Source organism: Anopheles nili, chromosome 3 (genome assembly GCF_943737925.1).
Source record: "Anopheles nili chromosome 3, idAnoNiliSN_F5_01, whole genome shotgun sequence".
Classification (NCBI taxonomy): domain Eukaryota; kingdom Metazoa; phylum Arthropoda; class Insecta; order Diptera; family Culicidae; genus Anopheles; species Anopheles nili.
In genome coordinates this window covers 19,633,962-19,914,003 of record NC_071292.1, presented here as the reverse complement: position 1 = coordinate 19,914,003, position 280,042 = coordinate 19,633,962, and the positions used below count along the sequence as shown (strand labels likewise).

Sequence of the window (280,042 nt, the reverse complement as noted above, 5' to 3'; positions counted from 1 at the left end):
GTTAATGATGATGATGATGATGGTGTATGCTGCTGCTGAGGCGCGCAATTTTAGAGCTTATGCTGCTCTCGCCCATGGCGAACGGCGCGAAACCGTTCACCAATACTGTTTTAGGCGGGGTCTTTTTTTTGTTATTGTTGTTTGTTTCTGGCATTTCATTCTCGATGTGCACACATTTTGTTTCTCGCCCTGTGTTGTGTTGTGCACGGGGGCTCTCTGTTGCTGTCCATGGAGGAGGATTCCGTCGAAGGATGGATACTGTTGTTTTAAAACGATCTGGATCTCTCTCTCCCTCTCGTGCGCGCGCGCGTCCGGCTGGTTTATGTGCTTCTTCCGCTTTTCAATCCTTCGCCAACTGCGCGCCCGAGCTCTATATGTTGTTTTTCGCCTTTCTCTCCACCGGCCATGTTTATGTGTGGTTCTACTGTGCCTTTTCGACTTTTCCCGGTCCACGCCGCTTTGCAGCATGATCGGACCGGGAATTTTTCCAGCAGCATTACATACGAGAACCACAGGGAGCACGCATTCCGACGTTATAACCGTACGCCACCAGTTCTCGCGTAGCTGTGTGTGCAGCACCCCCTTTCTTTTCTCATTTCCATTGCATCGCATTTCCCTTTGGATTTCGGTGTTTGTTTTATTTTTTCACGAAACGGGAACGATGAGCGACGGCGGCGGTGGGTCACACACACGTTGGCTTTTGGGCTCGATGTTTTATCCTTCTCCGAGCGTTCGCGCTTATCTATTATCATTTAACGTTTGTTTTATGATTGCGTGTGACGCGTGCAAACGAGGGATAGGGGGATGTTGTTTCTGTTACACCATTATCATTTTTATCCCCATCATTACCATTACGCTAACACTGGCCATCGATTTGTTTCAAGTTTCCCTTTTTTTGTTTGCGTTGCCCACTTAACCCGCTTCCTTTCTCTCATGGTGATTTTTCTATACCTACCGTGACCTTGAACTGCGAATGTCCAGCTTGGGCTGCTTTGAACGCAAATTAAAACGTGCGCCTGCTTGCAGCACCAGTCCAATGCTCGGTAGCTAAATATATGCTATTTTCCCTCCAAACTGTTCCGTTCCATGTCATTGCACGACAAACAGCCAGCAGCAGCTCCCCCGTGTGGGTGAGCAGAGTGCGATTGAAAAGGCCAAACAGGTAATGGAAACGGCGTGTAATTGCCAAATAAAAATAACTAATGGCAAAGGGGAAAGATTAAACAGTAACAGTGTGCAGGCTCTGTAATAAGACATGTAACATACGCATCCAGCGGCAACATGTGAGCGAGATAGAGAGAAAAAGCAATGGTTTCGTAAAGACGCGGAACGGCTCTGTCCGAACATGTTCGAGTCTGTTTTAGAGTTTTGTCTTCTAAACCCATGGTCCTCCGCCGTCGCTATTCTCGCAAGCGGCAGCGCATATTATTCCGGTGGAGGAACCTGGACGACGCGTTCTAAACCCGCGATTCCCCGGTTGCTAATGACGCCGTAACAAAAAAAACCAGCCCACTACGACCATTGAAATACAACACCACCTTCCTAGCGTCATCGGGTTTGTTCCAAGTAACGATCTCGCTCGCTTTGTCGGAGTTTACACTACAGCGTTCGTGTGCTAGATCGGAAGGAAGTGTAGCGTTCCACTCGCCACCGGTGGCATCCTTCCGGTGTCGCGTTCTTCAAAGTTTTGTGTGCTCGTCGTTCCTCGTACAAGCACACAACCGCACTAACTCCTGCAGGACTTCCTTTTTGTCGCAGTTTTTTTTCCCGGGTGCCCATTGGTGAGCGTAAAAGTTTTGTTTATTGTTTCTTTGGCGATGACGTCAGTCGTGGAGAGGCACGACATGGACGAGATATGGATGAGATTGCGAGGAGGATGGGGGGGGGGGTTTGGGTGCCTCAGTTGGAGGTTATTTACACGGGGCTTTGATAGTGGGTGGCGGTGCGCATGAATCAGATTCGTTTCTTTATCCGCGGGCTGACGGGGTGTGGGCCGTGCAAAATTACATACGGGGTGCAGGGGTGGTGCAAGTGTGTATCGGGAGGAAGGTAAAGAGGACGGTCGGGCTAATGCGCGGGTTAGGAAATACCCAGCGATTACTAACACTGTCCGTATAAACAAGTGCAGCCAGCGGTGATGCGTTTAGAGACCACAAACACCTCGGTTATTTATCGGTTGATTTCTGTAAACAATAGACTATGGACCGAGGAGCGTGAACTTTTATCATTAAAGGCAAAGGGGGAAGGTGTTACACAGGAGGGGTAGTACCTTTGTCGATTTGCCCAAAAGGCATTTGGTAACAGAAAAGACTAGTTCACTTTGTGCACTGAGTTGTTGGCACAAAATTGTCTTTAATATTAAATGTCAAAAGAAAGATGACGTCTAAGGATAACCGACCGTTACGCTATAGAACTGAGTTATGTCCTTGCTTATGCTCTTTTCCGGGGTCACGCGAAGTATGTCAGTAAGGTGATGGGGCAGTTTGGTTCTATTCATTTGCTGTTAGGGAGCCGAATTAAGAATTCGTGCCATTCATCAGTTTGTTACGTGTCGTCACGTGTGCGTGATCTTCTTCAGCTTCGTTCCATTATTAGATGTAAACGTCCTTACCCTGGATCCGAAAGAGCGAAAGATAGGTTATTCACTACCGTGGTAAACATCCTTTGGCACGCAGCAGATCACACCTTCAACATCATTCTTGGCATGGCCGCTCCTAACAACCTTCCGGTTCGGAGACAACTCAATCGATAATACCATTAATCGTTTTATTATTTTCTTTTGTTTTCTTCATCCCATTTTAGGATTGTTGAATGTGGATGCGTTATCGAGTTAACCGAGGAAACAACAGACAACTGAAGGAAGAAACGTAACAACCAAAGCAAACCGTTGCTAGAAGAGCGTTAAACGCTTTTTCGGCGATACGACGATCAGCTGTCACCGGTGCTGCTGAAGTGTGTTATCAACTTTACCCCCAGCGCGAAACGGTCGAAAATACAAAGGCGCAATCGAAGTGCATCCTTGGAGCGAAGGAACGGCGCGACAACATATATATCCTTTTCCATCACCCTGGGTGCCGTGCGCGCTTCCCGCGGTTGTTTTGCGAAGGAAATCGCCCACAATCATTTGGTACTTCGTCTTCGATTGCCCCGAGCGCACACACCTTGATATCATCCTTTCCCCGGCCGACTGTTGTGACCTCGGCCTTGTGTGAATGAGTGAGTTGAGTGTAACACCGCATCTGCAGCACCCCATATGAATGCACGTTGCGCGAGGAATGCGTCTACCGTAAGCTGTGTATGTGTATGGTTGAGCGAGATTGTGCGAATGTATGTAATCTATTCGTGCGCGAACGGGAAGAAACGGATTGCAATATTATCCTGCTGCATCGCCCGTATCTTACTCTACCATTTTTGTTTTGCTCAGCGCCGATCTGTATGCGTGTATGCATGTGTGTGTATGCCTGCGAAATGGAATCCTGAAATCTCCGAACCTCTTGCGGCTGAAGGAACATATTGGAAAGGGATAAGCTACTGCGGTGCAACAGAGGACAACGAAAGTAAATGCTAAAACCATCCCCCAGCGCTCGCCCGTATCCTTGATTAGTGACTTCGTTTAGGCGAAAAGGAGAGCACAGAGTGTGTGAGTCATGAGAGATAGTGCGAACGTGTGCGCGTGAGTTTTCAGGGTACGGTATTTAAAGCCTTAATGTTTCTTTCGCACAATCTAATTGTCAGCCTCTGCTTTATGCTCTAATATGGCAGCTTGCAAAGACAACTGCGCCTAGACTGCTCTGTTCGAAGCATTCGATCTATTTAGAGTTGCTTGTTGCATTAAAAAGAGCATACTTGCCGGAGCAATGGGCGAACAAATCGCATCCGCGTGCATATGCTCTTATAAAGCAACTACAAAATTTAACGCTTAACGAATCCCAAATCATATGCTCGAATTAATTAGCTGTGAGTGTCCATACGGTTACGAATGTTTGGCATGTCACACGATATCCTCTCGCTTATCCTGCGAGATTGCTTCTTGATCGCTTTATCTCTTTTATTCGTTTGCATTTAACTATGCTTCCGGAGGACTCACAACCTCTCAACCCCTGTAGCGGCTACTTATGTACTGCAAACATTAATGCTCCTCTGTCTCTGTTAGCTAGAGACCCCCAATCTTCGCATCCTTTCAACCAACAACCACCCATCGCAGCGATAGATTGATAGCCCCGTCCTGATTCGAGCGGTAGGACGAAGCCCGCGGTCTTATCGAAGGATGAATGCGTAACCAACGACATCATCGAATGGGCAATCGAATCAACCATCCCTCAGCTGGTTTTTGAATGTGTGAGTGCGCGAAAGCGAGTGACGAATGGAGAGAATGGGAAAAGGGGGTGCACGTTTTGCAGAGACGAATGTCCTTTGATTTATGTATGAAGAGGTTCTAAGGCGAGTGCGTGAGCACGTGGATGATGTGTAGTAGATTTCTTAGTACACCGTAGAAAAAAATCATACTTTTCCAATTCTAAAACCTTTTCTTTCTTTTTTTTCTCGCATCGGCCGGCTTGGACAGGCAACAGCCGTGAACGGGACCATCGAGTGTACGAGGAGAGAGAGAGTGAGGGAGTGAACGAGTAAATACGCAACGTTTCCTAAGAACGTTGGTGTGTTGTATGCATGCAACGAAGTGTTCAACGTCGTGTGTGAGAACGTGCTGTTGGAGTATTTGAAGGACCACCAAGTGGCGTAACTGTTCGATCTCGAAACCAACGGTACAGAAAGACAACGAGGAGAGAGGAGACCGTATTCGTCCCCACCACAGCGCCAAGGGTGATCGAAAGCGAACAACGATGGCTCTCCCGATGATACGCCTCGAGGAGGCGAACCAGCTGCTGGATTTCTCGAAAAAGCTCGACATCGATTTGCTGGATAACATAGTGTCGTGCCTGTACAATAGCACCGGTGAGCAGCTGCGGCTCGCACAGACGGTTCTGACGACACTGAAGGAACACCCGGATGCGTGGACGCGCGTGGACAGCATACTGGAGTTTTCCCAGAACCAGCAGACGAAGTTCTACGCTCTCCAGATCCTCGAGGAGGTGATCAAGACGCGCTGGAAAATCCTGCCCCGCAACCAGTGCGAGGGCATCAAGAAGTACGTGGTGGGGCTGATCATCAAGACATCGCAGGATCCGGCGATGATGGAAACCAACAAGGTGTACCTGAACAAGCTGAACATCATCCTGGTGCAGATACTGAAGCGCGAGTGGCCAAACAACTGGGAAACGTTCATCAGCGACATCGTGGGTGCGTCCAAGACAAACGAGACGCTGTGCCAGAACAACATGATCATACTGAAACTGCTGAGCGAGGAGGTGTTCGATTTTTGCTCCGGCCAGATCACGCAAACGAAGGCGAAGCATCTTAAGGACACCATGTGCTCGGAGTTTGCGCAGGTCTTCACGCTCTGCTCGTTCGTGCTGGAGAACTCGCTGAACGCACCGCTCATCTCGGCGACGCTGCAAACGCTGCTGAAGTTTCTCAACTGGATCCCGCTCGGTTACATTTTCGAGACGAAGCTGATCGACATGCTGGTGGGCCGCTTCCTGACTATACCGATGTTCCGCAACATCACGATCATGTGCCTGTCCGAGATCGCGAGCCTGCAGCTGTCGAACTACGACCACGTGTTCATTGCCTTATTCAAGCAAACGATGGAGCAGTTTGCCTCGATGATACCGCTCAACACGAACATGAACCAGGTCTACATGAGCGGGTCGGACGACGAGCAGTGCTTCGTGCAGAACCTGGCCATGTTCTTGTGCACATTCCTGCGCGTACACGCGACGCTCGTCGAGAAGCGCGACACGATGGAGGTGGTGCTGAAGGCGCTCGACTACCTGGTGTTGATCTCCGAGGTCGAGGATGTGGAGATCTTCAAGATCTGCCTCGAGTACTGGAACAGCCTGACGTGCGAACTGTACAAGGAGACGCACACCTCGAACCAGCGGCGCACCTTCTACCACAAGATCCTGTCGAAGGTGCGCTACATCATGATCTCGCGCATGGCCAAACCCGAGGAGGTGCTGGTGGTGGAGAACGAAAACGGCGAGGTGGTGCGCGAGTTCATGAAGGACACGAATAGTATTAACCTGTACAAGAATATGCGCGAAACGTTGGTCTACCTGACGCATCTCGACTATGGCGACACCGAGCGCATCATGACGGACAAGCTGAACAACCAAGTGAACGGGACCGAGTTCTCGTGGAAGAACCTAAACACGCTGTGCTGGGCGATTGGCTCCATCTCGGGCGCGTTCTTTGAGGATGACGAGAAGCGCTTCCTGGTGACCGTTATCAAGGAGCTGCTGGGATTGTGCGAGCACAAGAAAGGTAAGTAGCCGCCGGCAATGTGGCGTTCGTTTGTTTGCTGTTACGACTCACCGGTTGCTGCTCTTCCCTGTGAATAGGCAAAGATAACAAGGCGATCATTGCGTCCAACATCATGTACGTCGTTGGTCAGTATCCACGCTTTTTGCGGGCGCACTGGAAGTTCCTCAAGACGGTCGTCAACAAGCTGTTCGAGTTCATGCACGAAACGCACGACGGCGTACAGGATATGGCCTGTGATACATTCATCAAGATTGCGCTCAAGTGCCGGCGACATTTCGTGCTGCTGCAACCGAACGAATCCTGCAGCTTCATCGAGGAGATCCTGGCGACGATGAGCAGTATAATCTGCGATCTACAACCGCAGCAGGTAAGTGGGCACGAGCCGCGAAAATGTGGTGTCTCGGTGATAATTGACGCTCTAACTAGGTTATAAAATGTTTCCTTCTCTTCCTCCGTAGGTTCATACATTCTACGAAGCCGTCGGTTACATGATATCCGCTCAAGCAGATCAGGTGCAGCAAGATATTCTGATCGAAAAGTATATGATGCTGCCAAATCAGGTAACGTCGTCTAGCAAAGGGGATATAACGCATCCGGATCTTCCGTTAACGAATTTTTCTCTCGATACCGTGCTAGGTTTGGGACGATATCATCTCACAAGCAACCAAGAACGTGGACATCCTGAAGGAGATGGGCGCAGTGAAGCAGCTCGGCAGCATACTTAAGACGAACGTGCGCGCCTGCAAAGCGTTGGGTCATTCGTACGTGTCCCAGCTCGGGCGCATCTATCTCGACATGCTGAATGTGTACAAGATCATGTCCGAAAATATCACGCAAGCCATCTCGCTCAATGGGCTCGCTATCAACAACCAGCCGCTCATCAAGGCGATGCACGTCGTGAAGAAGGAAACGCTGACGCTCATTTCCGAGTGGGTGTGGAAGTCGAGCGATCCGCAAATGGTGATGGACAACTTCATTCCGCCGCTCTTGGAGGCGGTGTTGTTCGACTATCAGGTGAGTTCCGCTGCCAAGAGAGGAGTGGTTTGTATGTTCCGTGCCGAACTTTAACACGATGCTTCTTTTGTTGCCCATCTTTCTGGTGTACTAGCGCACGAAAGTTCCAAATGCCAGGGAACCGCTGGTGCTGAGCACCATGGCATCGATCGTGAACCGACTGCAGGCCGTCATTACGCCGGAGATTCCGAAAATCTTTGACGCGCTGTTCGATTGCACCCTCGATATGATCAACAAGAACTTCGAGGACTACCCGCAGCACCGTACCAACTTCTACGAGCTGCTGCAAGCGGTCAACATGCACTGCTTCAAAGCGTTCCTTAGCATTCCGCCCGAACAGTTCAAGCTCGTCTTCGATTCGATCGTGTGGGCGTTCAAGCACACGATGCGAAATGTGGCCGATACTGGGTTGAACATTTTGATGCAGGTATGTTTTGAGCTGTGTGACTGTGCACGAGGAGAGCTTTTTATTTGATGTTCATCCATCCTCTTGTTCTCGGCAGATGCTCCAAAATCTTGAACAGCACCCGCAGGCAGCGCAGAGCTTCTACCAGACGTACTACACCGATATCCTGATGCAGATCTTCTCCGTCGTGACGGACACGTCGCACACGGCCAGTCTGCAGAATCACGCGACAATTCTAGCGTACATGTTCTCGCTTGTCGAGGCGGGCCGCATCACAGTGAAGCTCGGACCCTCGGACGACAACGTGCTTAACATCCAGGAGTACGTGGCGATGCTGCTCAAGTCCGCCTTCAGCCATCTGACCGGCAACCAGATCAAGATCTTCGTTACTGGCTTGTTCAACCTCGACCAAGATGTACACGCATTTAAGGAGCATTTACGGGATTTCCTCATTCAAATCAAGGTACTGTACTGGGTGATGGTTTTATCCTCTGATCTAGTATAATTGTTACCGCCTACATTGGCAGATTTTTAAATGTCTCGTTTTTCTGTCCCCCCCCCCCTGGCAGGAAGTGACCGGTGAAGACGATTCCGACTTGTACCTGGAAGAGCGAGAAAATGAGCTGAAAAAAATACAGGAAGAGAAGCGGCGCATGCTCATGACCGTACCGGGCATGATTAATCCGCACGAGATGCCGGAGGACATGCAGGATGAATAGGCCACGAGTGGGATGTGTTTGTAAAAGGGGAAGAGAGAGAGAGACGGAGAGCGCGCGGCAAGGACAAACACTTCCTGCGAACGTGAAACAAGCAACATGTTATCATTCTCACTCGTCCTTGTACAACGATAGTTGGTAAGAGATCTGTGGCTTGGCGCAGCAAATTGGCCATTTGGGAGGTCTCCGGAGCTAAAACCCGGATTCTCGAACAGCAACCATCATCTTCATAGGCGCGCGCTGCGCAAAGCAAAAAACAAAAGTGAACCTGTGGAGACAAGAATTTGCCGGTTCCCCGTTGTTGGAGCGTACGTGTGGGTGTGTGTGCCGTTGCACGAGGAAGGTGGCCCAAAAGGAAGAGTCGGATGTGCGTTTTTGAGGAGGAAGGAAAAAGGATGACTGGCCGTACGGGAGGGTGTGCGGTGGCGGCCGTTAGGGCACGTACGAGGAAGCGTAGATGTAAGACGAACATCGACATAGCGCATGTTACGATGACGACGATGGAGAGCACTACTAACAGGGATAATATGTGAGAGAGCGAGAGCACATGTATGCGCGTAGTATTTAAGTTTTTTTTCTTCTCCCTTTCGTTGGATTGGAGATGCATCAACCTCCGCCCTTGTACGTCATCCACCGGAAGGACCTTCTACTGTGACGCTAGAGCGAGTGTTTGTATGTATGTGTTTGTGTGCGCGCACGCGTAAACTTCTAGTGTGTGTAAGAATGTGTGCGTGTGTGTGTAGGTACGTACGTGCGCGAATGCTGGTGCATGAACGGCCAGTGGAGTCTTATAATATGGCATCCGTGCCCGGCAAGGATCGTGCGTATGTGTGTGTATGTGCACGCATTGTTTAACGAAAGTCATCCTATCGAAAAAAAAACCTCGAGCCGAGAAGAAGTAACACTGAAAGGAGAAGAAAGCGTAAAAGCATTAAATTACTCTATGTCGTCCCAGGGCTGATAGACGACGCACATCAAAATGATGGTTGCCACTTCTTATAAGCCACCCTGGTTACTATACCGATCGAAATTGTCGCCTATGGTACCGATCAGGTGTGCCACGGTGTTGCCTGGGACATCATTATTCGCCAGAGCCGCCAGCGAAAAGCGATAGGCATTAGGAAGGATTCGGTTTTGGTTTTCTTTTTTTTTGTGAGTAGTTGAATTTTTGCTTTCGCCCTAAGTGGTCTTTTTCCACCCTCTGAGGACAATAAGCGACCAAAAGTTCGCCCGAAAAGTGTCACACAAAACATGCAGCCTCGGTGAAATACGAACATATAAAATGAGATGAAAAACACACGCACCCGCGCGTATTGCTTGGTAGTTTAACATGAAATCTTCAAATAATTTTCGATCGCAACACGCCGGTGGATACGGCATCAACAACCCTTCCTCCCTCATTTAGAGAAGCAATCGACGCCGTGAGCACATACAGCGCTTGTAAATAAATTTGTAAATCTAAAAGCTACACAGAGTCCTTGGTGCCCCGCGATTGGGAAAGGAATCCATTTGTCATTGTCCCCTCATGAACTTTGAACGTTTTGCGCGCGTATATGCTTTCGATCATTGCAATAGCGTTGCAATGAGGTTTTTTTTTGTTCATATAAGTATCCTAAAAATCTTTATCATTTGCTTATTTTCCCATTTAGGGAGCGCTGTTGAAAGCACGTTTAAAATACACCGTTGTTGTTATTGATAATTTTGACACACAATTTTTGCAGTTTTCAGATCACCCGTTGAGTTAAGGAATAAAAGGATTAGACAACAAACGATGTCTCACGGTTTTGCGGAGTCGAATCGAAAAACGAATCCATTTAGAAGTGCACCATTAGCAGCCGTCTAAAGATGCGCATCAACCTCTTCTCCTCGGAGGTTTTTTTTTGCTTTTAGTTTTTTTTTTTGAAAATATTCTTGTGTGGCTGGAGCGCAAATAAAACGATAGACGACCGGAAGAATAAACGGATAGAGGCACTATAGCGTAGTATACAACGGTCTCTCCCCTTTCGTAGTGTAAGGAATTTAGCGTAGCTGCAGCGAGGGGGACACACGTTTGCCGGGAAGAAGGACACTCCCACGTCTCCGGACGGGGTACCCTTCAGGTTTTGGGAAGAACTTCGTCCGGCGTGCACATAGCATAAACCGAGAGAGAACGAAAGAGAAACCGAGCGAATGTGTGTGTGTGTGTGTGTCTATTGAGTGTGCGTGTGCCCCGTTGTCCTGTTAGGAAAGGATGATGTGTGTTTTCTTCTTCATTTTTTTTAGTAATCCTTAAGAATGTAGTAAGGAGGTGTGTGGTGTGTTGTGCGCGAGTGAGAGTGAATGTGGATCTTAAGTTGTCCTTTTGACTCTTAGCTCTCCGTGCAATCGTCCCGTGCGGGGACGTCGCGTGTGAAACAAACAAAACAAAGAAAGTATGCCACACAACACAAACAAACAAACAAAAAACAAACATTTTCTTCTAGGAGCAGTAGCACAGAAATGAAACACAAGAGAGATCCACGCGCACGGAGAGATAAGAAGATGGGAGCAAGGAAAAATGCACTCTATTGCAAGAGGGTTGGAAACAACAAAACAGAATCCGAGCGTTGAGTTGGAATGTATGGTGAAGTTAGGAGGAAACAGAAAAGAAAACAAAGAACAAAAAAAATAGAGCAACAAGCAGCAAAATAATAAAAAAAAAAAGATGAATCAAATAAGTCCTCCAGAGTGATGGCAATTAATAGCATTTCCAAGGGAAGAGATGACAGGATAACTCCCGGATAAGCTTGTCCTCAATGTGCGGAAAAATCCCCCCTTTCTTTCGAGAGTGCATTTTTGCAAGCGGTTTGTTTTTTGGTGCCGATCCGGTTCTAACCGGATACAACTTTTGTTTTTATTATCGTTCTAAATACGAGCCTTCTACCGTGACAAAACATTTATGTGACCATGGGATGTATTATTCTTAATTCTAGTGCACCCTGGATTACTAAGAACATGTTATAGGTTTCTTCAAGCGCAATGCAAGCAATTGTCTCTAAGCCACATTGCGGCAGTATAACATCAATGTTTTTTTTAGGAAAGGGGATTGCGAGCGGGATCATCGAGTTATAATAGTTCACACCTCATCTTATGGAAAATGATGTCTGCATACTTCGTATGGATGTTGTTGGGTCCATACATCTATCCACTAACCTACTACACAAACGACAGTAGATACCACTTTCTTATGGAGAATCATCTTTAGAATGAGGTTGCTTGTGTTTTTTTGTTGTATATCAGGTATATAAAAAGTGTTGCTAAAATACGCGCGCGCGTCCCGGCGCATTTACTGACGGTGCTGCAGCAGTAGATCGAGTGCCTTCGGGATGTCCCCGTTGAGCGACTCGAGCAGTTGCGTTAGCCACCCGTTACAGTTGCTGAAGCCCATGGTCATCATCGTGTGGATCGCGTGATTTACGTGCGGCCGGTGGCTGTACACCGTCGTGTCCTTCTGGTGCGAGGACGAACCGCTCGATTTGCGCGACGGCTTACTACTACTACCCCCGCCGCGGCCGGATGACGATGCCGACGACTGTTTCTTCTCGCGGGTCTGCTGAACACGCGCCTCGTCCGCCGCACGACTCTCCTCCATGTGTTTGGCGATCATGCGGTGCAGGTTGTCGTACTCCACCTCGTCGATCGAGGACGCCGTCTTCAGCAGTTCCGGCTTCGGCTTCTCTACTGCGCTGCCGGCGCCATTGGACGTCTTGTCCCTTTTCTTCTCCTTCTGTGCCACCGTCGGTTTCGGCTCCAGCGGAAGATCATGACCGAGCAGCTTCGCGATCGCGTTCAGCGGTACATTCGACGCATTGTCCTCGGCGTCGTTGTCCTCCGGCAGATCGATCAGCGTCCAAGCTTTCTCGTTCTTCGCTGTGGCCTTCGCCGACGTGGCAGGTGGTGCCTCTTTCTCCACCACCTCCGCCACGTCCAACAGATCCTGATCGTCGTCGGTCAGCAGCGATGCGGAGGATGAGTTCTGCGAGTGGTTATCGTCGTCAGCCTCGACCGTCGCCACGTCAATCGATGCACCCTTCGGACCAAGGGCTACGGCATCCGTGTCAAGCAGAACAGCCGGTTCAAGCTTCTTCGGTGGCGCCTTGTCATCGCCAGGCGCAACGGTCAAAGCTACGAGTGGCTCCTTTTCCGCCTTGTTTTCAACCGGATTGCTCCGGTTTTCGGCGGCCCTGGCACCGCCCGACGGAGCCGTTGTCAATTGCTCCTTTTTAGTCGGTTGGTCCACATGCTTCTCCTTGGGCGGGCTAGGTACCGCCTCACCACCACAATTCGAGCCGTCCAGCGGCGTCGTCGACTTCGAAGACGAACACGACGAGCCGGCTGGGGAGGTCGAACTGTGGCGTATCTCTAGATTCAGGCCAAGCGGATCCAACAGTTTCGAGACGTGCTCGCTCGCACGCATCAGATGCTCTTGGGTTGGCCAGCCCACGTTTACGAACGGTATGCATGCTGCCGGAAGTGGGAAAATCGGCTGCTGCTGCTGCTGCGGTTGTTGTTGCTGCTGCTGCTGTTGAGGTTCTTGCTGCTGCTGCTGTTGTTGTTGCTGCTGCAACTGTTGCATTTGCTGAATCTGATTGCTCAGCTGCTGGTACATCTGATGAGGCGGCTGCGTAGCGGTGGTCTTCGGCTCATCCGTCCTAGGCATGGCATTAAAGGCTGAGTTCGCCGCCTCCGTAGCCTTGGCAGCGGCCGATGCAGCCGCTGCTGCAGCAACCTTCGCTAAGGCGGCGTGATCTATCACGCTAGCTGGCCCTGCTGCCGCCGTCGGGGGGCTACCAGCCTTCGGAGGGCTTGTGGCCGAACCGTTCACATTCGCCGGGTCCATGTACGTGGACAGCATCTCCGCGAGAGATTTCACGAACGGATGGAACCGAGGGACGGCCGATTCCGTTACGGGCGTACGCGTCGGTTTCTCCTTCGACTCCTTCGAGCAACGGTCACCTGTTGCTCCTGTACCGCTACTAGCAGCGTTTGCCTTCCGCCCGCTATGGTACAATTTCGATTCAATCTGCTGGCGCACCAGGTAGTCGTCGGTGCTATCGTTGAAGTGTGTGAAAAGGCACGAGCAAAAAAGGTAAATGAAACAAAAAATTATTAGCTTTTTCGTTCTTCGATGCGCGCTGATGTGTTGGTCAAAATTGAACAAGAAACAAACTTTCAACCGAGTAAGCCCGGGATAAGGCCCAGGAATGGGAGGAAATGCCCATTGTGTTTGAAAATTGCATTCATGCTCATGACGAGTGGCCTATCGGCCGATGCATAAGTTAATAAGCTGGAGGGAAGAAAAAAAATGCTGCACTACTGTCCAGCTTCCTCGCAGCACGATGGAAAACATCTCCTCCGCCATTATGTATTCGCACTTCTGTAAATGCGCACTGCAAAATACGCGGAAATGCAAATAACATCCAGCTTTCCCGCGAGTGCCCCTGATGCCCGGGCTGGTGTGGGTTTGGTACATTATTTACATGTACGAGCCGCCCCGGGGAAAACTCTCCGTCGCCAACGCTGTGATTGGAGGAAAAGCAGCGTCCACGGGTAACCATGGTAACCGTGCGAGGGACACATCCTGCGCGCCTATGTACTACTAACCTGTGCTTCCTGCGATGCGCACTGCGTGTAGAAGAGGTGCGTTTTTCGCCGCGACCCTCGGTGGCGGTGTTCCCTGGAACACCGTCCGCCCCACCGGTACCACCGCTGGCGGCCTGTACCACCTGCACCTCCTCGTCGACGACGCGGACCGCATACAGGCGCAACTTTTCGAACAACCGGTGCATGGTCGACTTGGAGCTGCGCTCCACTATCGGCCTCGGGATGCGCACCATCAGGTGATCCCGGTGGCGGTACTTCGCCTCACATGCCATGCACAGGTCGTAATCGTGACACGTCATGCACTTGTAGCGGTGACCCACGATATCTGCGTCGCACACGTCGCACACCACGTCCAGGTGCACCGGTCGCGATGGCGTTCCAACGGCACCAGTTGCATCGGTGGTTTGCATCGGCGCATCTTCGACCTCGGCCTGCTCATCCTTGTCCGTTGCCATGGGAGCGTTGCTATTGTTAGCTCCAGCGTTTTTGCTCACAACGTACAGCCGAGCCTTGGTGGTCGCCATCGCCTGCAGGAAGCTCTGGTAGTCTTCGTCCGTACTGAGTCGAATCTCATCACCGTCGGAATCTGTAAGGGGAGGGGGGAGGTTGGAGATGAAAAATGCATCACACATCCGTCCGTCGTGTTGCATTCGAAGGTCAATCAATCTCGACCCGGGAATGGCCCGGGATGCAACCTTCCGGCAGCTATTTCCAGCAACTGGAACCTAATGTGGCTGGGAGACGTATGTGATGTGCACATACGCAACCCTTCGATACACACGCGCGCGTGTGTGTGTGTCGCGTTGGTGCGATTCCGGAAAATGTTTGCTGCAACTGCGCGAGACACCCGCCATATTGCGTTGCAGAAAAATACACCCCCGTGGAGGAGGTGACGAATTTTGAAAAGCAAAAAAACAGGCAATAAAATTCTAACAAAAACGCCACTTACCGATCCAGTAGTAACGGAGACTACCACCGCCCTTCAGCAAATCGGAGCACCGCTCCACGCAGAACATGTTCAGATCCTCGAGGTTGCGGGAAATTCTGCTGCCAAACAGCAGATAGTTCGCATCGTTGTCGATGGTAATTTTCAACGATATAAGCTCACTCATCGTGATGGTGGATTGGATGAATGTTTTAAGCACTTTTCACTTGCTTAGTGAAGGAACAAAAGAAGGTTAAATGTTCGAATTGCGTACAGCTGCACAAACTTAATCGACGAAAACCGTCTTTTCACTTTCGTACTCTCGGAACGAATGAAAGCGTTCAAGGTTACCAACGGAGGGTGCGTCGCTCGTGAACGAACGAACGAAATATGGGTCAGAAGAACTGGTTTTGCTGGGCAAACTTTCACCAAAAAAAGGGCTAAACCGGAAACGAGGTATCGAAATTGCACTTCTCCCGGTACCGCTAAGCAAAACTGCTGCACTTCACTTGAAAACTTGGATAAAAGGATAACTCGCGCACCACCGACTGACTGTGAGTGTTGCTGCACGGTTGCTGTCCGTATTTTATATGATGGGGAAACGTTCGCTGGCCACTGGTGCCGAAATGTTGCGTCAGCCCGCAGCGAAAAACAAAACGGAACTAAGATGTACCGACCGAACCGGGAAGCAGAAAACTGGGATGAGAGAGCACTATTCTTTCCTTCAAAAATGTTCCAAGTCACGACCAGCTAATGGCTGCTCGGATTTGCTTCTAGTCGGTTCGGTTGTTGAAAACAGAATGCCAGTGAATCATAACCGCCAGGGATAGGCAACTTGTCGGGCGCGGGCACCAGCTGGTGCATGAAAAAACGCGTGCGGACTTGTACATACAACGGAAAACGCGCACATAAGCGACCGATAACGTCGGCTATGTGCCATATAGCGTCGCTCTTGCATATAGTGATACCTGCTATGTACTGCCGAGCCGGACCGGGAATGTTGTGCTATTTTGAGCAGCTGGAGCAGCATAATGCAATAGCAAGAACGGTTTCCAAACAATACGCGGATTAATTGCATGTTGCAGTGTGGTTTAGCTTGGCAAATAACCAAAAGAAGCAAATTAGCGGGAACGTATTGTGCACCAGAAATTGGTCCTTACAAACATGCCGCAGCTGGGCCTGAAGTTGCTCACCCCTCACATAAACAAAAGCGCTGGTGTTAGGAATAACAACACAAATCGCATCTAAACAAAGCGCTTTCAAGCAAACTTCAAGTCAAGCGAGATCTAAAGATGTTCAAACTGCGAAAAGCTAACTAGCATGTTGTTTATGTGTTTTCCTGTATTATCTGGGAAATCAGCTGTAAATTACGGGTACATAGATTCACCACAAATATATAAAACCGTTTTCGTTGCATCTGGAAACGATGGGACACGTTTCATATGCAAAATCTGAATTGCGCAGTTACCGCACGGTACGAAGCGCCATTATTGGCTAGCAGCTTATTCTGCGTAATCGCAATCGTACAGGTGTTTGCACACGTTCTAAATTCTGCATCCTGTATCCCGATGCAATTGATCAGGGAAATGTTTTCGTTGCATGTATTTTCTCTGCTCGGTAAAAATTCTTGGAATACCCGGGATCCTCATCTGATTCTTAGAACCGTACCTGTAAACTTGACCAGCCAGGGGATTTGTTTTGTTTTCGTTTTGACAATGGCGATATTTGCTGAATAATGAAAAATAAGCGGCGTTTTCGGATCATATTCCATTTTCCGTTAAAGTATCTAAGCAGTTGCGAATCGTCGTAGTACTTTCAAATTAATAGCGGTGTATGAAAAGTAGTGAACTTTTTCTAATGATAAAAGTGATTCCGCTTCATTTGTCATGCGAAAGATGCAGCTTTTAAGGCTAAGTTTCAGTTTAGGCTAAACCTTTGCATTAAAAACGTCTTTATCGATATATGTTATACAAAGTATGGTTAGAAATGCTAACTCAACAATATCTGCACGTTTCATCAGTTTCACAATGTCGCCCGATATCGATTATCCCCTGCCAGATGCAAATGGTCTTCCAACGCCGGCACAGTCTGATGAAATCCCTTCGCGTGCATCTTTCCCACGAGTTCCAGTCGATGCAGTAAACTTGCCTTATGGCGTAACTCTTCGACCGTTAGATTGCTATACTGGCTCGCGTTGCTGTGCTCCGTGACGTAGTCATAGTTTTTGGGGTACAGTTCATCACCCGGTAGAGCCAGGACAACACCATCAGAAACCGCGAATGCTACGGGACAGAGCGGTGTGGTGCCTTTTCCGACGCGCTTGGTTCTGGCAAACGATACAACATGCTCGATATCCTGCAGGTAACTGAGCCGCTTCAACTCATAAGCTTGCGGGGGTGTCAGCCAAATGTTGTTGGTCTCGTGCGCCTTCAGCAGATTCTCGGGTGTATCCCACTAAAAACGCATGGAAATGGTTAAGCTTATGCCAAACCGTTGGCTGCGCTTCCAAAGAGCGATTTCCTTACGAAATATTCCTGTACTTCATTCGCTTCCGGTGTCACGGTCGGCAGCGAATCTAGAGCCACCAAGAAAAATGCCGTCTCATAGCGCTTTTTGTGCAGAATAGTCGGTGTGATCCAGGTGGACCACTCATATAAGCTGGACAGATCGGGAACGACGTTGATTTGTTCACAAAGCTCGCGCAACTGCTTCCGGCCGTCGTGTATCTCTTTCTGCCAGGATGTAACATCCAGCCACTTGCCACCCTCGGTCACTGTTCCGTAACCGGGACGTTTGCTTTTATCACCCTCAGATGGTGCGAGCAGAATACCCAACTCCTCGAATGTCTCTCGGATGGCACAGAGGCGTAACGAGATGTTGCGATCCAACACCTCACTGCTTTCCGTTTCGAATATAAACGGTCTTGGTCCAGACACCCGCGTTAGGGGTTCAGTATTCAATTTCGACAGTAGCTTATTCCACTGCAACTCCGAGTCTTGCTTATCGAACGCTCCTCCAGGAAATACGACCGCATTGGGCATGAATGAGGTACGCTCGGGGCGTTTAAACACCAGCACCTATGAGCGAACGTGGAAACGAAAATGTTACCAAACTGATCAACAGGTTGTATTGCAAACGTTACTTTATAGTTGCAACCCGCACTCGTCCCATTGGACTTTGCCCCATCTCGGGCGAGAATAATTAAACTAGCCGAATCTCGCCAAAATTTAGCAAAACGACGCATGTTTAACGCTAATATTCAAATGCTGAAAATGCACAAAATTATTCTAAGACGTAAATGATTCAAATATATGTAGATGACAAAAATTATTTCAGTTTTCGCGCAATAACGCAAACCGCGGACTTCCAGCAGCCCCAAACAGCCACTAAAGCCGCGATTAAACTACGCTGTCAAACTGGAAACATACGCGCACGCAACGGCATGTTTATCTTGCGGTTGCAAAGATTACGCGTGATCAAAGGTGGCTGGATGCATCGGGCGTGAAAGCGACTTATAATCCTAGCCGTGCGAGATGCGTAAGTACGCGAAACACTGGCGGGACTCGGCATCGGTGATCATAGCAGCTCGTAACCCAGGCAACGTCCGGGATCTCCATGGATACAATTATAAGGTACGCCCGACAAGGGATTTCCATGAGGGTCGATGTAAACATGCCGATTTTTTTCTAGGTTCTCGTGTTCAAGCGGACAGAAAATACCAGCTTCCTGCCCAATCACATCGTTTTCCCTGGTGGTTCCTTCGACCCGCAGGATGATTCCCCACGTTGGTTAACGGACTTCGAGGAGTGGAAAATCACCCCGAAAGCGATACGTTCCGTATCGGCAGTATCTGCGCCCCGGCCGTACATCTTCCAGACGACGGAAAGCGACAAACTTGATCGTAACATATCCGTCCGGTTGTGCGCCTTACGGGAGTGCTTCGAGGAGCTAGGTGTGCTTCTGGTGGCCGATAAACGATACCAATCCAGCGGTGGTTATAGCCGGGCAAGGGAAGGATTCGACGTGCGCTCCTGGCAAACGGATGTGCACGATGGCAAGAAAGCGTTCCGTGAGCTGTACCGCGAGCTGCAGGAAGTGCCGGATCTCTGGGCTTTGTACGAATGGTCCACGTGGATAACACCAACCACGTTTCGCCGCAAGCGCTTTGAAACGGCGTTCTTCCTGGCCGCACTTAATGAAACTCCTGCCGTTTTCCCCGAGCCGCACGAGGTGGAGGAACACATGGTAAGGGGTTTAAAGCTCGTTCGTGGACATTGGCATGCGTTTTACTTACACCCATCGGTTGGTTTTGTTTCAGTGGGAAACACCCCGTGTTCTTCTCGACGCCCATTCGGAAGGACACCTTTGGCTTGCTCCACCGCAGGCATACGAACTGAATCGCTTGAGCCACGTGCACGATATCGACGTGCTCGTGGGGTTTGCCCGTGCACGAAATCACCGAGGAACGACCGCATTCTGTCCGGTTGGGTATAATGCATCCGATGGGTACATTGGTGTGCTTCCAGGGGACGATCTGTATCCGGTGGGCTTCGATTTCGTCACCGACAACGAGAACATGAACCAATTTGCTGATGTTCCGATCGAGCAGTTGAGCGACGCCGCACATAACCTGCATCGTGTGGTGCATCGGAGCTTGCAGCATCAAACGTACCTGCACAACGGACCACCGCTGGACGGCCATCTGCATGTGCTGGGAAGGAACGAAGGGCTTTCGAAACTGTGATATGTGTGGGTTCCCTTAGGGGCGGTGGAAGTTGTTAATAAAATACTGGGATGGGTTTTAAAGTTGTACAACACGACACGACATGTGTGGTATTTTTATTTGAGTGGATACGGTAATAAACTACTGGAATGTATACATTTAAATGAAACGAAACTACGTGCGATTTATTTTTATTACAACTAGAGCATCATAAATTTCATGCCCAGAAAGAATGAAAGGCTTACTAAACCTTTAAACGTTCGGGATCGGGATAAATGGGGATTCATAAATAAAAAGCCAACACGTATATTTAAATTATACAAAAAATGTATGTAATTTATTGCTTTCCATATCACAAACAATCGTTTTATTGTGCAAAAGATACATATTCCAGCCGTAATCGATGGTTTTTCAAAGAACCAATCTCGTTTATCACACCAGCTTCATATCTGGTCGTGGCGACGCGCGGCGATCAAAAACGTCGTTTTCTCGCATCAAAATTTCAGCCTCAAAATGCACCATTTCTACCAGGCGAGCAGGATTAGCAGCAGGTAACATGGTTTGTTCCTCCGCCCGATCCGATGGGCCGTCCCGTTCTCAATCGGGCCAACGCTCTGTCTCGCTTGCTCCCCACGGGGCTAATCTTCGCACTCACTAATCCCCTCGAGTGCCCACAGCAAGCGACGTGTCTCGCTTCCGCAACGTACACGATCGGATGATCTCGCTTTCACCACCGGCCGGCTTCCATCGCACAGTTCTCCATCCCGTCATGAACAGGTGTGCGTGGGTGGGTACAAAGCGTGCTACCTGCTATGCGTCCTGCGACCCTGTTACTGAATCGCTAGAACGGTACGTTTTGGGGCATTTTTTCGATCGGCCTAAAAAAGCTTTTTTGAAGCAAACGAGCGCGCGCGTACGGAGTAGCGTTTGACGCGTGTGTTTTAAGAGAAGTTTCGTTTGAAATATTCTTTCGCAAGCTGTAGATGAATGAAATTATGAACCAATGAAGAATACTGCATTTAATTGAACCATTTATTTACCACCAGGTAATTATGTTAACCCGTTCTAGTAGCCCGTTATAAACTTATTGCGCTAAATTGCTTTCACTACTTTTTGTACAAGATTTTCGCTGTCTGTCTCGAATTGTGTCCACTTTATGGTTCACGGAATCCTTGCAAATGTGCATTTTGTCCCTGTATATGGAGATGGTCGTCCAGCGGATGCTGGTTGAGGAAAAACTCCTGATGGTGCAGATCCGTATGTTCGACACGGTGTAACCGTTTCGATTGTCTTCGAATTTCTTCCCTCGTCTGCTCGCCGTATTTATCAAGATCCGGATTATCACCGATATAATCGTACCCGTGCGGGTAAAGGTCGTCCCCGGGTAAAACGAAAACCACACCATCAGCTGCATTGTACTGCACCGTACAGAGAACGGTCGAGCCCTTCCGATTGCGGTTGACGGCGAATGATGCGAGCTGGTCGATATCGTGGACGTAGCTGAGTCGGGCCAGTTCGTACGTTTGTGGCGGTGCCAGCCAAATCCTCTCCGCACGATGCGCTTCCAGCAACCCCGTCGGTGTGTCCCACTGGAATAGAACATAATGAAAAAAGCCCGTTGTTAGTGTAATACCCCACAGCCGATCGTGTGAAACGTACGAAATATTCCTGCACTTCATGCTGTTCCGGTAGCACGGTAGGTTTTTCATCCAACACCGCCAGATAGAACACCGTTTCGAATCGCCGCTTACGGAACATGGAGGGCGTTAACCAGCAGGACCATTCGTACAGGTTAAGCACATCCGGCGCGCTACCTAGCGTGGAATGGAGCTCCTGGAAGGACGCTTTACCGTCGTGTATCTTTTGCTGCCAAGTCGCAACGTCGAACGTGTCCACGCACCGACTGTAGCCCGATTTCCGATCCCCGTCATGTACCAGCAGTACACCGAGCTCTTCGAAGGCTTCACGCAAAGCACACAACCGCAGCGATATGTTGCGGTCAAGCAAATCTGCACTTTCGGTGTGGAAAAGGTACGGCCGCGATCCAGCTACCTTCGTCAGGTTCTCTAACGCGGAAGTCGATACGTTTCGGTCACGGAAAAACGAGTTCCAGTCAATCGAAGCGTCCTGCTTGTCGAAACCACCACCGGGGAAAACGATGCTGTTCGGCATGAACGACGTTTTGGCTGTGCGTTTGAAGACGAGCACCTGCGAATGAGAAAGCGGATCTGGTTAGCACAAAAACACCATGTATTTAGCCCGCTTACCTTGTAATTGTACTGGTCTTTCGGTACCGACGCGTGGTCCCGTGCCACCACAAGCAAGGAGGCAGAATCGCGCCAATATTTCGCAAACTTTCGTATCATTTTGCTCGACAACTTCCGTCCAGGTTGCTTCTGTGACCGCGTGCGTTACATCACATAGCCGTTTGTTTACATCGCGATAGGCTGGGAATGAACACCAACAAGCCGGCATCCATGTTGGAATCAGCTGACGGATGAACCAACAGGGGCGTTACGCGTGAACACTTGTTAGCACACGTTTTTAGTACAGTTCAAATTAGCACATATCGTTACAAGGGAAATTCAATTTAAAAAAAGTCCTTTTTCGACGGTTACTACACTAGCAGAAAACTTATCGGATATTTTGTACAGCACCCATGCCATCGAATTGATAGCACGCATTATCGGATGACAACTCAGCTACAAAAAGCATCACTTTTAACTGCAATCGATTTAGTTATTGTGATTATTATCGTTGTCTATGGGTAATGAGCGATACGTTGGAATAGACCTTCCTCTACCTCTCCAGGCTTACATCAAATTAACTGCCATTTCGCGTTCCCTACTACAAACCGGAAGGAATATATCCAACGCTAGTTTTGCCGTCGACGTAGTTACAATAAATAAACCTTAAACGTAATAATCGTACAATCGTCATACATATCCGCACTCGCGCATTCACCTCGCAACTTGATTTGATTGATGTGAAACTAGAGCGAAAGAAATCATGAAACGGAAGGGCATTTGAGGTTAAAGAATGGCTTTTGAATGGATAAACACGGCACTCGTTCGGGGCACGTGGTGATTCGGGGTTTGTTTTGTACTTGTTGTAAGCAAGCAGGCCTCTGCGCTTAGGCAGCAGCATTTTTTGTTTCGTAATAATTTCTAATTTGCTTTAGCCGCAACGAGAAGCATTTCCCTTTAACACGAAGTACGCCATAAGCCACGTTTTAGTATTTTCCGATCCAACCACAGCTTACGAAAGCCAAACACTGATACATTCCTTCATTTTAGTTTGATTGTTTGCTTGTGCTGCGTGCTACTGTATCGAACTGGGTTAAAGCGTTTCATGCTTTGTTTGACCATTTGTGGGAGGACAAAAAAAACAAATTCTTTTCAAAATTACCCCATTTGGATAGCGCTAAGTGCAGCTTGCCGTCTGCTAACTAAAGTCCCTAAGCACGTGATGTAAGATAAACAAACAAAAAACCATCGCCCTAAATTCGAATTTGACTGCTGAATTTCGACAACTAGCACCACCCAATAAAAGATAAACCTACTATATTTAATCGTCGTAATGCCAAAATGAAATAATAATAGTAATAACGCATAACAGTCCTGCCGCCCAAATATGCCACTCGCCGCCCTCTTGTGTGAATATTAGATTTTAAATTTTGTGTCGCAGTACCACCTATACACCTAGTATTTCTATGCATATAAATCTTTCATCCGAAACCGTAAATAATTTTGTATTTTTATGCTACAATGAAAATTTTGCCTTAACCTTACACCGTACGATAGTGATTTTGTGGAAACGAAAGAGAATTAATAAAACAAAAAACAATGTTTTGCGTTCGTTGGAAACCAACCGTCGAAATAGTTGCAAAATGGCCGTGCGCGTATTTTTGTAAAAGCGGGCACGCGCGCGATCATCTACTAATTGTCTGCTAATGCCGGAAATCATATGCCTGTTGTCCCTCCCCCTACCGGAAAAGATCGCTTCAACCCTCCTCACCGTTCGCGTTAAACGTAATAAACTAAACAAATAGACACAAAAGCATTGAACAAAACGATCAGAGAGTACAAACAAACATTCATTATTACAATTTAATAACATGAAATCAGTCTTGTAGGTTTCGCATTCTTTCTTTTTTGTTTTGTTTCCCCCGTACCCGCGTTAATGTGTATCCGTTTTTGTGTTTTTTCTTCTTCTAATTTGTGTTGTGATCCCACGGGGTATCGACTAACGAGGCGAACACGTGGGCGGTTCGGCCTTTTTGAACACACCCGGGATTTAAGGATGTGGTTATGTACACGAGTTTTTAGGGTGTGATGAGACGTAGTGTGGTGATGGGATGCAGGGAAAGAGTCTCCGAACGGAACTAGAGAAGAAATAACGGCCTGGAAGCCGAAACTGTGAATAGGTTTCCACACAACGGCCTGACCCTACCGGTGAATAAGGGATAATTAGAATAGCCATTTTCAAACGGTGTGTGTTGTAATGAATGCGTTTTGTCGATGCGAAACAATATTCCGTAGCAACGGCGTGAAAGTGTACACGCTCGCTCTCTCTCTCTTTCGGTCCGCTTCTCGATTTTCTCCTCTCGTATCTGACTCTACCTCTAGTTCGATGATTTGGTTCCAACTAACAAAATAAATAGCAACTAGCAACTAGCTAATAATTACTTGCAATACTTATATCTTGTGTGGGATGGGATATCCCACCCCGTGTTCGACATTTTCTGTACATGCTTCTTTTTTCATCTTTCACTGCTGGTGTATGATTTGCTTGTTTGTTCTTCAGTTATTTTTTTTACATATTAAGCTCTTGTGATTGAACGATTTCCCATACCCTGCGCTACTGCTTTTCCCCGATCGTTCAATACGGTAATACTAAGCGCTAGTTTGTAGCGACTCCACCTCGCTTTCGTAACAGATCTCTCAACCGTTGTATCTGTCGTACAAGTTTTAAACCCCTCCCGCACTGGCAGTACGTGGCCACTCTCTCCCTGGGTAGGCCCGGCTTTCGTCACGCGGTGCACGACTCGTGAGATTCGTAAGTACACGGGAAGCGGCGTAGAGAAGTGAAGTGAGATGATAATAATACGAGAATCGTGCACAAGCGCACACTAAAAGCAACAGAACCACCCCGGAGTTAGCCGTCGTCCGCGCCGGATCGACGTCCTGGTGGTGATCACCATCGATCACGGTGGCGGTGGTGGTTCGTTTAACGCCAGCCAGGGACCTCCTTCACCACCGACCGCCAGTTCCGGTGGTGATGATGGTGCCTCTAGCTGCAAGCGAGCGTACAACCAGCATCAGGACTCGTCCGGATCGTTCTCGAAATGGTGATAGTGGTGGTGGATGTGCTCATGCACGTACCGATGGACGGCCGTCGTCGAGGCGGCCGATGCCGATGAAACGGAATGGGCTCCACCGCTACCACAATATCGCTGCTGTTGGCCAGGCTGCTGCTGCTGGAAGTGATGTTGATGGTGCTGTGGAGATTGCGGTTGCGAGCGGGACTGTTGCTGATGGTGTCGATGGTGATGGCGTACGGCCACACCGGTGGTCGGTTGTTGCGCTTCCTCCTCACCGTCGTCTGACATGCGTATTAGATTCTCGCATTCGCTCGGATCAGCGTTAACTGGCACGGATCCGTACTGGAGCTGCACCACTTGTGGCGTACTGCCTCCGTTAGGGATGGCCGTATTGCCAGCCACCGGAGAGACTGGCTTTTCACCACCAACGGCGACTGCTGCCGGTGCCGAACCAACCGTCGGTTGACGGGTTTGCTGATGGTGCGTCTTGATGTTCTTCTTCGTCGCGGACGCAATCAGTGACTCCTTGTTGAACACCTTCTTCGGTGTTACGACCGCGATCTCCGCAATATCCTCACTGATCTTCAGATTATCCAGCAGCAACAGATTCCCGTGGTGAGCCGCCAGTTCCTCCTTGCTGCTACTCCGTTTCAACTGCCGCCCGACAGCGGTCCGCAACTCCTCCGATAGCTTCATCTTGGGTAGCAACTTCGGGCTGCGATGATCGAGCCACTGCTCGACCTGATTGATCGAACGCGTCAGCTTCTGCTCGGCCGAGAGATTCGGGTACTGTTGGTTGAGAAGGGCCGTGCTGAGCTTCACGGGTGTGGGATGTTGCGTGGTTCGAACCGTCGCCCCTGCAGCCGCCGCCACCGTACGATGGTGTTCCTTCCTATTGGTGGAAACGACACACAAAAATGAAATAAACCGTGCCGTGGAAATCACCCTCCAAATGTACGCACCTTTTCGCCTTCGACTGATGTAGATGGTGCTGGAGTAACCGATTCGGTGTGCTGGTGGCCAACGCCTGAACACCACCGTTAATGAGGTGGACAGCTGCAGCCGTTCCACCACCTGCACCACCGGCACAGATCGTTTTGTGGAGGTACGAATCGTACCCACAAAGGTTCGTCTCATGACCGGCTGCCATGGCCACGAGGGCCGTCGTGGTGGTGGTCGTTGTTGTCGCCTGCGCTCCACCACCCATTTCAGCCGCCACAGTCACGGCACCATTGTTGGCCGCCATCAGGGCAGCAGTGGCCGGATGGTGGTAGTTTAGAAACACCTGATCTCCGACGCGGGATGCGATCGTGTGCGAACGGTAGCGATGCTTTGGTGAACTTTCCATCGCTTTTCTAAAAAGAAATAATCAACCACACAGGACGTTAATACAAAAACTCCCGGATACCAGGATCCTTCCACCCGGGCAGGCTCAAACACACTCACCGATTGGGTTGAAAACAGAGGCTATTTTTCACCATACTCTCGCGTATGATCTCGATCAACTCCCGCCGGCAGAGCGAGCTCTTCCAGCACTCCTCCTGGGCGGCCGCCATCCGTCCGATCACGTTTTCGTAGCAGTTCTCGTTCCCCACCGACAGGCTGCGGGCACGTGGCCGCCCAGCAAAGTCATCCGCCGTCAGCTTTCCGGTTGCTGGTTTCCGCGAGGAGCGCGTTTTCCGGACAAGCTTTCGTTTGCTGCGTCCGAACGCACCGGCACCGGTGGCCACGGCCGCTGGTAGAACGACCGTTTCCAGCGTGGGTAGTAGAGTGGCCGTCGTTGCCGGGGCACCATCGATGCAATCGTGACAAAGGAGGGCCGCTGTCGATGCGGTCGACTGGTTGAGGCCCGTGGCCACGGAAAGCGGCGAAACGGCCGTTTGACTGGTGTTGTTGGCCACTGGTTGTTGCTTCGATTGCTGCAGATTGCAGCACTTTAGGTTGTTAATACTTTCGTACACGTTTTCGCGCGGTTTTCCCGTGACCGTAGCAACGGTCGTGGCATTGTTCAGAGGGCTGCCCTTGAGGGTTACCGTGGGGCTGAGATTATTGTGGTACGCTTCCACCAGCAGCTGTCCGGCAGCGGATGATCCTTCCGAGCTGTTGCTTAACCCAAGCGATCGGTTCGCTTGGCCATCTTCCGCCGCTAGAGCGGCCGCTTTCGACAGGTTCGACTCCTTCACCTTCGAGTGGTGATGATGATGGTGTTGCTGCTGCTGTTGCTGTTGGGTTTGGGCCACCGTTTGATTGTTGCTGGTCGCTCCCGCACCGGTGTTACCCGCTGCCGTCCTGTTCCGCAGCAACCGGGGACAGTTCTCGGACGTATCGCTACCGTCGTCGTCGGAGATGAGTTTTCGCGCGCGATACCGCCGACGGGGCGTGATTATGGCCTTCTTTGTGGCGGCCGTTTTGGTGGCGGCCGACGTCTTCCCGTCCGGTGACACCGTCAACCGGACGTTGATGGTTTTGCTACCATAGTGAGGAACTACTACCGATTTGCCTATAGATTCGTAAATGGTTGACACTATCCCGGCAATGTCCTGTGGAAGAAAAACGTCAGTTAGCTCATTTTACGCCATTCAAACACGACCGCGGACTTACATCTTTGGTTATTTTCCCGTGACCGTCCAGATCGTACAGGGTGAAGGAAAACTGCAGCGGCTGGGGCTTTTTGCCGTCTTCCAGCGAAACGTCGCACGTGAATTCCTGGCGGAAAAAAGAACACGAAAACCGATTAATGGTAGCTTCGGTGGGTGCAAACGCAATGTTTAGTAACGATTCTTTTCCCACCCTCTCTCTCTCTCTCTCTCTCTCTCGGTCCACTTTCCCCTACCATTCGGGCCTTTGATTGGCAAGCGCCGTCAATCCGTTGCGGCGCAGGAATGCCCTTCGCAAAAGATTGCGCGTTGTCGGTTCGATTTCTGTAAAACAGGGCGCCAGACGCGATTATTGATAAGTTCACAATCCCACCCAACCCGGGGACCACACGCAGCTCACGCACACACACACACACAGACGCGCTTACATCCGCGTGACCAAGCGCGGTTTCTGGTTCGGATTGGAAAGGGGATCCGGTTACACAGTTTTTTTTAGCTCTCGAGGGCAAGGTCGTTTTGGGGGTGGGATTTTCTCTTCCACGTGCATTCTTGACTGCTTAAAAAATGGCACATAACACGTTCGTGCGTTATGCTTTTCGCCGTTCGATCCAGGAATTTGGGGGGAAATTCGGAAAAGAGCCTCTTCACTCGCAGTTCATCGCGTTTGGTCAACGGTTCCGTGGCGTAAGGGTGGGGGTGGAGTTCGAGAACTGCTACAAACGAGATAAGATAAGGGCCTGAAACCTGCGCGACCCAAAAGCGCACGGTTGGGTGGTTGAAGGAAGGTGATGGAAACAAAAAAAAACCACCCGCTCCACACGCACATGTTTTTGAAAGGGGTTGTCGTTGGCGCGACCGCAATTACACTCTTGAGCACTCTGTCTCTCTTTCTCTCTCTCTCTCTCCCGCTCTAATCTGCCCTTTTTCACCCCCCCCCCCCCCTCAATTTATCGGGCTGTTAATTAGCACCGATTGGCAAGATACCGAGACCGGCGAACGATAAACAAACACAACAATTGAGAGAAGGAGAGAAAAAAAAAGGAACCACCAATCGCATTCATTCGCAGCCCGACGACATGATTAGGCACAAAGGTGTGCAGCAGGGTGTGCCGACGTTTGTGCTTTTTTAGGACGTTTTTGCCTACCACATTCGATGATCGAATATTCACATCAATCGATCGCGGATTTTGCAGGTGCGATAGAAATGCCTTACTCGATCAATCCACCAACCGAGACAGCCTTAAAACCGGGGAAAGGTGAAAAAAAATGGGCGCAGCAAAAGAGGGCACGTCGTCGTCTGTAACCTTGGGCACACACACACACGCCAACTGGAAGCCCGTTTTGTCGCCCTTCAAGCAACCAGCCAGCCAAGCAGGCAAATAAAGTGAGTGAAAGAAAAAAACAACATCCCTCGACCCTGGACTGAAGGGCTACAAAAGGGGGCTTCATATTTCCCACCGAATGACACAATATCGCCGCGCCGCGGTGTTGGTGGTAATCAATCTCCATATAAAACTTATCACTCACTAAAGTAAACGCGTCGTCGTCGTCGTCGTCGGCGTGCTCGATGCACACGCGTGGTTTCACAGCTGGATCAACTGAACACCCAGATATCAGATATCCGCGGATCGTCCGGCTGCCTTCGCCCAGCGAATGGTTTCGGAGGGATGATAAAAAAAAGGCAACCATATCCCCCCAACCCAACCGTTCGCAAACAGATTCCTTCGTTTTTCTTTTTCTCATTACAACCGTGTGGTGTGATAAAGGCACCACATGTTTGCATAAGGACACGATTGGCCACCCGCAACCTGTTATCGCACGTCCGCCGAAAATGCGTGCGGAAATGATGGTCCCAAGCAAACTTTTGGTCCTTATCGGAATCGGAACGCAAATGGTCGACCAGGGGCAGTTGGCAGAAAAGTGGCGATGGAGCTCCGTCCGTTGTCGTGCGCTTTTGTTTCGTCCTAAGTGACCATCTCATCAGCGAGATGATGGCCCACTCGCATCGACATCTCGCGTTTGGTTCGCTTCGACACTCGCGATGTTTGAAGATCAAGATGGAAGATTGAGAGCAGAACCAAATGAAGCCAACACAGGCCTTGGTAAGTCTGTAAGTGCGTACTGTGGGGGTGTTTATGCATTTTCATCATCGACTAAATGAGGCCCCATTTTTTTTTGGCCGCTCATCTTTATGCTGCGGGCGTTTGATTTTACGCCGCCCTCAAAAAGGTCCCTTATTCTCAACCACGTGTGCGTGTTATCGAACTATCTGTCGATCAGGCGTATAGCTAAAGGCATTCGCTCGATTCGAAGCTGTGATTTGGGCATTCTAAAAATAATACATTTAGTGGGCAGTTGTAGCAGGCAGATTCTTACAACATTAAAGCTCGAGATGGCCACCAACCCATCTTTGGCATTTTGTCATCGAAACATTTCCAATCCACTGGGTTCGATCACTGCCCAAATAAATCGGGGAATGATTTTATTCCTTTACGACAATACCGCCTCCCCCCTGGAAGAGCTTGCCACACAGCTCCGATCGTAAAATGATGGCGGGGAGGCCTTTTTATTTTTGTTCATCATTAGCATAAAACCGCATAAAAGCCAACGGCACGTAAGCATTACACGCCTCACGAGCGCGCGTCCTCACGACGAGGAGGACCATTTTATCCACCAGATCCGATCTGGCCCCGATGCTTTTATGGTTCGAATCGTAGAGCGAATGGCCCTGAGGCGGTGGCGATAAAAGCAGCTAATCAGCGGCCCGCGCAAGGGAGGACTCAAAGAAGGCGCACATTATGCCCCGTGGCTCGGCGATCGTCTCACGCAGGCATTCTCGCATTCTAGGAACGATTTCATTTAAATTCCACACAATTTAAGGAAGAAGAAAAAAAAATACGAAAAAAAATGCAAATAGTTCTCGCGAAGGAATGTGAAATTTATGTGTGTGTCCCTGAGAGGGTTTGAGCGAAAATGGACGGAATGATGCGTGGAGCCTTAACGTTTCGGTGTTAATGGTGCGTTTCGAAGGATCATCCTTGAGAGAGTGAGAGAGAGGGAGCCGCCGGATGACACGTTTTCCTGTGGTCAAAGTTAGATGCTCAAATATTGAACGGACGAAACACGCCACAAAAAAAAAGAGGAATGTATTTAACCCACAAGTGGGGTTGGCTTTCTTCAGAATTATGCCCGATCGCTCTGATCGCTGGTTTCTCGTCCGCCCTTGGAAAGGGTCGGTCGGATGGGGAGGCGGAAATCAAACAATCGCAAGCAAAGGGAAGAGCAAAATAAGCAATGGCTGCATTAAATAACAACGAGAGTAATAACAACAATAATAGCACTAATAAATCCTCAAAGCGTGCGCCGACTTCCTTTCGCTATCTCGCGCGCCAGTGCGGCCTCTCTCGTTGACGGATTGGATTATTCACATGGCCCCGCTTGCAAAGCCAAACATTCCACTTTCCTCGCACCCAAAACCACCCTCTAAACTCCCTCTTTTTGCCCCCCCGGGGTCCATCAACCCGACCCGTCGCCCATCTGCTGCTTGGTGCCGGCCGCCGCCGCACGCAATCTGCGGCGTGTTCAATTTCCCATTTTGTTTGTATTTATCAATGAACAAACCACCGCACGGTCGAGTTCCCCTGTTTCCCCCGTTCTTCCACCCCTTGAACCGGGGGGAAGCTCCCTCATTCTGTGGTCCCCTTTCGATTCCCGAGCGATCGCGAATCAGGGATGAGAATTTGCCGCTCCGTGGAGCTGCATTTTTTCTTTCCATTTCCACCATTCAGGGTCCTTTGGAACCGGCCCGAACCCGAACGGGATTAGAAAAGAGAAAGGGGAGCTAGAGAGAGGGGGGAAGTTAATCAAACCGATTAAAGTGCCGCCCACGGAATGACGCGCGTAATCGAGTAACGCTCCCGGTTGGAGCTGGGGTCATTGTTTCCACAGCAATTAACGGCTAACGGGGGTGGGTGGGTGGGCGGGCGGGCAAATTCCAGAATGGCAGGACCTCCCCTCCCCCCCACCCCCCACGAGGTGGTGCACCTTCGCCACCGCCCGTCTAATGATAAGTGCATGAAATGCCCCGCCAGTCGCCTTCGAGAGGCTCTCTCGACGAACATCCTTGAGGAGAAACGATTAAAAATTGTCGGCGGAGGAGGGCGGAAAGGGGGGGGGGGGGGTATCAGGGGAAGGGACGGGAGACACAGGGGAGGGCCGCGCCGCGGAACGAAAATAAATAAATCAAAGCATCAACGACCGACGGACTTCAAACACGCGATTGAATGGCCGCCTTCAAACGCACCCCCAACCGAAGCGGCATGGCAGAAAGGGGAAAGGTGGAAGCCGGGGGGGGGGGATAGGGGGTGGATCCGCGAGGGTCCACTGTTTGTTCGCATTGACCGGGGGACGGAACGACGCGCGCGTTTTTCGGAAACCCCTCTTTATCAGGCCCGGCGCGGCTTCAAAGGATGCTCTTCTTTTTTTCTCATTTTTTTTTGCTGCTGCTACTCTGCTCCTCCGTCGAGTACCGGGCGGCAACTTTCATAGATGTAGTCCCGGGGGGTATGGAGGGGCGAGCAAGGGGAGAGCGAGGACTGTGGTGGGAGGCACTGATAAGGGTGGTTTCCTTACCTCGCGTGAACCTTCTTACCCTGCAAACGGACGGTGATGTAGACTCATACATAAGTGGACCCGACCCGACCAGACACATGAAGAACCGTGTCTCTCTCTCTCTCTCCATCGTGCGTTCTCTCTGTCCAACACTCCACCCTCACTCTACCCCCCCTTTTAGACCCTGTCTCCTACAGTACGAGTTCAAAGCGATTCACGCGCACCCCAACTTCTATCGAAGGTGGCTGTTGTGCCAGGATTGGTTGATAAGTTCCTGGAAGCAACTTGACCACGCACCTGAACCGGGTACAAACACGCTTACGCATCAAACCCGGGGAGTTGCCTGCTCCGGACGGTCTGCATCCCCTTTTTACAGCCCCTAATCGAGCGCCACCCACCGACAGCACATTCAGGTAGGCTTATTCTGCTGGGTTATCGTTTTCACCCACAGCCACTCCACCCAAAACCAACCCCAAAAAAAAACGCGTTAATCCAGCCTCGAGGTGTCCTCGTCGCACAGTCATAACTCGCCCATTCATAACTCCTTTTGGAGGGTGGGTCTTTTGGGTGTTGCGAGCGACCGCGAAATGCTTTGAGGGTGTTTTGCGATAAGCGTGTTTACGGTGACAACTTCAACGCACTTATCGTTCCACCCGTGCGTGTGTCAGGTCCTGGCTATGGGTTTGTCTGTCGGCCTTTGGCGGCGGCGACGTTCACCTTCGGTCCGGTCACCCCACCACCACCCACCCACCCACCAAAGAGGGGTGCCTGTGGTTCGGTTGAATGAATGTAATCGCGAATCGCGTACAAAAAGTAGAGGCAACCGAACTAGTACAATAAATCGGCAAACTTCAAACGCTCGAAAACCCGCGGGGTGCGGGTCTAACTTACCCTTTCCCCCCCCCCCCCCCTTTCTAGTGTGGGGTCGTCCTACTCCTCCCTCCCTTGCTTTGCGATTCGTTCCGCTTGTTTTCACAGCCACTTTTGCGACCGGTTTGGCTCGTGGAATTGGTCCCATCTCGCAGGTCGTGCCTGTGCGGTCACGTACGAGTGGATGGAATGCAGCTTCAGCAGCAGAAGGGAGTAGAAGATCGACCTCAGGAAAACTGAGGTCTATGAGTGGAGGGGTTTATCAGCGGCCAGATATGGGCGAACGATTTGAATCTATTTCGCGGAATGCATCCCGCTTAGCTGTTTGAGCGGCGGTATCACAAAGTGACTTTAATTCTGAGAACCTCCACATGATGGAGGAGATCGACGGCAATTGCGATCGTTTCAAAATCTAAAAGAGATCCTGAAATAAAATTTCGTACACCAGCAACTCCTATTGGAACATTTTGCATATGTTGGATCGTTTTCAAGCCCGGATAAGATCCTCAAAATAACCCGCCGTAGCATGCATATATGATGAAGACTTATGCATCGTCCAGAAACTCTATTTAGTACGTCTTGAACCTCAGAAATCGACTAACGTTCGAGGTCGTCTGATTTGATCTCGACGTGGAATTTTAAGCCCTTAAAATAATTCACCCCCAACTACGATCATGTGATCTTCACGGAATTTCTCACAAACTCCCAAGCTACTGATGACGATCAGAAATTTGACTCACCTCTAATCGCACCCGATCGGGATCACTCCGGATCGTGGCGGCGGTGGTGTTGATCGTATTTGTCGCCCCTCCACCGCCACCAGAACCACCGGCCTTCCCCGCGGAGGCACACTTCCGGAAGCCATCCTTTTGGGATTTGTGATGATGCTGCTGCTGCTGCTGCTGCTGGGATGCGACGATCGAGTGATTGTGGCCATTACCAGCGGGCGGCTGATGATGGTGCTGCTGCTGCTGCCCGTGGTGATGGTGATGGACGTGCTGCTGGGCGGTTGATTTGGTCTGGCCGGTGCCGGCACCGGTACTCGAGGAGGACGATTTCACCTTCAGCATTTGCTCGCGATCGCTGGTCAGCAGCAAGTCCGGTGGGGCGCTACACGCCGACGGTGCCCGGCCCGGGTAGATCAGCTCCTCTGAATCGGTGGCGCATTCTTGGAGTACTGCAATGAAATAGAGAGAGAAAAAAAAATGCCATTAGATCATCGTTCAAATTAATGACATAAAAGGCGAAAGGAGCGCACAAAAAACGCTCGGTAAATCTTCTCACGCACCAACCCACCCCGTGTCTCGGATAAACGAGCGATTCTATACGCGTCGGTAGCAAAATTGTTCGAAAGTAAAAGAAAGAAGTAAAAACAAAAACCGCAACCAGCTCCACAGCATCAAAGGCAAAGGCGTTTTTCTGCGGTAATTTGCGAGAGCTCTGGCGGCCTAAGAGAAAGCCAACCAACAATCAGATCTGCGGCTTGGGAAAACGATCCGTGGCCTTTCCGCTAATGGGATATCGCGTTTCGCTGCTTCCTCGCCCAAAGCGAGAGAAAAAGAAGGAAAAAAAACGAGGATGTGAATCGCGAAACCGCACGCACGCACACGCCACTTTAAAAAGGCAGGCTTTGGATATTTGTTCGCCTATTTTCGGTTCGCCCAGTTTCGCCCTTTCATCAGCCGGCGGGTGGGCTTGGCCGGCAGCACCCGCAAAACCGCGCTCGGATTGGAATGTCTTCACTTTAAAAGCATCCGCTCATTGGCTTTGATGTTGCTGGGCCACGGAAAAACGGAACGGTGTCGCTTCTTTTCTGACACCCCATGATGTCCCGAAAGATGACGCTCCTTGGGGGATGAGCAGAGGATTGGTTTTTCGTGCCGGGAAAGAGTTGTCCGCTTGTTAATGGTCCCTCTTCTCTCCATCCTGTACACACCCCGTTTTACGCACAACGAATCGGGTGGGATTTTCTCACCCAACCGGGTGTGTGTGTGTGTGTGTGTCCCGAAAAACAGATCGCGGCTGTCGACAGCTGTCGCTAGGAAGAGGAAAGTGTTCGGAAAAGCGCGTTCTTTGAAGATCCGAATTTGGGTGGTAACGTGCACCGGTTGAACCGGAGAACACCCCGGTGTGCGTGTGTGTGTGTGGGTGCATCGAAACGCAGGATGAAAGAAACGAACAGGCCATTACACGCGGGAAACGGTCTGGCTCGCGGCAGAGATAAGATTTGAACGACCGGTACACGACAAATAAAGCAACGCAACACTTAACTCTTTGTGGTGGCCGCGGGTGAAGTTGGAGGGTTCGTGCACTCACACACCCACACACACAGGCACACGAAAAACAAGCGCTCAAAATGGTTCCGAAAATAAAAACTAAGTCACCGACGCCACCAGCCAGCCGGAGGGAAAAGCCAACAAAACACCCGCACAACCGGAGTGTGATGTGTAAACGAGAAGGAATAAATCAATTTATAAAAGGCCAGCGATAAAGTGGCGAAAGAAAATGCTCAACCCCTGGTTTTGGGGTTGCGTTGGGGTGTGTATTGCGTGCTAGTGCCATAAATTCTTTCGCCCGAACCACCAGAGATCAAAGCATAACGTGCTGGGAGAAGCCACCCTAAGGAGCACGAAAATCAATCCTGTTCTTTTTTTACCGGGGCGGGCATATACATAAATATCGGCAGGCTTACCACGCGCGTGTGATTGGATTTTGATGGTTTTTCAGTTCCTTCAAAGCGAAAATGAATACGAAAAAAAAACTCGCTCACCAGACAATCGACGAGCGCTGGGGGGTTTGTGAAATTAAATTTTGAATAAGTATTATTTTGGAGTTTGACGTGAAGAAATCACACACAAAAGCAAAGAAAAAAAAGCGCCAACAAAAGAACAGCCGCACTAATGAACGACCAGAACAGCCGTTGGAAGATGATTCAATGGTTTCACGTGCAAAATAAAGGACATCAAATAAACGCGCGTTATAATAGAGCCGCTACGGAAAGCGCACACAATTATTATTCCACGGATGGAAAATAAAAAATAAACTTCAAACAAACCCTCAAAAGCCATATCATACCTGATGGGTACGGAGAAAAAGGGGAGCCTATGCATTCTCCACTCGGAATTAAAGGGTCCTTGTTAAAATGAACAAACCAAGCGGCGTAAAACTTCCCAGCCAAACAACAAACCGGGGGGCGCGTAGATGTGAAGCGTGCTGAAACACACTCGATTAAATCGACTTCTTTAAATGTAAATCCTTTTGATCCGGTGGATCGCAGCGGAAAAAAAATAAACGCCACCGAACAACACAGCACCCTGGGTGTGAGGTGTACACCTCATTATCCCTACTGCTGCTGCTGCTGCTGCTGGTGCTCAAAACATCCGATATGCTTTCACGTGCGGCTCGGCATCATATGATGAAGCTGCTGGCTGGTGGAAAATAATGGTCTCTGAGCGAACTCTCTGAGGTCCTCGGAAGGGGATGGTAACAGGATCGGCTGACTCGGAAACACCACCCAACCTTCCCACACAACCAGACGGAAAATTAATTTCCCACTTCACGCCTCTCCACAAATCGATAATCGGCGCATGTTCACGGTGCGCTTCATTAATGCGATCTCGCGTACCTCGCCACGAGCGCGCGCCTTTCAATTAAGCTGTTCGTTCGCTGCTGCTGTCCTGTTTGGGTTTTCATGTTTTTTCTCTCTCTTTCTCTCTCTCTCTCTCTCTCTCTCTCTTATTCTCTTCATTCGATGTTGCGATGCCCGATGCAATTTTCCCGCCACACGAGTGCACAATGCGCGCCAGAGGGCGCGTTTTTCCAGCGTTTCAATTTGCATTTCCTTTGCCATTCGTGTGGAAAACACACATTCAACCAGCGGTTAGACGGCGACGAGTCGAAATTATGGAATAGAATTATGGTTCCCAGCGTGCGGATGTGTGCATTGAGCACATAATTTACCTTCGAGTGGAATTGTTTAATTAAAATTTTCGATTCAATTTCCAAACACCAAAAATATGCTCCAAGCAACGGGGTGGTTGTGGGTGAGCGCCCGAAACGCCGGGGCATATGAAAACCGCAATTTCACATATCTAATTCGAGACCAGGAGCCGCTTCCAGGCGCGTAGTAGTGCACCTCCTAGTTTCGTGCGGTGTCCCATTTTCCGCACGGTTCGATGCCGAAGCGATAATAAATTGGATCAGCAAATTGGTTTAAAAAGCAGCACACTTCGCTCGTCCTGCAAGGGAACATGCAGCACCAACAGCCCTTGAAGGATCACCGGGAGGGTGGGCGATAAGGGTGAACCACCCCCGAGAGAGGGTGAAAATTAAAAGCACGGTAAAATTGATATTTAAATCACTTCCCGCCACCGAAGCGACGAGTCAGTCTGTCGGGAGGAGAGTTCGGGCTCACGTTCGCAAGTGGAAAAAGCGAAAGAAAAATAAAGTGCCATCACCAGCAGGCCCGTTTCGTGGTCGGTCTAGGCAGCCCCATTAGCTGAAGCTCGGTGAGGGAAACCCGATTGGGTGGGAAAACCCCAACCGAACCACCGCAACAGGACCTGCAACCGTACGACGGTACGAGTGGGTCTAGAGTTCCGAGCTTCCGGGTTGGCGCACGTGATTGGGATGCTTAACGAAACGGATTAGAAGCGATTTCCACATTCCCTGGGTTGTGGGTGGTCGGCTGACCGTCAGAGGGTGGTGTGCTAGATTTTCCGGGCCAGCACGAAAGGTTGGCGCTTTTTCGGAATGCAATTGTGGCCCGTGTGCCGGTGAGTGGCGTATGAATTTCCCGCACATTTCCCAAGTTTTGGAGGTAGGTGTGGTGGGTCGGTCGGAAAATCACACAACCCCCGGGGCGTTCGTGGATTAAAAGCCCGAGTTTTTCCAACGATAAGCAACTGTTGACAGACAGACGGATGGAGCCAAACAGAGTGAAAGCAATTTTTCGACACTCGACGAAATCCCCTCGGAAACCATCTTGAGAGTGGGTGGAGAAAATTGTGTGCTCTCTCTCTCTCACTCACTCACACATGATTTTTCCCCCATCAGTCTGCTGACAGTTTCCTTTTCGGGGCGGGTATGCAATCCGGCATAAAACCCGCGCAGTTGTGAGGGTTTTTCTGCGACGACATCGGGGACATCGAGAGTGGGATTTTATTATCATCCCCACCGGCGTTTACGGCGACACTACGTCCGGGGAGGGTTTGCAAGTTTAATGAAAATATGTCGGAGGAATTTAAGCTTCCCAAAAACAACTCTGTCTCACTCTCCCCCGCTTCTTGACGAACCATTCGAATCCGCCGGATGTCGTGAGTGCTTCGCTTTCAATTCGGAGGTAAATTAATTGAAAATTCCACTCGCATGCACGGGAAAGGGTAGGTTTCAACCGTTTTTTTACGATCACTTTAAGGGGGGACGCTAAAATGGCCAACCATTTTCTTTCTCCCGCCCTCTCGAAAGCGGCTGTCGAACACTGCCACTGAAGACAAAAGCAATAAAAACCGGAACCCATTACGGAAGCGACCACGCGCGAATGGCACGATGATTGTTCCAAATTGTAAATGAGGTACACACCATTTTCGCTGGGAAACCAATCGATTCGAGGACGGGGTGTGATTTTATCACCCTGGCACGCAAGTACTTACACACACACAAAAAAACACTTCGATGGTGACGATGCTTACATACATAATCCGTTTATAGTGAGGCTAGTTTGTTGATCGAAAATCGATCAGCACGCGGAGCTAAAGGAGGAAATTTCCCAAAACGAAGATTCCTAAACGACGCGCCATTTTTTGGGGTTTTTGCCCCCGCGGTATTGCTTTCGACACGCACGGTATAATCTCACTGACACGAGCGCACAGGTGTGAGACGAGAAAAACGGGGCCGTTAGGATTTTCCACCACCATCGTTGATGCACTCGGAGTGGGTGACAAAAAAAATAGACCAGCAGTATTGAAACCTTGGTGCCGTTTACCGGCAATTCCCGTCACCGATAGGTCGATGCGTTAAACGCTTTCGTTGGTACCGAAAGAAGAGGACATTTCTTCACGTGGCGAAAAAAAAACCACCACCGGAACGAAGGAAAGAAAATGAGGAAAAACAAACGAGCGCCCGCACATCAGCAGCAGCCAAACGAACCGCGCAGCAAAAACGCAATCTCGGCACCCAGCCGTTCGTGTTCGTTCACGGTTCGATAAATGTCACCGCCGCCAGTGGGGCCAGATTTTTCCGTGCCTTCTCCATTGCACAAGAGGCATACGAGAAAAAAAAACAACAGAAACAACCACCCGTCTTTTCACGCGGGAAAGCAACAAACATAACAGCGAACCGACCCGGGTGCGCCTTCTTTTATGCGCCATCGTTTGAAACGTACCGCCACACGCAGTACACACGCTCGCAGCACACATGGTGCCAAATTCAGATGCAATCGTGGCACTAAAATGAGAAGAGGACGAAGTGCGCGTTATAAATGTTGCATGGCCCACGAGGCACACACACACAAAAGCCATATGGGAAGAACCGCCGCCGTAGTGATGTAAACGGCAGCACGAAAAGCGACAGCCTACTGTGACCTGCGACAGATGTGTGGTGCACTTTTTCCTGCTGCATGCATTTGCGCATGCATTTTCCCCAAACGCGCTTTCCCATCGCATCCAAGCAACCGCCGCGATTGCGATGCGCGGAAAGCGAACACGGGGACGCCCGTAACCCGATGGTTAAGGACAATTAACATTCTTCTCGGTGCATCATATGTGCAGTACTTTATAGCTGGTGGGGGGGTGATTTTGCGTTTTTGATGATTCAACATTGAGATCTGTGTTTTTGTTCCATTCTTTAATCTTAACTGCCGCCTTCTTGTGCGGGTCTCAGATTAAAAATCTGCACTGCGCGCGGGAGGCCTCGTTTTAATGGCGCAACCTCGCGAGCGGTTTATGGCGCGGTCGGTCAAGCGATGAGAAATGTTTAATGGCGAAAACAACGGCCACAATTAGCTCGCTGTCAGAGTGATTTGTGTTTGTTTTTTTTTTTGTTGTTCTCCCCTTTTTTTGTCTTTATTCTTTTTCCCATAATTAAATGGTCGCGCGCGCGCGCGCCCCCGCTGGAAAGATGAAAAGAACGACGGCGCGTGTTGAAGGATGGTGAATTATGTAACGTTAGAAGGAAAACGAAACGAGCACACATTTTGTCTATTTTGTAACGTGCTTAAATGGCATCATCTCGTTGGTTCGGCTCAGGCACAAATCCCCGCTTTGCCGAGGGGGGGGCAAAAAAAAGCGAAACACAACATTCCGAGCGATCGGTCGAATTTTACGGGCACATTTCAGATCGAACCCCCATAGAGCATAGAGCGCACCACATTCAGCTCGTTCGCCCGCCCGGTCGTTACAACGTAGCGGCATTCCGTTGTGGTTCGAAGAATAAAGAGCGACCGAATGAAACGAAAACAAAAAAAAAGGACACACAAATGCAACCGTTTTACAGCATACTTCAGCTTCCAATCAGCTCGGGCTTCAGCACTCGGGAAAACCATTCCCTAATGGCGACGCCGTGCACTTGGAGGGGGAAGGCGCATTTTTTATTTTGTCTTCTGCATCGCTCAAGTGGCTAACACGCCCGTGAGGCGCATTCCATGGCCCTTGTGCTCATGGGGGTGCGGGTGGCCACAGGATTGTGCGCAAGTTTCGAAGGAACCGCGACACGATCATGTCTCACCCTACGAGCGGATGTGGGTTTTTTCGGGGGGTTGATGGACATTCGACGAAAACCAGAAGCGGTTCGTTACGACACTAGAGTGCGCGAGCGAGCGAACGTCGTCGATTTGGTGGTGCGGGTTTAGCTAATTTTCAAGTGGTTTTCGAGTAAAAGGCGATCAATGAAAAAAGGGGTGTTTTTCCCTGAGATTGATGCGCACGAAAAGCGCAGTAGCGACGACGCAGAAGCGCCCTTTCGTCGGAGGAGATGCTTTTTTCCCACGACCACATACCAGAGAACGGGGGTGAACCAAACATGCTCCATTAGGGAGCGGTTGCAAGGCACTTCAGAATCGAGCACTGCTGCAAGGACGCTTTAAACGCGGTGGTGATCGGTCACATACGCAGTTCAATCAGCGCCGTATTACAAAACGGAAACACGCTCGTTGGATTGTAACGAAAAACCCACGCCAAACGCGCATTCCCAGCGTAATCGGTACTCAGAAGACAAGGGTCGAAAGAATGAAGACACACACAGACCATCATTTCACCAGCACCAAGAATGAGAGTCAATTGGGACCACAAAAACGGCGTGACGGCAGGAAATAAATCGCATCACCCGACCCGCTGACAGGTCGACGTCACAACAACGTTGCACATTTTACGACACCACGGGACGGAAGAAAATGGGCGCATTTTTTGTTTCGTTTTTCTTTTCTCTTTTTTTTTCGGGTGGGGGTTATTGTGTGTTAACTTTTCCCCCCCCTTCACTAGATATGTCACCCGTAGGAATTTCGTCCAAATTTATTTCGTAGGTGACAGCTGCTTTTTTTGGTTTGGTTTGGTTCTCTATTTTTCAGTCCCCCACCTGCGTAACCACGCCACGGCGGTCGCGTTGGAATTTAAATCAATCGGCTGCCGTGGCCACTTTCACCGTGGTCCTGAACCATCGTCCCATCGTCGTCGTGTGGGTACGTTGATCCTTTACGGGACGCGTCTAACACTTCTTTCCACCCTGCTGCAATCACTGCACCGCAATTTGCACAATTTTAGCGAAATACGAACCCTCCCCCGCCCACAGACAGGAAGTTCCCATATCCGAAGGAGAAAGGCACCAACAAAACAAAAAAAAAACAACCCCACGACTCCGTGTGGAAAGGAACGAAACCTTCCATCGAAGCCGGAACCGAAACGGGCGCTTTATGAGGCTGATCGACGTGAAATTCTATCCTCACGACGCTCACGACGCGCGCCCATCACCCATTGAAGATGATGATGATGATGATGATGATCGTCATGATGATGATGATGATAGTAGTAGTGGTCGGCCGCGTGGGGTGTTGATGTTGGGGTTTATTTTTGTGTCATTCGGGTGCGCCAGAGGACTTCTGGCCGGTTTTCCATCGTTCTCTCTTCCCTTTTGGAAGGGCGAAGGGGTTGGATTTGCACGATCCCCCTCCTCTCCCTGCTCCCCCCCATTGCAATTCACCCGCACGGTTTTACGGCAGACAAAGCTTTTGGTTTGGCGTTTTTGTCCCACCACCATCGCGGTTGTGCTCTTGATTTTGCCGCCGGTCGTGATGGAATTCCGCCGTAACGTTCCATCAACTTTTGACCGGCATCGTCCGTGTTCGAGCTCCATTTCATCGTCGAAATCGTCGTCGTTCGGCTCCATTTTCCGTGGCCATCCCCCTCGCGGTGTGTGTTAGTTATCGCCACGAAAATGTCATTTCCCGCCGCCGAACAATAGCAGTCCGTCTCGGACCGGGGTCGGTAGTCGTGAGTGGGCTATAAAAATAAAATATTAGCAAAACAGCCGACCGCAAAAGGTGGGTTGGGTGAAAATAAAGCATTCTCTCGTTTCTCGTGTTCGGTACGGAAGTTAGGATGAGGAGCATCGCTATGCAACGAGTAAAAAAGGCAACCAGGCGGTTGGGTTAACGCAGGAAAAGAAAAATGGAAATTAGGACAGCAACAACGTGAGCACCAGCTTACCAGCTTACCTCGGTTGAGAAGAACAACAACACAAAAAAACGCCGATGGAACAGACAAATGAACTCATTCCGTCTCGATGGACGATGATAAACATGTTAGATTAAGTGTGATGTTGGGTTTCTATCGCTGTCTCTAAATGCAGGGTGGCGTTTTTTTTCCAATTTTTTTCACTGTTTTATTTCACACAAATTAATGGCTACTTAAAATGGTTTAATTGATCTTACGACGCCGCGATGAAGGTGTCAAAAACCACCGTTCGTTGATTGAGAGCAGCTGCTAATCCAATAAGCGGCTGCATTAGCGAACCAACGTCAGTCAAAGGATCGATTCAATCATTAATTTTTTAATTCGCTAGTTGATTCATTATTCGTTCAATTCCTCACGTCTTATGCACTTTTTTTCTGATGCTTTCAAATGGCAAAATGGACTCCATCCTAAATGAAAAACAAGGCCCACCTTCCGCGTGAGCGGGAAACAATTACGCATCGTCGTAATTGTTTTAATTAAAAACAATAACACCCTTCCCAACTGGTCGGATCTGGTAGTTGCATCTCGGGCGAGACACACACACACACACTGCTGGTTGCTGTCATTTGTCTTTAAATTAAAAAAAAACAGCACACACAAGGCCCCATACAAAAAAAATGAACCCTCATAAAAAGGTTAATGGAAAACCGCACATCATCACCATCGTCACACCTCGCGACGATGACGAGGTTGGGGTGGCGAATAATGAAGAGAGAGATAGAGTGAGAGAGAGTGAGAGAGAGAGAGAGAGAGAGAGAAAAGCACACATTGATGGCAAAAAAGGGGAGTCGAAAAAAAAAGAAAGCATTTAATTTAAACTGCACATGAAATATGAGCTGCATGTCGATGCAACTGCAAGTGCACCGGGTGAATGGGGAGCTCGAGCGGCATGATCAGGAAGATGGAACTCCCGGCGGGGAGGACGATGAACGATAATGGATAATGGGAAGGGTGAGAGATTGGGTTTAAATTGATTTCTCTGCACACACGATACACCCGTCTCTCTCGCAAGGACACCCAAGCGCGCGCGTGTCCCGTTTCGGTTCATTATTTATTTTTATTACATCTTTTTATTATTTTCTTGCTTCGTATTCTTTTCAACCCCCCTCTAGTAGCGAGGGAAGCTTCCGCCTCTCACTCACCATCACTCTCTCTCTCTTGTTCTTCTTTCCACGCTCCCCTTCGACGACACACCGGTGACACTAATTACTGTCACATTATGATGAAATCAGACGCCAAAATGTTGGAATGAAAGATGAAGCCCACCCCGTGGGCGGTGGTTTGGCTCGTAAATAAGGGACTGGCGAGGGCGCCAGGCGAGCTTTCATCATCCCTTCGCAAAAAAAAACGGGGAAAATTAATTAGCTTTCGCGTGAAGCGACGACTTCGGGCTGTCACAGTAGTGCGCGGTGGTAATTTCTGCACAGTACTTTACGGGGTGGTGTAAGCAACAAGATCGAGTGATACACGGTTTAATGAAATGAAAGGAAAACAAAAAAAAATGCGATAAACCTTTTGCCGTCTCGTATGTATTTAAACAAGGACTTATGTAACAACGCAAGCCCGAGTACGCGGCAATAAACCATGGATCACGGGATTTCAGGTAACCTGGAGCCAGTTTTTCAACCATTGCTGAAAGATTTTCTCTCCCTCGTAAGCTCGGGCTTATTGCTGAGGAGAGAAAAAAAACAGCCCATATTCAGAGGCTGGACAAAACAAAACATCCATCCGCGGACACTTCAAACGGATTGTTGGCTTCGTTCCAGCGAGCTCCAAAACGGGTGAGAGAACCAACAAAGAAAAAAGCCTGCTAAGCCGTCCGCGTGCAAACGCACCGCAGCGGGAAAGGATTAAGACTTTTCGTGGCTTATTTATTCGTTGTAGGAGAGTCGAAGAAGCAACAACCAAAAAAAACCGGCCCCACCAAGCTGCGGAGTTGCGTTGGGGGCGCGGTAGAAAATCATCCCCTTTATTATATTGTTATTGTTATTTCGGCTCAAAGCTTTAGTAATGCAACCCTCTCCCGGTGGGCCAACCACCCCGGGGGGACAGGTGAGAGACCACTAAAAGGGTGAGTTTCTTTTTCTTCCATACGTCCTGGGTAGCACATCGCGGAAGAGTAAGTGAGACAAAACACTGGCCGGCAAAGCTGACGGGGTGGAAAACCCCCGAAAGGAGACGAAAGGGAGAAGAGAGAGAGAGAGCGAGAGAGAGAGAGAGAGAGAGAGAGCGTGTGTGTGAGCTAATGAGACGCTTAAATGGGCTTTTATGGGTGGAAGAATAATCTCGCTTCGTTTCGGTACTTTCATCTCGTTTCTCGCAGGCCTCACCCGGCTCGGCTGACCGGGCGATGATTTATTAGGCACACACGTACGCAACACACACACACACACACACACACACACACTTGAGACAGGCAGCAGACACGCCACCCTCACCCACCAAACCCCCGAAAAACTCCCCCAAAAACCGCCGTCCATTAACGACAAACCGTTTTCTCCTTCGCCCGGCTGCGTCGGTGGCCACACAAAAGGAAGAAGAAACCCGGTGTGGGGGTGGGAGCGGTGTTAGGAGGCGAGTGAAAAGAAGCTTTTATGTGCGCGCGGGAGAGCAAAAGTGGGAAACTGGCCACCAAGCACAAGGGGTGTCTAAAGGGGACCGCAAGCGAAGGAAGAGAAAGGGATCATTCAAAAACTGTTCATTCAACACTGGCTCTCTCTCGGTTGAGTGGGGGTGGGTCTCGGTTCTGGAGTGGGGGTGGGCGTTCGAGAGAACACACACACACAGACGCTGACACACAAAGAAGATCCCTCCCTGTGCTCGATAAACAAGCTCGCGCGGCGTAAAGGGTTTTTAAAGGACGCTTATCCGTTGGAAGATTGCGACTTTTGTCCGAAAGCCACCCCCCTTTTGAAATAAAGCCATGTTCCTCTTTCGCTGCACACTTCACGACGATTCACCCAACGACGAGCGCGATGATTACCACCCCCGCTGGAAAAGCAAGGGGTGCGTTATTCACGCGCATTCCACAACCCGAGATCCTTTTGCGTGCCGTATAGCGCGTCTTTAATCAAATATTCAAATTGAAAGCCCGCATACCCGCATCGGGGTCGGCTCGGAGGAGAAAGGGACTCCGATAAATCTGCGGCGCGGTGGAGAGAAATCGATAGCTTAGACAGTATTATGGCTGTCACGAAACCGAAAATGGTATGATTTATCGGAGCCCCCATCCCGAGGTTGCGTCGTCCTCACTAAATCATCGAACGATCGGAAACTCGCCTTAGGCGGGGGTTTAGGCGCCGCCAGGCGGGAAATCGGTGCGAAAATAAACAAGCTTTCCAACTTACACATTCATCATTTCTCTCTCGCCCATCTCGCCCTGGGATGGTTGCCGCCCGAAGATCGCACGTAAACAGTTCATTTTGGGGTGTTTTTTGTGCCTCACATTAATTTTAATTGTGAAATGTTCGGTTATTAAATTTGACGCGGGTTTTTTTAGGCCCCTTGAATTGGGGTCGTATTTCGAAGGTGCCAAAAGTCACGACCAGGGGGCGTTTATTGCAATGTACAATTATTTACCACGATGGATAAAGGCCCACCCAAATTGATATTAATTTCCTTCGTGACAGGGCAAGCTGCTTGATGTTGAATTACGATTTAAGGACGACAACGATAAAAACGATCAACGGGATCAACAGCAGCAACCTTCACCAGGGGGGCTAAATTTGAACAGATCGCTCAAACATCGGCCAGTTTTACACCAAAGATTAGGAAAAGTGACACACACGACGACACTCGAAAACGGTTACGCGTTTTTCGATTATTTTCCAACCTGGAGGGTTGCAATTTTCCCGGCAATGAAAAAAGGTGATGCGACACAGAAGTGAACACGAAGAGGTCGCTTCAACAACAAGAAAAAAAAAAGGCCAAACCACCATCATTTCGCCACGCATGACGTAACGTTTCGGGGCATTTATTTTCGGAGCTGGTTTGATGTGTTCCGCCGCTTGGCGAAAGTGCACGGATGCATGGCACCGCATCGACGAATGCAGCAGTTGCACACCAGCAGCAGCAGCAGCAGCAGCTGTGCACGACATCAAACGGAATGTGTCAAACCTGCGAGCCGGTGCTTCGAGAAAATGGACTTCATCCAGGTGGAAAAGTCCGACAAGCAAACGCAATCGCGAAACGAGAATAAAATAGTGTTCTATTTTAGAAAACAGGATGTGAATAAGGCTTAAACAGGGTGAAGAGGGCATAATGTATCTCTCTCCCATTCTTGACTGACTGTTTTTTTTTAAATAAAAGAAAATCCACGAGTAAAAATCAATCCCCTTGCATTAACCATCGCACTCAATTTTTGTTAGGTTAAGCCCGCACGTAACCACAATCACGGCGGGTTTCATTTTATCTGCTTAACATTTTGGGCACGAATTTGCACTAGACAAAAATTGCGCTCACCGATGGTGGTGTTTGGTATGGTGCGAGCTCAACCACAAAAAAAAATCATTAATAACGTATGTTACTCACGCGAGCCGCATACTACACTATTGCCATTAATTCGCGTTGCCCTCCCTGCCGTTTTATTTGTTTTCTTTTTTCTCCTCGCCGGCGATTTACTAAGCGTTCACCAGACAACCCGCGTCCAGGTCCTTTTGAGCGAGCCACCAAATTTGCCTTTCGCCTTTCGACAAACAAACGCGCCGCGTCACCGGCTCGAACCGGCAACGGAGAAGAAGAAAAATGGTCTCGCGATTGCCGCGCTTGAAATCGGTCCGTGCTTGGGAGCCACGGCGAAGGTGGTGCACCACAATTTCCACACCTTCTCTCTCTCTCTCTCTCTCTCTCTCTCTCTCTCTCTCTCTGTCTCGCTTTCGTTGCTTCTCAAGAGCAAGATCACGGCTGGCGAAACATAACTCAGCGACGCCAGGCCTCGGACGGATCTCCCGCCAGGCTAAATCGGCGGCCTCCTTCGACAACGACGACGTCGTAATGCCGCCGCCTCATTCGACCCGCTTGGCAATTCTCGTCGTCGTCGTCGACGTCGCGAAATGTAAATTAATCACCTGCAATTTGTGAGCCGAGACGGTGGCCTAGACGTGTGGTGGAAAGGTAAGGTGAAGAACCGTCCGTGTCTGGGGGACCCGGTATCGGAGCCGTTTGAGAGCGCGTGCCGCACCGGTGGCGGTGACAATTGAGAACAAATGGTATTGGACCGGTCTCGTATATATAAAATGACAATTTTGTTTTTTTCTTTTTGCACAACTCGTGGCGCCATCAACGGCAGTAGTCGCAGTAATGGGGACGGATAAAAACTAAGCCCCCTAACCGAGCAAGCGAGCGAGAGAGCGAGAGAGTGGAATGAAATCTTGGGTTTAATATTGATTTAATACAGATAATACCACCAACGAATGTTCTCTTTCATTATACGATAAATGAACGCAAAAGGGGGCGTCGTCGTGAATCGCTAAAAAGGGCACACTATAATGGGGTTTAAAATAATAAAGCATCCGTTCATTGGGCACCTTTTCCAATTAGCTAGGTCCTTGCTCAATCAAAAGCTCGATTTATGGTAACAAAATTAACATTAAAAGTTGTTAACTAGCAACGCGTTCATCATTGGCGTAAATTATACAGCAAATTTAGCATCTTCCACCACACGTATAGGTGTACGAGGGCTCAAATAATTAAGATTTATTCACCGCTTGAACATCCGACCCTACCTCCGTTTCACGATGAAAAGCACCAAAGCCGTTGCCGCCGCCAAAGGGAAGTAACAAACGGGCCATGAAAATGAATAAGAAGCTCTCTACCTCGAGTACTGCAATTCAAGGACCCAGGACAGTGCTAGAGCTCGTGCGACAACCCAACCGTGGTCTTGGGGTGGGAGGAGGACAACTAAAAGCGGCGCTCGAGCGAGAAGCGAAAACACACGAACTGACGGCAGCACCCCCAACCGTGGGGTTGATAGATGATCCTTGAAGTCAGCCCAGAAATCACAATCAAAGCCGCCATTATGACGCAGAGTCGGAGAGCGCACACGCCGTCGTCGCCGTTGACAACGTGCGGCGGCCACCACGCGGAGGAAAAAGGATGGATACACACACACAGGTGAACCTCCGCGGGGGTAGTACAGCACACCCTCTTAAGTGCGGCATGCCGGCGACGTTTGTCGGCTCGGTTCATAAATCATTAATTAATACGCGAATGCCAGCGCAGGAAAAAGCTCGTGCCTGTGATGGGGATGTTGGTTTTTGACCGGATCGTCCTTTGCCAAAGTGCAACTGCAACTGCGTGGAATGTCTTCCTGGTGGGGGGAAGGGGGTGGCAAGTTCCTCTCTCACACATACACACACGCACCTGTGCCCATTCAACTTAAGGGTGGCACGGCCAATTTCGCCCTCGCGTGTGTGCACATATTTCCGCTGGTTTCTCGCGAGCAAAACACACGCCACAAAAAAGGACTCTTTCTCTTGGCTTCTGGCGGTGATGTGGGCATTGGAAAGAAGCCCTTCCTTTGCTGCCCGTCGTCGTTTGCGAGTGGGGATGAAGTTCTTTTAGCGGACGCAACTGTTTGATGTCGGAGAAAAACCCCACCGCGACGATGACGGAGCGCGCGAAACCAATCATTCGCTAATGACACGCGGAAAACACACATCGAAAATGGCGTAAAATGAACGTGATGATGGTAACGAAAATCGCACACACGCTCGCGCCAGCTTTCCGGCGCTCAATCTAGCGCTTTTAGCTAACTCGACCCCCAAACTGACAGCCAACATCCGCGGTGACAAGGCTCGTGAGAGTTTGCAAAAGGTGATGAAGTGAATTTCAAACCGCTTCTGTCGGGGAGGGAGATTTAAAAATAAATGCGTTTTTTTTCTCTTTCAAACCTACAACAACATTATGCCAAACGGGCTCAAATGTTATCAAAAGCAATAGCGTGGGTTAAACAGCGACAACCGAACCGTACCATTGCACGCGTTCGATGGGGCTATTGAGGTCAATATTGCAATTCATTAACCGTTTAACTGCCACCTACTTGGCTGCCGGTGAATTCCGATATCGTGGGCTCGTGTCGGGGGAAAAAAAAAGATACAAGCTACCCAAAAAATGCAACCAACTTCTCGTCTATTAACGGGCGAAATGACTTTGGCGGCTGGCTGGCTCTTTGAGGCTTTTTGATGTCGGTTCGGTTCCGAAGATCACCCACCCGGAGACCCGACAGCGGCGCCGTTTGAAGACGGCTTTCCATCTCTCTCTCTCTCTCTCTCTCGATCTCGCTTTAATGGCAGTAAAAAAAATATATGTATGGCCCACCGGGTTGTTTCCCGGGGTAACCGCCCGGTGGATCTGCGACACGACGACGACGGCGGCACTCCTTTAAGAAGCGTGTCGTTTCTTTCGCTTGCTTGATGCTTCTTTTTTTGATGCTCCAGCGGCTTTACACGCCACCGGGTGGGTTTATTTATGCGCACCATTTTTGCGGGGCCCGGGTTTTTGTCGCGCGTTTTCAACCGCACAGAAACTCGCGGCTTTCACGCTTGGCTTGGCCATCCCTCCTTTTTTGGTGGCTGAGCGCTAAGATTAAGATTCCATTTCTGCATCAATGCGAGCTTTTTGAAAGCGTTCGGCAGACGACCTCATCCAATGGGTGTAGCGGGGGCCTTTGGGGATGTAAAGAAGATACCCACCCCTTCGAGGAGAGAGAGTTCCAAAAAAGTGCCATAAAAGCGACGGTTCGGCCAGAGACACCCAGCACACACACGAAACAGCCGGTCGTAAACGTAAAATAATTTGCCGCTTTTATCTTCCCCCGAAAGCAACAACCGCCGGAGCAAGGATGGGTCGGGCATTCATCCCCCGAGGGGCACACTCCTCAGTTCCACCCGCAACATTTCGACCACACACACACACATATACGCGAGCACGCCCCGCGGGTGACACTTGTTAATGCGAGTTTTATGTTGCAAATTTGGGCGAATGCAAAAAAAAATGTATGTCACTCCGACTCGAGCAGGACTTACTTTCCATTAAATGATGCGCGCTAACTTTCAGTTTAACGGTAAACCACCCCCTGGCTAAGGGAGCATCTTCTTTCGCCGCTTAATGGCATAGCGTATGGCATAGGAGGATACACATTTACAAGCGAAGGCAGTTTGGGAAGAAAAACCAGAGCGATTTATAATATTCCACCTAACGGTCTCGGAAATCAACAGTTTTCCAAACGTTTTCCTAAGCCCCGTGGCACGAAAAAGTCCCATCGATTCGAGATTACTTTCAGCGCACGGTGGAATGAGAGCCATTTTCTCCCATTACAATTCCCCATCCAATTTCAGCTCAAGTAGGATTTTAATTTTTCATCCTCATCCATATCCCAGAGCGCAGGGAAAAGGTCGACACTTCCGGTCTGGGGCTGAAACGAGGCTTTCGTTCCAATCCCAAACGAATTCGGTGCCACTTCAGGCGACTGCTTTCGGATGAGTCCGACTCCTCGAACAAAATCCCAGACTTCGTCGAACATCTTCCGGTGGTCCCCCTATCCCGGTCCAGGTGGTCCCTCCCTTTGCTTTCCCATCCCACCCGGAACCAGTCGCGTGGACGTGAAGGGAATGTGCATCCAAGGGTTTCTATTTTTTTGTTTCCTCACTTAATATCCCAAAATCAAAGCTCGCTCGCTCGCTCGTTCCCTCCGGGAAGTTCTTCTCAACGTCTTGTGCTTCCTTGAACCAAAAATGGAAGGAAAACCCCCCTTTTCCTGGTTCCTAATAAAGCCGAAATTTCCGTTGTAGCCAACGCCCGGCCCCACACCTCCAGCAGCGGGTGTGGAATGCAGATGAATATATTTGGAAGGGGAGGCAGCATAAAAAAAAACAGAAATCTCACAAACAAAAATAAAATAAAACCCATCCCGGCCCATGTTCGTGACCCTTCGCTTCCTAGAACACTCCACCACCGCCGTTTCATCGTTCATCGAGGCCATTTTTTTTAGATACTCTCTCTCTCTCTCCCTCTCGAAAGGACCAACAGTGATCCTCTACGAGCTTAACGGCCCGCGAAGGAAAACGACCTGTGCATATCTGTTTAATTTTGTATATTTTAGATCCTTTTCTCTCTCGCTCTCTCTTTCTATCTCCCTCCTCGAGATCTCGAGTGGTTCTATGGCATGGAATTTCCATGTGTGTGTTCGCGCACAGGCCAAGGAATGCAGGACCTTAAGGCCCCTCTGCTTCATCTCGTCCTAGCACCGCTCACGGTAAAGGAGCAAAAAAACAACAGCACACAATTTGCGCACGATGGAATTCACGGAACGCGAACAACAAAAGCAAACTCCCAGCTGTGTTAAAGTGCATGGCGGAACGCGTACGGTCTGGGGACACGACACGGCACGATGATCTCATCCTTGAACTTCCATCGAATTTGATCCCTCGCAAGCCGGCGAAACATACATAATGAGCCCTTCTAGATTACGTTGCTTAGAAACCGGGCCGGTGCGTTTTCTATTGTTTTGATGCTTCTCTTCTCTCCCAGGCACAATGGAAGGACCAAAGAAGGACCAAGATTTAAAGCTAAGCTCCGACGAAAACGTTTGAAGCGGAGGGCCACAACAGGTATCGCGCGCGCGCGCTTGCTTTCATTTTCAACTACTACATCCTTTTGCGCTCTCAGCTCGGCCGTTTCTTTGCTGCTTTGGGCTTCCCGAAAAGTTATCGTTTTAATTGAACGAACCCCCGAAATGTGTGCGCTGTAGAGCCGCTGATTGAGAAGAATAAAAGGCGCAAAGACCGGAAGACCGGAAGGACCCAGCCCGCCTGGCTGGAGGGTTGGTTCAAAGCAGAGCTCGAGAGCAGGGTTGGCCTGATATGACCGAGAGCGCATGGTGGAATCGTTTTAATTTGTCTTCATCCATTCCCCGGTCCAAACTCGCCCTTTCTTTCCACCCATTCATGGGTCCTCGGACAGACAGTGATTAAATAAAATCATAATCAATCATTCTTTCGTTTCGTTTTCGTTTTTTCAATTCACTCTCTCTCTCTCTCTCTCGTTCCCTTTTTCTGACTCTCGGGCATTAATGTAGTAGTAAAAAAAAAAAGTTTCAACTTCTTCTGTCTGTCCAACCCCGGGGGAGACCGGAACCCGAGAGACCATCCCTTTCCCGGGGGGGAGGGTGGCGAAATGAGTGTCGTCGTTTTGTCACCGGATGTCGGAACGGAAGTTGAGAAACGGTAACTGGGCGGGTTGATTAATGAGACAAGTACGTGTGTGTTTGTTGGTGTGTCTGGTTCACTTGGCGGCGTGCTCGGAAAAAAATACGCGAGAAAGAATGGGACAAAAATCATTCTAGATTACAGCACAATCGTTAGAAATAAAAAAGAGAGAGAATATTTTCACCAAAAGCAAGACGAGACACTGCTAACGAGGAAAAAAAAATACCATAATTAGCGTAGAGCTAAAAGTTGATATATTTGTATGAGGATGATAAAAAAAGGGCTTCCATACGCCCGCGAACGAAATGTCGTTTAATTATGAATATGTTACATCTCCCGCCTTCCTTAGCACCAGCACCGAGGGGATTCTCAACATCACTTTCACAGATTAAACTAGGCAAAAAAACAAATGTACGAATGGGGAAAGGATAATGAAACAAACAAAACGCACTCGCACACACTCAAACACAGCTCCACTTGTCTATCCTATCCTATCCATCACACCACGTCCGGGCATCGACATGATGATAACAGATGCAATTGTCGGAAAAGCTTTCTGTGCTGCGCTTTCTCCACCCCATCCCCCCCCCCCCCCACCTAAGCCAGCTGGAAACAACATTAATTGAAACATTCCCGTAGAACATCTGCACCACGCTTGGCGCATGGATACGGTGGTGTTGGTGGAAATGCACAAGGTGCGAATGGAAAAATGTTTTTCCACGCGCGCGCTTCCTTCTCCCACACCCAGAGAAGACATGGTAGGATAATCGGCGTAAATTGAGAAAAACGCCATCCGCCAGAGAGGGGCTCTCTGCTGCCCGTGATAACGGGGAATCGATTTTCCACCCCTTTTTTTTTTTTTTTCAATTTTCATACCCATGTTTCAAGCCCCACTGCGCAAAGCTTTCACACTCGGGTGAGTCTCGCACCGCACACCTGCCTCTGGTGGGGTGAAACTTCATCATTCACTTGGGGGGAGGTGGAACGTTGCAAAAAAAAAAAAAGTAAGTAAGCTGGATAAATTCAATCGTCCTTGTTCGCACCCTCGCGCTCTCTCGCACGAGCGAGTTTTTAGCTGGAAATTATTGATCGCTCCAGGAACCGTGGACGGGGAAAAGCTGGCCAATGTGCCGATTCGATCGGATTTGGAATCCATTTTTCCGCTCGATCGCACGCGAAAATTCACCACCCACCCCCCCGTTTTCGGGCATCCCTTTCGCACGTGCACTCACTATCTCGCTCAATCTTGCGCGCTGTTTCGACCGTACTATCTAAAGCTGTCGATAGAGATTTGGATTTTTCGTAAAAATGCGAATTCCTCCCCACGGTTTGGGGGTGCGGCAAATCGAATGGAAAAAAGCCGGACAGATTAGCCGTAAAGCAGATGCAGCGCGTGAAGGGATTTATTTTATATTTACAAAACCTTCACGGAAACGGTTGTGACGAGTCGTTTATTATTTTCCTTTGTGACACTCTTTTACATCCGACTGCACCGATCGGATATCATGCATTCTGTCTGCCTGGTGCAGTTTTGCTTGCGAACAGACAAAAAAAATCGCCTCCACCGCATTGACAGAGCCTCGCGCCGTTCGAGCTTATATATATATATATATATGGGCCTCCGAAAAGAAAAAAGGGACACCGGGAGGAGGTTCGCAACGCAACAGAACCGGTCTGTGAAAACGGGTGATGGGGAGAAAGCCAACCCCACACGCTGGGAGAGGGATAAATCGGACAAGCGTGATAAAATTCAATTTCCGATTTCACATTCCCATTTTGCCGCCACCGCGCGTTGTGCAGGTCTCGCGGTGTGTTGTGGCTCATGATTTTTCGATTCCAATGCCAGCTGCTGAAACGGGCAGCTTGCAAAAGCATTGGGATTGGGGGATGATGGAAAATAGGCAACCGCGTCGAGCTTGGGAGAGGACACACCAAACAAAAAAAAAAAGGTGGGCTTAATGCACTCGTACGGATCTGGGAAAAGGGACTCCCCGGATTTTGCGAAACCGACCGAACGAGCGAGCGAAAATTGAGTCGTCACGGATGAGAGGATAATTTTGGGCCAAATTGTTTGCCCAGCAAAAGCTGGTGCCCATGGTGGCACAATTGCACACGCGTTCAATCGAACGTGCACTGTGGGGAATTCGGAGCACGTTAATGGTTTTACAATCGATAATGATTTGCCTTTTGTGTTGGGGGACTATTTTTTCTTATGCGTTGAATTGACCAATCCGCAAGGATAAATTTATACTTTACGAACGACGTCCTTGCTGACCACCACATCACGAGCTTTTTATTGCCAGCCTTTGCCAGCCTTCCCGTGCTGGAATCAGGATTTTTCTTGCTTACCTGCAAGTAAAAGAAACGAGAAAAAAAGGAAATTGTAAATCATCTCGTTAAAGCGTAGCCTGTATTTAAAATCTAAAACAAGGGACAATCGTCCGGTGGAAGCGGAACAAACACACACACACACAAATCTTATTCGAAACGAATATCATTATGCTGGGTTCGTAGAACGAAATTAAAACCTCCTCTCGTTCCCGAACCGGCGTATCATTTCCCGGAATGAATTACTTGTAAGACGAAACTATCGTTAACTCAACAAGCTAAAGCCTATAGGCTATAGGCACCCGAAAACACACACACACACACACAGCAGTCAGAAACGAGGAGAAAATGGAACACACAATTCCTTCCTTCGAGGCGAGGCTAAAAAAGGACACACCGCACGACGTCCGGCCGCGGATGGGATGGCGAAACGGAACTTTTTTTTTTCGGAAGTCCAAAACGAATTATGCAAAACGGCCCTACGGCACGAATGCGCTTTGCATACGAAATGTGGGCTTGTGCGAGAAGAAAGCGGACTGGGAAAACGAAATCCCTGACAGAAGCGGAAACGCATCCCCGAATGGGCGAAGGACGAACGAGTGAGCGAGAGCGAGAGCGAGTGCGGTGGCAGATAAAAGCAAAAATTGCTTCCTTCAAAGCAGGACCTTTTCGTCGCCGCTGTTGCCGCGCGTGTGTGTATGTGTGTGTGCGGGTTCCTTTTCTCTTCAGATCCTCAACAAACGTGAGCAGCAGCAGCAGCAACAGCAGCACGTTGAGAAGGCCTACGTGAATACTAATGCACGTTCGCGCTCCTGCGGGAGGGCTTCCGTTTGGCCCCGCGGGGATAACAATGCAGGCAGGGAAGAGCCAGGCGGACGAAAAGGACCAGAGGAGGACATCGGTGTGCCGTACACACACACACACACGCACGGAGTTGGAAATTATCATAACAAGCCGGTGACCTAAAAAGGGCGGCCAGGTTAAGGCGCGACCAGAGAAAACGATCCCAAAAACCGAAACTCGCCCTTGGTGCCCTTTCGGAAGAAGGCCAGGGAAGCGAATGAAGAAGAAGAAGAAGAAGAAGAAGAACAAGAACAAGAAATTGTTGAATTTACAATATCCCATCGAAATCGTATTACATTTGTGGCAGATGTTCCCTGGCAACGGTGTTCCATTTGGTTGGCCGGGGGGGAAATAGGAACTTTAGACCGGGCAGCGCATAATTGATTCGATTGGAAGTTTGCGAGATATTACGAAAAGAAAAAAAACTTATAGCCATCTTTTGCGTTACCTGGATGCGGGTTTTCGGGATAAAACAAGACGTTTGAGTGTAATCGATAAAGCAACTTCAGGCAAATAGCGATCGCTCTGGTGAAGCTTCGACTTGGGCAATGTTCAAATTTAGACCACACGCTGGTTCGTCACTCAAACTGGTGGGTTTATGTAATTATTATGTAACCCCAGTGCTCTCTCTCAAACCCTCGACAGGCATTGACCGGCACCACAGAGTGATCGTAAACTCCACCACGACAGACGTTCGTTTCAGACGATTCCAAACCACTTCACCTTCACCAGGTGATGAAATACACGACGAAATTGTCCCTCGCGGTGCTGATGATGCTGCGGAATCATGTCTCGAATGGTGAAGATTCCAATGCTCGTCACAATCATCATAAAGAGCTTCTCGCCAACCTTCTTCCGGTGTCTCGAAACCCCACATTCACAGCTTCAGGTTCACCTGCTGCGTTTCAACGATACTTGTCGCTGCCGCTGAGCCAAAGTTTCCGCGCTATCATCCATTGTCCATGCGGCTTTCATCGGACGTGCTTTCGAGCTCTCTGTCTTCCCAAAAGACCACACGACACATGGAATCTCCCGGCGACTGGCACTCCATCCCGTCCATCCGAAGCACCCCACGGGATTGCGAACAAACCGGAACGGAACACCCTTGGAATGATGGTCGAGAAATAGAAGAAACTCAATCAACGGCACACGGCGAGGAGTCCTCCCCCCGCCAAGGAGTCGCCCACTTCTCCGGTGAGACCTAACCCAGCAATTACCGAGCCGAGGGAGGTGGTTTGGAGGGTTTTATTTACCGTTCCGAGCTCGTAATTACATTTCCATCGCCGCGTCCCATCGACGTGGACGCGACGCGCCACCGATCGAGATGTGACTGATGCGAATACAGCTATGGGTGAGAGGGGAATAGGAGAAAAAGGGAGGGTGAGGGGGAGGGGCAGAAAAAAATCAAATTCCCAATGCCGCTCCAGCGAACCAAACCACCACCGGCTGAACAGGTCCACCCGAAAGGCCCAGCTGTGGCGCGAGGAAAAACCATCCCCCATTCGGAGGTGGTTCGATTCCCAGGTGGGGTTTTCTGGAGGAAATGACGGAGGAACAGTGCCCTCCCAAAGGCCCTTGGATTGATCTCGCCGGTGGCCATGGCGAAGGCAATAACGGCGAATAGACGAGAACCATCGCACCATTGCAACGAAGACGTCAATCGACCGGACCAGGGAGCAGCACAGCGGCCGCATCGTAATGAAGAGCCCCCCTAAAACCCGGGCAAGTGAAAGGTGATGGCAACCGTGATGGCTACATACACACACACACACACACACCTTGGGCACTTGTGCATAATAAATCACGTACTGACGTGACACACCGCGCTTCGATTCGCGGTGGGTCCGTTGGAAGGATATCGCTTTGCAAACGGAACCGCGCCATTGCGGGCATGTTTTGCATGTTAACTACTGCACACACACGCATACCAGGACACAAATGCACTTCACCACCCAGTTTGGTACACCCACAAATGCCCCATTTTGTTGCGATAAACAAGCCACTCAATGCTGTTCGGTTCGAAGGACCAAATCCCCTCCCCTGTGTCATTGTGCTCTGTCCCATTTTGTCGTCGATAATATGTACAATCTGAGACCGAGCGTCGTGTGTATTAAATCGCCCATTCGCTTGCCTTTGGTTGGTGATCCTTGATGGCACACCCGGCCCAAGGATTAGCTGGTCATCGGTCGAAGGGTATGCACACCCGAGTCGTCGGGCGGATATACGGATCAGTTCTTGGATAATGGACACTTTCCAAACGCTGCCGACGCGGGACACCAAACGCACCACCCTTGGAAGGGCTTCTTCTTGCCGGCTTTCTCACAGATTCTCCTGGCCCTTGATGGCTGCGTGCTTCCCCGGGGTGTGTAAGGCCATCGTGTCAACGGTTGCCTTAGTGTGTGCTGGAACGAATCGCACCCAACCGGGAATGGGTAACGCGTTATGTACAAGCAAAGGAACGCGCACTGTCAGCAAAACGGGGGCTCGTTTACACAAAAACCCCGTTGGTGATGGTTGTGTGTGCGTTCGGACGCTTGGTATTGGAACTAATCGATTTCCCGGGCTCGGACGAAATGCCGTCTCGAATCACCGTAAAGGTTCAGGAAAGGGTCGCCCGGCTTAACCCGTCGTCCTTTCAGGGGCCGGCCGATGGTTTCAGTGTTCATTATCTCGATTTCCGGTCGGCATGCATGAGATTCAACACGATTTTCCTCGGGCCGAGTTGCCCGACCGAGTGTGCGGATCCGGCTTTTGGAAACCGTGGAAAGCACTTCAACCGACGCCGGAATGGTGGAGTGTCCTGATGAAAGCCAGCACACACCTGTCGCCATCGCTGCAAGGAGAATGTGCCACAGAGACCCGGCTTGGAAAACCGCAGGAGCGATCCTTTCGACATCCAATCGCCGCGCATTGTTCGATAAGCCCAATTTGGAGCTCGTTATCAACGAGAGCACTTTCTACAAATAATGACACTGATGATGACGATTCAGGCATTCTTGGGACGCCCTCACACATGCCGTCCTAAGCCGCCGAACACTTGCACGGATGATGGAAGAACCAAAAAATGGCATCTTCAAACCTCTCGGGAGCTGGAAGCATTAAAACCCCACGGCATGAATGCAACTCAGCGGCAGAGTGCATATCCCTTGCTTTAAGCTCTCAAGAATTTATGGTCCTCAGAAGGCTCGTTGCTGAGATGCTAATCCTTATTTGCTGATTCCCCTACACACACACACTCACACTCCCGTAAAAGGCCACATAAAAGGAACCAACGCCGAGGTCCGGAGACCTCCCAAGCAGTGCGTTTCCCGTTTGTGTGGGAGTTTGCCTGAAAATTAGTCATCCACCAAAGAGGACCCTAAATCCTCCGAGAAGGCTTCTCGGGTGTGTGTGTGTGTGTGTGTGTGTGCGGCTAAGCAGGATTCCCTAAAGACCCACACGACTGTGAGGTGCTGCTGGTGGATGAAATGGTCGAACGAAAAAGCGAAAGAAGCGAAGAATGAAGACAAGTAAAATCCAACACACCACAGGCATCTCTGCCGTTTCCCATCATTATTGCCCCCGGGGTCTCTCTCCGCCTTGGGCAATAAAGCGGTGCAATCTTTCAGCTGAACTTCGGGTCATAAAGGACCATAAATCGATTCCAGAACGAGCAGAATGGCTCGGAGGAGGACACTACTCTCAGTGGCAGGGTGGGCATCGAGACTTAAATTGGCTAATATGCTACTCTGGGAGACTCCTGGAGCTGGTGGTTTGGTTTAATTGAACGCATTTTGAGGGTCCCATTTTAGGAAATGCCCCAGCAGTGAAGTTAAACAAGTTAAGCTGCATGATTGAGACAACTTTAAGTAAGCCACTGGGGGGTTCCATTCTAAATCAGAGAAAAGTTCGGACGCTAAACGACGCATCTATTATCCAATCCCTGCTTTCACAACTCCGCAAGCGAAAGCTGACGGCCCAAACCAATGCAATATCCCGGCGAAAGTCGATGGGAATATCCCTGGTGAAAGCCATAAATTTTCCTTACATTTTATCCGCACCGAGATTCTGCTTTCCCCCGCCGTGTGGGGTTTTTTTGGGTAGTGTTTTCCCACCGTTCTAACCCACCGTCGGAGTCCGTCGACTGCGCGTGCAGCAAAAAGGCCGCAGAACGTTGGCGAGAGTTAGCAGAAGGGTCACACACCACCTCCTGGCGAGTTAGCCCGCGCCAGAAAGGCGAACGAAAAAGCATTTTCCACCGGGGTGCTGACAGATATCGATTAATGGGCTTCTCTCGGTGTGGCCACCGTCGCCTTCTGGACTTCCTTCATCGCTTTTTTTTGCCGTAAAACTTCCATTTCCGCTTTGTTTTGCGACTGCTAAACCCAGCAGGAGAGCCGGGACTGTTCGCTCCCTGCCTCGTGAGGAAGCATCGTCGCCCCATTTACGGCTCATTATTAAATGAGCGTCTAATGCCAACATACCGTGCCGCGTACGCAGACAGGAAGCCATTGCCTCGATCGCCATTTTGCATCGCGTGACCGCGCAAGCAGGTCATCTCACTCAATTAGCGGGCCCAGCGGTTTTCAGACGCGAAGGGCACAAATAAGGGCCTCATGAACAGCAAACGGGCGGATATCAACACCGATAATTGGCTTCTAATAAGATTACGCGCGTCCTCTCGTATGGCTCTCGGGTGTCAGTTATGGCCGTGCCCTCGTTTTTTTTCTCTCCTTCTTCTACTGCTTCTTGTTCTTTCATGCACCACGCCCGCGGGTTGATTGCAACAACTAACACCGCGAGCGAGTCGGCGCGCATATGCAAATAATTTAATTATAACCCTTTTCTTTTGCGCCTTCAGGGGTTCCCAGAGCGCAGGGCGACGCTAATGATTAGCGACCCCCCATCCGGCGCAAAAGAGCGACACACGAGCCCAGACGTTGAAAGAATGTTGCAATCGCGATCGCCGTGATCTCTTGCCAACCTCTGCTCGAGGATAGCTGCGGTGCAATTAGGGTAGCCTCGTGAAATGATGGCTCTCTCAACCGGCCTGGCTGCAAAAAGTCGACTGGCTTCACCTGCTGTTGGGTTGCTTCTCCAACCGTGATTGTCCGAGCGATCCGATTACTCCGATAGGTGTGTCTGAACATGGCTAGATCCGAAGGGTGCTAGGGTGCGTCGTCCCGATTACAAGAGGCCCCATGTTTAGCGACCGCTAGGTGCGCCTTTTTTTCGTCTTCCTCCATCCAAAGCCACCATAACAACCCTCCCGACATGGCCGCGCGCCTGCATAGTGGACCCATTCGTGTGCAACGGACTCTGTTTGTGTCCGGGGCTAATTGAGATGTTCCGTGCTTCCGTGCGTATTACGGGTGAAATTGATATAATTAGCGGTCGTGCGCGGATACCGTGGCGATTGGGAACGATTTGTTGCGCCTTGAGGCGGCGCGCGATCCGGTTGCACAGATTTGCCCGCCTTGCATCATCCCGTGTGGCCTGCGCAGGCTTGGGAAAACCGGAACCTAAAAAGGGGAAGCGTTGAGTTGCTGACAAATGGGGCCGCCAGTCAACCGGTGAGACACAGGCTGTACGTCAATCGGGAAGCGAAGACATTCCATTTGACGCCCTTTTTTGGAAACAGTGCGATATGTTTGTGAAGCGTATAAGGTACGCAAGGGCTGAAGATGTGTGACAATTTGAGCATTATTCAATACGATGAATAAAACCCCCAATAGGTACACGAAATGCAGATCAAACTACGACTCATAGAGGTTTATCTTTTCCCTAATTTTATGCCTCTATCTCTCTCGACAAAAGAGGCAGCACAATATGCCCTATTTTAGACGAACCAAAAGACCCATGTGACGGTGATATACAATGCTAAAAAAGGCGTGCATCCCGCATCTCCAGCTAACCCGCAGCAGAAGCAGCAGCAGCAGCAGCGGCAGCAACAGTAACATCACTTTATGGCCACACACTCCCAAAAAAGTGAGACCCGAGAGATCGAATCGAACACACATTCCCGGTCCAAAACCCCGACCACCGGGAGGACACGGTGGTCATAAATCGTACAATTTATGCCACCGACCAAATCGCGGTCCCGGAGAAATCTCCCGGTCGCCACAAAAATAGAATATATACGGCCTTTCTAATGCATATCCCCGCTCTGCGTTGTGTGCCAACAACCCGCCGGAAAGTGGCCCACGCTACGAGAGTTGAACTCAAACGGGGTGTGCGTGTGTGCGTGTGTGTGTGCCGTGATAGGGCTGTGGAAAATGTTCTTCGAAAATGCAGCCAAGTGAGAGACCGACCTGGGGGCCTTGTGTAACACCACATAAGGCCGGTTCGGGAACCAACTCCGTCCGGTCGCATGGATGAAAACCAGAAACTTCCGCTCAGGAACGCGTGCCCATCTTTTGCTCCAGAAAATTGGGGACTTTGGTGAAGCTGGACGGGTACCGGGGGGTTCAAAGCACATCCATTCCCTATTTCCGGTGCGTGCATTTGCATTCTACGCGGGTCGAGCGATTGCGTCGGTGCGAATGTATTTTGGGGGCAGCTTGTTTGCCACGTGGAAAAGCCGTGGAGAAGGCACCCGCTGAGAGCGAAGGAAGTCGTTTCAGGGTTACAAACGACCATAATGACACGCGTTCGGTGTTGGTTTCTATATCCTTTTAACCTTTTTCAGAGGATTTTTTCATGTTCATCTGAATAATCTATGGATAATAAATGAGGTAAGCATATTTGCGCACAAACAGAAGATTACACGGCGAAAAAAAAAAACAAGCATTCATCAATTGTTTCTTACAGTTTATGCGATCAAAAAAACCTTTTAGAGATTCGGGAAGACGTCAACGCAAACTCCGATGCCCAGCAATCACCTTGAGAAACGGATATGGGCTCTAAAAAAGGGAGACAACAAAAAACCGTTCTCCCTTCAAAGGTCATACCATCAGCGACATTCGTTACGGTGGGAATAACCGTACCCCCCGACGTCATCAGCTGGATGAGCTGCTACGGTGAAATGTGAAAAATAGCCCCATGCTAGATAGAGGTTAGAAATACATCAGCAAAAAATGTACCACAAAAAAAAAAGGGAAAGAAAATCCCCATCCTCACGCTGGGGATGTTGCGTGCGATCGATCGATTGCCAAAGGGTGTGCGCGCGCGCGAGAAGCTTCCATTCCCAGCTTGCAATCCCAACCAACTCTCGAGCCCCGTATTTTGTTGCAGACACGAGAAGGAGAGAAAAAAAAGAAGAAGCGGTAATTAGAGAAAATCCGAAACCGAAACCGGGACTGATCACCGTAAACCGCGGCGAATCGTTCGAAATGGGAAAATTTTCCTATTCCCTCCTTTATCGGCCCACCACCACTGAATGGAGTTCTCTCTCTCTCTCTCTCTCTTACACACACACACACACACACACACACGCACGTGATCACGGCACGTCACAAAACGCGATCGGGAAGCAAATCCACCGCGTCGAACCCTCAAACCAGTCGGGAGGTGAAATTAGCGTCACGGACGTTTTGCCCAAGCCGATTCGGTGCGGTTGAGGCGGCGCGGCGAAGGATCAAACGAAAAGATCCAACGCGTCCGAGAAACTTCCGAAGGCTTTCGAAAATGTGCCGGCGGTATGGTTTTAAAAAGGGGGAGTTTAAAGGAAGAAACAAAAAAAAAACCGCCGCCCGAGAGGGAGAGAGAGAGAGAGAGAGAGAGAGCGAAAGAGAGACAGTGCGCGATCACAATGCGTTGAATGTGAAGAGCTTCGATGAGCGGGGTTTTTTTTTTCACTGAAACAAATAAACACCGCATCGGTACCGGAGTGGAAAAGATTCGCGAGCCATTTTTCCCAATCGCTGCTCCTTTTTTGTTGTTGTTTTGAGCGAATTTTCCCATCTGGCTGTGCATCAAAGAATAGAACTGTGCAGAGGAGAGAAAGAAAACCACCTAACTAGCCTCCCGATTGAACGGGTCTCGAATGGTTTTCCCTGCTTTTAATTCACCATGCGCCACAAACGATCGCGTTTCGTCTCTAACCTCCACTTGCATTACACCACCGACGCCCCGAAAAGAAAGGTGGGAAAGGTGTGGAAAATTCGAGAACCAGAACCGATCAGCGGGAATCGCGGAAAAAATATACTCGATCACGGGAAACGGCTCGTTGGTGCGCGGCTGGAGAAAAGGGGTGGAAAATGGCGAAAGAAAGAAAAAAAAACATTAAAAGCCGCTTCAAGCCGGTCGAAATGCGAACGCGGTTTTGTACCATCGAAATGGGAGAGAAAACGGTTGTATTTCGAAGCCGGCCAGTTACGAGTTGGCGCACGCGTGCATGTGTGGGAGGGTTGAAAATTTGTCCAAAATTCCACACACATGAATTTTCCGCTCCACATATAAACAACAACCGCCTCAAACAAGGCACAAAGTTCGCAAAATATCGACCTCGAATCCAGAACGAACCAGGCACGCAGCTAGCTTCCGTATTTCATGATCGCGGCGAGAATCATCATCCTTCCAAACTAAGCATCCCCGGGGCGGGTGTGGCGTGGCACGTTGGCTCACCTGACTGCCCTCGTGAACCGGTAAAATATGCTCCAGCTCATTGCTAACCCATTCTAATGGCCACCGAACCGGTGGAGGATCGAAAAATCGATCCACAAAGAAGAAAACAAGAGGACTCACCTTCCCCCCTAGAGGCAAAAACACACAGATGTTGGATGCAAAAGATAGCTCTCGCGCTTTTTCTTCTTCTTCTTCTTCTTGTGTATCCCATGGGGGTTGAAAAACTCACCCCCCTCCCCAAAAAAAGCGTTGCGCCTGTGTGTTCGTGCGGCGCGCGAGTTAAAAGCCGCGAGCGCTCGCGAGCCGCGAATAAGGAAGGAAAAAAAAAGAAGCGAAAAAAGGCCATCGAAGGAAGGAAAGAAAGAAAGAAAGAAAGAAAAAAAAACCCAACGGCGGAACGCACCAAAAGACATTAAAAGAGCGCACGGCTTCGCTTTACGAGCGCAGGCCCCACCGGCAGAAGATGAACAACAAAAAACACGCGCGCCCGCACCGCTAAACCCAAACGAAAAGCGGAATCGATCGAGGGCAGACCGGCGTGCACGTGAATGGGGGAGAGGGCAGCGGGCAAAAGAAGAAGAATCCAAGCGAAGAAGTTGGCTCGGAAGCTGGGAAGCAAGGCAGAGCGAGAAAGCGAGCCCCGTTTATTTAGGCCCTCGGGGGAAAACAAAAAGGGACGCTCGCTCCTGATGCACCGCGGTTCGCTTTTTTTTTTTTTTTTTTGGCCCTCATCTCAGGAAAAGGGTGGATTTTCAGCTGCTGGAGCGACCACTTGTGATCTCGCGATCTCGAGAGCAAGGGAGAGCGAGAGAGAGCGAGCGAGAGAGAGAGAGATGGAAAGACAGCCGGCTGGTCGATGGCAATGGCGGCGAATGAAGGCTACACACGCCGCAGCCGCCTCTGGTCAGATGATGGCATTGATCAAGCGGCGATCGACATGCGAGAGATCTGAGGATCGCGAGCCGAAACACGCAAACGGGGGTAAGGAAGGGTGAAAACCGGGGTCGGGCATCAGCGTGGTTGTGGTGGTGTGGTAGAGGGTTGTTGAAGGTGGCAGCAACGCGATGGAATTCATCTCGTTTCATCTCGATGGCGCTGGGCCGCACGCTTCATCGATTTTCATCCCATTTCTAGGATGATTGCGACCGGGAAAGCGGGGAGAGAGGGTTGAAATGAAAGGCGGCTGCTTTACCTTCGAGACTAAAGCCGCCTGGCCACAGTTGGTGTAGAAACACACACACAAACACGCGAATAGAAGCTGAGAGAAGACTCTCCGGCCTGGTGAAACCCATCAATCGCTGAAACGCGCGAAGCGAAGGGATGCTGATCGGGTGGAAGTACCGAAAGGGGTATGTTGGTATCATCCCCTCACCGTGGTTGGGGACGTGCGTTGTTTGGTGGGAAGCGCGGGAACGAATTTCTTCCAATCGAGCAGCTCTGCCGCCATTGCGTTGTTTGATCTTCGAAAGCTCAAAAAACACAACTCAAGCGCGATTGGCGCGGGCATTGAGGTTGGCATTGAGGGTTAGAAGGGTCGCGCGCCGGCAGATGATAATTATCGTCATGATCATCGCCGGCAAATGACACGTGATGCGTCATTTGCGGGTTCAAGTGACCGAACGAGGGATGGACGGTTTTTTGGTTTCGTCGGTTTGGATTCGTAGAATAATCTCTGACTAATGCCTGTTTAATGTAGCAATTATTTCTCTTCACCAAAAGCATCAAAATTGATTGTTTTTACATATCGTTACAAGCATTATATTTTTGACCAAATGCCCTTTCGATCGTACTGTACGTGAATGTATCGTATTCTTGCTAATAAATTAACGTACCGCCGCTAGAACGGTGGACATATGCCACAATAGCACTGCGTGCATTTTAGCACACCAACGGCTGTGGTTAAAGCCCTCGAAAGCGCACTAAATATGCATCATACCACAAACAGCTGCTCCAAACAGGGATGAGAAAAGCCACAGCATCCCCCTTACGGCGCATTTCCATTCCGGTTCGATTGGGACCGATGGGCATGCATATTTCATAAGCCAGCACTAACGGAAGCCACAAGCTCCAAATGGCCTGCCGTGGAACGAATTCGAACTGTGCTCCTCCGTGTAGCCCCTAAGCAGGAAGGAACGTAAACTAAAAACGATACACCCGAGCACCGGTGGTCCGATTTTATGGACGCAAAATGCCATCCCTTCACGTGGGGCGGCCCCCTTTCGTGTGGCAAACGGCAACCAATACCCATTTCCATATTCAAACGTATCGATCGGATCGAGATTTCACCGTTGGAAGAGCGATGGAAGAATCAGTTCTAAAGGCTCCCCCACCAAAGGGGTGGTGGGCTTTGCTTCTTCCGTGGCCCTTACGTGGTGTGGAACGAAAGACCACCTGTGCCATCGAGCGCGCGCGCACGCGTGTCCTTTTCGAGCCCTTTGCGTTAGCCCCCTGGGAGGATATGAAAATGAACTCACGCTGGTTTCGGAGACGACGACGACGACGGCGACGACGACAGTTAAAATCGGGAACGTTCAAAACGAACTAAAATGTATATTTATTTCCCTCAACGCCCTCCCTCCCTGTGTGGGAGGGCCAGTCAACCCCTTTTTAAGCGCACCGTAAGGGCGTTTTACGACCCGAAGATAAGAGACAGCGGCAAGAAAAGCGGATGCCCGCGCGCGCACGATCGAATGAAAGTCACGGGACCGAAAAATTCGATTCCGGCGGTGCTCGACATTTTCCCGCATCGATCGATCGACGAAAGGGCGTGCACACACACACGCACACACGCCACGCACCAAGACCGGCTCTCTACCGCCACAAAAGGGCCGCACCCCGCGAGTACGAGATTTTAATTAACGGTAATCAATTAAAATTCTCCTCAATCTCTCCCCGGGCCGGCCATTCCACCCTTCATTTCCCACCCCTTTGCGCGTCGTGATCATCAGGGGGAGGTGGGGTGGGGGGGGGTGTTACGATCATGCCACAAATGGAAATGGCTCCTCGCCGCCCCATCATGCGCCACAACCTTTCAAAGCACGAATAAATGCCTCGATCTCCCGAAGGTGAACCCAAAACGGACCAGCCAAGAGGACACAACCGCGTGCGAGAGAGAGAAAGCGCACGATGGCGACGAAGGCGAAGAAGCAGAGAAAAAAGGCGATTCAAGATAATAATAATAAAACAGTCATTCGCCGCCATTCGAGGGGTGGGGTGTTCCTTTGCCTGCCCTCTGTCGGTGAGCCTCCTCAACGGGCAAAATCGCGGTCGAGCAGCGGTTGAGCAACGGTTGAGCAGGCGACTTTGCTCGACCGCGCGATCGGGAAAAACGAGCGCCTTCGTGCCTTTTCGGGTTGCTTTCGGTACGTTTTTTCTAGTTCGGTGGTTTTTCTTTCATTCGCCCTTCCCCGCATTCTAGAGAGATCGACCCGCTCTCTCTCTCCTTAACCCAAACACATGCAGTTTTGGGTTATGCGTAGTGTTTACGTTTATTCATTTTCTTCCTGCGTGGTTTACACACGTGAGGTTATTCCACAGGCTTGAATGCAACGGCGGCGTCATTGAGACGGCTTCAAATTTGCTAGGTAGCACGGTAGCACAACTGTAGCCCAGCGTTTGTAGATATCGTTCAGCGGCATTTGAATGTGCGGTATGCATCAAATTCTATCTTAGACAGTCTTCTTAAACAGCATATGCGGCGAATATATGATGTTGATTTTTTCCTCTCATCGCGTAGAAGCCAACATATAATCAGAAAACATGGATTAGAAGATGTAATCATATGTTTAAGAACAATGCTTATAAGCTTACCTCTGTAGTTTAACCCAGAAACGACAAGTCCTCAAGAACAACACTTTCACACTGCGGTGGTTGGTTTAGACTGAAAATTCTCTAAGTCCCCTTCGCTGGCGCGTCATTCAACCACCGAATGTGGAAGCACGCGCACACTCTGACAAAACAGCCTGCGCTGTTGCACACATGCAAACCAAAACGGGTCGAGCAATGAATTTATGCTCAACACATGCTCAATTTCCAGTTCGGCTAGCGTTGTGAAAGCGAGAAGCAGATAGGACCGAGCTTTTGTCTCTTTCTGGCTACCAGAGATCTTCGCCAAAATGCTTCCTGGGTCATCCTGTCGGGCCAACCCCACAGAAGAGGAAGAAAGAAAAAAAAAACCCCACCCGGTTGTGCGTCCATTAAACGACAATAATCGTCATTAACTTATATATCGGCGGCGGCGGCGGCTGCGTCGGTGGTTGCGATCGTCGTTAGTCGCAAAAGGCGCACACAATCCTTTCTGACCGCGACGGCGCGCACCTCTAATATCTTGAGAAGCGCGCAACCTCCAAAAGCCGGCCGCCCTCTGGTGCTTTTGATGCTTTCCCGCGCGGAAACCCGCAGCCAAAGGCACGAAAAGATGGCGGCGGATAGGGTCCGCGTCGCCGTCTCAAGAGGCTGTGTGTTTCCCGAGGCTTTGGAGTCTGTTAATGTGATTTTCCTCTCCTTTAAGCCGCTTAAAACCGTCCCACACACACACACGCACACGCACGTCGTCGTCGACGGGGCCAAGCAAATCGGACATTGAACCTCAGTCTCAGTCCGGCTTGATTTGATAGTGGAAACGGGTTGAGAAGGCTTTTTTTTTGAGGAAAAGAAATGAACAAACGATGCTGTACTCATTTTGAGCAAGATAATTGTCATCCCCACGTGTTTATACTCCCTGGTTGAAACACATCAGTGGACGCCTAATGGGACCGTGATGCTAGAGAGTCATCATTCTCTTGCGCGTTTGCCCTTAAAACGTACCTAAAATGGAGCCAAAGAGAAGAAGAAAAAGATGATCGTTAGTAAGTGATTTTAAGACACGCTTCCATGAGCGAAACGAATCATTTGTGATTGTTTTAAATTTAGAATGAACTTAGCTCGCTCGGGCAGGATTAAAGTACTTTTCATTCTCCTGTTAGGCCTTTTCTTGTCTGGCAATTTGCCATGAGCCGTGAGCGTCTGCAATTCCGCTTCCAAAACGGCACAGTTTGCTGCTAACTTATGTGCCGAAATAACTCAAACTGACCCACAAGCTAAGGCCCTCTCATGCTTGATGCTTAATAGCTTCAGGCTGCCATACCGGCGCCATCACCTCCCTCGTCACGATGCTGGGTAATAAAACGCCCTCATCAGCAGCAGCAGCATAAACGACTCGGGTGGGCTAATCCTCTAATATCTCGCTAAAACCCACCCTAAACCAACGATAGCATTGACGATTAGGTGCCCACCACCCGCTGGAAAGGCTCTTCTAGCGACATAGCCGCGCCCGTGCAGGGGAAAAGACAAAATCGATCAATTAAACCACACCACTCGAAGGGCCACCCTCTAATGGGCTAAGCGCCGCCGTGCCGCACACACTATTTCGCGCGCAGCTCTCAAACAACAATAACTATAAATTGCGCACATTATCGCGCGCCGGTGTGCCGTGGAATTGCGAGATTGCGAGCATGGCGCCGCAATACACCCCTCCCGCACTTCCTTACAACCACCCCCCACCCACTCCACCCATTCACCCTCTCGCTCTGAACGCCATGTCTGTCTGTCTGTCGGTCGCGGTAAGCTGGCCTTTGATGTGTGTTTGCGCGGCTCGCTTTTCGCGCACGATTTTCCCGCCCCCGCGCGGTTTCGCGTTTCAAGTGTAATGATCACCCCCCCCGCCCTCAGGAGGTGTACCTCCCACTCCCCCTCCTCTCCCCTCAATCCCACCAGCCCTTTTCCAACCGCCAACCAAGCGGGGTATAAGTGAACTATTACACGCTGGGGGTTTTGGAATTGTTTCTAATTAATATTGGAACCGGCTCGAAGAAAGGACGCTCGGCAAAAAAAAGTGGTGCGGTGGTGGTGGCCAAACGATCGCGGGGGGCCCGGGGTTTTTCGATTCGCTGTGATTGCACAGGCGGAGCACGAAAAACACGCCCGGGGGGTGGTTGGAAAGCTATTTTTAGCGCACCGCACCGGTCTATCTTTAGCGTGAAGTGAGTTTAAGGTTTGTTTTTTTTTTTTTGCGTGTGTGTTTGCCCAACCCCTGCCCCATCGGTTATCGGTTCATGTTTTGCGCGGGGTTTGGAGCGAAATGTACAGGTTTTTTGTACGGTGGTTTACAATTGACGTGGTTTGAGCAACTGCTCCCGGGCACCCATTTAGGACGGATGCCAATGTTGAACCGAGCACGTGCGGGCAAACTAATCATGTCATAAACATTCTTACAACGCTTTCGGCGATTTAAATTCACCATCCACTGTTTGCGGAGTACACAAATCGTCGAGGACGTTGATGCGAATAACATCGACATCCTTTGGGTTCGCATGCCCTCACCATGCTGCAAACGATGAGCCATGAATGGAACAAACTTATCAACCCCACGTTCAACAACTCTCCACCAGGCTGTTGCTGTGGTTCAGGAAAAACCGTTCAAAACCCGTTCAATTTGGCTACCCTTTACGAGGGGCGATAGAGAGAGAGACAAAAAAAAGAAGGATGAATAAACAAGCAATCACCCAAACCGCCCAAAAATCCACGGGCGACAGCTTTTTGGGCGCAGCTTCCCCAAAAGAATGCGGCGAGTGAAGTGGTGCGATATTTAACCAAAAAAAAACAGAGAGAACACAACAAATTCCATTCGAATAAGTCATCAGTGAGGCCCTAAAAAACCCTCCCCCCGATCGGCGAAAGTAAACAAACCGCTCGGGGATCGAAGAAAGAACGAGACAGTAACACAGGACCTTTTTTGGGGGAGTTGGAAAACCGGAAAACGCGGGTGATTCGTTCTCAAACAAGAACAAAAAAACAACGAAAACTGAAGAAAGCACCCTAAAGCGAACTCCGCGCGCTCTGGAAATATGCGCTCACGGTTTAGGCAAAAGTGGCCAGTTTCGAATGGAACCACATTGTTTCGAGATCAGCACTCATCCTCATGGTCGGGCCAACGAAAGGAAACTCTTCTATTCGTGTTTTTATTCATCCATCTTTAGCCCCACATTTTACTGGCTCGAGGCCATTGTTGTCATCAGCATATCAAACAACGCCCGTGCTCCATTAACCGGACCAGTTCATTGTCGCAACGTTAACGGGGGGTCTGTTTACTTTACCCGGCATCTGTTGGAGTTTGGCGAGCTAGATCGGGAGCTTCGGAACGAGGTGGACATCGATTATAGCAGCGAAACTTACGCTGATGTTCCTCACAGTTGTGTAAAACCTGGAAAGACGACCACCAACTGAAAGGCCACTTAATTGCGGACACCTCGAATAGTCCACCAGAAATTGATCCGTTCTCATTAGCTCACGTAACGAGCACAAAGCGTGCAAACATACCTACCCTGATGCGTTTTTTTTTCTAGCCTATTCCACCCCACGGAACGGTATTCACGCCTTGATCGTACGGACGTGGGGAGCGAACTTTAATTAACGTCAAATCAACGTGTCAAAGTGACACATGCCACACCGTACGCAAGGCTTCCCGACCGACCAAACGAACGAACGAACGAGAGTCACACCACATTCCAGTACGCGCGCCTCGTTTAGAACACCTTTTTTCCCCGATATGGATCGCTAAGAAGGAGAGGGAGTTTGGTCACGTCCATCGACGGTAAGCCAAATCCGGGTATGTGCGGCTAAAAGCCGATTGGGATCTAACAGCCAACGGACAACGGTCAAAGTGAAGCTTCAGCGTCAGCTTAAGCCAAACACAGAATGGCTACATTGTAGCGAACGCTAGCCACTAGCTTTTTTCGAGAAGAAAGCACTTGACTTTGAGGGAAACTTCAGACGATCGTCTCTCTCACACACATGACAAACGTGAACTATATGACAACGGTGGCTTCCCCCGATGTAAGATGCACTAATTGGCCTGTTTTGCATGTTGGCTACCTGCTGCTCGCAACGCAACACACGAACGCATTTCCACAACTCTTCGCGTTCTTGAGAGCGCCAACTCACACACTCCAGAGCGCAGAACTGGCGCACTTGAGCGTGTACTCGTCGCACAAGGAACGTCACAGCAATGGCATTCCCACGGCAAAAATGGATATGGATAAACTTGGCGTTCTCTGACGCCAAACAAACGTACCACCTCTGCACTCGTGACACCATTCAGGACCGGTGTACCGTCACTCGAAGGCCAAAGTCTTTCCATCTGGCTGAGGGATTTTCCAACAGGACACCAAAGTCATCTCTCTCGACCGGGGACCATCTTCAAGTGCTGCATACGAGCGGCCGGAGTCAGTGGTTCTTGTTCTCGTGCACCGGTTGAGGAGTGCACTTTTTAAAGAAACCGTTTCTTCCATCGTTCGGGTGGCATTCATCGCATTCGGTACACATCAAACGGCACGAAGAATGCATCCACCACCGGGTGCGATGCGGTCTCATTTATGTGCTGTGTGTCCTCCTTCCATCGTTTCGTGTACCTCATTCGAGTTGCGAATATTTCATCTCCAAACGCAGGAGAATGCCATTTGTCAGGCTCGGAGGTTGACATTTCTACTCATGACCAGCGGTTTAAATGGTACAGGGAAAAACGCGACACACAAGCGCGGTCCTATAACTGCTTTATTAGCCAGCACCATAAATCCACCGGCCATCGGATGGTCCAGCATCCGATCAGCTCAAACCGACGGTCAAGTTCAAAGGGACAACATAGCCTTTTACCATCCGGTACTTCCGTAAAGTGAGCTTTTTTCTCTCTCTCACACACTTTTATTAGTACCACATGACGTTATTGCGGTCTGGGAAGCTGAGATGTGGGACACAATAAACCCCCGTCGAAGAGCACATCATCGACTCGCCATCAAACCGACCTCGTACCTGCTGGGGTGCAATAAATCGTTCACTCCCGCACCCTGCTTTTTTTGGTTCCCCTTTTTTTTTTTGGCCGACTACTTCCTTACTGCTGCCTTGGGATGTCTGAGATCCATCATTAGAGAGCCTAGGTGTACTAAAAATATGCCCGACCACCATTCACTCCCTTAGAGCTGTTTGAATTGCACGAAACGGTGAAGCCAACACCAGTTACAATGGCCTCTCTTCTGTTACATTCGGTTGCTTTCTCATTTTTTTCTCGTTTTGTCAAGGTGTTGATGATGGTTGGTGCCTTAAAGCTGTTCCACCGAGTGCAGGGAAGCAATGGCACAAAAAAAAGGTCACAACGGTTCTCTCGTCTTCGCTGAGGACAATCATCGAACTGTACATCGATTTCGGCCGTACGAGGGATCGGAATTTTTGTATCAACTACCGCCTCACACCAAAATGAAGATGATCTCAGCGGCAATGAGAGGACACAAAGATGCGGAATTTGGGTCATGCAAATGCGTACCGCGACCCATTAAAGCGTCCTTTGATCGGTGTTTATCCAAACGAAACCGACCGATGGATGGTTTGCAGGCACGCTGACGTTCGTCCGATCACGTGACACACGATGGATGACAGACTCCTGGCATCAAGGATCAAAAGAGGGAGAGAGAGAGAGACACCGTGTTCCGGATCGATTGGAAAAATAAATAGAAACGGTGGTGGGGGTTTTTATGTTTCTTAAGGCACCGTTTTCTCTGCCACATTCGTGATGATGATTTTCCGCAATTTCGCTCGCTTCGTACACCTGCCCGCGGATGGATTGCTTCTCAAACAAATGCTGCGCTGTGTACGTGCTTCAGTCGGTTGGAAGTGACCCCCATGCGCTACGACGAGAGCCACTTGCACCGGTTTTTCCGGTGCGTGCGTGCACGCATGCGACGTGCGTGTCGAGGAATCGAGAAGCCACACGCGAAGGGTGGTTGGGTGGAAAAAAAGAGCATAACAACCCCACCAAGATTGGGAAAGGTTTGCTGGCAGCATAACTGGCCGAAAGCATGCAAGCGAAGCTGCAAAGGCCATTTTCTTGAAGCCCCAATCGACCGGAGGGAAGGCAAAAGGAAATACACCCGCCCGGAAGAGCACAGCACGCGATCTTCGGCGCGAACCGTGGCAAGTGAAGTGATGCGCGTTTTGCACCTTACCATAATTATAACCACCGCCGTGACGCCGTGAAACCACGAAAAGGGTGGAAATGATCACCGCCCTCGGGGGGTTCAAAGGCTTGACGTCCGAAGGATTGTCTGCTTGCGTGTGCCGTGTGTTCAAGAAAGAAAGAGACGGCGAAAACGTTCACACAAACCGAGCTTCGTCGTTTGGTGGTGCATCTGTGTGTGTTTTTTTTCATCCCTTAATTTTTTTTCCAACCCCTCACTTTCTACCGGAATCCACGGAGAGTGATCGAAGTCCGCAATTCATCCATCAAAAAAAAAAATTGCACCACAACACAACATTAGCCACCCTTCCCATCATCAAAGGGAGGACTCATTACGGGGCCTCCCGCCGTTCGCACCTTTCAACAAAACGCAAACCAGAGAAAGAGAGGGAGAGAGAGAGAGAGAAAAAAAACCCCATCGCTCCCCGACGACGAAAGTGATTATTGCTAATTATGAATTATTTTATATTTTTACCTCTCACCCGGGGTGGTGGCACACAACAACAACAACAAAAAACGAAAGAGAAAAGCGGAAAAGATGAAAAAACAGAGTGTGCGCGAATGCATTGTGTTGTTGTCCGTCGGATGCGCCGCCTCGTTAAAGGGTCAAAAAGGGGTTTTGTGTGTGCTCCTTCGCAACGAGACATCCACCACACGACCGCTAATGGATGTGTGCCGAGCCACCCGTTGGTGCAATTGGACACAGGGAAAAGGACTTGCGATCGCAACAACAAAAGGCGATGGTGGAGAAAAATAGAGAAGGAAGAAAAGACGGACTTGGCGGTGAAAATTACAGGATTGGAAAACCGCTACCCGGGCAAAGAAGAAGAATAAAAAGGGAACCACGAGAATTCTATCAGCGTATACATTTATTTCCCTTTTTTTCCCCAGCATTTGCAGAACCACAAACCGATGATGAGATACAATGTAGCTCACCCAACCGACCCACTCGTGGCTTGCATTGATCCTCACGTTGATGTACGATCGTGCAAGAATAATAAAAAAAAAGACTCCCCTCCACAAGGACCAAACTGTCAGCCAACACTGGAGAATAGGGACGGAACGGGACGTTCCATACGTCTTCGTCAGCGTGGCCGTCGCAACAAGAAGGACAACAGCGCCCAGTGGTTGGCTTCATTATTATTGCATTTGCGTTCGATTTCGCCCGCGAAAGGATGATCTCTCGCGTGGTTGGTTTGAGATTGTCGTGAAGCGAAGAAAGAAAAACCCACCCTTGCGCTTAAGGATGGCATCTTCGTTCGTTTAGCCTTAGCAAAGGGCAGGGAAGGACCGTAAGAGCCTGTGAGTGACAGATGGATTCAATTTCACAGCGGCACGAAACGAAAGAGAGCAGAAAACAACAAACAAAAAAAAACCCACCTCGGACTCGGAAGGAGAGCGAAATAATAATATTTCTTTGCAAAAGCACAAAGCAATGTGCCGCCTCGATGGATTTCTGGCTGGGTGTGTGTCGGTTTCGTCGGAAGGCGGCCGCGTTGTCCTGTGTTACGACCTTCCCCCTCCCCAATTCCACCCCCCACCCCCCCAGAGCTCCTCCATCGACCGATCCCGGTCGTCGGTCAGGTTTTTATTCGCCTCAACCGGACGGCTGTCGGAAGCCGAGGACGAGACGCTAAAGCGAGGCGGCGAAAAATTCGCGATTCCAAAAATCGCGATCTTCTCGATCGTTTCCTTCTGTTCGCGAACAGAGGCGGGGAGATTGTTTTGTGGTGTTTTTGCTTGCCCACTCCTCCCACCCCATATCTTCAACAAACAAAGTTTGCCGTCGTGCGCAACTAAGTTTGCGGTCGGTGGCGGCGCAAAAAAAACGGTAGAGAATGTGCCGCAATGTGGCGCAAAAAAAATGAAAATGCACACACACACACACACACACGCATGCACCGCTTTGGTCCTGAAGGGCGGACGGGTGAGACGTAGAACGGAGCCGGGGGCCAAGACATCTGCAGAAATTCTGCAAAACTGCAACCGCCGGGAACTGGAACGTTTGCGACCGACAAATGGGGCAGAAAAATGTCGGCAAAAGCGCAAAAGCGAAGGGGTGTTTTTTTTTCTCATTCGTGTGCAGCAAAAGGATGCACACTAAAATGGGCAACGGAAGGAGGAGAGCATTACCCAGAGCCAGAGAGGCGGACAGCAAAGGGCGATGATGATTGGGAGGAGCACGATTTCTGGGTTTTTATGCTGCTCATCAAAACCACCCCGAGAATGGTGGAGCTATTTCCGCTCAGGACGAGCGGCACCAATGGGAAATGGTGCCCTAATCAAGCCAGCTACCTTTATGCCATTCCAAAAAGACGCCATTCTTAGAAGTTTGGCAGGTTTCCAAGTCGCTTCTAAAGAAAAGAAAAAAAAACACCCCACAAACAACGACAGTAATTTCCGAAACATCTTAAAGGTCCATGCAACAAAGGTGATCTGCAATCCATTTTGCAGAAAGGTTATTTATTTCTTGTTTTCTCGACCATTCGACCATTCAACACTCCTCCCCCCCCCACAAAGGGGGTAGATTGCAGCACCATCAAACGCCGCTAATTGTAGGGTTTTCTGTTGTACCGACAAGCACTCACCTTCGCGTGCGGCAGCAATTTTGCGATTGAACCGATACATTTTAGCTACAATGTACGGGCGATTGTGGCGAGCGCAACAATGTTGCACAATCGTGAGCGCCACCAGCAAAACTCGTTCACTTTGGCGTTTGGGAAAGCGACGATCATGAGTTAAATAATAAAAAAAAATGAACCATAATTGTAATCATACAAAAAAGAACCATGCAACTATATCACCCCCTTTTTGAGCGGCTTCTCTTGGATGGATTGTATTTTTTTACAATACTTTTATTAAACAACTCACAAGCAAGGTAACTGGCACTGCTGCCCTTCGATTGCATAATTCCAGGCAGTTTTTTTCTCTCTCTCTCTCTCTCACAAACAAAAGAAAGTTGAAACCCAAACACAAAGAATCACATCTCCCTGCTCCCCGTACCAAGTGTCCCTAAAGGCCTAGGAGCGTTCTAAATCTCTTCCATCTCGTCCAAAAAGAAAGCCATTTAAACTTTCTGCTGAATGACGCCTTTTCTTGTGCTTGTGCTTCCTTCCCCAACTTCGAGTGCAATTGTTTCCTTTTTCTTTCCCTCCCCTCCCTCGCTTAACGCCAATTGAGCCCTTATGCTCTACTTAGCACCGGTCACCGAGTGGTGCAGGATTTTCGCAACAATGCATGCAACTCGCTACCTCACCCCAAATTAGCCGCACTTTCCCCGTAGCTCAACAACCGGTGGTTTTGTGTGCCGATGCAAGCAACACTTAAATCCCATCCTTTTCCGAACAGCTCTCGCTCCACCAGCGAAAGGTTGGAGGATGAAAAGGCGCGCGCGCGCGTGTGTGTGTGTGTGTGAAGGAGAGAGGGCGTGATACAACCCATCACCCACCCGAAAAAGGGATGCGGCCTCGCTGCGTCGTCCTTCGGGGGTTCGGTTATGCACACCTCAAGTGCACCGGCACACGCAAAAGCCCAACACAACACAACACAAAAGGCTGCAATTTTTAACGCTTGCACCGGATTGCGAGACGATGGTTGAGTAATGCGGATGGAAAGGTGGAGAGCTGGAATGCTCCAACCCTCGACACCCGCACCGCCGTTGTAACCAGGCATCATTATCATTATCTTAATTTTCTCCACAGTTGCACTAATTTTCTGCCCGCTGCACACAAAGGCAGCGCCCAGGGGAACGGAATGGTGGGAGAGGGTGTAACAGAGCGAACACCTTTTATTTTCCGTTTCTTAATTTGTGCAGGCGCGGCGGTCGAAAATGGAGACAGGAGGAGAGAATGCAGCGCCTTGGGCGCCCTTTCTTTCGCCACTTTCGAGCCCTTGAGCGCCGAGACCTCGACGTGATGGTGTCAATTGTACCGAAGGTGCTGCTTTTGGGCGCTGTGAAACGCGCGAAAAGTATTGCTATGTCCAACGTTTAGCAATACACATTAGCATCTTTTCTCGATTGAAGCATAAATATTTTACCACAACACAACGTTCAATCCCAATTCAGTATTTAAAACCCCCAAGTAGGTGGCATTACGGTGTGGTAATCAAGCGGGAAGAAACACTCCAGGCTATCCCAGACGACACATTTCAAGTAAATAATCGCGCACCCGCGAGCATCGCGCGACCATTTATTCCATAGCGAAAAATGACAATATGAAAACTCGCGGGATACGGAAATGTTTCCCTCTTGTTATTACCATCATGGGAACAAAAAGGGAACATCCCACTCGTTGCATGAATACGAAATGGCACACGGCCTCTTGAGATGTCTCAATAGGGAGCTCATTTCAGCTCGGCTTGTCATTCAGCACCGGGGCTAATAACGATTTAAGGCAACATTTTAAACAGACTACTCCATCCTTTCTTGGGGAATTTAAAATTGCCTTCCAAGCAGCCAGTGGCATTAACAGCATAATTTGATGTACCTAATACAGGGGCAATATACAATCAAAGAGATGCGGCTTCGTTTAAACAGCTCGTTAAATATTCAAACGTAGACTATTACTTTTAAAACGATCGTTTTTAGGCAAATCAATCCCCATGAATGGGTTGAGCTGTTTTCAAACTTCTGCTAAAGTTCTCTCACCGAACGCAAATTCCTTCCATAATTCCACAAGGCCTGTTTTGGCCGTTGTTACAGTTCAAACCGATTGATCTTGAGAACCTACAAATGCCTACACGATGACGCCCCGGGATGGGAACAGATGGTTCGAGATTCCACCTTCACGGTTCTGTCCTCTTTTTTTTTCCCGTACCCTCCCTTTCGACCCTTCACGCTTCACTCCCTCTCTCGCTCTCTCTAGCGTATCTAATCGACGAGAGATCACAATTCTCTATACCTCCCTCTTCCCGGGGGCAGCCTTTTTCGTCGCCTTCGTTCCCGTTCCAGTCGAACGGTGGTGGCTAGAGAGAAGGCTTTTCTCGTCCCTCAATCGCCCCTCATAAGCATAAACGCACACGATCGGTCACATCACAGCCTCCACAGGCTCCCTCTCGCAGAGGTTCGACCACCCTTCGCGCCTTTCACCCCTTTCATGGCCATCCCCACGACGAATGTGTGTTAATATGCGTACCGGGTGCGTAAATGCGTAAAAGCCGCGCGCGCGCCCCTTTCCGTGGGGCAAGAAACAAAAACCAAAAAAAAAAAAGGCAAAACGAACGAACAAAAAACCCTCGCCGCCAAAAACGGTGGACACACACACACACACACACGGGAGGATGGTGATGGAAGGGAGACGGCCATGGGGATGGCTTGAGAGGGGAAGGCCATGCGTGAAGGTAAGACAACGCACGCAGAAAGGCTTTTGTCGGATGCCGAAACCTCGCAGCCACCGGCACAAAGAGCATTCAAAAGAAACGCACACACACACACACACACACACACACACGCACTTGGTGGCGGCGGCGGCGACGGCGGCGAAAAAGAAGACCCACGGAAGACGACAAAGATCCAATCGATGACCGCGGACGCCGATGGGATATGACATAGAAACAGCATAAGAAGGCCGAAGAAGAAAAATGAAAGAAAAAAAAAAAGGAGCCGCCCGGGAAACCGGGAGCGTCGAAGAAAATGAAACGAACGAAAGGGATGCCGGGCAGGGAGGAGGAAGGAAAAAAGAAAGAAAAACAAAAAAATAAAATAACGCTAGCATCAGAAGATGGAAGGGATCTTCTTCTCCTGGGACCAGGGAGCGGGCGTACAAGCGCGGTGGAAAGAAGGGAATCGAAACGCAGCCCAAAAGGCAGCGTGAAGGGCAGAAGGAGGGCAAGGAGGAACGAGGGAGCAATAGCAACAACAACAACAACAACAACGGCAAAAAAAAAATAACCTCCTCCCAAGAACGCACGTATCTCTTCCGTATCTCTCGACCTCTGCGCGTTTCCACCTCCTTTTCTTCGGCACACCACCACCACCCACCCGCGCCACACAATCTTTTTCCCGCTTCATTTCCTTCCATTTCCATTCCACCCCTGGACTGCCGAACTTTGGAACGAAAGGAGAGAGAAAGAGAGAGAAACCGTGAATGCGTGTGTGCGTGTGTGTGTTGTATAGAACCGTGGAAACATAGGAAAGGGGATGGAGGTGAGAAAAATAGGGGAAAGAAAAACAACACCACCACCTCACCAGGAACGGATGGAACGGAGAGTAAGAAAACAACACACAAAGCGCACCGATCGGCTCAACGCAAAGGCACTTGATCGGTGAGAGAGGAAGGAGGCGGGCTGAAGAGGGGTGGTAGGGAATCCAAGGAAGGAAGAAGCAGCGCATAAAAGAAAAGCGAAAAAGGCGTAAAGCGAAAGAAAACGCACAAGAGACACCGCCAACGGAACGGAACGGAACGGTCGGATGAGAGCCCTGGCCGGAAAGATTCAAAGCATAAAAGCATTGAATGAGGCAACAACAACAACAACAACAACAGCAACAAAAAGAGCAGTCCAACGTCCGAAAGAGAGATAGAGAGACGGGGAAGAAAATGAACGTAGAAAAACAACGCCAGCATACGCACACGCACACACACACACACACGGTTGCGCGCACGCACGCACGAGACGTAGAGAGAGAAGCGTAGAGCAAAACAAAAACAAAAAAGAAAAAGAAGAGCGAAGGAAAAGCCGAAAAAAGCGAGGGATCCCGCGCGGCTGCGCATTGCCTTTGTGCGTGTGTGTGTGTGTGTGTGCGAGTGTGCGTGTGCGTACGTGTGACTATCAAAAAGCGATGAAAAAGAAGGCACACACGCGGGCTGTTCTCTCTCTCTCTCTCTCTCTCTGCTCGTGGAACAATTCCGAAAACGCGACCGAAATAGGAATGCCGGCCCGGCTGGCCAAGGCAAACGCACGCGGTATAAACGTACCAGGAGCGTGCGGGGTGGGGAGATGGGGTAGGAGGACAGGGCTACGCTGAAGGGGCAGGCGGACATTGGGGTGGGCGATGGAGGAACTCAAAAAAAAAACAAAACACGAAAAAGCGGAGCGGTCAAAGCGGCACGAATCGAAAGCCGCACCGCGCGGAATGCATGATCCTGGAGGTGGTGGTGGTTGATGATGAAGAGAGGGTTGCGGAGGGATTGTTTGGTTCCAACCAAGGACCCAAGGGTGAGACAGAAAGAAAGAAAGAGAGAGAGAGAGAGAGACAATGATGATGAACCTAACCGGCGTGCACGCACTTTGGCATCTCAGCGATCAAGCGTGCGTGCGCGTGTGCGAGAGAGAGAGAGAGAGATAGAGAGCATGATAGAGCGAGACAGAGAAAAGCCGACAGATCACAAGGGACGCCGTGGAACACCCCGTGGGCCCAGAAGGAGAGAGTGCGTGCCGTGGAGGGGGGTGTATTTCCAGCCTCAAAGCAAAAAAAAAACACACATACGCACACACATCGAACGACTGATCGCGAGCCCGCGCTCGATCGTACGTGATCTTCGAGAGAAAGAGAGAGAGAGAATGAGAAAATGCGTGAACAAACGGCCCTGGGATGTGGGTGGATTGGAAACCGCGCAGATATGATGCCGACGATCGCAAAGCACACGCACACCATCACGTGAACGTACGCACGCACATTACGCGTTTACACACGCCACACCTTACGCACGCGGTTGTAACGATGTAGCGAACCCTTCGAATGTAAACGGCTTTTTGGGGGTGAGTTTTCCACAACCACTGGCGCGCCATTCTTAAAGGTTCGCGCTTTGAGTGCCTCTTTTCCAGCAATCTGATGGTGCCGGGTTTTCTTTATTATTAGTAGCACGATTAACGAAAGGAACGCATTTTTTGTTGTTGGCTCCCACAAATGGCCCCTCTCTATCGCTGCAGCTGATGCAAGACGGCTCGAAAAGGCCAATAACACACGTGCCATCAAAACCGGAACAATCGAGCTGCTGACCGATGTCCAGAGTCATCCGTAGGGTGGCAAAACACATGTGGAAAGTCACTTTCGCGGTGAGCTTATCTCATTCCTTTGGAAAAGGCGCACCCGATTAACAGCCCGAAAAAGCCACAAAACTGAGCCATCGCGTAACTGGGTCAACCCCAACACCCCATTTGGGTGCGTGCGAGGAAAAAAGCGTGACCGGAATGGCATATATTTGGGAATAAGGGAGAGAGAGAGAGAGAGAACGAGTGTCTTGGATACGCGAGGTGTGAAAATTAGCCGACAGCGAGGTGTGTGTGTGTGTGTGTTTAGACCAAAATCCCCCAGATGGTGCCCTGATCCAGCTGCCACGGGCAACCGACTGCGCCATCTTTGATGAATGGGAGGGAATGGTTGTGTGTGGTGGGGGAGGGGGTGCGTTTTCCCCGCTCCTGCGTAACCGTGGCAACCGTTTTTTCCCAACGTGCGCGCGTGATGGTGCATGCCAATTGACACCCCTGGGAGGCACAACAACAAAACGTCTTTTGGCAAGTTTTCCCTCCCCCATCACACACACAAACCCATTACGAGGCGCCGTTTTCCGTCGTCACCGTAAATTGGTTTCCCTCTGCTTGTTTGTGGAGGTGGGGTGGGGGCTTTCAGCGAGCTACTTCTTGGTTGTTGTTTTCCCATCGTCGGGGGGAACGCCAAACGGCGTGGAAAACTCACCCTTTTTTCCAACGTTTGCCATCCCTCCTGTCCGCACACTTAGGCTTAAGCTCGAACACACCCCTACCAACGGGAGTTGTGGGCCTGACTTTCCACGGGCCTATTTCCCTCCATCGAACAAGGAAGAAAATGGCTTGCCGCACAGCCGTTTCGTCACGTCATTCCTCATTCCACTCCGACACTCGGTGCGGTTCATTGGAGACGTTTATCCACCGGGGGCGGTACGGGAAAGAAGGAACGGGATAGCCTTAAGGACGAACCCAACAGGCCATCCGCCCTTAAGCCGGAGGATTATTCCGGGAAACTTTTCCCGACCGACCGACCGAAAGGACCACGGGTGCCCGAGAAGGAGAGGGTGTGTGCGGTGATGCGGAATATTGCGCAGGATGCGTCGAAAGGCCCATTTTCCAGGGACGTGCCCTTTTGACGGAGGTTCGATTTTTGGTGCAGAAGTTTGTGCCCTTCCCGCCTCGGAAGCGGCTGGTTGGCACACACTTCTTAAGGAATGGAACACGGGCATTTGAAGCTGGTTTGACACAATTGACAACCTGACAATGGCTCCTGGAGCGCCCAATTCTGCCAGCTGGCTGTACGCAGATCGTTCTGGATCTGCGTGTTAAAGCTCGAAAGGGATTCGAGACTGACGAGAAATAGGGATTAGCGAGCCGTGTGGCCAGGTTTAGGAGGAAAATGGTACTTTTCATGGTTTTTCTCATGAGAAAGCGAGCTTTTGGAAATGGCTTAGCCTAGAAAGCCCCCAAAACTTCCCGCAAAACCTACCTGTAAACTGTTTGTAGCCGCCCAGTATCTTATGTTTCCACCATTTCACAATGTTCCCAGCCATCGCGTCCGATTGTGCCCGTACGTACGGCACCGGGTGGGTTCGCCCGTTTTCGACAACGTTTTGTGGACGCTGTTTGCTGTTGCTTCGCTATCGACAACCTTCTACCACCCACCGGAAGAAGGTGGTTGGGCTTCAAGGCACCACTATTGCGCTTACACTAAAACGGAATGATAGGACGACGGTTTGCGGCGGGTTTCATGGCCCACCCTTTGTAACATTCTACAGAAACTTCTCGAAATTGCCCGCACTTCTACGATACACTAACGGTGTTGTGTGCCGCGCTTCTTTTGTGGCTTGCATTTATTTACCCATCTTCTTTCGCGCTTTCTCGCTCACACTTTCACGCTCTCTTTCGCAAACAACACGCGAGCACTGGTGGGCGCGCTACGCACTACACGCGCACTGCACTTCACATTTCACGCTCACTTTTCTTCTCACCCGGTGCGTTGCAAACCACCGGCACACATTTAACCCTCCAATCGCACACTATCTCGCGTCATTCGTCACTGCAGCACGCACGGTTGACCGCCTGGAAAAGCTAGCAACGGCGCATGGTGGTGTGTGCTGCATGTTTTCACATTTTTCTTCCAACAAACAGCGAACGCGGCTTGCCCTCACGATCACTATCCATTTGACGTTTCTCGAGCCGAGATCAACAGCAGTTTGACAGCTGGTGTGGTGTGTGGTTGCTTTGCCTGCGAGAGGAAGACAGAAAAAAGAAACACAATACGATCATTACCAAAACAAAGCTTGTCTTATCTCGAGCAAAAGAATAAACGCCATGGAATCGGGGACGGTAATTGGAGGGAGCACTTATAACAGGTGGAACAGGAGATAGATTACACCTTCGCAGCGTTCGAAAGTAAAAGTGTGAACCCTCTCGGCGTAACAGTAACAAATGTGGGGTTTGCTGCGTTTCAACAACGAAATTGCCACCGCAGCAGCAGCAGACGCTAGAGCTCGCACACGAACGAAAGAAAACGCGCTATTACGCGCTTTCGGGTACTCTGTTTGAGGAGGTTGGCGCGATTTTTCTTCACCACGCCAGCGCCATTATTGTTAGTGCGAGTTATCACACATCCACGAGAAGGCGTAATTGAAAAGACAAACGGAAACACACCTTCGACTGGAAGCACGAAATTCGGCCGCCCAAACTGTGGCCGCTAGCAACCGATTGGTTGGCTTGTGTTTGTTCGCAGGCGAAACAATTGGCAGTGAAACTTTGATCGCCTGATTCCGGGGTTTGGTACACTTTATACACTGTTACTATTGGGCTGGGAGTCAGAAAGTACTCGTGACCATCGGCGAGGAAACTAAACACTCGAGTTGTGTTTCCCTTCAGGTCGGTCGCTTACAAAATAAAGTTTTATTGGCGGCTGCTCGCAGCTCTGTACTCTTCGGTTTCTTCACTCCGTGTGTTTGTTGCGATTTCGGGAAGCGTGTTTTGTCCGAGTAGAAGTGTGCGTCTTCCTTGCGGTGGAACCCATCGACAAAAGAGAGAACAGGAGGCAACATAATCACTCGCTCTGTCTCTCTCTGTTTCTATGGTCACAGAAGAGAAATCAAGAGAGCCACATGCTTAGGCCGTGGTCAACACAAGACACAGACTGATGGTGGGCTTAAACGCCTAAGGGTTTCGTCTAGGTATTTTAGACCGTACAAAAATTCTCCATAGCATCGAATATAACACAACAGATGTGTAATTTTTATTACTTAACATAAAAGCTGGTCATACTCTTGCCATATACGTTTTGAATACTGGTACTTTTTCCATGCTACTTCTTAACTAACAACGACCGTGGCCTAAGAGAGCAAAGCGCTCGCTCTCTCTCTTGATTCGACAAACGCAGAGAGCGGGAGCGTAAGCGATCGCAATGTTTTTCAAAATTGACTACGTTTACTGCCTCCGTCGAACGTGTTAGTGCTCTTGTGTGCTTCTCTCGAATGCTGGAGCAACAACAAAATGCCCAAAACAAGGTGGTTATAGAATATCGCATATTTTCTTGCTAAAATCCTTAGTGGAAATGCATTTGCAACTGCAACGATGTAACGAAAAATTAAACCGTTTGTTTTGAAGCATATTAGTACAAGCGTGAACAAAACCACTGTAATGGGGTTTTTTTACGGCAGAATTTTATGATTTTTCGCTGCATATTTCATAGCAAGTTTAAATAATTTCAAGGAAAGAGAATTTTACTCAAAAATTTTTTTAAAAGGATCATTTGCATACACAATTTATAATTTAAAAATACTTTATTCTCGAATAGTTTTTATCATGTAGGTGACTGTATTCAAGTTGATGCTCTGTCATATTGACAGCGTAAAACTGCATTCTGACAGTGGTCGACAGCCTATGGCTTTTTGCGATTTTATCAGCATTGTAATCAATCAGTACTTAGATTATTGTGCCGGTAGTTGTTTTAAAATATGAACACTATTTACATTAATTAGTATTTCAACTCAGAACTGTAGGATTTGTTTTCCAAATAATACTTATTTAGCATTTTCTGAATAGTTAAATTGGGAGCCACTGCATAGCGGGAATGTTTGAAGCAGAGATTTAAATGCATTAGTCGATGCAATTATTTAAAAATGTTACTTTTGCCTTTTTTCAAAAAATTGTTTATGCAACATCATTATTGATTACGCATATTTAAATCTCGGTGTGTTCCACTTCATCATGATATCGCCTTGATGCACTTCTGTGTCACATCAGTTCACACGTTTGCCTCCAGCAACACAATGTTGCTTAATTAGGTACATAATTAGGGGATTTTTTTTAATTTCTACCATGTATGTTGCATCCAATGAAAAACCTACTTCAATGAATTTTCTTCTATAACTGCCATCAGAACACCAAGCAGCTCGCGTTGCAGTAACATTTGATGCGTCTCTCGACTACTCCGTTTCAAATTACGCCCTTCAATTTGCCATCAAACCCACAAGAACCCCGACCAAGCAAACCTACACCGGGATCCGTGCTATTAGCGCCATTAGCCACAATTCACGCCTGCCCTTCCGCCAGCGGGACTTAATTAGAAAGTGTTGCGTTCTCGCGCCAATCATTCGTTATTTCCCGCGGTCCTACGACGAGTGCGTGTGCGCTTCGAACCGTCCCGATGGGCCTTTAGGGTGCCAAGCGAATCGAATCGTAACATCAGTGAGCCCTTGGCTTAAACACCACGAAAGAAAGAGCCAATTTCGAGCCTGAACCCCGAGCAGCTCGAAGACGTGATCGCGCCATTTTGGGCCGGCAAATGCTTGAGTTCCCTCCCAAAAAAAACCCAGCGCGTCCTCGATCACATAGGAAAACCGACCGGCCGAACAATGTACCGAAATTCGGAACCGCCAATTAGAGCAAACCCCGAGCGGCTTCCCGTGGCGATGTTGAGCAACATCATCGATCGCTGGGTTGGAAATAATGAGGAAAAAATCGAGGGAAACCACAAAAAAAACCCAACCCCAGCCGTAAGGGCACCATGCACTTTGGCCCCGTTGCACATTGGCCGAGGTGTCAGGAAGCGAGAGGGCTTCAATACACGAGAACGCCGCTGTCGCTTGCTTGCTTCGACGATGGAGAGTTATCTTCGATTTGACACGGTTTCGTAATTTGCCGACGCCAGACCGCACGAAAGTCCTGCCCCACAGGACTACACGGGGTTATGCGGGAGGGAGGAGGTGCGGAGAGAGAGAGCGCAGCAAAAAGAAAAAGGGATCGGTGCAAAGGTGCGAGCACGAGGCGTCCGAGATCGACAATCAAAATTTCAAATTACGCCTTAATGTTTCCATCGATCAAAAATTGCTGCCCGTTCCCGGAGGCCATCGGAGCCGGTTCCGTCCGTTTCGTGCCGGCCAACGCAATGGGCTGCCGCGGGTTGGCTGGGAAATGGGGGATTCCGACGTGGGATGGGACCATAATTTGGACCGGGCAGAAGGCTCATTGCGCAAAGTCCTGCCCGGTGCTGGGTCGGTGAAAAATACTATCAACTCGGCTTTTGCTGGCGACCCCAACGGCTGGAGGCTGCCAATTACAGGGCGCTGTTTAACTCTTAGAATCGCATTGGCAAAGGCAAAAGACTGGTTGGGTATGGAGAGAGAGAGAGAGAGAGTGAGAGAAAACCCCATAATAATAATGTAAAAACATTAAATTTTTATTTTCCACCAACGCTGCAAGAATCGCAGGAAAAGCGAGTTAATTTTCACCCTTAATATTCTCAACGCACACTTGGATAATGCTGCTGTGAATCTTCTACTTCAATGCGTGCACAAAACACAAAAAAAATCCTTCACCTTCAAGGGTTAACGGCTCGCGCGTGATGGATGCAAGGGTCCGTTGCTTCATTCCGTTGCGCCTTCGTCGGATGGGGCGGCCTTTTTTTTTGAGGTCCTACCCAAGCCGCGGTACGAGAAATCCCGTACGTGGGCACATTAGTTTGATGGTTGTAATTAATATTGCATCCTACGGTCGGCACCATTAATCGGACGGCTTCGAACGATCGTTCAACCTGCCATCGGGTGTTTGCATTTTAATTTTATTCGTTTCGTGTCGTTGATGTTTTTTTTCTTCGCTTCTCCTTTCTTCCTTTCTTGCTTCTCGCCCACCACCCCTCGAGGCCCCTCGCCCCCCCCCCCCCCCCCCCTTGGGCAGGAGTAGTGCATCCGTTTGCAGATTAAACTGCAATTTAGCCGACCAACAGTAGCACGCCAAACGAACGCCATTTGTCCGAGACGCGTCCACGCAGGAGGGCAACCGCAGAAGTTGAATGGAATAATATGGAGATACATTTTTTTTCTGCTTTGCTTTTCATGCTGGATTGCCGAATACATAGTTGAGTGGCTTTTTTTTCGATAAACTCGGCTTCGAATTATTTTGAGCTGAGGGAGAAATAAACCCTTGATCGTTGGATTGTATTTTAGCATCGATTAAGCAGCTTTGTAAGATTGTTAATAACTTTTCAAATTAATAACTGACTCATAGATTGGTCTTTTTTATGTTTAAGTATGTGAACACGCCTTAAAATTTATTATCATTATCATTTTATATCATTCCAACGTAAAAAAAAATGCATGCTAGGAATAAATTACTCTTATAAAAAACCAACCTTATCCCGAGCTGGTTTCTGTTATCATGCATCCTCCTCGACATTTCGCATCAAAGGATTGTCCATGATCAAAGGTATAGTGTTGCTGTTGTTTTCTATTTTTCCAACACTGGAACTAGGACATCTGTTCGGATAACATCAAAGAGCCATGCTGGAACAGTTTTAATTCTTGTGAAAACAAGCACAATGCTCACAAGCAACGGCCAGTTTGTTCAACATTAGCCGAACGCCTCTTGTAACTTTGATTTCCCATTCGTTGTAGCAGAGCCTGCAAAAATGTTTGGGCATGTGGAAACTCTAGGCCAGTACCGGTTTGCTAATGGCTCCGAATGAGGACAGCTATTAAAGGTGCATTAAATCGGTACTATGTAGCTGGGAATGACGATAAAATACTATGTAATACAAGGTATTCGAATACGTTCGGATCAATATACAAATATCTATTAACCAAAACAGTCCTATTACGAGATGGTTTGAAGCATTTCCATTTGATGGTGGAAAATATGCCTTAGATAATGGTAAGATGATGTAAGAACACGTTTAGGGTAACTCACACGTATTTCGGTAAGTAAAGTCGTTGGTTGAAAGTCAATGTAGAAACCTCCTATCTTTCTAAAGTGCCACGAGCCATCGTCACACGCAAACCTACGCTACCGGGCAGCATCCAAAGGGCCAGCCATCCGATACGATCCCCCTCCACCTCCCTGACACCGGAGCCACCATTTGGCAGCGGACATTTTAATTAACCCACAATTGCAAAGCACAAAAGCTGCGGCCCTGCTGCGCTCCCGATATCTGCCCATCTCAACTCCAAAGCCCCCTGTCCATCCGAAACACGCAATCGGCGGCGCACGATCTTAAAGCTGGTGGTATTTTTTTTTATTTTTAACCCAACCGGGATGCTCGTCAAGATGAACCCACGGATCCAACGGCGTCCGTTCAACGTCAACCCCCAGCGCGCAGGCTCACGCGCGTACGCGACCGATGCCGGACGAGCTTTTGGGTGTCGGTGGGGGGATGCAAGGGTAGGAAGGAGATCAGAAGAAGGGGGAGGAGAGGGGGCAGCGCCATCGCGGCGTGGCGGCAAAAGATCAAAGTGACAGAGCCTCGCCACGATCGGAACGCGAGAACTATGGTACGATCGAGAAGGAGCGCTACGATCAAGTTTTCACCCCGTTTGGGAATGTAAAAAATATTCGGAAAATATTTCTATTTAATTCTTAGAAGTCTTTAATAACATGCCCGCCAGAAACATACACCTTTTGGGGCCCTCAAATCGAGCGAAAGGACATGCGAAAATACTAAAAAAAACATCTGCATTTGCGTTGAAAAATCATCCCATTTTGTCCGCGACCGCTATCACTCCCATAGTGCGATCAAGCAACGGCTGAACAGAAAACCCACCGGGACCGGTTTAGGGGCCCACATCCCACAGCCTGGGCAGGAGATGGATCGGAAGACACCCGGACCGGGACCGTGGAGGGCCTTCGAAAGCCGCACCAACCTAACATTTGCCCGGCCAAGGGCGTGTATAATTTTTCAACCCCGCGGCACAACAGCCTGAGCAAAAGAGGTGCGAGACAGGACACAAGACCGGGGGAGGGGCTCCAGGGTTGCCTTGACGTGTTTCACGTGTTCCCTGTCCGCCGGCTTTCCCGCTCCCTCCCCCCCCACAAGGCACCTTATCTGCCTTTTGTTTCTTTTGCCGGCTTCGTTTTTCGTGCCGCCTGGTTCGCTTGAAAAAGGCCTCGCCTTGCGGACCACAAAACCTAATCTCACTAATGGTGCCGGAGCGTCGCCCCGCCGGGTCCTTTCGCGGCGCTGGGTACACGCTGGAACAGGAACAACGGGGCCCGCGATTCGGGAAGTGGTAAATGGGTTCCCGATAGCGAAAGGATTACCGGTTTCGGGTCGGCAGCATCAATTAAATGGCGGCTTCATTATGCCGCCGGATCCCAATCGTGGGCCACCCTTTTTTTTTTGCTCTCTCTCTCTCTCTCCCCCTCTCTCTCTCTCTCGAGATAATCTCCTTCAGGTGGCTCGGGGAGCCTGTTTCAAGGCCCGGGATCGCAATTGAACGCGCATGTGATCGCGTCTCGATCGCGACCTACGAGTGGGCTTGGGGATAATTTGTGAGGATGTGTTTCCTTGTTGTTTTTTTTCTGTTGCGCGTGAATATTCCTCCTCCTTTGGTACCATAAATTTAGCTTTGTTTTTTTTGTTATTTGCAGAGAAGGTATGAGACTTGAGTTGAAACCGATATGCGCCTACTGCGATTTGAAATTTACGCTCACGTTGTAGCGGGAAGGACACGATTTGAATATGAGTTAAGGATTTTTAGAGGAGATATTTCGAGAAGGGAGACACTCTACACCTTGATTTGTTCGATGGAACTCTTTTTGGAGCTTCGAATTGTTGAGATTATGCATAATAACATATCAAAGAAATCATTTTTATCGTTAAGGACTAAAGACTAATACGCTTATTCTCACTAATATTCTAAGCTATAACTTATGATACAATAAATGAGATTTATCCATGAATAGACTCTTTGGGTACTCTGTCAAGTTAGTATTCAAAAGTTGTTGACCCGCAAGTTTGTTTAACATATTCAGCAGCTTATTGCAGCGCAATTCAGCCAGGAACAAAGCGTAAAGGAAGGATATTTTAACCTCAGCTTTGCTGGAAAAGCATTAAGTTAGCTCCTATGTTTAACGACAACAATAATTGAGCCCTTCTGTTTCTACTTGATTTCAAAAGGACCTCAGCACCCTTCCAACGGCTACACACGTGGGTATTAGTATCGATTTCATCCCTGAATCGAATCGAAACCAATCCGCACCGATCTGCATCCAACCCGACCCAAAAAATGCAATACGCTGCAAGCGCCAATCTCATCAAAGTAACGCTAATAACACCACCGATAATAAAAGTCGCACCTTGCGCTACGTCCGCCCTATAACGCCCTTGGGCCGTTAACCGGTAAGAAACCACCGCCCTGTGAAGGGCACGCACGTCTTCGGTCTCGTGAATACGCACCAAAAAGCATGGCTCTGTGGGCTTTTTCCATGTCTTCTTTTCTTTTCTCGCGCCTCTTTGGCGGCATAAAACTCGCGGGTCCAAAAGCGGGTCCCACCAAACAAGAAAAAAAAAGAAACAGAAAAGCAAAAGGGAGCCGCCATCGTCCGCCGAAACGAGACGTGTGTTCTTCTTGCCGCGCCCTTTTCCCTCCCCCTTTTGTCCACTTCCTCATCCAACATCAACGATCGCGAGGTGTGATTTCGACGCTCTTCGAACCATCCACCTCTAGGGATGCTCCTCGAAGGAGTCAGCCCCCATACGGTGGCTTTCGGAGGTGTAAAATTTAACATTTCCGTGGCATTTTGTGGCGAGTTCCGTGTGGTTCAGGTTTCTCTTCCTTCCCATCGCGGGTTGCGGGTGGGATTGAAGCCGGCCGGGATTGGCCAACCCTGACAGGTATGAATTATTTTAACACCTTCCCACGGACCCCTTTTGCGGCGGTCCGCGAGCGCCTCACGCGTCTACCAAAATCGTCCCAAAAAGCTCGATCCCGCTTGGTCCCGAAAATTAGTCGCATGTTCTTTTGTTTTCGTTGCCCAGCCATTTTCGAACCATTGTGGGGTGCGTGCATTTTGTTTTCTTTTCTACCACCCTTTATCGTGTCTCTCTCTCTCTCTCTGTCTCGCATGGGTATATTTTCCCTTAATTTCGCTCTCACCCTCGGGGGCGCATTTTCGTGTGTTTCGTCTGGCGAGAAACCCGAAAATGATACATTAATTTATGTATTTTTTCGATAGGGCCAACCGGCGATTCGAGTGCACGCAGATCGGTGGGGCTTTGTGGGCATCCTGTGCGTGTGTTTTGCTTCTCTTGCTTTATCCGCTTTCGGAATGTCTTATGATTGTTATGTAAATTGTAGCCTTGCCGTTGCGGTTTCACCGCTATTTCATTGTGCATTTTCGGAAAGTGCCACGATTTTGAGGTTTTTATTTGATGCTGCTCGATCGTTAGAGCAAATGCAAGAAACATACAACCCACTGCAGCTATGGGTGGGACAATCCTTACTAATTCCTTTGCTTTATCCTTTTCAAATTCTACCACCGCGTTTTAGCGTTTTTTATTCGTGCATTTTCACTTATTTAATCGCATCAACCCCCCGTGGGTGGGGTGAATAATTGTCTTTCGTTATTTTAAACAAACGCATAAACCCGCACCCGTATCATAAAGGCACACCCTCGCGGGCTTCTTAGGCTTTCCAACAACCCCTTCCAGGGAAGCGAAATTCTACGTCCTCAACCGCGTGCAGTTTCATTTCGAATTGTGCGGATTCCGAAGAAGGGTCCGCTTGATTACCGGTCATGCCGACTGAGGTGTCCATACAGGCCATGGCCCGGGTGCTTCGGGTGAAATCTTAATTAAAGGGTTCCGCCCGCCGTTATGCCCCCTCCACCATCACCCAGGCTTCGCAACGAAGGCGACGGGGGAATTATTATGGTTTCGGTCGGAATATTGTTCTTTGTAATTATGCTCGGTCCCTCTTCACCGGTACAAACCCGACTGACAGTGGAAAAGCGGCCGTGTTTCCGATCCCTGGGGGCGGAGGGGCAACAGTTTTCCGCGACTCCCAAGCCCCTCCCCTCCACACGCCCCGATGGGCAGCTTCGATGCATGGTTCGCTCGTGGATGCAGAAATTTCTCCCCAACTGCCTGTCGAGAAGAAGAACAGGAACGATGCGGGAAAAACACCATACGCACACACACACACACGCGGCTAGTCGGGTGCATCGGTACTAGGGGGGGGTGGGGGAATTAAAGCAACCCTTTTCCACACCGGAACTACCCACGGTGGTTCCTTTTTTTCATTCTCTCTCTCTCACTCACTCTCCTTCGTGAGTGTGCTGTGGCTTTTCCGACGTCCGACGTCTCGTAAGCCCGGTTCCCAACGTGCTGGCCTCTCTGAAAAAGGCTCGTGTATGTGTGCGTGCGTGTGTGGCTCGTGTAGCTTTGAAGTTTTGCCGCCGTGGCCACACATGGGAGCGATTTGCCACGCCGGAAGGTTTGAGTTATTAGCCAGCCTTCAGGACACTCGCCCGGGTGTTCCGGTGGCGTAACAAATCACGAACCACGGGTCCGGAACTGCGTTCAATTGGAGAGTGTAGTTTTCGCTCGGAACGGAATCAAACCAGAATCAGTTCCGTTTGGTCAAAATGAAAGTCGAACCTTCCCAAGATCAGCTGAAAATCCTCCGGGTTGTGATTTGACAGCCAAACATGCGCGTGTTATCATTCAAAATGACCGTTAAACACTGCACACTGCACATCCAATGGACAAGGGAACCCCGTGCCTGCCTTGCCATGCCACCCCCCACGCGACCACTAATTATCATCCGCGGGATCGTTAAAGTGTTCATTAAATTAAATACGATATTAAATTGCCTCACCACGACCTCGGGGGGAGAACGAAAACACGCACCACCGCCACCACCGTTCGATTGTTCTGCCAGGGGCTGCTACCCTTCGAGGAGCGTTTTCCCCTTTCCTCTCACATCCCTTCTCACCACCATGTGTCACGCGAAACCAACCGGACAGATCCCCGTGGGCAGGGGGTGGTAAGGGTCCGCAGGGTGGCATCGGGTTTCGCGGAGTGCCGCCTTTGATGTTCCGCCGGCGCAACGATGCTATTATGCGAGCCGAGTCTGCCTGAGGGACAGAGACGGTCCTTACCGACCGCCAGAGTCTCGTGCGGTCTGGTCTTTTAAAAAGTCCGGTTTTTGGCGTGCCCGAAGAAGACGGGCTCTGCCTGTTTGCGGTTGGCGCCGGTGGGTGGGGGTTTTACGGGCGTTACTTCTGGTTTGTGACCGGCTGCTTTTGGACCGAGGGGTTGCTTTTTATTTTTCACCCCATTCGCGATGGGGTTGTGTAAGGGAGAGCAGCCTATAGGCTAGGCAAAATGAAGCGATTGAAGCGATTTGTTTGCTGCAGCGATGGCGTTCGATTTCGTTGGCGCAATCGGTGCGAGACAATAAGGAAGCTTTGCTTAGTTATTCTAATGTAGGACGATTGGGGGAGGAAATGATTGGAATTTGCATTTTGAGATTTTAATCTTTAATACGTCTTCTTAAAAAGGGATATATGAGATAATTATTTGAGAACTTCTTTTGCTATGAAAAAAGTGCTTGAGTACATTTTGTGGCTAATCAGTCGACGTCTGAGCGATCCTTGAACACTATTATTGTACTTTTAATAATGAAAAAAAGCTATATGTTCATAGTAATTGATCAGTTTAGCCCATTGAAGACTGTGAAATAATTTCCTTAGAAAATCAGAAAAATAAAGACCATTTCCATTAGACAATTCATGGATTCCCCAGCTTCAATCGAATGAGTTACATGAAATATACAACTGGCTTTTCAATAATCGTCCAACAATTTATATTTGATTTATATTATTATTTCGCATCGCGAGGTTTATTTTAAACAAGTAGCATAAGCAAACATCCGTCAATTCATTTATGAAAGAATAGACTTTATTAGCACCTATGCACGACAAAGAATGTATGAGTCACAGTTAGTAAGTTCTGTTCTAGATTCGGATTTATCACCTTTCTTTCCACCACCGTGTGTCAGCCTTATCAGCCATCTTCGAAACCCAAGCCACCCGAACAAGCATGCTGCACCGACAATCGATCTCTTATCGAAGCGTAAATGTAACGTGTGCATTCACACTGTCTCACACACGTGAGCCTCGGTACGTGAATCAGCCACATTTCAATGACAAACGCATGCTCGCACCTGTGCGTACGAAACGAGGCCTGTTTTATGTACCTATCCAACTCGTGTGACCCGCGTAAAGTGCATCCGTTTCGCTGGTGTTCGTTATCCCAACGTCTTAGAGTTTTAGACGTTGGTGTGCCAACTTCAAACACTGTTCCCTCTATCTGGCTGGCTTATCTTATCAGCGCCACAGGTACCGTGCCAGAAACTACCACATCCAGTGGCTCCAATGGGAAACCCGAATATTCGATTAACGACACTAGCCAGGCGGACAATTCTTCATTCTGCAGCGAAAGTCTACGGTTGTGTGGCGTGTGGAAGACAGAATATTTCACCATAAAACAGCAGAATTTGTAGCATAATGTGAAAAGTGCTTGCCGTGAAGCTAGCAACGCGAATTCGCTCTATTTGATCCAATTTCGATCCTTTGGGCACATTCGCGCAAAAACGAAGTGTATTTAGTTCAATTTCTCATTCCTTACGCCCCTCGGTGTGTGTGAGGGTAATGGGGCTCTATTCATGCGTTTCTGTGTCACTAATAATGGCTAGAATGTGTCGCAACTCGAATATATTTAGTGTTTTTACCATTGCGCTGTTGTTTTTCACGACGCAACAAGCAACAGCAAGCGATTCACCAGCAGAAGGTGGTAAATATTGTCCGAAAATATGCACTTGCGATATTGTCGAAGAATTAAAGCGTGCTGATTGTAGGTAAGTGTGTGTGGTTTTCTTAGAAAACTCACGTTTTTTCGTACCGGTATTCCGCCCATTAATCAACCGGGAGGTTGTTCTTTATCTTAGCTTTTTTTTATTAAACTCTAACCATATCTCTCGTCCATAATCTCTCTCCCTTCCTTCTGGCAATGAAAGCAATGAAAAGCTCATCAACACGTATACCGACGTTCCGCACAATGTTGAAATCCTCGATCTTAGCATCAACATCATATCCTCGATTGAAAACGATAATTTCAAGGTATGGAAGCTCTATACAATTTCCACCGCAGCTCTTTCTATATACATTTTGTTCCATTCCGTTCCCATCAGCACTACGACAACCTGGTGAAGTTGTTTCTCTCGGAAAACTCCATTCAAACGATTTCCCTGGATGCATTCTCCAACCAACGCCGGATGACGACGCTCGATCTCTCCCACAACAGGCTGGAGCATCTGAACGAGCAGCTGTTCGAACGCAACGAGCTGCTGGTGGATCTGAATCTGTCCAACAACAATTTCATGATGCTACCGGACAGACCCTTCCTCAAAAGCTACTCCATTACGGTAGGGCATAAGTTGCAGTGGCAGCGTTTGAGGAGCTTTACTAATCGGACATTACCTTGGGTACGTTACAGTTTCTGCATCTTGCTGACTGCCGCATACCGCACATTTCCGACACGATGTTTATCGATCTGCCCAACCTGCAATGGTTGGATCTGACGAAGAACATCATGAACAGCTTGAGCAAGACACCGTTCGGTCATCTGCGCCGGTTAAACTCGATCTTTTTGAACGATAACCGTTGGAACTGCAAATCGGAAGCGGTACGGAGCACGGTCAAATGGATGAAAAACCGCATCCCGATGGTAACCGTTGAAAGTTGCTGTAAGTGAGCGAGCCCGAGAGTGACGTGCTGCATACGTTTACCTTTTTTTTTGTTTGTCCCATTCAAGTGCTAGTCGATGCCAGCTTTCATGGTAACAAGTTTGAGCGCATTCAGGAGGACCCTTTCATGGCTGCCAAAAAAGACGATCGTGTAGATGTTGCAATTGAGCAGGTGTGGGGAACGGGATCGCCAAGATCACAGGCACCCCAACCCGATCCCAACCTTTGGCCGGAACTTATGAACTGGACGTGCTCCTACGGTGACGCTGGTAGTGAACAATCCACAGAATCCTGTGAACAGTTCCTCCAGTGTCAGCGAAAGTATGGCGATTTGTACCACGCGTACAAGCAGCTGCTCCCGCGAAAACACATCCAGTCTAGTAGCTACATCCGAAACGGAACGTTCCTCGGAGGTATGCTAGTGGGGATGCTGTTTGGGTCGTTCACGACGTACACAATCTACTGGATGGTGCGGTGCTGCCGGAAACGAGCAGCGCAGAAGAAAGCTAATCAACCACCGGACCAAAAACGCCTGCAGCGTGAACTGCATAGGGAAATTCGAGATCGCAATCGGTTCGAACGTAATGTCCGATCATGAGAATGTTTGGCGCTGATGAGTGGGTGATCGATAACCGTGTTGTGTGTTTCGCTTGTATTTTTCCCATTTTAGATAGCCGTCTGAATGAGTCTCCGGTGTTGTCACGAAGCGAACGATTCCCTGGGCCAACGTCTCAGCAGAATACGATTTATCAGAACCACGAGCAAACGAGACAGTTTTTAGTCAAACTCTTCTCCAAACGCAATCCACGATACGTTCGGAGTAATTCACAGCTGATCAACATGAACAACCGATACGTACCACCGATCCAAACGCGCGAAACGCAACCCGATCCCAGCGTGTCTCCTAACGTGATCCGTCCTATCTCGTACCCGGAGGAACTATGGGCAGAACAAAACATGGCTAACAACGAACGGGAACAAATGTTGCAGAACAATCCCGAGCAACCCACGTGGATAAGCATTCGACCGACATCGCCGGGAACGCTGCTGCGTAGCTCTCGAATGGGAGAGAGATTGCCGGCATCTAATGAAAGTCCACCTCCTACGTACGTTGAGTGTACGTTAAATATGACACCAACGGAAGAGAGAGTTAGCATGTACTAGCGAAACAAAGATATTTAAATTATAGTAGGGCTATTTGTAACTAAGTTGTACGTAATATGTGAACGAGATTAACTTGAATATAACATAGGATGTGCCTTGCAAAATATCATAACCGACTGGACAGACTGCAACGATAGTTTACGCAAATATTGTAATTAAACTGAAGATGTAAACTGGTTCATTTTTGTACATGAATCATAGTGTTAAAAGATACGTTTTCTTCGCAATATTAGAATAAACATAAATGGAACTCAATTGTTGTTAATGTTTTAAACATCTATAGCGAAATCACAATCGATATTTTGCTTGCACGCGTTAAGCAGCACGTGGTGCTTTATTTTTTATAGTAACGCATGCTTACTCACTAGGCACGCAAACCTGTTGGAAATGGTACCCTTTTCGAGCAGTTTTCGAATTGTGATTTATTGCAAAATATTTTGTTTAACTTGCACAAAGAAGCTTAAAAAAATTCCTAATATCTCAGATCTTATCTTATTACGAAAACATATCATTATATGCGATTTTTATAGTATAGAAAACAAACAAAAACGTTACATCGCAGTTTACAGAACTGACGTTCGAGTTGCTACAGCATATGTCAAATCGTTTGCGTGTAATGTTTTGATCGGCACAGTGAGCGAAAGATATGATGTTTGTTCCTTACAAAGTTTACACAGTACTTGTTTGATTTGCACTTGAAGAGAAATACGGAACAATATTCGAATATGTGCATGAGTATATCACGTGTTTGTGCGACCTAATACAACCCATGCTATAGCAAGAAACAAGGATAAAGCCGCAGGTGAGTGAAAACAATTGGTCAGTTAAAGTATATCTACTGAACATCCAGAAAAACATGTTCATTTTGCATACAGGTTTAACAGCAATATTATCGATTGATTATAGTATTTGTGTATGCACCGTTCGAACGTACGGTCGAACAAATGCCGGACATTAAAATAACACCGCTAGGCGCCGGTCAGGATGTGGGCCGAAGCTGTATCCTACTCTCGATGGGCGGCAAAAACATCATGCTCGATTGCGGCATGCACATGGGATACAACGACGAGCGACGATTTCCCGACTTTAGCTTCATCATTCCCGAGGGTCCCATTACAAACCACATCGATTGTGTGATCATATCGCACTTCCATCTCGATCATTGCGGCGCCCTACCGTACATGACAGAGATGGTCGGCTACACGGGCCCGATCTACATGACGCACCCAACGAAAGCGATCGCTCCGATCCTGCTGGAGGACATGCGCAAAGTGGCCGTCGAGCGTAAAGGCGAAAGCAACTTCTTCACACCGCAGATGATCAAGGATTGCATGAAGAAGGTGATCGCTGTGACGCTGCACCAGAGCGTCATGGTTGACAGCGAGCTGGAGATAAAGGCGTACTACGCGGGGCATGTGCTCGGGGCGGCCATGTTTTGGATTCGTGTCGGATCGCAATCGGTGGTGTACACCGGTGACTACAACATGACGCCCGATCGCCATCTGGGTGCTGCGTGGATCGATAAATGTAAGCCCGATCTGCTCATCACAGAAAGCACCTACGCGACGACTATCCGCGATTCGAAGCGCTGCCGGGAGCGCGATTTCCTGAAAAAAGTGCACGAATGCGTCGCCAAGGGTGGCAAGGTACTGATACCCGTATTTGCGCTCGGTCGCGCCCAAGAACTGTGCATCCTGCTCGAGACGTACTGGGAGCGGATGAATTTGAAGTACCCCGTGTACTTTGCGGTGGGCCTGACGGAGAAGGCTAACAATTACTACAAAATGTTCATCACCTGGACGAACCAGAAGATTCGCAAGACGTTCGTGCAGCGCAACATGTTCGACTTTAAGCACATCAAACCATTCGACAAGGGTTACATCGACAATCCGGGCGCGATGGTGGTGTTTGCGACACCCGGCATGCTGCACGCGGGGCTGTCGCTGCAAATCTTCAAAAAGTGGGCCCCGAACGAAAACAACATGGTCATCATGCCCGGCTACTGTGTGCAGGGTACGGTCGGGCACAAGATTCTTGGTGGCGCGAAAAAGGTAGAATTCGAGAACCGCCAGGTGGTGGACGTGAAGATGTCCGTCGAGTACATGAGCTTCAGTGCGCACGCGGACGCCAAGGGTATAATGCAGTTGATTCAATTTTGCGAACCCCGCAACGTGATGCTCGTGCACGGCGAAGCGGTGAAGATGGAATTCTTAAAGGATAAAATACGCGAGGAATTCAAAATCGAATGCTACACGCCGGCGAACGGTGAAACGTGCACGATTAGCACACCGGTTAAGATTCCGGTCGAGACGTCGCTGTCGATTCTGAAGGATGAAGTAAAGAAGTACAACGCCCAACCGCCCGATCCTAAGCGGCGCCGCATTATACACGGCATCCTGGTGATGAAGGACAACAAAATTTCCCTCATGAGCATCGACGAGATCTTCAACGAGGCCGGCATCGATCGGCACGTGATACGGTGAGGCGAATCTGTGCACGTGGCTTGTCTATGAGCGGTTTTTTTTAACGTAATTTCTCTTCCCCACAGGTTTATCTCCAAAATAAAACTGGATGATCCCGGTCCGCCGATGCGCACGATCGAAAAGCTGTACAACATGTTGAACGAGCGGCTCTCCGGTTGGACGGTAACGATGAACGAAAACAATTCCATCAACGTTGAGTCGGTGAACATAAAAATCGAAACCGAGGAGCCACCGGGTGTCTGTGGCTCACAGGGCCAGTCGAGCGTTTCCGCTGGGCACAAGATCTGCAACGTTAGCTGGGTGAACCAGGACGAAGACCTGGGAAGCTACATCCTTGGGTTGTTGCAAAGCTTATAATGCAAACGTGGGGCTGCTGTGCGGTGTAAAAAAGAGGTGGAGCAAATAAAGCGATGTTTTTAAACAATGTTTTGCTTTTGTTTAACATTATCAGTCACGTTTGGTATCGCACATTGATTGTTCGCATAGCTGTTTTCGAGATGCAGACCACTTCTTGGAGGGTTATAGGGCCAGGATTTATCTTTATGCCCAACGTGATAAGCATGCACGTGCGATTCACATGCCATGCACTGAAGACTTATTAATTCAAGGGTTGCCTTATGCTTACTGGTGCGTACACGAGGCATTTGTTTTATACCGATCGGACTGACAAGTTACTGTGCTCGGCGGTCGGCGTGTAGCGAAGAATAAATTGCTTCTAATTGTGCAATCGTTTTGCAATTGCGGCTGTGACAGAATGGGCATTTTTGACTTCATCAGGCTGGTGTCGCTGCTATGGGCGCTTATGGGAACCGTGAGCAGCGTAGGTGAGTGTTTTTCGTTCCAGTGTTTTGTGCGTCACAGAAACAAAGGTGTCATTTTTTTGCGTTTACGTTTAAGATCGAGCTAAGGTTGTGATAAGCACAGATGCTGGTGCTGACGATGCTTGGGCACTGTTCTACTTGCTGGAAGCTCATCAGGATGTCGACATATTGGCCATTTGTTGCACAAAGGGTAACACGAATGCGACGAACGTGGCCAATAATGTACTACGAGTACTGGATGCATTGGAACGAACGGATGTACCCGTGTATGTGGGATCGAATGAACGAATTTTGCTCCCGGAACCGCTAGCAAATCCCAGCGAGATGTATTTCGGATCGGACGGGTTTTCTGATGTACATTTTGACCATGAACCGTCGCGCACACCCTTGCAAGAGGATAAACATGCATTACAAGAAATGTATTCGCTGATTGCACAGGTATAACGGCGTCAGATGGTTGGGTGAATGGCAGATAAATGCTATTTATTTCGTTTTAGCATCCAAAGGAGGTAACATTCATAAACTTGGGCCCACTAACAGATCTGGCGCTCTTGTTAAAGGTGTACCCGTCAACACGAACGCTCTTGAAAGCCGTCTACTTGATGGGAGGAAACCGTCATGGCATTGGCAACACGGAGAGTGCGGCTGAATTTAATTTCTTCAATGACCCGGAATCGGCTAGCATTACGTTCAATGCCTTCCGAGGGCCTATAGTCGTTGTGCCATGGGAAACGGCCTTCCGGCCTAACCTTGTAACGAGCCTTGAGTGGCGTATGGACGTGTTGGGTCGCAGCCATAGGACTATTTTCGATATTCTCAATCAAGTTGAACGAGTGGCATTGGAGAAGCTGCCGGAAAAAGAGCAACTCTGGATGCCGTGCGATTTGCTAGTTTCTATGGTTTTAGTGCATCCTCATTTGATTACCGAAAGCAAGCGGTACGGTGGAGATGTGGAGCTAAACGGTCGGCTCACCCGAGGCCAATTAGTTTTGGACCACATGAACGAGGGCAATGGCAACATAACGATCATCGACAATTTGGATGAAGATAAAATGAAACAATTATTATTGCAAATGCGCTAATAGCAAACTGCATAGCAAATGCATAAATTCAATTTTCGTTGTGCAAGTGTCACGATCAGCCCTTGCATGCCTGAAGAGATCGAGGCATTCGAGTACTGCACTTTGATTTGAATGGTAACGGTAGAAACACGTCAACGTTTCAAAATATTCTTTCTGCAATAAATTGCTATCGACGGTGGTTGTGGAGGACGCGGAGAAATCATTTGCAGCTAAATCATAAATCAAAAAAGGCTTTTAGGTAGTGTTGAAGATGAGAAAATCCTTCCGAAAAATCATCTAGAATCGTTATAATTTAAATGCATAACTGCATTCAATTCCAGTCGGTCTTTTGACAGACAGAAGATTGATCGAAATCCAACTGATCGAATTTTGGTTTTTTTGCAATATTTTGCAGTAAAATTTGATTCAATTTGGTTCATTGCAGTCGTTGCTGGATGTAAACCGCATTATTTTTATTCCTTATTTAATGATTCAACGAAAAAGTTAAGCAAATTATGCATCTTTTCCAATGCATTCGATTAAATGTGCATTGCAAGAGCGGGTCGCAGCCAGGCACCAACGAATTGTTGCAAGACTAACTCATATGACTCGCACGGTTTAACGAGAGAAGGCTGTATGTAAACATTGCTACTTTCTGACGTCATCGCGTCGTGAAAAGACGTGCTGTAACGGGGTACGCCTGTGCATTCGAGCAGCCAACGCGCCTGTCAATTTTTAGCGCTTCCCGTGAGAAGTTGGTGGCACGAGTGTGAGTGTGTGAGCAAAGAAAGACGAAACAAGCAAGCAACGAATCCTATCCGTATCCGTTTTTCGGCCAACCGATAATCTCTTGAGGGAGGAGTTGTATCGTCCCGGAGACAAAATTGTCCTAGCAGTGCCGTTTCGGTTTAGCAGAGTACAGTTTTCCACGAAAGTGTGACGGAATTCCACCCGAGTGTGCGTCATTTGAGTTTGTCCTGTGCCTCCGTTTGTGTGTTTGTGCGTGTGCGTGGAGCGCGTGAATCGCCCCCGTGCAAAAAGCGAAAAAAAGGGTCATCGAAACATTCACCATAATCGCCAGCGATTCCTGGGAAAGGACGCATTTCGGTAATCGAAGACAGGCCATCATTCACACGACTTCGTCATGATGCATATAGTGCAGATCCTCGAGAAAACCGTCTCGCCAGGTAAGTTCGCGAAACCTCTTGCTCCCTTCTCCCATTTCGGAAGAGTGCAGTGAAATGTCCATAAGAAATAGCACAAGTTCGCGAGCCTAAATGCCTGATGGGGGATCCGCGAGTATAGTGAGTCAATAGTCGGCATCCAATCAACAGCGGCGTTGTGTTGGGACGATTGTTCTAGAAAATGTGGCGCGGATGGAGCCAAGCATCATTCAGCCGGATGGTAGATCCTTGCTTGTGCCGCGGGTGGTTGGTGTTATAATTTTCGATGCTTACGGATGGTTGTGCCGCTCCGAAACATTGTTACCTTGAAATTACGTCTCGCCAGCCCCATCCATTTTTCCTCCCTTACCACCAACGACCGCCGTGGTGGCTGCTGCTGCTAACTGAGCAGCTCTCGTTTCGTTCAATAGTCTCTCTCGTCGGTACGGTTTGCCGTTCAGCGCGCAGCGACAAAATGAGAGCGAGCGAGACAGCGATAGAGAATGTATGAGGCGCGTTAACATAACCTGCAAAATGGACTGTGCGAGCGAATGATGAAATGCAATGGCGTTCCCTTTCCTTTCGGTGTACGAATAAATCTTCTTGCGCCATAGTGGAGTAGGCGTTCTGGCGAAACATAAGCATACAGCGGTGAGCATAGGAGCATATGCAAACTATCGCATATCATAAGCGGCTATTGGATGTATATTGAAGACGGCTGTTAGCGCGCTTCTGGTTCCATGCGCTCTCATGGGCCCGTTTTTCTTCTGTTTGATCTATAGTGTACTGTCGAAGTGCTTACATTCTTTTGTCTAACATTCACGCATGACCAACAGATCAAGATGAGTTGCTCGCGGCGAAGAATTTTCTTGAACAGGCGGCCACCAACAATCTGCCAGACTTTCTGCGAGCGCTCTCCGATGTGCTGGTGTACCCGGGTAACTCGACGGTCGCCCGTATGGCGGCCGGTCTGCAGCTGAAGAATCATTTGACGAGTAAAGATCAAACGATTAAACAACAGTACCAGGACCGGTGGCGATCGTTCCCCGAGGATGTCAAGGAGTACATCAGAAAAAACGTAAGTAGTATAGAACGCCGCTCGCTCTCAAGCGAGGAGACTATAAACGGACCAATTTATCAACCCTAAATCCGGTACATTCACACAGATCCTTGGAACGCTCGGAACCGAAGAATCCCGCCCGTCATCAGCCGCCCAGTGTGTTGCGTACGTTGCCGTCGCTGATCTTCCCGCTCACCAGTGGCCAGACTTGATGCAGAAACTCGTGGACAATGTGGTGAACGACAAGTCGACGGAGGCATTGCGCGAATCGACACTGGAAGCGATCGGGTACATCTGCCAGGATATCAACTCGGATATACTGGAACACCAGTCAAACCATATCCTTACCGCCATCATACACGGTATGCGCAAGTCGGAACCTTCCAATCACGTCCGGCTGGCAGCTACAAACGCGTTGCATAACTCGCTCGAGTTCACGAAGGCGAACTTTGAGGAGGTGGCCGAACGGAACTACATCATGGAAGTGGTGTGCGAAGCGACGCAATCGACGGACACGCAGATCTGTGTGGCGGCGCTCCAGTGCCTGGTGCGCATTCTAACGCTCTACTACCAGCACATGGAAGCGTACATGGCACAGGCCCTCTTTCCGATCACGCTCGAGGCGATGAAGTCAGAAAACGAACAGATCGCCCTCCAGGGCATTGAGTTCTGGTCGAACGTAAGCGACGAGGAGATCGACCTCGCGATCGAGGCGCAAGAAGCAGCCGAAACGGGACGCTTACCGAACCGAGTCTCGAAGTACTACGCCCGTGGTGCCCTACAGTATCTCGTGCCAGTGCTGATGGAGAAGCTGACGCACCAGGAAGAGTTCGACGACGATGACGATTGGGATCCGGCCAAGTCGGCGGGCGTTTGTCTGATGCTGCTCTCCACGTGCTGCGGCGAAGAGATCGTCCAGCACGTGCTGCCGTTCGTGAACGTGAACATCAAGTCGACGAACTGGCGCTTCCGGGATGCAGCCGTCATGGTGTTCGGCTCGATTCTCAGCGCTTTGGAGACGGACCAGTTAAAGCCGATGCTAGAGCAGGCCATGCCAACGCTGATCGAGCTCATGTACGATCAAAGCGTGATCGTGCGCGATACCTGTGCCTGGACGTTCGGGCGCATCTGTGAGGTCATTCCGGAGGTGGCGATAAAAGAGCAGTACCTCGAGCCGCTGCTAAAGGCCTTGCTGAACGGCTTGAAGGCGGAACCACGTGTCGCTACGAACGTGTGCTGGGCGTTCACCGGTTTGTCGGATGCCGCGTACGAAGCTGTCAACATTGATGATGACCCACCGCAGACGTACTGCTTGTCGAAGTATTTCGAATTCATCATCACGAGCCTGCTGGAGGCCACTGACCGCCCGGATGGAGGGCAGGGCAATCTGCGCTCGTCCGCGTACGAGGCGCTGATGGAAATGATTAAGAATTCACCGCTCGATTGCTATCTGTCGGTGCAGCGCACCACTATGGTGATCCTTGAGCGCATCAACCACGTGCTGCAGATGGAATCGCACATTTCCTCGCACAGTGACCGGCATCAGTTCAACGATCTGCAGTCATTGCTGTGCGCTTCGCTCCAGTCGGTGCTGCGCAAGGTAAACGCTAAGGACGCGCCGCAAATCTCAGACGCGATCATGATGGCCCTGCTAACGATGTTCAGATCTAGCTCGGGTAAGGTGTGCGGCGTGCAGGAAGATGCCTTGATGGCTGTCTCCACGCTGGTGGATCTGCTCGGCGAGGAGTTCATCAAGTACATGGACGCGTTCAAGGAATATCTGTACATTGGTCTGAAGAGCCACCAAGAGTACCAGGTGTGCTGCACGGCGGTCGGTCTCGCTGGAGACATCTGCCGCGGTTTGAAGAGCAAAATTCTGCCCTATTGCGACGACATCATGACGCTGCTGTTGCAAAATTTGAGCAACCCGAATCTACACCGCAGCGTGAAGCCGCAAATACTGACCGTGTTCGGTGACATTGCGCTGGGTATCGGAACGGACTTCAAAAAATATCTGAACGTGGTGCTGCCGATGCTTGCGGCTGCCACCCAGGTGCAGATAGACCAGAACGACTATGACATGATCGATTATCTGAACGAATTGCGCGAAAGCGTGCTGGAGGCGTACACTGGCATTGTGCAGGGACTGAAAGGCCCAGAGAACACACCGCTGGAAGACGTGAACACGCTTTTGCCGCACGTTCCCTTCATCGTCAGTTACATCGTGTCAGTGGCGAAGGATTCGGAACTCTCGGATGGTAACATTGCGATCGCGGCCGGACTCATCGGTGACATGTGCAGTGCGTTCGGGCGTATTATGCTACAGTTCCTGGAGGATCCGAGTATTACGGAGCTACTGAACGAAGGCAAGAACTCACGTACGACCCGCACGAAAGCCCTTGCCGCGTGGGCGCTGAAGGAGATCAAACGATTGAAGAACCTGCCGGTGAACACAAGTTGGTAAGTGATGCACCGTCGGCCAACACATGCCGCACGATCCACGATCGTCGAGGGCAACGAAAGCATGAAAATTACGTTTGCCACAAAAACCTTCGCATCTCACAGTGGTGTGTAACCGCTTGGAGATTGTATCTCGCTTTTTATAATTGAAAAATTCATTCTTCCTAGTTCAACAGGAGTATTGTAGACATTTGATATACGATTATGGTTGCATTATTTTCTTCGCTTTGTGGAATGAATGTGTATTAATTTTAATCGTTCCCACACGTTTTCCCCCAGGAAATAGTCGTATCACTGACTGCGATTATTGTATGGAGTCAATTTGGTTGAAGAGATACGACACATAAGGGACACCCGTTTTTTTCCATTGCACCAATGGAAAACATGTTTACGCCTTAAGGTGTCCGGACATTTTGTGTGCGGGTCTAGATCGAATGTTTTGCGTTGCTATTGATAACATGACAACACCGTTTTGGAAATGTTACGTGTCGCAGCTCCTCGATCCGGGCTCCGTGGGTCAGAAAAAGCAACCAAGGTGAGACGAGATGCCGCTGGAAGTAAAACCCGCTCATTTAAGGGTTTCAATTTTGGCCGACGCTTTGTTTCTCTGTTACAGTTGCGATCTTTCGTACTCATTTGACTCATCTGTTCGTTTGTGTTTCATGTTTTCATAATTACCTGTTGTATTTTGTTAAGTTTTGTAATAGTGTTTTACATTTTTCATTGCTGATACTAACATGGTTTTGAACTGGTTGATCTAAACATTTTTGAGTTACGATCGCTATGAAATGTTTCATTTGATTCTTTTGTATGATTGTTGTTTCATTATGCCAAATTGTGTGCTACATTTATGAATTCACATCCTACTTGAGTTTATTTTCAAGTGTTCCTAATACCTCAATGCCAGTGGTTTTGCAATGATGTTCATAATTTCCAAAATTAATCGAGGCCATAGTAAAACGTAACTTCCCTTGTTGCTGCACTTTACATTCCTTCTCTCTCACTCTCGATGCCGTACTATGTCAGTGTCGGTTTTGCGAGTCTATGAAAGAGGAAAGATCAATTTTGTCCCATCCATGTATCCATTCATTGTGGCTAGAGCTTGGATTTGGAGCGTTCGCGGGGCTGCCCATGTGGGGTTTAGTAATTTTCCTGCTTTTATTGCCTCGGCCGTTGTTCGTGTAGCACCCCCAACCCATCCGTAAATTGATTCTCGTCGCTCATTGCAGATTCGGATTTAGCATCAACGGCAACACAATTAGCTACACCAACAGCAGCGGCGCAACACCATCGACTACCGTTCCAGCAACCTAAACATTATCATCCTGAGCGTACTTATCGTCGCTACCACCGCCTTTCTGCTGCCCGATTGTTGCAAAAAATAATTTGTTTTTATACATCCCTATCGCGATCGCAGCCGATGGGTTTGTTTATAGCAGTCACTATGTCGTCGTATGTGTTCTGGTAGCATTCAATTGTAAATGAGCTTTTTCTTTGCGGATTGATGCGGTTATTGTTTTTCGACGGACACCTCTGAATGCTATGGTATCATTTTGTGCAGAAACTAACGACGAACGTTCCCGGAAATCCCAAAATTTTACCCTCTTTGGAAAACTACATCATCTCGCCCTCTAAACACCATATGTGCGGATTCTGCTGGACAGGGCAAAGCACAACACTTCGTTCGTTGACAGGAAACCTTCTTTCTACACGCGAATACTACGCATCCCGCCAGCATCGCAATCGTGAACTGTTGGGTTATGATCACTTCACACCTTTCCAAGTAAGTCGTACATCAATGCAACAACAAAATGTAGAACATGCATACTTTTTCTGTTAAAGCGTTTCAAATGATTATGGATTTCTTAATGAGCTTATATTATTAAGAAGAGCTAAAAAATACTGTACTCTGAATTATTGTTTTGTGTTCCAACGCGTCGGTTATGATATGTTGTTATATATTTTTTACTTTTTCTGAACCCACATAAAACAATTTGTATAGCACCCAAACCGAAGCATACATCGATTGCGTCTGTATTCATGAACACAAAGAATCGATACTTTTTATTAATACTTTCTTAAAAAAAAAAACAAATTGCAAGCTTAGCTATTTCGTAGATTGAGTCAGTGGAAAAGAATAGAACGAACATAAAAGTGAAGGTATGACAGGCGCGTGATCATCGCAATCGCTAGCATAATTTTAGTTGCTATCATTAATTGAATCACAGTTTGCTCTACCCCAGCAGCAGCAGGGAGACGTTTAGGGAACACGGAAAGGTACTGCTGGGTGAAATGAACACGAAGTTGCTACAAAAAAATATCATGAGAGAAAGTTTACTCAAAAAAAAAACGTGTGTAACTATCGAAGAGAAAAAGGAAATCAATCAGGAATTGAAGACAGAAAACATACTTGGTTGTAGATCACATTTTAAGATGGGTTACTCAGGGCTAACACCCGAAAATATCCACGCTATTGATTTTCAGAAAACGTTAGACGGTGAGCCATTTCAAAGCGGCTCATCTGTTTAGTGCGATCATAAAAGAGATATGTTACAAAGGACGACGTTTGTGCCATAGTGAAAGATGGCATCGAGACACCAGTCGATCGGAGATAGCAAGTATTGGCGACGTTTAGAAAGGGTAAAGGGTTAGAGGAAACTTTCACCGTGGCACGCGTTACATCTTCTTTACATTTGTTTTTTTTTTTTTCAAATTTTTGTTTCCTTTTGTCACATTTATTCTTAACCAAAAATACGCAACACTTTTTCAAAGGAGCAGCTTTTTTAATTTGATGTTTGGAACCAAATCCCAAGCAGTTGCAGGGATTTTTTTTTCAATTTTGTCGATTGTGCAGCGAATATTTTCTCACTTCGATTTCTCCAGACACTATTTTGGAAAACAAATTGAAGCTAACTGAACAAAGGAAACAGATGTAAACGGTAATAAACTAAAGGAAGGAAGCACAGTGACACTATAGTGAAAAGGGCAACAATTATCAGATATCCTAGTACACACGTAGTATGTAGTTTAAAAAAGAAAAAAAAAACAAAAAAAATCACGGTGGTAAAGTCATGCAAATGTAGTGATGATGCGTGATCATCCATGGCAAAAGATGTAGCGAAAAAAGGAGAAAGTGAGAGAGAGAGAGAGAAAGATCAAGCGTGTGTGTGTGTGCGCAAGTGTGAGACTGAATGTTCCAAAGGATGATAATGAGGTGTGATGTAAAATGTCACCGTTTTCCAGGTGTTCTGTAGAACGGATTAAATATATGATCGCGTAAGAAACAATATGTGGGTATGCATGAGTCCTAATGATGAAATGAATGCTGCTACAAGTGGTTTTGGTTGAAATTGTATGAAGTTGTGTGCTTGTGATGATAAACCTGCTGATGTCCCCTTGTTTGGAGACGAATTTATGATTGAATATAGCTCGAAAGATGCGGCAAAAAGTGACCGTACTATCACATGTTTGTATGTGCGAGAGATTTGTATGAGTTTTAACGGATGTGTAGCGCAAATGCTGCTTTTCTTTGATGAAAAAAGAAGTGGAATCGTCAAAACGAATGAACGTGATAATTATAGAATGTTGTAAAAGTGAAACGCGAGAGTATGTCTGTTATATATATGTATGAATGCGTAACATAAATAATGTATGAAATCGTGTATGTTTGCGGTAATATTTAAATCAATCTGGAAAAAATAAATAAAACTACGTCAACATAAAGTAAACATTTTCTCAAGCAAACGCACACCCAGCGATGGAAATGGGTTCGCTTTTGTTTGTTTAATTACTAAGCCAGTCATTTCGAATGGTTTACTTTGGAATGGTAAATGCTTTTTTTTTTACTAAAATTGTTTCCTGCTTGTCTTACGCTAAGAACATGCACTGTTTGTAATGTTGTCATTTTTATAAGCTAAGGCAACGGAAAATTCTGATCACATTTTATTTTTGAACATGCATATTTTTTGGGAACTATATCATTCATATAATCTTCATAATTGCAGCATCCATCGTGGTAGAAAATCGAAATATAACTCTGATTATTTAAACGATCAACGGTCCATTCTTGTTGATTATGTTGGGTATACATCTAAATTTTTGAAATGAAAGCTTGTAAGTGTCGTTGTCGTACATGGAAAGGAACAATACATTTATCTAACAATGAGCAATACAGATGAGCATGAATCATGATAGTAAAACAATGAGCAGTACCGGTGCCCTCAACTCAGTGACCACAAAGTCAGAAAACCGAAGTCTATCTCGTCAATGTGTAAAACACGATTTGATTTTGTCTTACTTATCACCATATCCTATGGATAAGCGAAAATGGTCGTGTAGCGTCCGCCATACAATTGTATTCTTAAAGAGCACGCGGTTTTATGTGAGAACTTACTACACACAAACAAAATGTGATGATTGTTTCGAAGAAAAATCTCAGATAACAGCTTGAAATCCAGAGAAAAATTAGGGAGGATAAAAAAAGGCCACTTGTGTGGTGTTGTCCTTCTGCCATCTGGTACACGATCACTACAGTGATAAAGAGTCAAATGAAGTGAGGTGCGAATGTTGCGCAGGAAGGATGGAACGCAAGCACAGAACTCACGAATGTATGTGAGCAAAAGGATGAAGATGTGGACTTTATTTCCTAGCGTATGATTAGGAAAGTATTTTGTTTTTTGGTTTTCTTTCGATGGTTAATAGGTTAGTAGTTATAAACGAATTGGTGTATATGTGTAGAAAACATGCGAAAACGATGCAAAAATAACCAAACTGATCCATTCCTGTCATCCAAAGAGGCAACTTAAAAAATCAAGAATCCAAAAAGGACCTCTGATTGAATGTGAAAGATGAGCTCATGCGAAACTATTTATGATTGTTTCGATATTTCTTGTCCTAGCAACAGAAAAACACACACAAACAAACGGATGCAAGTGGGACGAATGTACGAGATTGTATGCCATTATCAATTTATCTCTTAAAACATGCGAGAAAAAAATGCCGTGAAGCGAGTAAAAGAGAATGAGCTGTGTTGTGTGTATGTAAGAAGCGAAAATAAACCAATTATATCATTAGTAGATAGTGCGGGTAGGTGATGTGAAACGATACAATAATAGCGCAAGAACGAAAAATAATGCAATTTGCGGTAGCTCAAGACAAGGATACAAGAGCAAACAAACGAAGAAGATGATGGTGTGATGGAAATCTCAAAACAAAACGTAGAAGTGAAATGAAGCATAACAAAAAAGGGCATTGCTTCCATGGAAAGCGACAAGAAAAGCGGCTCTATTATAGGAGGTAATCATAAAAACACGCAACACAACAAATGACTGAATATACTAGTGTACTACGTGAACGAGAACACATTTGAAATCCACACATATATATAGGAACAAAGCGAAACGCAACAGACACATATGCAGGGAACCATTTTACTCTCTTGATACCGTGATCCCGACATCACAGCAAAAACGCGAGCCTGTTTTTGGGGGGCTTCCTGTTTTTGTGCATTCAGGAGCCGCAGCCGCCTAACCTGTGTGCATGATGGAACGCACTGTGGATGTATTTATTACCGGTGACAGGTGCGGTTAAACCGCCCGTGAACCGCCGGGAAAAGGGGGAAAAGGACTACCGGTTTTTAAAAGCAACAACAAATCGTTGAGAATGATCCGGCGTGTCGAATTATACGCGCGCGCGCGTGCTATCGCGTAACTTGTAGGCCGACGCACACGTTGTTGTGGTGTTGTAAGGTATTTTAAATGTAATTTTTTTTCACGTTTTTACTCACCCCATCAGCAAAGCGAACAAACGATGGGGTGGCATATATGAAAATTGTGACTACTGTGATGATGTGTATAAACGGAAACTCACCAAGCAAAATCAAAAACACTACTACTTCCGAATGTACGACGCTTTTCGGCAACGACTGTAAGATTACGAACGCACGATGCTTGGAGTGAGTAAAGGGACGGAAGGTGAAAAAAAACGATAAAAAGAAGGTGTGAGATAGGCTTTTCCACACTTGAAGAAGCCTAGTCAAAATGGCAAGGAACAAAGCGAGAGGCCGTGCGCAAAAATCAACTCTATTGCGACAATTTACTCAGGAACTGATGCAGACACAAACGTTACACAAAACTCCCCTTTACACCGTAGTCTGTAAGGGAACGTGGGGCAGGAGGTAGGGAGGGTGACTGTAATTAATATAATTTCCGACGATAGGAAAACACGAAGTTTACATTTAATTGGTACGTTAGCGATGGTACCGACATTTAGAAGCCCCTGTAAAAGGACATCGTAACGGAACCGCTTATTATTGCGTCATAGCTAGCAATCGCTAAGAAAGCAACACAAATCCTTTTTTACCAAATGAACATTATTCCCTCCTCTACCAATCCATGGGCTTTTGTCTATTTTCAGCATTACATTCGAGGTATAAAAAAGACAAGGAAGAACAAATTAAACTGCAGAACAAAAGAAAGGAAAGACAACCAGGATATGAGGTAGCATAGTATGTGCCCTGAAAGGACGAAAGCAAATGACGCTTTAATGTATTAAACTAGTAGAATAGTAGGGGCCAACGATGGCAGCATGCTGAGGAGACGTTTTACCAGCTTTTTATAAAAGGAATTTTCTTTTTTATTGTTTTTTTTTTCTATTTTTCTTTGTCATCATGGTGGATAGACATTGTTGAAAGTGTGCGTAAAAAACCCTAGGGAAAAATGTGTGCACTTGTTTTCCATGCTCCTTTGCTTCTCTTTTTCTTCGCCTCCCTCGGTTAACGAGGCTGGAAAAAGAAAAAGGACATCGGAAACCGGTGTACACTCTCACGTATACACATATACCTTTTAACAGTTTTCGCGACGTGGGAGGGCATCATTTAATTTCCCCCGACAGACTGAGGGCCATTTGTGTACTGATGACAACCATAGTAGACCATAGTAGAAGGGAAAGCTGACCTCGGACCTTCTAGTTGGAGTATCGACACAGGACACGTATACACACACACAGCGGGTAAGGGCACAAAACGGAATGGAAAACAAACTAGCTAATACTAGGGAAAATCGATAATAAATTGGTCGGGAATGTAATGAGGCCGGAGAGACCTGGAGATGATCGAACGAAAACCATGCTTAACATGATGTTTCCCAGGAGGAGAAGGTCCCACACTATGGACGGCGTAGGAATCAGGAAGAACGAGACAATTACGGAATATAAATCAAACTCTAACTCAATTGCAAGGAAGAAGCTATACTGGAGAGGCAGCGAAGAGATTGCGTGAGACGTGGATGGGAAGAGGACATTTTTCATTCTTGCTAATATTGTTGTATCTAGTAGACGAATTTGCGGACGAATGAATGACAAATCGGGTGCAAGCGGCTGTTGGGCTGTTATATATGTATATTTACGAGTAAAATTGAAGAGAGCGCACACGGAGTGATGTGGATGCTTGTGGAAACATAGAATTAAGAAGACGGCGGTGTACGATCGCGTGTTGATGATCTTAAGGCTGCGCGTGTGGATGTGTGTGATCGAGATGCATCCGAGATGTTTGTACGTGTGCCTGAGTGATAGGAAAATATATTTAAACGAAGCAGAAGTGAGAAACTCTTTCTAGTGAGGGCGATAAAAGGATGCTCCTATGGTATATGGTACATCTGCAGCTTTTGTTTGCATACGTCCGCTGGGATGTGTATTCCATTTGCTGGCCACACCGATAGGGATATGAAAGCGGTTACACGCGTTCATTACATTATTTTCACAAATTTTGCCCGGAATCCTTTCGAACTATTGCGATCAGATCAACCTTGTTTGACATTACGTTGTGCTATAGAATCATCGAGCATGCGATATGATGCGTGCTGCATCGGAATCCTAGCCTGTCGGCTTAATTAAAATCGAACCAAACCATCCTTGCCAGGACAGAGAGAAAGAGAGAGTGTGTATGTGCAAAAAAAGGGAAATGTGTCATGTAGCCTGGTGCGCTTGCATGCGAGTGATCGTCGGCTGTGTGATCGTTGAATGAATGCGCGAATGCGCGTGGAAAATCAACATTTAAGCTCAAAAAAAAAAATATCTCTGTATGATCGTGCGTGTTGTTGCGGCGTGTGAGCAAAATAGCGAATGCGTGCGTAGCTATGAGCGTGAAATAGCGTTTTTTTTTGTAGAGAAGTGTGTAAATCGGCGAAACCACAACCGCGCATGGCACGGTACGACACTTGCGTGAAAAAAGGGGGGGTTTTTCCAGCAGCAGGACGGAATAAATAGCCAAACCCTCCTTCACGCTGATACATACGCAACGTTCTAACACAACCATTACGAGAGGACTGACTAGCAGAAAGCGGACCCGACCGAAGCCAACTACCGGGAGATAACGGCCCCTCCTCCCCTCCATCGCTGCGCCTGACTCGGAAGCGGGTGAAAAAGTATGCGAACCGCGGGAGGCTTGATTACAAGATTTGAGACTGACTTTAAAAAAGAAACATGCAAAAAAAAAGTTGAAAAAATGCACACAAACATACGACCACGTACGGCAGAGTATGAATACTATGAATATACACACGTGCCGGGTGCGTTTAGGAAAAAAAGAATAAAACGTAACCTGAGGACGAAAACTAAAACATTAATTCGAAGGCTGACACGCTTTTACACATAACACACTCAGACATCGTCCATACGACCAAAGACGCTACAATGTATTGGGACTGGATACTGGAGAAGGATGATGAACGTGCGCGTTTGTTGGAAGGACTCGGAAGGATCACGACCTTATCAGTAAACGGACGGTCGAACACTACGACTATTACTTCTACTGCTACTACTACTACATTGTGCTGTGAGGCCAGGCGGGCGGGGGAATGCGCGAGAATGAATGAACCAAATTTGCCGATGTTGATCATCCCATGACACGTGGCGGTCAATGCTGGTCCCCTGGGGGGAATTGATGTCCTGAGGAAGTGGGAACACGTGAAAGATGAATGGCGATGATGAGTGCGCGTGTAAGCTGTGAATATAGAAAAAAGGGATATAGGTGGTGATCGCCGAGGACGGAAGCTGTGGGAGAGAGAGAGAGAGAGAGAGAGCTAGTATGGTAAGCAAAAGGATCGAGCGCCGCGCGTATTTTGTAAGCCTGTGAGAGAGAGAGAGTGAGAAAGAGAGATCGTTTTGTACATTTGCAAGGACGCGCGCGCGCGACGTATGCGTGATTATGGTGATTATGCGAGAGGACACGTGTATATGATGATGTGTTGACTGGTGATCAGGAAGATTGATGATGATGACTGAATAAAAAAGTACATGACTGCCAAAAAAAATGAACGAAAAAAAAGAGAACACTCACACACGAACGAAACACAAATTATTTAATTATTCATTTACTCTTGTTCTGTTCCGGTGGTTCAGTTCGGTGTACGTTTGAGGAACGGACATCGCCACGTGGGTAAGAGCACGCTCTCTGATGCTGTGCCACGTGCTGTGTCGTTAGAGTGGGGGTGTCTCTTTGGGTATTCATCGAATATATTTCAACACTTGACGTTCGGCGACGTGCGGGAGGACGCTAATTCAAGAAGTCCATTTGGCGGTTTTGGGCACATGCGTGTCTTCGATCGCCTGAGGAGTAGGTAATATTTTTCCTAAAAACTGACTACTCGTAAACGTAAAACCAAATGAATCTAACTCAAAGGCTGTGCTTGTGGGAAAGGGAGATTAATTATACATGGAGAGCGGAAAGGGAACCAGCAAGGCGAGGGAGAAGTTTTCCCGGAGGTTTCCGCTTCCACTGGCTCTTGATTCTCGTTCAATTTTAGTTGTTTGTTGATTTTAGTTTTTTTAAATTTTGCTATCGAGTTTTGATGGAAGATAATTAAAAAAACAAGACATTTTTAATAAAAAAACGTTTTATGTAAAGTGTAAGTTATTCGGTATTGTTGGAGAAAAAGTAATTGAATATTTATTACATCACAAAGCAACGAGTTTTCTTAGTTTGGCAAGGAAACAATTGCACATGATGGCATCCAGAACGGTACGGTCAGGTACGTATAAGACTTAATATTTTTTTTTCTCTACATTACAAAATCTTGTGTATTCCGTACCTTCTTAATCAGAAAGCTATTTGTGCAAATCCTAACGTATTGTTTCTCGGAAAAATATCTATATTCAGGTTTTTATATTGTATTTTTTTATATTACATGTAGGATTTGTAATTTTTGCTTTTCATTGTCCATGTTCCTGTCGCAACGTTTGAAGTTGGAACTGTACAGCTTGACATGGACTCAGACTTAAGCTCGGGATTTTTGGTCTTGTACATGCAGAAGTACAATGGAAAAGCTGCTTTACCGTCGTGTTATGGCATTAGAATGATACCGGACGACACAGTCGGTCAATTCCTTGGCTTTTTATTACAAGACCTATCAAAAAGTGGGTAAGTGTAGGATTTCATAATTTCGGATTTTACACCATGACCCCACCGTAGACGGGTTTCGTTGGAAAACCTTGTCTAGCGATGCAATGAACTCAAGAGTCGCTATATTTCCTGGTGAGATGTTGCCACTTCTTTTCTTCGTTGAAGAACCATTCTTTATTTATTAACAAGATGATCTGATGCTCACGACCGGGGGTCACAGAGATGTTCCAGTTGAGATGCGTTATGTATCAAGCTCGGAATTGAATTCCGCGCCATTTGATGCCATTGATGATTGATCCTAGCATGACTTCGATCAGCAAAACACACTAGTTCCATCACGCCAAAGGTCGATACTTTGATCGTCAAAACACAAAACCGCGGATCCATTACAACTGTGTACTCCTCGCGCTGACATCACATCGGTCTCCGCTTCAGTGTCGTGCCGTTTTTTTTTTACATTTCACGCAGGCGTCGCACAGCTGATCGCACCGAGGCGGCAGCGGTGGTTGAGTATACCCAGGCACCACCGGCAACGACGCGATTGCACCGCTTGCATGACCAGATACCCACGCACGAACGCTTCATGGCATCCTGTGGAAATCAAGATATGTATAACAACACTAGGTATACTGCCTTTCTATCGGCCATCGTTATAGTACGTACCTTGCCACAGAACGTGCAGGTGTACTTGGCGTGCTGGGTGATTTCCATCTTTTTCACCATCTTACGCAGCGAGGCACCATAACGGGTACCGTATTTACCGACGATTCCGACTTTCCTGGTACGCTTGGCCTAAAATGAAACAAACATAATTGAATGTTTGGGTAATACACGATTCACTTATCAGATCATTTTTGTCTCGCATCTCCAAACAGCACCCGGTAACGTTAAATGAATTTCACTTGAACACGACCGGCATCGGTGCAGCACGATTTTTGAGCAAGCGGATTGGTCTCTTGTGTGTATAGTCGAATAAGCCAGTGCATCATCACTTTTACACGACGTTTAGCACAAGTAATATCCATCGCACGAAGCCAAATTTAAGTTCCGGGTGTTGCCAAGAGTATGTTTTACGTTTGTCAGGGTAAACTAACCATTTTAGATGATTATTATCCGATCTGGATTGAATTTAAAAGTAAGCACAAAATGTGTGCACTTTATTCAATCGAAAGGCGATGGAAAAGAGGGACGGCGACCTGTCAACAAACGGAAGTTGCCATACGTTTTGACATTGACGGGTTGGCTGCGTCGGCTGCGTACTTACCGGCGGCACGGAACATCTCTGCGAGCGTGCTCCATATGTTGTTTTATGAGTTTAATCAATACGTAATTCTATAAAACCACTGATTTATGAAAAAATATTTTTTCATTCCCTATAGGTAATATAGAAGCATTTACATTAGCTCGTGTCGCATTAAAGAACCAAAACATTTGCTACACAATAATATTTAGCGCCCATAGCAGAGTGATAGTGCGTACTCTGCGATAATGCTCTTCCACATTTGACGTTTGACGTGTCAATTGCGTTTCGCTTAGAAACAAAAAAGGCTAAAAACCAACACAATCGGAACGGGAAAAAAGTGATTCCGCTTACGTTAGCTATACGACGGAACGATTCACCGTTTTCGGCCGCTGCGAGCGTTCGGCGCTCTAAGTACGCGAAATGCAAACGATCTCGTGATAGGCGCTGGTGGTTATCGCTAAAGGTGAACTCAAAAATCCTTCGTTTTGTTGCGTTCTGCTACGTCTCTATTTTGCCGTCGTATTGTGCGTTTTGCTGGCAACCGTGTACTACTGCTACCATCACTACCCGTCGTTGCCTTCTCCACAAGAACGACCGAAGACGGTTGTCGTCATCGCTCAGGAAATGCAGTGCACCCTTGCGGCGGTTCTAATTTTGCTTACGTTCTCATTTATTCGTGTCAATCTTACTTAGATTTTGTCGGGCGGAAAAGTGAAGCATCGCAAAGAAAACAGGTGTTCGTGGTTGCATTACGGTGTTGCAGACGAGCGCAGTTGCCCCTCAAAAACCGGCTCATCGGTGGCTGACGACGAGCGAAGGGGAATCGAAAAAAAAGGAAACAACTCATCTCCAGCAAACGACACACCACCAGTAAACTGTTCGTGGGTGTGTGCACGCGGGGACGATAGTGTGCTTGCTATCTGCGTGGGCTGCAGACGGTCGGGGCTGTGTGGTGTGGCGCCGCTATCGAAGTAATACGATAATCTATAATGACAACGAGGCACACGACTGTCGCCGGCAAAATGAGCAAACTTGCTGTAATGTTCGTTCCGGTCGTCGTCTTTCTGATGGCGGTGGGACTGTCGGAAGCGTTCTACTTGCCCGGTTTGGCACCGGTTAATTACTGCCGCAAGTCGGATGTGCAAAAGTCCTGCATGGTAAGTTGTCAATTATAGATGGCTTTTCACATATAAGAGGTGGAATGAAACTTTTTGTCCTTGCAGTCGGAGGTGGTGCTGTACGTCAATCGACTCAACACGGAAGAATCGGTGATCCCGTACGAGTACCATCACTTCGATTTCTGTCCCATCGACGAAACGAACTCACCGGTAGAGAACCTCGGTCAGGTGGTGTTTGGTGAGCGAATCCGGCCGGGCCCGTACAAGATTCAGTTCCTTGACGACGTTAAGTGTGCGAAAGCGTGCGTGAAGCATTATAAGGGTGGCGATCCCGACAGCGACCACCGGCTGATGGTGCTGAAGAAGGGCATGAGCCTGAACTATCAGCACCATTGGATCGTCGATAACATGCCCGTCACGTGGTGCTATCCGCTCGAGAATGAACGCCAATACTGCAGCACCGGGTTCCCGATGGGTTGTCTCGTCCGTCGTCACCCGGATGGCGAGGAGGGTTGCGTCACGAACCCGAATTATGGCCGCGCCGGTTACTACTACCCGTTCAATCACGTTGACCTGACCATCACGTACCACAGTGGGGCCACCGAGGAGTGGGGTGTCGCGTTCAAGCAAAACGGTGGGCGCATCATTTCAGTGAAAGTCGTACCGTCGTCTATTAATCACAAAGACCCGAACGATTTGAACTGCGACAGCAAGGACCCGATCGAGATTCAATCGAGCGCTCTACCGAACGGCCAAACGCTTGATATCGTGTACACGTACTCGGTGCATTTCACGCAAAACAACAAAATCAAATGGTCATCGCGGTGGGACTACATTCTCGAATCGATGCCGCACACCAACATCCAGTGGTTCAGCATACTGAACTCGCTCGTAATCGTCCTATTCCTGTCCGGTATGGTTGCGATGATTATGCTCCGTACGCTGCACAAGGACATCGCGCGTTACAACCAGATGGATTCCGGCGAGGACGCCCAGGAGGAGTTCGGCTGGAAGCTGGTGCACGGGGACGTGTTCCGGCCGCCACGCAAGGGCATGTTACTGTCCGTGTTCCTTGGCTCGGGCATCCAGGTGTTCTGTATGACGCTGGTTACGCTGGCATTCGCTTGCCTAGGATTCCTGTCGCCCGCGAATCGAGGCGCACTCATGACATGTGCGATGGTTTTGTTTGTTCTGCTCGGAACACCGGCCGGATACGTTTCAGCTCGCATCTACAAGAGCTTCGGTGGAATCAAGTGGAAGAGTAACGTGCTGCTTACGTCCATGTTGTGTCCAGGGTAAGAGTAAACATCTTATGCACCAACATGAGAATAGTTTTAATGCGATTCTATTTTTCCCCTGCTGTCTAGGGTCGTTTTTGGGCTCTTCTTCGTGATGAATCTGATTCTGTGGAGCAAGGGAAGCTCGGGTGCAGTACCTTTTTCGACTCTGATCGCCCTACTGGCGCTATGGTTTGGAGTTTCCGTACCGCTTACCTTCGTCGGTGCTTACTTCGGTTTCCGGAAGAGGGTGAGTCTCCGTAAACGAAGGCGCGCTGCCGTGATTCGATCGCTAATGATGTGCCTTTTTTTTAGTCATTGGAGCACCCGGTTAGAACGAATCAGATCCCGCGCCAGATTCCAGATCAATCGATCTACACCCAACCGATTCCGGGCATCATCATGGGAGGCGTGCTGCCATTTGGTTGCATCTTCATCCAGCTGTTCTTCATCCTAAACTCGCTCTGGTCGAGCCAGATGTACTACATGTTCGGTTTCCTGTTTTTGGTGTTTCTCATCCTCGTGATCACATGCTCCGAGACGACGATCTTGCTGTGCTACTTCCACCTATGCGCCGAAGACTACCACTGGTGGTGGCGATCGTTTTTGACGTCCGGCTTTACCGCGGTTTACCTTTTCGTGTACTGTTGCCACTACTTCGCGACGAAGCTGCAGATCGAGGACACCGCGTCCACCTTCCTGTACTTTGGCTACACGCTGATCATGGTGTTTCTGTTCTTTTTGCTAACCGGAGCGATAGGATTCTTCGCTTGCTTCTGGTTCATTCGCAAAATTTACAGTGTAGTCAAGGTGGATTAAAACCACGCCATGCGCCTCCACCGGGAACACGTGGCTTTATGGGGCTTATTTCGGTTGGATTCGTTCGGCGTGCTGCATTGCTCAGCCACCCATTTATTTTTGCCTTTTTGATAAGTATGTCGTCTATCAGTATACCAGTATCCCATTCCTTTTCGCTGTGGAGCTGAGTTGATCGTGTCTCTTTGCGAGAAACAAAACATATACTAGAATGCAAATGTGTTTCTCCATAAGTTTTGGTATGGCTCTACCATCTTTGAGGGATGGACCAAATAGTGAGGATCTTTCCGTTCTAGAAGCGCGATAACCGGCGCAGAAAGAGCGGAATACCGACAATACAACACATGCGCGAAACACCTTTTAACGTAACAATTATTTCACATTGGTAGTAGTTCTTTCTCGCAATCGAGTGTCTAATCAATCGACCAGTGGGAAATGAATGCTAAAAGGCACGGCTGTCAATCGTTTAGGTGGTGGAATTTATTCCACTTTATTGTTTACCATGTCGGACGCAGACCCCTTTCATTAGCTTAGTAAAAACAAAACGAAAGTGTGCGGTACCAAACGGTGTAACGTTCTACTGCGCTAAACTAGCATTGTGTCTCTTGGTAGCGCGTTGTGCATGCCGTTCTGGAACGTGCTGGTTGAAGAATGGTTTGCCGCGAAAAGGACCTTACCGTCCTCAGTGTCATTATGGCTCGTGCTCCAGTTCGGTTACACCGGTTTTGAAAGCGAGAGCACAGGTAATGCTGATCGAGCGGCAACCACAACTTTTAAGATCGAAAACGTAGTTTGTCCACAGCACACAACACTTAAGTGTAACTTTTTCCTTCTTTCCAAAAACTAGGTTAGTCGTGACAGATCGTAACGGGATAGTAAACGCGTTTTGGGGTGCAAGAAGAGTATTAGAGAATTTTTGAGGGCGTGGAAGGGGTAATGATATAAAAGAACATCATCGATATTTCGATCGATCGATTGTTCATCTGGTTATAACATCCTTATTTGTCGCTGTGTAAATTATTAACTAGAATTATTATTTGCCTTCTTCCTTGCAAACAAAACAGCAGACCACATACCCACGCAGTACATGGGTGAGAAAAGGGTTTAGAATACAACTAACTGGAAACATTGTGCACTGAAGATCGTTCGGAAGATCGCGAGAGTGACACGCGCGCAATAGTTCGCGTACGATGGAGCGGTGATCCGATTTTGCATCTCAACCGTAAGTGAACCGTAGAGCGATGTGATGAAACAGTAAACTTAAAAATGGAAGAGCATGCATAATAAAAATAATAATTATAATGAATACTATCGATTACAATAAAACTCTCGTTTCGTTTTAACTTGCGCCACATGGCGCGATCGATCATCAGCAAAAGAAAACACTCTGTGACAGGTTTCATATGTGTTAAGTATATTATATTTCATCGTATTATCTGTATTATATTCCATCCGTATATTGATCTCAGTTTGCAATTTCGGCATTGATTAATTGCTTAAGACTCCAGATGGCTTATAGCGTAATTACTTTAATACCTTAACCAGAAGAACCATCGCCTATTTCTTAAATTTATGCTCATTTTAAATATAACCCAACACCAAGATGCCTTTCTACAGGTTTGTGAAACTAGCGGCTCGTGAATATTTTTGAAACAAGCATGGTGCTGCCTTTTGCATTGAGGAAAACGATAAGGTGAGTTGCTAGTTAAGTAAATTAGAGTTATCTGCCTAAATAATGCATGCAATTTTGGTTTCGAAATATGATAGCACGAAATTACATAAAGAAAGGCTAAAGGGCAGTTAAAGAACTCTTAAATTGGGTTGTGATGCAGTTTGTTGGGAGCTCTGTGTAGGATATTGTATTTCTAGACACAACCCCTTCAAACATGCTCATTTTAGCGAATTCACCATTATAATATGCCCTCGCACGATACACCTCAAATTCCTCCGCCACGTCTGCACGTAGTGCTTCCACTCTCTCGATTAGTACAGCAGCACTACCTCTCCGCTGGGTGCAATATTCCTCCACATCTTCTCGTAGGTCTTCCAGGAGCGGACCGATCCACTCCATTTGGCATCCGCCAGCTGTAATCTCGTTCGAAAGAGCCTGTAGTTCGCGTAAACCCTGCTGGAGTGTGCGCACGTGAAGTGTCCGTTGCGTCGATGGTTCTTTCGATTGATCTTTCGATCCAGTGCCCCAGCCGAGTAGGTTCTTGAGGATACGTTTACCTTCACGTACGGCGGCCGGTGCGACACGAGCCAACAGAAGCCACCCGTCAACGTAGTCGAACATTTTTGCGGGCTCCAGCTGTAACGCCAAAAGTGTCGATTGTTCGCCATCACAGGAAATGCCGGGTATACCGTTATACGTCAACGGTAGGCAGTGCCGGTAGCTATCGTGCGGTTCGAGCAGTGCGGTGTGTTGTTTCGGGTAAATTGACACCACTGAACGGTGTGAATAACAGCTAACAACATAGTTACCATTGTCTTCGTGTTGGCTTGCCATTTGGTAACAGTTTTCAATAGTGCTTTGTTTCGAAAGATTCGTCGGGCGTTGTTTGGAGCCTTCGCCATTGTTTACCGATATGTCACGAGTGTCAACTGCGTCGTCTTCAGAGTGTGTTTCACTCGGTCGAATCCATTCAAAAGTCCCACGTAAATAGTGCCAAAAACTCGCCAGTGATTCCGCTCCTGATGAGGCGCCTAACAATGTGTCCTCACCCAGCATCGGTGCGCCCTTCAGCGCTAAAGGTACGTTAGCCCTAAGGGGTATTAGCGGTTTTACCACGCGATTAGTAAACCCTCGGGTAGTGACGGCAGTTTTCAGGATCTGCAAGAACATGCTGAACCCTGGCAGGGGACTTTTCTCGTAGCTATCCGCCATCCGCAGCGTGATGATGAAGGTGTAGAATGCGATCGGTAGCAGGCCCCGCTGCAGGTTCGCGATGGCAAGAGCGTTTGCCGATAGGAAGTACTTGGCGTTGGACAGCTTTTGCGACCAGTCACCCTTCATGAGCCGGCGGGCACGAAAGAACACCTGCGTTTCGGCTAACCGATCGAGACCGGTTTCTACCTTCTTGACCCACTTCTGTATGTTTCGCGGTATGTTGCGTACTATCGCCACTGCGAAGGAAGCCGTCACATAGGCATCGAACATGCTGAAGTACAGCCCCGGGTCTTTGAAGTCCCACTTTGTGGCATCGAACTCGCCTCCCATTTTAACCACCGTGAACAGGTAGGCGAAGGTTGTCGTCACCGTTACCATGGTTGTGACGAACAGCGCTCTACCCAGGGCGGTCGTGATCGATCGGAACGTTCGCATCATGTTGGCGGGATTTGTTACGATGAAGGCGGATGTTGCGATGCCTCCCATCAGCGCGTTCCATGTACCGGGACTGGTGAAGTCAAACTGCCTCGGATCCCAGGTGCCACTGGCTGCGGCCAAAGCGAAGTAACCGAACGTTATACCGGAGCAGATCATGATGCTGATGGAGGTGGTGAGCGATAGCCCTAACCCGACGAAGTATGCCACCGAAGCGGTCATGTTGAACGGAATGGACAACCCTGACAGGGCGCCTCCGATTAATCCTAGCCATAGCGAGGTGGACTTCCAGTTCCACTGCAGCGGGTTCCAGGATTGGGCAGCCGCGGATGCACCTATATACGCTCCGATGATTGCCATTATAATGCAGCTGATTGCAAACGCTAGCTCACCATCTGGATCGATGAGTGCCACAGGCGAGTTGCCAGCGTACACGTACGGGCTCGGGTATTGCTCCTTGGGGTCCATCTGGTAGAATCGTCCAATGTCGGGATCGTACAAGCGGGCGCGATAGTTGTACAACCCGGTCTCGGGTTCCCATTCCTGGCCGGTGTATAGGTACGCGATCTGTCCGTCGAGATCCGTCCCGAAACGTCTGAAAATCTGCCCATATGGTAGATAGTCGTATGCTGCGACTACTTCACCGTCACGCACTACCAGCCGAACTGATCCTTCGTGGTCCGTGATCACTCCATACAGCTTGTCGTTGCGTAGGAATCCGACGAGCTGCTGATCCTTGTAGATGTAGCTCGTCACGCGCACATCCGGTGGTTGGTCCTTGGCCAGATAGGTCATATCCATATCCACCAGGACGATGCCGTTCGCATCACGGATGTAGTACTTTTCGCTCAGCACTGATTCGTCCTTGTCCAATACCTGTTTGAAGGTGCGCTCTGATCGTACATCGTACTGGTACAACAACTTCCGTCCATCGCTCATCTCTATCTTGTTGACTCGGTGCAGAATCCTGTCGTACTCCATGCTCTTGATGCCTTTGTGTTCCGCCTTCACCACAGCTCCATCGCTGTTGTGCTCGAGGTTGAAGTGATCTTCGGTGCGTTGTTCACGATCAAAGTACTGCCGATGTAGCTTCGTGATCTGATTTGTTCCCTCGCGATATTCCAAGCGATACCGGGAGAAGCCCGTGTAGAACTTCTTGTGATTTCCGTTCGCATCGATCTCGTACGACTGCACGTCTCCGGCGGAACGTCCGAGAGTCGTGGTAAAGTGATGACCAAGCACTCGGACAATGTCTGGTATGTTGTTCTTGTAACTTTTCAACGCATCCTTAAACGTGTCGCTTAGTGCTGCAAGTGGACTATCAGCACTATTGCCAAAGATCTTTCGCGTTTCCAATGCTGCCTTGACATCTGCACACGTTTTCGCTATCATGTTGGAACCTTTGACCCACCGTTTGCACATCGCCTCCAGAGCGTTCGTAGTTAGAGCTTTCCGTTCTGCGACCGCTTTGATCAGCATAGTTTTCAGATGGTGACTGAAAGGATGCTGTTGTATGAAATCGGCAAACACGGGTCGTGTCCCTTCGCGCCCATGGCAGAGATTGGGATTGGTGCAGTCCATCGTGAGGAACTGTTCCTTTCGCAGGACATCCCAAATTTTCGTCGATGTCGCTTCACTTATTCCGGTAATCTCCTTGGAGAACGTACGGTGTGTCAACGGCAACAACTGCAATTCATCCAGTCCGTGGAAATACTTCGCCTTGATCAACTGATCATGATCGTCATAATCATACCGATGGCCATACTCGTACGGGAAGCTTCTGCTACTCAACACCTCCGACAGGTGGTTCAGTGGAATGCGATTCCCACAGACGAAAGGCAAATCATCATCTCGTTCGCCGTAAAACGTCCTATTGACCAGATTGTTTTCGTCTAGGTATCCGGTGCGTTTGAGTTCTCCATGACACAGCAAGGCCCGCTTTGCATCCATGTCTTTCGAGATGAAATAGTCCGGATAGATGCCGTTACGGAGCGGACTCGCCGACTTCTGCCAGTGCGCGGTGAAGGACGTCTTCGATATGAGACCCTCATATATGGGTGTGTAGGAATCCTGCCCATATGAGTCGGTTTCAACGTAGCTCACGGTCTCGCTCAAATAATCGTCTTCGAGCTTCACCAAAAACCCGGGCTCATTGTATGTGAAGTTCCGCTGGAACGCATGGTTGGCGTCCGTTCGTACCTTCATCGTCTCCACCATGCCGTCGGCGTTGTACGTAAACTCAAACATTGGTTCTTTTCTTGTCGATTCCCGGATAAATGCAACTTCCCCATGCCCATTGTACTCGTAGGTGAACTTGTACGGTTGTTCCCCTTCACCGATCGGGTACTTGATCGATTTCAATTTATCATTCTCATACTCGTAATCGATCGAGTACGAGGTGTTAATAGTGTTGACGACGAATGCTTTCTTCAGCAGCCGTTTTCGCTGGTCATAAATCAAATACTCCGTCATTTGATCGTCATCGATACGTCTGGAGGAAAATTGCGATCGGTGACGCATATTAGGATCGCTATCCTGCTCTCCGTAGAGTGTCTCGATGAAGTTGGTCGAGTTTGGTGATTTCCCACCGTTCAGTAGATCGATACACTCGCTTTCGTTGAGATCAACGAGTGCCTCACGTGTAACCTTATCATCCGCAATGTACGTAAAGTGCACTACGCGATCAAGCGTTTCGTTGTGATCCTTGTGCAGCGTAAAGCGCAGGATGCCGTGCTTATCGTAGAGATACTGAAAGATTCCACCATCTGGAGTCCGTTTTAGGGTCACTCTCTTTGCATCATCGTAGGCATAGCGAACTTCCCACTGTTTCTGCAGAGCCAGCTGGCTGGGTTGATGCACAGCCGCGTAAAATTGCCCATTCAACGTAGACGAAGTTTTTGCTAGATAATGATACATTGGTGGGAGTTCTTGCTCTATCTTACCGCTCTTACCATAGCGCCACGTACTCAACCGATCTTCGTAGTTACCCACTTTGCAATATCTAGCTACTTTTTTGCCTTTCACATCTTCAACGGTCACTCGAGTGGATCCTCCCGGATGGAAGGCACTTTTGTGGTGATATCCTTTCTTTTCGGGAAAATGATAGCTCAACATGTTGTTGTTGGCCACGCGCGAGTACGTTCTCTTATATTTCCCGTTCACTGTGTAGTCCTTTCCAGGGAGCCCTTGCACGCGCTTATTTTCCGTTGAATCATTACCGTACATAGTATACGTGTAAGGATGTCCTTGGCAGTCGGGATTCAGATCCGCCACTAGACCAGTCATCAGAAGTGTTGTGTTATCGAACTTCTCGATGAAGCGTTCGTGGTAGGCGAAAAATGGATCGCCGTTTTCCGTGCGTACTTTCGTCCATTTCGTTTGTAAGATCGGCCGTTCGATCTCATCGTATAGGATTTCGCGAATGCGAACTGTTTCTGGATCCTCGTATTCCACTATTTGTGTTGGCTGTCCAGAGAGGTTGTGGTATGTAACTTTGACTACCGAATCGTACATTTCAATGAACTCCCGTATGGTCGTTTGTCCAGCAAAATGTAGCTGAAATGTTCGATCTGTGTTAGATGGTACGTTGATCAGGCGTTGCTCATGCATTAACACCCCATCTAGCCAAACGGAAACGCGAACGGTGCTTATAAAAATGAGAACTTCCCCATGTGAGGGCATTTGCAAGCAGCTCGAAGTAGCCGGGCAAGGTAGTTGGAATTCTTGCTCTTGCCAAATGAATCTTATTCCTTGTGGTTGGGATGGTTGACTGTATAGAAATCGCAACGCAAGCGTAGTCCACGAACCGTTGAAGGTTTTAGACATGCTTTGTTTGGCGGAGGTTATATCAGCCATACCGTGCGTCACAAACCAGCCAGATCGGCGGGGTTTTATCTCCACCACGCATGGTAAACGACCCGATTCCTGAGCGTACATCGCCTTCGATTGCATCGTGAACTCCTGCACTGCACCCTGCTCGGAAAAAATCGTCGTCTTCTTATCCTTGGCATTGTAAAAGTAATGCTTCATTAAACCATTGCCGCTTAACACGGCACGCACATTTCCCGTAACGGCATCATAAATGGAAGCCTCAAACGGCATTCCAAGCGGCGAAAATCGGACATGATCGACATCAAGCCGCTTATGGTTGTCACTCGGTGCTAGGATAATGACAAAAATAAGCTTTGCATCGGCGGGCATTTGCGTTGCGTCGAGAATTGTTTCCACGTAGCACCACGAACCGATGCGTTGCTTCACTTCCGCTTGTTTGGAAGACAATTTTCTCTCACCCTTATCGACAAGCACGTCCACCGTTAGCGTGTCAACGGTGTCACCCAACTGCAGGTTAGTTGATGAGCGAAGCCAACAAGAAACAACGAACGTCATGTGCGACTCCACTGGCATGAACTCTCCGGTGAGCGTGTCCATTTGTTGTGCCAACGACAGGAAATGGTTATCGTGCTCATGTTTGATAAGTTTTTTATCAAAGACCCACTTATTTTCCTTCCCGTAGTGGTTTTTCTCGTACGGCTCGAAGCCGTAGTAGGACGCCATCTCGTCCACCAACCGGTACGGGCCCAAATCAACGATCGGAAAATTATCGTTTACATCCAGTATCATTCTGTCTAGGTCGCTTTGCTTCGTGGCTTCCGGTCGCTCGGATTGGCGGCGTTTTTCTTCCTGTTCGCGCATTTTAGCATCCACCACTTCACGGCCATCCGCTGCGAAGGCTTTCCTTGTGGTTTCTCCCGTCTGCAAATCGGTACTTTGTTCGTAATACCCGAAACGGTCCGTGTCTGCACCGGGGACTATCTTTATCCTTCGGAACATGATTCCGTCGACTGACAGCTGTAGGTCCTTGGTGTCATAAAGATAGCCCGTCCTGTGGGGAGGTTCCTTCCCGCCTGCGGCATTTATCGTTTGCCCACCCAGCACGGTTATGTTCGCGTTGAGGAAATATTTCATGCACCGAAAGAGCAAAAAATGTGACGTTTCGTTGGCGTGGAGCGTACTGACGATGGATATTTGGTTGCTTGCTCGGTTAAGTTTTTCCTCGATCGGAAAGGTGACCGTTTTGTTGCTCTCGAAAAAGTACACCCTTATCGGGTTGTCTTTCGGTTGAGCTTGGGCGTAGTACGGTGCGATGAGTTGGATCTCCTCCGATTTAGTCGTTTGCGTGTCGAAAACGGTCAACCCGTCGATTCTAGAGACGATCTTGAACGTGTCGTTTGCGTGTTCCTTCACAATTCGATACTGCTCGTTTAAATTGCGGTTCACTTTACGCAAACGTATCGTGTCGTCATCGATGTGCTTTGCTTTCCAGTGCAGCCCGTCGTAGGTCACCTGATGATTCCCGGTAAGAACGCCTTCCTGGTTAGGGAGCATCCCGAACTGCGAGAGGTCTAGAGCAAAACCAACCGCTTCTTTTACTGCTTTGTAGATAGGCTTGGCCTCCTCCTTCAATGCCTGTACTGTATCCTGTATGTATTTCTTGTAGGCTTTTTCATTCGAACCAAATTTTGGCCTTTCCTTTTTCGCATTATTCAAATAGTTGGTCAGCGTGACAGCATGAGGACCCGTAGATTTTTTCACGTACAATTGGTATTTCGATTTGTGCAAACGGTACCCAAGCACAAAGCTATCATTCTCCTCCGTGTTTACCGTGTAGTTCAATGTGGGCAAGTTTGCAAATGGAATTTTCGTCGTATAGTAAACACAAACCGAGGGCGGTTCGTTGAGATCGAGCGTAAAGAAACGGGTATGAATATCCAACACTCCATTCTTTTGCAAAACGGGAGCTTTCAATACGATTGCTTGTCGATAGTTTCCTAGCAAGTCCGCCGTCAGACCTCGCTGGATGGACTGTCGAAGATCGTCGCTTATTTCGAAGGAGGATAAGAATTTCTCTATCTCGGCAAAATAGTCGATTTTTTGTGTTCGTGGCTTAACTGCGGTCCACTGATTGTCACCACGCAGCAGAAAAATCTCCAGCTTACCATCGTACGTTGCGTATCCGTGTGGAAATGCTTTGACGACGAATTTTTTTGGTAACGTTGAGCGGATCGTTTCTTCACTGAATTGTCGTTCTTTAGAGATTGTCACAAGTCGCAAAGTTTTCTGATCGTAAAGCAAGACAAACTTATTCCCCGTGGTTATTATGCCATCTAGTGGGAAGTCATTGTAGTACTTTTGCTGCCGCCAGCCATCATCGGTAAATTGAAGAATCGCTACATCTTTACACGTGTCGTAGATCACGATCACGACGATCATGTCCTCGAGCGCGTGCACAAGATATCGCTTGACGTTGTTTAACGCGTAGATCGTTTCAGTTCCGTCCGTTTTCTTGGACGTCACTCCACCAAGCAGATCGCGAATGTAGAGTATAAGGTGTCCGTCCTCTAGATTCGCATCCACGATCACGGCGTAATCTGGTCCGTAGTAAATAACGACATCCTTGCCCACGGGGATTAGTGTCCTGAGAGATGCCGCATTGATCGTCAGGTCGGTGTACTGCGGCGTCCACATCGCACCATTTGGGTAGATGATTTTCGATAGCCTTTGTTGCTGGTCGTATTCAAACTCGAACAGTCTACGATCGCTTTGGGTGATCGATCGCAAGTGTCGCAAGTTATCGTCGCTGTAGTGAAAGCCTATTTGTTGTGTGTAACGCATCATATTCACTAGCATTTCCGTTATGCGATCGTTTTCGTATCTCAGCTCTATCGAGGTTGCATCGGATAGCTCTATCGAGGCAAGCCGTATGTCGGTTTCGTTTTTCACCAGGTTGTAGTAATAGTTTGCGTAAAATTCAACTGCGGATTCTTCCTCTCGATTCAAATACCACCGAGTAGCAAACGTGTACGTCCTTTGCGATTCACTTCCGCACAAAGGCCACGTAGGGCAGTAGATTTTCGTTTCAAATCTTCGGAAAGTAGCGTATGTTTGTATGCGTTTCTCGATCGAAACCTTCCAGTAATTCCGTTTGACGTAGTAAGCGATTTTAACGTCCGGATAGCCTTCGATTGTAAACGATACGCTGACATCTGGGCTGGGTGGTCCCTCTTGCTGTACGGGTTGTCGGTTCAGAATAATTCGCTGGTTGTCCTTTATCAAGGAATACACATGATCCTGCTCGAATGCACTTCCTTGACGGTCGAGTAGAATGTAGTCGATCGGGAACGTCCATCCGCGACCGAGCTCGTTGTCGTATTCCATATTTTTGTACTGGATTGATTTGCGAATTGGTATCCCAAATGGACCCGGTGTATCTAAAAGGGGTATCATCAATTCCACGGTGCCGGTGTACGGGCTGATAGGTTGTAGCAAACTCTTTAGGTCGAGCTGATCGTGCAACCATCGCGAGTGGCGTTTATGGGCAACAATCTCCGGAATGGGATCTAGTGTTACTTCTTCAGCTGGAGTAAGAGCTGTTAATGAATTACTTGTTTCTGGTTTTATTGTAGTTGTGGAATATTTCGCTTTGATAGTGCTTAAACCTTCCGATGTGTGGAGAAACACGTCAATATCGCTTGTTGGATCTAACTTTTGTACGAATTTTAAATTGGCATAACGAATGAATTGGTCAGTAGTTGTCTCAAAACGCACGTTGATCAAATCAATCCGAGCGGGAGTTGAATTCACGCGAAGAGCTTTCAATCCATCAGGTCCCGTATACAATATCTCGTCGAAGGTGTCCCCATTAATGTCTATAATGTAAATTGTCTCCGCGGCTCGCTTGTTCCAGCCTCGCAATTTAGAGAATGCCGTTGAATAATGCAATTTTTGGAATGCTGCCACAGTGTCGTTATAGCGGTACACCATGAGGCCATTCGTGGAAAAATGTAACAGATCATTATATGACGTTTGGTCAAACTTGGCGCATAGAAGTCTGTCGTATTCGGTGTCCAATGCCGGGAAATCTTTCAAAATTGCCAGCTCCTTCAAGTCGTACTGATCGTTGTACCGAAACAGTCTTAATTCTGAATCGGTACGCAAAGCGATCGACGGCTGCGGGCTGTCATCCAAATTCTCTAGCAATGATATCGTACTTGATGGACTAGACCATGCTGCGTCCAATGTGGGTGTTTTCTTCAACGATCGGGCAGTACTTTTCGGTTGGGTTGGATCAATGGCACGAAACTGCACCACCGAGTTGAGGCGCGAAACAATTCCGATGTGCTTTTCCGAAGGAAATATGTTTCCAAAGATCACCGCGTTCTTGGACGAACGGTAACCAGCCTCGTCATGATACTTTGATACCGTACACTGATGCGTTAGTGTCCCATTGTTCCACCGGTACACCTCGACTCCGCTCGTTGTGCGAACTACAAGTGTGCTCTCACCATACACAGCCCAGGGGTAGTTGGCATTTTGAGCAGGTACTGAGAAAAAATTATCAACACGATGCACTTCAGCAAATGTTTCACCGGTAAGCTCATAAATCAATAACACACGGTTCGTGCGCACGAAAACGGTTTTATTCGTTTTGGATCCTTGCTTAACTTGCACAACATCGTGCGGGAAAACGTGTGCGATCGTGTGCACTGGTACTTGTACCGAGAGATGTCCTTCGACGTTATTTGATGCCATTTTTATGGTACGATTTGGGCTGTAGTTATGATAGAGTCTTTCGACTTTTTCAATGCCCTATTTTATGAACATATTTTACTGTCACTTGATTTCACACATTGAATAACTGGATAAGGATGGGTTGTAGAAAAGCACTGAATCTGAGAGTCACGATGTTCTGTTTTTATAGTGTAATAAATTGTCTCGCGATGTTTACTTATTTGGCATCAAGCAATATGTTTGCTTATTGTGTACATGTAATTATTTGTTTAAACAGGTATTGCTCAATATTACATAGAAACATGTGCTGCTACTAACTACATGCTATATTTAACCGAGTCAGCCCGGGATAAGGCTCTCAGCGGCTGTTGGGAGGAAATGCCTTTCAGCTCCCAAATAACTATACAAACCTAAATACAGCCATCCTTAATTAAATAATAATAATAATAAGCTACATTCTATATTTCTATATTTATTTTTTTATATTTTACTTACTATATATTTGCAAATACCTTATCATATTACATGTTAATCTATTTTTTATTGTATTTCACCACGTTATTTCATATTGGAATTATTTTTTTACTATATATTGATGGTTGATCTTTTAAGTTATGTTTCAATTGTGTTGTTTGTATGTGATGAATCTAACCAGCAACATCAAACAAATGTCGCAATCTGTAAATATGTATTCATTTGAGCAAACATTTTCAACAAACGAGCTGTCAATCTGAGAGGATAATTTCTGTAGTATATAAGGTGTAAAAGCTTTAGGCCTTCTCCTCAGAGAACAGCAGTTTCTCATCAAGTGATTTGTGCTTCATTTTGGATTGTTGGCAATCCAAAACCGTTTCCTTTCCGTACAGCATAGCGTGTATTGGATAACAATTGGTGTGCCTTGTATAGGAATTGTTAATTACAAACTGTGAATATCTCGACGAATAACGTTTTTGTGAAGAGTGTTACAAACTTAAATCGTCTTGAAGTCGGGTATCCTTGCTAAGATGGATACAACTCCTGTTAAGTTCTATAGTTTGAACCTACCGGGGATCCTGTTGGCCAAAACTCCACCCGGCAATACTGTGGAAGTGAAGCGAGAACCCGGTCAAACTGGGACAACCATTTTTGTGCGTAACAATCGTGTGTTGTTGATCTACGAACTGACGAATGGCAGCTGGAAAGAGGTGCATACAGATGAAAAGTTCTTCTCCGTACCCAACGACAACGCGAATTATCCTTGGGCAGTATACGAAGGTGGCTTACTGGCGGTACGCAAGACCAAGGGAATTGTCGTGTACAAGTGGAGTCGTGTACAAGTGGAGTTGAAGCAGCAGCTCGTAGCTTTGCAATATCACGACGAATATGGATACGGTTCCTCTGAGAACACGATCCTGTTTGGGAAGATATTTCCTTCCGAGAAGTACATTGGTATCGTTTCACGATTGAGCTCGACGGTGGAGTTCCGTTCGATCGATCCAGGTGCATCTCGCAAGCCGGTAAGATCGCTGAAAAAGGCACTCAACCTGGATCCGGCATGGACGGATCCCGCAAGTACGATATCGTTAGTCGAGCGGTACGACAGCAAGACGCAGGTATCGATTGCGCTGCGTACAGCATCTGAGCTAAAGCTGTTCCGTTTCAACGATCTGTACGAGCTTAAGGAGTTGGCAACTGTTAAAGAGCTCCCTCCGTTGGATCGCGAATACGATAAGATTATGTTCGTGAAGTTCGATAACGCTAAAATCAATGATTTGCTGCACTTTTCAACGCAAGGTTTGACGATGTACCGTCGCAACGAAGGATCTGGAGTGTTCGAAAAGGTTTACTACTCGACGGTGTTTTCGAAGCTACGAGGCTGGAACAGGCGTACCATAGAAACGATCTCACCAGTCGACATCGATGGTGACAAGCTGGATGAGTTGATATGTTCCGGACCGAAAGGATTATGCTTGTACCGTCCGGTGTTCACCGATGATGGTTTCGATCTGGTTAACATCTTCGACGAAACGATTGAGGACCACACAATGCGCTATGGACTTCCGCGGCTTGTGACAAAGGATGTGTGCAATGATACATACAATCTACTGCTCTTTACCGGAAAGAATCTTGTCAGTGTGCAAACGAAACTTTTCACCCCTCAATCGAACGCGATTCCGACCGTGGAGGAGGTTTCAGACAAACCCAATCCGATCGTGCCTATAGTTGTGCCTCAGAAGAAGTACAACGTATGGCTGCATGATCAGCTCGATTTGAACAACATGCTGCAGCCGTTGAACCCTCATGCGGGCACAGTGGAACTAAGCATCCCGTTGATTGAGTTACCCAATTCGTTCGGTGTGAGCGTACGTAAATTTTTTCAGTATAAAAACATCCCCTTTGAGAGTTTCTTCGGCCAAGGATGGTCCCTAGCACTGGACTATATCAGTGTAGAACGCAAGAACAGTGTCTTCGCGCAGGACCATGATTATGCGATTTTGAAGAACAACAACCGCATCCTGTTGAAACGGTACCAACAGTGGGATTCTGTTTTCCATTGGGAGTTCCGTATCGAAGGGTACAAGGCAGCAAGGATCAAGTACTTCTATGACAAGGAGCGCTGGGAAATGAGTGTAGAAGACCGCACGCTTGTCTACGGTACTTGGGGACAGCTGAGCAAAATACGCCAGGAACAAGTCTGCGCAACATGGCCACTGTGCGGTGATAAATCGGACAAAGTCAAAAACTTGCCAACACGGTGGTATCTGGTGCACGAAGAGAATAATTATGGTCCCTGCGCCAATTACTTTTACGATGAGATGGATGCGCAAAAGGGCGACCGTTTATCTCGTATCGAGTTAGATAGTGGATCAAGCGTTGCGCTGAAGTATTCCGACAAGAACATGCTGACTAGTTTCAGTGTAAACACGACAAGCTACGAGCAGAATGTGTTTTTCGAATATAAAGATAACTTTCTGACCCACATAAGGCAGGACGACAGCACGTTGTTTAGGTTCGAGTATAAGAATCAACGCATGTCTAAGATCGTCTACCCGAATAGTCTTGAGACGACTTTGGAGTATAGTGACATGGCGATCGATAGGGAGCGCTTCCAGGAGATAATTCCGGTCGATTTGAGTCCAACGATTTACTATGGTCCCGACTACACCGTCATTATGGACAAGGAGTACGAAGACGATCGCATGGTGATCAGCATTCGCAATCTTCTCGGCGGAACAGACGGTCCGAAGGTGACCAAAAGCAAGTTATACTTCGGGCAACCGGGAATAAAAAGCCACATGATACACGCGATCGAAAATCTAATGGTCATCGTACTCATTTATGGCTCACACAAGGAAGTTTCCATTCTGCAGTTTACCAACGATGGTTGGATCGAGAAAGAGTACCACGGTGAGTTGCCTTTGGACGCTGTTGTTGGTGTCGGGGCACGATTTGTAGCACTGTGCGATCTTAAGAACCTGCGCGTTTTAACCATCAACCATCAGGGGAAGCTGATCAGCACGGAAGTGAAGAAGACGGTACCGAAAAACTTTTTACTGTACGCCTTCGTGAACGGGTTTGTGTTCTACGGTGATGATATCGGTGTATGGACCTTGGGTTACCGGGACACGTGGAACAAGGGCTCAACGCCAAAGCCAACCGATATCTTTGCGGACATCGAAAAGATGATCACATCGTTCAACGTCAATGCAGAGTTTCGTACCGCGGTGCGCAAAGGATTCTTAGCTGACGCGATGATTGTGCATCAGAATGCGATCGTTTTGCGTGTGCCGGTACTAACCAACCAAGTCCTTGAGCTGAAGGTCATTTTTCTGATCATGAACTACGATCGCATCCCAAAGGTAGTGTCAACCCAAGAGGTGCGCATTCCGATAGCGAACTTCAAAACATACGAGTACGACGTGCCGACAAAGGATGGTGACGTTTTCAAAATGCACTACGTGCAGGAGAACAAGAAGCTGATCCTCAAGCTGAAAAGCATGAAAGGTCCGCTGGCAGAGTCGCTCGAGGAGCAGAGACAGAAATCTTACAAACAGATCAACGACAGTAAAGAGAAAGCGGACAAGAAAGCGAAATATAAGAAGGAAGTTGATGAAAAAATCGCCGAAGAAGAGGGCAACATACGCCGTACGGTTATCGACAAGATCCAGTTCGCGATGGATTTGTCACAGTTTGGTGTGCTCTCGAATCAGCACGGTATCGTGACGGGTAACAAGCAGCTGACTTACGATGGTAAAACATGGATGCAAACCACGGTTGGGCCGGAAACGATGCGCATGGAACAAGTCGACCAGATGTTAGGCGAGGGCTTTAGATTGGTCAAAAATGGTGCGGAAGATACGTTCAAGGTGTTCGAGATGCCGCAAAACAAACTGGCTTATGATACACAAACGAACAACCCGCAGGAGATACAGATCGTAGCGCCAAGGTACATTCAGGCGCAACCTGCGAAGAAACCGCTACGCTTGTTTTTCTTCAAGACCAAGGAAATCGTACAGTTGCCAGTGAACGAGACTCTAGTACGCGCCAGCAACACGATCGCGGTGGTGACGGTACACCATGTAAACGAAACGAGCAAATTTACGCTCTTCCGTCCGGTGAATTCATTTCTGCTGAAGCAGACGACTCTGTTCACTAAGCAGAAGGTACAACTGGCCCCGGACGAGACGCGCACGACAGCGTATATCTATGATGTCAAGGATGTGCACCTTTCTAGCGAGGGTGCTATGTTCTACCGGATGAAGGTGTCGCCTGGGGATGACACGAAGCGTTACGGTTGGTACGAACGGATGACCGATCCTCATACAGGTGTAACGACGAGAAAATCCTTTGCATATGATGGGACGGACGTTACGGTGCGCGAAAAGAAAAAACATTCCAATTCGGAGGTGAAGGATCTGCATCGCACAATACGGGATAAGAGCAGGCAGTTGAAAATCGTCGATCTGGGCTCGCTGAAGCTAAGCGATGAGGTTGCTTCGTATTACGGCTTCGAGCAGTATGAGGTGAATTTGTATGGAAAAGACAAGAAATGGTTATTTGACGAAAAGCAAGTACAATCAGAGCATAAGCATGATAGCAATCGCTATCTGAAGCTGACAGCAGGATCTTCACTGAAGGCAACCTTTTCGCCAAAAGAACCACGTAATTTGTGGATCGTTTCGTTTTGGGTTCGATCGGTAAAACCATTGAAAGAGGGAGATCTGTTCAATGGGGTTAAGATTGATCTCAACAATGCACAAAACAATAGCCTACAAACAGTGAGTGGTGCTAAAGTGCAGCACATCACCGCGAATTGGTGTTACGTGGAGCTGATTGTTGATACCACAAAAACACCTGAAGACACAAAATTGACGTTTGACGTCACCATAGAGCCAACTGCTTCTGAGACGAGCATCGATGTGGATCATGTGAGATTTTCACCATTGGATTTGAATTTCCGAGCCAACGTCTACACACCAATTACTGCGGAGATGCGAGCGATGTTGAACAACAATGGTATGATGAAGCAAAGTCTGTACAGTCCAACTGGCCGACGAGTCGCGCTACTATCTGAGAACGGCCAGGTGATCGATTTTGCGATGCACTCGAAGACTGCTTATGCTGCCCGCGTAAAGGCAAGATACTGTTTGGTGGAGATGAAACCCCGAGAAGGCGAGTACGATACGTTCAATGCCGCTCACTGGAAGACAAATCAACCTTCGGAGTGGCAAATTACATATGGCGTGCTTGAATATAAGAACGATCGCGCTGATAAGCGGGGTGATATTGTGCGTACGTTCGATCAACCGTTCGAATCGATCGCGTTACGTTTTCTCTATCGATTCCAATCCGGCAACAGCAAACTGGCAATCAAATGGAACTCGCAAGAAGTCGGTATCATATGCTCGCCAGGTACCGCGTCTTGTCCAAGACCGCCAAACATGGGAGAGGTGTTGATATTCATTACGGCACTGCGTGTTTCGGTGTGGCTCGAAGGACATCTCCTCAGTGAGAGACTGCTCAAGCCACCGGGCAGCATGAACCGCAACGAGTTCCGGTTGCTCCCGACGGGAAGCTTCGAGATTACCGAATTCTTGGTCATGTACGATTCGCGTGTAAAAGTTACACATCACAACCTGATGGGCCGACCAGTCCAGGTGGTTGAGTACGACGACCCAAAGACGGTACGCGTGCGAGAGATCGTCTATGATAACATCGATCGTCCGACGATGCACACGAAATGGACCAAACTCGCTTCGACTGAGCGGAAGGAGTTTTTTGGATTTTACGAAAACTTTATCACGCAAATTTTCGGCTCCAGCAACGAGATGCATGGTATGGTGGCAAATGCACACCCGTCCTGTGAGGGCTATCCCTACTCGCACACGATTTACGCAAATGATCCAACGGAAAACAAGCAGTTCCAAGGATTACCGGGCAAGGAGTACACGGTTACGGGCAAGTACAAGCGCCGGTACGCGATGAGGTCAGAGATACCGATGCTCTCGATTTTGTTCCCCGAAGCGGATGGCTATCGGCAGAAGGTTATCGAACGGCCAGGTGGAGCAATTCGCGTTACTGTGGAAGATGAACGTGGGAATAAGGTTGCGAAGTACTCGCAGGTGGGGAACTACGAACACCGACTGACCACTTACCGGTACTCCGACAGCTACGGTTACCTGTATGAGGTGCTTCCGCCGCAGTACCATTTACAAGCGAAAACCTATTCCAGAACGAGACCATTTAATACCGCAGGTATCACTCCCGAAGAAGCCCGATTTAAGGATCAGTGGGAAGTTAGGTATCTGGAGGACGAGGGCAAAATTCTTTTTAAACGCACCCCAGACGGTGGCAGCTACGAGTACGTTTACACCGAATCGGGTATCCTGCGGTACTCGCTGCATTTCAACTCGCCGGACTCGAAGAACTTGGACCGGGTGATCCATTTTACGTACGCTTCCAATGGAAAGGTGATGCGCGAGGCGTTGGTCAATCTTACGCGCGAACGTTGTTACGAACTTGCGGAATCGAACGAAGCTCCGGAATCGGACAATTTGATCGAGACCTTTTACGGTGAGGTGGAGACAAACCCGCTCGTACGCTATCGTTCGCAGCAGTCCACCCGAAGAATAGCCAACAACCAAATGATCGAGAGTTTGATTTTCAACGAGCATGAGAAGGTTATTAAAAAGATTTTCGTCGTTCCGACGATCAACACTACGTACTCGATCGATTACGAGTATGAAAATGGAAATTTACACTCCCTTAAATACCCGGTGGATTCCCCTACGTCGTCCTTCAGCTTGGTGTACGATTACAATGGCCATGGAGAGGTAAAGTCTATCAGAGAACTGACAAAACGTGATCCAATGTTTGAGTTTACCTACAACGCCGACGGCATGGTGGAGACGATGAAGGTACGAACGGACGCCAACCATGCGTTCCAGCGGAACTTCACATACAATGAGCCCGGGTTTTTGGTGAAGCTCGAAGACGATTATTTGAGCGAGACCGTGAGCTACGTTGAAACCGACTCATATGGGCAGGATTCCTACACACCCATATATGAGGGTCTCATATCGAAGACGTCCTTCACCGCGCACTGGCAGAAGTCGGCGAGTCCGCTCCGTAACGGCATCTATCCGGACTATTTCATCTCGAAAGACATGGATGCAAAGCGGGCCTTGCTGTGTCATGGAGAACTCAAACGCACCGGATACCTAGACGAAAACAATCTGGTCAATAGAACGTTTTACGGCGAACGAGATGATGATTTGCCTTTCGTCTGTGGGAATCGCATTCCACTGAACCACCTGTCGGAGGTGTTGAGTAGCAGAAGCTTCCCGTACGAGTATGGTCATCGGTATGATTATGATGATCATGATCAGTTGATCAAGGCGAAGTATTTCCACGGACTGGATGAATTGCAGTTGTTGCCGTTGACACACCGTACGTTCTCCAAGGAGATTACCGGAATAAATGAAGCGACATCGACGAAAATTTGGGATGTCCTGCGAAAGGAACAGTTCCTCACGATGGACTGCACCAATCCCAATCTCTGCCATGGGCGCGAAGGGACACGACCCGTGTTTGCCGATTTCATACAACAGCATCCTTTCAGTCACCATCTGAAAACTATGCTGATCAAAGCGGTCGCAGAACGGAAAGCTCTAACTACGAACGCTCTGGAGGCGATGTGCAAACGGTGGGTCAAAGGTTCCAACATGATAGCGAAAACGTGTGCAGATGTCAAGGCAGCATTGGAAACGCGAAAGATCCTTGACAATAGTGCTGATAGTCCGCTTGCAGCACTAAGCGACACGTTTAAGGATGCGTTGAAAAGTTACAAGAACAACATACCAGACATTGTCCGAGTGCTTGGTCATCACTTTACCACGGCTCTCGGACGTTCCGCCGGAGACGTGCAGTCGTACGAGATCGATGCGAACGGAAATCACAAGAAGTTTTACACGGGCTTCTCCCGGTATCGCTTGGAATATCGCGAGGGAACAAATCAGATCACGAAGCTACATCGGCAGTACTTTGATCGTGAACAACGCACCGAAGATCACTTCAACCTCGAGCACAACAGCGATGGAGCTGTGGTGAAGGCGGAACACAAAGGCATCAAGAGCATGGAGTACGACAGGATTCTGCACCGAGTCAACAAGATAGAGATGAACGATGGACGGAAGTTGTTGTACCAGTACGATGTACGATCAGAGCGCACCTTCAAACAGGTACTGGACAAGGACGAATCAGTGCTGAGCGAAAAGTACTACATCCGTGATGCGAACGGCATCGTCCTGGTGGATATGGATATGACCTATCTGGCCAAGGACCAACCACCGGATGTGCGCGTGACAAGTTACATCTATAAGGATCAGCAGCTCGTCGGGTTCCTACGCAACGACAAGCTGTATGGAGTGATCACGGACCACGAAGGATCAGTTCGGCTGGTAGTGCGTGACGGTGAAGTAGTCGCAGCATACGACTATCTACCATATGGGCAGATTTTCAGACGTTTCGGGACGGATCTCGACGGACAGATCGCGTACCTATACACCGGCCAGGAATGGGAACCCGAGACCGGGTTGTACAACTATCGCGCTCGCTTGTACGATCCCGACATTGGACGATTCTACCAGATGGACCCCAAGGAGCAATACCCGAGCCCGTACGTGTACGCTGGCAACTCACCGGTAGCACTGGTAGACCCAGATGGAGAATTTGCCTTCGCATTGACGGTCCTCATCATGGCTTTAGTGGGTGCGTACTTGGGAGCTGCAACTGCTAACAACTGTTGGAATCCTCTGAAGTGGGATTGGAAATCTTCCTCCACTTGGCTGGGAATGTTGACTGGTGCAGTGACGGGTGCGTCTATACCTTTCAACATGGCCAGCTCGGTGGCATTTTTCATGGGAATGGGGCTATCACTGAGCACTTCCATCGCAATTATGGTAGGCACTGGTATCACGTTCGCGTACTTCACCATGGCGGCCAGCAGTGGCACCTGGGATCCAACGAAGTTTGATTATACCAGCCCTGGAACATGGAACGCGTTGATGAATGGCGTTGCAACATCGTCCTGGATTCTTATGAATCCCTCATCGCTCATCAGCTCGTTTGTGTCGATCACCTCGCTGGGCGCGAAGGCTCTATTTTTTGTTGCTAAACTTACGATGAGCCTTGGGTTTACGTATTTGTTTGCCGCACTTTCCCAAGGCGGCGAGTTCGACGTTACGAAATGGGATTATTCAGACCCTCAACTGTACATGAGTATCGTGGATGGATTCACGACTGCTACCGTGGGTGTGCTGTTCCTGCGCAACATACCCAAGCAAATCAGCAAATGGTCCGGGAAGGTAAAACGCACGATGGATCTGTTCGTTGGTAATCTTATCACGTTTAGAGCCCAGCTGATGCTAGGAAACAATTGGTCCCGGGCTGTGCTGCACACGTCCAACTTCCTGTACGTCAACTTCCGCAACATGCAAAGCTTGCAAAAAGGTTTCCTAACCGTCGGGTTCTACTCGCTCATTGTGTCGTTGAGGATGTCAGGGGTATCAGCCAGCGCCATTCCCGAGTACACGGCGGCGGAGTCGGCTATTAATGCGCTTTTCACCACGGAACAATTTTCCGATTTCATCGTCAAACCATTGTCTCCTGCAACACCAAAGCTGATGCTTCCTCGGCCACCGAATTTGCTTCGTTCACTTCGCTTCCGAATACGATCGGAAGCGATTCAGGTGGGCAATGATTCTGTTCGTCCTTCGGGTGAGATGTACGCTTCATCCGCATCATCTCTTGGAAGCCTATTCGATGCCGTTTTCAAGCTTTCATTTGAATGGTTATTTACAACGAATGTAGCTGACGAAAAAGTTACCCCCGATTCTAGTATATCTACTGCGAAGAAGGCGCAACCTAAAAATTCGTCCAGATCTGCATATTCACTCAAAAATTGTTACAAAATAACAGACGATCAACACCCGAATGGCGTGGTCTCTTGTTACGGTCACAGCACAACCGTAACCATATTGCCAAAGCTTGAGCTTCAGTTAAGACACCCCGAAATTGAAGGAAAAGATCATTACAAATCTTGCGTACCTTTAACGCTCGAAGGACATCCATCAGTCTCCTGCGATGGAGAATGGTCCTCGTTAGTTTACACAGCAAAGGAAACGACACGAGTCTTTGATTTTGTCGATGGATGGCTTCTTTTAGGGCAGGTTGCCCCAGCGGCCTACAGAGAGTTGAAACGTGGCATCAAGTATGTCTTTTCACGTCCTCAACCATGCAAACAGGAAATTGATAGGGAAACCTTGAAAACCCATTCGACCATTTTGCAATGCAAGTTGAACGAATTGAAATCTCAAACAAGCGCTTCCGAACAGCTATGTTGGGCACGATGGGCCATTGAAGACCTTACCGAGGAGATAAACGCTTACCTCACAAAGGGGTTAGGATCGTTTCCGTTGTTGGAAGAGAGGTTAAACACGCTGCTAGTAGAGCTTCATGAGGAACGTCTAGTTCAACAGATGCCTGCACCATATCGAGATTTTCACGAAATCGACACATCATTGGGTTCTATTCGAAAGCCGTACAACGATTGGAGTTCAGTCCTTCATCGGGAAAATGGAGGTCTTCAAGCGAATCATCATATCCTGCTGTCTCACGGATCAAGCAGTTCAGGCTTATACGCGTTGCATTAAGCAGGTTGTAGTAGAATTTTGGACTGGGTTAGTTTTTCATGTACTGTATTTTTTTATGTTAACCTACCGACTCGGGTATTTAATGGAAAATTATTTTCAAATATTTCGTATGGTCAATTAAATTCATGTTGTAAATAATTCATATTTGTAAATGTTTATTAAGATATTACGTTAAGAAAATACAAAAAGTTTTATAAACCGCATGATACTGAATGAATTTTGTAATAACAGTTTTGTATACACCTTAAAGTGTTGATAGACCTCTAATCTGTGGATATATTAAAAGTGCATCACTGGGACACGGTGCTGTAAATGAACTTAATGTACTTGTTTCGAAGTTAGTTTTACGATTGTTAATGACAGCTGAATTCAAAATCGGGTGCTGGCCGGTGTACAATTGGTTGAGAATAATGTGCTGGCTCTCAGCCAGCTCTTCAGCGAATGCCTCAATGCGATCTTGAAGTTGACGGTGTAACAAACGCGTTGGTTCGTTACAGGATAGGAATGTCCGGATATCTTCGTCGAGGTCCATGAAAACAATGTCCAACCAATCGTTATTGGTCTGTCCGTATTCTGAAAGTTTTCGATGAATTTTTACTGTTTGCCGCAGGTGCTGAAGCTTTCTATCCAAATCAGTCAGCTCTTGCTTGGAGATAAGCAGGGGTTCTCCCTGCTTTTTGTGTGCAGCCTTCCTGTTTGTCAACAGCCTTCCGAAAAAGGATGCCACATTTTTCACAATAGTTGGTGCAACTAGCAACAACGTGAGGGTGCCATTCAAATGATCAAGATAGTTGACGTGTCTGTTGTGCGGGATAAAGATGTATGAACTGCTTTTGCCTTTGCAAGCAACCGAAGGATGACCGTCATAATCCAATGGATAACACCATGAGTAGTGATCTTCAATGATGGGCTTTGCTTCGCTTGCCTGGTAAGGATAGACATACGAAATTCCGTACTGTTCGTAACATACGATTCGGCTTATGGCATTTTCGGAAATTGTTTGGAAACAATTGGGAACCTGAAATGCAGCTCGATGTGGCTTCTTGTGGGTTGAAAAGGGCTTTACAGCAGTGGTTTGTGGGTTGTTAGTAGAAGTGTGCTGATTTTTGGCCATCCCAAAAATATTGCTTATAAGGCTGCTCAACCAGCTGGATACTTGGCTCGAGCTCGAAACCATCCAGAGTAGATCGTTGGAAAAATCTATCTCATTTTTTGGCGTCCCCATGTTCAATTGGAACCGTCCTGAATTTAAACACAGCGCAGTATTTGACGCGTTTCTGTATGCAACACTTCGTCGTTCCTTGCTCCTTAGTTTTTTACGAATCACACCATCAATTACTTTTTTTATTGTCATAATTTCTTCAATCGCTTCCATCCCCTTCGTAGGAATTTTATCCAACAAGATTGTTGGTCCCATCAGACCAGCAGCTTTGCCTGCTGCCATAGCATCTTTCACTATATCCCCCTTAATAGTGTCTATGAATATCTGCTTCCATGCAACGACTTCCGTTCTCAGGTGTTTGGCTACAGCTTCCAAATTTCCGGTCTTCACCAACTGACCAATTTCCTTCCATGTTTCTAACCGTTTCGTAACCAGCTCGGTAACGGTGTGTAGTTTGGGCGATACATGCACCCCAAAACTAGCGCCATTAATGACGCCCCACACCGTACCCGGTTTACTCCAGTCCCATTCCCAAAACCGTAAGCTACCATCGTTAGCCGTGCTACCCATGTAGAACGCAAACCCGCCCGTAGCGGTACCGGTTACGATTACGAACGAAGTGCGCGATAGTCCTGTGTAGCTTGCAAAGGCCTTCTGAAGCCCACCGACTGCGTTGAACAGGGTGGCTCCGGTCAGACTTCCGACAAAGAGCGCATTCCACGTGCCTGGCTGTGACCAGTCCCACTTGCTTGGATCCCAGCTGTTGTTGGAGGCAGCGATGCTCAAGTACGCGAACCCTACTGAGGTCGCCGTCATCACACCGATCGCTGCTGTTGCGCCAATGTAGCCCGAAAGAACGGTAAAGGATCCAACAATTCCAGCCGGTGCAAGACCTCCCATGATCCCGCCGAGCAGTCCACCGACAAGGGCCTTTTTAAGCTCCCACTTCGCTGGGTTCCAGGAATTGTTGGCTGCGGAAGCACCAACGTAAGCTCCACCGACCGCCAGTGCGGCTACTATGAGGAATGCAAACTGGCCGTCCGGGTCGATGAGGGATACGGGCGAATTTCCGGCGTACAGATACGGGCTGGCGTACTGCTCCTTAGGGTCCATCTGCAGGAAGCGTCCCAGCTCGGGATCGTAAAGCCGGGCGTAGAAGTCGTATAGATTAGTTTCCTCATCCCATTCTTTGCCCGTGAAGCGGTAATCTAGCTGCCCATTGGGATCATCTCCAAACGAACGTAACAACTCCCCGTACGGAAGGTAATCGTAGGCCGCAACAACTTCGCCATTTTTCATTACCAACCTTACCGAACCCTCATGATCCAGGGCTACACTGTAGAACTGATCGTTGCGTATGAAACCGATGAGCCGGTCTTCAGCGTACAGAAACACCGTGGCTCTTATTGTTCCACCCTCAGGAGTGTCCTTTCCATAAACCGCATCATACTCGATCAAAGGCTTTCCCTGCACGTCACGGAGATAGTACTTCTTCCTGATCATATTTCCCGTTCGATCGTACACGTGCTTGTACAAACGTTGTCCGCGGGCGTTGTAGTCAAACATTAAACGTCGACCATCAGTCAATGTTATTTCTGACGGTCGATTGAGCAACGGGTCGTAAACGATCCGTTCGATGCCCTTGTGCATGGCGCGAGTTACACTGCCGTCTTCGTTGTGTTCTAAATCGAGACGAACTTCTTCTAGACCATCACCGGATATGAAGGTAGTTCGAAAAACGGACGCAATTTTATTCGTACCACTGACGTATTCGAATCGATAACGGCGAAAGCCAGTGTAAAAATGGCGGTGGTTGCCATTTGCATCGATCGAGAATGATTGTACATCAGCAGAGCTGTGGCTAAGAGCGGTTGCTAACTTGTGGTACAGCACACCGACAATCTCGGGCAGATATGCCTTGTACCCGGCTAGTAGATCGCGCAGCTCTGAGTTTAATGCATTCAAACTGTAGTTGGAGTTAGATCCAATGAATCCCTCTTCAGACAGCATCGTCCAGATGGCATTGCAGGTGTCAGTTACGGTGTCTGAAACATCATGCCGATACCAACCGCTACACAGCTCGTCAAACGTGCTTTTGGGGAGATGTTTTCGTTGCTTAATAATTCGTGCCATCAAACTGCTGAGAGTCGACGCGATTGTGTGGCTAGCGATTGCCGAATGGAACAATGGTTTGCCTGGTAAACCATGACAATCTATATCCCTTCCAGTGGCACAGTCCGTGTGTATGAATCCAGCTTCTCTTAACCGGTTCCATATATCCACCGATTTGTCCCTAGTTATGCCACGAATTGCTGCAAACGTGCCGCTTCTTAGCGGGTCGTATGACTCCTCGGCCACGTTCTGGAAATACTTTGCCCGGATCAGTTGTCGATGGTTTCCGTAGTCGTATTTGTGGCCGTAGATTTGCGGAAATCCCCGGCCATCCAGCACCGCAGCCATATGATGCCCAAACGCTCCCAACCGGCAAACAATCGGTAGGTTCAAATCAAGCATAGGATAGAGGCTTTTTACGGGTCTCCCATGTGCATCCAGATAGCCTGCAGATGTTAGGGCGTCCAGGCAAAGCTTCGACCTACGTCCGGTTCCAAGATGCGAGGGTTTAAGTTTCAGAAGTTTGGAGTTGCTATGCGCGTGCCAAGTGGCATTGAAGCGTGTTGCTTGTACGGTGCCATCACCGATCGGCCGACCTCCGTATCCAGTTCCGATGTAGTCGATCGACTCGGATAAATAAGGATCTTCGATCTTTGTCAAGTAACCTGGCTGATTGTACTGGAAAGTTCGTTGGTAGGCGTGAGAAGTGTTTGGTTGCATGATCATACGTTTCGGCAGTCCCATGCCGTTGTTTTCAATCAGCACAAACTTCTGGTCAGTCGCAGCATTTGTGATAGCTGTCAACTTCCCACGATGGTCGTAATCGTATCGTAGGCGGAACTTTTTGCCCCGCACCGTGATCGGATAATGAATCTCGTGAATCTGAGCTTTTTGGTACTTATATCCGATCGCCAAAAAGTCACTCGTATTTGAGTGCAGTGCACTGGTAATCAGCTGTCCCTGGTGATTGAACATCAGCAGGTCAGAAAGGATGGAATCATTCGTAATCTTCCTTATGCTTTCGACGCGGTGTCGATGTAATGGAGCCACATCGTTCGTACCACGGTCGAATAGAATATAGTTGGATGAAACGGGTAAATTTGAGTCGTTAGGTAGATATTGTGCAAGTTCCGACATCTCTAACTCCACGATACCTCTCTGGGTAAGTTCACCCAGTGGAGAGTAGGTGTAGTACATGACGTTGCGATTCTTTGGTTGTACAACAAAACGCAAGAATCCTTCCGGTGTGTACATGTAGAGAGTACTGCCTGCATCGGGAGTTGTTTTGCGAGTCATCAAACCTGTGCTTTGATCGTACTCGTAGCTAATGGCCCATGATCGCTGTAGTTCGGTTTGCTCGGATGTGAAATTGTCCTCGAAAAATGGGCTCGTTCTGGAGAAAGTATCCGCTAGCTCGTGGTACGACGGAGGCAGTTGTAAAATTAAACGATCGCTGGTATCATACTGGTATGTGGTAAGATGATGGTCGCCATGATGAGTTCGCACGTACTCAGCCACTTTGAGGTCTCGTTTATTATACACTATAACGTTGATCGATTGATCAGGATATCTTTCGTCGTCGTATCGATATCCGGTGGAACGCGGGAAAAGGTTTTCTAGAAAATCTATACTCGATTCGCTGTTGAAATGTTTGGCAAATTTCCCATCGATAGCAAAAGGTTTTCCGGGAAGAGATTGAACTGTTTTTTCTTCAAGCGGGTTTGCAGCGTAAACTGTTCGGCTGTATGGGAATCCTTCACAATCCTCGTTTAGCTCCGTCACTAAGCCTTCCACTTGACCATGCTTCCACACGTTTTCTTCGTTTTTTATAAAGTCATTTCGGTAGGCAAATAACATCGACGAATTGTTGCTGTCAAGCTCAGTCCACTTTGTTTTAATGGCTGGCCGATGAAGCTCATCGTACACAATCTCCTGTAGGACAACCTTGCTCGCTTCCTTAAACTCCAGTACCTGTTTCGGCATACCAAAGTCGGTAAGGTGGATTACTTTTACGCTTGCATCATAAAGCAGAACTGCATCCCAAACATGCACATTCTTGCCATTGATTTCGTACCGATCGGCACGTCCTGATTTTATAGTACGGCTTTCTAGGCACAGTAGACCATCGATCCAAACACTGTAGTGGTTGCTGCTGCAGAAGATAGCAATTTCAGCTTCGGAAGGAACTTTTATCTTATTGTTTCGTTCAATCAAAAATGCGTCTTTTTCATTCGTTATTTTGATGGAAAAAGTTCCCGAGCTCAGGACGATCTTTACATCACCTGTCTTCAATGTCTTGCTATACCGAAATCTTAAAACGACCGTCTCCGCATTGTACCTATAAGAACCAGAATAATGGTTAGGTTGTGTGGCTTCTAGAATCTCTCCTAAAGCGGGTTGAATTTCGATGCGGGAATTGTTGGTGCGTGAAACAATTGACAATTGCTCTACAGTTCCTTGCTCGTCTATGCTGCCTCGATCGTTTCCAAGGCAATCGTAGAGACGATGCGCGAGTAATCCTGAAGCATACATCGTTGATCGTACGTTGCCCAGTGCATTGTCGTAAATTTGAACTTTAAGATTCAACTGAGCAGGAATCACTCGCAGATGATCTACATCCAGGATGGAGCTGTTTCCGGATGCTACGTTTATTTGAAGTCGATTAGTGTCTTCAACCAGCACCTCCACGTATGTCCAATCTCCAGCCAATAACTGAACTGTTCCGGTCACGGTTTTATCGTTAAACCGCACGGAAAGCTGCTTCCCGATATCTTCCATTTTGTTGGCACCCCTCATCCAGCAGGATACTACCAGTGTGTCGTATGGAACCGTTGGTATCATAGCTGCGGTTATGGATCCTGCACGACCAAGACGTAGAAAATGATTGCCATACTCTTTTCGTATTGCTCCTCCTTTCCAACTCCAATGTTTGTCACGTCCAATAATGTTTTGTTCATAAGGCTCAAACCCATAATAGGAGACTACTTCCTGAGACAATCGGTAGGGTCGAAAATCAGCAACGATCGATTTCCCGTCACGTGCCACAAGAACACCGTCAATATCTATTCGATTATCTTTGGCGGATGCAGCTGGTTCGATGTGCTTTAGGAATTCTCCATCGGAATTGTACGCCGACTTTATACTCATAGTGTGATTGGCAAAATTATAGTGCACCTTAAACCACCCATGCGGTGCTTGAGTACTGGCGGGAACGATCTTTACATCTCGCATCAGAAACCCGTCCATGTAAGGTTTAGCTGTTTTTGGATTAAACTCATAGTAGTTTGCTATCGCTTTTTTACGTCTATCGATTAGCTCATGCCGCCAGACTACATTTTGCCGCGTAACACCGAACGAATGCATCGATCGAACCAGCAAGTTCTTCTCATCAGTAGTAGAACTTATGACTGCGAGCGTATTGCTGTTTGCATCAAGCACTTCCCCATCGGGAAGCGTAGTTAAAACATGCCTCTTGAAATCAAACAGCTTTACATCGGTGCCGTTTCCTTGTGCAGCAATGAAGGCAGGATATCTGATGAATAAATCACTTGCATTGCTAGTGGCGGTATCAAACACGGGCAGTTGATTTTCACCAACCAAATTGAAGGTGGCATTTTGATGTGTTCTTACCAGCTTATAGGACGGACCAAGATCGACCGAGATATTATTCAGTGTAAGTTGCTCTTGGGGAATTCTTTCCGTGCTCCAGTCGATGCCATCGAAAAGTGTTTTATGGCTGGCGGTAATAATATACGCGTCGTTGATGATCATCCCCAGCTTTGAAGGATCGATCGCGAACGGAATCTCCGAGGTTATGTTACGAAACAATTCCTCCTGCTGGGCGTTTATTTTGTCGTGCGATTCCTGTCGATATCGACGTTTTTCTTCCTCTGGTGCGTTAGGATTATCTCGGATGTCCTGTTCAATTTGTTCTTTAATTTTTTCAATCTCCTGCTTTAGTTTTCCGTGATGTTCGATAACTTTTAGCCGGAATCGTCCATTTTCTAGGCGATATCCGAAGACGAACGTATTACCGTTTGCTTCCGGGGGTTTGAAAGTGTACGTATCGAGATCTTCAATAGTAACGTCAACTACTTGCCGGCGACTGATTTTGTGCTTGTGATCGAGCTGAAGCAAATGCAACCTGCTGTACAGCTTGGAACCGTCCAAGTGCAGCGAACGAAATACGATCACATTATGGTACATTCCCAAAGCGTCAGGGCGGATGCCTCGCTTGAGGTTTTCGATCGTATCGTGCAGATGATCGAACCGATCAAACACTGCATTGCTGCCTTTAAGCAATCCAGCTGGGATATCTAACACCTCCGGTGTCCATTGGTGACCACGCCGTACAAATATCTTTAGCTGGCGATCGTTATACGACAGAAAACCGTGTGAGAAGTAGTACAGAAGTGAAGACTGTTCAATTTCGAAGGGTTTTTGGGCTTTCCATTTGCCGTCCTGTCGCTCGACAACGGTTATGCGATGATGTTCGATGGCGAGCAGAAAATCCTGCCCTGCGCGGACATTCGTTTCTTTCGGGAGTTTGAGGTAGACGGGAGTGGTCACCCACGAGTCACCATGCGATTGGAAAAGACACAATTCCGACTGCGATGCATCGTGATGGAGTAACACCGCAAAATAGGTCTCACCCGCAAACATCTCATAGTTTACGACTGGAAGTTTTCCCAGCATAGGAATCGATGGCCCATCCATTTGAATAGTATCTGAGCCAAGGGCGTCCCTTATCCGTAGACGTACCTGGCCATACTGAGTGATGTCAGCGATCAAGAGGTACGTTGGGCCGTAGGCAGTCCGTGGACTGGAGTGAGTTTCGAAACTGTTCATCAGCACATCCGGGTCAATTTCAATTAGGGTATAATCGAAATTGGCTAATAGTCCGTTTGGATAAACGATTTTACTCATGGCACCACTCGGTCCATCGTAATCGAATTCCAAAACTGCTTTGTTTCGTTGTGAAATTTGCTTGAGACGTACAATTCCATCCTGCTCGATGTAATTTAGGTTGACTGTTTGAGTGTAGGTTTTGCTGCGGATTGTGAAGCCATCAAAGAGTGTATTCTGGAACTGGTTGCAGTAGGATAACTTTAGCGATGCGTCATTACTGGTAGTGATCGCGTCGAGTAGATAATCGTCATTCTGGGTATCTAGAGTGTAAGAGTATTCCTTCCACTGATTTGCACGATCGGAGTGCCGAATCAAGTACCATACTGATGGGAGGGTCTTATTTGTTTGATCGCGATCGTGGGGAAATGGCCAATCTTCGGAACCGGGTTCCATTTTGACGTACCTACGATTTCCGTATGTTCCATAGGTGAAAATCTCCTCATTTTCGTTCACAACTTTCCACTGATTTTCTTCCTTATCAAATGTTATTTTGGTTCGATCTTTGCCATCGATAGTAAATGATGCAATTCGTTCGTTACTTGAGTCATCGGCTCCACCAGCAATAGCTGACAGTAAAGAAGTTGAACCATCCTGGATCAGATAGAAACGGTGATCGTTTGGAAAAATGCTGCTCCTACGATCGATGAATATGCAATCTATCTGTAACGACCAACCAGCACCCATAGATCCCGTTGCGTCCGAGCGTTCCTGATAGGTAATGAATTTGGTTGTAGATAGATTAAACAACTTGCCTACCATCAACAGCGGTATGCCGAATTCTAGGTTTCCATTCATCGGATTAATTGGTTCCATCAGCAACGACGTGTCTAGCTGTTCTGCTAGCGACGCTTGTACCGATGGTTCTGGGTCCGAATTTAAAACATAAATTGAACCACTATCTGGAGTCGGTCGGGCCTTGCCAACGGCTTTCTCAGGCTGTATATTTGTTGATGGAGATAATGCAAACGACACCAATTGTCTTCCCCCAAAGGCAATCACTCTCGAGGTGGTTCCCTCAGAAACCGTTCCCATGATTTTCGCGTAACGTACATTATCGTCGTGTTGTAGCGTGTAGTAAATGCGTTCGAGACGGTCCGCCTGTACGTGATATCCAGCAATTCCTTCTGGTCCGGTAAGCCACAGTTCGTCTCTTCCGTCACCATCGACATCGAACATAAGGGCTGTATCTCGATACTTCTGCTCAAATCCAAATAATCCTGTTGAGATCTTTTTCGCTCGAGCGGTAGTTTCATACCTGGTGCCTTCACGCTCGAATAATTGCAACCCAGCAGAGCTGAGAATCAACATGTCCTTATAGGCCTTGTTCTCAAACATATATCCAAACAAAATCCGTCCGTTATCATGGGGTGAAAACGCCGAAACGTCCGCCATGCTGCCAATCACTTGTAGGTGATAATTCTCATCGATCTTGTACACGCTAATCACGTTTGATGATCGTTCGACAATCGCATACTGACCGGATCCGTCGACGATCGCCAAATCAAGTCGCGTTGTCGAATTTTTCCAACTTTCCGGCACATTCTGCGCACCATGCAACTGCCAAAGAGGTTGTGATCCACCCTCCAGGACGACACTTTCCACCATTTGTTCAAATCGGATGACTCCGCGTTTATTTCGCGTAAAAACTCCGATCTTACCTCCGTCGGAATAGAAGTGACCCATCTGGAACACCGTGCTGTTGTCATTCCACCCGTACATATCCCGATACCGTCCATCGGAGCAGTAATGCCGCAACGCTAGATTGTCTCCTTCCATTCGGTAGAACTGCAATCCTTCTCGATTTTTCGCCAACATCCAGCCGGATTCGTCAGCGAAGAACGAACGTTGGAAATCGCGCGATGTGCCATCGAAGAAACTTTCCCGAGTCCACAAAGGCGCCCACTTGTTGGCGGTTTCACGTGACGATTCTAACCGTAAACAGTGCAAAGATCGTTCTTGCTTCACGAGAAGCACTTGTTCACCGGATATTTCTGTATGAAACACGGCAACTTCATCACCCAACGACACATTCAACAGTGGCTGGTACTGATGGGGGATTCCCGTACTCCCCATGGTTAATTGAGTTTCCTGCTAACGAGGTTTCCTCCGCGAATGGTAAAATGTTACTGATCGCGCCAACCAGAAGAGAGATGCCGCCACAAGCCGGCTTTCTCGTGTTATCAGTTGTATTTCGGGGAATCCCCCGGATTTGAAAACAGCACAAACATTGATATGCCGGATGGTTTATCAATTTTCCATTTGTTCTCGTTTGACCGTTGTGCCCCGTACCTGTTCAAACAGCTGATGAATGATTAAAATTGCACCAAAGGTCATTGTGGGTTAAAAGATTACAATGCTCTAGGAGCCAGATGAATCCCAGTATTACGCGAAATGGGCATAACATAACAAACAATAAGTGTCTATGTTTTTCATTCTGATGTATTGAAGAAGAAGAAGCATTGTTTGAGTCATTTACAGATTCGTCGTAATAAAAAATTAAATGAAAAACCGAACAGCTTACTGAGGTTCCTATTAACTTTTTCTGGCATCCGGAGCTGTTGCAAATTTTGTACTCTACACAATCTCCGAGAAGTGAGCTTCGGCATCCCTCACTACATATCACACGTTTCTCACTTTTTACATTTCACATCTCATTACTTTTGTCTCACTTTTTAGATCTCACATCTTACTCATGTCTAACTTTTTAAATCTCACATTTCACTCATATCTTTTCATTTATCACGGGTTACATCTCACTCATCATATCGCGTTTGTTGTCTCACTTCTCATTCGTAGATGTCCCTCATGGAAATTCGCATTATTATTTCTAGTGCTATAGTTTTCAACTCCCTTATTAGTGGCTTAACTTGATTTCTGAACTTAAACATAAATTCCAAAAAAATATTCTTTTGTTCATTGGTTACTTCAAATCTTGCTTGAATATATTTGTTATTCACAAGTTTAAATGTCTTAAAAAACGAACATAAAATTCAAACAATCAAAATAAATCTGAAATGTCGAACAAATCACCATATGAAGGAAGAAAACAAATTCTTAACAATCGAATAGGATACGTAAAACATGAGTAGTATTTGCATGAAACTGAGATACGGTGATAATCATTTAGGTCTTTTTTTTCGTCTTGATTAACAACCGTTGTACGGAAACCTTGTTAAGTGACTGTGAGTGAAGTGCTTTCCTCAAAGAATTCATTAATATTTCCCTGTAAATCTGCTATCTTCCTTTCGATTAGGCAAAACTGTTACAACACGGTCATTTCTTGGTTTGTATCGCTATTCGATGTAAACAAATGCGGTAGCAAATGTCAAACTTCTATTTGATGTGACAGCCACTGCGCAGCGCTGAGCTCACCTTCTCGCGTTCGCCTTTGCTAAGATTGCAGTGCCCTTCGGGGCTTTCAGATGGAGTTTTCTGTCAACAAAATCAGCTGTCAGTTTTCATTCACCGTGGAAGTTGGGTCGGTACGGACTTTTCGATCGAGACTACTTGCACCGAAGGGAGCTATCGTTTCCTCATCCGCATTCTGCCGCTGTGCTTAAGTTTGGAAAAGATTTCAACGTCTAAGTTCGAACGTTTTACCATTCGTGTTTTCCAAACGTGCAGTGCGCGGATGCGTGGAGTGTGAACAAAGTGTGAGCCCCATCCATCTTGCGACACGTCCAGCGGCGCTCCGGGACGGAAGGATATCATCAAACCCAGACGTCGTCAGCAGCATCACCATCTCTCCCCCACTGAGCGTGTGGCTAGGGCTCCATAGCTCCGGTACATTAGATCCGTTCGCAAAAGCCTCCTGTTGGTTCGGAACGAGAGAAATTCGCAGAGGCATCCTTCGGTTGCCATTTTTGTTTGCTGTCTCAAGGAAGTGAGCTGTGAATCCATCGCTATTCTGAACTAGATGCTCGTTTCAACGATACACGGTTAGCACCAGTACGTCAAACAGCATAAAAAAGGTGTCACGATATACAAAGTAACTCTATGCAACGCGTGTGCAAGTGAGCAAGCAAAAGGTGAAAAACGAACTTGAACAATTCTTTCGCAAAGTGTGTGGTGTAGTGACCAGTGCGCGCTCGAGGCATACTTCTGGGCAAGCTCGGCCATTGTGGTCTTTGGCAATCATCAAATCGTGTTCGAACAGGCGCAAGCTGTCGCAAAAATCGCACAGAAAGACAAAAAGTGAAGTCCGATTTTTCTTTCACTGACCCTGATAAAAAGCAGTTCGAAACCACACATAAAGCCAACGAAACGCGAGAGCGAGAGAGAGAGGTAAAGAGAAAGACCCACAAATTTCTGCGCCCCGTGCGACTACCAAGTGAGCGTGTGAGCGAAAAAGACGTATCGTATAGTGAGCGCTAGCGCGAGCGAGTGAGAAAAAGGGGAGCCACGAGCATCTGTGGCTGAGCGAGAGAGTGGGGTGCGCAAAACACGAACGGAATTGCGTGAGAAAACGAGACGGCATCGCGAGAGGGAGCACAGCCATAGCCCGTGTGTTGCCTGCGTGCGTGCGTGTGTGTGCGTGTGGAAAAGTGAGCGAAGGAAAATCCTACCAACGTGCTAGGACACGGAGCTCAATCAGCGGTCGTCATACCAGGTTGGTAGAGCAAAGAAGAAGGGACTTTCAAAGTGAGGAAGAATTTTCCATCGAACTCCCCACAAACGCGACCTCAGTGGGCCAGTTATTTCGCTGCTGCACGCCGTTGGAGAAGGTCCTGCGAAGAACGAATCTTAGCACCTAGCGAACTGTCCCTCTCTCTTTGATCGTTTTTTTTTGTTGTGCGTTTCGGAGTAATCTGTGAGGAAGCAAACCGCGACGTTCGACTTCTTGTGGTTGTGCTCGCGCGAGTGGACCATCGTGTTTCTTTATGTTTGTGTGGTGGAGTGTGCTACCGAGCAGATCACAGATTTAATTTCGCTTCTCCCGTGCGCTTATCCGGTCGGCGTGAGCTCCGTTTTTTTATTCAGCCTTTATCTGTGAACTTGCATACTGAACGGGGAAGCAAATTTGGACATTTTCCGCGAGGCATCGTACGTAAAACAGTGTCGAGAAGAAAACGCAATAGCAAACCAAATCGTAGTAGCCTGTTGCGACGCGAATCGCCCGCAGTGTGTGTGGTAGTTTTTCGTCTGCACGAAGCACAAAACGTGGTGCATGAGAAGGACAAGCTCTGCCAGCAGCAGAAGGACTACAAAAGGGCTACAAAAGAAGCCTGCAGTGTTTGCTATCGAGCGGAAGGTGCGGATATATCGTCACAGACGAACGCGGTCGCGATAGGAAAAACAACACCCCCCCAGCGTGAGACAATATGCTGATTAAACTGGTGAAAGAAGACTTTCCGTGTCTGAAAAACGGGTTTATATAACATTATCTTCGTGCTATCGAGTTTCTTCGGATCTACTTCAACAAGGTAAGTCGAGAAGAGGGACGGGCAACCTCCTGGAACGTGTGTGTTCTTCGATGGGGTTCGAAGTTGATGTAGGGTTAGCTTTTGCCATCGCCCGTACGCGTTGATTAAGGCTTCTTTTTTGCGATAGCACGTTCTACACCACCAAGGCAAGAGAATATCCATTTCGACAGGGAATTCCATCATCCAGTTCATTTATTTTATTTTATTTATCACATCCAACGAGCAGCGAACGAAACTCGTCGCTGTGATCAATTAAAAATATCATGCACACACGCAGCGTGCACCAACGGGTATCGAACGCACACAGCGAATCGCTCTCGCACGTCAAAACGCGAGCACAGTTGTGCGCCCAAGTGTTGGTGGAACCAAGCTATGTAGCAATGGGTCCGGGTCTTTTCTTGTGGGTTGCGGAGAGAAGGGTCCCGAGCGAACGGAGAGAAGAGAGCGCGGAGCGAGCGAACTGTCAACAAAATCAGCTGTCAGCAGGTGTAGGCCCTCCGCTCGGGGAGACCAACCGCGTGCTTGTGTGAGTGCGTGCGCGTTGCGAGCTGTCAAACTTCGCCCGTTCTCGGGCAGCGCAGAAGCAAAACAGCCCCCGGAAAGGGTTTAGGTTTTTTTTGCTGTGAATTTCCAATGGAAATTTTGTGAGAGAGCGAGCTACAGTGGGAAAGGAAAATTCAACTAACTTAAAGTAAAGGCTGGCAAGGATAGTTTCGGAATGTACCCGTGGTGTCCTTCGCTCGTGTTGCATATCGCGCAACGGTGAGCTTAATTTGTAGCTACTGTGCCTGCCATCACCATTCGGGATGCGAAATACAAAATGGAGCGAATGACGTACTTGGGAATTTACTCGCGAAGTATCATTGCGTCATGAAAGCGGTCGTAGGGTTCGCAAACAACTCGAAGTTAATAGCTGCAGAAATAAATCATGACGCACGCGTTTGCAGGGTGGGCTTCAAAATCGATTTAATCGACACAAAAACCATCGAATTTGTATTATGGCTGCCCGTGTGATGCATCAATGTAACCGTTCTGTGGTACATTTCTGGAGCCATTCGACACGGGGTATTGTTCGGTATTATGGATGCCATTAGCCCCGCACTCTCTACACCAGCGTGCTTTGTTGCCACCTCCCAGCTTGCACGTTGGTTTGCACACATTTCCACATTCCGGTTTCGTTCTGTTTCCACGGTGTCTTCTTCTCCCCACTCGCAAAAAAACCATTGACAGCCATCAGCAGAGGCTCATCCTTTCATTGATTTTGACGCTTCACTGACCCCCACCGTGTGCTGTGTGTGTGTGTGTGAAACGGGAAACCGAAACACACCGACACCCCATGGGAAGGTCAACGAACTGACGGGGTATGCTCTGCTCCCAATTTACGTTAATCAAAATGCGCTGGTAAAGTTCTCCACGGCCGGATGCCCTTACACACAAATGCATATAAATCGCCCGCCTGGCAAGTGCCATCGCGCGGTGGTTTATGGCGGTGGAGTTCACTTCTTTAATCTGTAGGCAAACCAAACAGAAAAAAATGGTTACTTAAAATGGAAATAATGGGATGATCCTTTCATATTGATTACCTTGCTCGAATGGGTCGGCATGTGTGTCGACTAAGCAAGGGTGTGTGTGTCTGTGTGGGTGCTGATTTCTGCCACTAAGAGGCTCTCTGCGTCGAACCCCCGGGTGCGAACAATTTCCATTTCCAGACAACAAAGAGCCACCAGACCAGACTGGCCCTCCGGGTCGTCCCGTACCTTTGTCGTAATGGAACCGCTTTGCTTGGGCCGTTACCTCCAGCCATGGCTTATTAGGAATGGTTAGTTAACTGGAGAAAGCGCTCCGGGATTCAGGTTACACCGCCTCTCGTTGTCGTCTACCAGTCTAGCCGGGTTGGCAAGTGCAGAATGCTTTAATGCATTTAGCAAACCTCACAGCAGAGAGAGCGACAGAAAGATGCACACATGCACAGAACGTGGCCATCCTTTCGGTGGGTGACCCAGACCGCAAGGACTACGCCAAACCGTTCGGGGTTCGCTAGAAGCTGACACTGGGAGGAGGAGGGAGAAATAAATCGAGCGTTATGTTCATGAAAGCGCTTCAACGCGCTCCCAGTCCTGGGCACGAGCACACGGGGTAGCCATTTTTATTATGGCCGACACGTGTTCCATTTTCCTTTCCAACGTCACGGTGCAACCCCGGGGTTTCGCTGGAAGGAGGAAAGGAGGAAACGTGTTAAAATCTCGACCCCGTCAAACGGCGCGAGTTACAACGACGTCTTGACAAAACCACCACCAGACAGGACTCGTCTTGAACGTGTGGGCTAATCCACGAGCTGGAAAGACAGCTCTTTGGAAGGGTTTGAGCAAGAACAGAGAGACACAAGGTAAAAGAATAAATCAAACAAAACACGCCACGGTGGAACGCGAAATGCGACGCATCCTCCTCGCTACTCTCTGAGCCCTTCCTTTCGACGCGACAGATCGATCTGCCGCCGCCGTACTTCTGCTCGATGTTGGCGTTATCTTTGTTTGCTGCCCGGTCTCAGGTCCCCACTGTGTGCACTCTCGACTGCACTCTTCAGCGGGCGAGCAAAGTTCTGCCCCCTGTGTCACCTTATCTCCCTCGTGGCCCTATTCCCCCCACCGACTGTGGGACTTTTTGTGGAGTTTGGTGTGAGTAGGGCGTCCCATCGCGACCGACGGAGAAAAGACCCTTCCTTGATACATCCCCAGCATGGCTCCGTTCGTCCATTGCATCTGAGTTCGTGGGCATCGTTGGTTCATGTGCTTTTTCCTCCCATTTCCTTTCTAAAACACCTCGATCGAAGAGAAAAAATGGAGAGTGCGAGCAAAGGGAAGCCAAACCTTATCTGAGCATGCAAGTAATATTATCGTCACGACGATTATGCGAGGGTGAGAGGCTGCGACCGATGTCTGTGCATACATTTTCCCGGCACGATTGGTTTCGGAAACATCGCGCACACACAGCTATTGCCCCGAGGGACGGCAAGCGAGAGGACGAGTTTTAAACACGTGCGATAAGCGGTTAAATTTGAATCTCAAACACACATCGCTCGGCGAGTCGACACGGCGGCTCTCAGGGAGAAAAGCCGAAACGACCGTGATGGTGGTGTGTCACGCCTTATTTGTGCAAACAATGCTTCTATCGACCGGAAGGCGACGACGCTCCGCACGACAAATGAATGTACACGTGTGTGTCACGTCCGGCTTTCACGATGCATTCAGGCAGAAGATGGAAGTGCATCTTCCGTGTTTTTTTTTTGGTTTCTTGCCGTCGGAGACGATTCCCTCCAGAGGATTTTACTGTTTCAAACATTTTCCGAAAGCAATTTATACTTCCGTGTGTCGGCTCTCTCGTTTGCGAAGAAAAGTAAAGCGGTCAACAACAAAAAAATGGGGCCAAGGATAACGACAGGGGCCTAACGGGTTGTGAAAGTTTCTGCTTCTCTTTGTTGTCGCGCGTGGTGCAGAGAGGAAGTTACAGGACATGGCTTCCGTGTGGAGGGAACTCCCTTCCCTCGGGTAAACAAACACACCCAGACACACATACATACTCTGAAGTTCTACTCACTGACTTCCGCAGTGCCAGACAACAAAGTATGCGCTGCTTCCATCCGTGCTCGAATGGGTGGTGGTTTTTTGTCCGCCATCTAAATCCTTTTATACCCCACCAAAGCATGATGTGGTGCTGGTTCGGGTTGTCTATTTTTAGCTCGAGATGAAAACACCACCCACCCAACGGAGACGCTGGACCATCGCCGCCACACTGCAGCACGTTTCCATCGTTGCAGTTTAGCTATTTATTCGATTACGTGCAATTGCTCTGGTCTGGTCGTTGTTGGCGTTGCCCTGCGTTGATTACTTCCGCGCACCATTCGGGCTCGGTATTTGGGTGTTCCAGATATGGCGAAAGGTATAGGGTTGCATTTTCTCGGATGCAACGCCATTACTTTAAAGCCGGTGCTTATTTCTCGGCCACAAAATAAATCGCCCGTGGGGTGCATTCGCGATTGCTGCAGTGGCAGCAATCGCGGTCGGAAGAACTTTCTTTGTCCTTCTGGATGTGCTGGGGAAAGATGACGAAGGCGTTGAAGGAGAGGTGGACAGCTCTCAGCGGGGGTAGTGTTTGCCTGCTGGTGCACATCTTCCTACCGAGTGAATGAGCGCAAAATATATCCCCAATCACGGTTTCACCGACCAAATGGCGTTGAGACGTTTGCGCTGCCGGAATTTCTTTGTGCAAGGGTGCTTTTTTACTAATGAGCTATTTTCTTCTTCGCGTCTTGTTGCTGGGGTGGCGTATAAGGCATTAAAATAAAGGTGATTTTGTCGCAAATTACGCCCTTGTCACACGTCACCGTGTGGGGTTTTTTTTTATGGGGCTTGAAGCAGTAAGAAGGTTAAGCGATCGAAACAAGCGAGTTTAGGGGCGCTATCTGTGGGACTATATACGATAAGGTACCTGAAATGATTTGTGCTCAACCACCACCCCATCTAAATCCCCACGATCACACCTAGTGGAGGCCATCCGTTGATATGTGTGTGCTTTTTTTTTGGACAACCTCACCCAATGGGTGGTGCTTTGCTAACAATTGTAAGCCTACATCAAAAGCAACCCCTAACCACCACCACGCTTTGGTAGAGCTCGTGTGGAATGAGTTTTTTTACCTTATTTTCATCATAATGAAACAATTGTTTAAACATGTTGCTCCAATGCGGAAGGGCAACGAAGAAGCACACACACACACGCACGCTCGTTGTGCCTGGGTATACGTAAGACGAAGCAAAGAGAAAAAGAAAACGAGTGGGGTTTGGTTGGTTTTCGAACATTAAAGTAATGGAGAAAAAAAAGAGAAACCTGATTGCCCACTTATGCAATATCTCCCGTGCTCGTCCGGGGGTTTTGCTTCAAAAACCGATCGTACAAAAATCAACAGGAAAAAAAACAGCAGAAATAATAGGAGCCAACAAGCCCCTCCATTTCCCAACCCATCGAAGTACGATGTATAGCCAAACCCTCCCTGCCATCTTGCTTGGAAAACGTAAAGACAGACGCACCCCCCGTTGATGTGGCACGCGTGTGCGATAGAGTAGGGCAATTTCTCTAAAGAAACACATAAAAAAAACTATTCCCCATTTGCTAAACTTCCTTATGATACCTATTTGGAGGTCGATTCTCCGGGAGGGTAGGGTTTCGAGAAAGGAACCAGCGAGAGTGCAAACATTGGCGGGTCCTCGTCTGTGTCTGGTAGCGCTAAGCGAGGTTTCGATTGGCGTTTTGTTGAAACCCCGGACACGGAGGGCCCATGAGTCAGCTGAAGTCAGTGAGATTTGACGTGCAAAGAAAATGCTGCTAGAAAAGTCCTGAACCAGAGGTCCCGCAGTGCGGCGTGCTTCGTTGGAGGTGGCTTTAGTCACGAGAAGACAATTTCCATTTCGACTAATAATAGTTAGATAATTGAGCTAAAACGCAGACCTGTTGAGATGACGGCCTGGGTGAGGAAATGATGGACTTCTCGGAAGTAATTTCTTGATTGAAACCGATAGACAATCTCCAGTATAAAGAGTCCTTTGAGAGATAGCTCGGTTTGGGTGTCATTTCACCTGAAATTTTTCCTTTAAATATGTCTAAACCAACAAGGGAGTTAACTCAGGTCTTTGGAGTTGTGCTAATAGAGGTTATCTAAGGTTTAAAAGTGAATCCCATAATGTCTATCAGACACAACCTAATTAAGAAGTCCGTCGCGACAGAGGTTGATACTTATTCCCTTCTTTTTCAATTTTTGTTTGCAATCGTTGTCTGCGATAAATCTAATGAGCCTTAATGAAGTTACCCTGCACTTCGCGGAAGGTTAGTTCTTTAGCCTATGCGTTATGTTGATTGTAAAATGGCTTCGTTGTTGAAATGACGACACTTGCAACAGCCCAAGCACACGCGGAAAAGATTCCATTCCACAAGGAAGTGTGTTTAAGCGATATTATTCCCACCGTAACCACTATCACCTAGTAACCCTCGAGCGGGTCGTCACTCGCGGGGTTTAATTATTATTTAACGTGCATCATCGTGCACACATCGGGCGCACTTTATCAGCACCTCTTTTTTTTCCTCTACCTTTTCACCCTCGAAACCAACTTCACCCAAGCGCGCGCATTATCAACCCCCAAACGGCATATGCCATCGTGTGGCGATGGAACCGACGTCAAGCTCACAAACGGCGGCGGGTACAACTCGGAGGCGAAAATATAATAAATTTCAGGTCATTTAGCTGCGATTCGCACACTCGCCTTGCCTCTAGTGTGGTGGCGGACCTCGTCCCAAATTACCCCACTTTGCGGCTGCGAAGAGAAAAGTGTGTCGTGCATGTGATTAAAAATGGCACCAGGAGCAGAGAAGAGGGTGTATATGCCTGTAAATTATTGGAATGGCGTGGAAACAGTGAGTGGGGCCCTATTTTCCACCTGTTTTTCCGTGTGCTATGCGTTTGAATAAAACAAAACCTGGTGGACGTCGAACTGTGTGATGCATTTCTCGAGTGCAAGTAACCAACCTAGATGGGCTTGACCTGACTGGGTGGGTCAACAACGTGGATTAAAGTCCATCCCCTTAGTACACCCCCAGTAGTAGACAACGTGGAGACACGAGGACTTTGGAGTGAGATTTTCTCTCTCTCTCTCGCTCTCACACACTTCACAGATCACTCCGTTATCAGTCGTGCCCGGGAATGTGTGGTGACCCTTGTGGCGGTTTGCTGTAGATTCACAGTCACACGAGCCACGGGTTTCCTTGTTGGGCTGACAGATAGAGACAGCAGTAGAGTAGGTAAAAAAGACGCGCACGTGAATAAGCTTGTGTGCGCATGCCGGTATGATCGAGTTTCGTGCCTTTGAACGACGATGTTTCGCCAGATATGGCACGTCCTTTTGATAATGGGTCACCTTTTCCTGCCACTATGGGGAGATACGGTTGTGTTCTACACACACACGCGCTTTGTCGACAAGGTACGATAACAAACGGGGGAAGTTGTGTGTTTTTTTTGCGATGGTCTAGCATTAATTATGCCCCTGTTTGTTATCGGATGGCGTGTTTTTGGCAGACTTCGTGGCTCGAATGGCTCGTGGAAGGGGTTGTTTCACGTTCAGTTGCATTGACACCCCCCCCCCTCTGCAGAACTTTAGCCACAAACGCACCCCTCAGGGGCGTTTCTATTTCCGTTCCAAGGCGCTCTAATCAGCTGTTGCGTCAGCACATATCAACACCTCCTAAGCCTTGCGAGGGTTCTCTCTTTCGTGATATGGCTTCTTTCGTATCCTTTTCCCTTGTTGCGATCCGTCCCGCTTCGCTTTGTTGTTTCCCTTCTCAAAGAACGTCACATTCGAGTTGTGCTTGGCTCTCCAATCGCGTCCTACATATTTAAGGATTAGTGGTATTCGTATTTTATTTTCGAAATGTCAAAATGTCATTGGCCTTCTTTTTGATCGCAGCCGCAGATGGTCGTCGACATTGCTATGAGTGTGTGTGTGTGTGTGTGTGTGAAGGTATATAGGTTTTTTTCCTTCTTTAGCAGGACGCGTTGTATCCTGCCGTACGCGTTTTCGTCTTAGCAAAGGCCAGGGTTTTTCGTCGAAATGTACGTCGCAAAACAAAACGTCAGAGGAACCTTTCACCACCAGCGTCAGATGAGTGGAACGTGATAGAACGAGAGAAAAGACGAAAGAGAGAGAAAGAGAGCCATGCTCTTTTGTTTTAAAATGGGAGAGAAACTTGCCCTTTTCGGCTTGCGAGATATCTCGTGAGAGCTGTTAGTGTTGTTCTTTAGAATTATAGTTAGTCTTATTTACTTTTCCTGGCTTTAAGCTTTGCTCAAATCCGCTCGAAAGCAACATTATCTGCTCCACATATGGCACGCAACACATCCAAAACGAAACACGCACTTTCAGGTGTTAGCAAAGGGCTACCGAATTGCGTAGATATATAAAAGCAGATAGGGACGGCCACACTATCATGCTGTTTGTGCGTAACAACACGCACGAAAAAGGTCCATCCTCCAGCAACGGTGTGTGGATGTGTGTACGCATTTCCTTCACCTCGATTCAATGCAGCACATTGTACGAAACTGCGTGCGTGTGCGTACCGACGAGCCCATGCGTACAATGCGTAAGGGCACGAGCGAGATGGAAAATAAAGGGATTCAGGTTTGTGATTCTTTTTATTCTTTCGTTCCTTTGTTTTTCTCTACGCATATATTCTCTCTCTCTCTTTTTCTCTTTGTGTGTGCTGGATGATCGCACATTCGCTCTCTCTTTCTCTCTCTCTTCTATTCGATCTACGCACCAGAAAAGAGCGAGAGATTGTGCGTATGTGAGAGAGAGAGAGAGAGAGCGAGCATCTTTGTAAGGAAACGCTAGGAGAGAATAAACGAAATATTGCGTATTAACGCGATTTCGGTTGCGTTTGCCCAGCTACTTCTGCAGAAGAAAGGCAAATACTATTTGACGTTTTGTGTATTTAGTTTTTTTCCCCTGTGGTTCCAAAGCTTCAATAATGCAAACCAGATAAGAAAACATCTCTGAAACAAGTTAATCCTGGGCTTAGGAGAAGGTAGTTGTGTAAGCTTCAGCCCTTCCGTTTGATTTTAAAGCCAATTAAAGCTCATGGCATCCAGGCAGGCACTCGCAAGGATATTTCACCACAGCCACGCCTGAAAAGGAAGCATTGAATAGAGACATTAAAGCCATCATTTAAACTGCTGAAAAATGAGCATGAGCTGGCAAACTCGTGCCCCGAGCGGAACCGGAATCATTTTGCATCATTTTACGATGCGTAAGCTTATTTTTTTATGGCCACAGACACAAACTACGGAGCATGTGACCCATTCTAAGCTCTCAGTATGGTACCGCTGTATCTTGTGCGTGTGTTCGTTTTAAATTATTCAAACCATACGGCGCAAATTGAGGGGCCCCAGTGCAAAACTAACTCCTGGCTTGTTTTACTACGCCACACAATGTTTACGAATGAAACTCGACGATCGCTGCTCAACTCTGTTTCTTCTTTTCAATGGGTAAATGGTAATTGCTGAAAATGTCATTTGAATGAAGCTTCTCCACGGGTACATTTCCTCCCGAACGGCGATTGCTTCTGCTCAATTAAATGTTGTCCCCCTTCCACCCAATATATCGATGCGATGACCAAAAGACACGGTAAAACGGGAAAAGAAACAAAATGCCCTTACACACCGCGTGCGGAAAAAGGGTCCAGTGTTGTACCTTCTTCTTCAGAAAGTGGCTCACGAGCGCGAAGGCATTTTGAATGAAGTGCTGCAAAAACAAAGCGAAAAATGCAGACACGTGCGCGCGCGTGTGTGTGTGCCTGCGATGCCAGCACATACAAACTATTACGTCGCTATTTTGAATGATTTTTCCGCTTCTGCTTAACCGCCTCCCCCTCCATCTTCCTCCCGTGACTCCCTGTTACGCACAGCGTGATCTTCTGCGTCATCGCTTTCTTGGTATCGTTTGAATTTTCATTTCCTTTTTTATTTCATGTTGCGCCCGTCACAAGCTGTCGCGCTATCCTGCAGGGTTGTTCGAATTTCCTCCAGTCTCGTGCGTGTGTGTGTGTGCATTGGTATGGTGTGCTGCTAAAGGTAGATCAGGGTCTAAACAGTGCCGCACACCAACACGTGCCAGGCGCAGAACACGAAATCAACAAAAAAACACGCAAACTTTGGGTGCGCTGTTATAATTCCAATGCTCTTTTGCTGTCGAGGAAGCGGAACACGCGAAGAAGCCCCCCTTTTCGGCGCTCATCGCCTCTCATCGCCCTCAAAAACAATCACGATCCTTCGATACCAGGCATCGATAGGAGGGCGAAGTATAAATAATAGCACACACGCACGCACGCACGCGCATCCCCTCTGCTCCTCTGCTCAGCTTTTCCACCCGCTTCGGTGTGGAAAATTAACACAAAATATCGGTTTATGCTGTGTGTGCTTCACGTGGTACATAGCAGCGATGACACGCATACCACCACAGAACCGACCAGCTGATTGCAGTGTACATAAGTGACGCATTTCAGGCACCGTGTGTAGAGAGGACGAGAGATGGCTGACGGGGCAGGGGCAGCATATCGTGTTCTCGTTTTCTCCTCCCCTTCAGAAGGGGATGTTTCAACCCCCTGCCGGTGCCGATGGGGGTGGGAGGTTGACCATGGCATGCGCAACACCAACACCGATGAACGGACCGTTTCGTTTTCATACTCGCCTCGGTTGGCCTCGTCATCGCTGCCCCGTGTGGTTTCGAGCTTCCCTTCGTTTATCCTGTGTGTTATGTATGCTGACCGCGCTATCGTCCGTGTTGTCCTCCCTGCAGATCCTTCGCATATCGCGTCTCTCTCGCTCTCTTTCTCGTTTGCTGAAGAACGAGAAATGATGGCTGCAATATGCCCCCGATAATTGAGCCAGTGTTAGAGGCAAGGAGATGTTCGCGCAGGGTGATTTCAAGGGTGAAAATAGAGAGTCAAAATCAGAAAGAGAGAAAGAGCGAGTGAGGAATGGATCGTTGATTCCAACGTAACGAATGGGAGAAGGGAACACATCTGTGCAACCCACAAAAAAAAACATTTGTTAGTTATGATTCGATCGAGCTAGTAAAAAAAATGTGGAACAGCTATCTGACGTGATCTGTTGCCTTTATTTTCCTGCAGGATCCCTTTGTGTCCTTTTTCTAAGTTTCTCTCACTATTTTTCTCTTATTTTTGTTCGCTTTTTAATTCTTGATCACACTGTTTTCATTCTGTCAGATTGATGATTATTCACGCTTTGTTCTCTGTGTCCATTTATTCTATCACTCTCTCGCTCTCTCTCTCTCTCTCTCTCTCTCTCTCTCTCTCTCTCTCTTTTGCATCTCTCTATCGCTCTATCTCACATTCGCCAACTCAATCCCCCAGCTTCTCTTGGCTCCGTCAATCCTTTCACATTGTCATTCTACTCGGCTTGACACATTTGCTTTCGCTCGCAAAACTCACCCTTCGTCTCGGGCGCTGACAAACCGCTTTTTCGTGCTTCCTTGCCTCCCTCCACAACATCCCCTGTCAGTAGCCAGGAAGGGAAAGGCGTGTGGTATAATTGGGGAAGGACAGGCCAGCGCTCGTGCGCTTATGTACTGCCTCGAACGCGAACGCGAACGTGAATGTAAACAGAAAAAGAAATAAATAGGCACATGCGCGAATGTGAAAATGATCCCCCTCCCCCCCACCCATCCCTTGATTCGATTCCCCCGTTGGGTTGGGGGGGGGGATGGAAAGCGGCACAGAGAGCTGCTTTTAGGGGGTATAAACAACCGAGCATAACAGCGGTTCGATTCGATTCCCCAAGCCCACCGGCCGCAATCGATGGAGGCGAGGCAACCCAAGAGAAGGGCTGTTTTTGGGGGAGGGGGGAGGGGGGGTTTGGCTTACTTCTCTTGCTTTTCCGTATTTCGGTTGTTTGCGTGATCCGATTTTGTTATGCTTTCCCGCCACCCCAAACAGGCCCCCTGAGCACACCAAAAGGATTAAGGATGGAGCGTGCGTTTGTTCGAATTTAAATAAACGCACGTGTGTCCTGCAAACGGGTCGCGATCACTTGTGTTTTGGTGCACGCAAAAGATGGCTTAAATTGTGCATCGGAAGCCGGGGGCGATCGCACGTGTAAATGGACCGAGAAGCCCAGGAGCGCTTGATCGATCTTTAAACAACACTACTGACGGGCTACTGACGATGATATGGCGACTGAGGGATGATCCACGTGTTGGTTTGTTTTGCGTGAACCGGTCGGTAGGACTAGCGGAGAACCAACCCCCTCAGCAGCGAAGTGTTCAATATTTGAGCAGGTCTGGAAAAGTGCCTCGATGTTGCCAACACAGACCCTAGAGGGGCCTTAAGTACAGGGGTGGTTTAGGAGGTGGGTTTTTTTTATATAACACCAACCCACCCCGAGAGAGTGGGAAATGTGGTTGTGCGGGTACATGAAAACGAATCGATTTGTGAGCTCTTTGGAATGATTGATATTAATGTTTAATGCCACTATCTGTATTTTGATTGAAGAGGAAGTGGCGTGCTTTGAAAGACGATTTTAAATTAATTACATTTGTGCGAGATACGGGGTTGTATAATAATATTCGTTTAAAAGAGCTTTTGAAGCACAGGTTATGCTCTTTGAAACGAGCCCCAACGAATCGACATTGAACAATTCGAATGTTAATATCCTTTTTTTTGAAAATTGAATTGTATCCTTTTCATAATCCATCATTAATTTTCATATAATTAACCTCCTATTTAACCCGTTTAAAACGTGGTTAAACACACAACAGGAGGACACACCGTGTACCAGCTGTGCTCATTTAAATTATATTGGAACAGTTCCCCCACCCCTTCCTCCCATCAACCAACTTCCCTTTCCGCCCACCTATCCCCATTTAACCGTCGAAGGGATTGTAAATCTGGGCCGCCACTGTGTTGCTGCCATTCGTACCCCTTAAACGTAATCGCTCTCGGCTCTCTTTGCACCCTGTTAGAACCTGACGGACGCTCACGGCTATTAAGCTTTTTTTTATCCTACAAAAGCAAACACCAGAAGAAACAAAAAACTACCAATACGAAACGCAAATCAGCAGCAGCAGCAGCAGCAGCCAGAAAGAAGGTTGGGGTACTTGGTGGCAACCCTGGATGGGGCGTGAGGGGGTGGGGGTCCGATGAGTAGAATAAGGTTCGCCTCCACCAAACCGATACGGGACAGAATGTTTATATTTTTAGAGGTGAACCAGCGAGAGGATCGTGCAGCGCATGTCGACGATCGTGTGCCAATGACGAAGGCGATCTATCGTTGGGGGAGGACAAGATGGGTGGGGGTTGAAGAAGGTGCGAGACCGCTAGGCGATGTTTGCGAGAGGGTTCCTGTGGCCATATATATATATATGTCTATTTTACTCCCCCTGTTCGTTGCCATTTCGGTGCCGATGTAATGCAACTACTCGCAATCGAGCGCGTCTCTTCTCGTCTTCAGAAGGAAGTCTTATGAATATTGGATGAAGTTTGCTAGCAGCTAGAAGCACCACCCCCTTCTCCACGCTTATGTGCTATCTGTGTGTCTGGCATTTTTTCTTCTTATTATTGTGCTGCTCCTCATGTCTGTATATTTCCCTGATGATGAAGAGCGCAGCAATCTCTGCTCGGAGGGGCTTATAGAAAAACCTGTCCGTCAGCGACAGGTTTAGTGTATGGGGTGGATCGGAAGGGAGGTTCCGGTCCTATCCACCAAAACCGATGACGTTTCCACCCCCTCCCCCCACCCTTTCCCTGATGCCCACGATGCCTGTCCGCTAGCTGGTGGACAAGGCAACGAAACGTTGAACTTGAACGAAATCGAGTTTTCTTCCCGCTTTGGAGAATAGCAGCTAGCAACAGCGAACCTGCGGGCTTCCATTGTGGGCTGGAAAAATGTCAACCCCCCCCCCCCACCCCTAAGCAACACTTCTCCTCCCTTGTGCTGAGCCACTTTAGTCGGCTGTTGTTGTGGTCTGTCTAAATTATTATCCTTCTTTTTGTCTACTGCTTCAGCCGACATTTTAGTCGCCCACCCTCTCTCTACTCTTATTAATCCCGTTCTCTTTTTTTTGCGCTATCGTTTCAGGTATGCTTAATACGCGAACCCGCGCTGGCTCTGTGCCTAATTGAGAGAAGCTGAACAGGCGATAGGCTGAGGCTGCTGAGGTGCGAACGAAAGAAAACCCCCGACCTCTGTGGAGGTGGGTTGTTCATCAGGTTTATGTAACGCCAAGTATTCGATTTCGTCTGGTTGATGAGGGAGAAAGGGCGCGGACTTGTAAAGCGATAGCGCTGTAGAACATCAGCTGTGGAGGGCTTCAATGTCCTCGCAGGATACGCTGCAATTTGACACCAACACATCCTTCAAAAAAAGGCTGACAATCGCGTACCCCGCAGAGCGCTGAATTTGGCATGTTATCTCGGTCACCTTAACCTTCAACTGCTCCTTCGAACGGGCGCTCTCGAGTGCTCACGGGGAGAATGACGAAATCCACTCCGTAATGGGCAGATTATTTCCAGCCAAATTTACATCATTCCGAGCCGATGCGGGTGATGTATCTGTCCTCTGTAGGGGTGAGATGAGCGCAACAGCTGGAGTGGCAAGAAGCGATCGTGACTAGCGACGGAGAGGTGTACTACAATCGCCCATTATGGAGCTGTTTGCAATTACGCTTCCAACGGTGGGAGACTCTACCGATACACCATTCCACTTCCACTTTTGCTGATTCTTGGAGGTTCTCCACCGTCCCAGAGACCTTGGGAGACGCGAAAAGTCATCACTCAGGCCTCGATTGTCAAACGGTACAAGAGGCGGAACCCTTTCGGCTGCCAAACTGGGCATTTTGAGGGGGACCAATTTTTGGAGGGAGTTAAGTTCCCCATCTTTTACGCTTGAAGTCACCCGAATTGTGGCCTCTGTCAACCTTTTGGGGTTTTGGGAACTTTTCTGACGGATGGGAACGTTGAGTGGAGCACACACAAAAAAACGACCAAAAGAACGTTTCACGGACGTTTTTGATGCAATACTACCGGGGCTGGTAATTTGCACAAATTGCGCTTCATTGAGCTGCCAATATTTAATTGGTTGCAGTTTTTTTTTGTTGCTTCTGCTGCTGCTGCTGCTGCTGCTGCTGCTCTCTTGCATCGAGCTTTTTCTCGCGGGAGATGAAAATAGCATAGCAATAGGTCGTCACTAATACCGGTGTCGCAGGTTCTACCGATGCTCAACTGCACACGCTTACATCCAAAAGCGTGCTGCAACTTACAACGGCGGAGGTTCACATTAGGAGGTTTGGATGCACCGCGATTGCATCTGAAATTTGTGTGCTCCCGGTTTGGTGAAAATCAAACTAAAGAGGGCCTTGTGCATGTGTGGGTGAACGTGGAACCAACCTCCCCTTTGATCAGGTGTGTTATGCGAGCTGTCGAATACAAACACACCCCGGGGTGTGGAGGGCGTCTAAATGTCTCGCAGCGCGTGTACTTGATTACGGAACAAAAGGTAATCGGCAGTATCTGCTGTGAAAAAGGCAGTTGTGACATTTGCGCTTTAGTACACTTTAGTAAGAAACTAGACACCGTGCTCTGTCTTTATCGCGTCGTTAAGAACCCCCACCCTCTCACTATCCATTCACGGGAAGTTAATTCAATCAATTGTGTAACCTTTGACCACACTGGCTTAAATGAAGCATAGGGTTAGGGAGGGTTCCGTGACGTCCGTTAACTCCCAAGTCCATTCCGTCGTCTTTTGTCGACCTTGCGCTAAATGTCTTTGGGAGAGGGGCTCCGAAAACCCAAAGCCCCCATCTCCCCCCCCCCACATCCGGTCCTGTTACTTCCGTCACTTCCGTTCGATTTCGTGTCCCCTTTAACCTTCCGGCCTGCGTGCCTTCCTGTTTTTTTTTGTTTAATGCTCATTTGTGAGCATTAACCTTCAATTGATATTATGGGGGTTGTTTTTTTTACACGTGCGCACGCTGTGTACCTCTATGCCCTTCCATAGCAACCTCCCTCCCCCCTCCCTTCCTCCCTTCTTTCTTCCACCCATCGCTGACGTCACGATCGTGTTGCAGGGCGAACCGAAATGATGATGTAAAATGATGGTGTGCGGATGGGGAAACGGGAGAAGGGATGGGAAGGCACGCACGAGGCCATGCGAGGTTGCGCGTGGTCATCGTGAGCTTTAATAGAGCGAGAGAGAGAGAGAGAGAGAGAGAAACAGGGAAATCAAGCAGTGGCCTGGAATTGATTGGTAGCTGGCTGCAATTGTCATTCCAAATCCACCCATTGTGGGATGAGGGAGGAGAGAGAGGGTGGTCCCGGGTGGTGGAAACGTTGGGAGAGGAGGTAGAGACGCATTTAGTAATGATTAGATGCACGACGATGTACTTTGAAGGTTCGTAACAGCACCGTTTGGTTACCGTCGTCATGATGGCAGAAGGTTTGCAACGCAGCAGCAGAGCACGTTCGTTTGTGTTGTGAACAGACTCACACGCGATACACTTAGCCCCGTGAACACGTTGTTCGTGTCTCTCTCTCTCTCTCTCTCTCTCTCTCTCTCTCACACATACTCACTCACTCGTTCTCTTCCTCCCTCGATCATCCGCACCACCCCAACGGAACCATATGTGCGGCACGTGGAGCGTATGGATTTCATTAGAATTTAATTTGCCATCACAAAACGGAAACGACGTAGGAGGAAACCCGACGTTGGTGTATGAGAGGGCTGAAAAGGGGGGTAACGAAGGGAGGGGAGGGGGCAGTGCGGCAACATCTGATCGATTGTTAAGGGTGGTATCCGCGCTTTATCCAAACACCCCTTCGAAACACGCAGAAATGGCACGTAAAGGGGGGAGTGCGATTTATCTTGTGAGCGAAACACACACACACCATCAGCATCGCTTTTGTCTGCTGGGATGTTTCAAAGATCGCCCTGCTATTATAACACATGGATGGGACCCCCCCCCCCCCCCCATTCCTCATTGTTGCACACAACCTTCTCGACGTGTGGTGCGCCCTTCGCTGGAGGCGCGCGCGCTATATGGAAGGAAAACGACGTCAATGTGGATCGCGAAGGGCCTATTTTCTGTGCTTCTCAAACCCGCGGAACCCTTGCTGTCTTGCGGGTCGGTTGATTGAGGTTTCTGTTACGCGCTGCTTCGCCATAACTAATATGCGTTTGTCCCGCCCGTCCACCCTAAAGGGCTCGGTGTGCGTCGTGGACACCGTTATAAAGACTTCACTTTCTTTTTTTATTTCCTCTCTCTCTCTTTCTTTTTCCTCCTATTACGCTGACGTTGCGTTTTCATCTACAGAGAGTGAGAGAGAGAGAGAGAGTGCACGCGTGATGTATCGAATGCGATAAAAAGGGGGACACGTCCCTTTCACGGATCGAATCAATCCGTTTGGCCCCGCTGGCGTAAATGAAATAAAAAGGAGCACCACCAAACACAACAGCTGCTTGAGATTGCTAAACCAATACACCACCTCCCAATGGTGGATACTGACATTTCAAGGACTCGCGTGCGCGCGTGCGATCATGATCAAATCTCCGCGATCCTTTGGCCCTTCGTTTTAGCACCAGACCAATGAAAAGGCCTCTCTCTCTCTCTTCACGAAACGGTTGTGAAACAGCTGATTGTGATCGATCGATTGCACATGTGTGTATATGTGTGTGAGTGTGCCTGAAGGGACATATGAAGGGGGGCTCGAATTCAAGCATCCCCGTCAGCTGCGGATCGTGAAAGGGTTTAACTAGATCTAGGGCCATCTAGGCGCTGTGTCGATTGCATCTTACGTCACACGCGCAGTAGTATATCGCACTCGCTCACTCGCGCACGTGTGTGTATGCGAATTTTCCTCCAAGGTCTCACGGGGGTCCGCTAATTACTGGCTGCGTGGCGTTCAAAGGTTCAACTTTAGTCTGCCATTTGGTTTGCGCTTCAATTACGGTTGATCGCTTAATTAATTATGTTGCATTATTTATTTATCAGCTGCGCGCAACGTCACGTTTATACGCCCCCCGGTCGGGTGCTGAAGGTAGAAACGTCAAACCGTTCGCATTTTGGGACGTTCTTTTATGACGCTTTCTAACGCAGCTTATGTGATGAGGGTGTTATAAAGCTTCTGGAGCACACATTTTGTTTAACGCCCTTGCACGACTGCCGAGAACACCAGCACATAACGCACCCGAAGTTTCGTTGCGCCGGAATCTCATTAGTTGGTCGAAAAATTAACATGACTATTAAGGTCGGCAGCCCTCCCCGTTTGGGTCTGTTGAAAAAGAATCTCCACCGTCCTTCGAGCTCCCCTCGTTCATTCGTTTGCTCGTCGCGTTCATGGTTTGAGGGGGCTATCTCTGTTCTGTTTTTGGAGCTGGTCAAGAGCCTCGGGCTGTGTGTTCCCTCCTATATCAGCCCAGACCCTGTGGCCTTTTCGAGCGCAACCCCGACCAAACGGCGGGTGGTTTTGTCGTGTTCTCTTTGGCTTGCAAACGGTTGTTCAAAGCCGCACAATTCGAGGTGAAGGAACAAACAGATAGGGTCCATTTGGGGGGGGGCAGGTGGAACGTTGTTCAAACTCGCAACAAGTATCATGTCCTCACGCCTTTAACCCGACTCACCCCTACTGCGCCTGTGTCAGAGCTCGATCACCAACCGGTGGTGGTGTAACACATAAATCTCTGGTTTTCCGTCGGCTTCATCGCTTGATGGTTGGCTTGGTGAGCGCTAATTTTGCTGCCATAATTGTCCTTGTTATAAGCCGCCCAGCAGCGAGGTGGTGGGGAAAAATAACGCCTAACGTCTGGCAGCGTTCTGCGCTCTTTTTTTCGGTTTCATTTTCCCACCCAAAGTGGCGGTTGCAGGTGAAGTGTGTCGTTTCGTTTCATCCCCTCTATTTTCACGTTGGGGTTGCAGAAGGGGGCGCGTTATACATCGATTGGCTGTCGCCGTATCGCGGCATTTGTCTATCAGAGAACTCTATCGGACGTACGAACGCCCGAGTGTGCTTGAAAGAGGAGTGGAAAAGTGAACAAAAAAATCCCTCCAACCGAATTTCGACCGATAACGGACGTCTGCGGGACATAATTCGTTGACCTTGCGCTTGCGGTTACATGTTGCCCAACTGGGCGATAAAGTATGAGCCTCTGCGGCTATCTGCTGAAGGTTCGCAGGGGGTTGAAGGTTTTCTTTTTCCCGTTTCTCGCTTCTTGTCGCGCACCCCTCCCTGACCACGACGGACGGAACGAGCGTGGGTTATTTTGTGATTTTAAACATTTTTTTCTATTTTTCGTTTTGTTTCGATTTTAATAATGTTCTAACACACGCGTACGCGTCGCTTACGCAATGCTCCTTAAAAAGGCTGCTCTGCGATCAAAACAAACTCTGCGCGATCGTCCACCTCCTCCTCCTCCTCCTCCTCCTCTCGCGCCTTTATGGTGGTTCCTACGGTGGCAGAGAATATTCTTCCTCGTGGTGTGACGCAAAAATAGAACTGTGTCATGTACCGCTCGTCTTCTCAACCAATGCAGGGGAGGAGGGTGGTTTTTCTAATTTTGCTCAACCAAAGTTTTCCCTCCCACCCGTCTCTTCAAGGCGGACCTCCGCCCCACCCACTTCGCATCATAAACCGTGTTCAACAGCAGCGTGATCGATACGCGAATGAACATGTGCTTTGCGCGAGTAATTCGTGCGTAAATCCTCACGCAAGGCATCCTTTCTTCGATTGCCCAAACGACGGGAACGGTTTACAACACACGATCATCTCACCTTCATCTAATTTCTAGGGCTCGCTAAATGAGCTCACGGACGGTTGATTGGAAAATGGAATGTTACAAGCCTGAAAAGGACTTAAAAGAGACGTTTTGACGCGTGTTTGGCACGATGGCGAATGGTTGGAGAATGGCTGGGCTGGCCAACACCACCGGTTAACCTTTTCGTGTAAGCAAATACATTAAATACTCACCAAACCTGAGGACTGTCGATCAGAGACCGGGCGTTCTCTTCCGCCCGCTAAATGACCCGTTCAACAGCTGGTGGGGCTGCTGCTTGCTGGCTGCCCTTTCGGTTTGAATTCCGGCCCGAAAATGGTGGTCATTTTGCGCGCACACACACACACATACCGCTATGCCCGGGAAAGGGAAGGTTAAAGCCATCAAAAATTCGAGGCCACCCGAGGGAGCGGGGTTTTCCATTTTTCTCTCCTTCGGTTGAATTTCGAAAACCTCGGAAAAGGAGGAGGAGGAGGAGGTTTTAGATGTCTCATTCGCGATGAAGACCTTCACCGGGGGTTGAATTTGTGTGTGTGTGTCTGTTTCAGCACCCCGTGCAGAGGAAGGCCTATTTTGCCACCTTTTTTTTCGTCCCATCCACCATCCCCTTGTCACGAGGCTTCTTCACCTTTCTAATGGCCGCATTGAGCGGTGTGAGGATTTTTCAACCCCCCCCCCCCCCCACCCTCCCCACCTTCCGTTGGTTTGGTAACAGATTTGTTTCATTTTTTATTTCTTTTTTTTTGTGTGCGCAACATTCAATGGTGCTAAATTGAAATCATCAACACCACTTGTGGAAAATAATAATGAACGTCTTGAAATGACGGGCAATCAGGGGGCGGCGGGCTGGGGACAGGTACCTATCCCAAGGGGGTGGTGATGTGCCTGTTTTTTTTTGTCTTCCCTGAGCTCATTCGCCTTACACAAAAAGGAGGGGAGGAGGTGCCCTTTCACAATCAGCATCAGTTAGCCCAATTGATTATCGCCACCATCATCTTCTTCGCATAATTAACTTTCACTGGCTTGTCCACCCCGGCGAAGGGGAGTGTGAGTGTATTAGAAACCCCACAAGTGTGTGCGCGAGGAGGCGCAGGAGTCGTTTGGCTGTGATTCGTCGCCACGTGTTGCTTGGATTCGCGGTTTGCGCGTACCTTTCTGGACTGGTTGAGGAGTTTAAAGTCAGAGAAGCTTTATGAGAAAAAAAGCCGTCCATCACCACCACCGCAGATCGGACAAAAGCAGAGTGAAAGAGAACCAACCTGTGTGCGTGCGTGTGTGTGTGTGTTTGTCAGGATGGGAAGCGAAACCGGTCCGAGGGAAAATCGCTTGGCTATCCTGCCCATTTCCAAACCCACCCAACGTCAGAGAGGTGTTTAAGTCGTTTGCGTTGGCACTATTCCCTTATGTGCGATGGGGGTAGGAGCACTATTTTCGAACCAACCGAGGAGGGATGGGTGTCTCTTTTTAGTGGCACGTGTCATTAAAAATAGTATCGCGTTTCTGCTTCTCAGACAGTTGCGCGCGTACACGCGCACGCTGCTCCACCTTCGTGAGGCAATTGCTAATTGAGCCGTTATACCTAGGGTCCACTGGATCTGGAGAGCCACCATTAGGGGTATCCGTATTTTAATACACCACAAGCTGTGACTAGCTCATTTGCTTTGTTAGCTGGTTGCAGAAGGTTAGTGGTTGCTGGTTTAGTACACCTGACTGCCGTGTGTTTGAATTCTTTTACGCTTAGTTGGTTGGTTTTACGGTTTGGGGTCTCTTTTCCGAAACACATGTGATGTTGTCATCTGACAGTTTAGCTCTTTGAAGTAGTTTGTTCTATCTGTTCTATCTTTGATAGCACATGTGAAACATAAACTCCAACATCATGCTTAAAACAGCTCGCTTTGGTTGTAAAAACTTTCTCTAACAATGTCCATGGGTTGTGTCCCTTCCACGTGATGCCCTCATGAACCTGCGGTAGTTTTTCTAGCTATCAGCTAATGCTATCTAAAGGACAACGAACAGAAGAAGGATGCCCTAGAGCGGTCCGTTTCGCGCAATTGTCTCGCACGTTCGAGCACGCCACCGGGAGCTGATCAGCTTCGTTTTTTCCAGCGCAATAAAAAAAAACGCGGCCACACGCCGGGGGATGATCGTTCACATTATCGCACAATCGACAGCAGCAGAAGAGAACCACAGAGGAGATCGAGAGAAGATCGTACCGGGGGGTGACTTTTCACCACAAAGTTGACGTGCGCGCGTGGTTGTTGAATTAAACCTTGCTGATGTTATTTATACACAAACTCTCCCCGTCTGTCTAACATAATACGAATCCGTACAACGCGCAATCGCACTTTTACGTGGCTGACTGAGCTGATTTTCTCTCTCTCTCTCTCTATCACTCGCATCCCTGGGTGATTTACCTTTGCCCTCTCTCTCTCTCCCTCCCTTTTTGGTTGGAGCAAAAGAACGTTACGGTGATTGAAACATGTCGATAGGTTCAATCTCTCGTGAAAGTGCGCCTTGGCGTGGCGGTTGCGCGAATACATTTTTGCTCCTGCTTCTTCCAATCGTATAGATTAAAACCAGCTTTTTCCAGTCTCATTGAGATTGCTGGCAACTTTGCGCGTATCTGCAGGCTGCGTTCATTCGCTTTTACGCGCCACAGTGTGTCCTGCGTGTACGCTACTGCGGCTTGAGGTTTTTCCTTTTTTTTCACATGATCCATCCAACCACTTAAGGACGACCACCACCGAAAAGGTTATCGCGCTATAACCACAATAAAGAACCACGATAAGAAGGCGCGTGGTGGGGTGTGCACGGAACGCGGATCTAGCGGCCTTTTCTCACTGTAGCTCCGCGTTACGGTTTCGTGGATTCGTAATCTGTGGGCTTTTATGAGTGCAAGAATTTCTCGAGGTCGATCGGCGCTCGGGAACGTCGTCGTTTGTTTCTCGGTGGTTCTGATTACCGTTTGTGAACTGCGAACTAGTAACAAAGCTGAGCCTCGGTGCACTTTCACTCAGAGACACGTGGACTTTGGGTTCATCAGGCAAGAAAGCAGTACCTTCTCAAGGACACGTGGCGCAATCCCCTTTTGGTAAGGAGTGGGTTGCCTTCGAGTAGGTCGATTGCCGGAGCGATGGATGATGTTGTTGGCCTTCTCTTACTCTCTCTCTCTCTCTGCGTCATTTCAACCAAACCCCATGAGATTTGTGTCCACGTGTTCAACCTCCAGAAGTCACCCAGTACCTACCGAGTGTGTGTCTCCAAGCCCTCGTCGTCGTTGTCGTCGTCGTTGACAGCTGATTTGAGTTAAATGAACTGTAAATTACGCCCAGTACAACGGACGACTCGTGTAGGTACATTGCAGGAGATCTGTCTGTGCGTCAGAACGTCCCGAATGGGGGTTTCCTTGCTCTGACAGCTTGCGCGCGTGGGTTTCGAGCTATCTTTGCTTTTATTTATATCGGCGTTTACGACGTCAACGAAAATCACTGGACCTGTAGACCTGAAGACTCTGTGGAGACAGGTTTTACGTTGTTCGTTGTCTCGCCAAAGTGCTCCAGTTCTTTGTCACGTCGTTGTGATCAGTCAGCGGGGGAAGTATGCGGGTCATAATTCCGGTAGTTAGACCAATTAGCATGATAAATGTGGACGAAGCAGCTAAATTCTAATGAACAACGGACTTTAATAGAAATAGAAAAGCAGAAGTGTTAGATAACTGATGTACTTTTCACAAGACAAAGTCAAATTTTGCCTGAAAAGGGCTCTTTATTGTCTAAATTGTTTAGTGAATGTACAAAATGTACCACTTCCGTAAGTCTTCCAGATGTCTTCATCAAATTACGTAAGCTTGCATCTGGAACATAACCCCCCCAGAAATGCTGCCCTCGCTTACCATAACGTACGACGTATCTCCCCATCATCCCCTGGATCTCTGGTAGATGTAAGATCGCGCTGAAAAGTAAATTCCGTCTGCAAAGTGTCCAATTACTAGGTCACAACATCGCGTGGTGCGCCTTTCGATTTTACAGACGACGACGACGGCGACGAGTTTCTCGTCCCTCTCTCCCTTTTACGCAGGGGGGGGGGGGGGGGGGAAACTGATGCAGGATCTCCTCGCTTCTCTTCTGACCCGCAGCACACCCTGGGGGCGCAGAGAATTAGGTTGCACGAAGTGGCAGTTAAAACAAAAAAAAAGCGAACATCAGGAAACATAACCATGGTGTGTGGGAAGATTGTGCCGATGGGGCGCTGTTGCTAACGCTGTCCCGTTGTCACCGTTTCCAATCGCTTAAGCCCCCCCTCCCCCCGTCCCCGTCCCCTAAATTTTTGGGTGGAAAACCTAGGTGGGGGGAAACGCTCGCAACAACCCCTAAATGGAGAAGGGGGTGTGCGTTGTTGCGCAGCACTCAAGCGTGATGGAAAAATCAGCTCATGATTTCTAGACATTATTCAAGGCATCTTTAAGGTGTCCCTCCGCTCCCCTCCCTTCTCGTCATGCTCGCTGTGTGTGTGTGTGTGTGCGCGTCATTCGAATTGAATCCAATCGAGTTGGTCCCTCCTTTTCGTAATCAGTCATAGCTCCTCTGATTCACCTCTACGACCTGCCGTCGTCATCAATGGCGGATGATTAACTAACAGATATATTGGCATTCGAATCACAGCGTTTTAAGACCTCAAAAGTGTCTCCTTCTCCATGCTTTCGGTGTTATGCTAAACGGCTGATCATGATCATGAAGAAGATGGTGATGATGATGATGATGATGACAGCTCGAACGCGACGAAATCACGTGTCTTTACACCGCGCCTGAAGGGCGAAACCATCCACCCCCTTCCCTGTCGCTCACGGAACAAAGAAAATAAAACAAATCGCGTGGTATATAGGAAATCAACTGTTATCCACGACGGGGAGAGCTGAAATCAACCCTCTCCAATAGCGTCATGGAGAAGGCGGCCCCGTACATAAGGAGGCTCTTCTCTTGCGTCTCGAATGACCTCACCCGTGAGGAGGGGAGGATTTGGGTTCCAGTTTTCCTTGAGCTCTGACGCGCGTCGTCATCATGGGGGTAGAGAGCGAGAAAGAGAGAGAGAGAGAGCGTGCTATGCTCCCTTAGCATCGAGGGTATTTCGTAAGACGGATCCAATTCTCTCTCTCCTACCCTCGAAACTCGCTCTCTGTTGGATCGTTTGCAACATACTTTTTTTTCGCTCTTCTTTTGCTCTCTCCCTACCGCACTCGGTCGGTTTTCCATCACCCCAAAAACCACCCGCTAACATATAACGGTAGGTTTGGAGCTTTTGTTCAAGCTCACCCTTTGCACGAACACAGGCGCAGCAAAACATATGATTTGAAGGTGTACATAATCGCCATTCGCTCTTGGGCCACCGAGAAGGGGGTGAGGGGTTGGTAGGAAAACCGAGAGTGTGTCGATGGGTGGGGTTGGGTGGGGAAGGGGCTTGTGAGAGCGAGAGAGGGAGAGGGTGGACTTCATGGTTATTGGAGTGGATCGTGTTCTAGCCGTGGCGTTTGTTCTAGCTGTTTTGGGGTGGTGGTGAGCATAGTTTTTTTTTATTTTCGAAACATTAGCTACATAGCTTGAGTTGGGCAGCAAATTTAAACAATCATCATGAGGAAATGATTTTAAATTTGGACAGGTTTGGGTGTTCGGTGGAAAATACCTGCAAAAGTTTGCGTGGAAAATACACACCGTATAGAGGTCGCATCAATTATTTAAACGTTCCACCAACGCTAAATAAAGGATTAGAGAGCAGCAAAAACGTTATGCACGGGTAAAACCAAAGTTTACATCATTAGCTTGATTGTGGATCCCAAACGAAGCGAGAGAGAAAGAGAGAGAGAACGAACACGAATAGAGCCCTTCAAGGGGGGTCCCTTGTTTATGGTTTTCCGATTTTCCGGTGGCAGATCTCGGTGGCTCAAAAGAAAGTGTTCGTTCTCGCCCTCTTCTTCTGAAGGAAACTATTTTTATGTTGCGTTTGGGATTCTAGAGCGTCCGAAGTTGGGCGGCGGCGGCGGCGCGATTCGTGACCTAGTTTTCACTGGCCCGTTTTCTACACACTACAGCAAACGATCTGCTCACTAGCTCTCTCTCTCTATCGCTCTCTCACTCTCTCACAGGTGGGTGAGTTGGGCGTGGGACCCTTAGAATGGTACCACCCTCAAGAACCTTCTGCGCGCCCCACGGGGAGTTGCATTAGAAAGAAGGGAATGAAAGAGCGCGAGAGAAAGAGCGGATGTTGGTAAGACAAAGACACAACGCACCAAATGGGGTGCCGCCTCGAAGCAACACCGTTTCGTTGGCCATCCCCTTCCACCAAGGATCCACTCTCCCATGTTGCTTTTATGTTGCTTTTTACGACATAATCAAGAGCGTCGAGAGATAAAAAGGGAGTCGCACTTTGGTCAAGAGAGAGAGAGAGAGAAAGGGAGAGTGTATGTGGTGACGGGGTGGTGGGAGCATAGGAAGGTGAAACTCGCATTTTCCGACCCACCACACACACACACACACACTCCGCCCAATGGGTGGATTTCCTTTTTGCCACCGAGGTGAGAGTCGCCACAAGCAGCGCGTGTGTGTAGCTCATAACGGGTCATGTTTTATTGTTTGGCTCGTCTCGTCTCTGCTGTGGCGGCTTCAAATCCCTTTCACTCTCGACGGTGATGGTGGACCATTGGCATGGTTCTTTTTTCCAACCCCCAATCCCCACTGCCTTTGGTCTATGGGAAATCCAACCGACGAGAGAGTGGCACTGTTTTTTTTTTTCGTGCTGTCGTTACATCTCGTTGCCGGAAGCGCGCGATGGCTTCATCTACTGACGGAGGGTTGACGGAGTCATTAAGCAATGAATCTCCGTCCGGTGTTAATCGGGCTGAAGTAGGCGGTTTTCTGCACGTGTCGAAAGATGTAAGGACGCGCAAGTCAGCGAGAGTGAATGTCTTTTTTTTTATAAATTTGGCAACATTTGACGATTTTGTGTGCTGAGTTGTTTTGGGATTGCAACATTCCCATAAAATGTTTAATCTATTTCGGTTAGCACACGTGAATTAAACCGTGGGATTTTGCTGGTTTTATTTGGATTTATTTTTAAAAAAGAAGCTAAAGACGTGTTACTTTTATGTACTTATGTGTAAGGCGTCAATTGAGATAAATTAACGCTCCTCACCCTCGGGGCATATTTGCGGGAATTCGCTGCCCAGCTTTTCGGCTCCCCAACGAGTGACATTTAAATACGTCTTCCTTCTTTTTTCTCATATTTTAAACACCCATGGATGGATCGTTGCCAACAACGTTCGCTTCCTTTCGGCTATTGCGATCCGTGCAAGGGTTGACCACCAATTTCAGCTGGCGTACTTGGCACAAAAACGGGCCACCCCCCGGTGTCCGTTCACGGTCATTTCGAATGTTACGGCCACGGGTTGTGGTGTGTTTCTGTCAGGAAAGGATAGACGGCGCATGCACACGTGGAATTCACCCCCACCATCTCTCACCCCCAAAAAAAAACTCCTCCATCACGCTCGCACACACTTTATCACCTTACCAATTTTTAATCGAATGAAACCAGCGAAAACAAAATCGCGAAATTGACCTCAAAAAACTCCACGGCGCGGGTTTGCACGAGAAGAAATCGTCTTTCGACGGCATCGAAGGGTGACTTTTTTTTCTCGTGTGTTAAACATGCACACACGAGAGGCGGGTTGCATAATTTATGTGCCACCCAGCCACCCCAAATCACCTGCAGCACTACCTTCCCCCTCGTTGGGTGGGTGTGGCCACTTTGGGGTGGTTTGTTACTATGGGTCTTGATTGGGATTGAGGAGTTTTTTTTTTATTTCTGCCATTATTTGGCACGCCGGTTTCACTTCGAAGGCCACCGTAAACTAGTTAGACAACAATTACTCTTGCTTGCAGCGCTGCAGACCTCCACAGTGCACGTGCTTGTTCGTGCACTCTGTTCAGTCTCTCTCTCTCTCTCTCTTTCTCGTCCACCAGGGAAATGTCGTTAGAAATATTGAGCTTATGAACAAAATACATGACCGCCCTGACATGGCAAAGATATCGCACAAAATGCGCTATTACTCGATTGCTAATTACAGATATAATCTAATTCAGAGACTCTTGTTTCCGGACCTTAAAAGACACGATACAACGAGGTCACAGAAATATTATTGAACCTAACACTTCATGCCTCGGGGAGAGGTACAATTTTTGAAGCTATTTAGGCTAGTTTGAATAACTTGAACTTTAGTACATGTACTGATGTACTAAAACTGAGTGTTAAATTCCATACAAAAATTACAAATTTTTAAATGATTCGTACACACACTGGATGTGGTATTTGAAGCAAGGAAAGATCCACCTAGACGAGGTTAAGCTGCACAAAAAAACCACCGGCCGAAGGTGAAAGTTTCCCCCCCAAAAAAAGTTATCTAACACGCCATTCCCTGTTTCCATTTCCCCATTTCGCAGATGCACAGCGGTAGCTCTATATCGCCCAAACACCCCGCCATTCCGGTCTCGATCGGCATCGCCTCACTGGTGCTGGAGGGCCGATCATCCGCCCTCGATGACAACTCCATCCACAGCCCGGGCACCGGTTGCACCTCGACAATCGCATCCACCGGAACCGGCAACGGGAACAGCGGCAGTGGTGGTGGTGGAGCAGGATCCTCAAACGGTTCCGGTGCCGCCGCACCCGGGGACGACGACGAAGATGGTGGGTTTTGTGGGCGAAAGCGCAACGTTCCCGGCGACGGAGCAACCGGTGGCGCATGTTCCCTCCAGGAATGCAGCCTGCTGGCCATCAACGAGTCACACAAATCGCTAGCAATGGCGGCCACTTGTTGCCACGCCACGCCAGACGAGGCGCAACGCATCAACCTGAAGCTGCAACAGATCCGTTCGTCCTGTCCCGGCACGAGCAAGGACGTGCTGTCACAGCTGGTGACGGTGTCCGGTGAACCGAGCCGCTTGTCCGGTGGTGGTGGGCTCGTCCTGGACCGTTACGAGCAGGCGACACCGTCCACATCCTGGTTGTCGCACGAACTAGGATCCAGCGGGTCAGGACCGACCGGTGGGGTCGTCATGTACAGTGGATTCGAGAAAATGAACGTCCTCGGAACGGTGTCTCCGATCAAGAACCATCATCCGGTTGGAGCGGGCTTCATTCACTTTTCATCACCACCTCCAGCGGCACCGGTTTTGGTGACGTCCCCGAGCCAGCAGCAAATCCGGAAAGTGCCGGCGCAGACCGCAGGTGGCCCTTCGTTGAAGCAGCATCATCCGCGAACGCGCGAAGGACCTCACTGCGAGCAGTTTTTGAAGAAGATCGGTCTCACGAAACCGGATGCCACCGATGGACCGGAGCATTGCTGTAGCTACCGCAATCAATACGTAAGTTTCCTATGGGTTTTTGGACATGGCATGGTTGCTAATTGTGTATTTTTTTTTATCTCATGTCCTTTTATTTTAGTGCCTGCGCTGGCAAGTGTACTTCAAGCAGCTCTCGTCCATCCTGACGAACGGAGAGGCGGTCTGTATTGAGGTTTATTTGGGTCCGGAAAATCACACCATCCTGCTGGAGCAATGGATTCTGAAGCTCGTGATGACGTAAGTGACTCTTTACTCCTTGGGAATTCATTCCCGGCCATAACTGGAGCTGAAATTAAATTGCATTTTTTCCTCGCCGCAGGAAATCACCCACCACGATGACGATCCAATCGCTGTGTGCCGCCATCCGGAGCCAACTGTACTTCTCACAGATCTCCGCCTGGACGGATCTGATCAAGAACTCGCTCGAACCGGAACTGTTCTCTCATCCGCGCATCCGCAAGGTAGCTCCCGTCGTCGGGTCACGCCCGTTTCTGCCCCAAGCGAAGCTCGACATCCTGTTTCGCATCCGGACGTACGACACAACGGCGTGCTTCAACGAGAAACCGATCGTGCACAACTTCCCGGACGCGAGTGTGGCGGACAATTTCGTGCTGCAGGTTTGCCTGAAGAGCTTGCCCCGGTTGGACCGCATACCGGGTATCGATGCGGCGCTGGATGCGGCCAAAATGACCGCAAGCCTGCGTCAGCAGCAGCACGTCGATCGTATACCGTTGCCGTGTCACGAGAAGGGCAAACATCGGTGCGCTTTTCTCGTGGAGCTCGACGAGGAAGAGGAGGATGATGATTCGGCGACGATGGTGGACGGGCATGGGGAAGGCGATGCGGATGGTGACGGAGCGGATGGGTGCGTTGGTGACGATGGGTTGCTGCTAACGTCGGCTGCCATTAGCCATCGGGAGAAGCAACTGCTTAAGTACCGGAAGCGCATGTTGAAGCGTGAGAAGAAGAAGAAAGCAAGCAGCGGGACGGTGGAAGTGAACAGCAATGGCAGCAGTGCTGGAGGATCTAGTATCAGCAGCAGCAGCGGAAGTAGCAGCAATAGCATGACCTACCGAAATGGTTCCTCCAAGGATGCGTCGTCGTCTCATTTCGTGCCCAAAAGCTATGCCGGAAGTGGGATGAGTGCTGGCAAGAAGTTTGCATCCCCGGGAGGAGGAACCTTCGGATGTGCCAACGGTGGTGGGATGAGTTCGGCGGGCAGCTGCTCGAACGGTGCCTGCGGAAGTACGCTAACGTCGTCAATCAATTCGATCCAGCCACCACTGTACTCGTCGAACGACCACCAGCAGGCGATGATGATCTGTGATGATCGTTTCCACGCGATCGCTAACAATTCAAAGTCCACCCAGACCGTGTCGGGTCCGGCCGGAAGTGGAACACCGTATGTCGCTTCCGTTGCCACCCAAACCGATGCCATCGCGCCGGCCGTAACCAACGTTTGCAACGATTGCAATAATCGTGCCTCCTCGTGGGTGACGAATACGTTCTCTTCCCCACCGGTAGCGCAAATCTGCCATAGCAGGGAGGTTAGCCACACCGGCGGAAGTGGCCACAGCAGCAACAGTAGCAGCACAAACCGTGATAGACATATGCAATATTTTAACGAATATTATAGAACTTACGATATTATCAATGAAAACTGTGATAAACGGCAAGCGACGCCACCACCGGTGGATGGCCAGTGGGCATGTAGTGGTGTTCCGATGGAGGAGGGTTTCTCCTCTGGTGGCCAGAAACCACCACGTTCGAGTGTCCCCGAGCCAGTCGCGGTCACCGATCGGCGGGCGTGTTTCATTGTCGGCGGAGATGGATACGAGGGCGATGAGGACGACGATAGCGAAGGATCGAAGGGTCCCGCGCAACCCCAGGACGGTGATCGGTTGCTGCAAGCCATCCAAAGAACTGCCACCGCGAGTGAGGAGCGTAATGGCCAGCCGAAAAACGGTTACGGCCAACCGGTGGCGTTGAACAACAACAATTACGTGACCACGAACAACAACATTGTGGCAAATAATGGCATCGCGAAGGAAGGATCCCCGGTTGGCGGTCGGAACCTTGGCCAACCGGAAGCGAATGGTGGTGGTCTCAACCACGGTCAGGCAGCGGAAAAGTGCGAAACAAGCGAATGTGATACTTTCAGCAAGGAGAAGAAACTAGATTTAGGTGACTGTCGACTGTGCAAGCGACAAAAAACGAAGCATAATTTTAAACTCAACCTCAACACGCTGCTATCGGGTGGTGGGGATGATGGAACGGTAACGGCCAAACCCGACCAACCACTGGCACCACCACCACCGTCCGTGGCCGCCCGGAAGGAGGCGGCGAAGAAAACGATCATCTCCGCAACCGTGCTCGATTGCGGGTTAACACCACCCGGGTGTCGTCGGACACTGTCCGAGAGTTTAGTTGGCCATCTCACCATCCCAGGAACGGCGTCGTCAAGTGCGAACGGATCCGGAAGTGGCGCTTCCGGTTGTGGTAGTAATGGATCCGATACTGGCCACTCAGGTGCGCGTTTGGACGATGGATACGGGCTTCTGTATCCAATCGGTGGTGACCTCAGCCCAGGAGATAGCCCGATGTTGAGCAGCTCGACCGGTGCCGTTGGTAATGGGGGTGTTTTCACGTTCGAGCAGATGAAATCCTACCGACGGGCGTTTTCGGAGGACGTGATTGACACGATAACAACCCTGGGAGGTCGATCGATGGCCAATGGTGGACGATCCCACGCACCCGATGAAGACAGCACGGAGGACGATGGAAGTAGCGGTGATAATGAGCAGGACACCGAACCCCCGCAAGAGTGCGTCCCAAGGAAGGCGGGTTGTGGCGTTTGTTCTGGTCACCGGAATGGAACCGGAACCACGATGGGTGTGTCAGCGAACGGATATCGGAGCTCGTCGCTTCGTCAACCACACACTTCGACACCGTCCTCCGGAAATGGGAGCAATGGCACCGGAAGCAGCTGTAAGGAACCACTCTACATCAGTTGCTCGGAAACGGATTGTTCCGTCAGTACGGCAAGCAGCGTTTCCCCGCACAAGAAGCAAATCCTCAGTTGTGCGGCCATCGGTGGTGGTGCGGGAGATCAGTGTGGATCTATGGGTGGCATATCCGATCGGCGACCCTCGGGACGTTCGGAAGATCGCACAGGTTGCAGCGTAAAGAAGCAGCTCACTCAATACAAATCCTCACCGAAGATTAACCTCAACTACGTGTTCTGTTTGTCGCCGTTGGCACGCGACGATTCCGGATTCACTAGCGGCAGCAGTCCGGCCACCTCGAGCAGCTTCCCGGCCACATCACCGATTACGATTGACGGAAGTGGCGGTGGCGTGTTCGGTGGAAGCGCTAAAACCACTCGCAATGGGACCACGGGTACGTGCAGTACCGGTTTGTTCCGGTACGATTTCGAAGAGCTACCCGTCAGTCCCATTTCCGGGACAATCAAATCCCGTTCAGCACCAGCGTATCCGTTCTCGCCACCCCCGAACGGTGGCGCGTTGTCTCCACGTTTTCTGCGGAACGCCCAACGTCAGTTTCCCCGCACGCGTTATCCTTCGGAACGATCGTCTGTTTCCGAGCGGTCCTCGATCGGTTCCGACGAGCAGCTGTCGGATGATGATCTGTCACCGTATCTGATGCACTCACCGCATGGTTCCACCGGACCGTGTTATAGTCCGATCTCTTCCGGGTTCCACCAGGATGGAACACCAATGACGATGCCGCTCAAAATGGGACGCTTTCCGGCACGATTTGGCAACACCACCGGGTCGTCCTGCTTGCTACCCACGGCCCAGATGCTGAGCAAGGTGCTGAACCGCAACCTGTTTAAATTCGGGCGCGCCCCGTTACTCGGAACGCTTGAGGAATCGTTATTGCAGCGCCGGCTCGCTCCGAAGTTTCAGGTCGCAGACTTTAAGGTACTGCTTGGTGCATCCGGTAGCTTCTGTCCGACACAGCTCACCATACCGGTGGCTTCTTACTTCTACGAGCTCCCGGGACAGCATCTCACCACACCGTACGTGGTAAGTAACAGCCATCAAAAGAGGACTTCTTGTTCCTTCTCCAGGGCTGCTCATAACCACACTTTTTTCCATCTTTGCAGTGTGAATTACGTCTTCCAAGAAAGGGATATTCGATACCGCGCACGGGCACCGTCCAAGCAACGCTGCTCAACCCGCTCGGGACGGTGGTGCGGATGTTCGTCGTGCCGTACGACTTCCGCGATATGCCCGCTATGTCGACGACCTTCATCCGGCAGCGTGTGCTCGCCTGCGACGATGGCAGCCTCAAGCTGCTCGGCAAAAACATCGAGCAGCTCAGCAACGCCGAACAGATGAAGCTGCTGCGCTATGCGATCCATTTGCGGTGGGTTGATGCGCTCCTTAAAACCATTCCCCTCCCGGTAGCTGAGAAAGCAAAGCAACTAATGGAGCACCTTGTTTCGGTTTTGCAGGTTTCAAACATCGCGATCCGGAAAGCTGTCACTGCACACCGACATCCGGCTGTTGATATCCCGCCGCACGGACTGTGATACGGCCGCTGCCCACGCGAAAAATCTGCTCGAGTCCCCGAACGAACTGAAAGTGGTTACCATCGTACCGGAGAATCCCAAATTTAGTTTACGTACCGATAAGCAGCAATAGGTTGAGGTCTCGGTTGTGGATAAAAGATAACGCCACACACCACTTTAGGGCGTCACCATCCACACAAAGGGCCGAGTTTTGTCGACTGTCGAAAGGACGACGGATTAGGTCGATAGGCAGGAAGGGAGAGACAGACACCATGTGCAATCGTTGTGTGATTGGAGGAAAATTTCCATTGTTTCATTTCACTTTCATATTTTTCTAATTTTTGCTTTCCTTTCTGTTTGAAAGCTATCGTAATCGTTTTCTATTTTTACCACACTCATGGTTTGTTTGAAAAAAATGTTTCGAAAACGTTTGTCGATGTTAGTTAGAATTTGTTTTTTAGCTAGATAAGTTATAGGCTATTTTTATCGTTTGGAATTATAGTGCTTCGAAATTATGTCTCTTTTAACGTGTACGGTTCACTGCAGCCGATTTTAATTTGTCGTTGTGTAAACAAAAAAACGGAGTAGGACAAAGCATGCTCTAACACGTGGAGCCGGTCACATCGATCCTTCCGCTTCGATCAGTCGACGAACTCGTTGTAGGGCAGTATGTCTCTCATTTCGTTAGAAAACAAATTCGTATCAGAAGTCTTTCCCGCTCCGCACCATGCTGTAAATGCTGGCAGGAGGAATTTTGTTTCATGTTTATGAGCGATTAGCCCGGATTAGTTTTTTGGTCAAAATAGACGAGGGACGAAAGTTCCTTCGCTGTCCTTTGGCGGTGATGATGATGTCTAAGGGAACGCGATATGCAGCGATTCTTACGAACGAAAAATTCATAACACCGTGGCCAACCGGGACCACGTTGGAGAAAATTTAAGTAAAGAATGTAAAAAAAATCAAAAGAAAAGTACGGGAAATCTACCAACATCCATCATCGCCATCATGTGCAGATAACAAGCCAATTGTGATTTATACGGCGGTTTAGATTTATGCTTCAGCCTGTGATTGATAAGAAGAAAAGCGTAAATTTGCCACGTGAGGCGTAATGTAAGGCGGAAACGACGAGCATAGCGCAAGCGTGTGCGAGTGATGCGGGACAGGGCGCGAAAATGCGAAAATCACACAAAAAGCAGCAACAGCAAACAAAAAAAAAACGGAAAATGAGCAAGAATAGTTTGTTATCATTCCGCGCGACGGTTGCAACGAGCAATTTTCATTAAAAATCATCTAAAATTCATTCAAGGGTGCAAACAACGCAGGAAGCAAATTAAGAGGGAAGGAGGGCGCAAACGGGAAATGCATGTTCCTTTTACAAGGCAAGGAAGGCGGTTGTTGTGCTTTTTCGTTTGTTTGTTTTATTGGTTTCTAAATCCAGAAGAAAAGAAAAACGACAGGATTCGTTAGGGCGAAAAAATCCATAATCGAGAGGACGATGTGAGACGCGTTCGTTACTGTGATGCCGGCGTGGCCGCGAAACCGTGTAGAACCGGGGACACACACAGTAGAGCTCCCCCGTTATCCTGTTTTTTTTCCGTTTTGTTATACGAACACGAACGACGTTAGAATGTGGGGCCCTTTAGGTCGTGCGATAGTGACATTATCCTTACGCGTTTTTCCTGCACTATCACTATCCTTCTCTTTCCCTCTTTCTCTCTCTCTCTCTCTCTCTCTCTCTCGCTCTTGTGCGCTATCTATTCCTTCTATAAATCCTCTCTATTATCCACTCGTTACCATCGTAGTGTAGAACAAGATCCGCGGCTGCAAGACCGAGAGATGCTAGGTTTACGTGTTGCGTTTCGATAGCTATAATTCCCTTGATCCTTCCGCTCAACCAGTCAAGAAGGGATCGCAGGGATGCATGCAGTCAATTGATTTGAGCTCCTTCTTTTCACTAGCGAAATGGGGCGGTTAGGGACACGCTCGAATCGAAGTTTGGGAACATTTGTCGTTTAGAAACGCGACGTTTGTAGACCGATGCGTGCTTGTTAGAATCAATCACACAATTTACACCCACATACACACACACACGCAGAGACACGCATGGACACATACACTGCCATATTAGCGAATGGGAGAAGGATCGTCATCAGCATCACGCATCTGCAGCCCTACGCGGGGGTGTTGCAGGGATGTAGAGTTATATAAATATACATATAAATAGACGCAAAAAAGCCGTTTCGCCTCGGTTTAGCTGATTGCGCTGGGCGCAAGCAGGAAAGGCGCGTGTAAGGGAGAAAGGTGTACTTTATAGATGTAGCTAAAGTTCATTTGTCCTCGAGAGAGCGTGTACAGTGTGTGACCGGAACAAAAAGGCCCGGAAGATGCCAAGAGTGGTTGATGAGATCGGATCTTCTGGCGTCCCTGCAAAAGGGAGTTGATCCACCTCTGGAGGATCAAAACAACGTCGAGCCGATCCGATGCAGCTTTGTGTGTATTTTTGTAGCTTTGTTTTTGCGTTTGCGTTTCTTTTTGGGAGGTTTGCTTCGCCAAACCTCTGTCCATTGTGCCCACCAAGGGGTCCTCATCATCAAAAGGAGGTTCCCGCGTGCGTGTGTGCACCGCCCAGTGCATGGATTAGGCAAATTCTCTTCAATTGTGTTCCCATGTTGTACGGGTTGCGGTGCACCACGACAGAACGCGCAGAATTGGCTGGCGGATGGGAAATTATGATTAAGTATAGAGGGAAGACGGAAAAAACGTATGCACACACCCACACTGATCTAACCGCCAAACGAGAGAAGGTGTTGTTGAGAAGGAATGAAAAATGGATTAAAAATTGGAAATGTTAAAAACACGCAACAAAAACACACAAAACAAATGAAAACGCAGCAGGACCAGCAACGCATAATACACGAGGAATTAATACACACACGTTAAAAACTAGTCACACACCAACGAGCGATGGGTAGTTAGGCGGATGTCCTTTAGGGAATGCGGCCGTGCGGAAACGAATTTCCAAACCAACTTCCGCTGCAAAGAAAACCCTAACGAAGCGAACAAACACCGGCAAATTCTTCGAATAGACCTCTCCTCCTCGATGGCAGCTTGCTTTGATGGAAATTTGACGACGTCTCTCGCTTGCAACAGGACCAAACACACTCACTCATCAACACACGCCCATCGCCTGCTTGATCGAGATGATTTTAAGGACACAGTTGGTTTTAATTTCAGCTAAAGTAAAGCCTGATCCTTCGAGTGAACGGAAACATCGGGGACGAGGCGCGTGAAAGTGAAACCAAAAATTAAGCATCGTGTAGCGCGTAAATAAATAAATAGAGCGAACGGAAAAGCCAGAAAACAAACAAAAACATAAACAATGACCACACACGACGTTGTGAGCTGCAGGAAAATAGAGAGAGCAAGAGAGAAACAGAGAGAAAGAGGGAAAAAGCGAGAGAACCGCCACCGAGCCAATCTTGTAACGCCGTTGCGAATCGAGCGGGCTTAATAGGAGTATCCTGGCAGCGGCCGGAAGTAATATTTTCATGTAGTGTATTAGTAAAAAACAAGAAGAATGCGATACCAGAAGGAAGAGAAAACAATACTAGCAATTACGAGGATCACACACTGCAGCATGCACACTCACATCCACACCGAGAAACACACATAAACACAGAGCGAGCGTGAGAGGGCGAAAGTGTAGCAGGAAGGGACGAAAAGAACAGAATAACAATATACATTTACTATATATTTATATATATACATTTTTTTCAGAAAAAGTTATGAAAAATATTTAATGAATTAATAAAGGAAAACGGAATAATAATTCACTAGATGTTCAGTTAAACAATGAAACAAAACGCTTTTATTTCGTGGAAAACCATATACCGTATTTGAAAGAAAATTCGCTCCTCTCGGCTGCTGTTTTTCGCAATTTTCCTTTGAGAATTTTTTTTCTGTTGTTTCTGCGCTTTTTGAATGGGAAATGTGAAAGAAAACACGATGACAATCACGAAAATCGATCGCAGAAAACGAATCCGAAACGTGCGCACGCCGCTGCCCGGAACGGACGCGATCGAAGAAATTTTTGAAACGCGGCGTCGACCGAAAAATTTCACATTTGTAACAGGGTCGCATGACATCAGGAGGTAGTACCAGTTTTTCGGCGATGAACACCCCAAAATGAACACCTCAAAAATGAACACCCCAAAATGAACACTCCAAAAATGAACAACCCAAAATGAACACCTCAAAATGAACACTCCGAAAATGAACCCCCAAAATGAACACTCCAAAAATGAACACCCCTAAATGAACACTCCAAAAATGAACACCCCCAAAATGAACCTCGTGAAAATGAACCCGTAACCTCTTGAAATTCCTGCGCTCCTGTTACAAATCCGACTTTTTGGAGTTCGAAATCGGAAGCGAAAAAACGACCTTTGGCGATCGGAGCGCGCGCGTTGAGCTTATTTTGCGCGCGCAACTCGGACCACGTGCTCGAGCTAGTGGAAGCGGAAATTTCGGATATTTCGTTTTAAAAACAAAACAAACAAATGCCACGTGTTGTTTATATTTTTCGTTTGAATAAATATAGCCTTTATTATGCGTAAGTCGTAATCACTTGTCTAGCGTGCAGTTTTTGTTTCTCCGCATCTCTTTTTACCGCATTGTTTGCCGTTGTTATTTATATTCTCTTATACCTTTCGCACTTTATTTCTCTAAATACGCTCTTTTCTTTTCCGAAGTATTAGTTTTTCGCTTTCATTATTTCACTAGTTCCTAAATTCAATTACACAAGCCCTAGCGCTGTTTTGCTCGGTTGTACATTTCGCGGGGCGACCGGCGGATGGTCGGTTTCTACGAACTGCAGCAGCTTCCGTAGCCCGATCGTGGACAGTCTCCACCCCACCCGATACTCTCTGAGCATCCGGTTCATGCTCCGCCCGTTGTTATTGCAATTATGGTGAGTAATTAATTGTATATATATATATAGTATTATCGCACTCCTATCGCTTTTTTTGCATTCCACAGCATCTTCATCACACGTTCCCTAGCTTTGTGTTCCCTCTCGCGCAAGCATTGTGTCCCGCCCGCGTCCGTTCGTGTCAAATAAAGCTCCCTTGTTCCTTTTACGGGCGATAAATCTGTACAAAATAAAACGCAAACGCAGGTAGCAAAGGGACGGGTCTAGCTGATTCTAATCGGCAGAGAGCGTTCAAAACACCACACATTTACGCACGATAAGGGTCCCAAAACAGTTGTCAAAAGTAATTTAATACGGGACGCGCAACTAAGTTAATAATTTCGCACCAGGATCGCAACTCCCCCTTCCTTCTGGAATCCTCCCTATGCCATCGCTCTCCCGCATTGTGTTGTGGTAACGTAAACCGGAGGGAAGGTCAAACAACATCAACCGCAATGCCTCGATTTGCCTATCCTATTCCTATACTGAGTGCGGGGGTCGCACGCGATCGGGTTTTCTGCATCTAACCTAAACCTGCGGTCGGCATCCCTCTCTACCAGTCAGTGGCTCATAAAGCTCACCATCGGATGTCACACCAGGATTCGCATGGGAACTTGTGGAAAACGAAGCACAAACGCTGGTGCCGTTGAAGCGAATGTCCGGAATAAACTATGCTACGAGCCTGTCGCAAGCTCTACTGACGGTCTCTTCTTGTTCAGCTTTTCCTCCTCATCGCGCGTTACTCTGTTCTATATGTACAAACTGAGGACGGGGGTGTTACCTATTAAAATCGTAACCGATAAATAACGATTAAAACAATTCACATCGTGCAAACAAGCGGGCGGTAAGCAACTAGCGGCAAAAATGGTGGCTGATTCAACTAAAATACCACCGAACCGGCATGGTACAAGGAACACACACACCCGGGAAACGAAGCAGGTGTGGCCTGCCGTCCTTCACTAAATACCAACGGCATTTGGTGTGCCTGGCACACAGACTCTCTCTCTCTCTCTCTCTCTCTCTCTTCTCTCTTCCACTCTACACACACACACACACCCCGTCCGGCGGTTTTGTGTACGGTTTTAGCTTCCTAGCGCAAATTGTGTCGCCTTCTCTAGTCGTCATGACCGGCCATTACTTGTTCGTTCGCAATAGCTCCGTTTTTGGTGCCAGCGTTGGTGCGGGCTGGTGCAGGGACGTCTGGGTACCGATCGTGATGGTGCTGGGTTGGTACGAGTGCAACTGCACGTTCCCGGTGGTGCTGGTGGGTCCGTTACTGCAGCAGCTCCCGGTTAGCAGCGTCCCATCACCGGAACCGAGCGAGTTGAGAGAGAGATTACTATCCGCGTGGTTGCTTTGGTAATGGTGGCTGCTGTTGCTATGGTGATGATGGCTGCTGGGATGGTGCAGGTTCGAGACGGTGTGGCTGGTGTGCAGGGACTGTCGGTGGTTCGTTGGCGCATTCGGTCCAATCCCTGCCGTTGCCGTCCTCGATGCGGGTTTGCGAATTTTCCACGCCTTCAGCTTCGCCTCCATGTTGTCCAACCGCCGCAGCAGATCAGCGACAATGTTGAGCGTCGACACACGATCACTCGGTGCCATGGGTGCGTTAAGTCCACCCAACCCACCAGGCACGAGGGCCATCGAAGGGGTCGTGTTTCCGTTTCGTTCAATTATCAGCTGGCTGGAGGGTGACAAAAGCACGTGGTCCTTCGTGGTACCGTCGACTCCAGCGACACCATCGAGCGTTTTGTTGTCCTGCCGATCGGCGGGCGTTTCGCGACCGTAATCGCTCAGCTTACTAGCCGACAGCTTCACCGGTGGGGATACGAGCGTACTTCGCTGCCGGCTGGCAGCGTTCAGGTTGTTGTTGAGCGTCTCTAGCTTCGTTCCGGCCAGATTGCTCCCGTCCATGGATAACGTCCCGCTTTCAGGACACGCGTTATTTAGCTGCTGTGGGCTCACTCCCGATGTCACTGCTGTCGCGATGGTGGTGGTTGTGGTCGATCCGTGATCGTCTGATGGTTCCGGTGGCTTGCCCATGTCGTCCTTGCTGGCACTTTCGTCACCCGCTCCTTCCGGCTGCTCACCGTGTTCGTCCGGTTTCAGGGTGCGCACCTTCAGCTCCTGCTTCAAATCACGCGCCTCGTCCATTAACCGCTGCAGTTTGATCTGCATGCGTTCTTTCTCGTCCACCTCCAGTTCAAGCAGGGCGTTCTTTTCGTACGCCTGGTTCAGCATCGACTCGAACTCGGCCACACTCTCGCTAGCAACGCGATTCGCACGTTCGAGATCGTCATTTTTCTGTTCCAACTCGCGTATGTACACCTAAAACGAGACGCGCCAGAACGACAACGAAAAGTTACACATTCGTACGGACACTGACGAATAAAAAAAAGAAAAGCAGAACTACTTACCTTTAGTTTTTCGTTGTCCTTCGCCAGCTGCCGATAGTCGGCATCGATTTTGTTGGTTTCGTTCTCCGTGTACTGCATCTTCCGCTTGTACGATTCATTCTCGCTGTGCAGCTGATTCACCAGCTGGTTCAGATCGCGTATCTTCTTCTCCTGCTGTTCGACCGTCATCTCTAGCTCGGCCTCCAGCTGGCGCGATTCGGTGGTGAAGTCATCGAACTCCCGTTGCGCATCGTCCCGCTCCTGCGACACCTTCAGGCACCGCTCCTTCCAGTACAGACACTCCTCCTCGACGCTGGTGAACAGCTTCTCCTCCATGTTCGGTGCGGATCCTAGCGCTGTCCTGGTGGTAGTAAGGCAAAGGCAGAGACCCTCCACTCTCGTTCGGCGGAAAGAAACTCCGGTCACGCGCTGCCCTTCTGGGCGTGCGTTCGTTAATTTGTTGTTGTTGCCACACGCTTACGCCCCAGCAGTACGGTAGATGGCACTTAAGGGTAGAGAAAAATCAATTGTGCAATTTCCCATCCGCTCGCCTCGTTGACGCGATGCCTAGTGGAAAACAACGTACGGGGCCCTGCCGTGACCTATCGCACCCGTCGGGGTGACGCCTTCTCGGACGACACCTAGCTGGCGCCGCTGACCGTTAGGCAGCTGATCGTTTTACGCTGTTTTGTCGCAATGCCCCGCACACACAAAACACGCAACTGACGCACGATTCGGATGACACAGAACCACCACCCTGAGAATTGAGACCCGAAATGGGTCCACGCACGCGACGCGAGTAAACGCCTGCTGCACTACGTCGGATGCACGAATACACCGACCAACTAGCAGCGCGGTGACCCACTATCACTCGCGTTAGCGACGGAATCGTGAAATTACGAGTTTTCTACTTCGATGGGCCAAGTGCGTTTTCATTTTTCGACACTATTTATTTCTGTTCTGTTGCTTACTTCTTCTTCTTCGACATGAAAACTTGCCATTGACAGCAAAGCCGTACGCGTGGGAAAGGTTGGTCCTGCCTGCGCCATCTGACAGTGCATCATTTCACTTCATGGGAGCAATTTTGACGTTTCTAGGACAAGATAGAAATGGAATAGATTAAACTTAACGGGGCGTAAATAGTATACAATCGTGGCTTCTTGAAGTGGACGGTTGTATCCAGTGTATTTCACTGTAAGGCATATGACTAGACAGTCGAGCATATAAAGAAGTGGTCAACCTTTGAATATATTAGAAGTGACGGTAAAAACTCAATATATACCACCCCCCAACCATTTTTTGACAGGACCCTGAAAATTGGATTACATGTATGTATTCATGACCCATGGATTGGTGACATGTTTAAAAAATGGGTTAGCTCAAAGGTCTCTTGTTTACTTTTATTCAACTAGTAAATTAAATCATATGACAACAAACGAAAAAAACGAAAAAATCAGTAGTTAAATTGATTAGAGTAATAAAGCTTCTACGTTTTTATTTTAACCAGACGAAATTTCGAGGATGCCTATCAGTATTCAAACGTGTTTAGAATGGATAAATCTCGGCATTTCAAGACGTTGGTCTCTGAACTGTGTAAAAAATCAGTTGGCTTATGTTATGAGGTCCGTACCCTACTAGTTATGGTGTTAGATTATCGCTGACCCTTTCTGGACACTAATTTGTTTGTTGCTGTTGTAATTTGTCCTTAATAGCTGTTGTCTGTCTTCAATTCTAATGGATTTTAAAAAGTGATCAAATGCACTCTGCCTCTCTTTGTCTCTCTCTGTCACAGTCTGTCTCTCTATGCCAGTCTTTGTCTTTCTCTGTCTCTCTTTAGATATCCCTGTCTCTCTCTGTATGTGTGTGCGTGCGCCGGCCTTCGCCACCGTCAGGATATCTGACTCACCATACAGCTCAGCTAGCTCGTCGCCGGTGGAACAACGCATCCTAGCTGTTTTACGTCTCGTAGAATGCCAAGACAAAGTGTACAGCCGCCCCTGACATGGATAACAGACGCTGGTTCGCGCCGCTCCTAACCTGGAGAATAGACGCTCAGGGATGAACTACTTGCTAGTACCAGTCTAATCCCCCTCTCAATTCAGCCTTATCGTCCATCCGCCCAAGGGGGTGGGTTTCCCCGTATACCCAAGCTTGGATATTTAGACGACAAGTTACCGTTCTGTACGTCGCGGACGTATTGAGTAGGAGTTGGGGAGGAGAGCCTATAGTAGCCTTCAGGAGGCGTCGGATCCAACCCTTTAAAGAACAAAAAATTATTATGCCTGCGTGCGTGTATGCGTCTGTGTCTGTGTCTCTCTATCTGTATCTCGCTTTGTCCTTCTGTTTGTATGTGTGTGCGTGCGTGCGTCTATCCCTCTGTGCCTCTGTGTGTCTGTGCCTCAGTGCAACGGTGGCTCGGCATCCGTGCATCAGTCGATCAGTGCCTCTCTGCTATCTGTGGACATCAGTCGATCAGTGCCGCTGTACATCTATGCATCAGTTTTACTATACCAGTGTACAATCCAGTGCACCCGATACCTCTGTGAAACTGTGCCTCTATGCATCGGTGCTCCTGTTCTCTGTGCCTCTATGCAACTGTGCTCCTGTATCTCTGTGCCTCTCGTGCGTCTACGCTACTGTGCCTCTGTGCATGTGTGTATCTGTGCCTCAGTGCAACGGTGGCTCGGCATCCGTGCATCAGTCGATCAGTGCCTCTCTGCTATCTGTGGACATCAGTCGATCAGTGCCGCTGTACATCTATGCATCAGTTTTACTATACCAGTGTACAATCCAGTGCACCCGATACCTCTGTGAAACTGTGCCTCTATGCATCGGTGCTCCTGTTCTCTGTGCCTCTATGCAACTGTGCTCCTGTATCTCTGTGCCTCTCGTGCGTCTACGCTACTGTGCCTCTGTGCATGTGTGTATCTGTGCCTCAGTGCAACGGTGGCTCGGCATCCGTGCATCAGTCGATCAGTGCCTCTCTGCTATCTGTGGACATCAGTCGATCAGTGCCGCTGTACATCTATGCATCAGTTTTACTATACCAGTGTACAATCCAGTGCACCCGATACCTCTGTGAAACTGTGCCTCTATGCATCGGTGCTCCTGTTCTCTGTGCCTCTATGCAACTGTGCTCCTGTATCTCTGTGCCTCTCGTGCGTCTACGCTACTGTGCCTCTGTGCATGTGTGTATCTGTGCCTCAGTGCAACGGTGGCTCGGCATCCGTGCATCAGTCGATCAGTGCCTCTCTGCTATCTGTGGACATCAGACGATCAGTGCCGCTGTACATCTATGCATCAGTTTTACTATACCAGTGTACAATCCAGTGCACCCGATACCTCTGTGAAACTGTGCCTCTATGCATCGGTGCTCCTGTTCTCTGTGCCTCTATGCAACTGTGCTCCTGTATCTCTGTGCCTCTCGTGCGTCTACGCTACTGTGCCTCTGTGCATGTGTGTATCTGTGCCTCAGTGCAACGGTGGCTCGGCATCCGTGCATCAGTCGATCAGTGCCTCTCTGCTATCTGTGGACATCAGACGATCAGTGCCGCTGTACATCTATGCATCAGTTTTACTATACCAGTGTACAATCCAGTGCACCCGATACCTCTGTGAAACTGTGCCTCTATGCATCGGTGCTCCTGTTCTCTGTGCCTCTATGCAACTGTGCTCCTGTATCTCTGTGCCTCTCGTGCGTCTACGCTACTGTGCCTCTGTGCATGTGTGTATCTGTGCCTCAGTGCAACGGTGGCTCGGCATCCGTGCATCAGTCGATCAGTGCCTCTCTGCTATCTGTGGACATCAGTCGATCAGTGCCGCTGTACATCTATGCATCAGTTTTACTATACCAGTGTACAATCCAGTGCACCCGATACCTCTGTGAAACTGTGCCTCTATGCATCGGTGCTCCTGTTCTCTGTGCCTCTATGCAACTGTGCTCCTGTATCTCTGTGCCTCTCGTGCGTCTACGCTACTGTGCCTCTGTGCTTTAGTGCTCCTGTGCCTCTGTCTCTCTCTGTATGTGTGTGCGTACGTGCGTCTGTGCATCTAGGCATCTGTGGAAGCGCAAGCATCCATGAGCAAAAGCGCTCGTGAAAAAAAAACAAACTATGGAACGCTATTCGCTCTTTTACTCATTCAAACCCTCATGCGATGTAACGCCTGGAAGCGCAAGCATCAATGAGCAAAAGCGCTCGTGAAAAAAACAAACTAAGTAACGCTATTGTTCGCCCTTTTACTCCTTCAAACCCTCATGCGATGTAACGCCTGGAAGCGCAAGCATCAATGAGCAAAAGCGCTCGTGAAAAAAACAAACTAAGTAACGCTATTGTTCGCCCTATTACTCCTTCAAACCCTCATGCGATGTAAGGCCTGGAAGCGCAAGCATCAATGAGCAAAAGCGCTCGTGAAAAAAACAAACTAAGTAACGCTATTGTTCGCCCTATTACTCATTCAAACCCTCATGCGATGTAAGGCCTGGAAGCGCAAGCATCAATGAGCAAAAGCGCTCGTGAAAAAAACAAACTAAGTAACGCTATTGTTCGCCCTATTACTCCTTCAAACCCTCATGCGATGTAACGCCTGGAAGCGCAAGCATCAATGAGCAAAAGCGCTCGTGAAAAAAACAAACTAAGTAACGCTATTGTTCGCCCTATTACTCCTTCAAACCCTCATGCGATGTAACGCCTGGAAGCGCAAGCATCAATGAGCAAAAGCGCTCGTGAAAAAAACAAACTAAGTAACGCTATTGTTCGCCCTATTACTCCTTCAAACCCTCATGCGATGTAACGCCTGGAAGCGCAAGCATCAATGAGCAAAAGCGCTCGTGAAAAAAACAAACTAAGTAACGCTATTGTTCGTCCTTTTGCTCCTTCAAACCCTCATGCGATGTAACGCCTGGAAGCGCAAGCATCAATGAGCAAAAGCGCTCGTGAAAAAAACAAACTAAGTAACGCTATTGTTCGTCCTTTTGCTCCTTCAAACCCTCATGCGATGTAACGCCTGGAAGCGCAAGCATCAATGAGCAAAAGCGCTCGTGAAAAAAACAAACTAAGTAACGCTATTGTTCGCCCTATTACTCCTTCAAACCCTCATGCGATGTAACGCCTGGAAGCGCAAGCATCAATGAGCAAAAGCGCTCGTGAAAAAAACAAACTAAGTAACGCTATTGTTCGCCCTATTACTCCTTCAAACCCTCATGCGATGTAACGCCTGGAAGCGCAAGCATCAAGGAGCAAAAGCGCTCGTGAAAAAAACAAACTAAGTAACGCTATTGTTCGCCCTTTTGCTCCTTCAAACCCTCATGCGATGTAACGCCTGGAAGCGCAAGCATCAATGAGCAAAAGCGCTCGTGAAAAAAACAAACTAAGTAACGCTATTGTTCGCCCTTTTACTCATTCAAACCCTCATGCGATGTAACGCCTGGAAGCGCAAGCATCAATGAGCAAAAGCGCTCGTGAAAAAAAACAAACTAAGTAATGCTATTGTTCGCCCTTTTACTTCTTCAAACCCTCATGCGATGTAACGCCTGGAAGCGCAAGCATCAATGAGCAAAAGCGCTCGTGAAAAAAACAAACTAAGTAACGCTATTGTTCACCCTATTACTCCTTCAAAACCCTCATGCGATGTAACGCCTGGAAGCGCAAGCATCAATGAGCAAAAGCGCTCGTGAAAAAAACAAACTAAGTAACGCTATTGTTCGCCCTATTACTTCTTCAAACCCTCATGCGATGTAACGCCTGGAAGCGCAAGCATCAATGAGCAAAAGCGCTCGTGAAAAAAACAAATTAAGTAACGCTATTGTTCGCCCTTTTACTCATTCAAACCCTCATGCGATGTAACGCCTGGAAGCGCAAGCATCAATGAGCAAAAGCGCTCGTGAAAAAAACAAACTAAGTAACGCTATTGTTCGCCCTTTTACTCATTCAAACCCTCATGCGATGTAACGCCTGGAAGCGCAAGCATCAATGAGCAAAAGCGCTCGTGAAAAAAACAAACTAAGTAACGCTATTGTTCGCCCTTTTACTCATTCAAACCCTCATGCGATGTAACGCCTGGAAGCGCAAGCATCAATGAGCAAAAGCGCTCGTGAAAAAAACAAACTAAGTAACGCTATTGTTCGCCCTTTTGCTCCTTCAAACCCTCATGCGATGTAACGCCTGGAAGCGCAAGCATCAATGAGCAAAAGCGCTCGTGAAAAAAACAAACTATGGAACGCTATTGTTCGCTCTTTCTCTCCTTTAAACCCTTATGCGATGTTGTTGTTGTAAAGATATTTGTAAGGTATATATATGATATTAGTTTAAATTAGTTATGAATATATGAATATACATAATATAATAAATATAAATTTATAAGGTATATATATATATATATATATATATATATATATATATATATATATATATATATATATATATATATATATATATATATATATATATATATATATATATATATTGTAAAACATATAAATTTGTAAGGTATATATATGATATTAGTTTAAATTAGGTTAGTTATGAATAATAATGAATCATAATGATATATATAATGAATGATGTACAATATAATGATATATAAATAATGATCATTTAAAAAAGGGATACTCCGAACATCGCTTTTACAAATCCACAACTTCATCAATAAATGAGATGCTAATTTAACTGCATATGTTGCCGCTCACGCCTAAATTGTTGAAGTATGAATCGAGGATCAACATAAAACTGTATACTATGAAGTAAAATAGTACAAATGAACTTTATGATATAATATGTATAAATTTGTAAGGTATGTATATGATATTAGTTTAAATTAGATTAGTTATGAATAATAATGAATCATAATGATATATATAATGAATGATATATAATATAATGATATATAAATAATGATCATTTAAAACAGGGATACTCCGAACATCGGTTTTACAAAACCACAACTTCATCAATAAATGAGATGCTAATTTAACTGTATATGTTGCCGCTCACGCCTAAAATGTTGAAGTATGAATCGAGGATCAACATAAAACTGTATACTATGAAGTAAAATAGTACAAGTGAACTTTATGATATAATATATATAAATTTGTAAGGCATGTATATGATATTAGTTTAAATTAGATTAGTTATGAATAATAATGAATCATAATGATATATAATGAATGATATATAATATAATGATATATAAATAATGATCATTTAAAACAGGGATACTCCGAACATCGGTTTTACAAAACCACAACTTCATCAATAAATGAGATGCTAATTTAACTGCATATGTTGCCGCTCACGCCTAAAATGTTGAAGTATGAATCGAGGATCAACATAAAACTGTATACTATGAAGTAAAATAGTACAAGTGAACTTTATGATATAATATGTATAAATTTGTAAGGTATGTATATGATATTAGTTTAAATTAGATTAGTTATGAATAATAATGAATCATAATGATATATATAATGAATGATATATAATATAATGATATATAAATAATGATCATTTAAAAAAGGGATACTCCGAACATTGCATTTACAAATCCACAACTTCATCAATAAATGAGATGCTAATTTAACTGCATATGTTGCCGCTCACGCCTAAATTGTTGAAGTATGAATCGAGGATCAACATAAAACTGTATACTATGAAATAAAATAGTACAAGTGAACTTTATGTCATCACATGTCACTTAAGTTCCATTTGCCTTCTCTCAAAAAGTCTAATTTAAGATATTTATGTATTTGAATTCTTGTGTGTGTGTGTGTGTGTGTGTGTGTGTGTGTGTGAAACTAGTGTTAAACTAATATCATATATCGTTGACAGTAAAAACAAATTGTACATTTCAATCAAATTTTGTGGTAAATAATGGCGCATGGGAGTGACCACTGTGCTTTGGTGTTACGCAGCCGTACATTTCCATTGCATTTTGTTCAATAGAATCCACATTGCGGTAAGTGCATTAAGGTAGGGCATTTTGGAATCCAAGCGTGGAGATGTTCCTTATTTTCCTCTCCCATCAATAGTATTTCTATGGCTGCAAGGAAAACGGAAAATGATTACGATTTATGAGCGTTATAACAGGTCCATGCATGATTCTTGAAATTACGATAAGAGAAGCAAGATGGAATGACAAATACCGGTTTTGTAAAAAAACATCAACCAGTGATTGTTTCTTATTAAAATTATACAATGTATAAAATAATAATAAAATATGAAAAAAAATAAAATAAAATAATAATAAAAATAATTATGAAAACAATTGAAGAGAAATTTAAGAATATACTTTAAAAATGCATTGGAAAATATACAAAAAAATTTCATTATAGTTGTCGAACAATCTAATCTAGTAATCTTGGGCATTTTGAAATCAAAGCGGGGAGATGCTACTAATTTTCCACTTCCACCAATGGTATTTGCTAGCTTAGGTACTTGCCGCGATTTGTTCGTGAATTCGTATGCTTCCTGTGGTTGAGGTAAGCAACGATTGGTTCAGCACCACTCGATTTCGAAACACTGTAAGCCATCCATTGCTCTACGATTTCAACCGGGTCATCCATGTCGTTGTTGATGCATATTTCTATGCCTGCAAAGAAAACGGAATAAGATTAAGATTTATGAATGTTGTAACAGATTCATGCATGATTCTTGAAATTACGATGAGCGCTTACATTTGTAAACCACTTCATCGGATGGTTCGATATCCAGCTCATCGAACTGCACGCGAATAGTTTCAACGCACACTATTTTCACACTGTTCTAGACGGCTTTTCACAACTTTTCTATAGAAAACACTCAATAACATACAACATCTCTTGCCACAACTTACTTACCGCGATTTGTTCGTGAATGCGTATGCTTCCATGTCGTTGAGGTAAGCGACGGTTGGTCCAGCACCACTCGATTTCGAAACACTGTAAGCCATCCATTGCTCTACGAATTCAACCGGGTCATCCACGTCGTTGTTGATGCATATTTCTATGCCTGCAAAGAAAACGGAATAAGATTAAGATTTATGAGTGTTGTAACAGATTCATGCATGATTCGTGAAATTACGATGAGCGCTTACATTTGTAAACCACTTCATCGGATGGTTCGATATCCAGCTCATCGAACTGCTCGCGAATAGTTTCAACGCACACTATTTTCACACTGTTCTAGACGGCTTTTCACAACTTTTCTATAGAAAACACTCAATAACATACAACATCTCTTGCCACAACTTACTTACCGCGATTTGTTCGTGAATGCGTATGCTTCCATGTCGTTGAGGTAAGCGACGGTTGGTCCAGCACCACTCGATTTCGAAACACTGTAAGCCATCCATTGCTCTACGAATTCAACCGGGTCATCCACGTCGTTGTTGATGTATATTTCTATGCCTGCAAAGAAAACGGAATAAGATTAAGATTTATGAGTGTTGTAACAGATTCATGCATGATTCTTGAAATTACGATGAGCGCTTACATTTGTAAACCACTTCATCGGATGGTTCGATATCCAGCTCATCGAACTGCACGCGAATAGTTTCAACGCACACTATTTTCACACTGTTCTAGACGGCTTTTCACAACTTTTCTATAGAAAACACTAAATAACATACAACATCTCTTGCCACAACTTACTTACCGCGATTTGTTCGTGAATGCGTATGCTTCCATGTCGTTGAGGTAAGAGACGGTTGGTCCAGCACCACTCGATTTCGAAACACTGTAAGCCATCCATTGCTCTACGAATTCAACCGGGTCATCCACGTCGTTGTTGATGCATATTTCTATGCCTGCAAAGAAAACGGAATATGATTAAGCGCTTACATTTGTAAACCACTTCATCGGTTGGTTCGATACCCAGCTCGTCAAACTGCACACGAATAGTTTCAACGCACACTATTTTTACACTGTTCTAGACGGCTTTTCACAACTTTTCTATAGAAAACACTCAATAACATACAACATCTCTTGCCACAACTTACTTACCGCGATTTGTTCTTGAATGCGTATGCTTCCATGTCGTTGAGGTAAGCGACGGTTGGTTCAGCACCACTCGATTTCGAAACACTGTAAGCCATCCATTGCTCTACGAATTCAAGCGGGTCATCCACGTCGTTGTTGATGTATATTTCTATGCCTGCAAGGAAAACGAAGAATGATTAGGATTTATGAGCGTTGTAACAAGTCCATGCATGATTCTTGAAATTACAATGAGCGCTTACACTTGTTTACCACTGCATCGGTTGGTTCAATACCCAGCTCATCGAACTGCTCACGAATTGTTTCAACGGACACCATTTTCACACTGTTTTCACTAGATCACACTGTTTTCACTAGATCACACTGTTTTCACTAGATCACACTGTTTTCACTAGATCACACTGTTTTCACTAAATCACACTGTTTTCACTAGATTGCTTTCCACAACTTTTCTATGCAACAGACTTTCACTTTTCTATGACGCTAGATTGCTTTTCACAACTTTTTTATGCAAAATACCCAATAACACACAACATTTCGCGCCACAACGTTAATTCAACAAAACTAAGAGTAAAGCGCGCGAGCGTCTTGAGCGTAATGACAGTTATCGGCGTCAGCTACAAATGTCAATGAGGCGCTCTGTCAGCACGATGGAATGACAATTGTCGGTTTCGAAAAAAACACCAACCAGTGATTGCTTATTATTAATATTATACAATGTATAAAATAGTTATGGGTAAAAACTCGGTAAAAACTCAATATATACCCTCCCCTCATTTTTTGAATACATTGTTACCAAAATATCTGCTGGCGAAAAATTATATTAACTATGAAATTTGTTCGACAGTATCTAACTTTACCATGTAAACAAGACACCTTTGAGCAAACCCATTTGTTTATACAAGTCACCTCCATGGATCAAAATTTCAGTATCAGTATTTCAGTTGTAAAAAAAATGAATTTTATTGAGTTATGTTGAGTTTTTACCGAAACTAGTAATTGTACTCTACATTTAAGCTGCTGTCCTTTAATGTTCGAATGTTCAGCAATGGTAGAATATTTGATTATTTTCCCCCAATATCCCATTGAAAGTGTACGAAAAAATACATCACAGGGCTCGCTATCTACTGCAATTGATTAGCTTTTCTCTACGCTTTTATAGAAGCGCAAGTGATACTGATACCGTCAAGTTACTAATCGAATTCTAGAGCGCTCATTTCATATCCGCAGTCCTATGGTTATAGAAACTTTCGAAAAATCGTAAAACCCGTACCAGCGAGGTCGTAATCCTTCTCAAGGGCTACAGGCAAGAAAATCTGTTTCCTGCATTCTAACATTCTAACGGACCCGACAGCATGATGGATATTCTCACCTTGCACTGCAGTTTTGACGGGATCTTGTAGGCGATGTGGAGAACTCCGATGACGCGAAAGCTGCTTGTCCTGAAGGAGTCTTGTTGACATCTTAGTCTCCTGTAGATTTCCACTTTCTTGCAGGGATCTCGCGTTGACGGCACGTGGGGTCATTCACACATGGTTCAGGTGCTTCCGCGAGAGAACCATACAATGTCATTTTGTAATTAACGTGGGCAATGTGAAAATTATTTTATTTCCGTTGCAGTATTGAAATAAAGACGGATAATATTACAGTTGGAGTTATGTTTAGTTCCGAATGGTTTGTAACGATGTTATAAAGGCATCTACTAACAAACAGGACAGAAATCTAATACTTGCAGATGAAAGCCCTTCCGAAATAACCATATAATTGCAGGGAGTGCATCGATGCGACTTTTACTTGTGGAGTAGGGGAGTGTATCCTGATTTTGTATTGCTTGTATTTTACTTCTCGATCGCAACCCGATCGGGAATACTATTACCGGTAGCTATTGTAGCGTGAACGTAACCCTCTCACGTCTTTGGTTACCGATGGCCAATGGCGAAAAATGGAAGGTTAAACGTGAAACCATCATAGTCTCTTACACTACGACCGCACCCGCCTCCGAACGACTGGTCGGTAGATCTGGGCAGACTTTCCACTGGTCCGTGATCGGATCGTAGCACTCGAATGAAGCGATTGTCACTTGTGCCCGGTAGAAATTAATCTCGCACGGCTGATCACCACCAGCCACGTACAGCAGCCCGTCGGCGGCTGCCACAGCCGGGCTCGAACGCCGCACCGTCATTGGTGAAACCATGGACCACTTGTCCTCATCAAAGCTGTACCGTTCGACGGTTCTCAGAACCTCCTGCTGACTGCTGTTCCCACCGACCACGTACATGTACCGATCGAGGATAGCAACACCCATCTGACAACGGGCCGTCTGCATACGTGCCAATTCCGTCCATTCGTTCGTCACGGGATTGTAGCTAAGCGGGAATTGGAAAAGCGATGGTTGATTTGAGTGAGAATGGTTTCCTGCGAAAGAAAAAAAAAGTAAATACTTACCTACTCACATCCGTTAGATATCGTGAGTGAGTGTTACAGCCCCCAACAATGTAGATTAAACCTGCAAATGGCAAAACAAAATCATTGTGAAACCACTCGCATTCTGTCGGCGTGGTGTACAACTCCATACCTTCAAAGCTCACGACTCCCATGCTGAACTTTGGCTCCGGCAGATCCCCCACCATTCGCCAGGCATTCTTCATCGGATCATAGCACTCTATCGTGCCGCCAATGTCCTCCCCGATCCAGCCTCCCATCGCGTACAGCGTGCCACCTAGCGTGCAGAGGCCAAACTCACAGCGTGGCACGTTCATCGGCGCCATCGGTTCCCAGTTGTTATTCTGCGTGTCGTACACCTCACCGTTGGCCAGTATCTGGCTGCCCCGTTCGCCACCAATCACGTAAATCTTCCCACCCAATGCCGCCACTCCCGGCAGTATGCGTCCGATCTCCATCGGAGCCGATTCGATCCACTCGCGGCGGAAAATGTCGTACTTGATAACGGACTCAAATATCCAATCCGTCGGGGTCCAACCGGCCGACTGTTCCCGCCGCGATCCACCAATCACATAGATGCTCTTTTTCGCGCACACACGTGGACAAACGCGTAGTGGCACCAGCTGGCCACGCCGTGACGTCAGATCCTTCCGTACCGATCGGAGCGCGATCTTAAGCGAAACATCCCGACATTCGGCAATTGCCTGATCGATCAACCCGACGGGCACCAGTGCGATGCGTACGTGCGATAGGATCTCGAATACGTACTGACGCCGTGGCACCACGTCATGCCGGATCCAGCGTAAAGCGGCACTAAACACCTGATACTCGCTGTCCACACGCAGCGCCTCGGACGAGATCACCTTCACCAGGAGCGTGTGTGGCATATCAAGCAGCTCATCCTCGAGCGCCACCTTTGGGAAGTTACTGTGGACGAAATTGGCCGCCACTTCGGCCAACTGGCGACAGTTGTGTGCTTCAGCGAATCGCATTATACCCAATGCGTTCGATGAATGCAGCTCCCGGCACAGATACTCGCAGCAACCATCGACCACTTCCGGTATCTGCAGCATGTCAGCCGCGGCCAGCAGTTCCTGAACGTTACTCTGGAAAGGATGAAAAATAGAAAATGTACATTAGGGAATGACTAATGCGAAGTACCGTCTACGATACGATACCAACCTGCTCGATTTCGATCTGGCCCGTGTATATGAAATCGACCAGCAGCTCCAGAATATCTGCCCGGATCGAGTGCAACGTGACGGTCTTCTGCTTGCCCTCACTCAGACCGAGCTCTGGCCGGAACATTGCTTCGAAATAAGCGGAACTCGCGCTCAGCACAGCCCGGTGGGCGTGGACGGAAGTGGCACCGCCAACCTTGATCTCCACGTCGCAGAATCGCGAATCAAGTCGAAGGGCGTTCAGGTTCAGCAGCATCTTTTGGGCGTAGTGCGGACAGCTGAACCGCGGCTTCCCGTTGCCATTGTTGCTGCTTGCCACTCCGCCGACTGACTGCGTTAGTTCCGACGATGCCAGCGGGGATTGGGCAGCGAGGGAACATATAATGTCCCCACAGTTGTTCCCGTTGAAGCTGTTTAAGGGAGGCATCGTTGGTTTGACCCCTTGCTCGGCTGTGTGTATGTGCGTGTCCGCCGCGCGTACGCTTACGTTTCACACAAACTGACTGCTATTAATCGTTCAATTGCGTGCAACCCGTTTCCTCTTGCTATGGGGCAGTTGCACTACGTATATTGGTACAATTTTTATATCATACTAAATTGACTTCACTTTTGCACGTTTCACTAACTTTTCTGTACGAAAAGAAAGAAAAAGCTCATAGGGATCGGCACACTGCACGGGTGAAAACTTATTGTTTTACTTTTTTTTCACGGAATGTGTAATGTCCACACCACTCGCGAACGGATTTCAATTCCAGTGGGAACAGTGTCCAATCGCGAACTGGATCGTTATAGAGCGAGGCATGTCCTAATTAACACGACCATGGCACTCTACCAGCTGTAGTAGCTGTAACTACAGTGCTGTTCCTGTACGTGCATAAAGGCATTGTATGGGCAACACTTTTTCGTACAACACTCCTTATTCAGTCTCCCCCCTCCCCGTACCACACGGTCGGTTTCGTTCGTTCACAGGCCACACGCGAGGCTAATCAAAGAATCCATCATTTAATAAACCATTTTCTCCGATGGGATGTTCGTCCGTCGCGACCCGACGACCATTTAGCAGCGCGCGTTCCGCTTCACACACCCGCCCGACCGAGGCGAACAGACAATTGCTGCAATTCACAGTGGCCACAGCGCAGCGTATCCGCGAATTCGCCCTTTCATCTGTCAAGGGAAAGATTTTTCTCCGGGTATCGTACGATGACGACTCTCTTCTTTGGCAACATCAAACGGCACGCTCTCCGGTTGGCACAAGTCGACTCAGTTTCTCCATTATCAGCAGAAACAGCACAGTACGCAGTAGCCGCAGAAAAGCACACGCATCCGTATCCATGCATCGGTCGCATGCCGTGCAGTGGTGTAGGTGATTTGTTTTTGTTTTGTTCGATTCGTTGGTGCGCCTTCTCATTACACAACTGCTACGACGCTGCTGAACATCAGCTGTCAGCTCCTTTGGCAACGATGGTGCGAGGGTTTTTTTAGCTGTCGATTGGTATATCGTGCGTCTTTTCTCGATTTTAATCCGACTGTTAATTACTTTTCCAGGGCTACAGTCGCTTAGCGGTCTTTCCCTGCTGCAGGAACTAAGTGTTGCTTACTTTTAAACTTGCGTTAGCTTGGATTTGATAAGTTTAATGATAGTTCTACATCGATGGAATCGCTGTTTCTTATCCTTCGATACAACTGAACTATAAGGGACGGATCGGTGACCGCTTGCAGCTCAAGAAACTGACCCTTTAAGAAGAAACAAAATATGTAATAATATGTTAACTCTAGCTAAGTACCGCGCAGGGCTTTAAGCTCACCTTTAATTTCTCTCTAATCAGCTCGATTTCAGCACCATACTCTTCTTCGTCTAGCAGGTAACGTTTCACCAGATCCAGTGCTACCGGATGACATGTTTTCAGACAAATCACTGACCTTTTACCATGCCAACGAATGCTAATAGCCTCATCCAACGCCCACCAACTGTCGTGGTCATTACTTTCCAACACACTAGAAAAACTAATAGCCTTCGTTTTCGATTGCTCATTGCGAATGGAGTACGTTAAAATGCCGTTCCCTTTTCGCTTCTCCATCGGATAGGGATTATTTTGAGATAATATTCCGATGATTGGTAACGCAACGCGGTTCTCAACAGCACTTAGCCATGAGCCTGCCTGTTGTATCAGATTGGTTGCATCTTCTTCGACTGAATTACCAGAATACGGTATTGGAATCGTCAACAGAAGATTTTCGTTACCATGTCGTACTGCTGCCAAAAGAATGACGTGGAAATTTGGCAAACCGTTCATTAGATCGCTTTTGTGAACAAACACCACCGCATGGAGTACACCATCTTTGGTAAACGTTTCATGCACTGGGCGGACACTAGTATTCCCGTTATATTCAATGCTAACAAGCCATCGTTTTTGCTGCAAGAGCAGCTGAAAGATCCCCAGATTAATTTCTATCTTCACACTAGCAAATAAACAAACATTTTCGCCTTGCATACCTATTACGAATGCCGGTGCTTTTCTTGGCGGCATATCATTCTGGAAGTTAATCGTAAGTCGGGAAAGCCCTCCAAAAATGCTTCTATTCCTATGTAGAGCTAGCACATCAAACTTGGCTTGTTCAATTTGTAGTGCTTCTTCAAGCCGTTTATCTAATTCAATTTCCTCGGTGAGTCGTCTCGTTACACGGTGCGAAACATTTCGCACGTTACCTGGCAGCAGAAACATTTTCGATGCTTCCGTTTGGTTAATTTTCATTTTATCCTTGCAGTTCATGTAGTAGAACTGATTATTCTCGGTGACAAGCAGTGCCAACGATTTAGTATCGAGCAGCGTAATCGCCAAAACCCCTCGCAGATGAATGTCTTCCATTTCAGTGTCGATTTGTTTAGTTTCTTCGGAGTAGTGAAAATGGACACGGTGCATGCCCACCCCATTGGAGTACAGTAAAGCGTTGTTATTCTTATCAAAAGCATAAGCCTCAATGGGAGCGTGAAGGTAGACGGAAGAGCTGGTTACAATCAATGCCTCCGGGTTTGAAGATTGCCTGAAGACGACCAGTAAGCCGGCTTCTAGTAGGACCGTCAGACAGAGACTGTTCTCGAAGAAATCGATATCCATTATGCTAGAGGCAAAACAACGCACCACTATCATATCGCTTTCGCCAGAATCTTGCTGCTGCAGCCAGTAGAGATTGTTGTTTATCGCTATCAGGAAAATTTCATCTCCGATTGAAAGTTTTGTGAATGCAAGAAAGTTTCCCAAAAATCGATCGTTTGTTGCATTGACGGAGAACTTGTGGACTAAGTATCGGGTTCCATTGTCGCTGCATTCCACTAGTAACTCGTACCGCTTCAGAATGTTGTGCTTAGTGAGATTTTCAGATATTTCAATCACTTCCAACAGCATCTCTCCGTTCTCCGATTGCCTGATGATTATCCATTCGCCTTGTTTGTTTCCGGGTTTGACGTGTCGAATATGACTACAATCCATGATTTTAACGAATATACCTTGCGTGAAATCATACACCATCATTTTGCCATCCGATGCCAAGCAAATTGCAGTCGAGTCAGATGCTCGCAATTCACGTAATAACCCTGTGTATGGCAAATCACACCGGCTAAATTCTAATGGAACATTCATTACACTAAGCGCACGATCGATACTTGGAACTGAAAGAGAAACAACTTGATCGTCACATGCTACCATTATTACGGTTTTTTGTTGTTCTGTTAAAATTGTTGTGAAACTGGTTATGAAAATGGGGTATACATTTTCATCTGAAAATTTCCAGTGGGCCAAACACTTGAACGACATTGCGAATGTCCTGCGGAATATATATTCTCTCGATCTTTCGAGTTTGTTTTGGCAGTTGCCGGTAACATTGGCGCCAAACGGCATGCTTCCATTTGAAGACAGCCAACAAATCTGGATTGAGAAACGAAATTTACGTACGATAATAATACATTTCGCAATAACTACACCAGTTATCAATTAAAAACGAACAAAAACCACTACAAATAGCTATTTTGTTATGTATATGGCAGATGTTTAAACGAAATTACTGAAAAAATTCATTGAAATAATGCTCAAGTATTGAAGTAAATAGCATATGCTTATACACGATCAAAAATCCAACAATTGTTGTCAAACAGTTCCGTCACCTGTTGGTAATTGTGTGCGCCAATCATTCTTGTAATAACATGTTTTAAACGTGATTGTTTTACATATCAGACTTTAATTTCACATCATACCAAAAGGTTTTTAGTTTCAGTATTAAAGAAAATCACTTTAAATAAAAGCTATCGGAGAAAGTAAACACTTAAACGAGTACCGTGCTGTGTTTTGTTCCGTTTCTAACGTGAACGATTGTTCGTTACAATAGCTTGAATTAAATCTTAGAATTATACTAAACATGGCTCGAAGCTTAGGTGTAAGTATTTAAATCTGTTTAGAATCTCTAAATTATACTGAAAATATCTAATCTACCATTGATCGATTTTCAGAAAGCCCACATGATTATTCTCGACGTTGGACGTAGCTCATCAATCGCAACTGGCAATGAAAAGCAAACCTTCTTCAGTAAATCAAAAGAGTGTGCTTCACTGATCATTCAACAAATGGTACGATATACTGGAGATGCACGAACTTGCTGCTGCTGGTTCATTTATGCAATAATTGTTGTTTGTAGATTTTCAGTGCTCCAAATGACCAGGTCGGTATGGTGTTGATGGGAACAGAGGAAACCAATAATCAGCTTAACGTAGAATCTGGCGGCTACGAGCACATTTGTGAAGCATTTGATTTGAAACCTCCTAATTGGCAGAACTTGAGGATATTGGAAAATCAAATTTCTCAATCCATGTCGGAGGCTAACTGGTTCGATGCACTGATCGTTGCCACCAATTTTTTGCGCAACGGAGCATTGGGGAAAAAACTTTTAGATTGTAACATCATTCTGATTTCGCCGCTATTACAACCGGCAGCTGTCGACAGGGATCAGATAGATAGTGTTACGGATGCAATTCTTGCTCTGAACGGTGTGCTGCATGTCATAACCAACTATGTGTTGCATCCGGCGTCGTCCGTCGGCTCGATTTTCGTCTCATCTGGTACATTCGATAACGACCAAAACACTACCGAAGAACGACGTAAAAATGAACGCCTTTTGAAGGACATGTTACTTAGAACCGAAGGTACCCTTTCGAATGTTAACTGGGCAGAGAGAAAACTGTCTTTCGTTGGAGCGAAACCAATAAAACCAACGCCTTGGAACTGCATGTTGACTATCGGTTCAAAGCTGAAGCTATCCATATCGGCCTATCTGCATATCACGGAGCAAAAGGGCCTAGGATCGTTTAAAGTCGACAGTTTAGATGGTTCCAGCACCAAGGTCGAAATGAAGACGGAGCATTTTTTAAACGATAAACCGATCGACGTTTCGATGGATGATATCATCGCGGGCTACATGTACGGTTCCACGGTGGTACCGTACGATTGCGGAGTGGATATCGAGTACAAATCAGGAGAAGCCCGATTGGCTTGCTTGGGATTTACTGCGTCCAAAAACGTACAAGAAGAATACCTGAGCGGGCAAGGAACGCACGTCGTGGTGGCGAAGAAAGGTTGCACTGCTTCAAAGCATAAATTAGCCGCCTTGATCCGAGCGATGATGGAGATGGATGTCATCATGATCACCACAAAGGTATATCGAAAGGATACGAAGCCAAGGTTAAACGCTATGATTCCATCATACAAACAACAGTCTCCGTGCCTCGTTATGATAGAGCTTATTTTCAAAGGTAACTTAAAATTATTCAATAAATTGCATGACGATCGCTTATAAAAAAATTTAAATACTGTTACTGAATTACAGATGAGTTGTGTGAATTAAAGTTTCCTTCTTTGCTGAAGGCAAAAACTCGACCGACGGAGGAGCAGTACAACGCGATCGATAAGTTGATTGACAGCATGAGCCTTACGGATGAAATCGACGATTCAAACGGAGAATCTCGTGAGGCGTTTGCGCTGAACAACACCTTCAATCCGACACTGCAGCACGTGTACCGGTCGGTAGCCCATCGGGCACTCTACCCCAAGCATGCGTTGCCCTTAATAAGCAGCGATTTGCGAGAATTAACCGAAGTACCGAAGAAAGTGGCAGACCGCTCAAAAGACGCGTTGGAAACCGTACAGCGGTTGTTTGAGTTAAAAGAAGTTAAACAAAATACCCGTAATAATTGGCTTCAGCGGGTGGACAAAATTAACATGGGAGATGCTGCATCAAACAGCAACACGCAGGATAGTGGCCTCTCCCTAGACGATGATACCACTCGAAGACGAGTTGTGTCTGTCGGCACAGTGACGCCGGCCGAAGATTTTGATATTCTTCTGCGGCAGGGCGAAAAATTTGCCACCGTAGCCACGCAAATGCAGAACATTATTTTTGAGCTGCTGTTCACGTCGATGCGCCCACCTGGCGATAAGGTTATCGCAGCCCTCATGATGTACCGCGGTGAAGCACAAAAGCTCGGCCCGTACCGATACAACGAGTGGATTGAGGAATTTAAAACGATCCTGCTGGCCCGTGGCAAGGAAGAATTCTGGGAAAAAGTAATTGTAGGTGAGAAACTAGGGCTAATCGATGCACAGGAAAGCGACATGAGCACGGTGAACATGGAACAGGCGGTCAGCTTTTACGACACACCGGCAAAAGGCAAGGTTGCTGAAGAAACGACTGATGCAAATTATATCGATCCGGATAGTTTGTTAGACGAATTAAATGCGGAGTTTTAAGAACAAGCAGATTAGCAGAGCTTCGTTAATTGCCTAAACCCAGAGCAAGTTTTAGATACAGAAAATATAAAGTATAGAAATGATATCGTTTGAAATCACATATGTGAACATGTTAAGTGTAAAATAAGACAAAATAATTCGAATGTTTTTCTAGGATCAGGTACTACTTAATAGCTGAGGGATAGCAAGTAGGAATGCAGCCATACTTGTTTTTGTCTGATAACCTGTGCTTAAATACAGAAGGACTTTCACTTTCACGCTGGTTTACCCAGTACATTATCTCATACGAATTATTGTCACATGCAAGTTTTGCTCACATGGCCAGAATGAACGATAACACAAATCCAAACCTATGCGGTACAGTGTTTTCAAGAGCGGATTAAAAATGCATTCATTTTTGATTGTTGTGGTAATTCAACTAACAAGAAATCTTTCTACTAAGAGTACTGGTATCAATGAGTGGAGATAAATGAAGCGGCACATTGTGGCTCTGGAATAAAACACGTGTAGCGTGTTTAAATTATCTGAAATTAGGTTGACTGAGTCAAACTGTCTAAAATAATACAAACACAAATCTGCTTCTTTTATCGCAATTAATCAAAAGAGAAAGACAATCTTAAAATGTTGCACCTGATACTCGAACGAATTGGTATTGTAAAACGTGATAGGCTTTGCGATAACACGAATGGTATTTCCAAGCAAACAGATATAGTATAAAAATGTTTGATTTCGCCCCTCACGGTGATTAAGGAATTTTAAATTCGCTTCTTGAACATAGACATAATCATTAGTGGATAATACGCCCGGCCGGTGGTCCAGGTTGGGCTGCTGTAATACGTCGCACACGTTCGATAACAAAAGCCGAAGTCGATAACTGCAGCATCGTAACATGCCAGCGGAAAACTCCAATGGTCTTGGGCAACGAAATCACACGACAGCGTGTTCAATGTCGATAATGAGGAATTATCAGCACCAAAGATGCTTATCTACAGGATATCAAGATTGCTTGTGGTTTTCGTGGACTTACAGTTCCCTAATCGAAATGGTTTTATTTTACGTCGTGCACCAAGTGAGCTCGTTCCAGATCAAACCTTTCCTGTCCCTTGTTACTATTGCGAAGGGAGATCGCCAGTTTGCTGGCAAATGTTTGCTAAAAAACATAACATTCTGCAAATACCCCTACCAAACCGCAGATAGGCTTACGCGCATTTAGTTTGCTTGCGGTTCCGTAGTAAAACAAGATCAACAAGCAACCAGAACAGCACCCCCCTGGGAGAAAGGTTGTCCCTGTCGTCGGTGTTAACAGACCAGCGACCCGCGATAACGGGTATACTGCATTTTTCTTCTCCCTTTTTTTTTGTTGCACACACATTTTCCTTCTTAACCATGCTGTCTGGGCGAGGGAGCAGCTGATTGCACGACAGAACTGCTCTCGAATCGATTATCTGCTCATGCCAGAGTGGCTTTGTTCCGATGCTTCGTGCTCTTGGTTTCGTCCCGCATGGTTGTGGTTGCGTTAGTAGCTTAGTTTCGAACGTACGTCAAAGTAATGTAAGAGGGTTTCTGCTTCCCGGCACTTCCCGCGTGCACTAATTCCAGGCGGAAGTGAGCGGCATCGCGGAGTTTACGGTAATGCGAAGTGTGAAAAATTCCACGGGAATGAAATCATACGTAAAATGTGCCTATTTTACCGGTGAATCCATTGCGCGTCACCCACCGATCCGGTTCGAACGGAAGCTTGTGTACACACTCATCCAAATACGGTCGTGGATGCGTCTGATAAGATGTGTTTCACCCGTGTCGTGTGTATTGATGCCGATCAGCCCGCGTTGCTCGGTTCCTGGTGCTGCGTAGGAATCGTTTTGAACGGATGGCTCCTCCCCATTGCGGTGTTAATCTTTTGGGGCGTGCAAAAACATTCCCCGTTTGTCCGCACCACCTGGCGAGTGCAAAAGCAAAGCGGGCCACCGTTATACGTTACCGCGGGGTCGGCTGACAATCGCGGTCGATTATCTGTATCTTATCATGCAGCAAAACCCCGAATAAGGAAATCATCGTGTTCGTTATCACCGTACGCTTTTCGTGTTGGTGTACTTCCCAACCTTCCACCACCGCAGCAGTACAACCCGTAGCTTTTGAATCCGTATGGTTTGGGCACAATTTTAAGCATTCTGTCTCATTTTTTAGCTCAGTCATCCGACGGCATCCGCGGTAGAACGGCACCGGAGACCACACGGGGTCTCAACGAACGACACGGCGTGTGATAAAGGGGCGGGAATCGTCCCCCCGGCAAGGAGGTGATGCAATTTATTCGCAACAGCCTCTCGTTCTCGTTCAACAGCAACCGAGGCAATGGACAGTCGCCCGACGCAAATGGCACATCCAACGGAGCAAGCACAAACGTCCGTTCGACGGATGACGAAAAGGTAGCACCGGCGCGATCCGAATCGATCCTGAGCGATCGGTCGCAGTATGCGACGGTGCGATCGAGGATTGCGCCGGACCTTGGTAGCCCGCCGTCCGCGTACAGCACGCCGTTCCAGAGCCCAGTCATCGCTAGCCGGGCTTTCCCGACGGTGGCCGCAGCAGCATCAAAGCTTAACGGAAGTGATCGGGATGATTCTGGCAACGGGACGACAAGCAAACATGACCGCAGCAGCAAGGTGTACTTTATCGAACCGGGACAGCTACAAGCGGAATATGAGCTGCCGGAACGGCCGGGTACGAGACGGGGTAGAAGCGTCGACAATGGCATCACAAATCCCGCTTTCACCAACGATACCGGGGCCACTGTGATAAATATGTCCAGCACGCAGCCCAGGTTCGTAGACGCTGTTACGTATCAACAAGAAGTGCCGTTCTGTTCAGATTACTCTTATTGTGAAGCAAAAATTTCGAGTGGGAAAAAACCGTTCATCGAGAAGTAACCCATTGTGGCAAATTTTCTACGGGTATTTCGCGTTTATTTGGGATCCTAATATTTTTTTTGAGCTGACCAAAGTGCTGTTTTTTTTCTATCAATCTCGTATTCGTAATCGTATGCTGCTGATGTGAATGAGCATAAAAAAATACGTTCCCACATGGTCTGATAAGAAATTGCGATGAAGATAAAGCCAAAATGAATGTCACTAACACACCACTTGAGTAGGATAAATTATACAGGCATGTGAACGTATTTCAATTTATGATTTATCCTCTTCCATGGTTAGTGCGATGTTTAAATGATATATTATTTCGGTTGATCCTTTCGCAGAGGTAAAACTCGTTCTGCAAAAATTTCAACTGCGATGTAACAAAACCGTATATTTTAACATTCGATTTTGTGAAAACGATTCCAATCAACTTATCTAACGCTTACGAATGCGTCATTCAATCTAATTTTACGGTCTTCAAGTGTCCATAAACCATTATCGACTGTGCGAGGAACACATCAGCTGATAAGCAGATTCTTGCAACAATAAAATGCGTTTTCCAAAATCGCCGGTCCCCGGAAACGAAGGTCATTATTATATCGCTCAATAGTTATGGTCGTTGGGTTTGGGCAAGAATCCTTTTATCAACAATTGCTTTAGGATTTCACTGGTTGCATTGTCATCTTTAATCTCATTTCCAACTAAATTCGTTTTGAACCTCGTTGATGCATTAACCGTTACTTAGGTATTAACTTATGCTCTCTTGCATCTGCAGTGTTATTCGGGAACAATACTGGACGTGGTCGTGTCGATGTCACCGTGAGCTTACAAGCCGGGAGAAAGCCATGATTATTGTGATTTTCGTTCTAGTACTGGTCATTGGAGGACTCGCGACGTATTTGGGCATTGTGGTGGATAGTGATGATGGTATTACTGGTGAGTTTTCGGCGTGTTTGCATACAGAAAAATTTACTAATCGGACATGGGGTTCCTTTTCATTTTTTACAACAGGTGGCATCCTTACTAGAGGGTTAACGCTTCAACCAGCGGTTCATCATTAGGACAATAAGAAATATCAGTAATAATCGATAAGCTTCTTCAGCATTACGATGCTAAAGAAATAAGATCAAATTGTACTACAAAAAAGCATTAGTCGGTAATGAATGCAACTAAATCACACCCCACCTTGCTTGAAGGCTGCATTTCACATCCGTTTCTATCTCATGACGATGCAAAACACCAAAAATATTTAACGAACTAACACGTTAGTCCGGCAGTTGTACCTTACTTTTGCTTTCATATATAGTTTTACGTCACTTACTATCGTGCGATGCTGTAAGATGAAGATAGTAAACTGAAAAAATGTTTTGCCATTGATAGGTTGATAGGGTTGTTAATTATACTCCCTAGGATAGTGATAAAACGAGCCAAGTTAAACCATTTCGTAGAAATTGAACATGCAATACCATCTACAAAAGCATATGCTTTGCCTTATTCTATTATGTTATTTGTTACAAATAAATCTTTGTTTTTAATTTAAAACGAAACGAATATATGTTATAACATTTGAATAATTTTGAGTTTCCATTCAATTCCTTTGCTCATTCCTTCCAAATAAAAAAAGTCGTTACTCGTCTGCAACATTGAATGTGGTTGCAATTTTGCGCCATTTTTGGCTGTCATTAAACTGTCAGCTATAAACCAGTTTATGCTGGAGCGTAAAAGCATAGTGTGAAACCTTGAAAAAAGGCGCATAATCTTGCGTGTAGCATAAGAGGATTACTGCGTAGAAAGGCAGCTTGCGATCAGAATATTTCCGACATCCGAAGTAATGGCACCGCGTCGTGCAGCAGCAGCCAAGTCCACAGAGGTAAAATTAAATTTATCTTGTGCCGTTTTATAGGAGTTTTCATTGGATTTATTGGTGTGTATTTGTTCATTAGATTCCGGCTAAAAAAGCGAAGCTCGAAGAACCAGCCACCGAACCCGCCAAAGAAGAGAAAGTGGCTGCGAAAAGTAGCGGAGGGGCCTACGTTTTCATCGAGCATTGCAAATCATGATCCGTGTTCAAGCGCAAGGCCGCGGAAGTTCATTCAGAACTGTGCGAACTTGCGCCGGAACACGATTTCCAGCTCGTGTTGAACGAGGGTGGAAAACCGCGCCGAGGTGCTTTTGAGATTTCAGTTGCCAAAACAGAGGATGATAAGAAGGTTCTGGTTTGGTCTGGACTGAAGAAGGGACCGCCGCGGAAAGATAAATTCCCAGAAGTCAAGAGTATCCTTCCGGACATTCAAACGGCGCTAAAGTAACGCCCGCAACGTGAAGGAGCACATATAAACGGGTCGCTCACATGTTTTTGCGACAGTTTATTCGTTATTTCTTCGAAACACTATGCCGCATGATGTTACCAGAGCAAACCATACACGGACTCGGGTTGCTAAAGTTTCGCTAGTGCTTGGTAGAATATTCGAATCAAATTGACGTTTTAATAAGCGGGCATCGTATGATGAAGAGTACAAATTTACGAAATATACTCAGGAATTATTAATCATACATATACGTTCAATACTATTGCCTGCTATCGATTTATTATTCCATGTACCGTCGCGAATGACTGAATGAAAAGCACTCATCGAAGAATGTAGTCCTTCGGGTAGTCCATTATTTTGGGGAAGTTGCGGACAGTTTCCTGGTCCATAAGATCCAAGCGCTCAGGGACACGGCGAGGTTGCCGTATTTGGTTGGTTACATTTTCTAAAATTTCTTTGGGAACGTCGTCGCTCTTAAACAGATGAAGCCTCTGCATCGTATGGCGTCTTTGCAGGTTACCCTTCATCGCGCGGTAAACGGCTTTTTTCATGATCTTTCTCGAGAAAAGAGAAATAAGTATCAAAGATCCCTTAAATTGAATAAGGTAATCTAAGCACTGCTTACCATCGTTGGATCTTTCTCGTGCAGCTGCCATGCAAGCGTCCAGCTTGCTCCTCCCGCATATCCCGTATGATGAAAATAAGCCCGCTTTTTCCATTCATCGCCTGGCAGTGCAATTTCGGCGGTATTGATTACGACTACGTGATCACCACAATCATCTAAGAAGTGTAATCTACATGTTAACACTGTTCATCATAGAACCACCTTATGTTACATACTCATCGGATGGTATATGGGTTTATGCAAACCCATTAGGTGTTTTCGTATCAGCGATGCTGCCTCAAAAGGGTTTTGCCAGGTGCAATCAAATAAATGCCATGTTCTGGCAAAAGTTGCCCATTGCTAAAAACAAATATGATGAAAAATATGTTCACCCCAACGATACAACTCGATTTCATAACACGCCGGGTGAGTACGTGCATAGCGAAAACTTAACGTTAACTGTAATACCATACCTGCACTCGCTGTGTGACGGACATTCTCTGCGATTGAAACGATAGATTGTTTAGTATTTTTTCGTCTTGAATGCCAAATTGGGGCACTTTATCAAGCGAACGATTCGAAAACTTAGCTTTTCTCCCGCATGTATTAGCAACAAAACAAACCATACGATGTTTGACGTTTTTTCCGAGCACCCTTCGGGAACAGTTCATGCGTTAATGACATCCGTATGTTGACTTTTCGTTGCCATGGTTTTCATTTTAATAATTCGGAGTCACTTCTAAGAATACCACTCAACAGTTGGTTTTCGTACTGGGCGGTGTTGTTTAGTGCCAATAACAGAGCTAGGAATTTGTTGGTAAGTTTGATGTTTTGATTTTCAAAAAGTCTAACATCATAAGCTAGTTAGCTTATAATAATTTCTACCCGCGATCCATAAATGCTTACAAGACAAGAGTAATTGAAGTGGGGGCGGGTGTGTGGGCTGTCAATAAACTTACTGACAACGCATCTGCTTTTTGTGATCTCATCTCCGTGGCGGTACGCCATAGGAATGCATTTAACACATTGAATTGTTAGTGCTTTATTTTGCATACCGATTTGGAAGCATTCTAAATAATAATGCATCATCTCACAAAATGTTCCATGTCACTGTTTTTCGCAGTTTCTGTCGTAGTATTACTGTTAACTTTTTACCGGCCTGTTACCACGATGCGCTTAAGCCCGTTGGATCCCAGCTCTTATTCGAATGCTCGTAAGTGTAACAATCGACAAGATAGAATGGCGAGAGACCATTGAATTTCAATGCCCGCTTATCTTCTACTTAACATATGTTGCGGTTGTGTCGTTGATTGTAATAGACGAGCTTATCATACGACATGCGGATCTGGATTGGACGGTCAACTTTGATAAGAGTACGATCTCTGGTACCGCAGCTCTCCACTTCAAGTTGCTCAAACCAGATCTGCAAGAAATTGTAAGAATTATCCGAAGTTTCAAAAACACGTAGTGGACTAACAAACTGAATTAATTTATTTCTAATTTTCCTACAGTTCTTGGATGTGAGCGAGATTTCCGTTTCGTCCGTTGCGGCAAAATCTGCCGCAGGAGAGATTCCGTTGGACTGGGACATCGGTAGTACGATAGAGAACATTGGCTCGAAGCTTACTATCTACTTACCTACCAAGACCAGCGGAGATCTAACTGTTGTGATTAGTTATGAAACTTCGCCGAAGGCAAGTGCGTTACAATGGCTTACACCCGAGCAAACATTCGGGAAGAAGCATCCATATTTGTTCAGCCAGTGCCAAGCGATTCATGCTCGGTCGATCTTGCCATGCCAGGACACTCCGGCCGTAAAATTCACCTACAATGCCACCGTAAGAACATCGCATGGATGGGCAACATAGACGGGGCCTAACGTTAGTATTTTATCCTCTCTATCAGTTACATCATCCAAAAGAGGTTACGGGGCTCATGAGTGCGATCAAGGTTGATTCTGAACAAGGAGCATCGAAATTCCAGCAGAAAACACCAATTCCAAGCTACCTGCTTGCCGTTGTCGTGGGAGCGTTGGTATCGAAACCTATCGGACCCATGTAGGTACAAAAGAAAAGTAATTCCAATTCCGTACTATAACTGATTGCCTAACCCATTCCAGCTCAAGTGTATGGGCAGAAAAGGAACAGATAGAAGAAGCGGCTGAGGAATTTTCCCAAACGGCCGATTTTATCGCAAAGGCAGCAGAAATTTGTGGTCCGTACGTATGGGAACGATACGATCTGTTAGTAATGCCACCAAGCTTCCCTTTTGGAGGAATGGAAAACCCATGCTTGACGTTCGTCACACCCACGTTGCTAGCAGGCGACAAGTCTTTAGCAACCGTGGTAGCACATGAGATTGCCCACAGCTGGACGGGTAATCTTGTAACGAATCGAAACTTCGAGCACTTTTGGTTGAACGAAGGATTCACCGTTTTCGTTGAGGGTAAAATCGTTGGAAGATTGTCCGGAAATGCGTCACGCGATTTTCATGCCTTGCATGGTTTGAGTGAGCTGTCTGATTGCGTAAGTAGCAGCACATTAGTACAAAATAGTGAATAAGAGATCTAAATTAGTTGATCTTATTCTTCCCCTGCACTTGATCTTACCCACCTTATCAGATTAAAACACAACTGGCCGATACACCTGAGCTTACAAAGCTCGTGGTTGACCTGTCTGAGTGTGGACCCGATGATGCCTTTTCAACCGTGCCGTACATCAAGGGCTCAACGTTTTTGCGCTATTTGGAGGATTTGCTGGGAGGACCGGAAAAGTTTGAACCCTTCTTCCGCGCTTATCTGAATCGTTTCAAGTACCAATCGGTCCTTACGAACGACTTCAAGCATATGCTTTACGAGTGGTTCCGTGAGGACCCAAAGAACGAGGTGCTGCTTGAGCGCATCAATTGGGATTTGTGGTTGTTTGGTGAAGGAATGCCACCAGTTATTCCCAAGTAAGTACCGGATTGTGGTATAATCTTGGATATAAAAAAAAACTAACCGACTCATCTTTCAAACAGCTACGATCGCTCAATGCTGGAGGCATGCCTAGCACATGCTGCTCTATGGGCCGAGAACGATTTGGATACCATCAAGGCTTCTCCACTGTTGAAACAAACGCTGGTAAGCGTGCAGATGATCGAGTTTCTTGCCCAGCTGTTGGAGAAGAAAACTATCGTCGATTTGAACAGCGAGAAAATTTCCCTGCTTGGGAAAACGTACGGACTTACTGCAACTAAGAACGCGGAGTTACGGTTCCGATTTGTGCGTCTGTACATTCGCGCCCGTTTGATGGACAAAATGGACGAAATACTTGCATTTGCGAATAGTAATTTCCGCATGAAGTTTGTGCGCCCGATCTACAAAGAGTTGGCAGGCTGGCCACAAGCAAAGCCAATAGCTATCGAGAACTATAACCGTGTGAAAGACCAAATGATGACCGTTTGTGCCTACACGGTGGCAAAGGATTTGGGAATTTCGGATATCTCCGCTGCTGAATAAAGGAGAAAGCGAATTTTGAAGTTTTGTATGCAATGATTTAAAGTCAAATAAAGTAACAACCGGCAACTAACGTTAAACATCAAATTGTTGCTTGTTTTTTGTTCGTTAGGCTTAACTCAAACCATTACAGACTTTCGTGCCATTCCTGGATCGGTACTTACATCAGGAAGTTCATGTTCTTGAGAATGCAGATGCAGTTCTTCCGTTTGAACCGTTGATTTCCACCGGAGGAACAAAATGGTTCCACTGATAGCTAGCAGTACAGCAGCGATCATAGTTAAAGGCTTAAGGAAGAAAATATTTAAATATGGCTTAGTTACGAAGATGAGGAAGGCTCGGTTCATTCCAAAACACCAGCGCAGTTTCCCTTACCTCTGGTATTTTCTGAATCACTTGCACCGAATGGGTACATTGTGTCATTGTAATGATCGATACGATCAAGAGGAAACAGAACACAACATATGACATCGCTAGTACCGTAATGTGTTGCGTTTTGAGGCCCCGATCAGTTCGCACTAAGTTGAGAGCGAAACTTGAGTACGAAATCATCGTGAGGAGCGCACTACCGGTAGTAATGGTGATGTAGGTTACGGTCCTATGACAGAAATATACCAATCTGAAGAATGTAACCATTTAAAAGAAATCTTTAAAATTTTACACACCAAACGCGTGACTCTACACAATCGCCGGCAGTGATAAAAATCATTCCACTAACGATCATGCATAGCTGAGGAAGATCAAAACCCGGTTTAAGTCACAGTTTTAATTGGTATGCTAATAACTATATGTGCGCAATTCTCACAAGTGAAACTATTTTAATCACACCAACGGGTGAAAGCACAAATTCAGCGCCTGTCTGCATCATTGTTGGTAGTTAGAAATAGTAAAAGAACTGACATTTACGCTTGCAATTGCTATTTTATCATGCTCAAATACTCCAGTGATGTACATTGCTCGCCTGTAATGCTCGATGACTTCGAAGTTAGAAGTAATTTAATAGAAACTAATTGCTGTGTAGATCGTCGCGAATGATAGCATACAACAACTTAATAGATAGGAAAAACACTCAAACGATAGCTATCTCTGAGTGTCAGTGATAAGATTACTTATCATGTTTGTTTTCAACTGTCTATAGGAAACTGTTCCATTCCGAAGAAGCTGCCCTTCACTGATGAACTTATGGTGTATGGACCAAGAACATATAGAAAGTTGGTCGTGGAGGTGTAGATCGTTTATTATTAACTTAGCTAAGCCTAGAGAGGTGCTAGTTGTTATAAATCTAAAATAGGCTATGCATGGCTTATCTTTTGAAACCATACTTTTTGCGTTCGTAGAATAGATCTGTTTTTGAGCTTCCTAAGTTTACAATCTTGGGGCACCCATCACGCTATGGGAGAGAACGATAATGGCTTTAATGAAAAAAATTACTCCTTTTTGTTGAAGCACCCACGAAAAAAACTTACATCCTTTTCTTGAATTGTACACTCCTTGCAATAGTATGCATCAGATACACCGGGTCCACCGCATATCACACATCGCCCTTGGTAGGACCCGTAGTTGCATTCATCGCAGATTCGCACCAACGTGCACGGTCGTACGTAAGAATCGCAGATCACACATTTTCCATCACACTTTTCGCACAGGCGTCCAATTGCTTTAAGTGCATCGAAAAATACTCGGTTAACGCATCAAGAGAATTCGTTATATATAAAGAAATAGTCTTACCAACTCCTGGTTGTTTTCGGCAGAAAATAAGATCCGGATGATGCTTAGCCATTGTGAACGATAAGATTAACGGAAGATGTCTTCAAAATAGAGGTTTGTGTATAGTTTTGTTTGTTGTTGCAGAAATGTTTTGTATATTATTGAGCCTTGGACGCTTGCCGGCAAAAGGACAATATGACAGTTTGCTCATTTGACATTTGTAACCGGATCGAAACGGTATGATCTGTCAAACCTGTATTTTTTCAAATACCGCGTCTTTAGGTGAACACGTGGATGTACTTTCACAGATATTGTGCTGTGAGCATTTTTAACAGATTCATCAGCAACATATTCGAAAAAGGTAATGCAATTTGCACGCACTTTGGCTCATTTTAAAAGATAAATAATCCATTCCAATTTTACACAGAAGTGTAAGAGTAGGGTCGCCTCCATAATGCGTTTCATATCCATTTCAAATTCGAATCATTAAATTATCTTATGCTGTTAGCAATACCAGAAACAAAACTACTCAAACATATAATGGTTAGTTTAGAATATTCTAAAATTAAAAAAATCAAAGCAGCGAAAAAAAAGAATCTAAAATTTTACTCCTCTAAAATTCATATTCTAACTTCTGAAATAAAAATTAGAACATTCAATTTGTCGTTAACAGTAGGATAAAATCTAGCAGCGCTATTAACATCGTACTGGCCTGTTGCCACAATGCGCTTAAGCCCGTTGGATCCCAGCTCTTATTCGAATGCTCGTAAGTGTAACAATCGACAAGATAGAATGGCGAGAGACCATTGAATTTCAATGCCCGCTTATCTTCTACTTAACATATGTTGCGGTTGTGTCGTTGATTGTAATAGACGAGCTTATCATACGACATGCGGATCTGGATTGGACGGTCAACTTTGATAAGAGTACGATCTCTGGTACCGCAGCTCTCCACTTCAAGTTGCTCAAACCAGATCTGCAAGAAATTGTAAGAATTATCCGAAGTTTCAAAAACACGTAGTGGACTAACAAACTGAATTAATTTATTTCTAATTTTCCTACAGTTCTTGGATGTGAGCGAGATTTCCGTTTCGTCCGTTGCGGCAAAATCTGCCCCAGGAGAGATTCCATTGGACTGGGACATCGGTAGTACGATAGAGAACATTGGCTCGAAGCTTACTATCTACTTACCTACCAAGACCAGCGGAGATCTAACTGTTGTGATTAGTTATGAAACTTCGCCGAAGGCAAGTGCGTTACAATGGCTTACACCCGAGCAAACATTCGGGAAGAAGCATCCATATTTGTTCAGCCAGTGCCAACCGATCCATGCTCGGTCTATCGTGCCATGCCAGGACACTCCGGCCGTAAAATTCACCTAAGCAGACATAACGTGTACATACGAAGCACGAGATGAATATGATTGTTTTTATCATCTATTTAGTTACACCACCCTAAAGACATTATAGGTTTAATGAGCGCAATCCAGGTTGCTTCCAAATAGGGCGTATCGAAATTCCAGCAGAAAACCCCCATTCCAAGTAGTCTACTTGCCGTTGTAGCAGCAGCGTTGGTATCGAAAACGATCGGACCCATGTAGGTAGCAATAACCGGCAATTTTAAAACCTTTACACCATGCTTCAACGTGTGAACGAAATCATTCCAGCTCAAGCGTATGGGCAGAAAAGGAACAGATTGAAGAAGCGGCTGAGGAATTTTCCCAAACGGCCGATTTCATCGCAAAGGCAGAGGAAATTTGTGGTCCGTACGTATGGGAACGATACGATCTGTTAGTAATGCCGCCAAGCTTCCTTTTGGGAGGAATGGAGAATCCATGCTTGACGTTCGTCACACCCACGCTGCTAGCAGGCGATAAATCTTTAGCAACCGTCGTGGCACACGAAATTGCCCACAGCTGGACAGGTAATCTTGTAACGAATCAAAACTTCGAACACTTCTGGTTGAATGAAGGGTTCACTGATTTCATTGAGGGTAAAATCGTTGGAAGGTTGTCCGGAAATGCGTCACGCGATTTTCACGCTTTAAACGGTTTAAGTGAGTTGTCTGATTGCGTGAGTAGCAAAGTTCCACAATAATGTAAAATTGTGAACTTGATCTTCATCTTACCTACCTTATCAGATTAAAACACAACTGGCCGATACACCTGAGCTTACAAAGCTCGTGGTTGACCTGTCTGAGTGTGGAGCCGATGATGCCTTTTCAACCGTGCCGTACATCAAGGGCTCAACGTTTTTGCGCTATTTGGAGGATTTGCTGGGAGGACCGGAAAAGTTTGAACCCTTCTTCCGCGCTTATCTGAATCGTTTCAAGTACCAATCGGTCCTTACGAACGACTTCAAGCAGATGCTTTACGAGTGGTTCCGTGAGGACCCAAAGAACGAGGTGCTGCTTGAGCGCATCAATTGGGATTTGTGGTTGTTTGGTGAAGGAATGCCACCAGTTATTCCCAAGTAAGTACCGGATTGTGGTATAATCTTGGATATAAAAAAAAACTAACCGACTCATCTTTCAAACAGCTACGATCGCTCAATGCTGGAGACATGCCTAGCACATGCTGCTCTATGGGCCGAGAACGATTTGGATACCATCAAGGCTTCTCCACTGTTGAAACAAACGCTGGTAAGCGTGCAGATGATCGAGTTTCTTGCCCAGCTGTTGGAGAAGAAAACTATCGTCGATTTGAACAGCGAGAAAATTTCCCTGCTTGGGAAAACGTACGGACTTACTGCAACTAAGAACGCGGAGTTACGGTTCCGATTTGTGCGTCTGTACATTCGCGCCCGTTTGATGGACAAAATGGACGAAATACTTGCATTTGCGAATAGTAATTTCCGCATGAAGTTTGTGCGCCCGATCTACAAAGAGTTGGCAGGCTGGCCACAAGCAAAGCCAATAGCTATCGAGAACTATAACCGTGTGAAGGACCAAATGATGACCGTTTGTGCCTACACGGTGGCAAAAGATTTGGGAATTTCAAATATCTCAATATGCTGAATAAAGGTAAATGTGCATTCTTGAATTGTATATATGATAATCCAAGGTTAAATAAATTTACAATTGGAAAATTTTTCAAAATAACGTCTTTGTTTTGATTTGAATTAACGTCATTGGTGGTCGTTGTTCGCTTACATCTGTTGTCAAAATAATGCTTGACAGTTTGAGGACCAGTGACTCCATGCGGTTGTTGATACGTAAGTTTACCTAAACATCGCATAGCAAATCATATATTTCCTGCTCGCTTATAACGAAGTAGCTAAACATCTTGTTATACATTTAAAGTGTACAATACTTAATATAGCCAATTGTTTTACAGCATTTATTGAGCTTTAAAAATGTCTGAAAAGATAAAAATTGGCGATTATTTGATCGTGCAGCGTCAGAAGTACACGAAGCTGCAAAAGTTTGTCAATCAAAACGCGACTGTGCAGCTAGGAAAAGATCAGATCGAGTTGCGTTTGGCGGAAAACCATCCGTACCAAACTACATTCCTTCTTGTGCCAAAACAGGAACGGGGCAAACGGCTATATACACTCGACGCCCTCTCAACGCCGTCGGAAATTCGAAACCTAAAAGATCTGCTGATTAAGGAAAGTGGTCACGATAACCGAAACATCATCGATGATCGACAATCGCAGACACTATCGACGGAGGAGATTCTTAAGTTGCGTGAAGAATGCGAATCTTCTTCGGAGGTGATTGGAAAGCTGGTGGAAAATTCAAAAAGCTTTGCTACGAAAACAGAGTACTCGCAAGAAAAGTATCTTAAGCGAAAGGAGAAAAAATACTGTGAGTACATTACGATACGGCGCCCATCAGTTCGGTTGTTGGCCGACATCTATTGGCGTTTGGATCCAGAGAAAGTACTCGGCGTACGCTTTGATACATTGTCGCAGATCATATCGTACAGCGGAGTGTGCAACGTCGGAAACTATCTGCTGTATGAATCGGGTACGAATGGGTTGCTGCCGGCAGCGATGCTGAACTCTATAGGACCTCAAACTAGGGCCAAGCTAGTGCATCTGCATCCTGGAAATGTCGCACAAAAAAAGGCACTTTTGGCAATGGATTTCCCTAACGAGCAGTTGGCCCGATGTGTATCAGTCAACATCTATTCTGTGTTAAGGCATTTCTATCAGGATAAAGAGATGAACAACGGGGAGAAAGTACCGCTGGAGGAGATAATGGAAGCTAAACCCGAACCAGAGTCCGATAAGTCTGAAGCTGTCGCAAACGACGAAGGAGTAAATGGAACACACAAGCGGAAACATGAAGCTGACGATGGTCCTGAAGCAATCGAAGAGGAGCCAAATACAAAACTCGTGAAATTGGACAATCAAAAGCTGCTTTGGGAGATAGAGAACAAAGCTGCGGCCGAGATCATGCGAGATAAATTTGATTCGCTGGTTATAGTGGCAAAGGAACACCCGTATAGTATTCTGAAGGCATTATTGCCGTTTCTGAAATCCAGTCGCCCTGTCTTAATTTTTAGCACTTCGAGAGAACTTTTGACCGAGTGCTATGTGGAGCTGAAGTCAGAGGCTTCTGTGACGTATCTACGCCTTACTTCGAATTGGATGAGACAGTATCAAATACTGCCCAATCGTACCCATCCGGATGTAACCATGTCCGGTAGCAGTGGGTATTTGCTGACGGGTTACACAATAGGGAACTGAGCAAAAGAAACCATCAAAGGCATTTACTTCAACATGGTTTGCATGAAGGAGGGTGTGGTTCGAAATAAATATATTTCATAAATTAAAAGCCAATTGAACTGATAGCATGATTTGCAAAGGTTGGATTGATGAATTTTCAACGCCCCTAAGAAAAAAACTTTATCATATAATTTTGCACTTATGCATATAATTTTGCAACGATTTTAAAATTCCAAAAAAGTACCCATAGAAATAAATTTGGTACAGCTATCAAAAGCTGAAGAGCTAAAAGATTAAAGCAGAAACCTCATAAAATAAAATGAACTTAATTCGAAACAAATTCACAAGACTCAGCATTTATCTTAGATAAAGCTTACAATATTTGTCGATTATTTCAAAAGATTATTTTAGAACATTTTGACCATCAAATTGCACAATTGACACACCGTGTGGTCAAAACAGCTGATCGTTTGATTTTCCTGAAGCAACCTCAAACGTAAACATTTCTGGCATTCGAAGTTCGCATTTCCGTACTCGTAATAGAACTCACGGATTGTTGAACCAATGAATCGTTATTTAATCAACCTATCCTATATAGGCACACGGTTTCGGTAAGAAATTAAATTCTTCTTTCTGCTACAGACGAACAGTGTTCTAACAGTACGAACGATTTTTGTGCAGTGGTATCCAACGGACGATCGACAAGTCGCGTGGTCAGTTTAAGGATCCACACACAGTGCAGGGAGTGATTGAAGAGGCCTTACTTAAGCTAAGATCGGTAAATGAACCCCTGCTGAAGTTGTCTAGCCGGTAAGTACAATAGACCCTGGCCAAAAGCAGCACGATGTTTGGTATGTGCCGTTTTTTGTGATCCCCCAATCGAGTAACATCGGTCAGAAAATCAGAAATTACTTCGATATTTTCACACCAAACAGCACCGACACCGGCGTGCATGCACTGCACAACACCGTGCACGTGGATCTTCTGCGACCGAACGGACTACCGTACGATGCGAATCATATCACGCGAACGCTCAACCGTTGCTTTGAAAAAGATGAACAGGCACTGCGTGTTCTCAGCACCGTACACGTGCCCCTTACATTCCACGCACGAATGTGCGCTAAATCGCGCACATATCTATACCGATTGGCGGTTTTAAAGAAAGAATTCTCCTCCGAAGCCACGCGACTACATCCACACCTACGTTTCATTCCGATCGAAGAGCACGATCGATGCTACTTTTTAGGGTAATATCGCTTGCACCGCGTCTGTTTAAAAGCGCCCATGCGCTCGTGTCGCTTGTCATGCAAACCTTCTTTTTTTCTCGCTATGTTACGATCCGCTTTCAGCCATCCGCGGTTCGATGTTGAAACGTTCATTAAAGTCGCCCTTACATTCAAGGGAGTGCATGATTTTCGAACGTTTATGGCTGTTGCCAGAGGTAACCCTCGACAGCAAGAAGCGATGCATTCGTTAAGACGCATTGATGAGATTACGATCGAGCGGGGTCAAACCGTGGCGTCGATATATAATAGAGCGCAGACCGAACGATACTACGATTTCTGGGACATAAGGATACGAGGCCGTTCGTTTTTGTACCGGCAGGTGAGACACAAAGACTCTTTTGGACGTTTTTGGACTGTTGCCAGGATCGGCGAGGCATGAAAAGTCAGCGAGAAAGCGTGGTTCTGTAGCAAATTAATCAAATTTAAGTTCTAAACTTGTTTCCAAGCAATTTTGAACAGATAAACCATTTTTCTAGGTGCGGCGTATGGTAGGTGCCTGGTTGGCAGCAGCCGAAGGACGCATCAACGAGCGAGACGTCTACTACATGCTCACAGTGCCATCGCAAAACTCCTGGTTGAGCAGCGTGTTCGTGGCACCAGCATACGCTCTCTATCTCTGCCACGTTGCCTACGATCCGATTGATCTCGCGTTTCCTTGCAATCAGGACGTAACCGAAGATGGCAAGCTTTCTCGAGCAGCTGCGCAATCGTAAAACGGAGCTCCAGCGCACCGAAACAACCGTCACGTACATGGATGGCAGCCGAAAGATCTTTCGCAACAATCTCGAAATCGATGCGCCACCGCGACTCGGCTTCATCGTGGACAACAGTCCCGATCAGGTGCCGGCCTGCATTGTGTCTCAATTTCTCTATCTCGGTTCGCAAGACTGCGTGCGCCGGGAGGTGCTGAAAAAATACGCCATCACACACGTGCTCAGTGTGGGCATCGAAACACCGCCGCTAGAATGCGATGACACAGGCAACGAGCCAGCCATTGAGCGCAAATTCGTAGAGTGTTTGGATCTTCCCGAGACGTCCTTGGCAGAGGTGCTAGCAGAAACAAACGCCTTTATCGATAGTTGCCGCATGCGTGGTGCACGTGTGCTAGTGCATTGCAACGCTGGCGTTTCAAGATCGACTTCCGTAGTTATTGGCTATCTGATCCAACGATGCGACCAGTCCTTTATGCAGGCTTATGATACAGTCAAAAGCAAACGGCCCAGCGTGCAGCCGAATACTGGCTTTATTAAACAACTGAAGCAATTACAATTGTAATTGTTTTTTTTTGTTTATGTGTGTTCGATCAATAGTAGAACGCCTTAGTATTTTACGTTAAGTGAAAGTAATGCAAACAAAACCTACAACTTAAGCTATTATTCTTCCACTGCTTGTGGAAAGAGAGAGAGGATAGTGTACAGTCGCCCAAGTTCATTGATAATTGCTTAATTAAATTAAAAATAAAGGTACTCCATATCCGACAAAATCGACAGAGTATAGAATGTATCACTTCTGCGTGAAATTTCAGAGGTTCATAAAACGGTTGGTGTGTCCGCATTTGAACAGTATGAATCAAACGCGTCTTCGTGGGCAAACACATCTCCTGCTGCCGTTGTTCTAGACATTCGAGTAAATAGAGCTATGAATATACTTTTGTATCACTTTAGGGTGCTTTAATTCCGTTCTAAGCACGGACACCACGTTACCCCATTCCATTCGCTAGTGTTGCACGATAAATTGCATTGAGCAGCTTTGTGAGTTTCGAGGATCAAACCAACGAACGACGACTGGGCTTCACAGTTCCAGCAGATTATCATCAACATCGCTCCTTTCCTCTTCATCGCTGTCACTAGCGGAGTATTCATTATGATCCAGATCAATCAGCTCCTGCAGTCGGTAATTTCTAGTGCTACTGCTTACGCTACGGCTGCTCGAATTGGAAGCTGTGGAACTCGGAGAAGCCATGGTAGTTGTAGAAAGTAAATCAGTAGCATCGTTCGCTTGTACGGCAGGAGTTTGCTCCTCGGCGCTATCCGTGGTACTAGCTACCAAATGATTCGATTCAGCTACCACGTGCGTTCCGAGCACGTTTCTGACATCTGTCCCGGCTGCGAATGTGGACGTGGATGCGCCTTCGTTCAGATTCATTTCGCCCATGGCGGAAGACAGTTCGTTCATGTCACTAGTCGTGGGGGCAGGAACATTACCCGATTCTAGACGCAATCCAGCTACGCCCTTTTTCGGTATAGACACTAGGTCGCGTTTTACGCGCCGGATGCGCGAATAATCATTCTGCCTTATCTGACACTTGTGCTCGAACGTGACGATGTACACAAATCCCGCCACTAGGATTTTGCAACTCTTTTCGCCCCGCAAGTAGGCCTCCTCGAGCTCCTGACTGGTGCGCTCGTCGTATTGCCACCAGCCGTGGCATCCTTCGTAGTACCATCGATATTCGTTGCCGTCGGGTTCCGTGGCGGTAGCAGCGCGTACAATTTCCTCGACCCCGTTCACCAGTTGAGGATGGTCAAGGTAGGTGAGCGGAATCTCACAGCGGCACATGGCGCAGCGAAGATTTTTAAATGCAACACCCTAGCGAAAAAAAAAACAGCGAATATAGCGGGCGCTGAGGATTTTTGGAGGTCGTGTTGGTTACCTTCACGCAAAGGAAACAAAAAATGTGACTGCAAGGCAACCGGACGGGATGAACGCAAGTTTGCAGACAGACGGGACACTCGAGCTTCGAGTCAGCTGTAGAAAAATGGCCATGAATGACGTAGCAAGGGAGAAAGGAAACGTGATGAAGGCTTACTAGATGTTGATGGTTCCGGTTTCTTTTGCATTTCACCGTTATCACCGTCTTCTGATTGAGCACTGGAAGGAGTGGAAACGTTCGACTCGGTTGGTTCTGCCATTTCAGAGGCCACAGAAAGGTAACAGAATCCACGCAAATCTGTACAGAACGATGTCTGCGAATATCTAGCCCCGAATAGGACAGGCAAGTCCCTCACATAAAGTGTAATGTACCAGGCACCAATGCTGCATTTAATTTGACTACGGAAGTGAAAGTTTAAAACATTTAAGATGAAAAAAAACTAACAAAGTAGCTACGATAGAGTACGGTAATCAGTTAACACTATTGGTTCGAAGTACGTTTGCGATTCGATCGTAGCATCTAGAATGGAAAGACAATTGTATTTAGATTTTGTCACTTTCACTAGAACAAAATAGGCCTCTAGAAAAGTACACGTACTTCCCAGGGTTGTAAGGGATAAAAATTCCGCATTCAATGGAAAAAGAGCACAATTTTTACCTACTTCGCGAGCAACAACACTAACCAAAACAATTCGTCCAAATCCACACACATCAACACTTTTTGACATTACAGTAGCAGTCAAAATGATGGAAACATGTTTGAAAATCAAAACTCTTTACTGTGTGTCGAAGCTTTCATTATAAAAATGTATTTTAAACTACAATTTATAGCCTCAGTCTACAATGAATTGTAAATTAAGATAAGTAATCTCAAGTACTGATAAAAAAGAAATGTTCAGACGTTTGAAATAATTCAAATAGAATAAGTAAACAAAACAAGATTGTCCTATTGTCTTCAATAGTAGCGATTGAAATAATGTCATCCCCCAGCACGATGCATTACACTTAGAAAACTAAATTATGCAATTGTATTTTGTGTCACGTGTAATATGTCACATGTTAACAATCTAAATTACATGTGTTTTTTTACGAAAAGTAATTATTATTTTACCATTGGTAAAACGTAGTAAAATATGCGATTATTATGCTTTTCAGTTGACAAGACGGCCATAGTAAGGCTTCATTTGACAGTTTCATGTTTGAATTAGTTTATGCAAGCCACAAAACAGCGCGTCGTTGGCAAATTTGGCCTGCCGTTGAGGGTTTGATGTAGTTTATATTTTAGTAATTCCTAATCGAAAAGCATAATGGTTTCTAGGAAAAAACAGTCTAAAGCGATAGTAAATCCACCAGCTCAACAAGATGTAAGACAACCATCTCGGAGTTCTCCAACTAGGAATGTACAAGCGAAACAGTTTCGTCCGTTGGAGTCTGGCGACGGATGGAAGAATCTAATGGGCGATGAAACCGATAGCTCAGAGAACAACGAGAATGATTCGTCTCGTGGCAATACATCCCACTCGAGACCCAACTTTTCCTTCCTGCCTCTCGACAAGCATTCCAGTCCGATGCACCCCAAAACACCAGCACACCGGATAGCGAGTATGTCAACCGTACCAAACTCAGATCTAGCTCGCCCCAGCAGCAGTTCTAGCATGTCTACTCAAAGCTCCTTCAATGATGATCAGACACCAATTGCAAGCAGTAGCCGCTTACCACCGCCTAGTAACCAGAAACTATCGCGAAAGCAGCAAACACCCCACAAATTGAAAGCGTTAAAAGAGATCATTAAATATCAAGGCACAGTGGAAAATCTCATTCCAAAATTGAGCTTTTCAAGGGTTATACGGGAAATTTTGGCGGAGTATTCGCACCAACATCTGCGAGTTACAGTGGAAATGTTAATATGTTTGCAGGAAGCAGCAGAAGTGTATGTGGTGCAGTTGCTAGAAGATTCCTACCGGTGTACGACCCATCGCGGGCGGGTGACATTGATCCCTAAAGACATGCAATTAGCTCTAAGACTTCGACGAGATTAAGCCCGGAATCGGAACGCCCACTCAGGAAGATCTGTTTTTATCATTTATTTGTCAATATATAATTTAAATGCAATTTTTTAATTAGCACTGCGTACATTTCAATGGTTTGTAAATTGTTTGAGAAGTCATTTCAATTGTACTACCCCATCCTCATTCTCGTGCGACTGAGCGGAATTTTGCATGTTTCCGCCCAATTTAAACTGCGCCAAAGAAATTTCACTATCCAAGAGATCAAGAAATGTAGAAAATCCCTCACAGACTCTTGTGTCGATGGCCAATCTTCGTAGAAGTGGTTGCAGTGCTCCATGGTCCAACGCCTCTTCGGTACCGATGTACTTCAAAAGGATATCGTTCCAATCACGTACCTCATTCCCGTCACGAATGGCTTGCTGCAATTCTTTGCGCGTGTTCTGAACCGCTCCGGTGGAGGAAAGCAACGAACGTACTTTGTGCAAATATTGCAGGGCACCGTTTATAGCTTGTGCATCCGGTTTTTCCAACTCCTGTGTGATTATGTCGTACCTTTCGCAGTGTAAAGATGAGCATCGTTTCAGCCTTGTTTCAGCAGGAGGATGTGTTTTATGTAGTTTTTTATTGGCACCGCACTGCTCCACCGGGGAAAGCGCATCATGGTTGAAGATTTTCCACAAGCAACCACCAGATTGATCGCTATTCGTTCGTCGCCCATATGTCACTGGACGGCTGCCATCTCCCACGTTGTAGGAAAGTATTCTTTTTACTTCGGGTGCGAGGTCATGATTAGGGTAAAGGAGGTTGGCGAAATTATTCTCCACCTTGCTCTTGGCGCCGTGGGTCAAGTTTTTCACCGAATCCAAAGAATCAACCGTGCGGAGAAACTTCTGTCCGCCGACCGGTTCTTGTTGGCTCAGATACAGCTGGTGCCAACGTTCTCGATATTGGCTTTCTTTTGGTTTGAATTCGCTTTCCATGATACCCTTCACCTGTAATCCGGCGTCGGTTGCTGACGCGGGCCGCTCGATCGGAACTCCAGCAGTGTAACTGGGAAAACACTTACTGTACTGCGTTTCGTAGAAAGTTTCGTCAGTTTGGCGAAAAACATTATCCATACAGTCGGTTCCTTTTTTCGAGGTATTTTGTGTCTTCGGTGCTTCCTTCGACACTTGATTTTTCTCCATTTTTAGCAACTAACTGCTTTCGTTTACATTTGATTTGTCTACTTCGACCAGCGTGTTTGTTCAACCCCGCATTATGTGATATAAAAAAAACTATCAAAAAAACTGGCATAGCGAAACTACAATGAAATATTATTTTACATTCACAGTTGTGTATATAAATAAACGTTTCGTTCAAATATTATACCCCATCTTCGTTCCCTGGCTACACTATAACACTACCGCGAACGATTTGCTTTTATACATATATGTATATATTTTTTCCTCAAACTTAATATAATACACAACAGGTTCTTTTGCTTATGATGCATCAACCAACCATGTTCATTCAACCTTCCGTTAACGATTGATACTAGGTTGTTTTTATCATTAGTTTCACTATCACTACCATAATCGTTACTACTAATTACTTCAATACCGCTTCCCGTTTTCATCGATTAGTTCAGCAATCGAAAGCTCCACTAGGTTATTTCTCTTTGTTTTACATACTTTGTGTAAAATGTGTTCAATTCTGTTCATGACCAAAACGATGTTCCTGCTTCAACAAGTAAAACAACAGGCCGACGAACATATGCGCAGGAAGCATTCGCTTTCGTCTGCCGCTCATTTTGCTTCATTTTGCAACGTTGATTTGGGTTAACTAAAGTTCCAACCATTTCTCATCACGTTGTCTAAAGCTTTCGTGTTGGGGTGCATCTTTTAAGTTACAGATATTTATCTTCATTCATTCGCGTTGCTTTCCGCTAGTGCTTCAAAAAGCAAATATTTGCCATCTCTCTTAATGGGCAAATTGGTTCTCTTGGTTAAAGGTGAGTTACTATTCGAAATAGTAATTACATTGTTCCATATGTTATGGTAGGAATTTTTTATATATTCATGCATATGCTACGATTAACTGTTTCAAAATTTGATAGGGATGAGTTCTACGAGACATGAAATAGTCCATTTATCTTCATCATTTCGTTTCATTGGATTGTCTCCTACAGAAAAGTGTTGCAAGCATCTAAAGATTTTGCAAATTGCATCAATTGTTCTCTACATTGAACCATGTTTTGCAATGAGCATAACATAATGCACAGATATTGTGAATTTGTAAAAAAATTCTCCCCAAAGAAATAGAACAGAGAAATAATAAACAGAAAACTCGGCCAATTTAACGTAAATGCGGAGCAATTGATTCAAATTCTACTTAAACCTATGCACCTATTTTTTATAACTTCACTACTATTAAAAATTGGAACAACGGGTAAAACAAAACAAAAATCGCAAATTAGAGTGATCTCTGGCGAGTGATCGATCAACGTATGTTTTCAAAACACACTCGGAAACAAGAAAACCTATTCCCATTCATTTCCAAATCCTCTGTAGAATGTCGATACGGCATCAAATGGTAGTTATCACTCGTTTTGATTAACGATTGTCAACACGAGGATACCTTTTAGCTGCAAAAATTCGAATGCACCGACACGAAAACCTTCTCTTAATACGTTCATGCTTCACCATCATTGACGCCAAACGGCTCAACTCCGTGAAACCCCTCGAATCTAATCAATTTAAGATTCAACGTATAAACCGGACCCGTATCGTAGCGTAATTAAAACTTCCATTCGAGCTCCCGAAAATATGCCCCAAAAGGAATCCCAAAAAGTGTTTTGCAAACCGCAAAACTATGTTTACAAAATCAACGAATGCCTTTTCCCTGTGTCTATGGCTATTTCGAAACATGTGGCACCATGTGCTTCATTTAAAAAAATCATGTAAAGTTTCATTTAAAAACTACCCATTTTGGCCAACGTTTCAAAGTGGTTCCTTGCTGATTTATTGGTGCTGAGGATCAACCTCCGTAAACTAGATGCTTATAAAAACGCGATGTTGCGAAGCTTTTTTCCCCCTGAAATGTATCTAAAGAAAGTACACTAACCATGAATGCATATGGAATACGGTGCTTGCATTGTTTCAAACTGCACTAACGGCTACACGTTTTCATGATTGTGGTGTGATGTGTTTAGACTCTTTCTCCATCCAGTTATAGGCAAACATTAAAATTCCAACCCAGAAGCTCGCACTTCAGTATGACTACGTGGATTTCCCATCTTTAAACGCTGTTGTATACCACACATCCGGTTTCGATTAGATTTTTTTTCTAATTTTGTTTCCATATCCTCAGAAACGTGACAAAAGCTTACGTCGCTACCACTTCTACGTAGTTCGCTGGGTATAGCCCTACTCGACCATCTTTTCGTCCCTTGCACCAGCCTTGTTCATCTTCATCTTCTAATTTTTCGAACAAATCTCCTAAAATCAACAGACGGGGAAATGGAGGAAATAGAAGTTAGTGAACGCATTTTGCTTGTTGGAAGTTTTGCTCCGGAACTCCCATATGGACAACCCTTTCCTTACCCTGCTTGAATGTAAGTTCATCGCTTTCCGCTCCTTCATAGTCGTATAATGCTTTCACCGGTACACCAGGTTCACCATTGTCAACCAGCAGGTTATCATTACCGTCCCCTTCGTCCCACTCCTCTTCCTCTTCGAAGGGATTGCTGTCGTTAGCTTTACCATTAGTGCCGGAGTTGCCATTGCTAAACCGAAAGGAAAATGTTTGTGTTAGTGACCCTCCTCTTTTTCGCGGGAAAAGCAATCTTGAACAACTAACGTAACAACCGCGCCACCGGGAGCAGCGCCGCGCCCTGGCGAATTCCGAGTGGGCGTCGTTGCTTCATTTTTCGTAGAGGCTGTTTCCGATTTGGGCGAATCATTGTTCGGGCTCGGTGTGGGGCGAGTGTTGGCGGTCGAGTTGGTAATATTGAGTGCCGTACTGTTCCGATTGCCACCTCCGAGCAGCCGGTTGTTATTAGCCGGTGGTGGAGGGTACTCCTGGATTAGGAAGCGAGGATTCGCAATTTTTAACGCACGCGAAGATTGATGTAAGAAAAAAATGCAAAAATATGTTAACAAAGATGTGCCGTTTCTTTGTGTCGATGCAAGTAGGAAGAAGTGTGTATCTTTAGATTTTGAGATCATATTTTGAATAAGGTTATGTATGGTCAAATCTACTGATTCAATAATTGATATACTTTTTCTATTTCTAATCAAATTTACTCTGCAAACAGGAATATTATTGGATTAATTTCTAAATTTAATAAGATACTCAACCATAAGCACAACAAACTTCTATACTGACAAAAGAACAATGTATAATCTTGAATACTGATACTGAAGTTAAAAAGCGACAAAACTATATTATTCGTACAATTCATCCTAGCTCCGAAACCATGTAAGAAATTTATGCACCACTCTTCAGCGATTTGGTTTTAAAATCGGAAGCAGCACTGTAAGCTGCGTTTGCATATAGGAAAAAAGGACTAACTCTATTTCACATCACTAGCAAATCAATAACACCAAGCAGAACTAGACAAAAAAAGGAGTACATTTCATTCAAACAGTACGATACAGGTGCATGTAGCAAAAATATCAAAACAACTTTGCAAATGAATTTAAGTAAAAACAAAACAATTGAAAACTGTAAACCAACTTCAAACAACACGAAATTAATGTATATGCAAAAAACGAAAGCACAATTGTGGGGAGTAATGGTGAATTTTCCTCTTTTCTAATACTATATGTGTAGATGTGTACGTGAAAAAAAGGTAATAGAGTAAAACAATAAGGATAAAAAAGAAACAAAAATTACATGCAAATCTTCGGCAACGGGTCGCTGATGAATGAGCGTGATCGGCGCTGCGGGTAAAGCTTCTTTGGATTTGATTCCCTTCGCAATGTCGCGGAATTCTTCCGTGTACTCCTGGAGAAGGCACAAACGGCAGGATAGTTTGATTCGGTCGACGCGGAGCGGAATACACGGATAACAACGCACGATCGCACACCGGATGAATGGCACACAGTTTGATGAGAAATAATAGATCGCATTGGAGTGGCAACGTATGTTGGTCAGGTCAAACGGATATGATTTATAAGGAGTATGGTAATTAAGGATGATGTTTGAACACACACCATTCAATTGAACAGAGAGCAAAGAAACGTGAGAAAGTAAAAAAAGAAAGATCGAAACGAAATTATGATTAGTAAGTCGGTCGAAGAAAATAATCAAAGCGGTATTGGTTGAAAGGTTAAACAAAAACATTATTGAAATATTCTCCCAAAGAACACCAAACAACGATGTAATACTTGGCAACATTGGGTTCGCCATGGCAGAAGTTCCTCAACAGGAATTGGAATGGAATTTGACAGCAACAGCAGAAATAGCGCACAACAGACTTGCTAAGGTCAGTTAGTAATGGCGTTGTAATCTCTTAACGTAATGTGATGAGTTATAATTCCACGTTGACCCAAAATACCATCCCTGTTTGTTTGAAAATATATTCGCACAGCAGTAGCAGCGATAGCAAAGCGGTATTATTCCGTTGCCTTAGTTCCACCCGCTTTATGCAACCACGAAAACCAAAGACAAATAATCGTCACACCAAAAGTTCGTAAAAAGACATAATAAGGATAAACAATAGATGTATGTTATTGCTCACAAGCAGATATGGATAAAATAAATATAAAGAATAATGTTTTTTTTTTTATATTTAGAAACCAACATTGGGAATAGTCGTTTTTAATCAACTAAACAAATATATGATACGTGAAAAAATGTAGTATTTCTTAAATAAAAATATCATTTTATAAAATTCAGAGTCAGCATGCGCTATTAAGCATCCACGTTAAAATGAACAAGGAAAAGTCATACATGGAAACACCACATTAATTGCAAGACAGGTTAATTAAGGACAGCGTTACACAGAAGAAACAGCTCAGCTCTTCTTCTGCTTTAAGCATCCGTCTGTCCGTCTTAAATGTATAAAGAACATGTTCAAACACTTACCACGAACGTTGGCCAGCTCATACCCATGTTGACACCGTGATTGTTCGACCACCACTTGAGATCTTTCTGATGATCGGCGTTGTTTATCGTATGATGGAACTCTTTGTAGATCTGCGGTAAGCTTGGATCTTCGGAGATGTTCAGGCATTTGTGTATCGAGAATAACACATTTTTGAAGAAACACAGTCGGGTCTCCTCCATCTCTTGGCACTTCCGGAACACGGTTGTCATGCTCTCGATGTAGACGGGGTTGTACTCTTTAATCTCGTTTAGCGTTTGCTCGTATCGATCGCGACTCTTTGCAACGTCGTCTTTCAGCTTTTGAACCCTTTCCTGCATCTTTTTTAGCTACAATGAGAAATTTTATGCAACAACATCAAAAAATTGTCAGCTATAACCGTCACAACAACCCGTGAAATTCTCTCCGCACCTGATCGTTAGACATTGACGAATCGCTAGAAGCGTTGCGTTCCTGGTTGGCTGCCGATTTCTCCATTTTGCATGCAGCATGATAGTCCGCTTTCGCTTTTTCTGCACTCGCTAGAAATTTCGCCCATGGCTTTTGGGCTCGCTTAAACTGATCTTCCATTTCTTTGCGCTCCTTGATCTGCATCATCGACTGCATGGAGAAAAAAAATTAGACGGGGATTACAATAAAAACGACATAATTACGCTTTACCTTGTGATAGTTATCCTTTTGCCATTCCTTTATCTGCAACGTTACATCCGTGCAAAGGTTGGCCTTTATTTTAAGATGCAGATCCGAGAGTCGCTCTGCCTCCGTGAGCATTCCTTTCCAAGCGGCTTCAGTCGTTCCATATTCTGGCCCTGCAAAATAAAGATAACAAATGTCAGTCATGTATCATACACGTTTACTGTTTGAAATTTCTTTTCGCTTCCATCATATGGCAAGTGCATCATTCTTGTAGCAACGTTTCTAACTTTACGTATAAAAACCTTTCAAAACGGAAATACGTTGGATATGCTTCACTCGTGAATGAGGAAGTACAAACAACGTACGTTGCTGGTATCTTTCAATTCGCCTCTGACCCCCGTAACTCAATTAAGGACGTGTCTCGGTTTCGTGCCGACCTGATTGAGCATGAACAGTGAGAAAATATAAAAAAGCACTAAGTGAAGCAAAGAACACCAACTTATACTGCCAGGCCTTTGGTTGGTGGTAGAAGATTAGTTTCTTATTCGATGGGCCTAATTGAAAAATCAATACTACTGATTACGAGCTTCCGGAGGAGAATCGACATACAAGAATGGTAACATACATCACCTAGCTGAGATTCGATTTTCGCCTAGAAGGAAGTAACGAAATATAGAATCTTTTTCTAAAACAGCTTGATATGTTTTATGTAGTCTAGTCTACTATGCGCATCAACAAAATATTGAAAATTTATCAATATTTTTTTTTAATTATTAATAAATTATTATATCTTGTTGCACAAATTTCTACGATTCAATTCATTATTTTTCAAAAACTAAAACTCTATATTTTTTCTCTTATATCAATTGTTTTCACGTAATTTAGACTACATCCGAAATACAAGCCACAAAGTAATATAGTTATGCCATAGACAAGACATTGACGTTGGAGTGATGAATTGAATTATCACTAAGAATATAGCATTTCGGTGCGGAATCTTATCTTGAAACGGCTGGATCATTTGTCAACAATTTTACGCCTCATCACACATTTGATTAATAGAAGTATCTCAGGAGGTACGCTGCACGAGACGACGTTGGATTTTTCCTAAAGATACGAACAACCGTTTTCATCCATCGTCTGCAAGCAAATGTTACATGATACAACGCCGCTTCTCTGTGAAACAGGGACGCTCAAATACATTGATGAGATACGTAGGGTACCGTGAGTAAACCGTTGATAGAAACATTCACGCAAATCTATTTTTAAATTGAAAAAAGCAGCTCACTTCACTAGTCGAGAACGGCACTTTGAGATCTGACCTTCGATTTTAGATATACATACTTCTTTTACTCTCTCTTTCGGCTTTTTCTAGATTTCCTTTCTATTCTTATTGCATTGTTCATTGCATCAGTACATTCAATCGTGTCTCTCGCTTCTTATAAGAGGTGAACTACATTGCGATAAATGTACGATCGGGAAAACGAAACGAATCGAATCTAGGCTTAAATAACTAAATGACATTCTTCACACCATGCTGAGCCAAATGCATTTTTGTGAGTAGATGCAACAACAATTCTATCATTCTTCATGCCTCCCTCGGATGATTTCATGGTCGAGAGCTAGAGTTCGGTATTATGTCACCGCTTAAAGTCCCCTACTGACGAGAAATATGACCCTGAGAGGATAGAAGAAAAAAAACATCCAGCAAGAAGTATAACCTTCATCACGACCCCACTGCATCGAGGTAGCATCACTTAAAGCGGAAGGTCATATTAAGTAGCGCGCCACCACCGCCATATCAGCGTTTAATGGGACATTTGATACATTAGCATACGGCATGTAATTTTTGTGCTCACGTTTCAGGGATGCACTTTTTCTGCTCTTCACATTGTTGTTGATATTGATAAGCAACTGCGAATTAGATGTCGCACGTCACGTGTGTTTCGTAACGATGAACTGCCACCGTATTGTGTTTCGATTTTTTTAAAAGTCTGGACTTTAAATTAGGCAAAGTTTTAATGAATCACTGAAATAGCTAGCAACGATCGAACCTTACCTTTCTCAATCAATTCACCCCATTTCTTCGACCACGTTTTCAGATTTTTGGCATATGCTTTTTCGATTTCGGCACGCTCCTGGATCAGCGTTTGCAACTCCGTGCAGAGTCTAGAAGGTGAAAGGAAAACAAATGATTAGCTCATGATCATTCCGGCCAAAAAGACCGGCGCGGAGGCCGCCGTAAACACCGAAATCCATCACTCACTTATAACCGTCCTCTATCCGCTTGGTGGTGCGTTTGTAGTTGTTCAGCTCCCAGAAGGAATCACTCCCGGCCTGTAGCAGCTGATCGTCGCTATGATGTGACATTTTTGTTTCTGTCTGTTTACGTACCACCCGACCACTCTCTGGCCTCTCCGTTCAAGTTTCGCTTTTGCGCACCCTTTTTCAGTGGCTTTGCGAGCGATTTTGTTTGTTTTTTGGACGTGAATCAAATCAATTTGCGAATGTGTCCTGGCCCCTCTGCACCGTGCCTCGTGTGTCCGCTTCTAACGAACCGATCCCGACGATAAATAAACGCGACAACGGATGGCGAACCGCGCTCAATCAACGGCAATTGTGCCCGATCGCAGCAAACGGGCATCTGGGTTCTCCCGCGATCACTGATGGCCTTTCGTTTCTCCCGGTAAATGTCAGTCCCGTGCAAGTGATCAATTGAGACTGCCGGCGTATGTTTGCTCCACAAACCTTCGGCAAATTTTTTAAGAGCTGCACATTTATTCTAGTGCGTTTAGGGCGGGGTATTTTTACATGAAAACACGGCTCCTATTTGTTGAAGTATGTCCCTGAAATCAAAATAAATTTATTATTAGCATATACTCTAACACAACATTTGTTAGGAAAACTGAATATGCGACCATATCGATTTATATTCATGACTAAAACTTTGACATTCCCCCCACGTTTCCTCTGCAGCTTAAATCTAACAAAACACGTCCATCATTAATCAACTCCTCCTCTTGCAGCTTTGGCAACAGTGCCGCTAGGACATCTGATCCTGACCTAGATTCCAGAGGCTTCTGCAGGACCCTAACGATTGCTGAGTAGAACAAAAAGCAACATTTCTAGCGTTCCCGCCACACCCAACGCTTCCGTGTCCCATTCGATAAAGCTTTATAATTCATCAGCTCCACTCTCGGGGAAGGTGGCGTATTATCATGCCTGCCCTAGTTCCCAGGCTACGCTGTTCAGAACATTTCTCCTGCTCTACAACCCCCCTCGTCGAACGGATGTTGGAAAGAAAATGCCAAAAAAGCAGCGGATGAACGCTGGTAGATCCAACCCCGTCGTAGGAGCGCACGTAAGCGTCTCATTTTTCCCAAGCTGCGGTGGCAAAAGAGGAAGTTTCGCTTTCGACCTACGCGCGCCCTCCGCTCGTTCATTAATGTTTTACAGCCAGGATTTTTTTCTCTTTCTATTCGCCCGATCGCGTGATGCATGCTACCTTTCGCCGCGGTTTCACGGATCCGCGGTCTACCTAATCATACCAAATCGATCCGCAACGGCCGACAGAAAGACACTGAACCTTCCGGCTATAGAGGGGGGCACCGCAAAGTGCTAGGGAAATGCAAGATGTGGACTGATTTTCTAATTAAATAGTTATGGACGGAGGAATTTAAACCCTTGTCTCAGACTCACGAGCAACGCACGTGTGCAGCGGTATCTCGCAACGGATTCCGGAAGATGTTTGGGAAAACTGCGATCGAAACCCTCCGAGGGGTCGGATCTGCAGATATATCCGCTTGTCAAAAACTTTCTTTTTGCATTCTTTCAACGAAACCCCATCTTTTGAGAGTTCTCCTTTTTGGACAGGTGTTAATTAGCAGAACATCCATATATGTAACAACAGACCTAGAAAGCTACCACAATTGTCGACAGCATCAAACACTACGAACAGATTTGTGTTACATCAAATTAAGCAAAAATAACAGTATCATTTAGCTTCAAATACAACTTTAAGGGAGAAAAGGATGTTTTGTTTTTGATGGTAAGGGATGCTTTGTTTTTGAACTCTCTTATACTCTCCGACATGCTAGACGCTTTGCCCGCAGATCTTGCACCGCTGCCACTGACTTTGCTTCTGCCAATCTTTCACACCCTTCACTGCAATATTCAAATCGCCCGTGACCTGTGTATCGTTCTCCCATGAATCTAAATTCGTCGATCACGACGAACAGCCAGCATTACGTCAGCTACAGGTGATGGATGAGTTTCAGGCTAACAGACAAAAACAATTTGCATTGTGGCTCGTCAATCAGGCTGCAAAAACCTGGCTGCTCCAGCTAAGCTACTGCTCCGTGTATCAGCTCGTTTGGTACAATGTTCCCCCCTTGGTGACAAGTGTTTGGGTAGAAATGGAATAATGTCTGTCGGGAGAAACTCGTCATTAACGCAGAATACTCCGAGGTAATTTCACTGCGAGCCTGCATTTTCCCCAATTGCGAATGTAATATCCGGTACCGGTTTCATTCACACCTCATCTCAAAACTATGTCTTCCTTTCAGGCATCGTTGGCGGTGCTAAAACATTTAGCTCAACAAAAATAAGATGTCATTTTACAGGAACAAGAAACTCAAATTCGATTCTCGTTTTTACAATCTTTGCAATCATGTGCAAAACGCGTCAACGATTAAAATTTAGTTAGTTCATGTGAGAAATATGTTGGAGCAAATATCCGGAACATCAGAACGCGTACAAATCGTATCTTTAAATAGTTATTCTAGATAGACATTGGTATTACCTCTTTCGGTCATCAATATCATGGCGATCAGAAGAAACCAGCTATATGCTTTGCAACATGGCAGGTCCTGATGGTTCTGGAAAAAGAAAGCAAAAAATACAATCGAATATGAATAATAGATTCATATAATGAACTTTTAAATTATTGCACTTGTTTAGGATTTGTACAAAACCGATAAAGTTTGCACAGTATGAGCACAATAAAGCACAATTTATATACACACCCACAGTTGTAACTAGCTCATCATGTGTTTTCAGAGTTTTCAACGACGATAAATCATCTAATTCATTCATTAAATCATTTCCATTTCAAGACACCCTCCATTGTACTCCGTTAGTTAGAATGAAGTCATAGCAGCGCGATCGTGAGGTGAACTGCATCGGTGCCTTCCCAAACACTTCCCGTAAAATATCGAGCACAAATAGGTTCAATATGGAAGAGTGGAATGAAACAATGGGTTCATTTTTCACACCACAATTCTACCTTGCGACCTTCCCATTGAGAGATGTATGAATCACCGGTAGTGTAAAGCTACCGAGCAAGTAATCAATTCCCCATCAGGAAGATTGCAAACGATTCAAAGCGCTAAAACATTGCTGGGGTACCATTAATCGCACAGTTTTGCGCTGCTGATGGATGTGTGGCGCCGGATAATTATGTTAACGAAAATGACATGTAATGGGTGTGCTGGAACATTATTCAAAAGGTTATGGATCATGAATATGAAGCTACGGTATTTGTTATTAAAAGCATGCACGCATGTTGTCACGAACATAGTTTTAATTTATACAACCGAATTATTCTGTGATTTATTTTAATGATGCATGCCAGCACCCACCCCGTTTGTATAAACATAAATTCAATCATAAAACATAAACACATACGTGCTTTTATAAAAGTACCATAAATCGACGTCGTTCCAGTGATATGAAAGCTAAACCATGGCAGTGGAGGAGAGACCGACTGGTCATATTTCACCTACCCATTTGCTGGGTGTGTTCGATGGCCTGTACACGGACCCATATAGAAAGGGCATACCGTGGAAGAACTCACGTGTGACTCCACTGAGACACGATCGGATATAGGTGTCATATAGGAAAAGAAGAAAAAAAAACGAAACAACCATTCGGAAGTAGCCGCTTTCCATCCGGACCATCGTTCCGCTCCGTTTCGAACACCATGCTCGGGGTAGGGAAAATCGGAAGTTCAAGGGACCAAAACAAAGCACCTACTCCAAACTGCAGTCTATGTGCAGTCGGGTCAGAGTTTCACACAAGAGACACCATAGAAAAAACGCGAAACAGAACGAAATTTTAATGCATTCAACGGTAACGATGGATAGTTGATTAGTATAGCACACAATTTGTAACAATTAGCTGGATGTATTCTGAGCATTTTAAATATATGCGTTTAAAAATCCCTAGCATTATCGAAATGTTGCAGCTTGCATAATGTCTCTAAAAGAGTGAATCGATAATGCTTACTAAAATGCTAACAAGGGAAACAACCCAGCAGCAACAAACAGCGCATTGTCAGGTTTTCCCCGGCGAAATGGCGCAGGTTTCCGCAGGGGAGCAGTGTAAGTCTTCTGCAGAAAAGGGAATTACATCAATTGGGTTACCGACCGTCGACAGGCAATTAGCTATGGTTTCTTACAATTCGATTACCGGCTACTTGGCGGCCAGTAGATACACAGAAATGGTGAAGGAGAGCCAACAACAAAAAAGACATCGATAAAATCAAGTTTTAAAAATAAACTAATCAAAGGAAAGCCATGGCGAAGCTTAAAGGCATTTATACATTCATTGAATGGGTAAAAACAGCAACAGTAAAGCATGTAGGTATAGCAATTTTTAAAGTGCATAAAAGAAGAACGAGAAAATCAAGCGACGTATTGCTTTTGGCCTCTATCGGGGAGAGATCTCGTCACATAAAAATGCCCACAGTGGAATTTAACATCGGAGGCGTTCGGTGCTCGGATAGCACCCCTTCCGAGGGTCCTAAATTTGGCTCGAGCACCATTTAGGGAGAAGACGTCTTAGCCCGCCCATGTCAAAAATATGCTCTCCGGGGAACCCGTTCTTAGAGCGGGGGTTTCTGTTTTTGAATTTATTTCAAACCCAGTGGGAAGAGCGCGGTAGTTGGTGTTGCAAGGCTCATCGGACAGGTTTTTTTTACTTCTTCTTCAGAGCTAGGAACAGAGCCAGGCACTGAAGTTTTACGCTTTAATGTTCACCGTTTCCTCTGCGGCGCACATGTGTTGGCAAAAGTTGAGCATTTCGATGCGCCCGTCACCCCACAGAACGTCCGCATGTGTCCCGAAACATCCCCATAACATTCATTCGAATCCTAACGGCCCAATAGTTCGTTCCGGTGGGCAAGCACTACAGTCCGAATGATATCGATTTCCCGGTGACGGATGCTCTCGTTCGCGCGTGAAAGAACGAAATCGAAGGCTTTTTCTCTCGCTTGGGGAACTAATTTGATTTCGAATACCCTCTGACGGGGAAAGGTTCCGCAAGCTGGCGCATCTTGCTGGAATCGGGGCCGCGCCACGTACTATAGCTCGAATGCCACGCCGGAAACACGGGATATGACACGCAAACCACCACCAACAAACCCGCGAGACGACGGCGATGGCGGGATCTCCGACGAAAGTTCCTTGCTGCGGGCTAGCGAGATTCATAACCGGTTCCGTAAGGGAAGGAGGATGGGTCAAACCGGGCACAACACGCAGAACAGGTTGACCACCACCGGTGCCGCGTACGGGCGAACGGACACGACACGGCACTGAGAGACAACACGGCAGTCTGCTGGCGTGGCATGGGAGAATACTTTCGTTCCGTTGCTCCGTTTTCTGGGGGGAATCGTACACCCGGGACAGCATCCGAGGGAGCACATGTGGACACGCAAGGGATTGAAATAGGTTCCCTCTTCGCTAAATGGGGATTCGATTTTGAATGAGTCGCTGGAGTTAGAAGATTCGATTGCGAGAGCGCGTAGGGAAGGAAAGACAAATCAAATATCCGTTAGAGCCACATGACAGAGGTCGGGATACGCGCCGATTGAGACCGGTAGGATTTTTGGCTTCGTTATTTTTTTTTTGCAAAATCGGAAACAACATGAGGAATTCGATCGAAAAAGATAGCCCTTCGAAAGCAAGGCCGCATGTAGCCCATAAGGTGCTAGCTGTCCGCTAAAAATGGGCCCAGGATCTAAAGTGAAATCTTCAGAATTCTGTTTAGGACCTTTTACAGAAAAAAATCTTCCTTCATGGGCGGAATATGCATGTAAATCTCTTACCCATCCCTAACACTGTCCCATCTTCCAATGCAATTTATGAACCTCCAGTCAATAAATACTATAAAATGTAGTTATTTATCGACGACAAAGCTTACGCTCGGATGACAGTTATGCCGCGGTAGGAAGCATTGGAAAAAAAGAAAGCCTCCGCCGCATATTTTATCGCGACCAACACGCCCGACGGTTAATCGAGTTAGCGGCGTCCCCTATGGCGATAGCATCGTTCGTCTAGTCGCGCATCTTGACACGCGGAGTTAGCTCTCGCGATGGGTAATTATAATGAAGGTGATTATACAGATCATGGCAAATGTTTCGCATCCGCTTCGAAAGCTATCAATCATAAGGAAACCGTCAATTTGCCTTCGCGACAGTAGGCGCAGCAAACTAACGATCATTAGCTCTGGTGTCTGGAAGAGAAATTGCTGTAATACATATTAAAATTTAAAAATAAATCCTCCTTTAATAGTTTTACAATGGTAAGGGCACGATATCGATTCTTAATATTGAGGGGTTTTTTTTATCCTCTCCTAGACACCCTTTCTCTGTCCGATACACTACGCATACCTGCAGCAGCTTAGACACACCCCAAAACCAAACCGTGGGAGTTGAGATGCATCAAGCGATCCACCACCTCCTTTCACGTGTTCGATCGACACGAATGGCTTTTCCGAATTCCTCTTCGTGCACGGCAGGAAGTCTGACGCGATCCACTCCCCGAAGACGATACGTTTCCGAATTTTATCACCAACTCTCACCCGGACGAAATCTCCCACCAATCTCAGCCCCAAAGTGGCACAAGGTCTTCTCCGTGGCGTGTACGGGCCCATTGGGAGCCGCCTGAACCTGAGCAGTTTCTCGGAGGTGAAAGTACCATGTCTTTGACCGTCGTCTTCCTTCTTGGCTACGAGTCCTCCCCACCCAGGAATGTCACGACGATGGCAGACGCTGGTGTGGTTAGGTATGCTGAAATTATTATAATTTACGCATAGATTAGCCAACGGTTTAGTGACCGTTTAGCGCACGGGACCGGTTCCGAGAGCGGTTGATCACCGGTGGCAGTGACCGGCCCCGCGTCATCCCCTTCCCAATACCTGCACACACACACACACTGGTTATCGGTATCTCCGGATCCATTCGCTGATTGCATCCTGAGACGCAACCGAAAGTTGTCCGTAGCGAACTCGCCAACAGATGCACAGATCACACACAGCATCGTGGTGATCTTCGAGCAGAAAGAGAAAGAAAGACTGCCTTCGGAAATTGACGATTCGAGCGATCAATGGCCCCTCTCTCGATTGAAAGTACTGACCCCACCACCATTCGTACGGAAAATTGCCATATTCAAGCCGTAAGCACACACACACACACACCTGATGATCTTCAACTTGATCCCTCGACTCACTCCCCTTTGGTACGTTGCACTTTTCTCATGGTTTCACCTTAACCTTGGGCGGAAAAGATTCCGACACGTCACGGCTCTCGTGAAGGAAGCGAACCTTACGGCTGGGGGAAAACTTTCGGTGAAGTTTAATGCTCAGCGGAAAGGTGGCGGCACAAATATGGAGTTCGCGCATGTGTCGAGGGGTGCCATTTTGCAACACTTTCATCCACCCGCTCGAGAGCTGGAAAGGAAAGTTTCTCTCTTTCTCTTTCGCGACAATTCCCAACGAAGTGCAGCGTGATTGATGGAAATGAAATCTCGAGACCGATCGGTTTATGCTTGATGCTGTAAAATTCATAACCACTGGCACTGGCACTGCGAGGAAATGGCCGGCGAATTGTAAATGATAAACTCATTCCATCCAATGATATCAACGCGCCGTCACGTGGACAAATATGGCTCCGAGTGTGTGTGTGTATGTTGCCGCGCACGTGGCGGTAAACCATTTGATCAATTAGTTCTGCCCCCTTTACTCTAAAGGAAATGTAGCGCGCAATTTCCATCGCCCTACCTTAGCTTTTGAAATAGATGTTTCAAAATAAATAAACATTTTTAACAATAAACATCATATATAAAGCATTTTAAAGTTCAAGCCATTGAACAAATATCGTTGCAAATGTTCAAATGTTAATATATATTTTTATACCACACCCCGATGAACGATACATTTCATTCCCCTGTGGCTTCAATTTAGGATTAATTTGCATTAAAACGACATCAAAAATTGCGCCTTTCGTCTTCGAATGCGAAAAATTCCTTTCGTCTGGCGCCTTAGTTACAGCCTGGGGAATGGTTTGGAATGCATTCTTCTGCTCCTTTTCTTCGTTAAATAATACAAACCAAATAAAATAACAGTAATTACCCTGCCGGGACGCCACGAATGGCTACGGGCCAATTCCGGCTTTAATTCGTCACAAGTGTGTCGTATCTCGGCACGCAGCAGAAGCCTGCTGTTCCGCCGGTTTGCAGTTTCTTCCTGCATCACTACTTCACACTTCGGGCGATTTGGTCGTCTTTTCTGCAACCCGAGAATCCCGAGACATCCACGCAAGTTAAAGAGCTAAGAAGGGGAAAAAATGAATCTTTTCACTGGTTGATTCCGCAGGGAAAAGGCTCATAGCAACCGCGAGCGAAGCCGGGACCGCTGAAAACGATGGTGGTAGGGATTTTTACTGGCCGAAAGCCATTTTCGTTGGGCTTCCTTTCGACGCCGACTTTAAAATTGTATGTTTATGTTTCATTCACACCAATCAAGAATTCACCAGCAGTATGCTATAAAACATCCGAAATGGTTGAAAAAAAAATGAAATTTTCCAATCATCCCTTTAAGCATTGAGCATATCGTAAGGAAAAGGGAGAAAAATCGAGCCACTTGTTCTCTTTTGGTTGTTATGTCGATCGGCTTTAACACGATCACGCCGACTGAGTATAGCCGGAGGAAGGGTTTATCGTTCATCGTGGACGTTTCAAAATATGCCCTTTTTTGTACTTTTTTACGTCGTGAGTCTTAATGCCCAAGACGGGTCGCGAGTAATATCAAAAAAGGATTCTGGATGTCAGAATAAATGCCTTTCTCTGCATATCATTGACAATAGAACATACACATCAACTGTGATGGTGTGAATCAGACTGTATATAGCAAAACCCATATACGCATCGTATTTAATCCTTATCAATTCCGGCATAGCGTCATTCGATTCTCGCATGAGCAAATACATTTTTTTTATCACCCAAATGACTCACTCAAACGAGGTTAATAAGCTTCTTATCAACTTAGCGTCGTATTTAAGCGATTATTTTGCGTAATAAAATTCTTCTAATCGCTCTTTTTTGAACCGAGGATTTACTCAAATATTTAGTCTACAGCAGGAACATGGTTCGTAAGGTAGCGAATTCATATTCAACACCACCGTCGTTTTGGCACGAAAGAAGAGATGAAATGATCCGTTTCCAATTATAATTTCAGCATTCCACGAACGGACTCCCATCAAGCGAACCGATGTTCGCGAACATTAATCATACATCAGAAGGAATGAGAGAGGGACAGAAAGATACAGATAAAATCGAGGGCACATGCGCATTTGGATGCTGCAGCTCGACTGCGATCGGATAAAGTCGCGGACTAAAGATTTCGCAAACAATGCCCGGAATTCCGGCCCCGACCAGCCTTTGTCACATGTGTTTGCATTGAGTGCAAGGAGAGAACACAAACTTGATCAGTTGAGAAGGCGATGCAAACCTAAACAAGAACCAAAAAAAATGCCACCATTGGTCGAGGAAAACCGCAAACATTCCACATTCCTCGAGGGTATCATGTTTCCGATTGGAGGTCCTTAACCGGAGGGAGAATTGAATAATTATCCCGTTTTATATTTCCATCCAGCAAACAAAACACAGACTTAGCTTTTTTTTTGTGTCCGTAGAGCAAAAACACAGTAACTGAATTGATTTCCGTATCGTAGGGCCCATTGTGTTGGGCTTTCGAAGGTTTGTTCACGGTCGTTTCTCTCTCCGGTAAGACGATAGAACATTCTGCTCGCTTCCGATTGACCTAGTTCACGAAAATCAGCATTAAATTCTCGCTATTTATGCACCAGAAATTGACAGCCGGGTGGAAGAAAATTCTCAACGATACGCACCACCGATCCGAGGGGGTTGTGACTGTCTGCATTGCCAGTATTGATTCGCGCGATATGATAGCTGCTCTGGGGCAGAAAGGGCACGTGAATACAACCCAACGCCAGTGCCATATCCGTGAGCTGGAATTCACATGCGCATGAGGCAACGCCCAACGAAGTGCGGAAATGCAACTGTCTGCGCACAACTGCCGCATGTATGTGCGTATTTATTTTTACTCTAATTTCAACCAAACAATCGACCTACTTCAACGTCCAACCAACGGTTTCACGCAGGCTAAAAGGGAGGGGCGCACTAAGCCCTACGATATGCAGCGGAATGTGTTACTACATCGCTCTCAGTCATGTGTTTCTACTAGGTGGTGCTGCTTTTGGTTCTTGGAGCTCTGCGTGTCGCGTGTTTTACTAGCTGCGGTTTGGTTTTTTGTTATGCAAAACAGCACATTTTCGGTCACCACACACAACACACCGACTCTGGGCTCTGAACACAGCTTTTCCAAACGGGGTGGGACGAACAAGTTGCTTGAAATGGGAACCGTTTTGAAATGGACGCTGAACTGACCTCCACTGATCATCCGATTCGAATTAGGCGGACGATTTTGTTGGGAGGGTTTACTTTTATATCGCTCAACATTTCGTTTATGTGGAAGATATGGAATTGTGTATACCAAAACACGAGCATATACCAAAAACGCATATCAAAAGAAAACTGAACTGAACGAGTGCGCGCGTTATCTGATTTAATCGAAAAAAAAAACCTTGAAGGAAATCCCTTATGACACAGACTGGAAATATGCTGCCCTAGACAGATAGATATAACATTCTACATTTCAAAACTCATTCCATTTCAGTTGCGCTGTCGGTTGACGTTGATGTACACATCGTCTCATAAATAAACGTATAAATTCCTGCACGTGGTTTATTACCCAAACGCCATGGGTTTCGGGCGGCTTTGCACATCGCGTAGCATGTATTTTATCAATCGATGATAAGAAACCATCAGAAGGCAATATTTCTAGCCAGCTAGCCATGAAGAACAGAGAATGATGATGATCAAAGGTAGGTGTCGCATCAATCAGCGTCAGTGATAAAATTCCACCAGTCCACGTACGTGACACCACGACAACGTCATCAAAGCGACGTGTAATAAAAAAGTACCAGTGGTGTGTAGTGTACATGATGTTCCTAATTTCGTGCAGCACTTTCGAAGTACTCATGGCGCCGGGAAACTAACTTTTATTGCTTGCCCACAAAGTCTAAATTTAGCACTTCCGGTAAGTATTTAATCTTCGAGCGGAACCAACAAAAAAAACGCTTTAAAGAACGCTAAACGCGCTCGAAAGAATTAAACGTCATCCAGGGGGGATCGCGTGGCTTGTGTGTCTAGGCTCTGGGTAGGAAATGGCAATGAATTGGCCTCGATCGCTCACGACACAGGGCGTGCAAACGCTAGTGCCTAGTGGTAGAGGATGGGCACCGGAGAGAAAAATCGAGTCGTTCCGGTGGAAAAACTCAACTCAACCGCAGCGATAAGCCTGAAGGGGGTTGCCACGGTGGTGATGGGTATAAATGTTGCAACAACACCAAATGACAAACACTTATAAGCCCATCCGAGCGGGTGGTTTTGAGCGTCTTCAACCGGTTGCAGGTGCACCACTACCCTTAGCTTGGCGGCGTGATCAACGGCCGGAGCAAACAGCGCAAGGCGCTAGGCAAAACGATTACCTCATCAACGATTTAACTGTCAGTGCGTTCATCGCTCAAGCGATTGATATCGCCATCGCTATCATCATCATCATCATCATCATCGTCGTCTCCGTTGTAGCTTTATCAAGCTCAACTAATCTTATCATTAGTGATGCTAACTAAATGGAAGGCCAGTGGATGAAGTGAAACGGAATGCAAAACTCGCTGAAGCAGGAATGCTTCGTTATACACAATAAAATGTGTCAAAATGTGCATTTGATTGAACGTGACAATTGAGAAATGCATTTACAGTATTAATCAGCAATAAAGCATGTTGTAAAGTATTTAAATTGCAACACAAAGCGCATCAATTCCTTTCATTTCCGTAGCAAACATTCCATCAGCATAGGCTTTATCGGTATTGCCAAACATCTTTCTCCACTTGCCAAAAGAAAATGATCAAATAACACTTAAAGCATAAATCATCAATCGATTTCCGATCTGCGGTCGGTTACCTCTCGGATGTGGTCGTTAGCTTCTGCAGTTCATTGAAATAGGAGACGCTTCAAAGCAAGCAGAAAATTTTCCAATAGTTTACCTGTGTAAGAAAGAGAAAAATAGGCGACAATTAGAAACTGTCAAACATCGTTTATCGTGCTTTGTACGCTGTGATCGTGGGCAAAAAAGATTAGATCGCGAAATCGATCAAGCAGTAGCATCAGCAACCGCATTACGAGGCAAATGGCAAGTGCCTGATGCATGAGCGACTTTCCCGCCACTCTTTGACCAACTGCTGCTAGAGATGAACCTATTTTTTCTTCACTTTTAACAACTGTTGTCGTCGAGTCTTTCGATTTTATCTAGGTTTTCGTATTTTGCCCCCCTTTGACAGAAACGCCACCAATGAAACACTCGTCTTAAGCTCCCTCGAGATGATTTATCGCCCAATAAGCATGGACAAGACCCGAAAGGGAACGATTGAATTTGATGGAGAAAAAAATCATCACTACTTTTGCACTAAAAAAGCCCTACAGATGTGAAGAAGGATTAAAATATAAAATAGGAAAAAAGACATGCCTCACTTGAAAGCGAAAATTCGCCTCCCTGCGGAACTTTCATCACACCACGTGAAGAAGCGCCCGATCTCTCTTCTCTCGTCCTCTTTTGAGCCAATTTAGTGAGCAAATATTCGACCACGGCCATTACTGGGCCACGATCTCGAAGGGGGGTGCGTTTTGAACGTGGTCAGTAAGTAGCGGTACCACCCCTCACCAACGGTCGCTATACGGGGGAAGTAGAAAATGGTGGCGGGAAATAAATAAAAGCCCATTGGAAAAACTCAATCCAACCGTTCCCAAACACACCCTACGTACCCAAGCTGACGTTTTCAGCTGGCTGCACGTGTAGCTGAAGCTATCACGAAGTAATTACCGGACGAAACGAGCGGCCGCGTGAGGCCTCTTCCGCAAGGCCCCATCAAACAAGCAAATAGTTTTCACGAAATCAAAAGCTGGCAGACGCGTGGAAAAAAGCTCCCGCGGCACGGGCGTGTGGGTACGTGGGAGGTACAAATACAGGGAGACGATAAAAAAAAGGATAGACAAACCCCACCTCAAACCTGCAGAAGTTCGATGAACCAGAATAAGACGTCTGGTGGAGTTGTGGTGAGCCGCAAGAAAAGCTGCTACTGATGGCGGCTTATTCGGCGCGCGCGCGCGCACGTACATCCACTTTTCCTTTCGATAAATACATTTTTAAACTTTCCATTTCGATTCGGGGTTTTTTTTGTGTCTTCTTTCGCCGTTTATCGAGAGATTCTTCACCATGCGCCATTTTAACGTTTAACTGCGTCCGGCGACCGTATGTTGGCTCAATTTGAGCAGATTTCGGTGAGGTGCAACACCTTAAAGCTTCGTCTCATTAAATGCGATGTGAAAGAGTTAATTAAAAAACGGTTTAAAATGTGCTTTTTTTGACCGAGTTAACTCAATCGCAACGATCCACTGGGTGTCCAAAGTAACTATTTATAAATGATTTTTCCAAGATGGAGAAACTGAAACTAACTCAAACAATAAAACTTAAATCAAGTAATGACATCTTATTTGAAAGATTGGCACTTATTTTGTTATACCCATCAGTTTTGGGTTTCCTTCAAATAAATACACTTTCTTTAAGATAATATAACCCAACATTATTCACAATAACTACAATGTGATTCTTCTCTACAACATGGCAGTTTAAGTCCCCACAAAAATCCTCCCTGTCAAAACCTAAACAACTCCAGCGCCTTGACACTTCCTTGGCCACCCGCGTAATCGGCCAACGCGTCAAGTTCAGCAAAGCTTGTCATCATCATCATTTGCGCCATCGTCGCCAAGAAAGGCCTGACTCGCGTGCGCACTCGCGAGAAGAGGTGTGTGTGTAAAAAAAAAAAGCTGAACCTTTTTCCATCCCTCAACATGCACACTGCCACCACCATTAACCTTCACCTCTAGCCGAGACGTTTTGGATGCGCTTCGGCGGTTTTGGGTTGTGCCTTCTGGTATTTTTTTTTTATTATTTGTGCCTTCCTCCTCACTGCGTTAGAAGGTTTCTCATCGCAACATTTGTTATTCAACGGCACAGCCCGTCGTCTGAACGCGCTTTATGCCTGTTCGCTATTTCTTATTCGAGCTGAGCTAGGACGTTCTAAAGATTGCGAAAACAAAACTGCACAAACATTGCTAGCCACCCACGATGCGATCACCTTACAAATTCAGTTTCCCCATTTGCTTCGTTGTCCCGATGGTAGCGGTTTCGATCGGAAACGAAATGGAAACTTCAAATTTAAATAGCTTCTAGCAGCGCTCGAAAGATGATATCATCTCATACCCATTGTTGGGGCGAGTTTGCATCGATCTCGCTTACACGAAAACGGAAACTCACATACACGCGCCGGGGTAATTAAATATTAATGAGCAAAAATGCAGTTTGCTGTTTATTCGCCCGGCAGAACCGATCAAGAAGCCACTGAAGGACGAAAGGAGCGTCAAGTGTATCGCAATTTTAGCTAATGAAGGTGACACAAAACCTCATGATACGTTCCTTCCTAGCATAACTCAAGGGGGAACAATGTAGCCCCCCCTATTAGGTAGGTTTCAAAAATGCATCATCCCATTAGATGATGAGTTTGGGTAGCGTACGCTCTTAATCGTAACATGACAGGGACGGGCTCAAACGAGTTGGACAACTTATACCGTCCAAACGAATTATGTCAACCTTCACCGTTCGGTTACATTAGCGTTGATTGATTTCGCGTGCTCCTCACGTCAGCGCCGTGTGCATGCCGTGGCATTCTAAGCCTTTAAAATAGACCACGCAAATGCACCGAAGCACGTGTCGTTGCACGATTCGTTATGCATTCGCGCACCACACGCTCAGGCGTCGATGCGTAATCGGATTGTGCGTAATTTTTGATCGCAACGCACGTCTGTGTTACGAGCCTCCAATCGGCTTCCAAGCTACAATGTGCAATTTTGCGTACACACGTTTAAAGGGTGGTGGTGAGTGTATTTGCAGTTTATTTCCTCTTTTTCGCTCGCTTCGAAGTACGAATTAAACTCTGCTCCATGACATCGCCCTGTCCGGAATGCATCATTGCACGTTGCGTTGAATGCGCAACCCCACAGACACACGAATGTAATTGGAATGTCGCCGATCTCTCCCTCTCGGTTATGCGCTCTGTGCCATTTGGCAAAACGCCCAGCTACTTTCGATTTTCGAAATCCAATCGATAAACACGGCTTCACTCGCCGCAGCCAGCGTGGTATTAGCTATTTTTTGCACACATTTTGGCGTTGCTTTTCTTCCTCTCGAAACTGTCGTATTTCTCCGGCACACCAACCGGCAGGATCTCCCCTCTGGAGGCCACCACCTGTTGCCCTGCACAAATCGCACTTCCCTTTATCGCTACATCTCGATCCCAATAGCAAGCAAATGAGCGGTAGAGCATTCCCAGTTGAGCTGGATTTTCTATCGGGGATTTAAGAGATTAGCGAATCGCAAGCGATTAGAAAATTCGATGGGCAATTTGCACGCAAATTTCGCCCGGCAAGGCGTTAAAGTTTTCGTTTTCTATGCGCAGTGGGGGCGCTCCAGCGAAATGGCGAAGCCGGAAACCCGCGGATGAAAGTGAGCGAAGGTGGAATTATTCCACGTACGTTCGCATGGTGAAAGAAAAGTGATCCACAATCTTTAACAACTAAATTCACAAAACCGGTACCCATCACTTCGTCATGTGGCAAGAAGGTGACCGGTTTCTGGACAACATCGGACAGTTGCGTCGTCGTACGAAATGCCACCGGAAGGCGCGCTCGAGAGTTTGCTTTTCCTTTCCATTGGCTTGACACTCTTTTTTTTTTTTTGTTGTTGCAGAAAACAAAAAGCAACGCGTGATATTACGAACGAAAGTGAAATGTTTTGGTGGATTTCACTCTCGCCACCAGCGGTACATTTCTGTCCGGGAAATGATCGATATACATTTATTGCGCTCTCTCGCGCTGCTCGCAGCAATAAATCAATTAAGTAACGAATCCGGCCAGCTGTAAACGTTAGTGTACGTGGTACAGTGCATTTCCAACTGTCAGCGTTGCATGCGAAACGAGCGATAGAGAGCAATCGCTTGCTTCGGGGAGACGATCGCTAGACGGTGCGCGTTTGGCCAGTCGTTGGCAGAAGCAAAGCAAACGAAACTTATGTCACTCTTCCACAGACGACAGCGATTATCCGTCACGATACGGCACAACAGCGCCCCTTTAATCGGCAACAATCAACAGCCGGTTGTTGGTATGAACGGGAGCGACATAACGCGACATGGGTCACTTAAGGTGACTAAGGAGACTGTGAAGGGTTCCATCACAAAACCAGCCAAGAGAACAGTTGTGTCGATCTCGAGCACTTCGAGCTGAAACGGGTTGTGACTAAGATGCTGGAGCAGGTTGTTGCCCGCGTGGCCTCGTTCCGATTGTTTGCAACCAATTATTCGTCATATGCCGCTTGGTCCTTTTCGCCGGCTCTCCCTTGCGGAGTATGTGAGATTGAGTACGTAGATTGCAAAATGCAAAATAATGAATGATGGACAAATTTCATGTCATTTAAAGTGAACTCGAAAGGCTACTTCTTCGGATCGCGAAACTAAATCAGGGCTTTTTTATTCGAAGCCGGAAGCTTCAACGGGCGACAAAAACGCTGCAATGTACTTATAAATAGATATCGTCGGAGAAAACACACTGCTCTTGTACATTATTACCTTACAGCAACAACAATGTATGTTTTATTTACTTTGTTGGCAATAAAATTTATCTACAAACACAACGTTCGCTCCACCCATTTATATCATTACGAACACAAATCATCTGCTTTCAACGGTGAGAATAAAAAAGAAAAGGAGTACTTAATTTACACTAACGACTCGTTATCCAGGTGGTATGAACCTGCGATCGTGGTTATTCTGCAACACCTTCCATCGAGTTCTGCTCGATACTGTTAACGAGGGTTTTATGCTTAGAATTATTCATTCCCTTGATGATCATAATTCAACATGAGATTCGCAGCGCAAAGAAGAGCATAGGAAGTTACATTCATTACACCCCAAGATTATCCTTTCCAGCCGGGGAAGAGTCCTAATTTACGTGGATTTTGCCCTTCGTATGGCCAACTTCGTATGCCTCATTTATTGACTGCATATGCACACGCAAACAGCTGACACGCACGCATGCACCAAAGTGCTTCTTGTCCAGCGTTCTGCACAGACATAAATCTTCATAATTGTATCCCCAACACAACAGAAGCACACATGGAACCGGTGATGACGGTTAGCGTAAATTGTTAAATATCATCTTTAATACCAGCCAACCTTGCACGGCTTTTTGATAATTCAAATGTAAGTAGCACCTTCTCGGGGGGTTTCCCACAACTGGTGTTTAATTAAATGAGCCAACAAAATGCAGATAAACTCCCACCACTCTTGGATACAAAAAAAAAGAGCTCCAACAAACTATTGATAACGCGATCGTGATTATTCACTGCTCCAGAAACAGCTAGCAGCTCCGCTAGTTAGCAATCGTTGAGATGGATGAAGAAAAGTGAATTGAACATTTTTCCCACATTAAAAGCTACGATACCATGAGTAACCCAGGCATATATGTGGCCAGTTGGAGCGGTTACTTGCGAGACCTGCGCCCTAAAGCCGTAAGATTTCCGACCATTTTCCACATCCGCGTATCGAAGGGGGAGAGCTCAACAACGCGTTGTTGAGCAAGATGTTAAGCAAACTCGATTGTTTTGCATCACACTGCTTCGCGTACGATTGTTTAACAGACGTTTTGTTATCAGTAAGCCATTTTCATTGGGAGGAGAGTAAAAAATGGCAACTATTTGCAACAAACGGAAAAGCATCTTTAAGCGGCACAGATCAACACCGGGTCGCGCAGTGTTGAGTGTGGGGCAGTTTACTTTAATTTCATAATGATTTTTAGTGGTGCCATTGTGGGCCGCGGGTTATGGCATTTCCATTTCATGAGATGGGGGGGGGGGGGGGGAGGGTTACGAAAATTTTCACTCACAAATAATGTGTTTGTTTTTGTCTCTCTGGCCATTTAAACGCATCAAGAAACCGTTCGGTAAACATATCCGAGGTTGCAACCACGCTGAAAGCGAATGATAGACCTGTGATCAAACGTTTTAACGCAAAAGACTACGTAAGCTTCCGTCAGCTCGACTCACCGTGCTAAGGGAGTAATAGGTCGCGGCTGCAGCAAAAGCACATCGGTGAATTAGTTACGAAAAAAATGTAAGAAATAATGTTGACACAATCTTGTAAGGTTTCATGCCTTTCATTTGAAAACCGATTATGCAAAAAAAAGGAAACCCAATTTTTAAACAAATAAGCAACATAAAATCAAACCGAAATTGAAACGTAACTTTTTATGACCACTTTTTTTCCAAGAGTAAAACTTTCAAGTGGTTATGTTTGAATGTGAAAAATGTTTATTCCATGGTGCATGCTTTCGTTTCAGCTAGCGAAAATTAAATTTATAAACATAAACAGATCAATGCGATAAGCGCGACATATTTCATTTCATTTGCTTATCCAATATCATGTATTATTAATTACCCATAATAGCACACTTGCGTCGAATGACGCAAATTATCGCATGCGTCAGGTCACATTTCTCATTCATTTCTTCTCCTTTCTTCAAACGATAAGCCAGAATGGGGAACAAAAAGGATAAATATTTATACTGGTTATCTATCGTTTTAAAGACTCCCGCCTCTTCCCAATATCAAGGGCGTGATCACAAAAAAAGAGGTCTCACAATTTCCCCCTGGCCAGGGAAACACATGGAAATGAATCAAGGTGTTGCTCTACTTGATAATGAGTGTTTCCTTCACACGCACAGCTTTACACGCTCGTTGGGAAAAAAAAGAATTAATCAACCAAGGCGTACAATACGCCTTCTCACTGCCCGAATGCTGCACCACACGCTTTCAATACAATCGCCGCGAAAAATTTGAACGTCTTTTCAACATGAAATGCTAACATTTAGAGCTCACCGTCCAAACCCTTTCCTTTCAGATAAACCACCTTCGTGCGAATTCATGGGAACAATGCAATTCGCAGCAGCATAAATTCTAATTGCTGGCGACAAGCCACAAGTGCAGGGTATTATGCTCCACTTCCAAAAGAACAAGTTTCGTCGGAGGTCTTTTTTATGCCCTATCCATACGAATCGTTTCCGTTCCGCTCCGTACTAAGCGCACACACACCTCCATCGCTCGGTGAACGGCACGGCCTTCTGGTAGGGGAGCAGCGAATTTCCTAACTAGTTTCAAACAACCAGTAATGTGGTCTGGTATTTAGCCAGCGGAATTCAGTTATTGTTTGCACACCAAATCTAAGATCTACGCGAACACATTGGCAAATGTCCATGGTTCTCCTCTAGCGAAAAGACGAAGGCTAACGTCTCGCTGGTGCTACAATATGTGTGCTACTGTGCACTATTGAGTGTGCAACAATTGCACACGGAATCGGAATCAGTTTGTGCAACTGCAGTTCGCATATCTAACAATTGAGAGACCCACTTTGACGCAGAATTCTTCTACAGCCTAAGAACTGGGGTGCGTTTTCAGCTATAAAACACCTGCTGCGGTTCTTTGGCTGCCTTTAACGTGTCCTCGATCCAATTTGTCTTCCGATTATCACCCGCTCGGTGTGATGCTTCCTGGCGCTCTATTTTCCCTGCCACAACCGAGCGCGATTGAAGGAAATCGACAACATCCGGTGATTCCGAAGGGAGGTCCACGCCATCCCGGGGGTGGAAAATAATCTCCTAACCATTATCAAATTTCCGTCGACGGCAACTTATCGTGCGTTCGAAAAAAAAAACCACTCCTCCACAAAACGCTCAGCCCGCTTGTAATCCGATCTTAGTCGCGGGGATCCAGCCATGGATCGATAAAGCTTAAGGATCCAGTTGGCACATCCTCAATACCCCCCGGACAGGTGAACCAGGCCAGCGACCCAGCATGTCCCCGAGGAGGATTTAGCGATATATTCACCCTTCATTCCTACCACCGGGTTTGGAAGGTACGCAATGGAGGCGCACGCGTTTTTCACCTGCCCGACGATCGATGTCCTCTAAAAAGCTTACTTTTCTCCTCCAGCGCGACTACTTTTGCTCGCCCAATCGCATTAGTAGTGCGGGTGGCAAACACCCTCAAGGGGGCGCCCGTATGACCGTATGTGTTCCCGCCGACCCACCTAATTGGATTGGACAATCCGCAACAATTATGATGTCGCAATGGTTCGTTGATGAGAAGCCGATCGTGGTCGGGGCTAAATTGGAGCGTGACCGGCACCAGTGCCGGAGGAAAAAACGCACAGAAGTTGCAAATGGCTAGGATAACGTGTAGGATATAGGACACGTATCCTTCATTCCTTCAGTGTGGAGGAAAACAAATTGGGCACCATATTTTATTGACCAGAAACATGAACTAAACGGCTTCCATTTAGGCAAACGAAAGAAGATATCTTCGAGGTGCTGTATTATACGGTGACAAAACAGGATTTTCTTAGGGACTGTGCGACTAGACTATCGCAAAAAAAATAATCAACATGATATACTGATGATGGAAACGGTATGGCTGGCATTTTAACCTGAAAACGCTCCCCAAGACGCGACCGTTATTTGCATAATCTCTATCTCAAGCCACGTGGTGGATTTTTTTTTTCACACACCTAAACTATGAACGAAGCAGCCTTTGAAAAATGATAACCCTACTATTTTAACCCACTGGCTGGAAGATACGCCTTGCACTACATAATTCCTCTTTTCCCTCCTCCCATGGATGAATCCTCGGTTCATATCTCACCTTGCCCCACATGCTGATATCATCGTTTATTTTTATCACAAATTGAAACACCAACATAAAACAACAAAACAACAACAAAAAAAAGCACCCGCAGCATGCTTACGTAAGCCAACAGTGAAGTTTAAGTGGACGCAGTGCGGAGGGTGGTGTTCGGAAAATTTTACACGCACCTGATAAGATATCGGAACGTTTCGAAAGAACCGGAGCCACAGGAGAGCTTCGACCCGTTAAACACACTCCATCGCATGGGTTTTCGCATTTTTCTGAAGTCGGAACGAGTGTAAAAACTCCGTGAAGGACCTCACGATACGGTGACAGGTGGACACACGCTTGCTTGGATGCCATGATTGACTTGAAGCGGTGGAATTTCGACGCCATCGTAGCGTAAATCGTACCCAATGATAACCGGTCCATCGCGAACCGGTGGATGAAACGAAAAGGGGATTCGGTGTCAACACTCCCACCAACAAAAATGGGGAGGAAAAGATCCCGCGCCCCCACAAACACACACTAAAATGAGCCCTTTTTTTTGGGAAGGAGTGAGGAGCCCCCAATCTGAACGAAAAGCCAGCGATCTCGTGAGACGGACATTCCATGCTGGACGTTAACCTTCAACGTCGGTTTGGCTTCCGAGATCGTATCTGCCGGTTCTGTCCGTAACGTTCGCTGGGGGGTTCGATCCGGTCATCGATGTCGTCCAGCATCACTCTTGACTGCCAACTCCAAAGAACGGAGCCAAAGAATGAATGAATGTACATTAGCGATGGACATTTATTCTTTTCCACCCCAAACGACAAGAGACAGAGAGGGAGCGAAGGAGACATTAATCGTTTTCACGTCTCGTTCATAGTTTGATTCATTCCATCAGAGAAGGAGCTCGATAAGAACCGAAGGAGGAACAAAATTATGATTCGAAACAAACTTAGTCCTCGTGGCCACCCTCTACTGGAAGTGCCAAATCTAGCGCTCAGGTGATGATGATCACGCAAGCATCAGAATGACGAACGCAGTAAGGGTGAAGGAGGAACCTGCTCTGTGAAGCTCACCTCATACAAACATGGTTACGAAACGTTCGCTAAGTGGCGAGATAACCAACGGCTTGAACATCCGCGAAAAGGTGTTCCATTCGCTGCAACGTGCGCTGCGTTGAGCGAGAGAAAATTCTAAGCCGGTTCCAGCGTGTGGAGATAAATTTCCATAAATCATTGCCACCTGCCGCCCACGGATGTCTTAGTGTGCCCTTCCAAACACCTGCCCCCATCGCGATGCATGTGCAGCGTCGTGATTTTCTAATCTTTAACATCTCCACGGAGGCATCTTCTTGACTCGGCTTATCAAAGTGCTTATACGTGTTGTTTTTTTTTTTTGCTGCTTATTTACACCGCACAGAACGCTTGTGGGCAGCTGTAAAATTGTTACTATCGCAATTTTGGCCAGTAAAATAAATTCCGCCCAGCTGCTAAGTGTTGTGTTGCTCTTGGTAGTGAATATAGAAACATTTTTGCCCTAATAATCGGGTGTCAGAGTATGCTGCCTTCAAGCGAAAAACTTCTTCAAGGCATCTTCTCCCTTCGGAGGAATTCAAGTGTGTTTATCTTAATTTTTCATGAGCAACAACAATGGCATAAGCGGCATACTTCGACAACACCAGTGCCTGAGAGAACGAATTCTTATCCGCACGTTGTTTCGGGTCGCTGTATTTCCCGTTAGCCACTTCGATCCACCGATCGCGCCCCTTTTAGCCCAGCTTCACGAGGCAACACAAACGAAGAAAGAAAGAATTCACCCACCTCGAACCCCAATCGATCGGTTCCACCACTCGTTGATTTTCCGTCGCCTCCGTCCGTTTTCGGTGAAAGAGAATCAGATAAAGACATCCTCAAAAAAGAAGCAACAAGCAGCGGCGTTCTGCTGCTTTCGAGCGAAACACAAGCAGCATCCAGCAGCGACACCCTCTAGCCGCTAATGAGCTTCGTCGAGAGGAAGCCCATGGGGGTCTTTTTTGAGGGGGAAAATTGGGCATTGACTCCACCACTTGAAGACTGGCTTCGATCGCGACGAGCTGGCATGTTGTTATCGTTTTGTTTTCCACTCGAAACACGGACGCCTGCAAGAGCTGGAACGTTGAGAAGAAATTTGGCGCTTCCAAACTTGGTTCCCGCTATTTGGTTGCCGCCGGATGGACACTCAGTTTGGTTGTTTGGCTGCGCTTCTTATTCATTTTGGGTGGTGTGCGAATATTTATCAAACCTTTACGCATCCCGCGATCGTGGATAAGATAGAACGGAAGCGAGACGGAAGCGAGAAAGCGAGAAGCAAAGGACCGAAAATTCTCCCAATTTGCATCAGCGTGGGACGGGGGGTCTGATCGAGATAAGGTTGTACAAATTGTACCTATTTCTTGGAGTTTGTTTACGTTATGATACCAATAGCAGATGCTCTGAATTCTTGGGTTTTGGAATATGAACTAAAGGAACAATGTCAATGCAAAAAAGCTGTGTGTTAATTAAAGCATTTATATAAACGACAAATTCACAGAGTACAGTACATGCTTTTTATCAAGCATACTTTCAGTTACTGTATTGAAAATAGAAAAAATGAACATTAGCCATTTTTACTTGATCTTGGGTTTTTTCTTCGTGGTCATTTCAACCGAACTCTGCGATCCTCAACATGACAACCACTATTCTGACACACAGTCACCGGAAACTCATTTATGCTTCAGCTCGCAAAATATATAATGGACATACCACACACAAAAAACAGGCCTCCCCCCATGTGCATGCCAAATGTAAGTTAAACCGAAATGGGGTGAAGAGGACGTGTCCATTCGCCATCTCGTTTGAACTTTGCGACAGAGCCCTGCTCAGAGGGTGCGAGCAGTAGCAGTGATTAATGATGCCAAAAAGATGCCAACCAGCGGAGGAAAGATAATCTTTTTGCACAAAAAAGCACAACACGAACACACTTTCCACTGGTGCAGGGAGAGTCGGCACCGATACACATGCATTGCTTCAACTGCTAGTCACGCTGCTTATCGCGGCAGGGTTGTTGAATAGCCCAGTCACCTTGTGTGCTTGAAAGTCCGAGCCACGGGTGTACAAATTCCCTCTAGCGCATTTATTTTTCCAACCTCGAAACCCAGGCAACGAATGAATGGATTTGTGTGAATTTCCAACGCAAACATATCACACACGTCGATTGTTCCGACAGGTTCGATTGTTACCAAGTTCCAATCAACTTTATCAGAGGGTTGTCACTTGGTGGGATGGTTTTTCTTAATTTGTGTGCTATGGGTGTTTAAGTCAATACTTCTTCTCCCATGCTAGTCGATGTCGACCAAAAGAAAACTTTGATTTGCTCTTATCTTATCGGCTGCCACTGTAGCCATACGACATAGTCCCTGGGCTCTTCATTCACCGTTTGCTAAAGTCCGCTCCCCTCGTCACATGGAAAGGGTCGTGTGTTTGGGAAATTATATTACCTTTTCTATGTGGGTGTATCGGGACGCTCTTTCGCTTGCATAGAAAATCAAACCACCAGTGGAAAATTGTGCCTTCAATACACACTTCCTCTCGAAAACAATTTCGTTTGGGGATGTGTGAGATATATGTTTGAAATTGAGTAAGATTATAACATTGTGCCTTTTGCTTAACGATCCACAGACGTTCGGCCTGCGGCATGCCAGTTTTGAGAGCACCCACTTTAAAGCATTGGCTGGCGTGTGCGATTCTAGGCGTTAGTTCAGCGTCTATGTGTGTTTGGTCCGAGTTTCACGCACGTGTTAGTTATTTCGTTTCCAGAATGAGGAACGTGAAGAGGATCATATACGCGCAGCCAGCCGTTTACGTAACTTTACGATATTAGAAGAGTTGTTTTCTGAGTCGGTTGCAATTGTTCGTAAAACAAACCTCACTTAAATATCATCATTCTCTTAATTCCATAGCGCATTGTAGAAGAAAAACATACAACATCCATCCAGCATTTGAAGGCTTTGTTGGTTACTCTTACATGGATATTTTTATATGCCCATTCTAATTGCTTTTTTAATAAATGTTGTTTAGACTGCGCTTCAATGCTTCAGCCAACATTAAAAGAAAATGAAATTTATAAAAATAGCTACAAATCGAACACCACCCTAGCGTACAAGCACAAAATATGACATATTTATAGCATTCCATCCTAAGCAGCTAGCAACCAACAAAAAAAGCTGCTTCAAGCAGCTAATTATAAACAACAAACACGCAATCGTGGGAAGGAAGAAACTTGAAGCGCGGTGGGCTCATTCGGGGAGGTCATGGTGCATATCAGCATAAAGAAAATAGAATATCTAATCGATTCTTTCAAGAGCGATGAAGGTAAAAATATAGCTGGTTTAATACTAATCATTTTTATATTGAAATGATAGCACATTATTTTAAAATGCAAAAAAAAACATGTTAAAGGAATTTCCTTTTTTATAATTTGTATTGAACAAATCATTTAATCTTACAAAACATCTACGAAGTAGACATGTGTTTTTAAAAAAATAATGCTTCTTAGAAAATGCGTTTTTATTTTCAAGTTCAAGGTTATCCCAACGAGCCCTAGGCTAGTCTCTGTCATCCTGCTCTCCCACGAAAGCCTAAGATGGTTCGGGCAAGCGCGATAGAAAAAGAACAATATATTGTTCAACTGCAGCTCAAGGAGCATTGGTTCCTAGCGACAGGATAACCTTTTTCCCAGCAATGAACCTATACCCATCGTCAATCATGTATCTTTTTTTGCTCTTACCTTTCGATAGATTGATTCGAACAGCCTGCTGCGATCACTTCACCGGAACGAGGTACGATTTATTCCAGAAACTTGTGAGCACTTATCCGATGCAAATCCCACACTGTTGATTTCTTCTAGTCACACCCACTATGATTTAATGCACAAAACACGGCTGGCACACTTTCACACTTGCTCAATAAACACGCGTTTATTATGATGTAAAGATTTAATAAAAAAATACGACAAAAATGTACCAAAAACACACTCAAATACGATTCACACAAAAAAAATACTTTCCACTGTTATGCACTACTCGGTCACTTTTGGTCGCGTTTGAGATTTAGAGGAGACACTTTCTTTTAAATCCACTTAAAAATCGAGACGCAGACGGATACGCCTTTTATTTGATTTTCCAACACTCCCACGCACTGTAAACGTTTCCTCACGGTAACTGTAAAAGCGCTGGTAGGGTAAGGAAACCAAAAATGAGTTTACATACACTGGGTGATAAAATTATGCAATCTACAGCTGACAGGAGCTTTGAAGCAATTTACGACGCATTTGCAAAATCACTAGCCCTCTCCTAAAGGCGCATTGGACCCACAAACCGGAAACGACCTCCAGAAAAGTGTGCAATGATACAATACGACCGAGAAAACGCCTTCCGAAAATGAAGACATCTTCATTCGTACGATAAATTTGCCGGTTTTTCAGATAATTATCGTTCAAAAGAATGGCTTCTCTAGCAAACAGCACACATGGTGTACTTCGATCCACACGAACGCCGTGACCTCGGCCACGCGAGGACGAAAAAGGTAAACATAGCAGCACCTAAACAGAACACCCTGGGGGTGGTTGGGTTAGAGGAAGTAGCTGCTTAGGTCGCACCAGGGGACAGGGGTAAGTCGGAGATGCGTTGGTTGGCCACTTTCGCGAGTCCCTCTGTGTTCCGTGCTTCCGCGAAAGCACCATCGGTTAACTCACAGCGTGTGTGAGTGTGACCTGGAAGTTCAACTCGTGGCCGCTCGCTCGCTCGTACTTAGGCTTGCTCGCACTTTCCTTCTCTCTTTCTCTCACTTGATGTGTCACTCGTGTGACCCGACCAGGCTCACCGCACGGGGGCAAGGGCGCGGGTGGCTTGTTGCGTGACAGGAGGACACAAAAAAAAAGGCCCCGGGAAAAATATACGTGTGGTGAATGCGCGCCCCCTTGCCGGGCAAATCCCATGCGTGTGAGTGGGACAGGACTCGGGGATCGCGTAAATCAACGCAAGAACAACAGAGAGCAGCACATGGTTCTGGTGTATCGCGATGCGCCCGCTGCTTGGCAGCCAATTCTTCTTCATTCTCAACCCGCACTTTTCTTTTGCCGTATTTTGGGAAGTTCTCCGTTTGTTAGCCGTTGCGTTTTTTTTCCTCCTCCTCGTACGAGTAACATTCTTTCGCTTCTCTTCACACACGTCACGCATACGGGGCTTTCTGATGGGTATCCGCGTCGAAACCATCTCCCGTAGTGTGGAGATTCCTCCGCGGGATAGCAACGAAACGGAGAACTCAGGAGACAGGGGAACGGAACGTATGCGAATCTCTCTGCTGTTTGCCGGATTTGCCGCCCCAAAAACTAAACGAGCGTTTCTGAATGCTGAGAACCGCGGTGTAAGAGTAAGCCTATCCGCGGGTGATTTTGCTGCCGAGTTTCAGTGTATTTTTTATGTAACTGCCCGTTAATGCGTACAGTGCGGACCAGGGTGGGAACTGGGAATGCGGCGGAAAGCCGAGCACTCCCGCTTCCCGTTCAACGGCCGATGCATTAGAGGTGATAATTGAATTTGCGCAAAAAAAAATAACCTGCACACAATTCTTTCCAACGAGACGTGACAATTGGATGACGTTTTTTTTCTGTGCAGCTATCTACTGTCACACACAAAACGAACTCACTGCTGGTGAATGAAAATATTCGTACGATCCAAATTAGTTTGTAAAGTAACTACAAACAAATCGCAACATTCGAGTTCTCAAATGATTTCAAGTGCTTCCAAAGCATTGGCACACACCTTTGCGCACTATCATTTTTCCCCAGCTTGTCCTGGATCGGGCAGAGATTGCGCAGCAATGTTTACTTCTGAGGAATTTGCCCACCGTTCTGCGAGTTGCGGTTGCTTTTGCGAAACCAGCAGCAATGGTGCCCGATAGAGGGAAAAGAAAACAATTAGTCACAGAATGCAGCCCCGGGGCACATAAAGTCCGCAGTATTCCCAGTGGACTATCCGTTCGGATAGAAAATTCGTCATTATCGCATTGATCGAACGGTGCAGATAGATAGAAACGCACTTTGATGTTTTGACTAACTATTAGAACACTCACGAGATAACACCCTTTTCAGTGATACACACATCCGCACACTTTAAAAGGTAATGAACTTTTGACTGAACGCGCTCGTGTCCGTCCAGAGCGAAGCGAAAATCTGAGGTGTTGTTGCGTTTCTTTCGCTTATGCGGTACCGTTTACATGTGCCACTTGCTTTCCGCAGCGCGAACTGTATGCTAGTTAAAAGCACGTGTTATTATATGAAATCACTTCTCATAAAAACTCATAATGCCTATTCTATTATCGTACCAAAAATGTGTTCTTTATCTCCAAATATCTTGTAATAAGTTTCCTATCAAGACACGGCCAGAATACATAACTCGTTTAAACGGACGGTAAACGGTGACTTCAAAACGCAACGACGCATCGGTAGAACAATTTCTACTTTTGAGACACCCTTTTCGATGATATATTCTCTAAATCTGTCCTAAACAACAGACTTGATGAATCTTTAGAAACACACTACCTTTTCGAGAATATAAGGAAACGTGCCACAGAACCAGTGCATGCAAGAAACAGCCGGTATTCTTATCAGAAAGGCGCGGTATTCATGCAAGTGGTGATTGTAAATCCTATTCTAAAATGTCTTTCAAACTCTTACAATCTCCGCAAAATTGGATAATA

The 280,042-nt window shown here is 47.0% G+C and overlaps 32 protein-coding genes across 32 annotated transcripts; 17 read left to right on the top strand and 15 right to left on the bottom strand.

Annotated features, from left to right (window-relative positions):
• The first annotated feature begins 4,219 nt into the window (after positions 1-4,219).
• Positions 4,220-11,226, top strand: LOC128726515 (exportin-1). Its single transcript, XM_053820329.1, has 8 exons — positions 4,220-4,338; positions 4,565-6,384; positions 6,462-6,751; positions 6,843-6,944; positions 7,021-7,398; positions 7,493-7,825; positions 7,902-8,267; positions 8,374-11,226. Exons 2-8 carry the CDS (start codon positions 4,842-4,844, stop codon positions 8,521-8,523), a joined length of 3,162 nt encoding a protein of 1,053 aa, XP_053676304.1. The 5' UTR covers positions 4,220-4,338; positions 4,565-4,841; the 3' UTR covers positions 8,524-11,226.
• Positions 11,227-11,266: 40 nt separating this feature from the next.
• Positions 11,267-15,848, bottom strand: LOC128726516 (protein ref(2)P-like). Its single transcript, XM_053820331.1, has 3 exons — positions 15,092-15,848; positions 14,143-14,728; positions 11,267-13,589 (listed from the first exon to the last, which is right to left on the bottom strand). The coding sequence occupies exons 1-3, from the start codon at positions 15,252-15,254 to the stop codon at positions 11,825-11,827; spliced, it is 2,514 nt and encodes an 837-aa protein (XP_053676306.1). The 5' UTR covers positions 15,255-15,848; the 3' UTR covers positions 11,267-11,824.
• A 1,204-nt stretch (positions 15,849-17,052) lies between these two features.
• Positions 17,053-18,424, bottom strand: LOC128723692 (acyl-coenzyme A diphosphatase NUDT19-like). The gene is made up of 3 exons (XM_053817455.1): positions 18,210-18,424; positions 17,593-18,144; positions 17,053-17,521 (listed from the first exon to the last, which is right to left on the bottom strand). Exons 1-3 carry the CDS (start codon positions 18,309-18,311, stop codon positions 17,090-17,092), a joined length of 1,086 nt encoding a protein of 361 aa, XP_053673430.1. The 5' UTR covers positions 18,312-18,424; the 3' UTR covers positions 17,053-17,089.
• A 135-nt stretch (positions 18,425-18,559) lies between these two features.
• LOC128723693 (acyl-coenzyme A diphosphatase NUDT19-like) lies at positions 18,560-19,940 on the top strand. Its single transcript, XM_053817456.1, has 3 exons — positions 18,560-18,699; positions 18,758-19,312; positions 19,386-19,940. The coding sequence occupies exons 1-3, from the start codon at positions 18,601-18,603 to the stop codon at positions 19,809-19,811; spliced, it is 1,080 nt and encodes a 359-aa protein (XP_053673431.1). The 5' UTR covers positions 18,560-18,600; the 3' UTR covers positions 19,812-19,940.
• Positions 19,941-20,855: 915 nt separating this feature from the next.
• Positions 20,856-22,156, bottom strand: LOC128725950 (acyl-coenzyme A diphosphatase NUDT19-like). Its single transcript, XM_053819723.1, has 3 exons — positions 22,058-22,156; positions 21,450-21,998; positions 20,856-21,379 (listed from the first exon to the last, which is right to left on the bottom strand). Exons 1-3 carry the CDS (start codon positions 22,154-22,156, stop codon positions 20,945-20,947), a joined length of 1,083 nt encoding a protein of 360 aa, XP_053675698.1. The 3' UTR covers positions 20,856-20,944.
• Positions 22,157-25,110: 2,954 nt separating this feature from the next.
• On the bottom strand, positions 25,111-84,354 carry LOC128725234 (protein naked cuticle homolog). Its single transcript, XM_053818960.1, has 6 exons — positions 84,291-84,354; positions 33,932-34,368; positions 27,715-27,819; positions 26,560-27,653; positions 26,076-26,468; positions 25,111-26,005 (listed from the first exon to the last, which is right to left on the bottom strand). The coding sequence occupies exons 1-6, from the start codon at positions 84,352-84,354 to the stop codon at positions 25,111-25,113; spliced, it is 2,988 nt and encodes a 995-aa protein (XP_053674935.1).
• A 12,445-nt stretch (positions 84,355-96,799) lies between these two features.
• LOC128723869 (leucine-rich repeat-containing G-protein coupled receptor 5-like) lies at positions 96,800-99,150 on the top strand. Its single transcript, XM_053817635.1, has 6 exons — positions 96,800-96,960; positions 97,120-97,222; positions 97,294-97,527; positions 97,599-97,848; positions 97,917-98,429; positions 98,519-99,150. The coding sequence occupies exons 1-6, from the start codon at positions 96,800-96,802 to the stop codon at positions 99,010-99,012; spliced, it is 1,755 nt and encodes a 584-aa protein (XP_053673610.1). The 3' UTR covers positions 99,013-99,150.
• Positions 99,151-99,718: 568 nt separating this feature from the next.
• On the top strand, positions 99,719-101,872 carry LOC128725921 (integrator complex subunit 11). Its single transcript, XM_053819694.1, has 3 exons — positions 99,719-99,814; positions 99,919-101,491; positions 101,561-101,872. The coding sequence occupies exons 2-3, from the start codon at positions 99,957-99,959 to the stop codon at positions 101,850-101,852; spliced, it is 1,827 nt and encodes a 608-aa protein (XP_053675669.1). The 5' UTR covers positions 99,719-99,814; positions 99,919-99,956; the 3' UTR covers positions 101,853-101,872.
• Positions 101,873-102,227: 355 nt separating this feature from the next.
• On the top strand, positions 102,228-103,516 carry LOC128726294 (pyrimidine-specific ribonucleoside hydrolase RihA-like). The gene is made up of 3 exons (XM_053820096.1): positions 102,228-102,319; positions 102,393-102,754; positions 102,814-103,516. The coding sequence occupies exons 1-3, from the start codon at positions 102,250-102,252 to the stop codon at positions 103,396-103,398; spliced, it is 1,017 nt and encodes a 338-aa protein (XP_053676071.1). The 5' UTR covers positions 102,228-102,249; the 3' UTR covers positions 103,399-103,516.
• Positions 103,517-104,521: 1,005 nt separating this feature from the next.
• Positions 104,522-109,374, top strand: LOC128725596 (importin subunit beta). The gene is made up of 4 exons (XM_053819354.1): positions 104,522-104,564; positions 105,377-105,618; positions 105,707-108,060; positions 109,302-109,374. Exons 1-4 carry the CDS (start codon positions 104,522-104,524, stop codon positions 109,372-109,374), a joined length of 2,712 nt encoding a protein of 903 aa, XP_053675329.1.
• A 9,207-nt stretch (positions 109,375-118,581) lies between these two features.
• Positions 118,582-119,646, bottom strand: LOC128727537 (60S ribosomal protein L37a). Its single transcript, XM_053821458.1, has 3 exons — positions 119,551-119,646; positions 119,120-119,248; positions 118,582-119,047 (listed from the first exon to the last, which is right to left on the bottom strand). The coding sequence occupies exons 1-3, from the start codon at positions 119,551-119,553 to the stop codon at positions 118,910-118,912; spliced, it is 270 nt and encodes an 89-aa protein (XP_053677433.1). The 5' UTR covers positions 119,554-119,646; the 3' UTR covers positions 118,582-118,909.
• A 380-nt stretch (positions 119,647-120,026) lies between these two features.
• On the top strand, positions 120,027-124,247 carry LOC128727395 (transmembrane 9 superfamily member 2). Its single transcript, XM_053821305.1, has 5 exons — positions 120,027-120,162; positions 120,393-120,856; positions 120,923-122,112; positions 122,185-122,344; positions 122,410-124,247. The coding sequence occupies exons 2-5, from the start codon at positions 120,689-120,691 to the stop codon at positions 122,911-122,913; spliced, it is 2,022 nt and encodes a 673-aa protein (XP_053677280.1). The 5' UTR covers positions 120,027-120,162; positions 120,393-120,688; the 3' UTR covers positions 122,914-124,247.
• A 452-nt stretch (positions 124,248-124,699) lies between these two features.
• Positions 124,700-134,821, bottom strand: LOC128723868 (uncharacterized). The gene has a single exon (XM_053817634.1). The coding sequence runs from the start codon at positions 134,819-134,821 to the stop codon at positions 124,700-124,702; it is 10,122 nt and encodes a 3,373-aa protein (XP_053673609.1).
• Positions 134,822-135,804: 983 nt separating this feature from the next.
• LOC128726189 (uncharacterized) lies at positions 135,805-146,062 on the top strand. The gene has a single exon (XM_053819982.1). It carries the CDS (start codon positions 135,805-135,807, stop codon positions 145,990-145,992), a length of 10,188 nt encoding a protein of 3,395 aa, XP_053675957.1. The 3' UTR covers positions 145,993-146,062.
• A 193-nt stretch (positions 146,063-146,255) lies between these two features.
• LOC128723867 (uncharacterized) lies at positions 146,256-156,247 on the bottom strand. Its single transcript, XM_053817633.1, has 2 exons — positions 146,320-156,247; positions 146,256-146,260 (listed from the first exon to the last, which is right to left on the bottom strand). Exons 1-2 carry the CDS (start codon positions 156,245-156,247, stop codon positions 146,256-146,258), a joined length of 9,933 nt encoding a protein of 3,310 aa, XP_053673608.1.
• Positions 156,248-159,575: 3,328 nt separating this feature from the next.
• On the top strand, positions 159,576-193,031 carry LOC128725843 (uncharacterized). The gene is made up of 6 exons (XM_053819613.1): positions 159,576-159,597; positions 187,459-188,382; positions 188,462-188,598; positions 188,681-192,410; positions 192,491-192,753; positions 192,842-193,031. Exons 2-6 carry the CDS (start codon positions 187,459-187,461, stop codon positions 193,029-193,031), a joined length of 5,244 nt encoding a protein of 1,747 aa, XP_053675588.1. The 5' UTR covers positions 159,576-159,597.
• A 5,763-nt stretch (positions 193,032-198,794) lies between these two features.
• On the bottom strand, positions 198,795-200,599 carry LOC128726290 (nuclear distribution protein nudE-like 1-A). Its single transcript, XM_053820089.1, has 2 exons — positions 200,285-200,599; positions 198,795-200,195 (listed from the first exon to the last, which is right to left on the bottom strand). The coding sequence occupies exons 1-2, from the start codon at positions 200,597-200,599 to the stop codon at positions 199,002-199,004; spliced, it is 1,509 nt and encodes a 502-aa protein (XP_053676064.1). The 3' UTR covers positions 198,795-199,001.
• Positions 200,600-211,807: 11,208 nt separating this feature from the next.
• LOC128723569 (actin-binding protein IPP) lies at positions 211,808-214,301 on the bottom strand. Its single transcript, XM_053817325.1, has 4 exons — positions 213,855-214,301; positions 212,806-213,778; positions 212,676-212,736; positions 211,808-212,596 (listed from the first exon to the last, which is right to left on the bottom strand). Exons 1-4 carry the CDS (start codon positions 214,278-214,280, stop codon positions 212,206-212,208), a joined length of 1,851 nt encoding a protein of 616 aa, XP_053673300.1. The 5' UTR covers positions 214,281-214,301; the 3' UTR covers positions 211,808-212,205.
• A 1,163-nt stretch (positions 214,302-215,464) lies between these two features.
• Positions 215,465-217,665, bottom strand: LOC128723865 (uncharacterized). The gene is made up of 2 exons (XM_053817632.1): positions 215,659-217,665; positions 215,465-215,587 (listed from the first exon to the last, which is right to left on the bottom strand). Exons 1-2 carry the CDS (start codon positions 217,663-217,665, stop codon positions 215,465-215,467), a joined length of 2,130 nt encoding a protein of 709 aa, XP_053673607.1.
• Positions 217,666-218,263: 598 nt separating this feature from the next.
• LOC128726299 (X-ray repair cross-complementing protein 5-like) lies at positions 218,264-220,644 on the top strand. The gene is made up of 4 exons (XM_053820101.1): positions 218,264-218,281; positions 218,355-218,471; positions 218,540-219,650; positions 219,725-220,644. The coding sequence occupies exons 1-4, from the start codon at positions 218,264-218,266 to the stop codon at positions 220,642-220,644; spliced, it is 2,166 nt and encodes a 721-aa protein (XP_053676076.1).
• Positions 220,645-222,944: 2,300 nt separating this feature from the next.
• Positions 222,945-224,979, top strand: LOC128726880 (uncharacterized). Its single transcript, XM_053820723.1, has 3 exons — positions 222,945-223,465; positions 224,332-224,492; positions 224,568-224,979. The coding sequence occupies exons 1-3, from the start codon at positions 222,945-222,947 to the stop codon at positions 224,615-224,617; spliced, it is 732 nt and encodes a 243-aa protein (XP_053676698.1). The 3' UTR covers positions 224,618-224,979.
• Positions 224,980-225,387: 408 nt separating this feature from the next.
• LOC128726701 (selenoprotein H-like) lies at positions 225,388-225,938 on the top strand. The gene is made up of 2 exons (XM_053820524.1): positions 225,388-225,426; positions 225,500-225,938. Exons 1-2 carry the CDS (start codon positions 225,388-225,390, stop codon positions 225,863-225,865), a joined length of 405 nt encoding a protein of 134 aa, XP_053676499.1. The 3' UTR covers positions 225,866-225,938.
• Positions 225,939-226,163: 225 nt separating this feature from the next.
• On the bottom strand, positions 226,164-227,071 carry LOC128725968 (39S ribosomal protein L13, mitochondrial). The gene is made up of 4 exons (XM_053819743.1): positions 226,943-227,071; positions 226,706-226,829; positions 226,491-226,645; positions 226,164-226,419 (listed from the first exon to the last, which is right to left on the bottom strand). The coding sequence occupies exons 1-4, from the start codon at positions 226,964-226,966 to the stop codon at positions 226,186-226,188; spliced, it is 537 nt and encodes a 178-aa protein (XP_053675718.1). The 5' UTR covers positions 226,967-227,071; the 3' UTR covers positions 226,164-226,185.
• A 478-nt stretch (positions 227,072-227,549) lies between these two features.
• On the top strand, positions 227,550-230,045 carry LOC128722507 (leukotriene A-4 hydrolase-like). Its single transcript, XM_053816174.1, has 7 exons — positions 227,550-227,682; positions 227,789-227,904; positions 227,981-228,307; positions 228,375-228,526; positions 228,589-228,994; positions 229,090-229,421; positions 229,488-230,045. Exons 1-7 carry the CDS (start codon positions 227,550-227,552, stop codon positions 229,966-229,968), a joined length of 1,947 nt encoding a protein of 648 aa, XP_053672149.1. The 3' UTR covers positions 229,969-230,045.
• On the bottom strand, positions 229,992-230,833 carry LOC128722508 (uncharacterized). The gene is made up of 4 exons (XM_053816175.1): positions 230,771-230,833; positions 230,631-230,695; positions 230,341-230,563; positions 229,992-230,252 (listed from the first exon to the last, which is right to left on the bottom strand). The coding sequence occupies exons 1-4, from the start codon at positions 230,831-230,833 to the stop codon at positions 230,085-230,087; spliced, it is 519 nt and encodes a 172-aa protein (XP_053672150.1). The 3' UTR covers positions 229,992-230,084.
• Positions 230,834-231,268: 435 nt separating this feature from the next.
• LOC128723249 (PHD finger-like domain-containing protein 5A) lies at positions 231,269-231,837 on the bottom strand. The gene is made up of 3 exons (XM_053816968.1): positions 231,694-231,837; positions 231,432-231,622; positions 231,269-231,355 (listed from the first exon to the last, which is right to left on the bottom strand). Exons 1-3 carry the CDS (start codon positions 231,743-231,745, stop codon positions 231,269-231,271), a joined length of 330 nt encoding a protein of 109 aa, XP_053672943.1. The 5' UTR covers positions 231,746-231,837.
• Positions 231,838-232,368: 531 nt separating this feature from the next.
• Positions 232,369-234,687, top strand: LOC128723864 (leukotriene A-4 hydrolase-like). Its single transcript, XM_053817631.1, is given in 7 exon segments — positions 232,369-232,438; positions 232,545-232,660; positions 232,737-233,054; positions 233,117-233,268; positions 233,339-233,744; positions 233,812-234,143; positions 234,210-234,687. Coding segments are annotated over 7 exon segments (1,845 nt in total). The 5' UTR covers positions 232,369-232,395.
• A 338-nt stretch (positions 234,688-235,025) lies between these two features.
• On the top strand, positions 235,026-236,366 carry LOC128726796 (tRNA (adenine(58)-N(1))-methyltransferase non-catalytic subunit TRM6). The gene has a single exon (XM_053820623.1). The coding sequence runs from the start codon at positions 235,026-235,028 to the stop codon at positions 236,364-236,366; it is 1,341 nt and encodes a 446-aa protein (XP_053676598.1).
• A 543-nt stretch (positions 236,367-236,909) lies between these two features.
• On the top strand, positions 236,910-238,344 carry LOC128723863 (tRNA pseudouridine synthase-like 1). Its single transcript, XM_053817630.1, has 5 exons — positions 236,910-236,956; positions 237,027-237,155; positions 237,281-237,592; positions 237,695-237,950; positions 238,108-238,344. Exons 1-5 carry the CDS (start codon positions 236,910-236,912, stop codon positions 238,342-238,344), a joined length of 981 nt encoding a protein of 326 aa, XP_053673605.1.
• A 513-nt stretch (positions 238,345-238,857) lies between these two features.
• Positions 238,858-240,543, bottom strand: LOC128725168 (E3 ubiquitin-protein ligase rnf146). Its single transcript, XM_053818891.1, has 3 exons — positions 240,441-240,543; positions 240,285-240,379; positions 238,858-240,220 (listed from the first exon to the last, which is right to left on the bottom strand). Exons 1-3 carry the CDS (start codon positions 240,541-240,543, stop codon positions 239,423-239,425), a joined length of 996 nt encoding a protein of 331 aa, XP_053674866.1. The 3' UTR covers positions 238,858-239,422.
• A 1,047-nt stretch (positions 240,544-241,590) lies between these two features.
• LOC128723862 (uncharacterized) lies at positions 241,591-242,322 on the top strand. Its single transcript, XM_053817629.1, has one exon. The coding sequence runs from the start codon at positions 241,591-241,593 to the stop codon at positions 242,320-242,322; it is 732 nt and encodes a 243-aa protein (XP_053673604.1).
• A 1,284-nt stretch (positions 242,323-243,606) lies between these two features.
• On the bottom strand, positions 243,607-251,837 carry LOC128727701 (protein kinase C and casein kinase substrate in neurons protein 1). Its single transcript, XM_053821639.1, has 9 exons — positions 251,286-251,837; positions 251,079-251,188; positions 249,044-249,192; positions 248,795-248,983; positions 248,365-248,712; positions 247,171-247,281; positions 246,133-246,353; positions 245,877-246,058; positions 243,607-245,771 (listed from the first exon to the last, which is right to left on the bottom strand). The coding sequence occupies exons 1-9, from the start codon at positions 251,387-251,389 to the stop codon at positions 245,659-245,661; spliced, it is 1,527 nt and encodes a 508-aa protein (XP_053677614.1). The 5' UTR covers positions 251,390-251,837; the 3' UTR covers positions 243,607-245,658.
• Positions 251,838-280,042: the final 28,205 nt, after the last annotated feature.

Bases quoted from the DNA above. Each gene is read 5' to 3' on its own strand.
- LOC128725843 (XM_053819613.1), top strand. From the start codon at position 187,459: ATGCACAGCGGTAGCTCTATATCGCCCAAACACCCCGCCATTCCGGTC. The intron at 188,599-188,680 runs GTAAGTGACTCT...TCCTCGCCGCAG, and splicing joins ATTCTGAAGCTCGTGATGAC to GAAATCACCCACCACGATGA. The intron at 192,411-192,490 runs GTAAGTAACAGC...CCATCTTTGCAG, and splicing joins ATCTCACCACACCGTACGTG to TGTGAATTACGTCTTCCAAG.
- LOC128723692 (XM_053817455.1), bottom strand. From the start codon at position 18,311: ATGCGTCGTTTTGCTAAATTTTGGCGAGATTCGGCTAGTTTAATTATT. The intron at 18,145-18,209 runs GTAACGTTTGCA...GTTCGCTCATAG, and splicing joins GTGCGGGTTGCAACTATAAA to GTGCTGGTGTTTAAACGCCC. The intron at 17,522-17,592 runs GTAAGGAAATCG...ATGCGTTTTTAG, and splicing joins ATGAAGTACAGGAATATTTC to TGGGATACACCCGAGAATCT.
- LOC128727701 (XM_053821639.1), bottom strand. From the start codon at position 251,389: ATGTCACATCATAGCGACGATCAGCTGCTACAGGCCGGGAGTGATTCC. The intron at 248,713-248,794 runs GTGCGGAGAGAA...TTCTCATTGTAG, and splicing joins CGTCAATGTCTAACGATCAG to CTAAAAAAGATGCAGGAAAG. The intron at 246,059-246,132 runs GTTAGTTGTTCA...CTTTCGGTTTAG, and splicing joins CCCGGTGGCGCGGTTGTTAC to CAATGGCAACTCCGGCACTA.
- LOC128726880 (XM_053820723.1), top strand. From the start codon at position 222,945: ATGCAATTTATTCGCAACAGCCTCTCGTTCTCGTTCAACAGCAACCGA. The intron at 223,466-224,331 runs GTTCGTAGACGC...TTGCATCTGCAG, and splicing joins ATGTCCAGCACGCAGCCCAG to TGTTATTCGGGAACAATACT. The intron at 224,493-224,567 runs GTGAGTTTTCGG...TTTTTACAACAG, and splicing joins TAGTGATGATGGTATTACTG to GTGGCATCCTTACTAGAGGG.
- LOC128723869 (XM_053817635.1), top strand. From the start codon at position 96,800: ATGTGTCGCAACTCGAATATATTTAGTGTTTTTACCATTGCGCTGTTG. The intron at 97,223-97,293 runs GTATGGAAGCTC...CGTTCCCATCAG, and splicing joins TTGAAAACGATAATTTCAAG to CACTACGACAACCTGGTGAA. The intron at 97,528-97,598 runs GTAGGGCATAAG...GGTACGTTACAG, and splicing joins TCAAAAGCTACTCCATTACG to TTTCTGCATCTTGCTGACTG.
- LOC128722507 (XM_053816174.1), top strand. From the start codon at position 227,550: ATGCATCATCTCACAAAATGTTCCATGTCACTGTTTTTCGCAGTTTCT. The intron at 228,527-228,588 runs GTAGGTACAAAA...AACCCATTCCAG, and splicing joins TCGAAACCTATCGGACCCAT to CTCAAGTGTATGGGCAGAAA. The intron at 229,422-229,487 runs GTAAGTACCGGA...TCTTTCAAACAG, and splicing joins ATGCCACCAGTTATTCCCAA to CTACGATCGCTCAATGCTGG.
- LOC128723569 (XM_053817325.1), bottom strand. From the start codon at position 214,280: ATGCCTCCCTTAAACAGCTTCAACGGGAACAACTGTGGGGACATTATA. The intron at 213,779-213,854 runs GTTGGTATCGTA...CATCCTTTCCAG, and splicing joins GCCAGATCGAAATCGAGCAG to AGTAACGTTCAGGAACTGCT. The intron at 212,597-212,675 runs GTAAGTATTTAC...ATTCCCGCTTAG, and splicing joins TATCTAACGGATGTGAGTAG to CTACAATCCCGTGACGAACG.
- LOC128722508 (XM_053816175.1), bottom strand. From the start codon at position 230,833: ATGATGCAGACAGGCGCTGAATTTGTGCTTTCACCCGTTGGTGTGATT. The intron at 230,696-230,770 runs GTGAGAATTGCG...GATCTTCCTCAG, and splicing joins TGATTAAAATAGTTTCACTT to CTATGCATGATCGTTAGTGG. The intron at 230,253-230,340 runs GTAAGGGAAACT...TTCTTCCTTAAG, and splicing joins TGATTCAGAAAATACCAGAG to CCTTTAACTATGATCGCTGC.
- LOC128726796 (XM_053820623.1), top strand. From the start codon at position 235,026: ATGTCTGAAAAGATAAAAATTGGCGATTATTTGATCGTGCAGCGTCAG.
- LOC128727395 (XM_053821305.1), top strand. From the start codon at position 120,689: ATGACAACGAGGCACACGACTGTCGCCGGCAAAATGAGCAAACTTGCT. The intron at 120,857-120,922 runs GTAAGTTGTCAA...TTGTCCTTGCAG, and splicing joins ATGTGCAAAAGTCCTGCATG to TCGGAGGTGGTGCTGTACGT. The intron at 122,345-122,409 runs GTGAGTCTCCGT...CCTTTTTTTTAG, and splicing joins ACTTCGGTTTCCGGAAGAGG to TCATTGGAGCACCCGGTTAG.
- LOC128723868 (XM_053817634.1), bottom strand. From the start codon at position 134,821: ATGGCATCAAATAACGTCGAAGGACATCTCTCGGTACAAGTACCAGTG.
- LOC128727537 (XM_053821458.1), bottom strand. The intron at 119,048-119,119 runs GTACGTACTATA...TGATTTCCACAG, and splicing joins CCTGCACGTTCTGTGGCAAG to GATGCCATGAAGCGTTCGTG.
- LOC128723862 (XM_053817629.1), top strand. From the start codon at position 241,591: ATGGTTTCTAGGAAAAAACAGTCTAAAGCGATAGTAAATCCACCAGCT.
- LOC128723249 (XM_053816968.1), bottom strand. From the start codon at position 231,745: ATGGCTAAGCATCATCCGGATCTTATTTTCTGCCGAAAACAACCAGGA. The intron at 231,623-231,693 runs GTAAGACTATTT...ATGCACTTAAAG, and splicing joins CCGAAAACAACCAGGAGTTG to CAATTGGACGCCTGTGCGAA. The intron at 231,356-231,431 runs GTAAGTTTTTTT...TCTCTCCCATAG, and splicing joins GTACAATTCAAGAAAAGGAT to CGTGATGGGTGCCCCAAGAT.
- LOC128726294 (XM_053820096.1), top strand. From the start codon at position 102,250: ATGGGCATTTTTGACTTCATCAGGCTGGTGTCGCTGCTATGGGCGCTT. The intron at 102,320-102,392 runs GTGAGTGTTTTT...TTTACGTTTAAG, and splicing joins GGGAACCGTGAGCAGCGTAG to ATCGAGCTAAGGTTGTGATA. The intron at 102,755-102,813 runs GTATAACGGCGT...ATTTCGTTTTAG, and splicing joins TGTATTCGCTGATTGCACAG to CATCCAAAGGAGGTAACATT.
- LOC128725921 (XM_053819694.1), top strand. From the start codon at position 99,957: ATGCCGGACATTAAAATAACACCGCTAGGCGCCGGTCAGGATGTGGGC. The intron at 101,492-101,560 runs GTGAGGCGAATC...TCTTCCCCACAG, and splicing joins ATCGATCGGCACGTGATACG to GTTTATCTCCAAAATAAAAC.
- LOC128725168 (XM_053818891.1), bottom strand. From the start codon at position 240,543: ATGGCAGAACCAACCGAGTCGAACGTTTCCACTCCTTCCAGTGCTCAA. The intron at 240,380-240,440 runs GTAAGCCTTCAT...ATTTTTCTACAG, and splicing joins ACCGGAACCATCAACATCTA to CTGACTCGAAGCTCGAGTGT. The intron at 240,221-240,284 runs GTAACCAACACG...TTTTTTCGCTAG, and splicing joins TTTGTTTCCTTTGCGTGAAG to GGTGTTGCATTTAAAAATCT.
- LOC128725968 (XM_053819743.1), bottom strand. From the start codon at position 226,966: ATGTCCGTCACACAGCGAGTGCAG. The intron at 226,830-226,942 runs GTATGGTATTAC...ATTTGTTTTTAG, and splicing joins CCGTCACACAGCGAGTGCAG to CAATGGGCAACTTTTGCCAG. The intron at 226,646-226,705 runs GTATGTAACATA...TACACTTCTTAG, and splicing joins ACCCATATACCATCCGATGA to ATGATTGTGGTGATCACGTA.
- LOC128726290 (XM_053820089.1), bottom strand. From the start codon at position 200,599: ATGGAGGAGAAGCTGTTCACCAGCGTCGAGGAGGAGTGTCTGTACTGG. The intron at 200,196-200,284 runs GTAAGTAGTTCT...GTCTCGTTTTAG, and splicing joins AGGACAACGAAAAACTAAAG to GTGTACATACGCGAGTTGGA.
- LOC128725950 (XM_053819723.1), bottom strand. From the start codon at position 22,156: ATGATACGAAAGTTTGCGAAATATTGGCGCGATTCTGCCTCCTTGCTT. The intron at 21,999-22,057 runs GTAAGCGGGCTA...TCTCATTCGCAG, and splicing joins AAGACCAGTACAATTACAAG to GTGCTCGTCTTCAAACGCAC. The intron at 21,380-21,449 runs GTACGTTTCACA...GTTCTATTCCAG, and splicing joins ATGAAGTGCAGGAATATTTC to TGGGACACACCGACGGGGTT.
- LOC128726515 (XM_053820329.1), top strand. From the start codon at position 4,842: ATGGCTCTCCCGATGATACGCCTCGAGGAGGCGAACCAGCTGCTGGAT. The intron at 6,945-7,020 runs GTAACGTCGTCT...ATACCGTGCTAG, and splicing joins ATATGATGCTGCCAAATCAG to GTTTGGGACGATATCATCTC. The intron at 7,826-7,901 runs GTATGTTTTGAG...TGTTCTCGGCAG, and splicing joins GGTTGAACATTTTGATGCAG to ATGCTCCAAAATCTTGAACA.
- LOC128725234 (XM_053818960.1), bottom strand. From the start codon at position 84,354: ATGGCTGGGAACATTGTGAAATGGTGGAAACATAAGATACTGGGCGGC. The intron at 27,820-33,931 runs GTGAGTCAAATT...TTTTTCCGCCAG, and splicing joins CCGATCGGGTGCGATTAGAG to GAATTCACGTGCGACGTTTC. The intron at 26,006-26,075 runs GTGCGTACATTT...TTCCACCAATAG, and splicing joins CATCAGTCGAAGGCGAAAAG to GAAGGAACACCATCGTACGG.
- LOC128723693 (XM_053817456.1), top strand. From the start codon at position 18,601: ATGCGTAAGTACGCGAAACACTGGCGGGACTCGGCATCGGTGATCATA. The intron at 18,700-18,757 runs GTACGCCCGACA...ATTTTTTTCTAG, and splicing joins TCCATGGATACAATTATAAG to GTTCTCGTGTTCAAGCGGAC. The intron at 19,313-19,385 runs GTAAGGGGTTTA...GTTTTGTTTCAG, and splicing joins ACGAGGTGGAGGAACACATG to TGGGAAACACCCCGTGTTCT.
- LOC128726189 (XM_053819982.1), top strand. From the start codon at position 135,805: ATGGATACAACTCCTGTTAAGTTCTATAGTTTGAACCTACCGGGGATC.
- LOC128723867 (XM_053817633.1), bottom strand. From the start codon at position 156,247: ATGGGGAGTACGGGAATCCCCCATCAGTACCAGCCACTGTTGAATGTG.
- LOC128726299 (XM_053820101.1), top strand. The intron at 218,472-218,539 runs GTACGATATACT...TGTTGTTTGTAG, and splicing joins CACTGATCATTCAACAAATG to ATTTTCAGTGCTCCAAATGA. The intron at 219,651-219,724 runs GTAACTTAAAAT...ACTGAATTACAG, and splicing joins GATAGAGCTTATTTTCAAAG to ATGAGTTGTGTGAATTAAAG.
- LOC128723863 (XM_053817630.1), top strand. From the start codon at position 236,910: ATGAATCGTTATTTAATCAACCTATCCTATATAGGCACACGGTTTCG. The intron at 237,156-237,280 runs GTAAGTACAATA...CACACCAAACAG, and splicing joins CTGCTGAAGTTGTCTAGCCG to CACCGACACCGGCGTGCATG. The intron at 237,951-238,107 runs GTGAGACACAAA...CCATTTTTCTAG, and splicing joins GTTCGTTTTTGTACCGGCAG to GTGCGGCGTATGGTAGGTGC.
- LOC128723865 (XM_053817632.1), bottom strand. From the start codon at position 217,665: ATGTCGTTCAAGTGTTTGGCCCACTGGAAATTTTCAGATGAAAATGTA. The intron at 215,588-215,658 runs GTGAGCTTAAAG...TTCTTCTTAAAG, and splicing joins TGATTAGAGAGAAATTAAAG to GGTCAGTTTCTTGAGCTGCA.
- LOC128726516 (XM_053820331.1), bottom strand. From the start codon at position 15,254: ATGAGTGAGCTTATATCGTTGAAAATTACCATCGACAACGATGCGAAC. The intron at 14,729-15,091 runs GTAAGTGGCGTT...CTCCCCTTACAG, and splicing joins TCTCCGTTACTACTGGATCG to ATTCCGACGGTGATGAGATT. The intron at 13,590-14,142 runs GTTAGTAGTACA...CTTCAACGATAG, and splicing joins GCGCATCGCAGGAAGCACAG to CACCGACGACTACCTGGTGC.
- LOC128725596 (XM_053819354.1), top strand. From the start codon at position 104,522: ATGATGCATATAGTGCAGATCCTCGAGAAAACCGTCTCGCCAG. The intron at 104,565-105,376 runs GTAAGTTCGCGA...CATGACCAACAG, and splicing joins CGAGAAAACCGTCTCGCCAG to ATCAAGATGAGTTGCTCGCG. The intron at 105,619-105,706 runs GTAAGTAGTATA...ACATTCACACAG, and splicing joins AGGAGTACATCAGAAAAAAC to ATCCTTGGAACGCTCGGAAC.